Below are 288,358 nucleotides of genomic sequence, written 5' to 3'. Positions count from 1 at the left end.
TCTCATATACACAACTGAAACGGGAATTCACTTTCAATAGTGTATATGAGAATGTTTCAGTATAGTGCACAAATCTGTTTCAGTGGTGTTCATGAAAGCATTTCAGTAGTGTTTATGAGAGCATTTCAGTATTGCGTGTGAGAGAATTTCAGTTGAACAGGAAGGCATTTCAGTTGAACAGGAAGGCAATTTGGTGTAACAGTAAGGTGGCTGGGAAAATTGCCTTCCTGTTCAACTGAAATTGTTAGGCCTGCTGCTGTTGTGGCTGCTGCTGCTAGATAGCTCTCTGTCTCTGCTCTCCCCCTCCCCTCTGTCTGTCCTTAATTGCAGGAGTGAAGCCTGGTGTGCGGGAATCAGGGTTCCAGCTGCAGCTCATTCACCACAATCACCTCAGCTTTAAATACCCCAGTCAACTTTCCACTCATTGTCAGATCATAGTCAAGATGACCACGTTAGTCTAGCTGCTGACTTCACCAGTTTGTATTAAGCTCTTGTGTTTTTTGCTCGCTCTGATTTGCTCTGTTTTTGCCACAGCTCTTGGAACCTGATTCCTGCTGCCACTTCACTCCTGCCATCCACCATTCCTGCCTTCCCCATTCCTGCTCTCCACATTGGATCTCAGGACCACTCAGAGGTACCACTCCCGCTCTGTACCCTGGATCTGAAATCCATTGGATTTGGACTTTGCTTTTCCGGTTGCTTTTTGATCTTGGACATTTGCAATAACTTAATAACCTGTTAAACTTCCATTTGGCTCTGCGTTGTTGTCTGCACTATGGTTCAACTTCAGTTTCACTCATAACAGAAATCCACTCACACGCAATACTGAAATGCTCTCATAAACACTACTGAAACAGATTTGTGCACTATACTGAAACATTGTCATATACACTATTGTAAGTGAATTCCCGTTTCAGTTGTGTATATGAGTGATTCAGTATTGCGTGTGAGAGCGTTTCAGTATTGCGCGTGAGAGCGTTTCAGTAGTGTTTATGGGAGCGTTTCAGTAGCATTTATGAGAGCATTTCAGTAGCGTTTATGAGAGCGTTTCAGTAGCGTTTATGAGAGCGTTTCAGTAGCATTTATGAGAGCGTTTCAGTAGCATTTATGAGAGCGTTTCAGTAGCATTTATGAGAGCGTTTCAGTAGCGTTTATGAGAGCGTTTCAGTATTGCACGTGAGAGGGTTTCAGTAGCGTTTATGAGAGCGTTTCAGTAGTGTTTATGAGAGCGTTTCAGTAGCGTTTATGAGAGCGTTTCAGTAGTGTTTATGGGAGCGTTTCAGTAGTGTTTGTCAGGGTTTTGGTATTTTGTTCTGTTTTATTGTGTAGTCTTGTTTCTCTGTTTTGCTTGGTTTCCTGTTTTATTTTGTAGTCTGTCTTGTCTCCCTTGTCTTGTCTAGCTTTCTTCCTGTTTTTGTTTGTTTCCCGCCTTTTTTGATTTGTTCCACCTGTTGTGTCACCTGCCTCTCGTTCCCTCATTACCTTGTGTATTTAGCCTCTCTGTTTTCCCTTGTCTCTTGTCGGATCGTCTCGTCTTCTTTGCTGTGCATTCTGTTTTGTTTCTGCATTCCCTGTCGTGGATTTCCCTGATGTATTGGATTATTGCGCCAGTAAGTTTTTGCTTATCTTTAAATATAACTCTTTAAACTGCATTTGGGTCCTACCTTGCCTGCCTTCGCACCAGCCGTGACAGTGTTTATGAGAGTGTTTCAGTTGTATGTATGAAAGCTTTTCAGTAGTGTTTATGAGTGTTTCAGTAGTGTTTATGAGAGCGTTTCAGTAGCGTTTATGAGAGCATTTCAGTAGCGTTTATGAGAGCGTTTCAGTAGTGTTTATGAGAGCGTTTCAGTATTGCACGTGAGGGTTTTAGTAGAGTTTATGAGAGCGTTTCAGTAGTGTTTATGAGAGAGTTTCAGTATTGCACGTAAGAGGGTTTCAGTAGCGTTTATGAGAGCGTTTCAGTAGTGTTTATGAGAGCGTTTCAGTAGTGTTTATGAGAGCGTTTCAGTAGTGTTTATGAGAGCGTTTCAGTATTGTTTATGAGAGCGTTTCAGTATTGCACGTGAGAGGGTTTCAGTAGTGTTTATGAGAGCGTTTCACTTGTATGTGTGAGAGCATTTCACTTGTATGTGTGAGAGCTTTTCAGTAGTGTGTGCGAGTGAATAATCTTCCAGTTGTTTATGTGAGAGTGTTTCAGTAGTGTATGTAAGAGCATTTCACATATGTTTGTGAGAGGTAATTCTGAATAATGTCCCTGACGGCCCCTCATACAAATGTATGCAATAGCACGCAGTTTCTCACACACACACACACACACACACACACACAATCTCCCTTGAATTCTGGGGCTGGGACAGTAATTGTCCACCAGATCAAATTAATGTGGACAATCACCACAGAAGCTCATCAAGAGAAGCTCTAGTCTTCAACGGTGGAGTACAAGGAGCCAGGCTGTTGTACCCTGAATGACACAGTAATGAGTGAGTGATCTAAAGAGGCTTGTTTTTGATTGTAAGCTGCATAATATGACTGAGTGGAACATCTGCATTTTGGAGTATTTAGCAGGGTAATAAATTGAATCATAAAATCCTGAATCAGTATTTACTAACAACAACATTCAAAACTTTCTAAATTAGGTTTTAGATAGATAAGCTTATCTGATAAAGACAAATGAAACTGAGGACAAACAGTGTGTGACCCTTTTACATACATGTATGCGTCCCTTGCGTACTTATAAGGACCAGGTAAGGATCAAAAGAAGGTTAAGACTCACCAAGCTTTGATCATACTGTAGGTGAGGGCCAGGTCAGACCATGATCAGATGAAACCTGGAGCCTCACAGTGGGGGGTTCTGAGCTGGGCTGCATGGCAAATGTGTTTTCCTTTTGAACAAGACCATCAGTTATTGGGTTAGAGTTTGGGATTGCTAGCTGATGACTTTAAAGGGATACTTCACCGATTTAGCATTAAGCTTTGTATCAGTAGAAACACGGTAGTATTTTCCAATGACCGTGCTTCCCTCCCTCATGTCCCCCTAAGACGAGAGATCTCTGTATTGTGGGTCTGGAAAAAAGATTTTTTGCCCAGAGGTAATGGACTACAGCCAGCAGTAGGAGCTACTTCCGTATGTTTTCAACCCGCCCATAGGGGGTTGGCCTGTCGTCTTTACCCGAAGGTTGCCGAAGCAAAACGAGTGTCAGCCATCTTGAAGCTTCGCTAACAGGCTCCGTCTTTTCAACAGAAAACTTTTACAACAATTATGTGATACATTGGTACAGATTGGAGAATATGCAGGACACTTTATTACAGACGGAATACCCGACACATTACGCGAGCTTCGCCTGCTACGGAGACAGCACCTCAGCCTGCGGTGTCGCCCGATGCCGCTAGCCGGGGAAAGGGACCTCGACAGCGGTGTGCAGGAGTGGAAAGCAGCTAGGTGGAAAGCCGACGCTAGCCGGCCACCTGTTCCATCAATCCTGCTTGCAAGTGTCCGCTCATTAGACAAAAAACTGGACTACATCCAACTTCAACGAAACTCCCAATGCAAGTTCAGAGACTGCTGTGTTTTTGTTGTTGTGGAAACATGGCTGAACAACAGTGTACCGGACTATCCAGCTGCCAGGCGTGCTAGCCTTCCGAGCAGATAGAGATGCTGCTCTGTCGCCGGGTAAGACTAGTTGAGGTGGGCTGTGTTAACACGGACAGGTGCAGAAACGGGGGTGCTTGTATCCAACTAACTGCTAACTGCTGGTGGAGTTTGTGACTGTTAAATGCCGACCATTCTACATTCCACAATTCTACAATTTACGGCTGTGTTTATACTCTGTGTTTACAGCCCACCAAGCGCTAATGTTAGTATGCGTTAGCTGAACTTTACGGAGCCTATAATGTGTGTGCACTAAATGTAGCCTGTTTCGTATGTCATTTTTTATATAATGTCGTTTTTATATATTTTAAATGTGTAACACCAGTTGAGCCACGGTGAAACATTTCGTGTATATGGTTGAAATGACAAAACACATTAAAGTTGAGTTGACTGTCTCACTGTCTGTAAACGGTAGGCGTGGCATGGGAGTGGACTCTAAAGCAGCGAAGCAAGTGGGATTTGGTGTCTTTCATCCACATGAGCCAAAACACATTTTCTGTCTTTTCTCAGCCTAGAAGCCACACATTTCTACTACATAAGTGACCCAATTTAAAGATATATTCATCTTTCCAACAGTGAAATATCCCTTTAAGGAATGACACTGTAAAAATTCTTTGATATTGTGGCAATCCTTTTGGACTGTAAGATCAAAGATCCGTGTACAGACACAGTATTGTAATTACTGCCACACACTTAAATTAAACCAGCGAGTTTGTCGACATTGAAGTACAATGTCGACAAAATTAGACCGGCATGCAACATTGATGTGATAGTGTAAGGATACTTGTTAAGAAATTCAGTTTCCATAGTGTAGAAGTTATTACTGCTGGATTGTGCAACTAAAGCTGCATTATTTAATTTTGACCATGAGAAGGAGACAGACTCCTTAACAAAATCAAAGAATTAAGTCATAACAAATATATCAGCTAATCAAGGTTTTAAACAAATGCCCACTTACACATCCAGAAAACACAGAGTATCATGAGCATCCCATACCAACTAAAAATGAACCCACTTGTTAAATCATCGCTCCATAGCACTACTATTAGTCAAAAACGCCACACGTTACCTTTAAATTATCAGTGTTGTCATGCTGGGCAGGTAGGGTATTGTGGACTTGTGAAATTGAACTCAAACAACAATTGGTTTGCCTTGCGTTAACTACAAACAATCATCTGAATGCTGCATCAAGCGTGTTGATTCTCAGTGGGATCTGCATCACTATATTCTCAAGCACGATATCACCAAACAGGCCAGGATCAATAACAAAGTTTTTTGCCCTGGATTAACATTTCAACCAACCAATCAGTGCCATGTTTTGATTGTGATGTCATTAATAGTGCGACATGAAGGTAAATAAAAAATAATTTAAAAAAAAATGTCCGCCAACCCATCGCAGACAAGTGGATGCTTCACTATCAGGTAAGATTTAGCCTACTTCCAAGAGTTTTAAATACTAATGCCTCTTGAACATCTTCAAAAACATTATAGAGTTAACGTGTAGGCTAAACAAGCTAATAACGATAACTAGCATGACCAGCTAGTGTGCTAGCATTTACTAAATTAAATTGGAAAGGGTTGAGCTACCAAGTGTGATATTGATAAGAAATAAAATATCAGTGTCCAGTTATATCTCTTAACAAGATGGAATGGCTGTCATTAGGCTAACCACTTTAATCCTATGGAAAACAGGCTACCTAGTATGACCAGCTAGTGCGCTAGCAGACTTGTTGTGGTATGAACTAGCCTAAAGTTAGCTTACTACTAAAATGTTCAAGCTAAGCCTGTGTGAGTCTGTAGAATTTTTTTGCATAACTAACATTACAGACAAAACACAGCAATGTGTGTTTTAATCAAAGTTGATAGCATTAGCAACTTATATATGCGATGCTACAATTAGCTGTAAGTCATTAAGTGTTGATCCAGGACCACCACAGTTTTGTATTGTGAGTAAAGTCTGTGGAGGTAAAACCAGGTGCTCTTTTCTTTCAGAAATGGAGGATATTATTTAAAAAAGCTGTCATCATTGGAAAAAAAAGAAAATGTGGATCCAAGAAAGCCAAACTTGATGTTTTTGTGATGCCACGTCATCCCCCTCCCACACACCTCATTATCATTACTTATAATTCCTTTTGAGTACATGACAATAAACTACTTGAACTTGAAAAGCAAGGAAATGTCGAGATATCTGCCAGTGCAGTCATTCAGTCCGCCAATTCAGTCATTCAGTGTCAGACAGTCAGCAAGCTACTCTGACAGAGAGAATTTTGGTTGAGACCACAGCTATTCAGATTAGACGGACTACATCCAAACAGAAAAGGGTCTAGACAGTTAATTTCTAATTTCACTAAATGTATTGCTGTCAATCTCCCACCTAGACTAGATTGACTAGCAGCCTGTCAAAGTAAAGGTCCATTAACCAGCCTGAAATCCCCCCCCCCCCCTCAATCCCAACCCTTGACATTTTGCTCCCCATTGACTTCTTCTGTTCCTGTCAAAATCATAACCAGGAGGAAGCGCCCGATCAGAATAAGTCGACCAGTATTTCTTTGCTTACCAGAGCGGCTCCCTTGTCTGGCGCTGCCACTATCCGGTGGGGGAGCTATGCCCTCACACTCTACGTCTGCCCCTTCTGCTATAAGGTCCCCAGATCCCTTAAAGTTTGTACAACTGAACATAAGATCACTGACTAGTAAAACTGTGTACATTAATGACCTTGTTACTGAGCATAATTTGGATTTTTTTTATCCTTACTGAATGCTGGCCATCCTCCACTGCCACAACAGTACTCATTGAATACAATTTCTTGTTTTCGGCAAGGCAAGGGAAAAAAGGGGGTGGAATCACCGCTATCTTCTCTGATGCCAGTGACAGTATAGAACGTAAATTTGGCAATTTCCCACTTTTGAATACCTAGCTTTTGGTATTAGAGCCCCTAAAAGTATCCTTGTTCTGTCAATATATAGGCCCCCAAAACACAACTCGGATTTCCTCTTGGAATTCTCAGATTTGCTATCCATAGTGCTGGTTAAACATGACACTGTGCTGTTAATGGGTGATTTTAACCTCCATATTAATGACAGATCTGATCTCAGAGCTAGGGAATTCATGGACCTAGTTGCTAGCCTTGATTTTGTACAACATGTGAATGGCGCAACTCATAACTGTGGGAACTCATTAGATTTAGCTTTTACACGCAGAGTAAATGCTGATATCTCCTCTATCGAGCAGACCCCCGTCTCAGATCACTTTTGTATTTTTTTTAATGTTTATTTTAATATCCTAATGTGTCCTGACCCTGGAAACTACACATATCGTCGAATCGACAGTACTGCCAAATCTATGATGGCCCAGACTCTACCAGACATTCTAAGCTCCTGTTGTGCTGCCGCCTCCATAGATGACTTATCTGACAGCGTTAACAGCGCCTTAACCACGGTGCTGGATTCTGTCGCTCCCTTTAAAACACGGAGACGAAGACGGTCTAAACTAGCCCCATGGTAGTGACAATATTGTACACTAGAAAAGAACTGCAGAAAATTGGAGCGAAAATGGAGGGCAACTAAACTAGAGGACCATCTTCTTGTATGGATGGACAGTTTTAAGATCTATAAGCAAGCAATGTCGAGCGCCAGGACAGCTTACTACTCGGAGTTAATTAACTCCAATAGTAATAACCCAATGTTTCTTTTTTAAAACAGTCGCCAGTCTCACACAAAATAGCACTGTATCAAAGTGAACTTTTACTGCTGAAAACTTTTTAGATTTTTTCATGACCAAAATTTATCTAATTAGAAATACGATAACAGATATGATTGATGCCTCAATCAGTGAAGCTGACGATGACTCAATAACTCAACCCTCTGGCATTCTCTCCCAATTTACCATTATCTCCCCAGAATCATTCATGAGCATAGTTACCGCTTCTAAATCCACCACATGTTCACTAGACCCAATTCCAACCAGTTTATTTAAGGAATTACTACCTGTTTTCTCAGTTCCTGTCTTCTCACTGTAAATAGGTCATTATCAGAGGGTTTAGTTCCATCTGCCTTTAAAAACGCAATTATTAAACCACTACTAAAAAAGCCAAAAATGGATTCACAAATCTTGCAGAACTACAGACCAATATCAAATCTACCACTCATGTCAAAAATATTAGAAAGAGCTGTCACTGACCAACTCACAGTCCATCTATCCCAGAATAGTCTATTTGAAAAATTTCAATCCGGTTTCCGTTCCTGTCATTCCACTGAAACAGCTCTGACCAGAGTGACAAATGACCTACTGTTAACAGTAGACTCTGGGCAAATTTCTCTGTTACTGCTCCTTGATCTAAGCGCCGCATTTGACACAATAGATCACACAATACTGCTGACTCGCTTAGAGAGGCACATCGGGATACAGGGGTCAACTTTATCATGGTTTTTTTCCTACCTGTCAAATAGATCCCAATGTGTGGATTACATCAATAATACCTCTAAGCCTGCCAATGTAAGTTTTGGTATGCCACAGGGGTCAGTACTTGGCCCTATCTTATTTTGTATATATCTACTTCCCCTTGGCAATATTATGAATGTGTTCAACATAAAGTTTCACTGCTATGCAGACAATACTCAACTCTATGTTCCTATTCATGCAAATGACCCCACCCAATTGAACCAACTGAACAAACTAGAGGACTGCCTATCCAAAATTAAGAGATGGATGTGCAGAAACTTTTTACTGTTGAATGCTGATAAAACAGAGCTCCTGGTAGTAAGGCCTTCCAAGTGCAAGAACTCACAAGAACTTGTAGTGCGCATAGATTGTTGCGACATCACTGAGAGCAAAACTGTTAAAAACCTTGGTTTTATTTTCGACTCTCAGCTAAACTTCTGAGATCACATTAAGTATGTTACAAAAACTGCTTTCTACCATCTGAGCAATATTGCAAAGATTAGATCGATTTTAACAAAGCATGATGCAGAAACTGATTCATGCCTTTGTGTCTTCTAGGAATACTACTGCAATGCCCTGTTTTCCGGCCTCCCTGCATGTTCACTTAGAAGCCTGCAGCTCGTCCAAAATGCAGCAGCCAGGGTATTGACAAGGACCAGGAGATATGACCACATAACTCCTGTCTTAACTTCACTCCACTGGCTACCTATACAGGCAAGAGCAGATTTTAAAGTCCTTCTTTTAACCTACAAATCGCTGAATGGCCGTGCACCCTTTTACCTAGCCGAACTGATTAAACCCTATACCCCCGCACGACCACTCCGCTCCCTGGGTACCAATCTTTTAGAAATTCCTAGGGTCAAAAAGATATCCGTAGGCCACCGTGCCTTTTCTTATCGAGCACCATACCTCTGGAATAACCTTCCATTATATGTCAGAGAAGCCAGCTCTATCACCACTTTTAAATCAAAACTCAAAACATTTCTTTTTTCAAAATATTATGGACCATTATTATGACCTTCTCTATCTTCTGTTTCTACCCGTACCACTGTTTATTTCACTTTTATGTATGTATGTATATATATGTGCGTGTATATATACAATATTTTACTGAATTTCCTTTTGTACAGTGTTTTGAGACCATGTCTTATGGTGATATTGCACTTGAAATAAACTTGAATTTAATTTAATTGATTAGACAGGCTTCTTGTGTGTGTTCATGAAAATGTATGACATGATTAAAAAAAACTCTGTTTAATAAATGATTTTTATATAGAAATTAAAATTGTAATTGGTCCAATTTCCCAATTAGGTGGGAAAGAACATGCCCCACTGCAAGTGGTCCAAATGAATGGGTTTCCAAACTAAAAGCGGAGTCCGCATCATAAACTTTGTTGTTCTCCAACATCTTCAACAGAGTTTGTCCGTGGAAAAAACACAGCAAACCAAGACATCAATCACAGCAAAACAACAAATTATTATAAGACCTATGTTATGGTGTGTATATATATATATATGTCAATCGATTAAAAAATTAATCTAAATTAATCACATGCATCCATTTTTGTTATGAACATATTTTTAAAACAATTTTGGCAGATGAGTGAATCAATAAAGAGCCAAATCAACATTATAGACTTTAAAGTTCAACATCTCTCTCTTTTATTATAACGCATCAGCGTAGTGCCTAGTGTCAGATTGGCTCGATGGTGTTTTTTGCCTCCAACGGCTGCCTTCCAGGCAGCTAACCCTAACCTTAACCCTAAACATAACAATTTCCGCGCTGCCTGAGAGGAGGCGTTGGGGGCAAAAAACACCAAAGACCGTCAGATTGTGTGGTAGTCCTGGATCAACACTTAATGACAGCACAGAATAACTGTGGCTGTGATTGTCCTGGACTAACAATAAACAACAGTCCAGGATGAATGTGATGCTGTGGTGGTCCTGGATCAACACTTAATGACTTGCAGCTAATTGTAGCATCGCATATATAAGTTGCTAATGCTATCAACTTTGATTAAAACACACATTGCGGTGTTTTGTCTGTAATGTTAGTTATGCAAAAAAATTCTACAGACTCACACAGGCTTAGCTTGAACATTTTAGTAGTAAGCTACCTTTAGGTTGTTCATACCACAACAAGTCTGCTAGCAGGCACATCTGATTATTAATCTGATGGTGACCGCCATGTCCCATTATTGGCTGTGAAAGCACCACTGATCACGGTGCATTTGTTGATATGAATGTGTTGAATATTGTAGCTTGTATGAAACGGTAAATGCATTGCTGCTCTATCGACGGATTACGGATCTCTGTTCAGCGAGATAATAAGCTCTGTTGGTCCGTCAGGCTACAGCCTGTGTAGACTGACGGAGCTGTGTTTATCTCTGCGAAGAATCAGCTGTTTAGCTCACCAGAGTTTGTATAATAAACATCCCCTCGTTCAGATAAAATTCTCAGAGCCTGCCCTAACTTCACGTTAGTCCAGACCTGAGTGAACGAGAGGATTGGTCATTATTGATAATCAAGATCCAAAGTGTCTTTTCTTTCTCTAAAACGTGCTTTCCTTTCCTCTTTTACACTACTTTTACATACGCACACATTTACACACGCGCTGTAGCAGCCCCTTGGATTTATTGATCAAAACGCAGAGAGTTTCAAACGGGTGTCGGTTTATTTCTTCCTCTCAACGAGCACCATGCACCATAAGCACCATGAACACCGTGAAAACTACAGAATAAAACAGAAGAAATACAAAATGCTTCTATGTAGTTTCACAAATAATTTGCACATAAATCATGTTCACATATTAATCATGTTTACACCCAATACAAATCATTTTAACATTTTAACTAATAACAATATGAAATATGAAATGAAATGTTTTTAAGCCATTATGACAAATAAAATATCACATGCTTCTTTTAATTGAAATACAATATATTATAATTGTTCACATAAAGAATATATTGCTTTTATCTTGATGACATGTGCAATTAACCCATAAACAAATTAAGTAATGACATTCTCTTTTCCTTAAACAAAATCCCTTCTGATAATAATTCACACTCCACACATTTTTCCTTCATACCTCATTCCGCTCTCCAAGGGCGCTAATCAAAGAGTTTCCTCCATCAGCTAGCATGCTCTCTAGCTTGACACACCCTCACAGTTCGGAGCTCTTAGAAATAACAGGTACAAACAATACAAAAGTAAATAAACAAAACAAAAAGTAAATCACAATGTAAACTCTTTCTTTACAGGATTCAAATGGACGAACATGATAAATAACTAATGTGTTTACAAGTTTTTACCGTTCCTCCGACGATGCGTGAGCACCACACTGTGAAGAAAAAGCAGAACAGACCACAAGGTGGCACTGTAGAACTACAAGGTCTTGTTAACACATAAATATAATACTGTGTAGGAGAATATTAATGCAATTTATCAGACATTTACACATGCGCCATTTTAAACAGCTGGTTAAAAATGGCACTAGTTACAACAGCTAGTTACGTAAGAGCATACACAGCTTCACAACTGCGCTCCGAGGGTTAAGCGTTTGTGTAGCTCACGCAAGCAGCCATATTTGATGTTCTGTACCGGACTACAAAGTGTCCCACATCTGGCGGTGCTTCACTCGCCCTCTTGATCACGTGGTTTAGCTACCCCCGCGGTCTCGTCACCTCCCCCCTCCTCCTCACACACTCACACACTCAAACACCCACACACACACACACAGAGGCATGTCTGCTACATCTCTGTTTGCTTTGCTTTTGTAGTTTGAAAAGGGTATATAGGTTTATTGATTGAAGAACTATTTATTGTCAATTGATAATTTGGAAGTAAATACATTCTATTATACTTTAAATAGCAGTTGTTTGTGATTATTTGTGTATTTATTGTAATAAGGAACTGTTCGTTTTTTTATTTAAGGGGCTACCGGAGGAGTTTTGGGATCTTTAGTCAAAATAGACTTGACCCTCCCTTCGCCAGCAATACATTTTTCTATGACCCTCCAAAATGATTGGGAAAAGAGGCATGACCCTCCCCAACAATTGATTGATGCCTTCTGTACAGGTTACCGCTTGGCAAAGATGTACAGATAGCCACTGTTTTTTTTACAATCATGACATACATGACTTAACCTCTGCTTTCTCATCTTACACGTCACACTCCACCAAGATGGTGGCCATTTCAGTAGATTTACTCTATACTATAAGTCAAAAATTAACTGCAGTTTCTTTTGACAGTCAGTGTGTTCAATGAGTTTACAACACCTTAGCGGTTCTTCAGAGCTCATTAAAAACTGTAAAAACTGATAACGGAAAATGGTTCTTGAGTGACAGATGTGTGCCTGTGTTTGAAAATTAAATCTGGTCATGATACACATGTACTAATTCTCTTGTGTTTTAAAGTGTGGATATTTTCGGCCTATAAAATCCTTATTTTATCATACTGCTGTAATCTGGTAGTCGTGGCATCACGATACCGGCGCAGATCCTGCCAAGGCAGCTGCCTTTAGGTGCTCTGGGTAAGTCTGTGTTAGTTGTGTGAAACCGGTGCATGCAAACGCGGGGTGCTGTCCACCAAATGCAGATAATGCGTAGGCCTACATAGGGGCAGGATACATGCTGGAAATTGAAGCGAGACCTGGATGCGGGAGATTTAGGACACCCGCTTTGTGGATTATTCCTTGAAGTTATGAGGCCCGTGGAGACGGGTTGTCCGCGTGGTAGCAGGATAACGGGCTGCCTGCTGGGCTGTCGCTAAACAGACCAGGGGAGAGGCCGAGATTGAGCGCTACATGGAAAAATATGCACAAAACAAGCCACTTTGAAATTTTGTTGTTTCATGAATACAAAAGTTGGGTGACCCTCCCCCTAGACTAAAAAACGTTGAGTGACCCTCCCCTCAACAAAGAATAAAAAGACATGACCCTCCCCTATTTTCCTCCGGTGGTCCATTCCATGAATACCGAACGGTCTCTAACTGCTGGTTAAACAGGTCTGTGCTCGAATTCACCCTTCCTTTTGTTCCTTTAAAATATACCAGATAAATTAATCAAATTAATTAAGATCTGTATTTTAAAGGGAACACCACCTATGAGACTGTTTCACAGCTCAGTTATTGGTCCCTGATTCCAGGGTGGTGCCCCATCTTGATTGTTTGTCAGTTTGGTAAAGTTATTAATACACATATTCATAATTTTATTAATTGATTTGATAAAACATCTTTGATAATTTGCCAATAATTGAATCTGTACCCCTACCAATTCCCAACAGAAGCATCCACTTGTCTGCGATGGGTTGGCGGCCATTTTTTATTTTATTTTTAATTTACCTTCACGTCGCACTATTAATGACATCACAATCAAAATCTGCCACTGATTGGTTGGTTGTAATGTTAATCCAAGGCAAACAACTTCGTCATTGATCCTGGCCTGTTAATTACTTGGTGATATCAGATCGTGCATAGTCTCACATTGCCATACCTTCCTCCACAGCACTGCGGTGGAGGGTCTGGCTAGTCCACACAGCATTCCTGGATGGAAGACAACAACAACCTGCTCTGGTTTATTGGCATTTCTTTAAACCAATCACAATCGTCTTGGGTGGTGCTAAGCGCCGTATGGAGCCACAGTGCCTCTGCAAAATAGCCTCGGGAGGGAACTTGTTTTGGTGGAACATGTGTACGTTAAAAGGTTGTTTAGTCGTGCAACAGAAAACTCAGATTGGCCAGATAGTCTAGCTAGCTGTCTGGATTTACCCTGCAGAGATCTGAGGAGCAATTAACTATAGTCCTCATAAATTGACCGGAGATTAAAATTACCACACAAAGAAAGCGGAAGGTAACGGACATCCGGCGGAAAAGAGTGAAATCCGGAACGGAGCAACAGAGCAATCCCGGAAGTGGAACATGGTGGATATAGGCAAGCATCACTATAACAACCCTTTAACATTAAGTCATTGGATTTACTGTAGCCACGTTCCGACCTGGTTTTAACATCTGGCCTGAGTGATCCGATCACAATTAGACAGGTACGTGTGTTTTCTGTAGAATGTGTCTCCCCAAATGCTTCCTGAGTGACCACTTGTGATCGGATTTCACTTTCGCACTCTATATGCAAATAAACACGTACATCATTTCCGTTTGCATATATTGCTGGTTGTGTGTGAAAAATGAAAAAAGCGCTGTCTGTGTGCCGACCATAGACAGTATATAAAAGGGAGCTGACATAAGGATGTCTACTGAAGGGCGACGGGACCTGTGCAGGAGAAAAAATATATTTTTAAAAGTCTCTGTGTTCAGCTCTCTGTACGTTTGTAGGCTAGATGCTAACTGAATCTCTGTGGTTTGACATGAGAAATACTTTGAATAAATAGTTCCGCTCACAGCTAAGACTTTAATGTGGATATAGAACACATTCCCGTTCTCACTGCTATTAGAATGTGGACACATGCGGCCTAAACCACCTCCAAATGTTGTTTTTGAGATCCGATCTCAATGCCTCCTCAATGTGTCCTGAGAGCGTTTTCACCTGTACCTAGAGCTGTCCACTTGTGATCGGATCACTCAGGATGGATGTTAAAACCAGGTCGGAACAGGGTGAATGTTATTGTCAAAAGAATAGTTCAATAGAACATTTAAAGTCATAATATGTAGGAGCTATTGATTAAGCGGGATTTATGCTTCTGCGGGGGCTCTACGTAGAGCTTACGCCGTAGCCCACGTAAGTGGCCTGAGGTTTTTACTTAAAAAAAACACTCCTCTGCAGTAAGGTGCCCCATACTGAGATGATGGTGCTGTGTGTAAATCACAACCTTATTATTGCTAAGTCATTGTTACTGAAATATTCATGGATGTTGAATTGTTGCACTGAACTGCACTCTTGTTCAACTACTGTAATGTATGATAAATGACTTGTTCGTACATTTGCTAAACATCTGTTAAGCAGTTGTATGGGCCTTTGCAGCTTTTACAATATTGAAACTCTTCCATATGAAACTTGCACATTTTAGCTTTTGTAAGGTTGATCTTTTTAAAACCATTTTACCTTCATGGATGAAGTCCTAATGTAATTCTTTTTGTAATTATTATTAAACCATTTTGCAGCTCATTACCCTTAGTCGTTGAAGCTTCACTTCTATACTATTTACCGATAGTTTGTCAAAGTTTTACCTTGACTTTGACATGCCTGCTGCATGCAAGAAATGATTGCGTCATTAGGATGTCAGTGGCTGTAGTTCATTAATTTATCAAGTCAAACATATTGCATGGCATTACATATTTGCCTCCTTTAGTCCTGGATGTGACCTCAATGGTCCACAGAAGGCTGAGCCTGCCTTTGTGCCTTGGTTTGAACCAATTATCCTTTCACTCTGGCAGGTTTAGAGTATCAGATGCTGCTATCTAATAGACCTTAAGCCCTGCCAGGAAACATCCCCAAATAAAATGTCCCATTTGATTTATTTATTTACTCATAGTAACCATGCTGGCAGTATTTTGACACTGACTGGATGAGTATTTTTAAGGGAGTTCTATGGGATGTTGTGTCAGCACACTGAGAAAGTGAATAACTGCAGGAACAGGAGCGGTCTGGGAAGAGGAGAGGAGTGGACAAGGGATGACAGAGCAGTCTAAGAATAGAAGACGACAGGACAAGGTGATAAAGGACAGGACAGTGGAAGGAGAGACAGGAGAGGAGGGGAGGAGAGGGCATGAGAACAGAGGACTGAGACAGGATTGGACAGTACGAGGTGGTAGAGAACAGGACTGAGTCATCATTATGGTAATGGAGAGTGTTAGTGAGCGCAGAGCAGTCGAACAGCGCTGACTCACTCAAATGCATTAAAACATAAAATGTCATAGCGCACCCCAGGGAGGGGATTATCAGTCCAAGGTTAGAAAATACACACAGCACTTCATTTGTCTAGAGGTCGTCCCCCTTGTTAGAGTTCAGAAAGACTAAAAACATTTATGACCATTTTTGAAAATGTATTTCTAGTAACATTACATAAAATCTGCTATAATAGCGTAGTTATTGTTAGATGAAAAAAACTGTAATCGGAGTTCTGAGGTTTCTGAGTGCAATACAATAGTCTTACTTTTAGCAAATGATTAAAAAAATAGATTTTAGACCCTTAATTTCAATGCATCATCTGTGTGCAGTAGTTAGGATAGGATATTTTTTATATCCAATATTGCTGCAAGCTCAGTTGAACCAACACCACTCTCCTAATGAGCTGGTAATGAGTGTGAAACAGAGTGTGGAGTGCCAGATGCTTTGCCTCTTTAACCTAATAACTCATAATTGTGGTTTATACTGTAAATTACTGCATCACATGAACTGATAAGTATCAATACGATGCCTTAAGGACTTTTATACCCCACTTTGTCAATTAGCATACCTGATTTCGCAACTGGATTCTCTTTGAAGCAATCAGTTTGATATCAGTATGCTGTTGTGTAGAAAATTTAAATTGAAGATTCCAGAGAGAACCTTTATAACATGTAGCAGACTGAATGGAAATCCAGTGTCCACACGCCATTAAATAAGACCACTCAAAACTAATTTGATATTTTGATATATGACCTATTCAAATCCTAATTTCTGTTAATCACATTAATAATTTATTAGGCTGCGTTCAGACTGGCAGTAACTGCCTCACGAAATACAAGGGGCTGTGCTGGTGTGGATGCATTGCTATAGACACCAACACTGAATTAATTACTAATTAGAAAATGTTAGCATGCAAAAGAAAACGGCACATTAAATATCAAATGAAGTTAACTGTTCACACAATATAGCAACGTGAGCTATTTAAGTTAACTGGATACATGGTTAAACGTAATTTGTGTATTGCTGTGTGTATTGTAGCCCACTTCGTCCATATTGGTCCCGAATCGGTCCCAAAACATCCCAATTACATAGTAAATGCCTTTGTAAATCTTACAAAGTAAATCTAAAAGAAAACAGGCCTGCCTTATTGCAAGATTAAAATTTTCGTCAAAACTTGCCACTTCCAGCGTGTAACATTAGCTTGTTAGCTCAGAGGTTATTCCTGCTGTGAAGGGCCAAATCTGGTGAAGCGCAGGATGTCCGGCATTTCACGCTTATCCTGGCAATGCAATTCCAGACTACTCTTTAGCTGACCATATATGTGGATTATTCCTAATGTTTGAATACCACCCATTTGATCCATCCAGTAGTACAGCTGGATAAAACTTAAGGGATTATTTGCAGGTCCAATAATGTGACCAAGGACGTGTTGATAGTCATTACAGCTGTAGGGTCTGGTGGCTGTCGACCTTCTGTGTAAATCATTTCAGGACATTTAGAGAGATTTAACTCTGCTGGTGCTGACATTTGCAAACTGAGCCCTCTTCGGCGAGAATGTTAAGCTGTTGCGAGGGGAGCATCTGCATGAGCACAGGCGAGTGGGAACGGGGGCTGCTTACACGTATGTGTTGCAATAGAATTTAATAGGGGTCATGTCCTCACCTTATTGTTTCTGACCTAGGGGCTTATCTAGAATCTGTGGTGATGCAGGATCACCATGGGGATGTCATCTTGATGCTAACACCAGTGGGAAATCTGCCTCTTTAGGTTTCATTCAGCTGGGTTTCTCTTTACTGCAGTAAAGAGCACATTTGTCTTTAGACTTGCCTCCCATTATCCTGGTAGAAAGGCGGGTGCTCAGTAAGCCATTTAAGTAGATGCTGTTAATGCCACAAAAACATTCATCTCTTTGTGAGCGGCTCTGGCAAAGCCACTGCAAACCTCTGATAAACCTTTAATGGCCTTTGCTTTGGTGTGTCTGCAATCGTTGGGGAGCACCTACACATGCATCCGCATTAAGGAGCATTTTATGTGCTTACTTTGGTTGGTAACCCTCATGCTGTCTGGATAGTCGATGCCTTTCAAACAAAAACCTCTCATCCTGCTTTTATCACCCACTGTCATGCTGCCATTCCTTGCTCATTTCCCCTCTGATTACGATAAACACAACATGATTAATGACACAACATAATAACCGGGGGAGGAGACTGAGATTAAAGGTCAGCAGACAAATAAGGATGCAAACAAGGACAACGGGCAGGCAGAAGAGAATTACCATGCCTGAGCTCTTTTTAGAGAAAGACACCATCATCAGTTTGGTAATACACGATATAAATTATGCTACAGTATATTAAAATTAAAAGAATAGATGTTATTGACAATATATAGTGTACAATACACTCTATGTGTATGCAACTTTATAAAAGTCATACCAGTGCTTACCTGTCATTGTTATCTTGTTCTGAATTTGTCTGACAGATGGTGATACTGGCGTTGACATGAGCAGCATTTCCTCCACATCTCAGCCTGACACATTTTAATTTCTCACTGTGTTACAGCTGCACAGCCAGTGAAAACCCCAACTGAAGCATTTGCAATATCAGCTGTAACAGGACACGTCTCTCTCCCCCCCCCCCCCAAGTTTGATGTTGGCATGTTTTCTAATCTGGCGAGATTGCTTGTGTTGTCGAGTTTTCTCCTGTGGACACAATTTACGCTTCGTTGTATGTTATCTTTAGATAATAAGAGCTTGTCCCCTTATTATGGCACTTAGCCAAATATGCCAATAGTTTTTATGCTCTTCCCTCCTGAATTAATGTGTGTTCTTTTAGTGGGAGGTTATATGAGACAAGACAAATATATTTCTTTGAAAGAATGGGAAGGAAGTACAATCATTACTCCAATGAGTTTTCCCATTCTTTTTATGTCTGCCTGTGAGCCAGCACCTCACTAGAATATGTGTGATTTTTCCTCCAGTTCTTCAAAATACAATTTCTTCACAGAAATGACACAGATTGTAATCCCATGGGTTATTGCATAATTCTGTTGAAATTTGTTTAACACTGCATTTAGCAAGCGTGTAAATGTTGTTTCATGGATTACAACTCCACAGTTTTCTATCATACATCACTTGATGGTGGTGCATACCAATCAACTGCACAATCAATACATTGGCATGCACTCAAGTAAGTGGGTTAAGGTTAGCTTTCTAAGTAAGCCGCTTCCTTAAATGTAATCGGGGTAAGAGATTAGAGAAACCTGATTTCCCGGCAAGGCATCTCTTCAGGAGAAAGCCATTATAATTGGCCATGTATCAGTATAATCAGATTTCTAATTGTCTAAGTACATGTGAGCATGTGTTTGTAAAATACTTCAGATAGGGAAATAAAAGGGGTAAAAGGAGAGATGATAACACATTGATATATCCTTGTATTTAAAAATTCCACCCTGACAAAAACTGAAACTCACAAAAGTAAAAAAAAAAAAAAAAAATTAAGTATCCTCTAGAAGTCTAAATAAGTCAGTTTTAACTGATGAATATTTGATTATTTATAAAATGGATCTGTCTGCTTTAACCAGACACACACACACACACACACACACAAAGTTTCCATTGCTGAAGCTGCGGCGAGGAGCTGTGGTCTTAGGGTCTTAGGTGCCTCAAGGGGCGGTAACCCACGAACACCGTGGTGGACACCGGTGGTCAGGGAAGCCGTCCGACTGAAGAAGGAGTCTTTCCGGGATATGTTATCCCAGAGGACTCCGGAGGCAGTGGCAAGGTACCGAAGGGCTGCAGCCTCTGCCGTGAAAGAGGCAAAGCAGCGGGTGTGGGAGTAGTTCGGAGAAGACATGGAGAAGGACTTTCGGTCGGCACCAAGGTGCTTCTGGAAAACCGTTCGCCACCTCAGGAGGGGGAAGCGGGGAACCATCCAAGCTGTGTACAGTAAGGATGGGACGCTGTTGACCTCAACTGAGGAGGTAATAGGGCGGTGGAAGGAGCACTTTGAGGAACTCCTAAATCCGACTAATACGCCCTCTATGGTAGAGGCAGAGCTGGAGGATGATGGGGGATTGTCGTCAATTTCCCGGGTGGAAGTTGCTGAGGTAGTTAAACAACTCCACAGTGGCAAAGCCCCAGGGATTGATGAGATCCGTCCAGAAATGCTTAAAGCTCTGGGTGTGGAGGGGTTGTCTTGGTTGACACGCCTCTTCAACATTGCGTGGAAGTCTGGGACGGTGCCTAAGGAGTGGCAGACCGGGGTGGTGGTTCCCCTTTTCAAAAAGGGGGACCAGAGGGTGTGTGCCAATTATAGGGGTATCACACTTCTCAGCCTCCCTGGTAAAGTCTTCTCCAAGGTGCTGGAAAGGAGGGTTCGGTCGATAGTCGAACCTCAGGTTGAAGAGGAACAATGCGGATTCCGTCCTGGTCGTGGAACAACGGACCAGATCTTTACTCTCGCAAGGATCCTGGAGGGAGCCTGGGAGTATGCCCAACCAGTCTACATGTGCTTTGTGGATCTGGAGAAGGCCTATGACCGGGTCCCCCGGGAGATACTGTGGGAGGTGCTGCGGGAGTATGGGGTGAGGGGGTCCCTTCTCAGGGCCATCCAATCTCTGTACAACCAAAGCGAGAGCTGTGTCCGGGTTCTCGGCAGTAAGTCGGACTCGTTTCAGGTGAGAGTTGGCCTCCGCCAGGGCTGCGCTTTGTCACCAATCCTGTTTGTAGTATTTATGGACAGGATATCAAGGCGTAGTCGGGGTGGAGAGGGGTTGCAGTTCGGTGGGCTGGGGATCTCATCGCTGCTCTTTGCAGATGATGTGGTCCTGATGGCATCATCGGTCTGTGACCTTCAGCACTCACTGGATCGGTTCGCAGCCGAGTGTGAAGCGGCTGGGATGAGGATCAGCACCTCTAAATCGGAGGCCATGGTTCTCAGCAGGAAACCAATGGAGTGCCTTCTCCAGGTAGGGAATGAGTCCTTACCCCAAGTGAAGGAGTTCAAGTACCTTGGAGTCTTGTTCGCGAGTGAGGGAACAATGGAGCGGGAGATTGGTCGGAGAATCGGCGCAGCGGGTGCGGTATTACATTCAATTTATCGCACCGTTGTGACGAAAAGAGAGCTGAGCCAGAAGGCAAAGCTCTCGATCTACCGGTCAGTTTTCGTTCCTACCCTCACCTATGGTCATGAAGGTTGGGTCATGACCGAAAGAACGAAATCCAGGGTACAAGCGGCTGAAATGGGTTTCCTCAGGAGGGTGGCTGGTGTCTCCCTTAGAGATAGGGTGAGAAGCTCAGTCATCCGTGAGGAGCTCGGAGTAGAGCCGCTGCTCTTTTGCGTCGAAAGGAGCCAGTTGAGGTGGTTCGGGCATCTGGTAAGGATGCCCCCTGGGCGCCTCCCTAGGGAGGTGTTCCAGGCACGTCCAGCTGGGAGGAGGCCTCGGGGAAGACCCAGGACTAGGTGGAGGGATTATATCTCCAACCTGGCCTGGGAACGCCTCGGGATCCCCCAGTCGGAGCTGGTTAATGTGGCTCGGGAAAGGGAAGTTTGGGGTCCCCTGCTGGAGCTGCTACCCCCGCGACCCGAGACCGGATAAGCGGACGAAGATGGATGGATGGATGGACGGACACACACACACACACACACACACACACACACACACACACACACACACACACACACACACACACACACACACAAAGAACAAGACCGGAATCAGCATCTTGTATAGTCTGGATCAACTGAAGTACATTATCAGGATAATTGCCTGATGTGCCAGATGTCCCTCACCTTCCACTCTCTGTGTGTTGCCGTTCTTAAACTCCATTTGCTTCAGGAATCAACAACAAACTTTCTTCCTGAGATCATTTTGGAGCTTAACGCCTCCCAAGACAATTGTGATTAAAGAAATGCAAACAACCCAGAGCACATTTTTTTACCCTATCACAGAATGTATGGTGGTCTGGCAATGCGAGACTCCATCTTGTATTTCTAATACGGTTATGCTTTCAGAATATGATTGGGGTTATGGGAAAAAATCTGATTAGTGACCTGATCCATGTATTCATTGATTTACGGTAACCAGGTTACAGTGCATGCAAACACACTCTACGATTACCTGCCTAACCTGATTTCTCAGACTAACCTGGATTCTTGAGTGCACGTGAATGAGCTGTTTAATAGATTTATAATTAATATAATTATTTTTACTAAACCTTATGTGTGGTTCAGTAACATGTATTGGATCATGATAAGAATTGCAAGATCAAACTCTGTAATTGGTTACCTTAAGAAACCCCCTCCAAAGATTGTGTTCTCAAAGAGCTCTTAAAAAGCCATTAAGCATGAAAGAAAAGAGAAAGTGCCCATCACCTTCAAGAAAAGGCAGATGTGACAAGAGGTGATCAATACAAGACAAACGGCGTTGGGGCAGGGCCCCATGCTCTTTTTGACAAATGAGCCCAGCTTTGTGAAGCAGGCAGTGAAAACAAATACTCTACCCTCTGCCTCAGGCACTGCAATTTTAAAGGTAAGTGGCATTCCTCAGAATGAGCGGAGACAAAACAAAAGAACGAAAGATAAATGTGTTATTGCATGGAAGAGAGAGCATGGCATGCTCACAGCTAAATGTAGCTCCAGACAGGAGGTGATAATGTAGAAGAGAAGTGTTTTTTTTAGATGCAAGATCTACAGTACACAAGTCTGCACAGGGCAGAAAAAAACAATCCTCTCCTAGGTCATCTGTGTTTGTTTTCGGGTATGACTATTTTTTACCACTGAGCATTGGTGAAGATCATTTGAATATCATTCAGACAAAGTAAAGTGTAACGTCCCTCTCAATTTCTGCTGCAGCCCAGCCAGTCCTCACCCGGAAAATGACCATGTGGGTCGTGTGCAAGCAGCTTATAGCGACCCACAATTACGTTTTTTTTATAGGCAGCGACCTCTTGTGGCTGTAGTAAATATCGCTAGAGCAAACAAGGAAATGAGGTGACAAAGTGTAACTCCGATTCTCCACTGGGCACGTCTGTGCTGCGTTCTGGCATTGTTCCGGTTTTGTAGCGGAGCGTCTTGCAGATTTAATTGTCAGAACTCTACAGAACAATCGTGTATTTATGAAGTTAGTATCTACCTTCCACTCTAAGTACTCCTGCAATTAAACTCCATGCCTTCTCTTTTCTGGTTTCTTAAAAAAAGAGATCTGTGATGTCGTATTATGTTTTTCAACTTCCAAGATGAATCTCTCGTTGTCCATGGTGTTGTAAAGGAGACATAAACGATATTGGGGGGTGTCTTTTGGTGAATTGACTGGATACGTTCGCTGTTTCACTTCCTGCCCGGCTGTTCGAACAGCCCGTGGCTCGCGTGAAAATAGACCTGCCGCGTATCGTAAGTGGAGAGCAGCTTCATGCACACTTCTGGGAAGCGGTTGGTGGAGTATCAAGCATTGACTTGAATGGCAGCGATTGCTTGCGGGGGTCACGGCGCCTCCGGAACGCAGCGCAGACGCTGTTAAATTCAAAGGAGGCAGGTTCGATTGGTAAACCGGTCAATCAAACACAGGACTTTCATTCAGGAGACCTTAGTCCGTGACGCAATGCCGTTCCTGACGTTCCTGACGTCATGTTACATCCTCATTTAATTATTTGTATGTGACTCATGTTAAGCCAACCTGATGTTCTACTAAGTATTTTTTTTGCCTAAACCTTACTAGTTCCATTTTATGTTTACTACTGCACATGTTTAAAACTGCGTCCGTTACGTTAAATAGAACGGTCACATGATTAAACCACCACTGTGCGGCAGTAAATAGAATGGTCTTATGTATTGTTTTGAGAGTCTTTGGAAATCAACCTATAATGTTGGCTCGGTATGAGAATGTTTTTCCTTGAGGCATCTATGAAGGTAAATATGGTGCAAAACGGGAGAGCTTGCAGAATACGATGTGAGAACTTGCAGAACAAAAACTCTGAACTTGTATGTTAAAATTTGCACTTGTAAAAATTTAATTTGCACTTGTAAAAATAAAATTTGCACTTGTAAAAAATATTCACACACGTGATCTGAATTTGAAGTCATACAAAGAAAAAAAACATGAGAGCTTGTAAAAAAAATCTGAACTTGTAAGTTGAAATTTGCACTTGTAGAAAATGTTCACACACCTGTATTCTGAATGTGAAGTTACAGAAAAAATATTCACAAATGTGTAGATTGATATTTACATGAACACAATGACAGCTGCAAACTTATAATGCAACATTTACTCGTATACTTTTTTTTTTACTCTGGTTCATTTTCCATCACAACCATAACTCAGTGATTACAACCTCTCGAATCTGTCACTGCAACTTCACATATGTGCTCTCTCGCATCACAAAGTGGCGAATCTGCGCACCTCGACTTTCACAACACTCTTGACGATACATTTGGTGCAAAACTAATTTGTACCTGTGGACTTAGGCTGTGGAGCTCTGAGCTAACAGAACGGGAAAAGCAGGGTTTCTATCGCCAGATGAGGGACAACTCTGTCCCGCTTATTTATGTAGCATGGAAACTTGGTGGACTAGCATGCTAGCGTTAGCTCGCTAACTAGCAGCCTCCCGCTTCTAAATAAATACCTTTTAATTGTCTAAACACTTTTTAACAGTCAAACTAAAACACTGGCGGTGAGCTCCAGGGCCTACAGCCGCAGACGGACTGTCATCAGTGGGTAACAGGTGCCAAGTTTTGCATCCCTGCCGAGAATTGCATCCACTAGGGAAAATAATGATTTTATAAGGCAAAGTACTGTTTAAAAACTAGGCAATAGTAAATCTCTTTGTCATGTTCATCAATAATGATTAGAATTGTAGAAGGTTTAGAGACATCAATGTTTTATCAGACTCTGTAGTAGCATTTCCTTGCTACCTAGATGCAATTTTCGGCAGCAATGAATTCTGCAGAAATGATTGTTTCTGCCCAAGCGGGTGCAATTCTTAGCAGGGATGCACAACATCAGCAAAGCAAGCTCTGGTCATGGCCTGGGAATGGGCCGCTGCTACCGGATGTGGGGCTCTCCGTGTCCCGCTGGAGCTCCGACTGCAGGTCGAGGTCGGCAGCGAAGCTTTCTGGCAAAAGCAATGTTGCTACGCTGGTCGATCCCCACTGATGACGGTCCGTCTGCGGCTGCAGGCCAAGCTAACGCTAGCATGCTAGTCCACCAAGTTTCCATGCTACATAAATAAGCGGGACAGAGTTGTCCCTCATCTGGCGATAGAAACCCTGCTTTTCCCGTTCTGTTAGCTCAGAGCTCCACAGCCTAAGTCCACAGGTACAAATTAGTTTTGCACCAAATGTATCGTCAAGAGTGTTGTGAAAGTCGAGGTGCGCAGATTCGCCACTTTGTGATGCGAGAGAGCACATATGTGAAGTTGCAGTGACAGATTCGAGAGGAGTTGTGGTTGTGATGGAAAATGAACCAGAGTAAAAAAAAAAGTATACGAGTAAATGTTGCATTATAAGTTTGCAGCTGTCACTGTGTTCATGTAAATATCAATCTACACATTTGTGAATATTTTTTCTGTAACTTCACATTCAGAATACAGGTGTGTGAACATTTTCTACAAGTGCAAATTTCAACTTACAAGTTCAGATTTTTTTACAAGCTCTCATGTTTTTTTTTCTTTGTATGACTTCAAATTCAGATCACATGTGTGTGAATATTTTTTACAAGTGCAAATTTTATTTTTACAAGTGCAAATTCAATTTTTACAAGTGCAAATTTTAACATACAAGTTCAGATTTTTTGTTCTGCAAGTTCTCACATCGTATTCTACAAGCTCTCCCGTTTTGCACCATATTTACCTTCATAGCATCCTGCAGCATGTTAAGCACTGTCGTGGCTGCCTCCTTCTCCAAAAGCCAAATTAAAAATAAACCAAAACAGCCTATCAGTGGTTTAATACTACGATAAATCACCTAATTTCTTTCCTCCAATCCAATCCTTTGGGGTATTTTGTGGCAATTGTTCAGCAAACCTTCCCACGGAGGACCATTATAATCTGTTCTGTCAGTCAGGCGGTGTGACACTCAAGGGAGCGCCACAGTCAGGTGATTGACTCAGAACAAACTGCATTACTTGGGAACTAAATGGTGGGTTGACAAACAGCGCATGCTTTCAGGTGGCGGAGACACAGACATAAACCTAATCTCATCATCAACCAATCCCTTGGTATGTCATGATAAAATTAGTACAGGGACATTGAATGTAATGTGTTGATAGGCTTATTTGTCACTATAATGAGGTTGGACGCAGGAAAATTGTGAACAGCTTCTGTTGCCCGCAAGCTTTCTTGTTGACACTTGTGTCCTTTTTCTTTCTCTCTTGTGTCTCTTGGCAGTTTTCAATGATGTTGATGACAGGTGCTGTTCTTTAAATCTATATCTATTTAAAATAAATATTAAGGTCAGGGATTTAGTCAAGCTTCCGGTCAGCATATCATCTTCATCCTGAGACAACTAAGCAAGAGACAGATTGGCCATTTTAAGCAATACATTAATAAATCACTTACTAATTTGATTCATATCGGATAAAAGCTATTTAACATGTTAAAGTCCTCTAATTGTCTGCCTCTTAAGCATCTGTGACTGATACCCAGAGGGCCAGCAAACACCTCCTATCTTTCAACATCATCATCTCATAATGGACTTTTAATGGTAGTATAATAGGTTTTATGGAGTAATGAATTTACTGTAATTGTTGCCTTGGGTGGCAAGAAAACAGCAGCACAGTACAGGAAACCATTTCATATTCTGACTTTTGCAAAATACATAGTAGCAGTTAATACAGAAAACATTTTGTCTTGATACTGAGTATTGACACACGAAATGTATGTAAGCAGTAAGTAATATGTATACTAAAGTATACAGGTTATCTTTTTCAACTATCATCCATGATCAATATTAAACAATACATCATGGTGATATTCTGCGCTGTGGGTAAAATTGGAAGAGAAACCTGAAAATAAAATTAAGTTAATTTTAATCCATTTTAATGGCACAGTAATGGCCCCACTGAGTTACATTAGCTGCAACTGATGTGTTGATCTTTTTAATTTTCTGTAAATTATAAAATACTTTATCATTTTTTGCTCATCATTTCATAGGCACACTCAAGATGCTCTTATGAAACTATTTTATACACACACACACACACACACACACACACACACACACACACACAGATATATACTTGCAAAGCCATACACAGCAGATCAAGCTGTGGAACTGTAATAATTTTTCAAATTGTGTTTTGAATCCAAGAGCTATAACTATTCACAATTCATGTTGTTAATCAAACTAATCGTAGCTTGTCAGCCTTAGTTAGTTCTCATATATACATGTAATATAACTTATGTTACCATATTATCAGCTACATTGGATAATTTGCCTCAAGCTTAAAATATCAGCCTCTGCAGTATTTGCAGAGGACCATGGTGCCACTTATATAGTCCTACCAGGTTGGCTGGTCCTGAGTAGAGTGCTGCTGGTTTCCACACTGACTCTGTTAATCCATGTGAGACAGATGCTGTGAGAGCTGATTATGTCTCCCCAGTGGCAACATAATACAGTCAGTTGAGCCTAAATGGGTTGAAGTGGTCACCTGCTTTGGTTTCAGTAGCAGGATTTGGCCACAGATAATTTCAGCAGAGATTAAACCCGTTTTTGGATTAGCCCTCTATAATGTACAAATTGATATTTTCATCAACTGCATATGTTTTAGTTGGTGAATTGCATCCCTTGGGATGAGAAAGCTTGAAAGAAGTTGGTTAAGTTACATTTTTTAAGGATTTGTGCAAATAAACCATAAATCAAGGAAAACAAAAATGCAACTAAATGTAAAATTATATTTTACTGTAGCCTTCATATATGGGACCACTCATGTCTTACAGTTTAGGGTATAAAGTTATCATAAAGCTTTCTAATGCAATCCTGTGTAATTGTTTCCTCCAATGAGAACATATTGCGGTGACAGGGACAGGCGTGTACAGGGAACAAGAGAACTCTGCTGGGAAAATTAAAATTATAAGTTTACTGTGTGACAAGGCTGTGCTGCTGTTTTATAAATAATAATAATAATAATAATATATATATATATATATATATATATATATATATATATATATATATATATATATATATATATATATATATATTAGGGCTGTCAATCGATTAAAAAAATTAATCTAATGAATTACATACTCTGTAATTAATTAATCGAAATTAATCGCATACATAATTAATGGTGCCTGAACCGATACTTTTTAAGAAAGTAAAAAAAGAAAAGAAAAAAAGGGTACTAAACAACAGTTGGTGACATTAAAGAACGGCTTGTTTATTGATAAAGCCATATGGTCAAAATTAAATGATTTAATAATAATGTATAACAATAACTTATTTCACTAGTAAATTGCTGTTGAACGACAAAAACAACCACCAGGTGGGAAAAGGACATTTACAATAACTTCAAATGCACCACGAGGCTGTAGTTTACCAGTTTCACTGAATGCACCAAAACACAGTCAAACTTTACACCGTTTAGCGTTATCTGTCAGCATTTTAACCGTTTTTAATCCAACTACTAGCTAGCGGTAGGCTAACGTTAGCTGCTGTCGAGTATAGTGTTAACTAGCTAGTGGTAGGCTAACGTTAGCTGCTGTCGAGTACAGTGTTAACTAGCTAGCGGTAGGCTAACATTAGCTGCTGTTGAGTATAGTGTTAACTAGCGTCACGTGCAGCAGTGTTTGTTTTACCTGTATCGTCTGTTTCAGAGCATCAGAGAGAAGTGCAGGCATATCAGTGGCACCAGATTTCGGTAGCCAGGGTTGGCAGGAAGAAGATTTACAAGTAAATGTTCCAATTAATGATCCAGGCAGCACATTCTCGTCTCCCTCCTTCATTTTACAGTCCAATGTTGGCTAGAACGGCTGGAATGGATTAATCTGCGTTATTTTTTTTAACGTGTTATTTTTTTTAACGTGTTATTTTTTTCTCAGATTAATTAATTGAAATTAACGAGTTATTTTGACAGCCCTAATATATATATATATATATATATATATATATATATATATATATATATATATATATATATATATATATATATATATATCCAGTGTAGGTATGGAGACTGGAGTGGGTGTGCTTTGAAACACAATTGAAAATTTAGGGTTTAATTCAGAGCTTCAACGACCGGCTGTGCACCCATCTGGTTAATAGGGAAAAGGGGTTTATTTTCTAGCTGGCTGCTTCGTTTTTACAAAACACATAAATGGAAGCAGAAAGCCTTATCGGGGTGAAGTATTCGGTTGCCGGGAGGATACGCCACTCTGATCCATACTGCATGTATATATACATACATAAAGGGGATACAATGCAGTATATTAGGGTTAGCAGCCACACAGGCTGTAACTGGCCTTTTGGGTATCCACCAGATAGTGATATGCATATTTATACATGTTTATCAATTTAATAAAAATGAATGTTACACAGTCTAGTAGTATCCTTTAAATTGATTAGATTCTAATATGATATTATCATGGGAAATTCCCAGGAATACCAGTATTCTCATATTATGTGTAAATGTAAGAAAATTGCTCTGAAACAATTGTGCAAAGCAAGAAATAATGACATACAGTATCACCTGTAGCCCATGGCAGGTGAAATATCTGCCATAATACTATTTTACCTGATCAGCATACTGTATTCATGAACCACCGACAGCAGGGATTAAATATCATGAGTTGGGTGAACAAGGGCTGAGTTTTGCAATAGTGAATGATCGTAAGAACTCATCATTGAACTGAAATAATAATAAATCAAGAAGTCGTTGACACATTTATAAATAGATAATAATTAGGGAAACAGGGGCCGCGGGAACCAAGGAGGAGACACTGAAGTCCAGGGAACAGGCAGAGTCCAAGAGGGGAAGGCTGGAAGCGGGGATAGGAGGCAGGATGAAGGAAGCTCGGGGAGCGCAGGGAAACAGGGGCCGCGGGAACCGAGAAGGAGACACTGAAGTCCAGGGAACAGGCAGAGTCCAAGGGGGAAAGGCTGGAAGCGAGGATAGGAGGCAGGATGAAGCGGAGAGCCGTGAGGAGGGGACCGAGTGGTGAAGCCAGTTGACTGGGGATCAGAGCGAGGTATGGAGACGATGGCTGCAGGGGAGAGACACGAGAGGTAAGAACAGGCACAGGATAACGACAGGTAAGTCTACAACTGTTCAAAGAGAGCGCTTGTGTCGAGTGCCATCACCAGTGTAGCGGAGGCAACAATCCCCCCAAGGGACGGCTCCCAGACGTCCCAAAACCAAAACAAAGTAAAAGAACAAAAATCAACCCAGGCCGGGCGAGTAGGTCCGGAGGAAGAATGACCCAATACGGTCAAAAAACAAAAACGCCCACAAAAAGCAAAACGGCCCAAGCAGGGCGGAGAGGGTCCTGGGGAGGCAAAGAGTCAATGGGGCTGGAAAACTTGAGGACCATGGAACTCGGGGAACAGTGGGTACTCAGGAACTGGGAACAGTGGGCACTCGGGAACTGGGGCTAATGGGCACTCTGGAACTGGGGATATGGGCATTAGGGAACAGGGAACCATGGCCACTTGGGAACTGGGGACTGAACTGCTTAGGCCAGCAGGGCTGCTGGCAGCAGCGAAGGGGGAACCCCTCCGGCGGCCAAACAGGCCGTCGAGGACTCCTAGGCAGCCGGCGTCGAAGGTAAGATCCTTCTGGTAGCCGAGCTGGACAGCGAGGGCACACACCATCTGGAGGCCAAGCAGGACGGCGAAGGTAGAGCCCCTCAGGCGGCCAGGCAGGGCGTCGAGGACTCTTAGGCGGCCGTCGGCGAAAATAAAACCCTTCTGGCAGCCGAACAGGATGTCGAGGGCAGAGCTCATCTGGAGGCCGAGCAGGTCGGCCAAGGTGGAGCATCTCTGGAGGCCGAGCAGGTCGGCGAAGGTGGAGCACCTCTGGTGGCCGAGCAGGTCGGCGAAGCCCCTCTGGAGGCCGAGCAGGTTTGCCAAGGCGGAGCATCTCTGGAGGCCGAGTAGGTCGGCGAAGGTCACAGGGGCAGCCTCAGGGGCAGCCTCAGGGGCAGTCTCAAGGGCGCCGGGGACCAGCAAAGTCACTGGGAGGCTGGATGTCAGCGGGGGTTCAGGAAGGCTGGACGTCAGCCGGGGGTCAGGGAAGCTGGACGTCAGCTGGGGTTCAGGGCGGCTGGACGGCAGCCGGGGCATGGGGGGAGCGGCCATAGCCGATTCAGGGTGGCTGAACGCCAGCTAGGGTTCAGGGCAGCTGGACGCCAGCCGGGGTTCGAAGAGGCTGCTAGCCAGCCGGGGTTCGGAGGGGCTGCTAGCCAGCCGGGGTTCGGAAAGGCTGCTAGCCAGCTGGGGTTTGGAGAGGCTACTAGCCAGCCAGGGTTAAGGGAGGCTGCTAGCCAGCCGGGGATCAGGGAGGCTGCTAGCCAGCCGGGGTTCAGGGAGGCTGCTAGCCAGCCAGGGTTCAGGAAGGCTGCTAGCCAGCCGGGGTTCAGGAAGGCTGCTAGCCAGCCAGGACTCTGGGGAGCTGATAGTCAGCCGGGACTCTGTGTCGAGTGTCACCAGTGTAGCGGAGGCAACGATCCAGCGAAGATAGTGAGTGGAGCCGGGGTCGAAATACTGAGCTTGATTGTAGATGGCAGGCAGGTGTGCGTGGCGGGAGATTGGTAATATTCGAATGATGAACAGGTGTGCGTAGTCAGCTGGCAGCAGTAGGCAGGAGGGGAAGGGGAAAACACCAGAGACACAGAAAAAGGCAGGGCCAACGTGGAAAACACACAAAAAGGAACTAGAAAACTGGAAACAAAAACCCCAACCACGACACTCTGGGAAGTCCACACAAGACAGCTATAATTTTACAGACCCTTGACGTAAGGCCAAATCACTTGTATTTGTAAGATCTTTTTAATTTTAAAACAATATGTCACAATATTTGTACAGAACTTTTCCTGAAAGGCCCAGCACCCCCCAACTTACAGTAAGATATGGGCTGCCTTTTGTGCTGCCCCCAATGACTCCAGTTACAGCATCTCATACTAATGCACCTTTCACTAAGTAATTATGAAACGAAGACAGGATGAAAATGTGATTATACATGCTCCACTTTGCAGGCTTCTGATGTCAGGACAACAAACTTTTAATGATATGCTGTGTGTACTTTAGCACATGCATGCTTTGGTGTGACACCTTCTAAATGTGAACTCTCAGGAAAAACATTACAAAGAAATTATATTTCTTTAAAGCTATAGTGTGTAGTTTCTGCCACCCCTATGAGGAATTCTAAGTAACAACAATAAAACTGTTGGCGCGTCCACATGATACAAGCCTTTCGTGACCGCCACTGCCCCCCTCCCTCTCCTCCACACAGTTGCTAGTAGCCAAGGAGGACACAGAGGATTAAAAAAACATGATGGACTCTTCAGAAGAGGTAATTATCTTCACTAGAGTTTCTGTGCGGGAAGGTCACCGGACGACACAATCTTGTGAAAATAGCCATACTGAGAAATACAGAGAGAGATAGTTTTGTGGAGCTGAAAGTCTTAATTAGCTTTGTAGCAACTTATCTGGCAATGGCTTGAATGTAACGAACGTTCATTAATATAAAAAAGTTATGCACTAAAGCTTTAATATTAAATTAGGGCTGTCAGCATTAACGCGTTAATCGCGATGTGATTAAGGGCCAAGCATAACGTGTAAATGTTTTTTAATCGCATTAATCGCATGCCACCATTTATTAATTTATTTTACACTTCACTCGGCTTCGCATCGTGCCTAACAACGCCCCTTAGCTGTTCTAAAATCACTAGAATCTACGGCCTCTTGGGGCTAGGCTGGATTGGTACAGAGCAGAACCCACCATTTCTATGGAGGACTGTCCACTGAAGTGGTGGTCTACACATGCAGGGGCCTACCCAAACTTGGCACTTCCTGCACAGAAATACTTGGCTACACCAGCAACTACTGTACCATGTGAAAGACTGTTCTCCCTCTCCGGTTACATTGTACAAAAGAAGAGAGCCTCACTGTCCTCTGAAAATGTCACCAGACTGGTCTGTCTTAGTGATTGACTTAAATACACAGAAGGTTGTGTCTTGAGTTTTTCCACTTTGCAGTCCAAATTACAAGTTACAAATGTCCTGTGGCATACGGTTTTTGGACTGTTTTGTTTGTATCGTTTTTTGACTGTTTTTGTCATTTGGGACATTGCCCATCCCCCTTTTCTGTCCAGGAGAATTGTTACATTCCTTATTAGAAAAATGTAAAGGTTACAAATGTCCTGCTGTGGCATCTGGTTTTTGGACCATTTTGTTTGTATAAGCAAAGTGTTAGTGTACATCTCAGTTAATTACTGTGGTGTAAGGATAGGGATTTTTTGTTTTTTAGTTAGGTACTTGGAGGAATTGTGCAATAATGACAGATTCACACATTTTTCTTTTGTTTACAGTAAATAAATAAATAAATAATAAACAAATACAAATCTTAAAGTCTAGTTCATAAAGTAACTTTCTTTGCATTCATTTGATTCCCAATCAAGATACACAAGAATTCAAGAATTGCTTTCCATTGTTAATATGTACTTAAAAACAAAATAATAGAATTTTAGTCATGTGATAAAAAATGCGATTAATCGTGATTAACTATAGAAATTCAGTGATTAATCACGATTAAGAAAAAAATAATCGTTTGACAGCCCTATATTAAATGTTAACTGTTTCAAATGTAGGCTATGTTAATATACATGAAAATATACTACTATACTATACAGTACATACAGTACACATCTGTGCGTAAGTCCATGTGCAAATGTACGTGTACAGAACATAGGCAGTGGGTGGAAGTGGGTGGAACATCTGCCTTTTATCACACAGCACTGTACCCTATAGTATTACAACACTCCATAAGGTTTAACACTCTCACATATACTATCTTAATTTCTCTAAATGTTGATCCACATCATCATCTGGTTTTAAATTATACAAAAAAACAACAACTGAGGATTAGGTGTTCATTAGAAATGTCTATTAAGTCATAAACATGTTGTATCACAGATGTGTTAATTACTGTATGTCTAATATGCTGTTAATATGCTGAGTCAGTTAATTATCCTAACAGTAGTAGTCGAGTAGGAGGTTTACTTGGAGAAGCAGGACTTTATTGTTTGTATTTTCAAACAGTATGTTTCACTTTTCACGTTACAGTAGAAGACTTTATGATGAAGACTGTGTTTGACGTAGCCAACGCTATCTTGGATAATGAATATATGACACCACATGTGAAGTTATCAGTCTTACTACAGCTCCTTGCATGGCACTTCTGCATGTGCAGATATCCAAAGCTTGAAAGACCTGATGTGCTTAGTTACAGTTGCTATCTTATGATTGGACAATGGCTGTTTAGGGAAGGGGTTTAATTCTTTATTCTGAATATGAAATGCTAGCTTAAAAGTTGCCATTAATCAAATCATAAATAATAGGAAATCACAGTTTGCCACTTAGAACCACAGTAGAGGCCATAAATGTTTGCTGTATCCGAGATGCAGTGAGATTATTTGTAGTGCTGATGCTGTTTCTTCATAAAAACAATTAAATAAACTAGACACTTATCTAGCTGCACTTGAATTAGCAGCACTTTACTAACAATGGCATACACAATTACTTAAATTAAAGTTCATATGTAATCATTTAATTAGAGGCACTGTTTTCTATCGAGCCAATTCTAATCCAGCAAAATCCAGTTCTCTCTCTCTTCACCTTCATATAAGCAGAATAGCCATACAACAAAGTCAGCAACTGTCTCTAATTTAAAACTAATTTCACTGACTTCACTGAAGTGTTGCTGTGTCTGTCAACAAAAGGTGAGCAGTGCATATTTTTAGTACTGGAGTTGAATTTTTCGTGTATTCCTCCGCTAATAAAAGTTGGCACCAACAGCCCGCAGCTTTTTAAGAAATTTCTGCTTTGTAGTGGAGTGTGTTGATATTGATTAGATTGGATATTGCCTGGCTCACCAATTTCCTGTGGTGCTTCATATTAAAAAAAACTTGATTACTACACAAGCAATCATCATCTGGTCTGATTGGATCGGCTCCTTCCCCCCACCCAGTCTCTCTCTCTATCAGGCCAATTGATTTCTTTGTCTCCGCATTCTCAGGACTGGACCCCTGCGTGTGCCTCGGACAAGAGAGCAATGTATTAAGTGCTTGTTTCGATCAATCTTATTTGCAGTGATAGCACATTTTCAGACTGCTGACTGGCCAGCAAAACTCATTAATTTACCATACACCGTTTTCCAAAGCTTCATTATGTACATGTAACATCCACAAACTGGACATCTGCAAAGCCTACAGATGCAGTTTCAGTGCTAGGGGAAAATACTAAGAATAGGGTAATTAAGTGATTAGAATAGAATTTCAGTACAATAAAACAATACAGCGTGCACACTTACAAGGGCGCTGCTTGTGTAACTTTCCGAAAGAGATAATCCAACAATTTGAATCAGCGGTGTGAAAGGCAGGGCTTGAACTTCTTTCTCCAGCTGTCTTTTATCATTCTCCACACAACTCACATGCAAAAGACATAATTCTTGGGGAGAGATCGAGACAGATGTGAGATGCAGCCAGGAGGAAGCTTTCGAGTGTGGCCATTCAGAACGGGTGTGACAACACTTTTTGGATTTAGACGTGTTTCGACAGCATTGTTCCTCTGACACCAGTCCTGTGTGTTTTCATTTGTTTTTTTAAGATGAAATTGGTGGAGCGATACTGGCTGGGCAGAGAGTCGATATCTATCCATCAAACATGGTAACCCACTGATCAGGTTGTGTTAAAACGTTGGGGAGTGATGCACGTCATTGCTCTGTTGAATTGGGAATTACAACGATTGGTATTGCAGCTGTAAGTAGTCCAAAAAAGTGCTGCCACGAGGGACTAAACACTGAGAGATTAATAACACACTGTGACGCGGTGAAGATCGAGTTTCAATGATTTATTCCTCCACACGTAAAATACAACTAGTACTGCAGTTAACAAATGTAAAGTTACTTTGTGAGTCGAAATAAGTGCGTTAGTGCGTGAGTGCGGTCAACAGAAAGTGTTCACTCCCAGGCTCACCCCCTTTCTGTCAAAGCCCAAAACCCAGGTGAACAGGTGAAGCAAACACATATAATGTTATCACTTCCGCCCAAACCCTGGTGAACACGCCCACTACCTACAATATCAGTGCAACATATAATAATCAATGAATAATATAAATAAGACCATTAACAACATACAGGAGAAAGATGTGGCTCCTACAATTGGATTAAAAGGGCCACTAGAAAATTGGTTTAATTTGCTGTACAGACGATATCCCAGACTCTACTGATTCACTATTCTCAAAACCTTAATGGATTGATGCATCACTACCTCCACAGGGATGACATGTTTATTACTGATCGGTTTTGTTAATGAATTGAAGGATTGAATGGTCTGTAAAAATGAAGCTCAATGACCACCTTTAAATGCTGTATTTCCGTAAAAAGATGTAAGCATAAATGAAAAACTTGGTAGGCTATTCCTTCTTCAGTCCCTTAACATATTCAGTTTCAAGGTTTCTTTTTTGTCTAAAAACACAAACATTTGCCATATAATGCGTAAAGTGACCACACAACAGACAACAGTTATGTTGCAGATGACTTTAGGGCAGCTACAACATAAGTTATTTCAGTTTGTGCTTCTGAGTTTCTGCCAGCTGTGCAAGCAACAATTCAACATAATAAATAGAAATATCATGGGTGTTGTGGGGAAAACTTTGTATATCCAAATTCTAAATACTTTGATCTCTTAACCTGAACTGAGTCATACATGATTCTCTGAAGGCTACGAAGCTTTTTTTTTAACTTGTTAACTATGAAGCATATCCAAAATAATGCAATTTGTAAAAGCTGAAACTATCAAATAGATTCCACAGTTCTAAAAAATGTTTTAAATAGTGCCTGCAGAACCTCTTGAACAGAAGGAATTGTATAGGGTTATAATAGTTTTGAAAACCAATTAAGAGTGTAAATTCTGTGGCAGCAGTGACAGCAGTGACGTCTGTGCTCTTCTATATATAAACAAGCTAGCAGACGGTGCCCCCTTTGAGGCTATGCTTGTGTTTAAAAGGTTTTCTGTGACCCGGTATTGCTTAAGCTCAATTAAATACTTTGGTCAGACAATGGAAATTATTCATTTTCTTTACCGTGGTAACCAAAGCAGCACACACAGTATTACCCAAGAGAACATCACCATACATATACACAATTATTAAATTATTATATTTCCTGTGTATTATCTCTCCTGAATCAATGACGCTCTTTCTCATGTTGACTTCACAATAAAAAGACGTTGAAAGGCTTGTTGAAAACTTTGTAATTGAAATCTTGCTCCTGTCTCCCAAATGGCACATGCACAGTTTACAATGATAATGGGGCCAGATTTACCATTTCAATTTCTAGTAATTTCTGAAACAATGGGTCAGAAATAGACAAAAGCAGGATTCTCATTTCTAGTCTGCAAATCAAATAAAAAATAAATCACTATTTATTAGCTGTAGCTAGCTAGCTTGACATGATACTGTGCTAAAGGACTGAGGCCAAAGCTGATATCCAAAGCAAAAAAGTTAATTGGATTTGTTGTTTTAGTGTTGAAGATGTTTCTCCATTAGTCAAAGAGGCTGTGTGCGTGTGTGTGTGTGTGTGTGTGTGTGTGTGTGTGTGTGTGTGTGTGTGTGTGTGTGTGTGTGTGTGTGCATGTTCGCTTTCAGCTGTAGCCTATAGGAGTCGTGTTAAGTAACTGCTGATGAAAACCCAACATTTCCTGATTTTGCTGTTTCATAATAAAAGCTTTTAAATAACAAAAAAACTGGGAACTTTTATTGTGAAGAATCTATGAGAAAACAAATGTGTTTACACCCCCTGTGGATACTGTACAGACACACATTTCCTAACCTTTCTATATCTTTTTGAAGTCCTAAAAATTGATGCAGTGACCCCTTGTGTTGTTATCCAGCCCTAAACCCTTTCCTCGGCTACTGGGATGCCTACTGGGACAGCACAAACAGCTTTTATGTCCTTGAGGCAGTTTTAATGTTGGCCATCAGTGATGATTGCATGAAAGGCAAATGCAGATGACATGTCTAGACAGAAAGCAAAAGCAGAATATCTATCTATAAATTGCAGGAACGTCTGTCTGTTAGTGTGTGTGTGTGTGTGTGTGTGTGTGTGTGTGTGTGTGTGTGTGTGTGTGTGTGTGTGTGTGTGTGTGTGTGTGTTGTGCACATATCTCTCGAACCGTTAGTCCGATGGATGTCAAACTTGACAGGTATCTTGCTACGGGCACAAGTAAGTGCGGTGCCAAGTTTGAAGAAATGCAAAATATATTGTTAAATATATATCGGTAAAAGAAGCACACATTGGCTTTTGCCGCTCTAGCCGCTGGCCACTCCCCCTCTCACACTGCATGCACACTGACTGAGCAATAAACCTGTTTGAGTCGTGACTCACTCAGATCTTTCACCTTTAAATTAACTCATGAGTCGCTCATACTACACGAGACAACACCATGTCTCTCTCTCTCTCTCTCTCTCTCTCTCTCGCTCTCTCTTTGCGCACACACACACACACACACACACACACACACACACAAGCGGTCCGGTTCTGGTGGTTGATGAACGCTGATATGTGCTGATTCACTCTCATAACGGGCCGGGTGGGTTGCGCACTGCCATGAGACCATGACGCTAATGTCTGATTACTCCACATTTTCATTGTGATATTTTGTGATTACATTCTGAATCTGCAACGTTCTCTGTCAGGTAAATCAGTAAGTTAGTAGTAGGGTATACAGGGGAGTTGCATTTGAAGTGGTTTGGGGTCCTTCTGTAAGTAAATTTGGGGTAGGCAACAATTTGGTTTTGATGACTTCTACAAGCAGCAATACCACAGGCCAAGCAATCGGCCGTTCCAAACAGGCACATTTTCAATGGGCACTGTACTAGTTGTATAAAAATGTCCTTAAATAGATGCAACTAATGTGGAGAGGGTCAAAAGGTAATTATAAATCATTTATATGGCTTATTTAAGCCTTTTGTAGTCGGTTGGCAACTTCTGTTCAGTCTAACCCTATACAATACAGCCTCTGTAAAGTTTCTAGTGTTCAGTTGATTTTGTTGTTGTAATATCAGGCATTGGTTGCATTGTTGTTGTGTTGGATGCCATTAGGTGGTCATACAGTGACTATTTGAAGTGTCAAGATGTGTTCCAACTTACTCATCAGATGCCCAAGATGGCACCACACATTAGGGGTTGGGGAAAAAAAAAATCTAAACTTTTATTATATATATGTATGCCATTTTGCAGCAATACAATTGAAGTGAGATGAACAAATTATAAAAATATATCTTTTTAGATAAAACAGATGTTGACAAAGTGTTGTGGTTTTGTATATTTCTGTTGTGGTTGTTCATATTTCTGTTTCCTGTCTGTTTTTTTCCCTTGACTAGTTTTGCTTTCTGTCTTGTTTTCCCGCTTGTCTGATTGTGCTGCCCCGCCCTGATGTGTTTCACCTGTTGTGTCACCTGTCCCTTGTATGCTCGTTACCTCTTGTATTTAGCCTCTGTGTTCCCTTTGTCTTGTGTCAGATCGTTGTACTGTTTCTTCCTGTCAGTTCCCAGTTATGTTCTGTGCTGTCTTCTTGTCCTTGGAGTTTTTTGTGTCTGTAGTTCCTGTTTCTGGGTTACTTTCGTTTTTTTGTTATCCTGTTCTTTTGTTTGTTATTCGTTCTGGACTCAGTGTTTGCCTGCTGCTCTTAGGACTCCTTTTGTTTGATGAGTATTTTGTTCTTTTTCGTCAAAATAAATCGTCAAGATCTAACGTTCCCTCGTCTGCTCTCTGCGTTTGGGTCCTCTAATTCCCTGGATTGTGACACAAAGTTTTCTTTTAGGGACATAGTTTGAAATTGCGAAAATTTGAAGTTGGAAAAAAGGTAATAAATTGCAATATATCGCAGAATATTGCAGGATGTTTAAAATCGCAATAAAATCGTATCGTGACATAAGTATCGTGATTATATTGTATCGTGATGCCTCTGGTGACTCCCAACCCTACCGCACATGTGGGATATTTTGCAAAATGCAATTTCCAAACTATGGATTTTGGCAGCTATAAAAGCAGAAATTGACTGAGGAGGTATAATGTGTCACATCATCTTGTGCAGAGAGACTCATACTCATCAATATAACAGCACATATAATTTCTAGCCAGTCACATCTTGTCCAAACATGAAATGACTTTCAGAGGTCACTGAAGTGATCCGGCTAATCATTTTCATGCTGATACAGACTGACCATCACTCCCTGATGAGGGAAAAATAGTCTGCAGCCTCTACCTTTTCCGACCGGTGCCAATCAAAGGAAATTACAGGCGAGATAAGCCTGCAAGAGTGGAAATTGAATAGAAGTGTGTTTTGATTGAATATGCCTATCCCAATTACATTGTACCTCTCAGGCATCCGACTTCTCATTATTTCACCTTCCCATCAGAGTATGTTTCTTCATCAAGGGAAGCAAGTCGAGTACTGCACTGAACCCTTGAATTTCATTTAGGGGCTTATTTTTTTGCTCATCCAATTTTCAAGCCTGTTGTGTAGTTTCCAAAATGGAAATGTATTAGTCAGGTAGAGGGAGGTTTAGGTTGCCAGGCTCATTGATCCTTTTTGTTCCCAGCTGTGAATGCAGTCACGCAAAAAAATCGGCTTGTTGCCAGTGTTCCTACATAACGTGAGAGGAAAATGAACGGGGAATTCTAAGTCAGTCAAATCTTTATAATCCATGTGCTGCATCTGAAGTCCTATTGTCTTTGAAGATGTATTAATGAACACACATCATTTTTAAAGTGTTAATGTGTCTCAATTAGGGTTGCAAAATTCCGGGAATTTTCAAAGTTGGAAACTTTCCATGGGAATTAATGGGAATTAATGGGAATTAATGGGAATAAACGGAAATTAACGGGAATAAACAGGAATTAATGGGAATATTTTTAATATTGCTTGTTATAATACTGTTAGTCTATAACAGGGAACTTAAATGTATTTGAAAAAAACCCATCTTGCAGCATAATCTTGGTTAAAACAACCTGATTTAATGCAACTTCAGTTGAATGTCCTCACTATATTTGCCACGCAGTAATCAGCATAGGCTAGTACATACTTGCCAACATTTAGTTTTTAAAATACGGGAGTTTATTTTATTTTTTATTTTTTTTAATGGGGGGGGTAATACATAACCCATTGCTATTAACCTATGTGTGTTAATTGTATAGCCCACTTGTTCTTGATAAACTGGAAACAATAGACAGCGCTGATGGTTACCTTAGCATGCATATAACCATAACCATAACCATAGTAAATCAAAGGCAGCATGCTAGCTACCTTCATATGTTAAGCTAAAGGTCAATGGTTTGGGCTACTACTTAGCCTACTGCAGGGCTATTGAGGCTACACCCACTGCACAGATCATTTCTAGAATCCAACATTCTACAGCAGATTGAAGCTGATTGAAGACAGATTGTCAGACAGAATGTTTCTAGAAATTTACTAGAAAATTTCCGCCCCTTTGCAGTCTCAATTATGTCTGTCAAAATGAACGCGATAATAACGAGTTAACGCAAATTCCTTTTAACGCCATCATTTTTTTGACGCAGGATTAACGCATGCACGTTCTGTGATTTGGGCCATATTTTGCTATCAGCATAGTTTTTGAGCATACAGTACCTTTGAGGTTATTCTGGAGAATACTCTGCTCCCATGTTGAAAAATATCCATTTTAAAGTACATTTAGAACAGATAAAAAATGTGCGATTAATTTGTGATTAATCGCAAGTTAAAGGAGAATTCCGGTCAATGGTCCGAGCAATGGTTTCTTTTGCCTGGCTGTCAAAATCCTAAAACCTTAACAATCTATGCTATCTGTTCTGTATTTTAGCATTGATTGACTTTGGTTTTATCCATTCTCAGGGTGCATTTGTGGCCCAAACTCTTTATACCTGCCTGTGTGCACCACGACCTAGAAGCAATGTCGTTGTGTCTGTCTAACTGTGGGATTCTGTGCATACAGTATGTATATATGAAGATGTATGTCAATGCAATGAAAATAAACCTGAACTTTTAAAATAGATTTTTTATAATTTAGTGTCAAACTAAGCTAATCAAAGTTCAATTTTCATCTGTAAATTCCATTACAAAAAAGTCCACTGCATTGCTGATGCATTTGTGGTTCAACTTTTGTTTGCAGTGGTAACTTACCGGAATGATGATTAAAACTATGAAAATATTAACCTGAAAACAAAACCTTTTAATTATTATTTTAAATGATTAAAACTAAATTACTAAACAAATATACAAATTCAAACGCTGTTGTGTTGCAACCCAGTCTCACGGCAGTTCGTGAAATGGTCATGTTATTTAATCTATTGATTCGTGTTCACAGGGATGTTTTTCTCGGGTTTTTTTGTGGTGGCCAGCACGAAAATGTAAAGTAATGTATTTCACTGGGAAGCATATTTCATGATCACAGCACGACTACGGTAGGGAGTAGTATGAAAAAACGAAAATCCGTGTAGGGAGGTTGGATGGATCAGACAATAAAGGACTTTCACCCGGGAGACTGGGGATTGCATCCCACGTGTGGCGTTTAGTTTCCCCGTTGTTTTCCTAATCACAACCATCCCGTTATTGTCGCGCGTCCCCTGCGGCTATCTAAACCCAACCTCCACCGTCCCGTTGTTGTCGCATGTCCCCCAGAGACCGCGGATCGTGTCCCAGGGGTGTGACGTTTGCTTTCCCCGTTAATCTTTTCGTGCTGGCCACCACGAAAAAAACAAGATAAACGTGTCAATTACACGAACTGCCGTGAGACCGTGTTGCATGTTTTGCCCTACTGTTGCTAATTGAAAAGACCACTGAAGAGCCAGCTGTCGAGTACACTGGCTTCACATGCAAAGCTGATGCCAATGATTCTCTAATTGTATTTCACATTACAAGTACACAAATGCATGAAATGACAACAACAGTGATTCAATTATACATAGTAGGTTGATGCAGGAAAAGGTTTTCCAGTAATGGGTGATAGAACTAATGGAATGGAACCAGCAAATGGACTACAGCTTCATATGGCCAGATTGGTCCGGTAGAGTTTCACATTTGTACATGTTGTGCGACTAGAGCTTACATGCTACGTGGGGAGGGTATAAATAAAACGCATGTACAATGTTCAGTGTGTAGGGCATGTGCACAAGTAACAGACAGTCAGGGGAAACAAGCTGGTTTGTACTTTCTTGTACTTGTACTTGTTAAATCTGGGTGGAAATGATCACATCTCATCCATTCTTCCTGTTACTGAAAATTGTCCAATGAAACTAAAAGACAAGAAATCCAAAAAATAATACACAAACTCCATTTAGGGACCGTTCGGTATTTATGGAATAGACCACCAGAGGAAAATAGGGGAGGGTCTTTTTATTCTTTGTTGAGGGGAGGGTCACCAAACACTTTTTAGTCAAGGGGGGGGGGGGTCACACAACTTTTGTATTCATGAAACAGCAAAATTTCAAAGTGGCTTGTTTGGTGCATATTTTACCATGTAGCTCTCAGACTCGGCCCCCGCTACCAGATGAGTCTGACCCATGAGTTTGCTGGGGGGCAGAGGGAGCACTGCTCCCCTGTTGGCTGAAACGGGTAATTGCATTGTTTAAAAAATTAGTGGAATAATTATGTTTGGCATGACCAGACAGAAAAGAGAGTTGAGCCAGAAGGCAAAGCTCTCGATCTACCGGTCAGTTTTCGTTCCTACCCTCACCTATGGTCATGAAGGCTGGGTCATGACCGAAAGAACAAGATCCAGGGTACAAGCGGCCGAAATAGGTTTCCTCAGGAGGGTGGCTGGCGTCTCCCTTAGCGATAGGGTGAGAAGCTCAGTCATCCGTGAGGAGCTTGGAGTAGAGCCGCTGCTCCTTCGTGTCGAAAGGAGCCAGTTGAGGTGGTTCGGGCATCTGGTAAGGATGCCCCCTGGGCGCCTCCCTAAGGAGGTGTTCCAGGCACGTCCAGCTGGGAGGAGGCCTCGGGGAAGACCCAGGACTAGGTGGAGGGATTATATCTCCAACCTGGCCTGGGAACGCCTCGGGATCCCCCAGTCGGAGCTGGTTAATGTGGCTCGGGAAAGGGAAGTTTGGGGTCCCCTGCTGGAGCTGCTCCCCCTGCGACCCGACACCGGATAAGCGGACGAAGATGGATGACCAGACATTTTATAAATATTTTAAATAACACAAAACAACTAAATGGTGTTTAATACATCTGATTTCATATACTGCTTTAGTAAAAAAAATATTACCTGGCTGACGATAGGAGCAGCAGGACGCAAAAAACGAAAATTACTGTTGCACTAGTCTGGACATCTTGCCGTGCCAACGTTGCAATAAAGGTTTCCTAAATGCCATGTATATACATTTGATGTCAGCTTACTAATTGATGCAGGTTTTGTGTAGATTTGGACTTTTATAAGTTTATTCCACTTTGTTTAAACGGCGAAGTTCACCTCGTTCACCTGTTTGCAGCTGGCTGGTGAATGTGATGCGCATATCATTTACCTTTTTGTGGATCTACTGATCGCTGTAGATTACTTTTTTTCCGTGTCATTGGATTATGGCAAAATACGGATTTTTTTTCTTAACGTGTCTTAACGTTTTATGGTGTGACTGCACTTCGTTTCTGCGTTTGGAGAGGGATCTCAACAGACTGTAGGTCCAACACCGATTGTTCACTGTTACATTTTAGTTGAATTTAAGTGTCGGGGCACCGTCTGTCTATTGCGTTCCAAGACAGCCGTGCCGCGATTGGATTTCATAAGGGCGAATTGTAATTTAAAATCTGCTTTAAAAATAAACATATATGTTTTGGATAATGTTCAGCTTCGGTAGCTTTACCTATATAGCTAAAATATACAATGACTGAGGAAGCCTAGTGACGAGTCCATAGCAACCAGTTTGTGTGTTGAAGTAATTACCCAGTGTGCTTTGCTGAATGGTCTCAATGTTTTATTGTTTTATTTCAGGTGAATACTAGTTAATTAGAGGAGTAACTTAGTATTTGAAGTAATGCAGGAAGTGTGCATTTAGTTTCCATGCTTATTGTGTTTCCACAACAATGTTAGTGAGTAAATCTACTGAAATGGCCACCACACCATAACAGAGGAGTGTGATGTATAAGATGAGAAGGCAGAGGTTAAATCATGTAAGTTATGGCTGTAAAAAATACAGGGCATGTGCACATCTTTGTCAAGTGTTAACCAGTACAGAAGGTATCCACAAATTGATGGGGAGGGTCATGCCTTTTCACAATCATTTTGGAGGGTCATAGAACATTTTTTATCGGCAAAGGGAGGGACAAGTCTAATTTTACTAAAGATCCCAAAACTTCTCTGGTTGCACTTTAAATAAATAATGAACAGTCCCTTAGCACACTGAAGTACATATATTTAAAACAAAACATATGTTTACATTCAAGTGACAAAGCCCATCATCGGGAGCAAAGGAATGAGTCAGGTGATGTTTATAGAGCGACAATCGCGCTTAGGAAAGGAGGTCAGAGTGGATGTTCTGGTCAACAAAACATCTTGGAGAACACTGATTGTTTCCTGTTGCAGAAAGCACTTCTGTCTTTGTTCTAGAGCAGGGGTCGGCAACCTAACGCACGCGTGCCACCATGGGCATGCGGTACCTTAACCAATGGCACGCTGGCAATATGTGTGCAAGAGAGTTATTGATGTGTTGAAATCATGGTTGAAATGCTGAAGCACTCTCTCATCCGCATGCCAAATTACAACCTTCACAGTTGCGCAACCTGTTATTTGCGGTAGTTTGATTGATTGATTGTGTAGGGTGACCAGATGTCCCGGTTTGACCGGGACAGTCCCGATTTGACCGGGACAGTCCAGATTTTGAGATGCGTGTCCCGAGTCCCGACAAAAGCCTGTCGGGACGCTAAAATGTCCCGGTTTACACCAACCACTATGAAATTGTCCCCGTTGTCAGCAATTACATAGCCAACGTGGTCTAATTATAGCCCGATCATTAACTAAACCCATGTAGAAAGACTAATAACACGTCCACCGTATGATTTTAACAATGTGTGTGTGTCAGTGAATCGTAGCGGTCTGCGTCTGCATAATCTGTGCAGCCAGCGTTACAATGTGTATTTGTAAACATTGTTGCAATGCCTCTTCTTATCTATCTCGTTTTAACCATAGGCAGTGAAAGAAATGGACACAGCGGAAAAAAATTTACAAAAATGTAGGTCTCCTTTGTCAGTTCGCCATGTGTCTACCAGGCACAAATTCTCCCGTTGAGCGGATCTTTTCACTCATTAACATCACATGGACTGACGAGAGGAACCGCATGACCACATGGGCCAATTTTGCTGTCACCTGTGCGCAATTTCACAGTAAGCTTTCAGCCAACAAATTGATCCTTGAGCAAATTCACTCCAAATTCATGAATATTAACTGAGATACCCTATTATGTTGTGAGCAGTTGGCCTACGTGTGCTGTTGGCAAAATTGTGTCTAATCTGTCTGTGTCTATGTCTGACCTGGGCTGGCACATGTTCACATTAAAAAGCATGTGCGTGCACGAGCACTACGGTCACGCGCAAAGTGTCCCGGTTTTAGTTCCAGGAAATCTAGATTTCACCCTAGATTTGTGTTTCAGAAGGACCATGCTGTGTGCACTTTATGTCTTGAAAATGTTGTTTGCTGAACATCGAGTGTTAAACGCCATTTTGAGACCAAACATGAAAAAACTTTCAAGGATGCGGCAGACAAGGCATGTCCAGGTATGGGAAGCAAGCTAACACCCTCAAAGTCTTCGCCACAGCCAGAAATCATGCTACCAAAGCAAGCTATCATATTGCTTAAACCCGATAGCTTTGATGGACATGAACTGGATTTATCTCTGATTGACTGGCTGGATATACATGACGCGGAAATGCAGCTGATTGAGCTGAAGAGTTCAACACTGTGGGTGAAAAAGTTTGCAGAGCTATGGAAACAGCTGGAAACCGCCGCAAGGCATGATCACGGAACTTGCATCTTCACCTGCTGGATATCTGTACCAGAGAAGTTTTGCTGTCTCAGGAACATTGCATTGGCTTTGCTGTCTTCGGATCAACATATCTCTGACTGGGAACGATACAAAGAGGATTACCAATGGCCACTGGGGCAGATGAACTAACACTAGTCTCATTACTGTAAGTAGGCTACGATAAAACCTTCATGAGTAAAAACCCAATACGTATCAATGCACTCACCTGTATAGACCAAGGTTATTATAGTTTTACATTTTTCATTAGTTTTTATTTTTATTTCGTTTTAACTTTTGTTTTCAAATTCAGTTTAGTTTTAATTAGTTTTTAAAGCGGGTTTGCTAGTTTAGTTTTTATTTTTTGAAAATGCTTAGTTTTAGTTTAGTTTTTATTAGTTTTAGTATTAGTTTTAGTCTTTTTTTGTAAAATGGGTTATTTACCGGGGGATTCAAAAAGGTCAGAAAAAGTATTGTGTAATAATAACTTAACAAAAACATCATACAATTTAGAAATATGTATTCACAATGTATTCAACAATAACACCAGTACAAACAATGTACATATGATGATGAGCACAGATATGTAAACAGTCTACACAAGACACAGCAGTAAGTGCAAAATGTGTAAGTGACGTGTTCCAGGAAAAAAACCTAAATAGCCAACAGACTAACCGTGGATTTCCACAGGATGCAGAACGTCTGTGGACCGGCTCCGCTGCGGAACAGCTGCGTGCTCCGCCGTCCGTCAATACCCACCAGGTCCGGATTTGTTGCGTAACGGCTGCGGCCAGCCGATCGCGAGATCTCGCGAATTCACGTATGTTCGCGCGATATAACAGGATGTAGTTTCTATAAACAGAACCACAAAACCGACAACAGTTTGTTTCCATCCAGAGGAGTAGAGGGGAAACAACTCTGTGCTGTGTTTTCAAGGTGTAGTGCAGAAAATATGACCTGCCGTGAGCATGGTGTATTTTATTTTGAAAAGTAACCGGATGTTTTATTTTGTTTCTGTGCTCGACTTCCTGTCCCGCACAATCTGAATTGTGCTGAATTGCTGCGGAGCTCTCCGTCGTCCATCAAAAATAGAAGCTCTGCTGTTACAAGTAGGACAGAACGGACCCAAACGCAGAGCTCAGCAAAAGTTATTTTATTTAGGGAAAAAGGGGAAGCGAATGGGGAAGTGGGAAGGAGGATGCCAGGGACAGAAGCACGGGCGCGAGGACCGGAACAGGGAGCTCCGAGAGCACGGGGAGACCAGGGCTGGGAGAGCCGCAGGGGAGGCACTGAAGCGCGGAGTGATGAGAGCTGAGGCAGGCTGGAGCAGGGAACCGTGAGGGAGGGACTGGATGGAGGAGCCAGCTGACTGGAGGCAGAGTGACAGTGAAGGTGGTAACTGAAACGAGAAAACAGAAGACGGATTACAAAAAGTACAGGCAGGAAAACACACAGGATAATCTTCAGAAGCTTGAGTCATGTATCACCAAGGAGACAGGAGCAACGATCAAGCGGAGATGGTGAGTCAATCCGGGGTTTAAATACTGAGCTTGATTGTAGTTGATGACCGGCAGGTGTGTACGGCGGGAGGAGTGGTAGTGAGGAGGTGAGCAGGTGTGCGCAATCAGCTGGCTGTCACAGGCAGGAGGGGAGGGGGGAACACAGAGAGTGACAGAGAGGCAGAGCCAACAAACTGACAGCAAAACATGAGAGGGAAAAAAAGGAAAAACAAAAACTCACAGCCAGCCGGACTCCAACCATCACAGTACCCCCTCCTCAACAGACGCCTCCGGGCGGACCGTCAGGCTTGTCTGGGTGGGCCCTGTAGAAGTCATCCAGCAGGGTTTTGTCAAGAATCTGGCTGGCGGGAATCCATGATCGTTCCTCCGGACCATACCCGGCCCAGTCCACAAGGTACCGATAACCCCGACCTCTACGTCGTGCATCTAGGAGGCGGCGCACCGTACAGGCCGGGTGGCCGTCGATGATGCACGGAGGGGGAGGGGCTGCCACTGAGACGGAGAGAGGACTGGAGGAAACCGGTTTGACTTGGGAGACATGGAAAACCAGGTGAATTCTCATGTGTGATGGGAGCGTAAGCCTGACGGTGGTGGGGTTCAGAACGGATTCTATGGGATAGGGACCCACAAACCGGGGGGCGAGTTTCTTGGAGGTAGACTGAATGGGAAGATCCCGGGAGGAGAGCCACACCCTCTGGCCCGGCCGGTAGGAGAGAGCGGGGATGCGATGGCGGTCCGCCAGGCGTTTGTTCCGAGCGGCTGTGCGTTGGAGAGCAGCCCTAGCCTCCCTCCACACTCGACGACACCGTCGGAGATGGGTCTGGACCGACGGAACCGCCACCTCCTCCTCCAGGGACGGGAACAGCGGAGGCTGGAACCCCATGGCGCACATAAACGGAGACATCCCAGTGGCAGCACTGATGAGGGAGTTGTGGACGTACTCGACCCAGGGGAGGTAGGAACTCCACGAAGTGGGATTGCGGTGCGCCACACACCGGAGGGCCGCCCCCAGGTCCTGGTTCGCCCGCTCGGTCTGCCCGTTGGTTTGTGGGTGATAGCCGGATGACAAGCTGGCGGTGGCACCGAGTGCTTGGCAGAAGGATTTCCATACTTGTGAAGAAAACTGGGGCCCCCGGTCGGAGACAATGTCCAAAGGAATGCCATGGAGCCGGAAGATGGACCAGGAGACGAACTGTTTCCAAGGAAGTAGGTAACTTGGACAGGGGGATCAAGTGGACGGACTTGGAGAATCGATCCACAATGGTGAGAATGACCGTGTTGCCGTTGGAGTTGGGCAGTCCGGTGACGAAGTCCAGGGCGATGTGGGACCAGGGCCGACCGGGGACCGGGAGGGGGCTGATGGGATGCCTTGGCGCAGGCGCACACCTCGCAGGCTGCAACAAAGTCCCGGCAGTCTTTTTCCATGGAGGACCACCAAAACCTCTATCGGAGCAGGAACAAGGTCCGGGCCATTCCTGGGTGGCAACTGAACTTGGAGGCGTGTGCCCACTGGAGGACCTGGGAGCGGACACTGGGGGGGACGTAGAGGCGATTGGGGGGACCGGTACCAGGATCAGGGTCCGAGGACTGGGCCCGGCGGACAGCGGACTCCACTTCCCAAACCAGGGACGCGACCAGGCAGGAACGGGGCAAGATGGTATCAGGCTGGTTAACCGGGTCGTCAGTGGAATGAAGGCGGGACAAGGCATCTGGCTTGGTGTTGCGGGATCCAGGGCGGTATGACAGGGTGAAGTTGAACCGGGTCCCAACAGGGCCCACCTAGCCTGGCGGGAATTGAGTCTTTGGGCGTTCTGGATGTACGACAGGTTTTTGTGATCCGTCCAAACCAGGAAGGGGTGTTCAGAGTCCTCTAGCCAATGCCTCCATTCTTCCAGGGCTAGCTTCACCGCTAGTAGTTCCCGGTCTCCCACACTGTAGTTACACTCTGTAGGGGTCAGGCAGCGGGAGAAGAAAGCGCAGGGGTGGAGCTTGTTGTCAGCGGTAGAGCACTGGGACAGGGTGGCGCCGACACCCACTTCCGAGGCATCCACCTCCACCACGAACTGAAGAGAGGGGTCAGGATTGGTGAGGATGGGGGCGGAGGTGAACATGGTTTTCAGGAGGGAGAAGGCTGCAGCGGCCTCTGGAGACCAGACAAAGGGGACTGAGGTTGAGGTGAGACGAGTGAGAGGGGCAACCAGAGTGCTGTAGTTACGGATAAAGCGCCGATAGAAATTGGCAAAGCCCAAAAAGCGCTGTAGCTGTTTGACAGAAGTGGGAGCGGGCCAATCTACGACCGCCTGGATTTTGGCGGGGTCAGCACGGAACTGGCCGCTCTCAATGATAAAGCCGAGAAACTGCACAAATGGAACGTGGAATTCGCATTTCTCGGCTTTCACAAAAAGGCGGTTCTCCAGAAGCCACTGCACAACTAGGCTGACGTGCTCTGTGTGTTGGACTGGGTCAGGGGAGAAAATCAGGATGTCATCTAAATAGACAAAAACGAACCGGTGCAAAAAGTCACAGAGGACATCATTATTGAGGGCTTGGAAAACAGCAGGGGCGTTGGTGAGGCCGAATGGCATTACCAAATACTCGTAGTGCCCTAGCGGAGTATTAAATGCCGTTTTCCATTCGTCCCCCTCCCGAATCCGCACAAGATGGTAAGCATTGCGAAGATCTAACTTCGTGAAAATGGCGGACCGGGAGAGGGACTCAAAAACTGAGTCCATGAGGGGAAGCGGGTATTTGTTCTTAACTGTGATGGAGTTGAGCCCCCGGTAGTCAATACAAGGATGGAGGGATTTGTCTTTCTTGGAGACAAAGAAAAAAACGGCACCTAGTGGGGACGAGGAGGGGCGAATGATGCCAGCAGCCAGGGAATCTTTAATATACTGCTCCATAGCCTCCCTCTCCGGACGAGACAGATTAAACAGACGACTAGACGGGAGGGGAGCGTCCGGGAGGTGGGAAATGGAGCAGTCATAAGGGCGGTGTGGGGGTAAGGACAGGGCCTGCTCTTTACTGAATACGGCGGCAAGGTCATGGTATTCGGAGGGAATAAGGGTTAAGTCAGGAAGAACAGGAGGGGTGAGGATTTGAGTGGGCTTACTGGGGGCTCGAGCGGATAGTAGACACGGTGCATGGCAGTGAGGACTCCAATTTCTGACCTTCCCCCGTGCCCAGTCCACGTTGGGGTTGTGCAGAATGAGCCAGGGGAGACCTAGAACGATAGGGTTGACAGGGGAGGTGACGAGGTGAAACGAGATTGACTCATGATGATTACCCGAGGTGAGGAGACGGAGCTGGGGAGTGCAGTGAGTAACTGTAGTGAGAGGCTGACCACCAAGGCCGGTGGCATGAGTGTCAAGGGGAATTTGGGGAATTTGGGGAATGTCGAGCTGCCGAGCGATCTCAACATCCAAAAGGTTTTCGTTGGCGCCAGTATCAACTAATGCCCCCAGGGGAAGCATCGGAAAATGTCGGCTCGCCAGAGCTCCCAACGCTACTGGCGAGCCGACTCTTTTGGACGAAGTGGACAGGTAGATAAATAATGACCTGGCTTACCGCAATAGATGCACACTCCGGCGAGGCGGCAGTGTTCCCGTTCCTCCGGGGAAAGGTGGGTGCGACCCAATTGCATCGGTTCGGGTGGAGGAAGAGGGGAGGGTGCCGGAGGTGTCTCCGAGCGTGACTGGGTCTCTCTCTCTCTCCCGAAGGCGATTGTCCAAATCAATGGCTGTCTCGATGAGCCCATCGAGACTCCCCGGCTCGTCCCTGGCGGCCAAATGGTCTTTAATGTGTTCATTCAGCCCTGCCAGGAACGCGCTACGGAGAGCCGGACTGTTCCAGCCCAATCTGGCAGCCAAGATGCAGAAATCAACCGAGTACTCCGCGACACTTCGATCCTCCTACTAGAGCGACATGAGCCGGGAAGCCTTCCCCTCTCCTCGCACAGGGCGATCAAACACCCTCCTCAATTCCTCCACAAAGGAGGGGTACGAGGAGAGGAGGTGAGGCTGCCCCTCACCCACAGCGGTATACCAATCGAGGGCGCGGTCGCGGAGCAACCCGGCGATGAAACACACCTTGGCCTCATCAGAGCTGTAAGTTAATGGCTGCCTCCTGAATACCAGGGCACACTGCACGAGAAACCCCTCGCAGGTTCCCAGTACGCCGGAGAATTTCTCAGGGGATGAGACTGGGGACTCGAGGGGTGGAGAAACGACAAGGAGCGAGACGGAATTGTGTGCCAGGGCGCAAGGCGAGGAGGCGGCGCGAGAGGGATTACCGGAGGAATCAGACGTGTCAGTGTGGCGAAGCTGGGTGGCTAGATGCCGGACCTCCTCGGTCAGGGAGCGAATGGTCTTGGCCATGGCTTGAAGAGCCGTAGAATGTTGGCCAAGCAACGCTCCCTGGGAGGTCACGGCAAAAAGCAGATCATGGGGGGGTTGGAAGGATCGGAGTGGGGACGTGAGGCCGCTGGGTCCATACTGGCTTGATCGTTCTGTTACAAGTAGGACAGAACAGACCCAAACGCAGAGCTCAGCAAAAGTTATTTTATTTAGGGAAAAAGGGGAAGCGAATGGGGAAGTGGGAAGGAGGATGCCAGGGACAGAAGCACGAGCGCGAGGAACAGGGAGCTCCGAGAGCACGGGGAGACCAGGGCTGGGAGAGCCGCAGGGGAGGCACTGAAGCGCGGAGTGATGAGAGCTGAGGCAGGCTGGAGCAGGGAACCGTGAGGGAGGGACTGGATGGAGGAGCCAGCTGACTGGAGGCAGAGTGACAGTGAAGGTGGTAACTGAAACGAGAAAACAGAAGACGGATTACAAAAAGTACAGGCAGGAAAACACACAGGATAAACTTCAGAAGCTTGAGTCATGTGTCACCGAGGAGACAGGAGCAACGATCAAGCGGAGATGGTGAGTCAATCCGGGATTTAAATACTGAGCTTGATTGTAGTTGATGACCGGCAGGTGTGTACGGCGGGAGGAGTGGTAGTGAGGAGGTGAGCAGGTGTGCGCAATCAGCTGGCTGTCACAGGCAGGAGGGGAGGGGGGAACACAGAGAGTGACAGAGAGGCAGAGCCAACACAAACTGACAGCAAAAAAAAGGAAAAACAAAAACTCACAGCCAGCTGGACTCCAACCATCACATCTGCGTATCTGCTCCGGAGGGCTGCGAACTGACGGAACTGGGATGGAGTAGGGACGTTCTGCAGTCAGTGGAAATACACACATTGACTTCTAATCTAATGACTCCGTCGACGTTCCGGAGACGTTCCGCATCCAGTGGAAATTGCCGGTAGAGCTTAGATCGGCCCAAAAAATCAAGCCTGAACCTACCCGAGCCCGAGCACGTTGCGTCCGAGCCCGGCCCGGCCCGACATATTAACTGTAATTATGAGCCCGAGCCCGATTTAAACCCACGTTCTCAACTACAATTCAGAGTTGTATGAACTGCAGAAATCTGTTTAGAATAATACAACAAGGACGAAGCCTGTAAACTGCGCTGTTTGTTTAGAATGGAACGGAACGCAAATGGATCTGAATGAAGAAACGTAAAAAAAATAGAAACAATGATGAACAACATATTGTTGTCACTGCCCACTACTTGTTTAAACTGCTTCCATACCTCCGACTTTCCTCCACACTTGCTCAAAGTTAATTCTCCTGTTTTCTTTTTTTCTTTACATCTTCAAGCTCCCGGTGTGATGCGTGCGAGAGGAGGAGACTCCGCACATGAAGTGCTGCATTTTGTAACTGCAGCCTAACTTTTGTACACATTTGTTACTTTTATATAGCCTATATATATATATTTATAATATTTCTGATTATGGCATAGCTTTCTCCCCACCCAAATAGGATAATAAGGTAATGGATAAAAAAAAAAAAAAAATTGTTTGATCAAGGACCCTTGATCAAGCAATTTTGGATGTGGCATGAAAATGTGGCAGAAAATAACGGCCCAAGCCCAACCCAAGGTCCGGTCTGGCTCGGGTCGGGCTCGGGCTCGGGCCGAGAATCTAAACTCTAATTGCCGGTAAAGAAAACATACATGAACAGGTGTTTTGAACTTTGGTTCGAGTAAAGCGGCAAACTTTTTGAAGTCATTCGACTCACACAGTTGTGTAGACATCCCAGTATTAATCCACATATTAACCCACGCTTCCCCCCGCTTTTGGTGTTCCTGCGTATTTACTAACTAGCAGCTATCAGGTCGCCGGTGAAAGCATGCCTGTAGTGTTCTCTGTCCTGCGGTTGTCGCCGTCATGCTGCCTGGCCCTGTATCCATACATCCATGGGTTAGCTTCTGTTTCGGGGAAAGGGGGCTTTGTGTTCTCCTTTACCTTGTTAAGGTAAGCTCGGTTAGCCTCCTTGTGCACGCTTCTCAAATGTAGGCTACTTTCATATTCGTGGGATTTTTCCCTGTAATAAATTGTCCACATATTTTACCACCTTCCACTGCAAGGCACTTGCTTTTATCTGACACAGTCATAATCAAATAGGACTCTGCCGCTTTCTTCAGACTTTCCGCCATGATGCAAGCAAGGCGAGGGGCACGGACATGTTGTGTTCAATTTGACATGGAATGTCGGAATTTCTGGGTTCCCAGTCGGAAACTATACATGTCTAAGGGAAATGTCATGGTCGGAAAGATATAATGTTATTTGCTCTATGAAAGACATTGACAAAGACGATAACTAAGGACATTTACTCGATAATTAGGGCCCGAGCGCCGACAGCGGTGAAGGCCCTATTGGAACTGAAGGAATTATTTTCTGCAAATGAATTGGCTTTTTGAGGGGCTTAACATACTCAAAAACTCACCAAAATTGGTGGTCGCATCAAGTCTGGTAAACATTTACGTATTTTAAGGGTATCGGGAATAGGCGCACAAAAATGGCTCACTAGCGCCCCCTACAAAGTTAAAAAAATGTAGCCCCTGCAGTGCGTTTAACGTCGATTCACGAAAGTTGGTAAACATATGTAACATGTCAAGGTGTACAAACCCAACAGGAAGTCCGCCATTTTGAAACTTTTCAGGATTCATAAGAGTCCAACCCTGAGGACAAATAAAGGCCAATATTTACTTAAAGTCATAGCGCCCCTTAGTGGCAACAGGAAGTAGGCCTAAAAGTTGCTATACTTTAACAAACTCCTCCTAGAGATTTCATCCAGCGGACTTCAAATTTGGTCTGTACCATCTCAACACCTTAAAGATGAAAAGTTATTAAAAGAAAAACTTTTCGTCAAACGGTGTGGGCGTGGCGTGGCGGCCATTTTGAGTGTTTAGCGATGAACAAAGAAATTGTTGTAACTTGAGTGTACGTTGTCGTATCTGCCCGAAATTTCTCACGATTGACAAGGGTCCAGGTCTGAGGACATCTACAGGCCAATATTTACTTTTGGTCATAGCGCCCCCCGCTGGCAACAGGAAATGCGCCTTATATGACAAACATCATCCGATTTACATGAAACTTATGTGTGGTCTACATGTGATACTGAGCTGCCCCCTATATTTTAACCATGCCCTCTTTCTTAGACCCCCTTTCATAACATTTGAACCGTTTAAGGTAGAGTCTTGTGTGAGGTGTCATTGAACTCAGCAGAGACTTCCTTCTTCATTGGTGATGGTTTGCCCCGCCCCCTATGTTTAAGCCACGCCCCCTTTCATAAATGCTGACCCATCTAACGTAGAGTCTTGTGTGAGGTACTTCAATTGAACGATAAAGTGGATGTAACTACAGTGTACATTGTCATATCTGCTTGAAATTTCCCACGATCAACAAGAGTCCAGGCCTGAGGACATATACAGGCTAATATTGAGTTTTGGTCATAGCGCCCCCCGCTTGCAACAGGAAATAAGCCTTATATGGCAAACATCATCCGATTTACATGAAACTTATAATGTGTGGTCTACATGTGATACTGAGCCAAATAGTCATTGAACGCAGCAGAGAGTTCCTTCTTCATTGGTGATGGTTTGGCCCGCCCCCCTGTGCCTAAGCCACGCCCCCTTTCATAACTGGTGACCCGTTTAAGGTAGAGTCTTGTGTGAGGTATCACTGAACTCAGCAGAGAGTTCCTTCTTTATTGGTGATGATTTGCAGTGTCTGAGTGACGCGCAAATGCACAGTCGCAAGGAGCGGCGACCGCCGGTAAGCCCGACGCGCGCAGAGGAGCGAGGGCCGGTCCATCGCTGCTTGCAGCTTTAATTTTATTTTATTTTAGTTAGTTTTGCAAACAGACATTACAGTTTTAGTTTAGTTATCGTTTTTTTGTAATGCCTCGTTTTTATTTTTATTTCAGTTAACGACAATGTTTTTACCCACCTAGTTTTCGTTATTTCGTTCATTTTCGTTAACGATTATAACCTTGGTATAGACAGGCATAAACATGTAGAAAGCGATATTTCAATCTGCTCTGTCTGCTCAGTCCACTCTTGTCCACCGCGCTGTTTTACGCAAACACAGCTCTACTCTGCAAATAGCAAATTTTTATAAACAAGCTAAAACAAAAGATTTCGGGTTGTAGTCTTACTGTTTATCTTAGTTTGCCGGGAATCTTGAAATTTGGACACATTTTTATAAACTTAACTGCTGGCCAAACAAACCATTCTCTCCGCTGGAGCGGTAACTCTACCAAAACAGGTGCACGTGGCTACTTAATATGCACGTTAATGACGCGATCGTTATGTTCGCGTTCTTAATTCTTGATGATGATGCTGGTTGTATTATTTTGCAACAGCATCTTTTTATTGCAAATGAGGCATACAGGACCTGCTTATCAGTCCATTCATCATTAAAGCTGGGCTTTTTCAAGTCAACCTTTCGCTTCAGCCTCTTTGACAGTGACATTTTTACCTGACAACAGCCATTTCTTTCTGCAAGCATTTTCCACCAATCAGGACTCTGCATACTACAACCATGTTTCCGTAATCAGAATAATAATATACAATAATAATAATTACAATGTCCTGATTATGGATGTAAATGTTATCAAATGTTGCTATGGAATAAAATTACAGATTCCCTAGATATTAAATTTTGATGTGATGTCATAATTCATGGAACACTAATAAACAAGACATTTTGAAAAGGGCATATCAAAAAGGTTTCCGACCCCTGGTCTAGAGGGAATGGAAAAACAATTCATTTTGTTGTGACTACTTCTTTGAGGAGGACCTGGGCTCCATATATCTAGATGGAAATAACCAGAAGCACACCTAATAAAAGGTACCTTTCAGCCCAATATCTCAAGGAATTATGTCCATATTGGACAAGTCTGCACATCCCAATTCATGTCCAATACCAATATTGAGTGCCAACGCAGAAAATAGTGGCAATGTTGTTGTTTTTTGTCAATGATAGTAATAAAGGGTTTTGAAGAATCATCCTATATCAATGTCTGCCATCAATTGTCTGCCATCGTTTAGTCATTTACAGTGACTGAGTTTGGGTGTGGTTCAGTATTTGCTCAAAATACTGTTCATCTGAACTTAAACTGCCTGCTAAAGAAGACAACATGCTGTAGTGCTCGGATATAAGCAGCTGCTTCTTGTGTGCTTCTTTGCTTATTGACGATGAACAGCAAATATCCATCCATTTTGTAAAAGTAATGCAAGCAAATTTAATTACCATACCATGGATGACCCTGATCACAAGGGTGAGAACTATTAAAGTGCCCATATTATGCTCATTTTCAGGTTCATAATTGTATTTTGAGGTTGTACCAGAATAGGTTTACATGGTTTAATTTTCAAAAAACACCATATTTTTTGTTGTACTGCACATTGCTGCAGCTCCTCTTTTCACCCTGTGTTCAGGTCTCTGTTTTAGCTACAGAGTGAGACCTTTCACTGCTGTAACAGCTTTGTTGGCAGTCACACATGTGCAGTAGCTAGGTAAGATCACATCATCTAGCTGGCTGTTTGTTTCTACAACTTCAGTAGTACAAGGCAGGATTAGCCGGGAGACTTCTTCTAAACGAGGGCACACTTCCAACTTTGCGTGGAATACCTGCAGAATAGGGACATGTAAGTAGTTATTTTGTAGATTATGGTGAACTAGTGTGTGTTGTAGCAGTGTTTTGCCATTCAGAACGAGCTAGCATGCTACGGTTAGCCACCTCGTTTCGGCTAGTGACGTAAAAAGCCCTGCCGATTTTGAACAGCTCACCCGGAGACTGAAGGCAGGACACTTTCAAAAACCCGTATCTCACTCAAAACAGCATGGATGGATGTTTTTTTTTCCCCAAGTTTGTATGCGTGTGGAAGCACCAGAGACACAAAATAACACCCCAAATCCCAGAAAAGGTGATTTTTTTCATAATATGGGCACTTTAATGCCTCACAGAAAGACAAATAGTAAACACCACCACGTGTTTGCTCTTAAAGCTTTATTTCACTTTTGTCATGCTTGTTCCCAGCTGGTGATATGTTCTGCCATTTTTATTTTGTTTTTTTATTGATTAGTTTTTGTTTAGCCCCACACTAATGTAGTCATAGTTATAAATGAATTTCCACATAATAATGCTCTTCTTATAATAGCTATAGAAATATAAAATAAATCAAAGTTACATTAATTTTCTTTTCTTCACAAACGAATACATGCTTGTGTGAAATGTACAGGTATATTTCAGGCTGTACGTTCATGACAAAATGTCATAGTAAAATAAGCTAAAGAATAAAATGGCGTGTCAATTTAAGTGAGCCATTGCTTTATTATTATTATTACTTATTGTAAGGCATGTTAAATAAGACTTTTTAGGTTTGGATTTATACCCTGCTCCATAGAAAATAATATAGTGGTAAAAGGAGTTGCTGCCTTCACTCTTTTGTCAGTGTGGGAATTTGAATTCCTTCAATTTACATCGAGAAATGGTTAAAAAACAAAGCCTGTAGTGCTGCCAAATAGCTTTTTTGAAACATTTTATTCATGACAAACTGCAACACAAGTGAGCTGACATTGCCTTTCAATCTGTCTACATCATATTTTACCCAGTGTGGACAACAATGAAGCCTAATCTCAAATTGCTTATAACTCATGTACCATGAATTTTAAACATGATACAGTTCATGCCACTGTGTTGGCTTACTGTGGTTGGGAGGGGGTGAGGCTTATTGATTTGCATTGGTCACGTCCCCAAGGAACACCTTCAGCACACCGCTAGTCTCATCATAGATCAGACCAGAGATGCGCTTCACTTACTATTTTCATTTATATTTCATATACTGAGGGCCTTTTGTTAATGTGTACCAGATGTCAATCCATACTCTGTTTATGTTATTGTGAATTGCAGTAGGAGCACAATGTTCCACTGAATATTGGACCACCAGATTCCATATGTTGTTTTTTTTTAATTTTGAGAAAGCAATACAAGTTAGTTCACTACATCAAGATTAACTTAGGATACAAATAAAAGGAAATGTGATAACTTTGGAGATTGATAGGTTTAGTCAATGTAAAGGCTATTACTAAAATAACTGATGCCAACTGGCCTGGGGTGTATACACACTTTTAGAGATATAATTGTGTGACACACTGCCAGACTCCTGCAGCTATGATGAACAGAAAGCCAAACCCTCTGTGTTCTCCACCGCAAGCAGCTGGTGGAGTTTTGGGAGCATGTGGTCTGACAGCTAATATTTCATATAGTAGTCTTTAATGAGGAAAATGCTTTATCCTCCAGGAGTTGTCATCACCTTTTTATTTTCCATTCTAAACAATGTTAAAATAGAGTTTGAATGAACAATGCTGTAAAGTTGAAGAACCTTTCAATACATTGATTACCACAGACTATGAGAGTATCAGGGGCACATTTCTGTCAAAAACTTTTTTTTGTTTCTTTGATGTCCTGCTGACTCAGCTAGATCCAAGTCAGGAGTGTAACTTTTGCTCCTGTGTCTGTGACCCTGTTTCTCACTGAGAACTGTTAAATACCACAAATATTGTAAAAATAAGTTTTAAAAAGGGCACTTCCATTTTTATTTTATTTTATTTTACCTTTATTTTACCAGGAATATTCCCATTGAGATTCAAAATCTCTTTTAGAAGGGATTCCTGGCCAAGACAGCAGCATATAAAGGTTCACAAATAACAAAAACAGCAAATCACATTAAACAATGAATTAGTGTTTAGTAATAGGACATGTACATTCAGTGGTCAGATAACCTTTAATCCTGTTTTTGTAATCTTCCATGCTAATAAAATAATATAGTTTAAGGTGACTTTGTAGCTCACACCAAGATGAGGGTGCAAAAACCTTTAAATCACTTTCACCAAAAATGTATGTATGTATGGTTTTGAGGAATGACGTACATAATTCGTCTGTGTGACCAAAGGTTGCAGCTACTGATAGTTTTAGGAGTCAGTAGAGAACATAAATAAGGAGGCAGTTTGTGTAAAATGGCCTTATAAAGAAAAATATACCAGTTTTCCGTTCCACGGTTGTATAAGGAAGACAAACCAACTTTCTCATTAAACTGTAATGATGTGTGCGGAAACCCGAATCAGAGAAAAATCGTAACGCAGCATGGTACACTGAATCTAACATTTTCAAAGAAGATTAATTTGCATGCATCCATAGAAATAGGCCTACCAAGGGGTTCTGGAGAAAAACCTTTAGAAATCGACTCTTACAAACTAATTTATTTAGTGAAGTGCAGCCTTTCCACTGAGAAAATTCAGTATTGCATACAGTAATACGCTGTATAATAAGAACAAACTCATTTATTTTTGTTTTAATTTTGTTTATGCTTCCACATCGGTTAAAAAAACACTCAAAATATATTCAGTTCAGTAACTAAACCCACATGGATGCACTGGCCCACAGTAAGGTGAAACACAGCATACTGGATAGCGAGGCAAAGTCCCTCCTCCTCCGGTGGACCCCATGGGACCTTATTTTGGAAAACAATATGTATGGTAGTGAACGGGGAGAGAAAAATTATTTTTTGATCCCATTTTGAATTGAGCCATGAATTACACATGATGTTTGTCAATTTAAAAGATAATTTTGCAAATCAAGAAAGTCAGTTTGTTGTAGGTTTGTCGTAGTACCATTTAGTTTTGTGTGAAACCGCTCAGTGAACTACACATCTCGTCTCCCACAATTTACACCACCTTGTTGATGCTAGGCTTTCTCGCTAGCTAGCAAGCTTAGCTATGTTTCACAACACACGCACGTTATCTTACCTGATGTGTTTTAGCGTCTTTTTATAAGGCGAGAAGTGAAAGAATGAGCATGATCCGTTGCTCATGTGAGTAACTTTACATCCCGGTACGAAACACACAGACACCGTCATCCATGCGACTTGAAGTGAGCAGTCTTTCTAATTACGTATTTTTACAGTTTTATACTTAAACAGTTTTACGACAAACTAAGACTTTCTTGACTTGGAAATACATATATATATATATATATATATATATATATATATATATATATATATATATATATATATATATATCCCATGGTGGTCCACCAGAAGGGGAGGGACTTTGCTTTTCTATGGGGTGAAAATCTGACCTCTAACTAAAGCTTTTTACATTGTTTCAGTGCTTCTTTGCTCACAGTGGCCATTGAAAGAGGGCCACCTTTGCTCCATATTTTGACAATTTTTATCTGCTAAAAAATACATAATACATAAAAAAGAAAACATACTCGAATAATTAAAAAAATAATTTACTTTTACACAGAGAGTTTTACAGTTGCAAAGACCCTTTAGTTTCTGTGCTTCAGTCAGGCAGGTGGGACAAAAATGCAAATGCAATTATAAACATATTCTTTATAATCTATGTGATTCTGATTTAAATTATATCATAGGTTCTGGAGCTGTGTTAAAATCTACATAAACATGTTTTGTTTGTACACTGAACAGGATATCATTTTAGTAACAACACAAATGTGACTTTCCAACTTGGGAATCTTGTAACACAACAATAGGTACACAACAGCCATTATCTACGCAGCTAAAAGCAGCTTTCACAGTGCAGGGTTATAGGGAAGCTAAAAGAAACACACCTTGTTTCTCAAGTTTATTCTCTAATTCATGTTCTTATCATTTCACATCGCCCTTTCAGTCACAGCCACTCAATCACAGCCACAAGGCTTGACTGAGCGGCTGAGGTCCTTGGGAAGGGCCACATATTTGTAACTTTTAAATTGACTGCTACAGGCCAGGAATTGATTAGAAGAACTGTCTGTCTGTCTGTCTGTCTGTCTGTCTGTCTGTCTGTCTGTATATACAAGCTCTTCAGTTTGTATATCTGTATCTGCTTTCATTATACGACCTTCTAAGAATATGATCTTGTGTACTAAACCACTGTGGCTCCCATTGCAGTGTGGGACACTGTAACATGCAGTCTTACTGTAAATGCATCAAATAACTCAGCTAATAAATAAGGATATTATCAGCAGTGTGCCTGCATTCATGACAAGATAATCAAAAACATATTGAGTGACTTATATTGCTGCATTTTCTGACATTAAATATTGGGGGATGCATTGAAGCCTTAAGCAATATGTTATTTTAGTGCTTATATTCATTATTTGCACTCTGCTTGACAACGTAACAAAGATGCTTCTCACAGATGTGATTCTGGAAACATGGATGAAATCAAGCACATGATCCTCTTGTACCCCGGGTGCCCCTTCAAACAACAGCAAATTGATTCTTTTATTATTAGGATGAAAAGCAGTGAAGTGTATATTGATGGTCTGCCAACGTCATCGCTACACGACAAGATGCTCAATCAGAAACCCATCTAACCAGTGAAGTGTGAGTATTCTTGCTTGTTTTCATTGAATGTAAGGGACTTCAAAAATGAACATAAGAATATTGAATGAATTGAAAGACAGAGAGTGAACTGCAGCACACCCCTGCTTTTCTCTCCCGATCCAAATGAACTGAAAACTTTCCTTTTAGCAATGTTCATCGGTGCGTAATGAAAACCATCTTCACCAAACGGAAAACAAGAAGTTCAGTGGACTGAATATATAGTTTGTAATGCCAGCGCACAAGTGCAGCATATGAAATATGAATCAAGAAAGGACACATCTACATGTGTTTTGTCTTTAAAAAAATACCCTGTCTACTTTGATAGATTTGAGTCCTCATAAATACCTAGGGAGCTTGTACAGGATTTTTCTCTGCCTCGCTCATTCTTGTGTCTTAATAAATGAAAGTAATATTGTTGAAGCAGAAGAAAGCTTTAGACATTCCAGCACAGCACTGAATATTTCATTAAGGTTTCCAGTGTTAGCGTGCATCAGCTAATGATGAACCAAGCCACATACAAGCCTCTTCCATCCCCAAAATATACTTCCACTTCAGTTTCTCTGGGTGTCCAGGGATAATAAGAGAGCATCATTACGGCCCAATAAGCTACAGCACCACCATCCTTTGCTTTTTGCTTGTCAATGCAATACATGTGATTAACAACATGTTTGGATGATAAAAACCATCACTGACTTGCAGCCATAAAAAAGCCAGACAGTTGGACAGTTGGACAGATGGTTAGATATCTAGAGAAATATACTGTAGAGATAATGACAGGTATCTAAATGTTGCTTCTCTGTAAATGTCAGCTTGAAAATACCCTAAAATTTGGATTTATACAAGAATATCAGGCATAAAATCCATTCATTTTGAGCAAGTTAAAGCTTTTAGTTTTATCTATGACATGTTTTTGTAGGGTTGAATACATAGAGAAAAGACATAAAGGGGAACAATCTACAGATAACAGCCAGCATCTGTCAGCCTTGGGCCTTTTTCCTACAAGAAGTGATGGGACCATAGTTTGTCCTCAGACACTTGGGTCTTGTATTGTATGACTGTGTTGTCCCGTGGCTCTTGAGCATTCACATCCTCTTGGTTGTGAGTTTATATATTCTCAATTGTCCTTCTATTCTTTTTCTCTTTGCAACCCTCAGGACTGTAATAATATTCAGGGCCTTGTGTTCCTTGTCGGAAACAATCTTTTTTCAAACTCTGCAGTCCTGCCGCAGAGTTCCATACACTCTCTCCAACAGTCACATGATAAGGGGCCTGGTGCCACACTGACAGGTCTTGACCCCTCGCCTACATGCTGTGGCTGGGATCTGAGCAGTGCAGGCAGTTCAGGGCCACGCACGCCACATTTCCATTTTGTGTCAGAAAGATTACGATCATTGAGGATGATGTTGGCGCAAACCCTTTTTGTGGCAGACTTAGCATATAAATGGGAAAATGATTTAATCGCCAACAACTAAAGAGTTCATTGTATAACTGCCTGATAGGCTATGCTAAACAGCATGCACAAGAGGGAAATGGCTTTTGTTAGTACAACTGAAGATATTTCGCTGACAATTAAAACAGAATCATTTTTAAGTCTGTCGATGCTGAAACAGACATCCAAGAGACTGTTGCTGGTATTCCCTCCGTCGACCTTTCAATTTGTTGCAAGTTTCCATGCATTCTTTAAAAGCAAAGTACTCTAGAAATCAAAGTGTCTTATAGTCATGTGTGCAGCACTCTGAGAGCACATACCTCCAACAAGGCTGCACAATCTTCTGAATAATAAAAAAATATATAAAAGTTGTAAATGCATCTGCATCTGAATGACATTAAAGCTTTCATGAACACTGAGTTATGGCTCGGTCAAATGTATGAGATCATTGTTTGGAGGATCACTCAGAGAAAACATCTGCACCTGTCATTTGAATGTAGTTGCAATTACACGCATTTTTTAACTATGCCAATTTATGACAGATAAGGTGCACCAAGAGGAAATGGAAAGTAAACAAATATAATAATACTTTTTTACTAAATTCAGGGAAATTGGATGACATTGAAAAATTCAAAATGGAAGACAATCCATTTTTGTGAAATGGGCGGGCCAATAGCAAAAAGATTCAGCTTGAACCAAAAAATCTGGAGCCACATGGTTTAGATTTAGAGCTATTCAATATAAACTTATATCAGGCAACATCACAAACGTTTAAATGCCAAACGAGTCATCTCAGGAAGCTGCCACCTTTGGATGGCATATGATGGCACTTTTCAGGAATGTCATTCTAATCATTCAATATGTGTTGCTGTGCCACAAAATGGCAAAACTGCAGACCTCAGATGTTTTCACCTTTAGATGTTTTGAGAAGGCATTTTAAGTCGGTCCCTTTTCCCCCACCTGTAGACAGAGATCAGTGGGCAATTTATTGGTGCTTTAAAACAGCAGTAGGCAGGTCAGCGTGGCTCTCTTTGATGTGCAGATATTTCACCTGCTCATGCTCATGCTCTAGCTCTTTCTGTGTGTGTGTGTGTGTGTGTGTGTGTGTGTGTGTGTGTGTGTGTGTGTGTGTGTGTGTGTGTGTGTGTGTGTGTGTGCGCGCGTGCAGGGACTGGCTAGAGGCTGTCACTAGAGGCTGTGCCTGAGACACCATTGCCATGGTAACACATTTTCCAGTTTAATGACAGGCATGAAAGGCATGTTAAGAGATTGAATGTTTCTCTAAGGGCAGACACACATATGTAACTTTAACCCCAGAGAGAGTGAGCAAGAGAGATTTGTGTGTGTGTGTGTGTGTGTGTGTGTGTGTGTGTGTGTGTGTGTGTGTGTGTGTATTTCCAAATGCAGTGTATGATAGCCTTTTATTATTTATTTTTTACTTCATATCTGTAAGGTTAGCAGCTTGGCTATCTAAGGATGTTAATTTAAAGCCCCTTTGAGATTTTAAGTTAAATGATGCTCACCAGTAAGCTGTATTATAATATGATATACATATAATACACCATAATTTAACAGTGTGCAATGTATGTGTAATGAGTCTTTGTAATAAATAAACAATATGTCCAACGTGCATCTCTTCTAAGCCAAATAACTTTGGGCACATCCAAGCTGAAATCAGATCAATGAATCTTGACAGGCCGTGGATAATTATTCACTTTGATTAAAGCTGAGTCGTGAAGCATTTGCGCTTCAGAGTGCCTTTGTGTGGCTCACTATATTGAACAGATTACATTTTCATAACAATGAAAGGATAACAACTGAAAATAGAAAAAAGATAATATGATGTCTTGCAAATGATTCAAACATTTGCAGCTCGTTTTTACTTCTCTGTCTTACCAACGTTGTTGTACATCCGTTTTCTTGCTGTCTAAATAAAGACTCTTGTCTACTTTTAAGATCATCACTTATTTCTAACATAATAATTTAAAAACATTTAAAAAATCTGACACCCTGATATGAAAAATCCCTCTTCTTTTCCTGGGAAGTGTAAGAAGAAGGCTTAAGCCCCTCAGTGCACATCCTAATTCACACTTTAGGAGGTGGAAGAGTTGTTTTGAAAAAAGCAATAACATATAAAAAGTTAGCACCTACAGGATAGAATATGAAATTGTTAATAGCCTGAAAAGAAGAAGACAGGAAGCTGGAGCTTATTGTCATCTCAGGTGAGCTGCATAGAATGCCATGGGAATTTAAATTGCTCCGGATATGAACATGAATATATGCAAGCAGATATGTAAATTTGGGATGCTAATTTAAGATCTATGAAGCTGCAGTCTGTACTTTGGAGAAAGCAATGCTTCAACTTGGTTTTAAAACCTCAGCTTAGGCCACGGCCTGTTTATTTCTCAATTATTCATGTCATGAAGCTGCATCGCACGTCACTGCATTTCACAAGGAGCAACTAAATCACAGGCCATGACAATCACTGTGATCACTCCGACACACACATACAGTGCGTATACATAGAGCTGAGCTCGTGAATTCACATTCAGACTAGAGCGCTGCTGAAGCTAAGACAGCGCTGAGAGTCTGAGACAGCCTGTTTTGCGCATTAGGGTTAATTCAAGACATTTTAAGTGCAGTGTGCAATGAAGTTTTACGCAAATTAAACCCAGTGTGTTGAAATGAGTGTTCTCTTAGAAGCACACAGCAATGCCCTGTGTCAAACTTAACTAAAAGGAGGTTGTCCTCAAGCCATGATTACTCCACTCTGCACATAGCCTCTGCATAATGAACATGGAACAGCGAGGACCTTCAGTCCTTGGATTTATTAAAAGGTACATTTTTATGAAATTGTTTCCCTGAAAGTAATTATCTTGTATTTCATCCATTATTTGGAATTGTGCAAGACCGCTCAATGACATTAACGTCTATATAATGTGTATAACAGGACAAATACCATGGTGTAGAATATTATGGAGTACATTTAAGGATAACACAGTAAGGAGGAAATTCAATAAATGGGTTTATGTTAGCTGACAACAGTGGGAGCTGAAGACTTATGGGAGGGAAAACAAACTTGTTGGATTTGGATTTTTCAAGGGCATTAATGGAGATAGAGATAATGATCACTGCACATCCTTAAAGGAATGTACTTATAGTCAGGTTTGAGTTAAGCTTCTTTATTGATCTGTTATATGCCTCAGTAGTAGAAAACTGTGTTTGTACCCGACAGCTCTGCAAATATGTCACATATAAATACGAATGCCTGGAGACTGTAAGACTGTACAACAAGGTGAGTGAGTACAACTGTCAATAAAGGTTTGGTAAACGGGGAAATACCAGAGAGCGACATAAATAATTAAGCAACTTATAAGTGGACAGTTTTGATAATTGATTAATGCCACTCACTGGCCAACATTCACTGGTTCCAGATTTTAAAATGTGACAATTTGCTGCTTTTCTCTGATTTATTTATTGTAAATTCAATATCTTTGGGTTTCGGACCAAGCTACTTGAAGATGAACAGTTTTCACTGTTTTTATAATGTTTACGAAATAACCAATCAATTAATGGCAAAGTTAAATGAAATAAACTGATAATGAAAATAAAGCCCTGGAAAATACCTCCTCCCAACTTTTGTTGAGTATGTGTATGTATTACAACTCCAGAATTCATTCATGGACAGGGTTTTGTTGACCAGACAGTATCACTCAAAACCTATACTGCTTATCACTATAATCACAATACTGCACTATGTGTGGGTCTCTATTTATACTTCTCTGGGAAGATCTGACATTAATCATGTTCTCAGGGGGCATCACTGCAGTGCAAATGACTGTTACGGTATCTTATAGTAATACATTAACATTACCAAACAGTAGTATTACCCAGTGAACATGTACGATACCTTTATACATCATGCCAAAGTGGGATGTGAAACGGATCAGGGATGGATGACACATTAAGAGCTCCATCTATCACACATAAGCACATGAGAAGCAGTTGTCCTCTTGGGCTTCATTCCCCATAGGATGCCAAGGACGGCATGTTTGCTGTGTATGTAGGTATACTACACCATTGGATCCCCTTATAGAGCTTCTCCATGATCTAGTATTAGGGGCACAGATAGGAGAAAAAAAATTGAAGATTTTGAGAATAAAGTTGAATATTTATGAGAAAAATGTCATAGTATTTTGATTAAAATGTTGTAGGCACAGGCAACACTGACCGGAGCTGTATACCTCCTCATCAGAAAGTGACAGTGCAGTCTAAACACAAGTCTCCTAAAAATTACATTATATTGCAACTTTTTTTTATCAAAACAGTACAGTACAAACTTAATTCACAACAACAATATTCTGACTTAATTTCCATAATCTATTATTGTTTTTGTCCTAAAGATGACAGTAATACTACTTAGTACAATATAAACCATGAAACAATAAAGTCTTAAGTGTCTATTTGTATGCTTAGTATTTGGTTTATGGTAAAAAGTTTTAGCTCTAGAGAATTATGTATTATCAGCAGATATAATTTTGGCAGTAAAATAAAAAATGTATACTGGCACTATTCACACATTTATTGTAAGAACAAGTTAAGATTTCAACTGAATTAGGCTACATTTGCAGTGCAACTGTAGCCCAACTGTGTTTTGGTAGAAAATACTGAAAAAACTATCCCAAATATTGTTTCTGGACACTATTTCTGGAAACATTTTTGCTAAAAAGCATTGAGTTAAATTGTAAATGTTTAAGACCGACAAATTTCCATTTATCCCATTATCACATATCCATTGACAGTGTAGTGAGAGCAGAAGTCTCAGCAAAGCAAACCATTCTATCTCTATTCTACATGGCTATATCTTACTAAGTGAAGTAGTCAGTTTAGTTTGGGTGAAATTACCCTTCAATCTTGGCTGCTGTAGTGCAGTATTATTTTACATGCTACAATGGTTCGTGTACTAATATACTGACCTAAAGCTGTAGGTTTTGAAACAGAGAATCATCCATCAGTGTCTGACCTCAGTGAGTCTGGACACAGTCAGACACAGTGATGTATGGAGCCTATCTAATGTTCCTCCCCTTTTAGATTTAAAAGTTAATAACATTTAGCTGTGTTGTATCTCCCTTTCTACGTTTATATGTGTCTGTTTTGTTGCCGTCATAGGTCGTGATTGCTGGCTTTTTCTAAAGGTTTTTTTGTGTGTTTAATGCCTAATATAGTTCTAGCAAATGTGGCATCTAATTAACTGTCAGGACTTTGCCAGAGAGAAATGATGGATAATGTGGAAGGGTTGCATTAATAAAACCCAGCCAAGCAGAGTAAAGTGTAGACTTGGGAATCGGGATGCCTGGGCTCTGGGGTACTATTGCTTGCAGTGGAGCTTTGCAGATGGAGGCGTGTGTTTCAAGTTTAAATCGAGTCGGCTGTTGTGTGAAAGGATACTTGCTTACTCCTAGGTTGCAGTGATTGGGGAAGAGTTTAACAGCGGTGTGCAGTCACTGGCATGCTGCAGAGTCATCTGTGATTTACAGTGTAATTGGTGCATCATTTGCCAGCTGATACGTGTTTAATTTGATGAATTGTGTTTCTAACACGAGAAATGAGAGCTGAATAAAATTTTCTTTAGTCATCAATATATTTGCATTGCTCTGTCGCCATGTATTTTTGATGAAATAAAAGGTCTAAATTAGACATTAAAAGATCAAATCTATACTCTGATAACAATATGTATATTTGTCACACACCTTTGAATTTACAGTAATATTCCCCCCTTTCAAGAAGATTGCACCTCTTGTTTGAACGGGAACTTTGTGCTTGTAAGAAATCCACACGGGCCACTGATAACAGCTAAGTAATAAATCAGTTTTAAACATGCTGATTCATTTGTATCTGGCACTAAATCATGCTAAAACAACAGTACAAGAGTGCTATGCCACTGCAAGGTTACTTGTGGAGCTGTTTGCGACACCAAGCTCACCAAGCTCAATTGTAACAGCCTCAGCTGGAGACAAGGTTTACAGCCACAAAAACTCTTTGTCAACAAGCTATACACTTCTGAAAGGAGCAAAGAGGGGATACTGCTGGCTCAGACATGGATGTGTGTGTGTGTGTGTGTGTGTGTGTGTGTGTGTGTGTGTGTGTGTGTGTGTGCGTGCGTGCGCGTGCGCGTGCGCGTGCGTGTGCGTGTGCGTGTGTGTGTGTGTGTGCGTGTGCGTGTGTGTGTGTGTGTGTGTATGTTGCCTTTGAGAAAAGGTACAGCTGGGTTTGATAAGATTGCAATCCATGCCCCCTGAGCTGTCACAGACCAGGCTTTTATTTAACATGCCCTTTCCCGTGTGAATCAGTCTGTCTAAGTCACCACACTTGACGCCCACATATCTTCTTGTCACCCTTTTCCGTTTCTGATGTCTCCCTGTTTTTGTCCTCTGCGTCTTCTGTGTCCCTCTGTGTGATGTTGCGCCTACCCTCCTCCTCTCCACCGACACCGTCAGTACTGCCACCAGGTCTTATTCACTGTCAGATCCATCTGTCGCTTCCACACCAACCTTTCTGGGTAGTTCAGCTCACAGCATCCTTTCACTTACCAACACATGTAGGGTCTAAGTTGCTGTGGAGGCTAAAGAGAGGGAGGGTTGACTACTGGAATGAATTGCATGAAAGATCCACAACTGACAAATGCAACAGTGGCTTATGAAGTTGGAGATCATGAAGTGATTTGCTGATCTTTTTTTACAGCTGATTTTTGTGGCAAGTCAATGTTGCTGTCTGAAAGTTAAGCTGTCAAATAACAGCAAACGCTAATAAGTTATCTTACTGTTAATGTGAACACTAAGTATGACAAAGATGCTGTAATGCAAGACATCTCATTGCCATTCAGTATTGAGAGGCAAGATGGATAGGATAAGTCATGGTACAATGATTCAGCATTAAAAGTCATGTCATCAGTCCTCGGGGTAATGGAAAGTGAAATCCATTTCCATGATGGAGCTATAAATGTCTTCTCCTTTCCAGCTCTGGAGCCTCCTTCTCATAATTCATCTCTCATCTTGGGATATTTGCTGGTGAGTTACATGCTTCTATATGATCGTCACCTCTGACATGTACATGCATGCACTACATCAGGGTCAGTTTGAATGAATGTCATGCATCTCACTATCTGTTGTGACTCTGGATGGTGCTCAGTGACTTTGTTCCTCCTACACTTTATGCTATCTTCACAGGAACATGGGCCAAAAACACGAGTGTATACATACACACAGAGAAGCTGAACTAGTTAAAACAATGTAAATTCTACAGTCCTATACAAGCAAACAAAAATATTGATTTATGATTTTGTTGGCAAAATCATTCCACACAAGGACATAATATGCATCGTCAATTACCTCATACATTCTCTTCAAACACAAAACTAAATTAAATAAAAGAGTGGTCACAAGAATACAATACAAAACAATAATGGCATAAACACATTAGAGCAGGTTGTCAATAAAGGCTGGTTAAAAACATTGAGGTGGGTGGTATTACCTGTACTATGACAGTGTTCAGCATAATGCACTTTTCCACAGCACAATTTTCTTCAGTACACCAATAGTCATGTCATGCTTATTAGTCTTACTGCTTATGAGTTTTTCTTTTTGGCAGAACACTGTTTTTATTCATTTTTTTTTTTATATTGGCTTCTCCTTTCTGTTTTTCTGTTTCACTGACAATTGTTAATCGTCAGTGAAACTAAAAAACTACCTTTTTCAAATTAAAAGCCTACCAGGAAGAGAGGTACAATACCCTTTCATTATGAAGTATCTTGCAGGAAGTGTAAAGTTTCATTTGACAGTAGCTTGACCGCAATCAAAAAATCCAAAAGTAGATGAGATTGAGACAAGACTCTGATGTTGTACTAATGGATTTAGTGCAATGGAAATGTACAGTGTCCTGAATTTGTCAATTCCACAGGTAAACATGGAGGAGGTTTTGAGTTTGCATTAACAGCAGCAACAGCAACAACAGTAAATCAGGAAACAGGGAGGCTATTAAAAATATGAGTTAATGTACTTGTAAAAGAAAATACATTAGAAATAAAGGCTTGTCTCTAGTATAAGCCTGTTCCACAATATTCATCTACTTTATTTACTGTATGGGAGTTGTAGGCCCCATGCACAGTATAAATCCATATGCTCAGCACGCACACTCAATACCCAAAAGGTTTTTAAGCAACCCTGACCTTATGTTTGTAATAGAATGCAGAAATAATAAATAAATCTATAAGGCTCTGGAAACTTTGGATGAGATTGAAGGTGGACAAACACGCAGCAGCAGCAGCAGCAGCAGCAACAACAACCAAACTGAGAACATCTCAACAGAGAGAAACGTTGTTTTTTTTTCTCCAGTATTTTCACTAAATGCACATCATACCCTAATATTCAAGGTACAGGTTGCTCTACTAGGTGCTCTTCTGTAAACAACACACAAACATTGTCTTCTAGAATAGTCGCCTATTCAGTGATGAAACAGGGTGGATCTTCCTACCTTGTACACAATATAAACACAGTTACTGTGGGGAATATAAATAAAGCATGATACAACCTGGCCATGTTGAATACAGGCATGTAGTGCTGCAGTGATGCTATCATTGGACCCAACAGTATTTACATCGGGACTCCCTTTAACCCCTTGCATCAAGTATAAACCCATCACAATATGATAAGTTTCCCAGTAGTTTTTCAATTGCAGCAGAAGTCATCTAGTACAGTAAAACATCTGTAGTTTTGCCTCTTAGCACCCCATGTGAAAGATCAAATAAAAGCTGAATCAAATACATTGATCTATTTTAGGGAGAAGTAAGTGAGTTACCAGAGAAAATGTTTTACACTGAGTATGTGCAGTCACAGACCAGTTGTGACCCTTAGATCTCCAACGAGTTTATGTTTATCTATCATTGTTCGAATGTTATTCGTCAATGCATCCCTTACAGAGAATAATTGCTATATGACTCCTCCACCTTCAGTATGGTACATTAACCGGTTGCATAGAAGTTACCTAAATTGTCACATCTGGCTGGCCACTGTCCACACCCTCCCCCCAGATGTTGAGCCATATGTGTGTTATCACCAGAACAGGGATAAAACCTCGGGATTTTACAGTATTAAACTTGTTTTATCTCAGCTTTCTGGGAGATTATGCTTCCCAGAAGAAACCCACCATCTGTCTGCTGTTGCCAGAAAATAGAGGACATTTCCCTACCTCTTTATGGATGAAGGGATATGTGTTGCACAACAACTGCAGAGCTAACACTAGCTACGCTTCACGGGTCAGAAGGTGCAGACATAGCTTATCTAGACCTTTATGTGCAAGAGGCAATTTATAAAATATTGAAGCTATGTAATGCACAATCTGCTTTACATAACTGGTTTGATGACAGAGGTTAGTCTTGTGGTTTTGTGAGCAGATTCTCATCAGTGTTTTTAGATCCACTGATATTGAAGCAGCGTATTTTGAACTTAAGTGATCAAAGAGCCAAATAATCACACATAGATATGCAGCCATACTGCATTTCTGTAGTTATGTAGTCCGAAGGTTTTCTCTGCATTTCTTTGATTTTTATTTCCTTTGTTGCTTCCTTCAGAGATGACTGAGTCCTGACACAGACAAGTGTATAAAACAATGTTATTTTAACCTTTACAGTTCTGACTCTTGTTTTGAGGACAGTGATATGTTGAGATGTGTTCTGCACAACACCCCAAAATGACAAGCAATATTCAAAAACATCCACACAAACGGCTCAACTTTCATTCTGCTATGCTAGTAAAAAATAAAATCCTAACTTGCAACTTTGGAAAAAGATGGAATCGGGGATGCCAACGAGGTAACACTGTTTAAATATTCATCTGGTTCCCTCATATCCCCTGTCTGGTACTATTCCAACAGAAACAATGCTTGTGAGCCCGAAATAGAAAGGTCCTTAATACGTCCTTCACAGCACTAAACACTGGGCTGTGACATTTTTATTTCCCCACTTATTTTCAGATGTGTGAAAATCAACAGAATCCAACTTTTTGTTTTTACATGTATTGCTTAGATCTGAATCATAGGTTTGTAAGTGTGGAACATGTGTCATGGTCCTGGATCCCATGTAATTGTTCAAAAAATACAATGTCAATAGAGCATGGCTCTCACAGCCTCACAGAAGGTTCATTCATTGAAGGTTTTTCCATTCATCACACAACAGTGATGCGAATGTAAACAGCAGCCACGTTTGCGAAGCCTATTCCATCATTTGATTCACTGAATGATAAGTCCGCTTATCACTTTTCTATCTGGTGAACTTTGATGGAAGAGTGCAGCTCCTCTAGCATTCAGTCCTTCCAGAGTGTAGTAGCTTGAAAACATTAATTCTCCATGGATGCAAGGGCGAAGAGTTGCGCAAGCAGCAAATGAGTTGGGTTTTTTTCTTTTTTTATCCCTTCATTAGCCTACTGTATGAACCTGATGAGAGCAAGGAGATCTAGAAAGTCATGGACAGGGCTGAGTGAAGGACCAGATATATTTAGGTCATCCATCTTTGTTGGTGGATTCACACACAGTTGACCAGTCAGTAACAACTGTATACAGTGTTGTGGAGCAAAATGTTCAATTCTTGAATATTAAAGCTTTAGTTTGTAACTTTTTTGTATTAATGAACGTCTGTTACATTCAAGCCATCGCCAAATGAGTTGCTACAAAGCTAATTAAGACTATCAGCTTCACAAAACTCTGTATTTCTCAGCATGGCTGTGTTTAGAAATTGTTGTCATCCGGCGACTTTCACGCGCAGAAACTCGGGTGAACATACCTCTTCTGAAGAGTCCATCATGTGTTTTTTAATCCTCTGTATCCTCATTGGCTGCTAGCAACTGTGTGGAGGGGGGGTGGGGGTGCGTGTGTGATTACGTAAGGCTTGTGTCATGTGCATGCAACAACAGTGATGTTGCCATTACTTAGAATTCCTCATGGGGGTGACAGAAACTATGCACTAGAGCTTTAAGATTAAGATTAAGTGATACGTTATTGATCCCGCAAGAGGAAAAATTAAATTTCTTGAATAAAATTTCCCAGGACCTAAACATGCACAAATGGAGAGATGTCAGAGTGAGGAGGCTGCCCATTAAAGGTGCAGTTGGGGGGTCGGTGGTTTGCTCAAGGGCACCTTGGCAGTGGCTAGGAGGTGAACTGGCACCTCAGCTACTAGTCCACACTTCAGTTATTTGGTCCGTACGGCCCTCCAGTTCCCAAGCCAAGTCCCTATGGACTGAGCTACTACCACCCCCAGAGCTAATTGGAAATGTAAGCATGCTAACATGCTAAACTAAGATGGTGAACATTACACCTGCTAAACATCAGCATGTGATCAGTGTGATCATGTTAGCATGCTGATGTTACCATTTAGCTCAAAGCACCTACGTACAGCCTCACAGAGCTGCTGGCATGCCTGATTTGTACGGTGTGTTCGTACAGAGAGTAAAGCAAGTTTTTGCATTCTGTCTAAGCGCACTTTATTTTTCCAACTATCTTATGTTACAATGTGTGTCTTTCTTATTTTAATCAGCCTCCCACAGCTGTGTTGTAACTGAAGGTGTCCAGTATGTAACAGCAGCCATATGGGATCCTCCGGGTGCTCGTAGAGAAGTGATTCACTCCATATTAAAGAGCAGACGGCAACGCTTATAGCAAAGCTCCCCCAACATAACATTTACATTACATCAAACTTTATCAAATGACATGATTATGGTGTACCTGAAGGTAAAAAGGAAAACAAAAAAACAATAAAAAAGGAGAATAAACATGACACTAAGGCACAAAAGGGTATGCAACACTTTGCTTTCTATCGATTACATCTCTGTCAGCCGAGTGCTGAGGTGTGGTTCTGGCACATGACCTCTGCTGCAATTAAGAAAAAGACACACTCACCTTGGTTCATAGGCATAATAACAACTTCACAACAGGACCTTTCAGTTCCTGCATAATAATGTCCTGTTTTTATGGACATCATAGTATGGCCATGTGCTATATTGAGCAATTGTGTAAGTTTTTTTTTTTTTTTTTTTACAATGGTATCTGTTTTATTAGTATAGAATACTTTTATTATATAACAACCTGCTCTGCTAAAGTAGACAAAAATCCCTCAAGCTTGTTTCTACTGTTTTCTTTCACAGAATACAGATGAGCTGTTGGGGAAGAGGAGGGAGCAGCGCTGTGCTCTATCAGTGCTATCTCAGTGTCTTTTTGTGGCATCTCATTTGCACTGGGGGCATATCTGATGGGGTGTAGAAATGAAAGATCTTGAACTCAGGCTCTTTTGAATATAATGCTCTGAGAACTCAAAGACAAAATCTAAATTTTGCCTGCTCTTTTCTGCTCTCAAATGCCGGCACTGAAGTCATGATGCTAGCCCCTCAGAAACATGCAAATTAGACTACACAGGCTCATATTATCTGATAAACATCCTCTATTGAATACCAAGTGCCTAAATGCAATTTCTGCAGGAAATTACAGTGCTGATGAGCAGGAGATACGTTGTTATAAATGGAGGTATAAAAGCCTATCAGGGATCTGCAGTCACAATGTTATTGTCTTTGAAAAATATGCTCAGTGTGGCACATCCCCTTGTTGAGGAATTATGAAAAACTGTTTTACCCTCTAATTAGCCAAATATTCTGACCCAGATATGATCGACTGGATTTGGAAATAGAAGACAATACGCCTGCAGGCAGCATGTCTCCGAGGGCTATCTTATCTGTGAAAGCAGAATCTCAATAGAGGCGACCCACAATCAGTTCTCTTTCCTCCCCAGACGGATCATACCCAAACTGTAATGTCTGCTGAAATCCAACCACCAAAGTCCTTGAAAACACAGCCAGAACCAGGAACAGGAATTAAAGCCTAAAATTAGCTTTAGTTACTTGCGTCACTTGATTTAGTGCTAAATTAAAGATGGAGAAAGTTATATTTTATAATACTGCATGTGAGTTTGTTTTCATATAAATGACAATAATCTCATGCTTTTAACTTAATTTAGATTTTAAGTTATAGCAAGCATCAGAATTTGCATCTGGAGTAACAAACTCCACTTTTTATTTCTGTTTTATACCTTGAAAGTGATGACGAGTATTAGTTTTTGCCGTATCGATCTGGTCAGAGATACAGATCACATTTTGAAGGAGTGGCTCTTTGGATAAGGGCTGCGGGGGCTGATAAGTGTGACTGTCGGCTGACATTGGCTGCTTGGACGGTAGCTGAACTCATTAGACTAATGAATGTTGGGGGGTGAGCGATGCTTTGGGAGAAGAGGAGAGGGCAGGACAGACTGACCTCTTTGAAGATTGAGGAAAAGTGAGATATAGGAGACCCAGGTTAGCTGTGTCAGCGCTTCTGCAGCACTTTCTAGAAAGCTGGACTGGAGAGCTTGGCCTAAAGGCAGATGTGTGGGAAATTATCAACCTGTAAGAACACTCTAAAATGCTTTTTAGGATGGAGTTACGAAACAAGATATGCATTAATAATGGGCAGCTGTGTGCAGACAGTATATACTTTTTTAAAAGACTCCACATTTACTGAAAGCCGCAGCATGTTACTTTTGTATTTGAAATTGTCTTTTCAGTAGCATTTGTGATATTTCACGACATTCTTATTCTTTCTGCTTTGGATGAGGGCAGGACTTTGTTTTTAGTTGTGAAACTGAAGTCCCAGTAACAGAAGTTATGCAGAAATGAAAGAAAAGATTGTGTCTGCATGTTTACTGCAGCAGATAAAACCCATTAAAAATCACAGATGAACATCTGCACTTCTCTTTGCAATGAACAATTATGTTATTCAGTCTGCTCCTTATGTTCCTCGAGAGGACTTTATAGATTTGAGGTTCAGACTGAAGCTGTTTACAGCTAATCAAGATGAGTAGCAAGTAATGTGATGAGAGCTTGACCAACTGAGGTGCAAGAGGGTGACACCAATAGTTTCCCCAAAAGTTCTAGATGACAACATTGACCACTCTGTCTGTGAAAAAAAACAGCCAACAGTCGATCGAGCACAAACACCTGAAACAGTGGAAAACAGCTAGACTGGCTCTCTTTAGAGATTACAAAAATCGTGTTTTGTCATCACCAACTAGTGGAGACTGCAGGAAGTTACTGCCAAGAAATAGCATGGCACATTAACCCCCCTAAAACCACAAATAGTCTTTTTACAGTTCCATTTTCATACTAATTAAACAAGATGTAATGTGTTAATTAGTGAGCTGTAGGGGTGCTGCTGATAGGTGGATTTTATTGCATTTAGACAGATCTTGATAGCTGTTTCCCCTGTTTCTAGTCACTATGCTAAGCTAAGCTGACCACTATACTGTACTTTACTGACATGCGAGTAATATTAATCCAACTCTTGGCAAAGTGAATACTATTGTGTGAGTATTGTATTGTTTACTCACACACTGTACAAAGGCACTTTGAGGCTTTGAATAAAGGTGAGGTAAAGGGATCCTCAGAGGTTTAGCTGGCTGTCCTTCCAAAGGCCTGCATGGGAAATAGCTTCCACGAGGTGAAATGACAGTAAAAAGCCATACACTGCTGGGAAGGAACGCAGCAGAGACCAAAGGAGAAATGAAAGTCAACAAAAGCATCCCATATTTTCTGGTTCAGCAGCAAAACTACACTTTACCAGTAATTTCACCAAACGAGCTAATATAAGTGTGGTCTTCTTTGTTATAGGTTCTGTTCAGTCACTTTTCGACGACATCATTTTTCACTTTTTTGGCAACACTTGGATTGAAAGACAGACTAGAAGAAGAACTAGGTGTGGACTGCAAAGAGCACACCAGCAATTACTTGCACTTTTCCCATACATATGTTTGTTTTTCTCTTTGCATGCTAACCAGCACATTCTCCTGTGTACAAAAGACAATCATTGGTAATAGCTGCAGGGAACAAATGTCCATATAAAAGTCATAAAGTGAATGGGGCTTAAAGTTAAAGGGTAAAGTAAAGAAGAATGAAGTGCATAAACAACAGTAGTATTCATTTTAAAAATACATATGGGACCTGGTGACCTCTCCACAGATAGACAACACATGTGACTGCATGCTAAAATCACTTGACTAAAATATCTTGCACTCCCTTTGTCTACTCTGCCAATCCAACGATGCCCCTCAAGCCCTGCAAAGATAAATAGTAGTAATTGCATTTCCTACACAGTATGTATTTATGCAGTAAAGACCTTCACCCAGCAGCTTCTCCGGATTGCAGTGGGCCCGTACAATGTGATCTTTATTACACAACATGTATGGTACATTTGACTTTATTGCACTTTTTCCCTGAATACGGTGGACTGTTTTACTTAGTAGCTTAGTACAATATACAGTGTATATGGTGGTAAAAATAAATCACCAACCATAAAAATCAGGGCACAGCAATACCAAGGAAGCAAGTCCAGTTTAGAACATGGTATTTTAATCAGAAAAGATTAACTGAAAGAAATGCTTAAATAGTTATTACTGTAAATGAATTAATTTGGTGCACAAAATGAAAAGTTGAAAAGATACAGCATGTGTGGAGTCTTATCGCCACATCATCATTTTACAGGTGGTGGGAGTCTAGACAATAGCTGAAGAGCTGAACATAACAGAACATAAAGGATATGTACAGTACACTGGACTTGGTACCGTCCATGCATGTTTGATAAATTGTTACCCAGTGCTACAGCTATGATGAAAATATGTGAAAAACATTGCATTCCCTTGCTTATCTTTTAAAAGTAAGTGCTGTAGTACAACTACCAGGAGACAATTTATAATTGAGGTAAGTTTGGAGACACTACCTTATTGAATCATTAAATTAATAAATATTTTGGAGAACCCTAGGGTGAAATTACTCCGAACCATCCCTTTAACTTGTTATCAAATGTGTAAGTAAATGAGTCCCTGTCCTAGCCTGACAAGCCAGACCCTCATCAAGATGTTGGGTCTGGGAACTCACCATTGACAGGGCTCAATCCGAGGGGTGGGATAAACGGTTGTCTTTCAAATTCCCTCTGCACGCAATAGGATATCGCTACAACCAGGCAGAGCAACGAAGAAGGTAGCGAAGCTAGTTGATTAAACTTTTGCCGTATCCAGTCGGCAAAACTCTGAACACATCTTCCTTTTTTAAGAATGATTTCTGTGCCATTCTTTGTTCTTTTCTCAAAGAAAAGCTTAACTCCAAGTCTTCCAGAAGACCGCTGTTCCCAGCAGCAGCAGCCATAAGCCCGCCTACCGACTCTATAAACGATGTGATTGGCCTGACCAGAGTTTGGTTTTTCTAGCTCACAAGCCAAACGAGAGTGCCTAGACCCCCCTGGCTGCAAATTAAATTTGCTGCCGCTAGGATGCGTCTAGATTTCTAGGCTATCCCTGTCCTGCTATCCTGACAGAAATTGAACTATTGCCATCCTATATTACAACTTCCAACATGGGGGAGACTCTGTGGCAGACCAAGAACACGCTAGATATATATGGAAATATATCCCATCTGGCCCTGTAGTGCCTCCACGAGGAGCTGGAGGAAGTGGCTGAGAAGAAAGATGTCGGGTCCACTTATTTATCCTGCTACCACAATGACTTGAACCCAGATAAGCGGTGAAAGATGGATAGATGAGTTATTAAGTGTTGTGGCTGTGTACTTCCTTGTACCTAATAACGGGTACTTCAGGTGACTGTGAAAGCTTTGACACTTTCCGCCTTCGAGGCAAGGCCCGTGCTTAGGATTTGATCAGTGGCAAAGAGAAATCAATGCAACAACACATGCTTCACTCCTTGACCAAATCAATGTTAGTCTGAGATGGTTTTGCTTTCCATGATTTATTTAAGGAATTCACCCCCACGCCAGTGGTTTGTCCTTAAGCTGCGTGCTGTGCCCTTGCAGGCACTATAACTTTTTTTTTTAGCCTTTATATATCAAGAATATGATGAGCTCGCCCCAGTCGTACAACTGTAGTTTTATTACCCTAACAGTATTCTTGAGGCATAGGAGAGCAATGCTCATTCATTTTCAGACTTTCTACCTGGTTTGACAATTTGAAATGGTGATCACTTCATCAAAAGTCAGTTTGTCTAATCTGTAGACCAAAGCATGTGCTGTACCACATATTGGGAGCATTATTGTGTTTGTTGCATACTGTTTGCTGTTTTCTTCTCATTTATCATGCGTCTGTCACTGAACTCTTGTGTATTTTATTGTAGACACAAAAATGCTGCAAACATCTGTGTAGTATGAATAAATAAAAAGTTGGGCACAGCTGCATGTTGATTTGTTTTCCTGGACAGCAGAGCAGTTCAATGCTGACTTGGCACCACTGAGGTTTTGAATATATACAGTATGCTCTCAAACACACACACACACACACACACACAGACACACACACACATAAGCATTTTGCTTCATTGACATAATCACATTAGTCATAATAAAAATAATTTTCAGGGCACATTCATACAGTAAATACATGTGTACAAGTGTATGCCAACACATTTACTTGTGATGTGATTGTGATGTAAAACAGCTGAACCTGTCTTGTTTCTGCAAAGAATAACGTGTTGCAGACCCTACGCTGTTCCCTACGCTGTTCTCAGCTTATTTCTAAATTTAATAAAATATTTAACATTAAGGGGTGGAAGAAGTACTCAGGTGTTTTACTTCATACTTACTTATGTATCAATTAAAAAAATCATTAAAAATCCTACTTAGGTAAACGCACAGGAGTATTATCAGCAAAACAAAGAAATGTTGAGAAATGTCCCCCTGGGTGTGATATGTTGTTGATTTTTTACAGATTCATCAATGTGTAATGGTTGAGGTAGAGCTAGATTTTTCTACTTTATATAGTCAAGTGGTTCTCAACCTAGTGGCCAGGTCCCCTCCTAAGGGTCACAAGATACATCTGAGGGGCCGTGAGATGATTCATGCTGGCAGGAAGGAAAGAAAAAATTATGATGCACAAATGTGTATACATTTTTAAGAGCTTCTCAGATCTTTGCTTTTTAGTGAAATATTAGATAATGTTATCTCTTTTGGCCTTGAACACTTATTTAATTCAAACCATGTGAGAAGTTTAGAGGGAAATGTGTCTTTGGTGAAACTGCTAACATCTTATAGACACCTGAAACACGACAAGAGGTCCCAACTGCTTTTTTTGAGAGGTCACAGGTCACAAGCCCAGAAATGCTCAAGGTTCCATTAACCACTACCAGCACAACACAGCCGAATTTCAGGCTGAATTGCCGCCGCTTGAGTTGCATTGTTGCTCACTTAGGTGCCATGTTTTGCCAAGGAAGAAGAATGCATAGAATAAAAAAGATGATATCTCTGGTTCTTCTGCATCAATTTTTTTTCTTTTTTTTTTAAACTTTCCAATACACCTAATTGACCAGTAAGCAGCTTGTTGTTCAACACTGTATTATTACAGGGTACCCCCAGGCTTCTCCAAGTTAAATGTAAGACTTTCTAAGACCTTTTTAGGATGAAATTAAATGCCAACTTCATGGCCATATAATGGAAAATCAGTGTGGATTTAAAGCCTGAGAAAATAATTTTTTACCAAGTGCCGTTACCTGAATTTATTGAAACATTTTATTATAATACTCTTATTCATATTTAAAACTCAACAGGTTTGTGAGTGTACTCTAATAACATCAAATATTCTTCACATAAAGAACTCTTATGCTATGAAACTTAAAATACAAAATAAAAAGAATAATATAAAATTGAACTAGTGAAGTAGGAGTTGTTACATTTAGTTCCACCTTGGCAAGATAAGATATGTAATGTAATATAATGCAATATAATATGCCAATGTAAATGCCAATTGCTTAAGTGAGTGTTTTTATCCCATAAAATATTTATTTATGACGTTACGGTATTTATTTAATCCTAACAAAGGACAAGAACAAATTTAAGACCTTTGTAAACAAAATGTATGCTTATTTTTGGAATGTTAAATTTAAGACTTTTTCAATACTTTTCAAGACCCCGCGGAAACCCTCTATTAAAAGAAAATATAAGAAGTTTTGTATACATTTTGGACTCTTGGATTATGCTGCATCTTAAATGTTTAGCTAAAGCGCCATTGACATCAAACTGAGTAAATGTACAATTGATTGGTGCCCTAAAACCTTAAATAACAAGTAAGTCATCTAAAAGCAGGGAGAATCGGGCATTATAGTTAGAGGTCATAATGTAAAACCGGGTTTGTTATCAGAGGGTAACAGATTTAAATTCATGGAACACCTGAGAAAACAGGAGTTTAAAAAAAAGAGAAGAATACAGTCTCCCTCATGTACTGCCTAGGTGCCCTTGATCAAGACAGGAAACAGCCCTTCGCTCCAGTGAAGCAGCTGAATGGCCGACTGTGGTGGCGCTGGGCAACCCCAAAACATGTTGCTGCCTTGAATACGTGTAACGCTGAGAATATAAAGCAGGGAATTGCAGGAAAAAGCAAGTACCATCACATGACATGTACAGTATAAAGGTCAAAAAGGAGGTGACCAAATAATTAATTTATTCATGACTATGTCATGCGTGTGTTATGAAATCCTTGATCCTTGATAGACAAGTGAGTAATTAGCTTCGCTGTTTTGCTGTTACACTGTTTGTTGTTTTTAGTAGGTGATTTACTGATTTTAACCAAGGGGGTAAGCGAGCCTCCACAAAGCGTACCTCCTATGGCGCCATTTTGATGCTAACAAGCCATCACCTGCCATTAGCATTCCATTGACTGCCATTCATTTTGGCGTCACTTTGACAGCAAATAACTTTACATCTGAAGCGTTTAAAGACTCTATTTGTCCATTGTTTATTTCTAAAGAAACACGACAATGTATAAAAGCCTCCATTACCTTGTATCCTACGTTATGGCTCCGTAGCAGACGTTTTTGTAAAAATAGGCTAACGATTGCGTCATAACCACGCGACTTTCTGTCGCATAGTAGACAAATTACCTTATAGTCAGGAGAAGCTTGCAGGCAGTTTCGACTTACATTAGCTGTTTAAGTGTAATTACTAATGTTAACTAGCATTTTATTTAGCAATAATTTGCCTGTGCCTATGTTATCTCCTTACATATACCTACGCTCTCCGTCTCTGCAAGATTCGGAATGATTGAGATTTCTCTTGGCACAGCTACCAGAAGACTTACAACTTTCAGACACGTTGCTCACAGGTTGCTCACGTCACACTGCGCAGTAACGCTCAGCCTTCACCGGAAAAGTGCTTCTTATAGACTTTACTGCTCTCTGTGGAAATCTACGGCGTCGCTTTATCCATTAATTTTACTGTCTATGATTTTAACCTTGTCGGTTTTGTGATGGCTGCTCCCAACTGGTTGGCTTTACAGCAGTAGCGACAGTTTGCTAATCCATAAGCTAGTTAACATCAATTCTGCCATATTTCGTTAAGTCAGCAGAGATAGTAGCAGAAGTGTCACTGGTCGCCATGGCAATGCGCTTCACATGCGCGTCCATGAATCTGGGGGATGGAGATTCTGAAGGGGGGGGGTTGTATTTGTTTTGCAGTTGAGTTCAAATATCAACAATCTTTGCACAGCATCGCTTACTGCACCTTTAATTTGAAACTTGGCTTGATGTCAACGTATCATATTTAATGTATAGTCAGACGCATCATTTATATAAGTGCTGAAACATGAATATCTCCCGCTGAACAATATTGATCTTCACATCAATAAAGTGGATTACATTACCTTGTTAACCTTGCCATCTGTAAACCTACAGAAAAAAGAAGCTCAGCAACACACTGAAACGCATTGGCAGTTAACACACATTTACATCTTGATGTCTGGGAGCTGCATTCATTCGACCACAATCTTACAGTGCTGTTACTCAGTAGACGGTGGGGGTTAAATGCTTCTGTGTTTGACAGTGTATGCAGAGGAAGTGTTCCTCACAATAATATACCCAGTTAGTCCAGGCATGCAACCCAGAAACCTAATAAGTACAGTAGATTATCTATTTGTTTGTGGCCACTGCCTGCTTCTGTTTATATTGAAAACCCTAACAAGCTATTTTGAAAATAGATCTTTCTTCCGATGTCATTATGGAACATTACTGTACTATTCAACCAAACTATTCAGGCACAATGGGGGATTAGTAGAATAGAATAGAGTCCTTTTATCAGACACTGGCGACGCACATAATTCACTCACTGGTCCAGAGTGCATTTCAGTCCACTGCATTTATTAAAGATCTAAAGTGAGTTGAGCTTTGTTCTCTTGATGAAACAAAAAAAAGCTGGCCGAATTCAATATTTCAATTTTTGTTTGTGCATGTATTTGTGTGTGTATATGAAAGGCTGGTGGAAAGAGAGATGGCTAAAAAGAATGCCTTTGTTTTTTGTAGCCAGTGCTTCATTGATTACCTCACCAGTTTCAAGGTAGCTGAGGATTTTCCTTTTGCTGCATTTTCCCACAGTGATTTGTTTTTCAAGTCTCTGAGTGCACTTCAGTAACCTCATCCATACATTTGAAAAAATCCTGCATTGCAAGCAAATTGTAAGCTTGAGAGGCAAAACTGCTAACTCCATTCAAATGCAGACTGAATGTTGTTTTTATGCTGCTGTTGCTCTTAGCAGTAATGAATATGATAAAGAGGCATATATATAAATAAAATAAAGAAGCTCAGTTATGTTACTAAACTGAAATGTCTAAAATTGAAGATTATACTTAGTTGTTTCTGAAGCATATGCTAAAAACATAAATGTTCACATCATCAAACACTTAACCGTCTTAAATTATATACCTTAAATTATATACTGCTCTGTATAAATGTATAATGGCACAAAAAGAAAACATTGACACTCTTTAAATTAATTATTAAAAATGATTAAAATTACCCTCAAATTATTTTTTATATGATCCAAGTAATAGCATAAGGACACAACTGTTCACATGCTGTAACTTTCATCATTTGTTTAATTCTGTTTTCTCAACACCTACAAAACCCGAAAGGAGATGGTCATATCACACTTATGTATAAAAAAAAAAAATCAAAGGATGGCTTTGCTGACAAACTCAGATGAAAAGTGATGAAAAGTGCTGCCTTTGGATTTAATCTATTAGGGAGGGAGGTTGTTATGCCAGATTGAGATATTGCTTTCTCAAAACAGAGTGATGTGTGCTGGAATTTCCAGATATGGAAAGCAGAGCTGGGGTCACTGAATAGATCATGTAATGTATGCAGCTGTTGTTGAGTTCAGTTTTGAGTCATTTTGCCTGCCACTTCCAAACTGCCAGCTATAGATAATTATATTTTTCTTGAAATCTAACCATCTGCCAATGCATACTGATGAGACAGCATCTACGTACTATTCAGTGGAAAGAAACAATGTGATGGTGTCCTATACATATCGGTGTCACAACTTCTTAGCTCTCACACATAAAGCAGTATTTTCTTAGAAAAATGGACTGGACTGGACTGCAGCATTAAAACACAGCACTTGAGCACAGTTGCAAGTAAACACCTATTTGTGTAGTGATGCATAATTCCAGGAAGTGCAGTGTTTGAATCTCATACACCTGTTTCAGTCAATGTGTTGAAAAAATAGACTGTGCACGCAGTTATATCAGAGTCATGGTAAAATTAAAATAGAAGATTAGGGTAAGGAAGGAAGCATTTTTGTCTAATCTAATCACATCCATATACAGACATGCATATAGATGTTTCAATTTAATGGTACATTGCAGTTATAATAAACAGCAAATTTGGCTTTTTATTGATTTGATTTATTTTCATGTCATGCGCACAAAACAAACTTCCACAGAAAATACTGTTTCATACATTAGATGAGCTATCTCAGATCTTTAAATGTTTAAAACAATTAATAGCCCACAACTAGCTCCCTTTAACAGGGCGAAACACCATGGTACACAACAATTTGTGACACTAATAAGTGTACATTTACAAAATGCCGACAAGTTTTTTATTGTATGTACTCTGACAGTACATTAAGCCACTATAAACCTATGATAAGGCCTAGTCATGCAAAAAACAAAAATACTGTGATACAAATTACTCATCATACTGCCCAGCACTAGTTTAACCTCTGTGACTAAAGTCTACAGTTATCTGCTAATGGATTAAATACAATGAATTGAAAACCTTGCATTTACCAGCTATTCCTAGCAATATCTATTCAATTTTGTTGGGTCATATACCTGCAGCAACCCAGAGTTATTAGTTATTGTATGTGCTTGTGTGTTCGTGACCGTCTGTATGTTATCGTACTGGATGCTATGTGTATTTAAACAAATATGCCGTCTTAAAACCTGTTAAGCAGCTTTTATAGCTAAATAGTAAATGCTAACATTGAGATGCAATTACTACAGTAAAGATTAAACTTATGTTAAAAAACATTTTATGTTAAAAAGCTTTCATCCCCAAATCGGAGTACAGAGCACCCTTTAACATCAAGTGCAGGAGATAGCCCTAATGTTGCAACAAAGCACCCACAAAGAGGTGGCTTTGAATTATTCAAAGGCGTGAACTTTGACAAAAAGAAAATCTGAAATGTAAGTCATAAGGATACTTTTTCCCCCTGATATGCTTGATTATAATTTACAAAGACACAACTGATCATATGCTAAAACCTTCATTTGTTTGCATGGATATTAATAGTAATCAAATGCACTGTATGAACTTTTACTGCCAATTTTTACTGATGCTGCTGCTCTTGTCCTGTCTTTTATCATCACATTTTTTTTATGTTTAGATATGTATGTATTTTGTATTTGTTTTTGTTTTTTGTTAGTTCCCCTCCGGGAAGAAAGCCAGACAAAGTTTCATTATGCATATTATACTTATTATACTTGTAAAATGACAATAAAGGTTCTATCTATCTACCTAGTTTTGCATTTAGAATAAAAGGAACGTCCTCATTACTGAGTTAAAGTTAGCTGAAATACATTAGTTCACTTTCTTCAAGAAGAGCATCACCCACTCTAAATGATTCATCAGGTTTGATTTCTCAAAGTTAATATCAAACCAATCACAGCACCTGCTTGGAAACATGTAAGATAAATAAAGTTAAAAGATTGTGTTACAAAATCTGCTGTAAATTCTGTATTCCATATTTTCTATTATTTAGTACTACTGCCCTAGAGACTCTTGGCCACAGTTTATTAGTCATAAGCCATCAAGAGCTAATATTGTCCAGCTTCCTTGACTACTGATGTCATTTTGTCCAATTAGCTATAAACATCTAAAACAATGTATTTTGAAGACTTACCTCCATCGCTGGTCTTGATGATGGCTTGAAATAGCCTTCTGGCAGGTGAGTAAGGGCATATCTGGTCTACTGTAAGAGTAAGAATAGAAGACACACAGCATTCTTATCTGTGTGTCAGGAGCTCAGCCCTCTTACAGATGCAGGATTGTCACTCTGTGATTTGTAGGTGTCTAAGGATTTGCCCTTGAATCACAGGCGTCAGCCAGCTGTTTGTTGATCTGTCTGAGCCGCTAGCATGCTGAGGACCCTGTCCAACTGACAGCCTAATTCAATGTAAATACAGTCCCTCCTCAGCCTCTCTGCTGTTGCCAAAGACAGCTGTTCATCGGGCAGACTTGACCTCCCGCCACTCTCCTCTGAGCTTTTGAAAACCCTGTAAACTACATTTCATCCATGAATGAAACCATTAAAGGATGATTCAGGTTATTTTTAGTCCTATTTGCAAATTTTCACTATTCAGTTGATTGTGGTCAAAAGGTTAGGGCTTGTTTTCGAGCTTCATAAACCTCCAGTTTAGCACATCCAACTTCCATTGCATAACTGATCAAAAAAATAGACTGCTAATAAATCTGCTCATGTCATATTATATGAAGTGCAATATGAACTGCTAGGTGTCGAAAGAAAGCTCATAAATATTTGTGCTGGAGGATGTGTTTAGTTTCTTTTGGGGTTCAGTTGTTCTTGCGTTTCTACATCGAATTTGACACAGTTACTGTTATAATGATGGCCAAAAAATAATATTTTTTTAATACATGTTTTAGCTGGGGGCCATACATTTGTTGGCTGCAATGACAACTGTCACTAGCAGGTTGTAAGCCCACAACAATAGCGTAGTATGAAAGGCTCCTGGCCTCCATGTTCCTGGCTTTGCTGGGTTGGGCAGTAAGATAGTTAGTCAGACAGGGTAACGTTTGCAGCTTACATTGGACCAGACAAAGACCGTCATTCATTACACTTTTGCTTGAAAACACAGCATTCAAAGAGATATTCAACACTGAATAGATATACCATGTGGGATGTATAATTAATTTCTGTCTTAATGGATAACATAATCAATATGAATATCAAAACTATGTCTCACTTTTATTTGTCTTATTTCCTTGCCCTGTAGTCTGATTATTCAACTGTTACTACAGCTGATGCTGTATTTGTTGCTTTTTAGCAATGCAGGTAATTATTATCTTGTCTTGTCTTGTAAGTCATTCATCTGGACTGGAGCATGTGACAAGCCTGACATAAATGTTTACCGGTGAAGTGCAAAATGTATTTATTTTAAAACAAATAAAATTGTAACACTGGTTACATTGATTTCAAACTGAATTTAAATGTCGACAAAGCATGATAGAATTGCTATAATCTTATATAATCTACCCTAAAAACCTGTCGTTCTGATGTTTTAATGACATACTATGTTTGGGGAATTTGTGACAACACACAAAGTATCATGTGTGCACCCAAAGCTAATGCTGCCAAGGGAGAGTCTCATAACCACACACCCATTTGACATAATTTCCTACATAACGGTGAAGTAAAAATTATGACAACCATCCAGCTGTCCACAGATGCATTACACCCGTCTGGACACTGTGAGGAAGACTCAACGATTCCCCACCCAGGGCAGAAGTAGAACACTACAAATGCAACTTTTAACAATCTACTTTCATTCTCTGTGACTAATTAACCTTTTTCACAATATAGAGGTCAGACCAGCTGTTTCTTTTAATATTTTAGTTAAATGATACGGTTTACTCTTCTTTCCACAGCTGCTCTCTAATTCTGGCTCCAAGAAGGCCACATGTTTGTTATCAGGAAACACGGCCAGTGCACTTTACTATCTATCTGTCTTTGGGACTGTCTGAGGGGGGGTCACCTGGCAACACACTCACCTCCAAGTAATGATACAGCCCAAGGCCAAAGATGTAGGAAAGCTATAACACAGGCTGTTATTGGGCAGGCCACCTGCCCATGTATCAGTTTAATGTTCTTTATAACCATCACATTCAAGCTAGTGTCATTCATCCACACCAGGGAGAGTTTATAGTAGAGATGTCTGATTCAGAGACACATATGAGTCAGACATTTTGAAAACAGTGACAAAAAAAACTTTAATAGGAGATTGGTTGGTAAAGACAAAAATAAATTGACTAAAGGAAGACTGTGTGAAGAGATAATTGTGCAGTAGCAGACGTTACGTCTGACTTTAAATAAATCATTCAGAGGACATTCTTTAAATTAATTGTTGTAGCTAAAATGGTAGGTAACATCAGCCTGTTTCTAGCACACTCATAACCTTTTTTGAATGAAGCATATTCTATTTCAGTGGTACTGACTGAGGAATACTTTTTTTTTCAAAATTGATTTTTAGTGGTTTGGAATAGATGATAACTCAACTTATCATCTACCAAAGAAATGCATTTGTGTAACAATTCCCAAAGTGAGTTTAGTTTGCCAGGCAAAGAAAAATTACATTCTCTGGAGTGCGTGATGGCCCATCTTTATCATCAGCTAAACTCCATTGCCTCTCTTTTTCTCTCTTATTAGGCCTGAAAAGACCAGATGGCTTGTGGGAGAAAAAATCATTCTCCTCCAAAAGGGAAAGAGGCACCACCCACAGCCATGGTGAAGCTCTGAAACATTTAAGACATGCATGGCATACTTTAAACACACACACACACACACACACACACACACACACACACACACACACACACATAGCTCATTGGTTCATGCTTGAGTTGTCCGTACAAACAGCATTATGTCGCAGAAAAGGATTGACGGCAGCAGATAAATCAGACGATCAAGATGGATTCTTGATATATTGACCCAACACATATGGCCTTGACTCTGTGGCAGCATGGTATGTCAGAACAGGCACTGTGTGTGTAATCGTGTTCTGTTCGCAAACTGAATAGTCAAGTCAAGTTTATTTATAGTCCTTTTCACAAGCATGTTTCAAATGATTCATATATCAAACACACTCACGCTCACATTCAAACTGATGGCTCATTGGAATCTCCACCTGACCTGCTTTTCAGAGCATGAGAACTGAGTGAGGCTGACATTAAATTCACACATCTTTTTTTGTTAGGTGGCAAACGTCTTGAAAGAATAGTTTGACATTTTTGGGAACGCTCTTCCATTTTTTACTGATTTCAAAGCACACAAGCAACTGACAAAAACACACAATTGTCTACTTTTAATACAACACTCTGATCAGATGTGATTCTATATGCTCCCTGGACCCTCAAACAAGCCCCTTATTTTCTATTTCTATCCACATAATGAAGCCACCCCGGAACACTCATCCTTTCCAGTAAATTGTTCTGTTGAAACGCCCTTATCACACTCTCATGATTTTTGATTCAGCAACTCAAGTCATGAGAGTCCGAGCCGACTGCTGTACTGAAGCTCAAAATACCGTATAACACTTTGCAGAGAAATGTAGCATGCAGTCGCAAGATCATCTGACGGCTTTTCTTCAGGTTATCCAGGCTTACAGACAAGCTCACACCATCCCATTAGTGGCTGCACTCTTAACAGCAATTTAGTGACTTCAATTCCATCTTGGCTGTTGTCTATTTTTTTTCGTTCTACTAAAAGGGCGAAATAAAAAATTGCCTGTGAGGTTTCATATATCACACGTAATTAACAACACAAATGTGTAGAGATGTCTGTGTAGAGGAGTTTGTCATTTCCATGCATAAGATGCACAGGGAAATTATGCATTTCTTTCTCTGTCTGTCCTTCTCCCTGAGGTCCTTATGTTTTGTCACTGTGTAATGTCCACCGCAGGGCCACCTCGGTGTTCCGGCCCTCCTCTCGTCTCTCCGACCTGGCCAAGCTCCTCTGAGAGCCAGGTCTGGTCTTTTGGTTCAGAGGAGGTGAGCTGGCCGAAGTGATGGTTTTTGATCCCCACACCAGACGCTGTCTCACCTCCACAGCAGACGTTATTCAGTGACGCCTAAAATTAGATGGTAGGCCTACACTCTGGGGGGGATGGAAATGTTGTGGTGGAATTTGCATTAGCCCCTGCCAATCCCTGAAACTAGCATCTGAAGATATATATACGCTGAGAACTTTCTTTCATCCAGAACAAAATTACTTTTGTATGTGCATGCAGAATTTGGTATATTCCACCCAATTTGCCCAATATGTTTCTGCATGTGTGCTATTGTGCAGCCAGTCATGCATGAGGGAATGCTTTATCTGTGAAACAATTGCAGCTCTTCCAGAATGAATTTACCGCTGCCAAAACCAACATATGCTCTTGTCTTATACAGTGCATATTTCCAAGCTGTTGTCTTTAAACATCTTTAACAGAGATTCATAATTTGTACAGTGAGGTCATGTGTACATCTGCAAACTACAAAGCAAATTGAACCAGTTCAATGTCATTCAGTCATTTTCTTATGCATAGTTAGTTATTATTACACAATAAACAAGACTAGGCCAAAACCTAGTATAAAGCTGGACCATGTAGGTCAATATGCTTAATTGTGGCCAAATTGTACATGGATAGTCAGTGGTGATGTCTATAATGTGAATGAATGTGAATTTAGATAGTAGTAGTATTGACCGACAGTATTAACATTGTAAATGCGATGTTAACACGTTAATGCGCAATGAACACATTGTAAATGTCTGCCTAAAACGTGATGAATAAGAAAAATCATTTAATTTAGGGATGGGAGCCGTAACACGGTATTAAACAGGCCCCGGGTCTAAAGCTGTAGCATTTATCATTATGCTGCAACCTCTCCCCTGGTCTGTGTCAGGGCTAAGCTCCTCCACATACACACAAACATGCACACACGGAGCAAAGTCAGTGAACAGCAGATCAGCGAGGCCGCGGTGGAGACAACTTACTACTGTAGCCTACATAAGTGCATTAAAACCTAAACCTTAAAAAGCCAATATTTTATCAATACCCCTGTTCAACAAGTATAAACATGCAGACATGTATAGCAATATTGTAATCTGCTCTGCTGCAGTCTCTCATCCACTGCCGTTATGTTTCACACGAGCACGGTGTGCTAACTCAGCTAATAGCGAATTGTGACAAGCTATAACAAAAGCTGTCTGTATGACGTCTAACTGTTTATCTGAGTTTGCCACGTATCCTAAAATGTGGAAATCCTTGTAAACTTAGCTGCTGGCTGAGACTATGGCGATAAAATCATATGGCAAATTAATATGCATGTCAATGGCATCATCAGGAGGAGGACAGGATGAATGACTGATACTGAATGATATCTGTGACAAATAAATCTCTTGAATCTTCATTCTTTCTAAACTTCACTCAGTTTTGAGTTTATATAGTGACTTTGCAGTTTTAAACATTACTGTTGCGGCACTACAAACAATATTTAATTTCCACCAGAAACTGAAATTGAAACTTAAGTCCCACTGGCATTGTTTCCTTGCACTGCTTTCAGATGGTTCTATTTTAAAAGATGATTTATCCTTTCTTCATAATGTTAAGGCCTACTCCTTTTTGTTGTTTGATTATTTTATCTTTCACCAGGCCATTGAAGCGATGCCCACTTCCTTTAGGTGTTCATGTTAAGCAATTGTGCTGTTGCAGTGATCCGACCGTCTATTTTTCTGCGTGCAAATCTTGCAAGAAAAAAACATTGATCATCTATTATAAACGATATAGAAGACATTATGTATGATATACATTATCTGATTCTGATAAATGATCAAATATGCTTCCCTTGCTAAACCTTTTGATTTCCTTTCCCCTTTCCTTGCTGTTCTCCTGGAGTTTCATTTCCACCGATTTTCTGTCACTGCTGTTTGTGATTTTTTTCCCCCTAAATAACATAGGCATACTTGTTCCACATTCTCACATTTCATTTGTGAGAGCGACAAGAGGAGCAGCCAGGCAGACACACAACAACAACATCCACCCAGTAGCCTAATGACAAAGTTAATCAGCTGATTGATGGGCGATAGCGGAGGTAAAAGCGCCACTACAATTTGAAAGGGCACGGTCCAACCGGACCACGGTCCAACCAAAAACAGGAATACCAGGACCACATCTTCTTCTTCACTTCTTCTCAATCTCCCTCCTCTCTCCCTATCTGCTTCTCTCTCTCAGAGCAACTCCCCCTCCCCTTTTCTATCTCTCCCCTTTCTCCTTTCTGTGCTGCAGCCCACCCTGCTCCGAGCATTAATGGTACATGCCATTGGAAAGCCTATCTCTGGAAGGGAGGAGGGGAGGGTGGTCTCAATCTCTGCTAAGACGCTACTTTAGTCCCCCAACATAAGCACATTCACAGATGTCTCTGCACGTGTAGAGCCGTGTCACCCGTTACGACAGAGCAGCCCGCTTCTGTGTGAACCAACGAGCCGCGGACAGACAGAAACAGTGAGGTGCAGAGAGATACAAAGAGAGGTAGAGTGGCTAAGTGAGGGAGGCAGAGCAAGAGAAAGAAGAGGCGAAGAGCCACGGAGCAAAAACAAATACATCGCTGCCACTCTGACGTCTCCCCCTCATGCGCCTATTTCGGCTTGTGTGAGCGCAAGAAGAAGAGAGAGAGGGGAAGGGAGGAAAATAAATCCTGGGAGCTTGTGTCATCTCTTTGCTTTATATTCCCTCCTTTTTTTCATCTCCATCTTTCAAGGCATGAAGGCGGGTGTCAGCTGGCACGGCAGAATAAAAGAAAGGGATGCTTTGACTGCTGCCTCTCTTTCGACAAGGGACAAGGAGGAGGAAGGGGGGGACAGCTCACAGCAGGGACAAAAACAGGATTTCTAGAATGAATGGGAGTCCTTCTGCCGCATGCGCTGGGAATAGCAGTCTCACACTGAAGTCTCTGAATGAGGTAAAAATAATGATACCACTTTATCTTCCTTTTTTTTTTTCTTCTGTGCCTGATTGGTCGGCAGGGTCAGATATACATCTGAGAGGTACTTGAAAGCATGCTTGATAGAGATGAACCAATTGCCATGCTGATCAGGTTTGTAACAGCAGTGGGGAGATTGCCATCTTTGTCCCTGGGTCGCTGTATGCAGCAGCACGGTGGAAGTGAAGTGAGAGGGAAAATCTATGCATGTTGCATGCTGCAGAGAGGCAGTGAGAACAGTCACTGTTGGCCTGATGAAAAGAATTGCTGATAATCCTCATGTTGAGCATTTGGGTGCTGAGATAGCAGAGGAGGATTGAGAGATTTTCTTTTAACTGAGCTGAGCTGCCACGCAAGGTCCAATTAAAGTTTAGATTCAGTCAGTTCCGCTGATAAATGCAAATTAATAAAATGTGAATGTCATCCCCTATGGTACACATTAAAACTCATGTGAAATAAATAAAACATATGAAGACTAAAAAAAAAAGGGGTGTGGGGGGGGGATCATCTAAAGCAAAGTCTGACAGAGCACTTTTACTGGTGACCCTGGGGAGCCATACACTATCTTCCAGACAGAAAATAACAACTTGTCCACAGAAGCGTACAAAACAGGGGCATTGGCTTGAGAAAAGGAAAGCTTGAGTTGGAGTTAAGTGGGCTGTACGTTCTCATTTCTGACACCTTCCTAGGAAACCCTGGCTGTTTGTGAAAAGATGCAGTGTAGTGGATGTTCTCTTGACCAGCACAGGTGCATAAGCAACTCCCTGATCCTGGAGAGAAGAAACAATTATGCAACGTTTCAACCTGTGTTCCACTTCTGTCCGCTAATGACACAATGATGACACATTTTGGCATGATCATGAACTAGAAAATGTACGTTGGCAACATCAATAATGGAGGGTTCAGTGCTTAATACTATGCATGTTTGTAGTTAACAGGGACTCTCAGTAGTCTCAGTGGAAAATCTTGCACAGTGTGGTTACAGCGCCAAAGGTCTGGGCTCCTGTCCTAAGTCCTTACTCATGTGTCAGGAAACATCAACCTGACTCTCCCTGGAAGTTCTGACTGGTCCAGTCACAGCACGCTTACACCCATCATGACATCAGGCATATTGGACAAAATATGCTGTCTCTTAAGTTTTTTTTTTTTTTTTTTTTTACAATCAAGCCAGTCTCTGAGGAAAGTGTAATTCAAAAAGACAGAAGAACAGAGGCAATATTGTTGCAATCGCTCTTTGTGAAATTGTTAATATTAGAATACCATTTAATAGCTATTTGATAGATGCTTGTATCCAATGAGCCTTATAGTGCTGTGAGTATGTGTGTTTTTGATATTATATGGGGAAATGAACCCAAACCTCTGGTTACTGCAGGGCTGCTGTGTATCTATTCATCCACAAATACAATAAAACACACAATGGCATAGATTCCGCCATAGACTGAATTAACTATTTGTGCTCCTACATTTCTTAACTGATTCCACAGACTACATACTGTTTCTCAGCCTGTACAGTACGTTCACATGCAACAAAGCTGTGCGTGTTCCCAGCTGCCCCTTACACCGGTGTTAGCATGCTTCTATTGCGCTGCACTCTCTGACCGTGTATATATTTAGTTTCTGCTCAGTCTGGCAATGTCAGCAAATGGCATCCAGATCTCATTTATGGAAAGGGACAGCTTGTCATTTCATTCTGTGTTCATGTTTGCCCCCTTCGCCTTAGCCATACAATACACAAAGTGCCAGAATTACACACACACAATGTGGCTGCAGTTCTGCCCCCGTAACTCATGATTTGCAGTATGAAATATAATAGAATAGAATAAAATAGGCATACTAAAAGGATATCATATTTATATATTGTAATTTATTTCCATTTTTATGGTAACAAATCTCTTATTAATGCTTTATCTACGAGTCATAACCATTATAATTCATAAATGGAAATAACTTGTCCACGATTGTGGTTAGTTTATATGCTATACTTGCATCAATAGAGCTTTTAGAGCATTTTATCTCTTTAGGAAAAGCCCTATCCAGAGGGTCAAAATATAAACTAGAGAGCTGAATGCTTATTGCACAGTGAAGAACCTACAACTCTTTATTATTAAATCTTGTCAGTCTATAATAAGCATTGAAATGTAAAGTAAACAATGTTAGGCATTTAGAAGAACAAAGACAAAGCAAGCTACATGGCCACACATTGCCATTTCCACACTGAAATGCATTATAACAGTATATTATGAAAGTGCTCATATTATGCTTTTTGGCTTTTTCCCTTTCCTTTATTGTGTTATATATTTTTTTGTGCATTTTATACGTTTACAAAGTGAAAAAGCCCAAAGTCCACCCCAAAGGGACTTACCATCTCCAACAGAAAACACTGTTTACAAACTGCTCCAAACAGCTCTATTGTAGTCCAGCCTTTACTTCCGTGACGAACGTGCGTCACTTTGTAACACACGTTATAATGCTCGCCTAGCTGCTAGTGTGGCACGCCCTCATACTCTGCTTCTGACTCGGTAGTAGTCCTTACCTAGCTACTGCGCATGTGCGACTCCCAACAAAGATGGAACAGAAGTGAGATGTCTCACTCTGTAGCTAAAACAGAGAGCTCAACACACAGGGTGAAAAGAGGAGCTGCAGCAATGTGCAGTACAACCAAAATATTATGTTTTTTGAAAATTAAACCATGTAAACCTATTTTTTTCTTCATCTAGAATTAAAAAAATAGGGAACACTGTACAACAAATGTCATCAATATTATATTATACAATATGATACATCATCTTGTAGAAATGCAGGTGTTGCATGTCCATATGTGGAGGACATGTGTTCATCACTGATAGCTCAGCAGCATTTCACACATCATTGCACAGTGTAATAATATGCCTGAAGCCCGATAAGACGAAGGGGTTAGACTTTGCACAAATGTTTTGAACAAGGCTGTGGAGGTTTAGAAACAGAGGGCAGCGTGTGCGTGCATGCAAAGCACGTCTACCTACACTGGTAAGCCCACAGATATAGGTTTTTGAACCCCACTCCACTGGGCAAAATTCATGACTGATTCTTCTCTGCAGATTCAGTCATGCAGCTGTCCAGCCTTAGGCTACAGAGGGGCGAAGCGGCCGTCATGAGAATAAAACATTGCCTTCATCACATAAAACAAATACTTTATATAGCTGAACAACCCACAGTACTGTATGTGGTTAGGTACATATGGGTACATAGAACTTGAGTAATTCATACACAATCACACAGACAGCTAAGCTAGATGGTCTCTCACATCTTGCTTTTGTAAAGATAGGCATCAGAAAAGCACGCTCAAACAAGTGCAGTGATTACTGGGGGGAATCTAAATCTTTATGATCATGAATTTTAACCACTGACTGTTTACCAGAGTGACACCACAGTAGCCTGATCTTGAGGCTACATCAATAATTCTGAATCTAAGGGTTGCAAATTGACAGCACAGAGTACTCAAGATCGGTCTTGGTCTCAAGATCTCGGAATCAATCGCATTTTTACCCGTCTTGTCTCAGTCTCGGATAAAGAGGACTCTGGATTTTATATCAAGACCGGTCAAGACCACAACTGCAGGGACTTTGCTAAATTGCCTGTGCATTGTCTGATTTATGCCAATGTGTTAAAACTTGCAAATGCAACCAATAACTTGACTTATATCCAATTTGAAATTTGGTACCGTAAACCCCCTCTCACTACCTCCTTTACACGCACGCAATACACTCTGCTCTTGGTGATGACGTGGTCTTGGTTTAGGTGGTCTCGACTACAACACTGCTTCCTACTGCAAACAAACACAAAATACCTGTTTTTTGCATGTGTGAACTGTGAAAAATACCAGCATTTTAAAGTAATATTCATCAGCAAGCAAGGATTATTTATGCATGGTCACGGGCAGATTTGTGCTTAATCCAAGTTAATAATAAAAATAAAGCATCAGTTTTATTTTTATCGAAAAATAGCACAATCTTCGTGAAAAGGGCTAGATTAGATCAAATGATTTCCACCCAGATTTTATGCCCACCTGCATGGAAAAGTTGTTTCAATTTCAACAGCATCAATGTGCAATTCATAGTAAAAGGTCCTCTTGTAACAAAAAATGTTTTGAGTGATAGAAAGTTTAGATAAGCTTTGTTTTGTTTTTTAAATAAAAGCAAAAATAATTAGTCCTTGTGAAGTTAATAGTTATCCTCCACCACTGCCTGCACATTTCTTTGCTAGTTGTTCGTGATAAAATATGATCCTTTTTACTGGTTTCATTTTGTTCCGATGGTAAGAATCCAAATTAGAGGGAAGCAAGATCTTCATTAATAAGTAAAGGTTGCTTGTAACAATGGTGTTCGCTTGACAACATAAGTCAGCCTGGTTCACACAGTGTCAACCACTGAAGTCTGAATTGTATGAAAATATGGGATGGCATTGCTTCACTTTGGCCCATGGTGGTCCCAAAGGCAGGGGGCTTACAATACATGCCCTTTTTAATGAACAGCTTAGAAGCAAAGTTGTACCAAAATGAAACTAAAATCAATCTGTTGGGCCTTGCAGCAGTGCTGTCGTACCTCTGTGGATTACACTCCATGGGGCACTTAAAATCTGTCTGGCTGCCCATTAAGACAGCCACTATCCTGGCTCATTAATGTCCTGCAGAGGAATTAGTATAAACTGTGCTCCACAGACTTGTGATGGCAGAGGCACTCTTCTTTTTCTCCAGCAGCTTTCCTCCTTCCAGGGACAGCAGTTGTTTGCTTGTGGTACATCAGAGCAGCTTGGAGTGACCAGCAGCACAGAATAATTAGATGTTCAATTCCTCCAAACTGCTGTAACTGTTGAATTTATCCTGACTTGTTTTAGCAATTTCAACAAAGGTTGCCAAAGATAATCACTATGTAGGACATCACCACACACTTAAATGGGAAATTGGGTTTGAAAACCGAGGATTATAAGAGGATGGGACACGATTCTGGAAGTAATGAAGCAATATGAGTCGCAAACATGTCCATTAAAATCAAAGGAATGGAGTGCTTTAAGTGTAATAAAAAGCTGGTTGTTAATACCTTTTTTGTTTGCCAGTGTTTCCTACATTGTGCTGTTTCAGAAATTACTGAATGTTTTGCTGTTTCGGTTATTTCTCTTTTTTGCTGCGAGATATGTTTGAATTTGATCAGAGGCTGTTTGTTGAAGTGTTTGTCGCTGTTTCCCAGAGGTAGCTACTTTGATTGCTTGCATTGTGACATTGACCAGTAGACCTTTTGTATTCCCAGTCAAACTGTAGGAGGTATACTCCTTAAAACATATACATTGGAGATCAACCTTCATTCCATGAAAAAAACAGTGTCTTCTAAAATAGTTCATTATTGCTCATGCCAATTAGTGGAGACCCTTGGGTTTGTTTGTTCTTTTGTTGACGCTGTTTCAGTTCAACTCAGTCAGCAGACCACTGTTACACTTATCATTTCAAACAAAAGCTCAAATACTTTTTCAAAGCAACACATTGACCACTGTGCTGGTTAGAACAGCTACAATAAGAACATGTTTTAGTCTTTCTTATTTCAGATCTTGGGGAGGTATTTTATTGCAAACAAAAACCTATAACATCTGCTGAAGTTTTATTTAGTGTCAATCAAATGAACAGCATGGTTTCTCTTTCACAGGGATTTGCTGCTAAAGCTAATGCTGTTTACTGGTTCAATCAGTAATGCTGCACGATTCAAATAAGTTTCCCCCTTCTCTTAATTAATTTTTTGGGGGTATAATCTCATTATGTGTCTTTGTGGTTACCCGTGGTCCCTGGGGGTGTAAGAAAAAAGAAGGTATTAGGGACAGCTGGCAGTGTGGTATCAGTTGTGTTCACAATCATCAGGCCTGCTGGAGATTAGAAGACGAAGCAGAGATGCTACTGGGGGCGTATAGTATGTGCAGTCACAAAGTGTACTGTACACACACACACACACACACACACACACACAAAGACACAAATAGTCTACACTAATACGCACAAACACTAAGCAAAGCCCCTGACCCAGCCCTCAAGCTCTACCTCCCCCACTGTCACCATATTCTGCCACACACAGTGACCAAGAATAGAGAGGAAAACTCTTCTTTTCTTTTCTCCTATCTTAAGATATTTACTTTGAGTGTTGCAATTACATAACATAAGAGAGCGAACAGGAAGAGTCCCACTCTATCCTTCATGGAAAAAATTAACTTAACCTATAATCAGCGTGGTGAAGATGGCAGAGCTTGTGTCTACAGCTGAGTGCTCAGCTCAGGGGGAGGAGGAGTTATAGTAAATGTTGTGGCTAACAGGAGGTGTCTCAGGTCAGGGGGCTGAGATGATCATTTCACATAATGACAGAGGTTTCCCTTCTCGTCACCCATGCAATGATGATGTGACCTGACAGTGGCGGTGAACACTGTGGGGGTGCTCTGGTAGTCTATACTAAATACATACTGTACATGATGTGATTAATCTATGCTGACCTCAAAAATCAAGCAATATCACAAAATAACTCCTAATATTAAATGTAGTCATTTGTTCATGCTGGAATCAGATGTGAGAAAAATGTGTACAAAAGTTACCAGAATTCCAACCTGAAGTCCATTATTAATGTATTATATTTAACCAAAGTAGAGTCTATTCACAGCTAATGCAATCAAATATGAATGATTTTGACAGAGTGACTCCATTTTATGTTATTTTTTTGTTTGTTTGATAAACATCCAGTTCTTTCCAGGGATAGCTGCTGTAATTACTCACAGATTAGGCAACGGCAATGGAAAATACACAGCACAACAAAAAGTCCTGGTTTTAAGGCACAAACAAGCTCTCACAATTACCCTCTTGAGAAAATCCTCGAGGCTTTGTTGTAAATCCCTCAGCTTTAACAAGAACTAAGTGTCCCTCCGTGCTCACCTTATGAACACGCTTATTTCAGTAACCTCTCAAAGACAACACTGGTCAGGTGCCTGGTTAGCTCACCTGGTAAGGCAGTCGCCCATATATAGAGGTTTACTCCTCGACGCAGCGGATGCGGGTTCGACTCTGAACTGTGGCCCTTTGCTGCATGTCGTTCCCCCTCTCTCTCCCCTTTCATGTCTTCAGCTGTCCAATACAAATAAAGGCCTAAAATGCCCAAAAAATAATCTTAAAAAAAAAAAAGACAACACTGGTCAGTGATCACCATTACCCTGGTGCTGTTCAATTTCCAGGTCTATAAGCATCACCTAGTTGCAACAGCATGTTATAGTCAGTGTATTTAATGTGAAATCTGATAAATGAATTAATGACTGAACAAAACCCTGCATGAAATGGCAAGAACATCACTAAATTACAGCAGAAACCCTACCTCTGAATAAAAAAATCACATCCTAACGAGGTTGTCCTGTTACAGAAGGTAATACACACAAACAATAAACACAAAGTGAGTGGCATTTATAGATTTAAATCTGTCTAGCACCTTATAAACCACATACTGATTGACAAAATGGATTAGTAAAAGAAGTAATAGGAGTAAAGTGGACAGCAGAGGGATAAGGGGACAAGAATGATTAGCCTGTAGTCAAACTGTGGTTAGACTGTAAACATAGTTTTTTGAACCCTTTGAAATAAAGAAAAGAAACCGATCACCTTACATGCGATTGATTACACCCTATATAGCATCAGGGTGACAATTGCTGTACTTTTCTCTCTCTGCTACAGTGTGTTCAGAAAAAAAAGAAAACATGTCAGCCAACCAGCCAATCTTTCCCCAGATCATCTTTGGTCTTTTGTCCTCATCTACTGTAGGAGGACTACATACTGTGTTCAAGCTGTGTTGGCTTGCGTTGGTAGATACTCATGGCAGAGATCCTATATGGCTGAGTTCAGGGAGATTTTGAAATGGGGTCCACAATATTTTTTTTTTTACGATTCCAGTAAATTGTAGGACGAACAAGTGAGGTAATAGAGCACATCCTTGACGTACACCCCATTTCCGAGTGGGAGGAAGTTGTGGAGAGGGTTTTTGTCATTGCATTACATGAAGGCCTCTAATTTCATCAAAGTGGGTGTTAGCACAATCTCGTTGCAACTTGAGGAACAAGCATACATGGGTGTGACTGAAATGATCTTTTCCGTTTTCTGTCATGATTTTTAAGATCAAATGAATTGATTGAGTGCCTGGCTGAGGGTGTTCTTGAGATTTAAAGTAGTTTACAGTAGCGTGACAGATCCAAATACAACTGCACACCACCCGCCCCTGCAGCTCAGTCCAGCAGTGTTGTGTAAGCTGCTGCTCTGGACCTCTGCAAACAGCTGTTGAGTGCAAAATAAGAAGAAAACCAGGGTGACTGCATTATGGCTTCCATTTTCTAAATTATTTTCTAGATCTGAGACCAATCTGATTTACTAATCTACCCCATGAAAACACTATTAAAACCATGACAGTTTTTTTTCGTCCATCAATGCTGAATGTGCTGAACTCATTTTCTGCCATGGTGCAATCATCCTTGTTACACAGTATGAAATAGGATTGGCATAGAGAGGGCTGTCTGGTTTTGCCATTCTGAGTTACTAGAGGTAATGTAGGCAGCAGTTGTGACTGTTTTGACTGAGTGAGATGGATAAACACTCATTTGCAGCAGGGAATTACTCTAGATTAAATATTGATGATTGTTTTTCCTTGTGGTATATTTACATTTCCAGACCAACAATACCAACGTAGCAGAAAAGCTGGAGTAAAAGTAAATACAGACGGAATCGTGTCGGTGCAGGGAGAGGAACTTTTATTTTTATTCCACTTCACTGTTATGTTAGGTTTAGGATTTCCAAACATCCAACTTCTGTCAAGTCCCGAAATTAGTGAAATTATCTGTGTGGAAGTTTAAACACTTTCAAGGTGTGTGAGAGGTAGAAGAAGTCAGCCTTTCTGTAGCTCACTGCTGCCAAACAGTGTAATGCGTCACGCTGAGGAGCAAGAGATGACAGGTCTTAGCTAGCATGTTCTTGTTGTTGCTCACATGGCATTTCATGTGCAGTAGGCGCCAATTACTTCTCGCTCACAGTGTTGCATCTCAGAATCATGCTGGCACACGGGTAATGAAGGCAAAGTGTGCCAGTGTCCCCCATGAATGCTAAGAAGTTGTCGTATACCATTAAAATGTAAATTTAAACCAGTCCAGTGTATTCTGATTTTCCTGGACTTCTATTACTCAAAATATTTCCTCTTGATCCCTTTAGCACCTGAGGGGGGAATCCTCTTTGATGTGGCCTGTTGTGTGTGGCTGTCAGAAATCCAACTAATTTCAAAAAATGTATTTGATTTTAAAGGTTTTTAAAGAACTAGGTGACCTGTCGGAGCATCTACCGTGCCCATGTATTGCCCTTCTGCTTTGGACTTAAAGAGCAATGAGCAGTAAGTCTGACCTGCCTTGCACCAGTATTAATTTGTGGAACTTATTGGCTATTTCAATCAGGAGAGACTTCGTTGCAGATATGCAAAGATTTATTGTACATAAGCATAATATGAAATGTACAGAGTCTTTGGGGATTAGACTCCATCGTTACAAATATTTTAAAGGGGTAGAGAAGCCAGACATATTCCCCCCGATGGAGCCTAGACACTGGAGCTGTCTGCCGGAAAGGGACTCAGGTTGCCGTGGTTGACGATGACCAGAGGTGGAAGGGGAGGAGGAGGGTTGCACGTTTGCCTGAAAAGACAGTTGATAGCAAGGAGAGAATACATTTAAAGCAGGATGTCATGCTGTGATTGGATCATGAATTTCGTGGCCAATTTTGGTTGGTTTTCTGAAAAGTGAACGCCTCTTAACAGCTGAATAGTTGTAGGAAGAGATAGTGGTGATTGAAGTTATTTAGAAGTCTTCCTGAAAGAATTTCCATAAGAATGAATTACCATGAACAAGCTGTAAAATACAGATACAAAATAAAGAGCTTAAACTGTTCATGCTCATAATCACTTTCATAATCATTTCATAAGTGATGTCTGTGTACCAAAGAAGATTGGCAAGTTATGAATAAGGTGGACTTTTAACGATAGTGATTTTAAGTTTATTGATATATACATTTTTATTTCAAACACTGACAGATGCCCATCCTCAGTCCTCTATGTGTCATGCTAACCAGCAGGTTTGATAAGCGGTTTACATATTCAGTCCTGAGGGCTGAGCATGATGTCCCTCAGGCAACATCTACTGAGCCGTCCGTACCATCTGACTAAAGATATGATGGCTCTGAATGTTATCATTTGGAGAATATGTGGGAATTATTAGAGCAGAAGTTGAGCAATGATTTGTGCAGTCGTAGTATGTAAGCTGTAGATTGTATGTATGTAGATTGTATGCTGTATCAAATGGGATTAGTGCCTCCTCACAATATCTCCTTTTAATATTGAGGTCCTCCTCCATTCAAAAATGTGTTTTTCGGACTGTCACCACAGAACGAAAACACACTGTCATTGTAGCCGTAGCCACTGCCAGTTACAAGCTAACAAGCAACATAAACCAAAAAAAGCGGGTGACTTCATTTACCATTCTGATACATCCGCTAGTCGCCTATTTTAGTGCAAAACAGACGCCACATCTGAGTCTGGGTATGATTGACGCCGGGTTCAGGAAGGCAAAACTATAGTTGCAGATTGCGAGCCTGTGGAGGCTGTGGTGCTTTTGAGCACGGAGGGCGGAGCAAGGCCAAATCCAGAATTTCTCAAACCATAACAGTATTTTTTTATTTTTACATTAAATGTTCAAACGTGTCTGAAGTGGGACGGAAATCATTTAAATGTACAATAAGAAGTTGGAGTATCGGATTCCTTGTTGAAGCATTGTCATACTGCTTCTGGATGACCATTAAATTACATTCTAAACACAATCACTTGTCACTGAGCTGAGATGTGATTTCAGTGAACAGATCAACAGAACTTTGCACAGAGGGACCAGTTATTTTGTCTCCTCTCAAAACCCTAGTACAATTTAAGGAGGATTTCAATGAAAATGAATTATTGCAGGATAGGGTGACCAGATTTCCTGGAACTAAAACCGGGACACTTTGCGCGTGACCGTAGTGCTTGTTAAAAAGCACACGCTTTTTAACGTGCCAGCCCAGGTCAGACATAGACACAGACAGATTAGACACAATTTTGCCAACAGCACACGTAGGCCAACTGCTCACAACATAATGGGGTATCTCAGTTAATATTCATGAATTTTCTTGGTATGTAGCCTACATATCTAAGAAATAATATTAAAAGACATTGAGTGAGTTTCGTGTGGGACCAACATTATTTTTCCAAAGTAAAGCATTCTTTTGGGAAATGCACCCACTGAACTTGTGAAAAACTTTGTGAAAATGTATTTTTCATTGCATGGCACTAAACAAATTATTTGGAACTGCTGCCACAGGCTTGATTTAAAGTTATGGTAACACTTTACGGTAAGGGTACATGAATAATGAATTCATGCATGAATTAATTAATGATTTGTGCATTACTTCATTCCTTTATATCTTATGAATCATCAGGAATTGACACGAGTTCATAGCGTCTCATTCATGACCTCGTGCATGAACAACGCATCAACTAAAGCATTAGGTAAGGTGGATACATCATTATGCACAAGTTGTGTTCAAATCAGAATTTGCGCAGTGATGACCACATTTTTTTGCAGAAAAATAAATAATCATGATCATGCTTAATAAATCATAATTCATAATGATGTGCTCACGTACCTAATGCTTTAGTTGTGTTGTTCATGTATGAGGTCATGTCAATTCCTGATGATTCATGTGATATTAAGGAATGCAGTAACACATAAATCATTAATTACATAATGCATAATAATACATAGGCCTATATCAATTAATTCATGCATGAATTCATGATAATTCATGTACCCTTACCGTAAAGTGTTACCGATGTTATTCTAACCAACAACACACACACACAAAATGTAATCTCATTTGATAGAACAGATAGCTTCCCTATTGGAAAAATTCATTCCGTATACAGTATTTGTTAGAGGAGTGAATTTGCTCAAGAATCAATTGAAAGCCTACTGTGAAATTGCACACGTCAGCAAAATTGGCCCACGTGACAAGTAGCGTCTTTAAGGTGGGAATGGTCATACGGTACCTCACGTCAGTCCATGTGTTGTTCATGAGCGAAAAGATCAGCTCAACAGGAGCATTTGTGCCCGGTAGACACATGGCGAACTGACAAAGGAGACCTACATTTTTGAACGGAATCTCCCTGCTTTTGAAATGCGCAAACATTTCCACCCAGCACTCGTCCGCTGACTTTCCAGCGGACCTGGAGTGACTGGTTAAAACGAGACAGATAAGAAGAGGCATTGCGACAATGTTTACAAATATACATTGTAATGCTGGCTGCACAGATTATGCAGACGCAGACTGCTACAATTGACTGACACACACACACACACACACACACACATTGTTAAAATCATATGCTGGACGCTGTATTAATCTTTCTACATGGGTTTAGTTAATGAGTGGGCTATGATAAGACCACGTCGGCTATGTAATCGCTGACAACTGGGACAATTTCATAGTGGTTGGTGTAAACCAGGACATTTTAGCGTCCCGACAGGCTTTTGTTAGGACTCGGGACACGCAACTCAGAATCAGGACTGTCCCGGTCAAACTGGGACGTCTGGTCACCCTATTGTAGGAATTTTGCTCCCATGAGAGTGAATGTTTTGTTGTGAATGTTATGTCAGCCTCGTCTTTATTAAGTACAGAGGGAACAGAGCAAAAGTATGTTGCCGGAGAGATTTGTCGCAAATTACTACTGCAAACTGCTGCTAAGTAGATAAAGTGGTAGTTCCAAAAAATGGCAGCATAATAATTGTTTGTGCTGCCTGGTGACGCATGTATGTAATGAGATGGTATGTCGAAGGAACTGTACTGTGATCAACGTGGCTCGGTGAAATAGGCAAAGGCAGCATTTGCTGACCTGAGGTGGTCCTGCTGTAGCCCGCCACAGTTAAATGTTGTCCAGTGCTGTGTCGTCCTGATATGACTGATATGTACAGAACAACTTCAGTCAAGTCTGGAACAAGTACATTCAACTTTAGCCTAAACTGCAGTGATTAAGTTAACTGTTTTTACCTCATTATATCGTACCTCCTATTGCTTTCAGTTTAAATTTTGTGTTAAAATGTTATGATATTGCCTCATAAAATGTGGGAAAATGGATGTGAACTCTTGCAATATAATGAAAAGAATAAACAAAGACATAGAAGCACATCATTGTAGTCGTGCAACCACAGACACAATGAGCACCTTGTTACCTTACAGTAATTACTATTCTAAGAGTCGTGAGCAGATTTTAAAATACTTTGTGATTATGAGTGCAGGTATGTATGCGTGCATTTGTTTCATGCATATGTGTCTTTTGTCCGTTGCCTTCGTGGACACCACATCACTTAGCATTATTGAAACAGGATAATTTGAATGAATGCCAAGAAGCTATGCTCAGTTACATGCAGCTCAGTGTAGCATCATCACTAAAGATAACTGAAGACAGAACAATGTTCACACTGAGGATAGGAGTTGAGTTATATAATAATACACGGTGGGTTGGAGGCCTGAAACAAATGCCCTTGTGTGATTGATTACACGCTACAAGCTAATGAGATAAACAGAGCTTGAATCGATTCAGTCTGGGAGGAATCATGCCAGAGGGGCATATGCAGCCTTGTGCAATGGCTGTATTGACACGCTCATATTCAAAGAGCCAGTGAAAGAGACCAAACCTCTGCGCTTTTGGCTGAGAACAGAGCTGTGTCCTCTTCCGCTGCATGGAGCTGCTTCGCCCACCACTGCAATCAGGTTCAATGTTCAAATCAAATCAAATGCTAGCAATGGGATCTAACAAGTTGGGTACAGTACTTACCGCTTAACAATCACTGCTAAGAAAAACCTTTTTCTGGTCAAAGACAAACAAGACATGGGCTGTGTAGCAGGCATTCTTACATTAATTGATGAGCATAGGAAAGCACCTTTAGCTGTAGTTAGTGACAAAGCAAATTACAGTATGAGCATGGATGACCATCAGCCCAATTTAGGGACTAACTGGTAAAGCTGCTGCAGTCTTTCGCTCATTGGCTAATGACAGACCCACTGATATTCTAAGTGCTGTAGTTAACCAAATAAAACCTTCATGCTTCACCAAGAAGGGCTGGACACCATGCGTGATGTTGAGCATGTCTGAGTTGCACACGATGACTCAAAATAAATGGAGGGAAGAGAAAGCACAGGGCTCTAGATAAGTGAATACCTGGTCTTCTTCCCATCACCTAACTGTTAAGATTACTGTTTTACTACTGTATTGCAATATAACATACAATTGTGTTCATTACACAATAATTTTGTGTTGAGGTTCTTCATAATATGTGTGTTTGTATTTTGTATGTGCTTCATCTTGCTGTAAAGTCTGTAACCACTTACACTTTCAAAAGCAACTAAAATTCTTGTTTCGGGATTTGTGTTAGACTTACACTTCAACAAAATCCAAAACACAACAAAGTATAAACAAGTTGGATTATATGTTTTTTTTAGATCATGTTGTGGCTTAATTTTAAGTACAGACATTTTTCAAACCAGGACTTACCGCAGTGAATGTTAAGCCTTTTGATGCTCTCTGATAAGCATAACAGCAAGGGAATATGACCAGGCTCCTGGAAGGACACTCAGAGGAGGTTTTTATTAATTAATAGTTTTATGATTGTGTCACTCAAATCTTGTTTGCACACCAAAAGACACAAGGGGGCATGTCATCAGTCATGGGAGGGGGAGGAAGGGGAAAGGAGACTGTTTGTACACAGAGGACAAAGGGACGAGAGTCTGTGTTCTGTATGTGCTACTAAAGAATTAGAGGGAAACAAAACAAGTGTCCAATTGCATAAAAATGTATTTTCTGTGTGGATCATAAGCCTTTGAGCAGGATAGCAACAAGGGACCGGTGGGGTCGTCGTAGTTCCTCCACAGACGAGCATTACAAAGAAAGAAGCTGGCCTCTTTTTTACGTGATTCCATATTTGCCCCATGAGGGTGACATTTTCTTTTGCTGCAAAGGATTTAGTATGTGTGTGTGTGTGTGTGTGTGTGTGTGTGTGTGTGTGTGCATAACTGCATGTGCCATATGTGCCCATTTGTCTTAATATTTGTATACAGTGTTTGCATTTTACACCATTTGTAAAATTAACTTAAAACATATGCACACATGAAGTCAGGTTGAGTAGAGTACAATCAGTTCCACAGCACTTCTCAAGTTTATTCATTTACTAATGAAAAAAACCTAAATAGTAAGTTCTTAATTTAGTGATAGTGATAGTTAATAACATAATCCTTTGCTCTCATTATTCAAATTTGAAAGAGGGATTTTATAAGGAAGTAAGGAACGTTTTTAATCTACAGTATAAATAAGAAGCCCATTGTTTTCAATAATAATAATGAGGGACTGTTGGTTATTTATTTCAGGGGCCATCAGAGGAGTTTTGGGACCTTTAGTTAAAATAGACCTGACCCTTCCTACACCAGTAATACATTTTGGATGACCCTCCAAAATGACATGGAAAAAAGGGATGACCCTCCCCAGCAATTTATTGATGCCTTCTGTACTGGTTTGCACTAGGCAAAGAAATACAGAAGCCATTATTTTTTTCTTTACAGCCATGACTTACATGACTAAACCTGTGCATTCTCATCTTACGCATCACACTCCTCTGTTATGGTGTGGTGGCCATTTCAGTAGATTTACTCACTAACGTTGCTGTGGAAACACAATAAGCATGGAAACTAAATGCACACTTCCTGCATTACTGCATTACTTCAAATACTAAGTTACTCATCTAGTAAACTAGTATTCACATGAAATAAAACAATAAAACATTGAGACCATTCAGCAAAGCACACTGGGTAATTCAACACTGGTTGCTATGGACTCATCACTAGGCTTCCTCAGTCATTGTATATTTTAGCTATATATTATTATAGGTAAAGCTGCCAAAGCTTAACATTATCCAAAACTCCATTTCTCAGATGAGCGTCAATTTGGGAGCTTGCATGCTACCACTCCTTCCTTCTCAAATGATTTATATATATATATATATATATATATATATATATATATATATATATATATATATATATATATAATATCACCAGGAAAGGCTATTTGAGTCGGGTATGGCTGCAGCCTGGAGACCTCCCGTCTCATGCCCTCCTGGCTTGGTGCAGTCCGCAAGCTTTGACTTTTCAAAATAAAAGCTTGCGTCTGATCCGTTATGTTTTTGTACAGTGTTTTGGATGTTTTTGAACTAAACAGTACGGCAGTCATGTTAATGAATACAATTATTTTTTCATCAGATGTCTTAGTTACAACACGATGGAGCTAGCAAAGCAGTTTTGTGTTTATATGTGCGAGCGGGATTTATTCAGTTTGGGAAATCCCACTGTCTCTAAAGCTACAGTTCAAACTGTCTGGCTGACTAAACAGGGAGGGACCCATCTGCTAGCGATAGGGGCCAAGACTGAGAGAGCTACATGGAGCTACATGGATAAATATGCACCAAACAAGCCACTTTGAAATGTTGCTGTTCTCACGAATACAAAAGTTCGGTGACCCTCCCCCCTAGACTAAAAAAAATTGGATGAACCTCCCCTCAACAAAGAATAAAAAGACATGACCCTCCCCTATTTTCCTCCGGTGGTCCATTCCATAAATACCGAACGGTCCCTAATAATAATGATAATAACATTGCAATAATACTCTCTTTGCTCATTTTTCAGCCAAAACAAACTAGTATGTTTTTAGTTGTGAGTTACTGTAAAAACAAAAATCCTAACAAGACGATGATCATACAGCCTTGGCTGTCAAATCACAGATACAGATCTGTGATCATACAGATCATCGGCTGTACACCGAGTTAACTGCACCGACAACATCTGTGATAATCACCTATGATTGATAGGTTCTGTTCAAGTGTGGTTCTAACTTGCTGAATTCAAATACAGAGGGGGAGAACATGCTGTTACAACACGTATAGAGAGGGGAAAAGAGATGAAAATCAATATGGCTCCAGCCACGCCATACTACAAATGAAAAGCATGCATGTCACGATAATGGATATGGATTTCTGGGTGTGTGGCTCATGTTTTATTCCCATGCAGTGCAGAAATCTTTATATATAGTGCTGCAAACATTGATTGATGAGTACATGGGACAGGGAGTCTATTTCTACATATTGTGACTTGTATAACAGGGTCTTCAATCACTGTGTAAAAATAGCCACTTTGTATGGTTTAGATAATTATACTTTTGTAAATGAAATGTTCTACATATACAATACTGTAAATGTGGTTACCTCAAGTTTACAGTATACGACCACTGCCAGAGCTGCCTAGTGCTACTTGTATAATTTGTAGCTGTCAGAGGCTCAGGTAAAGACAGGGTGGGTGAGAGACTTAGTGTGAAAGCCAAACACTGTGAGGAGAAATGCATCGAGAAATAAGGAGAAAATGAGCAAAATTACAATATTCACCATGCTGCGAGAAGCGGGATAGCAGCCTTGAGATGTCTCACATTGTTTGTAAACAGACACACCGCTCTGTATCAAGCTTCCTGGTGTGCCTTTGTGTGGCTAAGCCTTTCACATCAATGTGTTTGTGTGTGTGTGTGTGTGTGTGTGTGTGTGTGTGTGTGTGTGTGTGTGTGTGTGTGTGTGTGTGTGTGTGCATTGTATATTTTGTGTGGTATTTCTGGCTGTCCAGTATGCCGTTACTAAGGTAATAGCCTGTGGTTGTCATCCCACCTATCGTACAATGACGGTGAATCTGGTCAGATAGTAGTACAAAGAGCGCAGGTAGTATGACAATTTTTCATTTTCATTTTATTATAAAGTAGATCTTTGTATAATCTCAATACATGTTGTTATTGGTTGAATGCTAATGGTATTAATTAATTTAATGTTTGTAATAATGTTTCTATATTTGTAAGTCAGCCTCACATAGTTACGGTGCATCATCTTTATTACCTCATAGTGAGACTGACACATATTAGACAGATATTAGACAGCCACAATACATACTTATATACATACTGTAATACATACTTGACGAGTTATTCATGGGACCTGGCTGCCTATAATTATAGGCCACACCTGCTCTTATTTATGTAGCTGAAACATGGATGTTGCCGTTGCTGCTGTGAGTGCACACTTTTTTCTATTGCATTCTGTCATGATGAGTTGACACATACTGTACGGTAATGAAGTTTGAAGGGGCAACGTTGATATCAAAAAGTGACATCTAGTTTAGAAATCAGGGCAAACATTAGCAAGCTATAGTTTCTACAATTCCGAGTGGAATACAAACATAACAGGAGGATGTGTCTTCCTAAATGTTGAATGTTGTAAAGGTACATACAGACAGTCAAAACTGAACTTGTTGTGAAATGGGAAATAATGTCTTGTTTCAACATCTGTAGGCTATACAGGGCTGCGACAGGCTCCTGTCAGTAGCACACCACGGAAGTTGACAACGCGTCTCCTAGCAACACTAAAATCAGATCAGCGACTGCCATGGGAAATGCTCACCCAGAGGCCTGAAGTTTAGACACTTTCCACAAATATATTAAGATATTCTGTAATACTTATAATTTAAGTAATTTCAAAATATATACAATAATTGCAATGTTATTATAGTTTACATTTCCTCACACAGAAAGTAAGTTAAACAGTGATTTATAACCTGTTCCCTTCCTTTTCAACTTTATTCAGGACATTATATTACACAGTGCGACCACTGCACCTGGTTGAATATGGCCTGTTGTTCCATCACTTGCGCTCTAAATTCTCACCTCAGTGGCAAGAGATAAAAATGTGGCATCAGTTTTGTTGCACCAAACCATATATGTTGAAACACTGTCCGACAGCTGATTCAAAAGTCAAATTCCCCTTTATTGTTCTTTTCAGAGAGCAATTCTAAACCTTGATGTTAAGGAGAAGTGTAAAGTACTTTTTTCACACCACGTCTCCCTTAGTTCTTCTGAAATGTAAGCCTTAGCTGTGAAAGTTCCACTTTCAAAATCTCATCAACTTTCACTTCAGTACCAGTACATTTATCTTCCCTTTGTAAGGCTTTCTAGAAATGTGAACTTCATGGAAGGATTTGCTACTGGACTTTGTCTCCACTTTGGTTACAGTTAATAGACTCAGGATGGCGTGCATGTTGAAAATGCACGCCATCACTTTCTGGAAGGTACACTTTCACAATCCATCACTTCATCCATTTTTGTTTTGACTTAGTTCAAACTAGTATGCACTTTGTGTCTTGTATGTTAAAGTAAGTAAAAATAGGCTACTTGCAGATTCACTAGTTTCAATTTTCTGTGCATTATTTTAATGTTTTAGTTATTCGGCAGACAATCCTATCAGAACAGCTGGTCAATGAAACATAAAAAAAGCAATAGAAGAGCAGTGTAATAACTACAAGCATTACATTAAAAACAAACATCCAAACAGCTGAAGTAAGCATATAATTACTTTATGATACATAAAGTAATCAGAGTAATTATTTAATAAAATTCTACACATGCTGAGGTACGAATATAGAAAAATAAAAGGGAACTGAGGAAACATTTTCAAACTTTTTGCCTCACCTTGCACATAGCTAATGATTTCACTGTCAGTCTCTTCTGTCATATCCCTCAATAGGAACGATGCTTCCTCCAGTCCAAACAATGTACCAACCAGTGCTGAAACAAGCGAAGGGAAGACATTATTCACATGAGACACTGTATGGCCAGGTTTAAGGTACAGTGCATGAGGATGCAGCTGCTTAAATCAATCAAGCCATGTAAACATTTTGGTTAATTCTTGTGCTTTGGTTGGTCCTGAATGCTGTGTAATGAGAGGTTAGTGAGGCTGCACCCAGCGATAGTGGTGCATTACGTCAGAAAAAAGGGCTAAATCTAAGAAGGCTTAAGCCATTTAAATAAAGAGGAAAGGCTATCCTTTAAAGTGTGGCTGGTGTTAAGCTTCACACCAATCTGATAAGTGCACTGTGCCCAAAGTAGCTTCGCATAAACTGATCTCAAGCAGCAGGCAGGCATGATGTAAAATGCTCCTATGATTTTCTCAAGCTAGAACCTATTTAAATTCAAATAGGCTACAGTATTGAATTCAAGTCAGTACAATATTATAGAACCCATTTTAAAGACAACTTGTCATCACTGGATACATGCAACAGCAGCCTTGCTAAAAACCCAATCAATAAAATCTCATTCACACTGTTCCTTATTGGCAACAGTTTAGTATTGTTGAGATCTCACTGGGACCCACCCAACAACAACATTTTTTCCACAAAATTGTAGCTGAGGTCACAAAGAAAAGGTTAAGAGTGTCTCCAAAATGTCATATCTAATTTCATAAAATATGATGTAAACACTTTGTTGTACGTCCACGACAAACAGGGATTTATTTTCTTGTGTAGAGTTATGTTTGAGGCCTTTGTGTCACTAAAATCCTAAAAATTTGAAATTCAAATCACTGACTAGTAGTTTGAATGTGTCCCATCCTGATCCTACAGTTGTTTCTATTTGATCAAGTTTGTGTACACTTTATTTCATAATTGCGCAATCATGAGTTACTAACACTTACATAAAAGTGATCAAAAATTAACTAATAATAAAATTAAACTAGGCTGTGAAATGTGTGCTTAAATCCTAATCACGACAATAAAAAACTAATATACCCTGAAAAGTGGTATTTATTCTGCCAGCAGTGACTGAATCCACACATATTGTGCGAGCATGGCAGGAGAAGATATCCCTTTATATAAAAAAAAATCCCTGATGGTGCGAAGGAAGAAGAAAAGACTGAAACTTTTCCTCAGGCTCAGATTAGCACACACGGCACGTAGCCTGTGGAGATATGAACACTGAGATTTTTTTATTTTTTTTTACAGCCGACTTATGACAGGAAATGTTAACTCAAATCTATTTGCCCAAGGTAATATCTCAAGGTTAAGAGAAGCCAAGCCTGATGTCTTCATTCTGTGAAAGGAGACCTGCTCCTTAAGGGCACCAACCTACATCTCCATCCAGCCTTCCAATGAAAGCAGCAGCCTGAACCCGTCAGCATTGGCCTCAGTTCTGCATGAAGGCACTGAGGTGGATTCAGTGTCAGCTGTAGAGCCCTGCTCGTACCTCTACCGGTTGAAGGTCATTGTGAACACGCAGGTGTTCTTTCACATGGTATCACCTTGACACAGGCACCCCTGATACCACTGGACCGTAATGTAATTGCGACATAGCCTGGTGTTTGGGAGACAGAGCTGAAGCAGGGGATGGTCTGTCAGGATGAACGGACAAGAGGCTGCACACCCAGACTCTATTACTGCTTATTCAAGTGGAGAAAGAAAAAAGGATGGGGACTACAGAGAGGGAAGAGGGGGAGATAGATGACGATAGGGGCAGAGGGAGCGATGTAGAGAACCTGCCTTAATAGTAACCTTATCTCAAGATGAACCTTTGCAAGTATGTAAGAGGTTAATTCAATGTCATGCCAGGGTGATGTACAGGGTCCATTCTACTGTCTCATTTGGGAGATAGAGCCAAGATGGTATCTCTCCCCACCTGGGATGATTTATAGCTAATTGCAGATGCATGAAAAAGAAAGCTTATGCATTTCAACTTGAAAATGAAGTGCCATCCATGGTAATCCTCTGTTTCAAAAGTTTCAGAATAACAAGTTTACGAAAATTAATATATTTTTTTCCACAGCTTTTTCTAAGATGTCTATAGATTAGGATGCATTAATCCAAATTACATTTACAGTACGGGCATTGATTTCCCAAAGGTGTGAGACACAAGCAAGAAAGAGTGAGAGGAGATGAGAGCCTCATATGTGCTCCTTTTCTTCCTGAGAGAATAGACTTTTGATGTGTTAGGATTTCTGCAACTGCTGCAGCCTCAAACACACATCTGGGCTTTATGTTTTATTGAAAGTGCTCGGTCAAATTAGTTTACCTACATAATGCAGGGTTGACTTCTCCTTGCCACTTGAAGAGAGATTGAATGAGCAGGACCAGTGTGTCCAAAGACCAAGAAACTAGAAGTTTGCACAGACTTGAAATACCCAAGCCTGAGCTGTCACAAAGTTTCCATCCAAGGACACAAGTCTTGACAGATTCGGTAAATGTTTTAAGAGAAACAAGCTTGTGTTGCCTTCGTAGTTATTTTGAGCGACATTTCCCCGAGAAAATCAATTCCGCTCAACACCGAACATACTTTTAGAGCTGCTACAGTTGAAGCAAAGACAAACAATACTTCCACAGAATGTATACAAGTGACATGCTCTCAAAACCTGCTATACTGTCTGTGAAAAATGCTATGCCTTCCTGCAAAAACGAAGTATCTGAAATAATTTAAATACTGACCAACATGATTGTTCCTATTCTGCAGCTTTTCTAACAAGTACCTGTCCCATACACATCACCAGAGGATGAGTCATCAGTGAAATAGGGAAGCACAACCTGTATTTGTACAGTTTGCTGTTGTAACACATGGAAATTGAAACAGGTGAGCACTGATAAATGCATCACTTGGGGGCTAGATGTGGTCTTTGTGGAAGTACATAAGAGGAAGCAATGGAAAAGCAGCTTGTGAAAACACTATGCAATGTATGTAGATGCGGTCAACAATACAATACATAGCCGGAAGATTAATCAACCAAAAATTCAAGCCCTACTCTAGCCAGATTCCAACCTGAATCTCTCAAAAATTGTGTCTCACCAATCTCGGACTACATGCCCAGCAAGAGATGTTTGTCTTTAATGCTATACATCCACAGAAGTTGATGGATGGCAGAGTAAGGACAGAAGCCCATGCTCCATTCATCAAAACCTGACAGCCCTCTTCGGGCCTGGTGGCACAGGTGACAAATGAGGACCAAAGACCCTGCTGGGGGATGAAAAGAGTAGGAGCTGTGGAGGAAGTCCCAGCTTGGCCAAAAAGGACAGAGACCACTTATAATTGATCCATATGTGCTCCCCTGGCCGTTTATGCCCAGATTTCAGAAAATGCCTCTGAACTTTTTTGTCTCGAGCAATGAATTGCACGACGAATCGCTCTTTGCACTTTAAGCTGGGTTCAATAAGGCCCCAAATTGCTACTTAAAATTGTGCAGTGAGAATGAGACAGATGTGGCTGAAGGAGTCTGTGGAGATGTAAATCACATTTTGCATTTGGAACTGCGAGGAGGCAGGCAGTGGAGAGAAGTGATTCTATTTGAAGCCCCAAATCAACTGGAGGCTTCAATGCATATTGTTAGAAGTCTGTTGAAATGGGAGGAGAGTTCGCTCGTCGGAGGGGGAGAAAAGACGCATTAACTTGAATGTCTCCACCAAGAAGCAAGGATAATGCACATTGCTTTTAAGTCCTCTAAAAAATGACTGCTTTTCTAAACATCCTAATTCACCCATTATATGTGCAAATACTGAGCACCAGATTTGAACTGTAGTAGAAGCCACTTTAAAACTTTCAGCTTACTTTGTTGAATCAGCTGTTAAGCTTAGTAAAAAAAAGTCTAATCTTAACATTTACCAGCATTACAAAGCCCATAAATGCATTTTGGTAAAAAGGTGATCATTCGAGGGACTTTATGGCTTTCTTTACTGCCAGTGTATATTGTGAAACAGTAGCAGAGCAGTCATGGTGTTATGCTCTGCGTAACCACGACACTGCCTTAGTGCTTTAATCTGCAGAGTTCTTTCTGGCACATTACAGGTCTACACAGGGAGAATGAGACCATGAAGACTTGATTGTATGATGTTCCATTCAGTTGTCCTTTATGTGGGGACAAGCTTAGAGAGAGAGAGACAGGCTCCTTGTTGCTGTCAGAGAGAGTATCTCATTTTCACCGAAAGCTACATAGTTTAAATCATGTGGGATCGTCAGTATTTGGCTTATACTGGAAGAACAGAACAGAGCCGCAATAGGGTTACACAATTCATTATCACATTGGGTTACATATCTTATTCAAGGGCACCTTTGCTGTGATTGATGAGGGAGCAGAGTCCGTTTATTTGTCTTCCTTACCATTATCATTACAGCTACTGTAAGGATTCTTCTCATCAGTCATGTTTCAGTCACATTTTGTATATTCATCCTTGTACATTAAAACATTTAAACTGAAGGTTTATGGTTTATACAATACTTAATGTGCTGTCTTGTTGCTTGGCAGGCTTCCCCAGAGCAGTATCTTGTAATAGCATCTCCATGATGCTTCTTGACAGTTAATTGCTTATCTGTTCATATATTTAGTGGCTTTCATATCGGTAGTTATCTTAAAGCTGCATTAATCAATGTGTGGCATCATTTGGCTACTAGCGGGTAGGAAAACATCAAAACAAGCTAACAGGTACACAACCACCACATATTGTTAGCTTAGAATTTGTTGAGAAAACCTTCTTTCGTATTCAGTAGACACATCATTTGTTTTGTTTCCCCCCCTGATTATCTGAGAAATGTAAGTCCATTATTCACTTTATTTTTAGCCATCTCAGTATTTAGCTTGTTAGATACTCAACTATGATCACTAGCTAACGCTAGTTGCTAACCTTGTCTGTCTGACGTAGATAGTCAAAGAAACATTGTTAGCAACTTGTCATATTGTCACTGGGCAGGCAATTACTGTACAGTAGGTTTATCTGAAATATTTTTCTGGAATTATTTTCTGGTGTTATGAGAACTGAGCCACACAAACAGGTAAAACCTAAATAATGTGATAAAAGAGGCTAATAATCTCCAAGGAGCTGCTGGCTTATAATTAGGGTGACCAGACGTCCCCGGTTTCTGGGGACAGTCCCCGGTTTCGGTGACCTGTCCCCGGCTGGAGCTGTCCCCGGAAATGTTCCCAGTTTTCACTGTGACTGACAGACCCAAAATTGGAATGAAAGAAAGAAAACATTGACCAAAAGTATAGTCGCGCACCCTACACACACAGGCTCAAGACAGCCAGAGCAAGCAGTGCTCGGAGCTCAACTTCGGTAAAGTTAGAAAGATATTCACAGATTCGAACTTCCGGGGTCAATTACTCTACAGTGAAATGTTATTAAATCACAAACGACGCATCTTTCCTACCGCGGTAAGCTAAACAACGAGCTACAAACTAATATTCATCAAAACGAGCCGTCCTCCAACCTGGAGAAATAACATTGGTCTCTACGAGCAGCCGGCGGTGAGATGGCAGTAAGACGAGTGCTTAGGGACCGTCTAACACCGAAAAGAGATAGGCCTACAACAAAAATATTTATTAATTTAATGATTAAATATGGTAGTGTCTCCAAACTTACCTCAATTATAACTTGTCTCCTGCTAGTTGTACTACAGCACTTACTTTAAAAAAATAAGCATATATTTATATATAGCATATACTTTGGAGAATATCTTTTGCCAAAAACATTTCATATTTTAATAATTAAATAGAGTTGTGTCTCTAAACTTACCTCACATATAATTAGTGTTCTGCTGGTTGTACTACATCACTTACTTTTCAAAAATAGGCATATGCAAATTTGGGGGAATACTTTTTGCCATATTCTTTTTTTTTTAATATATGTCATAATTACAAAGAGGCATGTCTCCAAAACTACTCCACACATAGAACCCCCCCTGCTGGTTGTCTGAATTTCTTTTCAAAGTGCACCAGATTGATGCATTTAAATGTTAAAATAGACAACATTTTCTTACAGGGGAGCATGCCCATGGCTTGTGCCCCAGTGCAGCTCTAGGTCTAGTGACGCCCCTTAAGTTTACAAAGATAAAAACATTACCTGTTTTGGAGGTATTTACGCTTCTGAGCTGAAAATGTCCCCGGATTTTGTCTCAGAAATCTGGTCACCTTAATTATAATTCTCAGTTATTTTGGCACAATGAGCGACCCTTTCACATTACACATGATTGGTACAGAGCCCGTTGAAAATGTGCCTGTTTGGAACGGGCGATTGCTTGGCCTGTGGTATTTCGCTTGTAGATTTCATCAAAACCAAATTGTACCCCAAAATTACTTACAGAAGGACCCCAAACCACTTACTCCACTGTAGCCTATAGCCTACTACTGACTTACAGTGTAGGCTACGTCTACATCAGAGGAAGACATTGTAGACCTACCTACTACTGTATTTACCTGACAGAGAATGGGGCAGATTCAGAATGTAATCACAAAATATCACAATGAAAATGTGGAGTAATCAGACATTAGCATCATGGACTCATGGCAGTGCGCTACCCAACTGGCCTGTTATCAGAGCTAATCAGCACATATCTGCGTTCATCAACCACCAGAACCGGGCCGTTTGTGTGTGTGTGTGTGTGTGTGTGTGTGTGTGTGTGCGTGTGTGCGCGCGCGCGCGCGAGAGAGAGAGAGAGAGAGAGAGAGAGAGAGAGAGAGAGAGACGGTGTTGTCTCGCGTCGTATGATCGTTAACGAATTTAATGCTTCAGCAGAGGTGCTCATTTCCATACAGGTTTAGTGGCTTGACGGTTAACGGTGAAGTAGGGGATTTGATTCGCTAGGGTATTTTGGCGACGGTAATGTTATTAGTGTTGTAAATTAGCAGTAGACTTAATTAACCCAACCCAGGGTGAGTCTGATGAAAACTGCTGTGTCTGCCCGGTTCTCTCTGAGATGTTCTCGCATTGCACAGCGCTGTGAAAGAATAATCTCCGAGATTACATTATGTTCTGCTAGCTCACAGCAATTTAATAGATATAAATGCATAATAAATGCAGGAAAAGAGTCAAAGGCTGTAACACTCCCCACCCCCCGCTGTTGTAAAGCGTTCTGCATGTGGCGTCTGCGTGTGATGTGCAGGTTACCTTCCCCCCAAACACGGACACACATACATACAGATACGTCTCGCTTTATTAGATAGATAGCCTGCCTATAAGTGGCATCACGCTCTGTCTGCCACTTGTCTGTGATTGTGCTTTGCATGTTTGGGATTCTGAAACGTTTTTAAATTCGGGAATTGTCGTTTGTTTATTCAAAGTCAAAGACAGTCCAAAGTAGTGCTACTTTGCACATTTTTGTGGGTCTGAGGTGTATTTCACATTTTAGCTGCCAAAGCTCCGCTGCTTTCTTCGACCCTCTCTGTGTCTGGTCCTGCGCTGAGCTCAGTCAGCGTGCAATGTGAGAGGGGGAGTAGCCAGCGGCAAGAGCGGCAAGAGCGGCAAAAGCCAATGTGTGCTTCTTTTACCGACGATATCTTTAGCATTTCTAATCCAAACAACGTCAATCTTGGCACTGCACTTACGCGTGCCTGTAGCAAGACACCTGTCAAGTTTGAAATCCATCGGGCTAACGGTTCGAGAGATATGCGCATAACACACAGACAGACATTCCTGCAATTTATAGATAGATTGTATTCATTAATGCAGGTTTAAATTTAAATGTGAGGGGTAAAACTTGACAGTTTCTCCATTTACGCGTCAAGAGAGAGGAACACAGACTCTCTATGTCTCACACACGTACAAGGATGTACGGTGGCATACACACTTTGTGTTGGCTTAATTATGAACTGACTTTGACTTTCACTTTGGAGCTTAAACCATCCATGACCCAAATGCAAAGGAATCCATAAATGTCTTAAACTTCCCAGGATAATTATTATCATCAGTGGCTCTGTGTAGTTTAGAGGATTGTTTTTTTTTTACCCTCTGCATTTGTTTTATGAATACTGATTTGGTTTGATGTTTGTACATGTTATTGATTTTTGCTGAGTGCTCAGGGTGGTAAATAATCACAGTGGATATATTGCCTTCGATGCAAGTTTAGCTTTGTTTACCAAGGAGGGGCTGTTTAATTGCACTTTGCGCTTAGTGCTCAAAGCAGCGCAGCTTCATATTGAGATTTGAGAAATATGTTCAGTTTAATTTGCATTATTTGAAAAAGATTTTTTAAGAAACTGCAATATCATTAACAATGCATTGCACGTCATTTACATTATACAACCTCTCTGACCACAATGGTGCATTTTAGATTCTCAGTAAACTGCAGCCTAAGCCCCTGTAGTCTACATACTTAATATTTTAAAGACTCTGTTTTGGAAACATTGCAGTTTTGTTATTAGTGACTGTACACATTTTCAAGTTGCAAAAATACACTGTCTGTGTAACTTCATTGTAACCATGTTTTGATAAAAGCCACAAACAGCCAATGGATGAGACTGTAAATTAGCTATAGACAATTTGGATTGTGGAGCGTGCCTGTGTACGTGTGTGCTACAGTTCAGTTACAGAGGGATTTTAAACTTGCCTAAAACTCTAGTAGTTTTGCTTATTTACTTGCAGACCCTCTCATTTTTACTCTTGTTGTCTCGCGTCCTTACAAACACTTTGTGTGCTTTCTTGTTGCCTCTAATATGTACTTCCATTCAGTCTGATCACACTTTGCAGAGACAGTTTTGAAATCAACTCCTGTGGTGGAAATTCTAAGAATTCAGCACATCATGACATTTGGAACCTTTGTACTAAAGGTAGAAACTGTGAAAGATTCAAGCAGCCAAAAACTTAAAAACAAGTTAGTAGTTAGATATGCAATTTTCTATCACACTCCACTCTCCTGCATCTGCAGCCTATCAGTCAGCAAAGTATTCAAAGTAAAAAAAAATCTTGACCCTTGAAGCATGAATTCGATAGAAGAGTACTTTTGTTGCAAGACATTTAAAGTACATGTGCTTCCCTAGCTTAAGTGTATGTGTAATAAGAGAGGCAGTACTCTACACTGTGTGCTGCAGGAACAAAAATGTTGGAAATGCAGGCCATACACCACAGTTGCCCCTTTGAGATCAGATAAAAGAGTAAGCTTCAGACCTTCATGCCCTCCAATTTAATGTCACTCACACTGAGGCCAGTTTTTCTGTGGTACCACTGTGGAGAATTCTAGGTCTCCTACCCGTTGCTGCAGTACATCCTATCAGTCACTTCATAAAGCCACTTTTTTTTGTTTTTCTGCCTTGAGCGAGTGTTACGCATGGTTGAGTGTCCACAGGGAGCCTCAGTGAATATTCAGTCTTTGTGTGACAGGTCAGTTCCCATATAGAGGTGACTCCTACAACACTTAACCACTAAAGACATATCTGTATTTACCTATGTTAACACAGCAGACTTAAGAATATATACTGCGTGTACATGTACTGTATGCACACATTCTGTATGCCAAGTGCCAGAAAAAGCCACTCAGATGAAGGTAAATGTTTGAAAACGTGTGAATTGCACAGTGGATAGGTAATTGAAGTCAGCAAGATCATCAAAATTAGAATCTCACCTGCCATTACAGTAATCTATTCATTGAAATATGCAGATCAGAGAATTTATCTTATCTTACATCGACAGTTTGCAAATAGATTTTATACGTCTGAAATGCATCCAACAAGCTCCATTTCTTTTATTTTTTTGACCCAGTCAGCAATTGGACCACACTTCTACCTCCTATGTTTGTAATGTGATCTGCTATGTCGGCATATCCCTACCTTCATTAGAGCGGCTGTCTCACAAAATACTTGCAATTAGAATGAGGTTCTTCTTAATGACAGGAAAACCTATCCTGCAAGTGAGACAGAGGCTGTTTCTTCCCGTGGACCGAGATGACATATTGCAGGTCTGCAGCAATTAAGTGGAAGGAAAAAAGAAACCAATACATTTTCCCATGCAGGCTCCTCAGGAAACTGGCAAAGTAAAGGCATCTTTAGGCCCAAATGCTGGTGTGTCGCCTGGGTTTCATCGCTCTGTCTGGCTGTAATGGCTCCAGAGATCTCCCATCTGACAAAATCCTTTATGTTTTAGCCAAGAGCAGAGGTCTGGACTGGCAGCCACCAAAGTGTATCAAATCAGTTAAGAGATCTTTCAACAGTCATCACAAAGGATTTTTTTTATGATTTGTTTCAAGATTATTTTGAGTAGAAGCCTCATTATAAAATGATAAAATGTATTTGAGAGGTTTGCAGAAGACATATAATATAAGACTTTCAGCAATTGGAGCCTGAGAGGAGCATAAAATGTGCTGGACTCCACATTTCTAAAGGTTTTGGGGCGAAATAGGCACTGTAGCCTCTCCCAGACCTGTCGAATCAGATATCAGAAAAATTATCTCGTACTGTGCCTTCAAAATCTATCAGTATGGATTCAACCACATCCTTTCTGCACAGTATGTTTTTCCTGCTACTCAGTCAAGGGATAGCAAATGTGTGCTTTGCCAAGTGACCACACTACTGTATCAAATCAAGATGAAATGCCTCTGCAACGTTTACACCAGTCACCAGCAATGGCACTGTGATGTTGTGACTATGGAGGAAGCATCATGTAATAGAAAATGCAGAGGTCAAAATCCCCTGATCAAATGTGAAGTAGTGCCTGACAAAGCCCTGAGTGAACAAGACAGTGCTCTTCAGGCCTGCTGACGGCAGATCGGGGCAGATGCCTCGTCATTTGTCTCTCTTCTGATCGGAGCTGTCAGTAGAGATTCATCTCATGAGCAATATGTTTGTCCGCTCATGCAGTTTCTGTCACAAGTACTCCTTCTGTCTCAAAACTTTGACTTAATAATGATAGATAGATAGATAGATAGATAGATAGATAGATAGATAGATAGATAGATAGATATACCTGAGGAAGGAGTCAGCATGCTGTTCACACCACTGCTTGTCAGAAGATGCCGTGAGGGAACTATTAACCACGTCTTTATCCAAATGAGGCAGGTTGTCCAAGCTATGCAGTAGCAGTGATCCAACAAGGACATCCATGTTTTTCTTAATGCCTCCCCTCTAACTAAGATTACTTAAGCCCCCTGTTTTATGGGTAGCAGAGCCCTTCAATTTCCCCAAGCCCCTGTTATTATGCAGACTAGGAGTATGAACCATATGATTGTGTTCTACGGCAGAAGGTATATTACCTTTTTAAGGTGTCAAGGAGAGTACCTCGGGGAGCAACTTATAATTGCAGCTGGCACAGGATTCAATTGTTAAAGCATGTTAGAGGGATTTCTTATTGTTTGCTTGAGTGCACTGTTCAGACTGCCAGCGTACAGCTGTGGAGTCAAACATGTAGGTAATATGATATATGATTAGAGGTCAGCTCTAATGCAGAGGCAATCATTGCAGTGCAGTAAAACACTATTACAGTAACTGCCCCAACAGTAGCCAATATATTTAGGCAGAATTTAAGCTGCACTTTACAGAAATCTATGGTAAAGATTGCAAGTGAAAGGTTATTAGTCTTACAGTCATTACATCGAAATGCCTTACTAGTGGCATGGCTGTATGGTTGGCAATGTCGGTCTATTGGGTCAACCATTGTGTGGTCATGCAATTTTGTTCAGACATTTATGGTCACCAGAGGATGAATCTACTGTAGTACTAGTAGTTCTGCTAGTGCTACCATGAGGTTAATATGTGTGGTTCAGAGTGAAATGTCTTGACAGCTATTGGATTGCCAATAAATTCTCTACAGATATTCAAGAGGATACATTGTAATGACTATCTTAATCTCCTGACTTTTCATCATTCTAAATTTCAAATTGCCTAGTTCTTAGGTTTATGATCAGATACCTGCAAAACTAATGAAATCCAATTAACCACAGCTGTCATTTTTGTTTAGTGCCAATAAGTAAATGTTTGCATGCTAATAGGGGTGAACCTGTGAAACATTATACCTGCTAAACATTAGTATGTTAGCATTGTCACTAGCGATCCTTTCTATACTGTACTGTGCTTTGTCTAACTCAGCCTTCTAGTAAATTGCAAAGCTCTCTTTTACGGCAGCCAGGCACTACAGTGCATTTCACTACAAATGCAAGTACAAATTTGAGTGTTAAGTGACTCTGAGTTCTGAACTACAGGCTGGCAAGATACACAGATTATCTAAGCCTTATTGGTTTTACTAATTAGCAATGAGCAGTGTGCAAAACATTCAGGTAGCAGCTTCTCATTTTTAGCCGGCACTGACCAATTTTTTTATTTTAAGCAAGTTTTTATGTATACTGAGCGTCTTCAGCAAATGAAAACAAAATATTTTGGGAGAAATTCTCTCTCGTCTCATTTTCAGGTTGTAGCTTGAGTGTGCACTTGGCAGCTGTATCATTTAGATAGATATTATTATCAAATCGGACTCTGTATTAACAGAAACCCGTTATTAAAGGACTTTGACCGGGCCAGAGACACTTCACGCGAGACATCCCTAATTGTCACTGTGAGCATGTTAGCATGCTGATGTAAGCATAAAGCTCAAAGCACCACTGTGCCTACAGTAAGTACAGTCTCACAGAGCTGCTACCATGGCTGTAGACTCTTCTTGTTTCAGCAAATAGGGCAACTTATTTGAAAATGAAATTTGACATATCCACAGTGGTGGGCTGTCAGGGCCATCAGGGCCTTCTCTGCTGGCCCTGTCAAAATCAAAAATATATTTTTTCATAATTAAATGAATGTGTGTCTAAAAATCAATTACGTTTTCAGTACGTTACGATTATATTTCCAGAAAGAATATGGTTATTTTTTCTGAGTAGCTGGATTTTCCATATCATCTAAACGCATCACAGCTCCGTGGACCCTTCTTATATACAGTCTATGCGTGGACCAGCTGGACCAGCACTAGTAGCATTGCTAGCCTTTCGATGAAGCTGCCATTTCCCATTTGATTTTAACTTTGACTGACGTGTGTCATCAGCCAATCAAATGTTGATGCGTAGTGACAGAACGCCCTAGGGGCCCAGCGTTGTGTCGACTCTAGCCCCCGCTGATGTCATCAACGAAGTTTGAACTTTTTAGCGGGTTGTGAGTGAACCAGGAGTGAACTATGGCCGCTGCCTTCACACCTCCTAACGATGCTGTTTCCGATCTCCTTCATGTGCCTTTTTCAAGGCGATCGTTTGGAGAGAAGAAAGAAATCATTTTAAGAGGAAGACCTACACCTAAGCTGGATGGGCTGACCAAGGCTGGCAAAGGTTTTGTGCGGCACTTCACTGAGGGTAACTACGACCGCTATGACTGGCTAACAGCTAGCACCGAGCGGAACAAGCTATTTTGCTGGCCGTGTTTGCTTTTTAATACCAGTGAGGGAACATGGAACACCACAGGTTTTAACATCCTTAATAGCTTCACCAAGGCAGCTGTCAAACATCAGGCATCCGAGCGACACCTCACAACGGTGGTACATTTGAAGACCTTTGGTGAGTCCAGGGTGGATTTGCAACTGGATGAGCAGCGGAGACGAGAGACAAGCCTGCACAATGAGAGAGTGAGAAAAAACCGGGACATACTGAAGCGCCTCGTTGATTGTGTCATCTTTTTGGGACAGCAAGAATTGTCTTTCAGGGGACATGACGAGGGGAAAGGGTCCCTGAATCGAGGTAATTATTTGGAGCTATTATCTCTGCTATCAGAATATGATGCTGACTTGCGACACCACCTTGCCACGGCCACCGTTTTTACGGGAACATCTGGGAAAATTCAAAATGATCTCATAAATGCTGTTGCTGAGGTGCTAAATGATGCCATCAAAAAAGAGATCAACAACACCAAGTTTGTCGCAGTTATGGTGGATGAGACCACAGATTTCAGCAACACTGCACAGCTGTCATTTGTACGTCGGTACGTTACTGACACCGGAGTAAAAGAGAGATTTTTAAAGTTTGAGGATGTCACAGAAAGAAAACGAGCTCATGATCTAGCAGCTTCAGTACTTGAAGTGTTGGGCAGCTACGATTGCAAAACAAAGTTAGTGGCACAGTGTTATGACGGAGCCGCTGTAATGGCATCGGGACTTAATGGCGTACAGGCGCGCGTAAAAGAAGAAATCCCTCAGGCTCTGTTTGTGCACTGTTATGCACACACATTAAATCTTGTGATGTCTCAGGGAGCATCAAAAATAAAGGACTGCAAGATTTTTTTTGCGAATCTGGGAGGATTGTCTGCATTTTTCACACGTTCTCCCAAGCGAACAAAACTGCTGGATGAGTTTTGCGAGAGGCGGCTGCCGCGGGTCTCTCAGGTGAGATGGAACTTCAACTCCAGGTTGGTGGGCACGGTCCACGACAAAAGAGCTGAGCTGGTCGAGCTTTTCCAGCACATCCTCGATCACGCGGAGGATTTTGACCGTGAAACGGTACATTGTGCATCAGGACACTTGTCACAGTTGAAAAGCTTTGAGTTCTGTTTTTTTCTCTTTGCTTTCATCGGCATTTTTGACTTTGCTGATGTGCTCTTCGGAATCCTGCAAAATAAGAGCTTAGACGTGCAGTTCAGTCTGGCCAGAATTGGGGATTTTTGCCAGAGTCTTGAAGGTGAGCGTGGAAAATTTGATGCCATCTATGAGAGGACCGGGGAGGCCGCGGGACAGCCGAGCGCAGCTAGAGGCCGAACAGACCCGCACGCGCACTACAGACAGCTACACACAGCGCTAATCGACAGCATCATCACGCAAATCAGGAATCGATTTGAGGATCACAAGCGACTACTGTTTGTTGCATTGCTGGACGCACAGCTGTTTACCAAGTTCAAGCAGACATTTCCCGAAACTGAGCTGAGGAGCCTGGATGAGAGCTACGGCGCACACTTTGACCTGGGCAGACTCAGAGCAGAGCTCAAAGTGATGTACAGCATGACAAACTTTCAGGGAAAGAGTCCAAGTGACCTACTGACATTTCTGATGAGCACGGGGCTTGCAGTCAGCATGTCACAGCTTTATGCCCTCACATGCTTGATCGTGACAATACCAGTGTCCACCGCATCAGTTGAGCGATCTTTCTCCGCTCTCAAGCGCATCAAAACGTATTCACGGAATGCAACCGGACAAACACGACTCTCTGCACTGGCATCTATTGCCATAGAGAAGGAGCTGCTCATTCATCTTAAGCAGGATGCGCGACTGCATGAGGAGGTCATTGAACGTTTCATCAGAAAGGATGGATTTCATTTACAAGTAATGGGTGAGTGTTACTTCTTACTGTTTAGGAGAGATAAAGTTATTGCGGGATTTTATTTATATACATTTGTATTGCTGTTGTTTGGGTGTAGATGGTGATGCTGTGTTGATGTGCCTAAAGCTGTTTAATGCACAGTGGTGTGCGTGTGTGGTGTGGTTGTTCGGTTTTTTTTTGCGGGGGGGGGGGGGGGGTGGGGGGCGTTACGGAAGGCCCTGACTGAAAGCCCACGGTACGCTACTGCATATCCACAATATCCTACTCAAGTGTAAACTCAAGTGTTATAGTCAAGAGTATGAATAAGGAGTGATTAATTCATAATGGCTGCCTTCTTTTTATATGCATCATTAACAACATAGATCTTTAAGTGACCCACAGTCATACAGTTACAATTCTTATGATGCTCACTAAAGCGCTGAGGTCAGCAGAGTTGTTGTGAACAATAATCACATAAATAGATTATGATGTTTTGAAAAGCAGGTGAGATAAAGTGATACATATTTCAAGCAGCACAGGCTTGTTGTCTTTCTACAGCAACCACCACAGTTGTGATAATAGCAGCTCATAAACATTCATCACAGGAATGGCGACTAAACTTCAAGCCTGGAGCATGTCATCGCCTCCAAAGTTTCCCATAGTGTCTGGTGGCTGCTCCTACCACTCTGCAGGTGTAATGCCTCGAACCAAACATGAGAGGTAAAGCAGCCAAGTGGAAGCAACAGCAGTTACCTACTCTCTCAGCCCCTCGACTATCTTCCTGGGGTCAATTGAAATTCTGCAGAAGTTGAAAATGACCCTGGCTGGTTGATCGACAGCTGTGAAGATGAAAGGCATCTACTGAAAGGCTGCGGTTGCTTCTTCACTTAAGGAAGTGAGTGCGTTCTTTGTGTAATGGTCCTCGAAACATCAACACCAGCCTGTCAAATCGGCCACTCCAAGGGTAAAGGTACTATAGGGATGCAGTGAAGTACCCAGCAGCCATGAGCCAACAGTATTGATTCACAAACATTCAGGGAGGTGGTCTAAATGTTTTCTTGTGATTAAAAGTAATAAATATTTCTTCTTCTTTTTTTTAAGTAAATATATATATATATATATATATAAAAAAACAGTTCTGAAATGCAAAATAATACAATTTCATTCATGTGATAAAACATGCGATTAATCGTGAATAACTATAGAAATTTAGCGATTAATCGCGATTAAAAATAGATCTAGATCTATTTTTAATCGCGATTAATTACAAAGGATATAATCTCAGTAAGTACATAATAACAATGGAAAGCAATTCTTACCAGTGTATCGTAATTGGGAATCAAATTAATGCAAAGAAAGTTACTTTTTGAACTTGACTTTAAGATTTGTATTTGTTTATTTTTTATTTACTGTAAACAAAAGAAACGTGTGAATCTGTCATTATTGCACAATTCCTCCAAGTACCTAACCTAACTGAGATGTAACACTAACACTTTGCTTATACAGTACTAACAAAATGGTCCAAAAACCAGATGCCACAGCAGGACATTTGTAACCTTTACATTTTTCTAATAAGGAATGTAACAATTCTCCTGGACAGAAAAGGGGGTGGACAATGTCCCAAATGACAAAAACAGTCAAAAAAACGATACAAACAACACATTCCTAAAACCGTATGCTGATATACACAGTCAATATAGTGTGCAGTAACTCCTAAATAATTTTGATTACTCACTGACGTCCAGTGATCACTTGCAGTTTGCTTTCTCCGTGGAGTACAGGCTGTGTATGCGTGAAACTACTGTCCCCCTCGACAACTTTTTAAAAGTAAACTTTCCATTCAGAATCTAATTGGCATCCATTTCTGCGTCTCACGCTCACCATCCACTCAAAATGTAACGTTAGCCTACTACTCTTTGGCCGGCTCACAAGCCCAAACAAGTGCAGGCGTGCCTGTTGTTTTGTTTCCGGTCTAGCTAGATCTGGTGTGGTGTTGTAGTTTTTCTAACGTTACTAGTTGTTGCAACAGCATGTGAAAAAAACTACAAAGTTTGCTTGGCCAAAAAGAACGTTAATCTCGCGATAAAAACATTGACGCCGTTAAAATGGGTTTGCGTTAACGCCGTTAATAACGCGTTTAACTGACCCCACTAATATTATATATATATATATATATATATATATAAAGTTTTGTTAGTCCTGGAAACAATATTTCAGAGTAGTGTTCCATTCCAACAGGACACAACATTGAGCAATTATCTAGGTATACCCCAGAGACCAACTGAGATTCTGGCTGTTTCACCCAGCAGCACCTTCAGGCTGCTGATGTTATTCCTGTATAGCTCTGCAGCTCTGGCTGAGGCTGGGAATTCTTCATAGTGATCAGTATACTCCAGAAATGGTGGGAGCAGTTGTGTATGTGTGTATGGTCCCAACAAAGATAGGGCCACAAACCTGTGTGTGTGTGTGTGTGTGTGTGTGTGTGTGTGTGTGTGTGTGTGTGTATGTGTATGTGTGTGTGTGTGTGTGTATGAGTGTGTGTGTGTGGCAGAGGGAAGAGAGGTAATATTATAGGGGGGTTGCCTGTAAAGCCACAACCTTCTCCTGTCCTCCGTCTCTGTCAAAAGTTCTTCCTGAGGGGGATCAGCAGGTAGCATTAAGGGGAGGCTGTTTAACAGTATTTGCCAAACTCCTAGAGAATAAGGATGCTGCAATGCAAAAAAGGAAATTTGAACAAGTAATTTAATTCTTAAATAGTATGAAAATGAAATTGTCAGTGGGGTTAAAAAAAATGCTGGTTCATTTTAGCTGTCATTTGTTGGCATGGCCAAATTTCAGGGTTGTAGCTATTAGTGAGGACACTGAGATTATATCCTTTGTATTCTTTGTATACACTTGGTGGTTGTAATCAATGGGTATTACATCCTTAAATTTTAAATGAACATATGATGGGTTTATTATAGGCTGATTTCTCAATATTTAGTATATAAATAATTACCTACAATGCCATTTGAAGTTCAATCAAAAATATCAGTATTTGTGCACCACAATCTTATTCCTGTTGTAGAAAAGGCTATAAAACCGCATTTAGACCATTATAGAACTAAATAAAAATAATAATCAAACCATTAAACTAAGTATATAGAATATGACAAATCTTACTAACAAAAACATTTTGAAGACTATATTATTACATTAACACATACACATTCTGTGTGGTTCTAATGTAGCAGTCGGCACGTGGCCATAGCTGGGAAGGTTTAATAACTCTGGCTCTAAGCCAGGACATGGAGGTTTTTTGGCGTGGTCAGAGCCACATGAATCATTGCCGCTATAATATTACTGGTCACAGGGTTGAAACCCTGCAACAAGGCCTAATATTGTCAAAGATATGGCAGCTACTGAAGCAATTCATTGACATATTTTGTGTTATCAGTGGAACAACCTCTGCGTGGTGTATGTGGAGTGTGTTGGAATTCACACTGGACTTTGTTGAGAGTAGGATTTGAGGCCTTACCACAAGAAATATGTAGGTCACAGTATATTGGCCAATTTTCTGTAGGGCATTTCCTCATTTATTCAACAGAATCAGTAAAATGATCTTTGAAAGCCACAGGCTTTTCATATTTTCGTACAATGTTGTAGTTGCCGGCAGGTTCAAAGCAGAGTCACCAGGTTTCTCTTGACACAAAAGGTAACATGACGTCTAACAGTGGTAAGGATAAGGTAAATAAATAGTTCTTTTGAGGTAACCTGTGATACGCTTTTGTACTACGCCATCAGTCCCAGCTACCATGTGTCGCCATGGTAACCAATGATCAGGCTGAGCTCAGCACAGCACAGTTTTGGTCTTGAGCAAAACCATAAACAGGAGGACAAACAAAGACTGCTCTCCAAAGCTGTGATTAGAAAACGCAGCGCTGTATTGACAATTTTTTAATGCAAATTAGCTTGCCTGTGTGAAGTCTCTGTCACATCCATCATCCACATCTTGTGCTATTTCATTGTGTCATCGCACACACTCTGCAATTAAATTTGTATACCTCAGAGAATGTATGAAGGCGTCGAGAGATTATCGCTGTAAAATCTTTCAAATAAATCACCTTGGAGATAATTACATCACATCATCGCTATTAGGACTCTGACATTTCCTTTATTCTTTAATGTGAGTGTAATGACAGGTGCAACGTGCTTTTATCCAGCTGATAATTGACTAAATGGATAATTATGATTTAACTGGATGGCTGTGAGTTCTGGGGGCTCGAAGATGACCTGCACGCTTGATGATTGTTCTTGTATAAGGACATCCTGTGCTCTGCGGCTTGGCCTTCATTGAGCTGTCAGGAGCTGTGGGGGATGCAGTGCTGTCAGCCAGCCTGCCCACCTCCACGATCCATGGAATCGATCACTCTGCCGCCTCCTAGAGAAACCCAACCACCACAGCTCCTCCAATTACTGCTGATGGGCCACATCTTTCTATCAGAATAGGCGTCAGAGGTATACGGCGCCTTTCATGGCCAGGGACAGAAAGAGAGAGAAAGGATGGAGTGGTGCGCTTGCATTGGAAAAGAGAGAGAAAGAAAGAGTAAGAATGTGGTGACAAGCGTGTGCGGCTGGTGAAACCTCCCATATTGAACTTTGCCAAGACGGATGCTGAACTTAGACCCGCATGTGCATTATTAATATTGACCACTTACACGAGAATAAAGAAGCATTTACTCACCAACTGACATGCCTGAATTAATCATAGAGCCATACTCAAAGGCATTATGAATTCTCTTTCATGACAAACCTGGCAATTTTCACTTAAATGACAGATGTGTTCAGAATGAAAAAGGCCACAAGGTCTGTCATTATCTCTGGCGTTATCTGACGCACCATCAAAGATTCAGCAGAGGACAGGCTTTGTTTTTTTTTCACAGTGGGGTATTTTCCACTCGACAGTAATATTATTCAATGGCGATCACACATACCTTGGTGGTATTATTGTATGTCAGGGGAATTTCTGCAGTGGAAGGCAGCAAAGTTCTGACTCTTCAAGGATGCAAAGATACACATAAAAGTATAGTGAATTCTGCCGAAGTAAGCATGTGCTTCTCCCTTGCCATAGTGCAGTGGTTGCTTTTCTTGCTATGGGCAGGTGTGTGTGTGTGTGTGTGTGTGTGTGTGTGTGTGTGTGTGTGTGTGTGTGTGTGTGTGTGTGTGTGTGTGTGTGTGTGTGTGTATGTAGGCTTGTTTATCTATATTCGTGGGGTCCAAAAACCGGGAGTCCAGTATATTTGTGGGGTACCGACGGCCTTGTGGGGCCAAAATGCTGGACCCCCCCAAGTTTAAAGGGCTGTTTGAGGGTTAAGACTTGGTTTTAGGATTAGGGATAGAATTAGGTTATGGTTAGGGTTAAGGTAAGTTAAGGTTAGGCATTTAGTTGTGATGGTTAAGGTTAGGGTAAGGGTCCCCACAAAGATAGGGCCACAAACCTGTGTGTGTGTGTGTGTGTGTGTGTGTGTGTGTGTGTGTGTGTGTGTGTGTGTGTGTGTGTGTTTTATTCTGATGTCCTGCACATGGCTCCCGGTGAGTGGTGGAAGCAGAATTAGAAAGGATTGTCCCTGCAGGGCTCTCACAGCTGCTCCTGCAGACTCTGTGTTAGATTAGAAAATATCTTAAAAGTCATGCCGCAGTCAGTACATATAGAACGGGAAATCACAATCGAAACTGCATAAAGGAAGAGAAGTGTCATATTAATACACTTTTTTTTTTTTTGTGAGTTGGATTTCTTCCTGCAAGACAACCTTTGCAAGAGGAAGCATTGATTCATGATACATTTGTGTGTATACACAGTACACCAGGCCATCTCTATTCTGATGGGTTACATTAATCCAATCCAATCCTCCGTCTTAATGTTTTGTCCTCCATCCGTCACTGTCAGATGCACAGACTGACCGTGGTCGTATTGGTCAGCCCACGTTAGAGCCACAGCTTTCCGCACAGTATGAGCTTGTCTGAAAGAGTGTGAATGTCTGCGGGCTCCCACGCACATACACTGTGTGTGTGTGTGTGTGTGTGTGTGTGTGTGTGTGTGTGTGTGTGTGTGTGTGTGTGTGTGTGTGTGTTTGTGTTTGGTATCTGGTCATAGAGCAGAACATGAGCCGCCTGCTGCAGTCCACACACTCTTAAGTCCGTGGTTTGTGCTGTGAGTCCATCAAGTCCTGAAGGAGTTTCTGAGTGCATTGCAGATGTTAATGAAATGCAGAACCCTTCTGCTGGGTAAAAATCTCTAACATACCCCAATAACCTGGAGAGAACTGAAACACACGGACTACCTATATTTATAATACTGTATCGGAACATGAAAAAAAAATGTGTTGCAAATATCTTAAGTCACATATGTTTTTTTGTGTTTATATAAGCAAGACAATTCTTTCCTTTTAGGGTCTGAATTTGGTTCGTCGATAGAGATTTCTGTTTTAAGCAGCCATTGTCTTTGTAAACAGAGGGGGTCAACCCCAGTTGTAGCTCATGAATAATGATGTTATTATATAAATAAGCCCCAAACAGCCCCAGGCAGATAGGCAGGTGTGGAGGTTTTGGAGTAACATTTAAATGACTGAATCCTCATTTTAAAATGACATCAGCTTATCTTGAAACTATCACTATCTTTTGCTTTCACTATATTACACCTCCTATCAGACAGCAGCCAATTTATATTCAGTGTTGTAACCATAGCTACACATGGCACAAAACCCTCAACTTCAGATCCTTGGCCCCCTTTGGCCACTCCACAGGCTAAGATGACAATTATTGCTGTTTGAGCTTTTTCTATCAGAGTCTCTTGGTGCTGAAATGACCTGCTGAGCAACTGCTGAGAGTTTCTTTGACTTATAATCTGGTCTGTTTAAATTATAGTCTGTGTTGTTGTGTGTTGTTTGAATAATGTCATGCTCACTTTTGTTTCTGATTTATTTTACATTGATTTTCATTCACATTGTTATTGATATTACACATGATATGATGATTTTCTTTTCATTAAACCTGACATTGCTACAGTTATGGGCTTTGAGCCTCTAGGGGTGGTGGAGTGATGTATTGTTCCCTGCCATGCAGGAGGTGTATATTTGAACAGTTCTTTCAATCTCCATCATGTCAAAACAGAATATATGGTGTTTTGGAGGCAGAGTGTATGTCTCTGCATGTGATGGTGTAGGAGCCGGAAAAACAATGTGGACTTGACACCAGGCCCTGGGTCAAAAGAGGGCCCAAAAGGGTGAGCTGTTGACCATTTTTTGCACTGATGGGACAAAGAACAAATTACTTGTTTCTGAAGAAAAAAAAGATCTTCGCTCAGCAAAATATCAGCATGCCGATGCAGCTACGAGGTTTGTTACAAAACATCAGTTTGAGTCTCGGAAACGTAGCGTTCAACTGCTATTAACATTATCATTGTAGCTAAGGTGGTGCCATTTGGTACAGCATCCCCGGAAGTAATGGTGGTCAATATCATGCCGACCAATGCAGATCATTTTGCGCACAACCCTTGTTTTTCCACTTTAATGTGGACACGCCTTTACATTGTTCCAAAATAATATATTATATATATATATGTATATATATATATATATATATATATAAATGTAGTGTATGTTGTAAGAGTTTTCTTTTTCTTTAAGTACATTTAATACATTTTACATGTAGAGGACTTCACATGCCAGTGATGCTTTCGTTTTCATACTCCCTCTTATTATGAACATATGTTTTCTTTACAGAGAATTCTGACAGTAGGTTTTTAGTCTTTCAGCAGCAGTTGCAGTGAAATGCATGATCACAAATCACAATGTCATACTAGCCTGAAGATGTTGTTTGTATGGGAAGCTATAACCCTGGTAGCCGACTGTAGCTTGTTTTTTGTCACTTAGCTCTGCATCCATGTTTCTACCTTGGTGCTTTTGTTGTTGTACTTTGTAGTTATACTCAACACAGTATCGAGCTTTGATAGATGTTTTAATGCCTCGCTTCACCACACCAGAACTCACGAAACACCCCAAACGATGCCTCGTTATGTTGTGAATACAGGATGTAAGGTGATCTGCCTCAGTATTTGAACACAGAGCAGTAGACTCTGTCACTAGTATTCTGACCAACTGTTTCATTATGGTCTCAGATTTCATCCATCCCCACCAATGCAATACCAAGGGTTTGGCCAGCAGATGTTGCCATTTTTGACTGTATCAAATGCTTCGAAACAGTGAACCATCTTCAACACAATTGCTTCATAGTGATTTGGTGCTTCAGAAAGCTTCATTCCTCCATCCCCAGTAATGTGGCTCCACAGAGTATGTTTTAAATCCTGTGGCTCAGGTTGAGAATCCTCGAGTCAGCTGGATCTACAGAAGGGGTATTCCCCATGGTTTTGAGATAATTACTTTCTTCCCTTATGACAACCCTATTGAATGTAGATTAGGCCGATAACAAACCTGCGACACTGCTTGCCCTCTGCATCACATCTTGTCAATAGGCGAGTAATGTGTCTCATTTCTCCTTGCGTGGCATCAGCTGGTCCCCCTCTGTAACCACAGCGGCTGCCCACAGGCGAGGACAACCAACACGGTTGCAGATGAGGCCGACAGAGGAAGTCTCATCAATAATGGAGAGCGGTAGCTGGGGGAGAGGAATTGCGGTGGAGTGAGTGAGAAGTGCAGCTGGTGTGTTGTTTTATTTCTTCCAAATGGACATTTTGAAATGATGCTCTCCAGAGGCCATGCCTTAGAGGAGGTAGGCTATTAATAGCTGATGGGCTAAATAAATTGTGAAATTTGTGTTTTGATATGCATCTGGCCATATTTCAGCAATTTATTTCTTTGCTGTTCTGTTATCATTTCCCGAGGGCGTAGGACAAAGAAACTCATTTATGGGAAAAAATAGAAATATAAGTCCATGCAACTGGTTTTAATATTGTATGATAAAAATGTGAAATACCCATATGCAGAAATGAAGTCAGCTACATGGGTGTAGTCCTAAAAAGCACACCCCATGAAGGCAAAAAGAAAAAACTCATCAATTTCCTGTATGTCAAGCAGCTTGTAACTGTACCTCATCAGAGTCCTCAGAGGAATACACACACATAAAGATTAATTCTCCTGACAGCTGTCCAGATGCAAACAGAAATCCTGGCCACTGAGGCACTGAGAATGATCCAGTGGCTGTTATGGTATGGCAGCGTCTCCTGCCAGCTGCCATCCTGCTCATTCCCTTTCTTCAATGCCCATCATTGTATTGGAAAGAGGGGGCCCATTCTTACTCACATCTCTCTCGTGCTCTTGTTTTTCCAGAGGCCAGCCCTGAGGACGTGAAACTGTTGAGAGAGTTTGGATAGCACCGGTGACACAGCTTTCCACTGCGTTTCACCACCTGCAACTGCAGACATCTCTGCTCTCCAGACAGCACCAAAGGCAGGCTTGAGACAAAGAGTTGTGGCAGTATCCTACGACACAAGGAGGAGAGGAATACACTGGAGGAGGGGCCTGTGCTTGCTGCAGACGGGCAGAGGACTGCTTGTGAGTATCCTATTGTTCTCATTGTTATGGGGGAACAAATGTCCATACAACTGACCAGGACTGTGCTACACATTCCCATACATTTGATGTTTTTGTTCCAGTACAGTATATACAAGTTCATAACCAGTATTCCATCTAAGAATCATTGCAAGAGATTGATCCCTTTGTTAGGTGCAGTGCATTTCTAACCAGATATGTTTTTCAAATACAGTTTTTTTCACTGTCACTTCCTTACTTATTTATTTTATTCTACAAGGCAGCTAAAATAAAATCTCTCTGAGCATCAGAGGACGTGGTTAAAGGTATAGAGGGATGCAGGTGATAGTAGCCTACCACCATCCACTATCTCTCTCACTCTCTGTCTCACTTTATCATGGCTGTCTTCATACTTTCTGTCTCGCTTCCTGTCCAATTCATGTTCAATTTTCACTAGGAAATCCAGTAGGGGAATTAGGTGGAGGACAGGGGCAAAATAATCATACAATCCTCCTGGCCTCAAATATTATTAGAGATTGATATATATGTGAGCATAGTGCATGGGAGCATGGGGGAGAAGGTTGGGAGGTGAGGAAGACAGGAAGGGGGGAGGTGTAAAAGAGCTCAAGAGCTGATGCTGCTGATGACAAATCCGAGGAAATAATCTTAAGGTGGCAAAAGGCAGCAAATGATGAGATAGTGAGGTGAGGGAGAGAGAAGGAGTGAGAGAGGCTTGGCTGTTACATCGCTTGTAGGCTCTGTTGTCTTCTCACCACCAGAGAAAATTTCATGATTCCTTATTGGCAAGCCTAAGGTAAGATGAATTGAAACCTCATACTCTCATATTGCCTTTTGCCCAGTGCAAACAAACTCGGCTAAAATAGGACAGGTTAGCACACAGATCTATATGACTTACATAAACCACAAACGCCCTGGGATCACACCATTGGTCGATACCAATGTTTCACACTGCACCAAATATTAAACTTTTGTAGGCTATGTTACACCAACTGCTCTCAGACAATGATAAAAAAAATCATAACAGCACAATTTAAATGATACTTTTGTTATAATAAATTACTTTGAATTGCCTTGTTGCTGAAATGTGCTATATATAAAGCTGCCTTGCCTTGCGTAAAAGGCAGAGCATATACAGTATATAGTTCTTGGATATGCTTTGACAAACCATAATCATGCAGCACTTTGTACAGACATTCATGGATCACGAGAAGATGAATCCTCCTCACTTTTCCTCTAACGTCACCATGAGGTTGACATTTTTGGCTTCTAGTGGAATGTCTTGACAACAAGAGAATAAATTGCCATTGATTTTAGTACAGATATTTATGATCCACAGAGGATGAATCCTAATGACTTTTCCTCTGGTGCCAGCAGTAGTTCAACATCACTTAACCCGTGAAATATCTCAACATCTACGTGATGGATCGGCACAAAAGTTTGTACAGACATTGATGGTTCAAAGCAGATGTATCCTGATGACTTTTCATCTAGTGCCATCATCAGGTCAATTTTTATTTGTCTTTGAGTTATGACTGAATATTTGGAAAACTAACTAACGTAAAACTAACTAAAAATGTTAACATGAACATCAGAATTTTTGCTTTGTCATTGTGAGTATACAGTATTGACAAAATACAAGCAATACCTCGCAGGTTAATGCAATCCAATAGAACAGCCCTGTAATAAATCCTACATTTGTGTTTGTTTTTGTTGAGACTGGCAGATAGGTATTGATGCAAATACGTGGTCATATTTGAGGATATAGTTTGTGTTGTTTTATTGGGCTTTATTACAGTATGTATTGGATGGCAATAAAATGTTCTTGTATGCAATATTCCTGCTGGCAGCCACACGATATGCGGCTGCTAGGCAAACTGTTTGCCCACATGTGAAAAAAGGCACAATACCATAACAGTTTTATGATCATAGTTTTTATTTACAGTCTCTCCAACAGGCTTAGAGCACATATCATATGTTATGTAATAATTTAGATAGCACATCCAACCCTCTTAATTGGTGTGAGCTGAATTAGCACTGACTAATCAACATAGCAGCCTCTCATCATAGATTTATAGATGGCTCTGATTGCTGCCAGGGTGAAAGTAACGGTTTCAGTCTGCAGGGAAATGTTGAAAGATGCCTGGCTGAAACACACTGTCCCTCTCACATACAAACACACACACACACACACTAACACTCACACGTATATGCAGATGAGCCTTGTCTGTTCCTTCTGGCTGTCTCTGTAGAGCTGTCACACATGCTGCGCCTTGGAGCACCAGGAGACCGGGGTTGACTTGAATTAAACTGAGAGGATGTCCTTTCCAGATCTGCAGAGGGCCACAGAGACACATCCGCCTCCAGAGAGAGCCAGTCAAAACGACAGAGGGAGAGAGAGAGAGAGAGAGAGAGAGAGAGAGAGAGAGAGAGATGAATGGAGGAAGAGGGAGAAAAGAAGGGAGGTTGGAGATGGGGTCAAGAAGAGGAGGAAGTTAATAAAAAAAAGAGGCAGGGAGAAATTGTCCTTGAGAGAGAGGGACGGAAGATGAGGTGGCTAAAGAGGAGGACACTAAAATATAAAGGAGGGATGGAAGATAAACTTGTGTGTGTGGGTATGACAGAGTTTGACAGAGAGAGGATGAGAGAAAGCTCAGAGAAGCTATAAGGCCACCAGACACATTTACAATATAAATCCTCTGTTCTCTCTGTTCTGGCCAACTCTGGCTAAAGATTACACAGATAAGTAAACATGTATTCAAAATGATTACTGCATGTTAAATGTGCAAGTTTTCCACTTCATGTTGTAAGATGAGTAAGGTGTTCAGATTCTGTAATCTAAAATCTACAAAGCGTTGTATATGGAGACCCAAAATGTTCAAATGTAATTCAATAAATGAGACATTGTGAAATAAATAATCATACGAATGAATACAGGCCTAAATATAATGTGTGATCATGAAATTGTAAAACAATCCAATACATGTATTTTAATAAAATCTAAGTTACTGGAATTTAAAGCTGTAATGAATAGGTGATTAATTGATCAGTTGATCAACAGAAAATTAACGGGAAACTACTTTGATACTTTTCACTGTTTTACCTTGTCATAACATTATACTGTAAATGGAATATATTTAGATTTTCAACTGTTGGTCACACAAAAAAAAATCACCTCAGGCTATGAAATTGTGATGGCCTTTTACACTATTTTTTGTATGTATTATTGACCAAACAATGAATTAGATAAAATATGGCATTGTTTAATTATAGGGTATAGGTTGTCTCCTGACAATGTTTAAGATCATAATCCATGTGATTTAAGACTTTCTATACAATTGTAAGCACACGGCTCATATGGTTATGGGAAAATTTCAGCGGTAAAGGTAATACAGCACTATTTACATATTGTTGGAAAAAGTCAGATGTTATAGAATACACTTTATTGTCCCAGAGGGGAAATTTGTCTTGGACATAGTGCTACAACCTGTTGTTTCACAACATAAACATGTAACAGAAAAAAACATTCTAAAATCAACATAAAATAAAATCAACATAAACGTAAGATCAACAAAGCGTCCTAGGACACAAAAGGAGGACACACATGACAGCACAGACAACACAACATCCTAAGAATTAACTGTAATAATTAAAGTGTGAAGTACAAAAAGTGCTGGTGTATTTATTGCACACCAGCTCTGCTGTGCTAAGATTTACTATTGGAGTTCAGCAGCTTGATGGACGTTGGGATAAACGATAACTTTAGTCTGTTTGTTTTACTTCTCGGCACACGGAATCTTCTTCCTGATGGCAGAAGTTCATGTTCAGAAAAGAGAGGGTATAGAGAGTCTGCAGTGATTCTTTCGGCTTGTTTTCTAACAGCTTGCTCATACAGACTCTGTATGGACTTGTACTCTTTCCTCCCTATTATCCTCATGGCTGTCTTGTGTGTGCTGACCAGCCTGCATTTTAGCTGCACTGTTAAGTTGCCAAACCATGCTGTGATTCCATATCTAATATTAGATTACAGCTCAGCTTTCAATACAATCATTCCGGACATTCTCATCACCAAACTGGTCACTCTCGGCCTCCCCCCTCTTGCATGTGCCTGGATAAAGGACTTTCTCACCAACCGGCCCCAGTCGGTGAGACTCGGCCCCCACCTCTCCTCCACTCGCACGCTGAGCACCGGCTCCCCACAGGGCTGTGTGCTGAGCCCCCTCCTGTACTGTCTCTACACCCACGACTGCAGTCCGGCCACAACAACAACCTTGTCGTCAAGTTTGCTGACGACACCACAGTGGTCGGACTCATCTCAAAGGGAGACGAGGCAGCCTACAGAGAGGAGGTCCTGAATTTGGCAGCCTGGTGTTCAAAGAACAACCTGGCTCTGAACACCAAGAAAACTATGGAGATCATTGTCGACTTCAGGAACAACAGCATCAACCTAGCCCCCCTGTTCATCAACGGCGAGTGTGTGGAGAGGGTCCACACCTTCCGATTTCTCGCCGTCCTTATCTCCACTGACATCTCCTGGACAGACAACATCACAGCGGTCATCAAGAAGGCTCAACAGCAGCTACACTTCCTGAGGGTCCTCAGGAAGCACAACCTGGACTCCAACCTGCTGCTGACCTTCTACTGCTCATCCATCAAGAGCCTGCTGACGTACCGTATCACAGTATGGTATGGTGGCTGCACCGTGGCAGACAAGGAGAGGCTTCAGAGAGTAGTAAAAGCAGCACAGAAGATCATTGGCTGCCCTCTCCCCTCCCTGATGGACTTTTACACCTCCCGCTGCCTCAGCAGAGCAGAAAACATCACCAAGGACAGCCCACCCTGGCTTTGATCTGTTTAACCTGTTGCCCTCAGGGAGGCGCTACAGGTGCATCAGAACAAGGATTAACATACTCAAGAACAGTTTCTTTCCGAAAGCCATAACCACTTTGAACTCACACATGCACTGACTTCACAGTCTAACCCCCCAACCCCCGGACTTTCTTCTATCCACCTACTGTGCAATATTTAATATTTAATACTTTCGATAATATTGATAATACTGTGCAATTTCATTAATGTGCAATATCTGTATACCGTGCAATATCATTACTCCAAACTGCATATTACACTGTATATAAAACCATAGTATACAGCGTCTTTGAACTGTGCACCCCGGTTACATACATGTTGGCACAGGAAAAAGGAGTTGCTTTTAATCTTGTTGTACATGTGTATAGTGACAATAAAAGGCGTTCTATTCTATTCTAGTAATACTCTCCAGAATCGCCTGGTAGAACACAAGCTTGATCTGGCTCCATACAGTCTCAGTTGCCTTAGAAAGTATAATCTCTGCTGCAGTCTATTGCGCAGGTGGTCAATGTGTGTTTTCCAGCAGAGAAGATTGTCCATATGGACACCTACGTTTTTGTAAGACAATACCTGGGTGATTTCCTGATTTTTGATGACGTCTGGCTAATGGTCAATCACTTGCCTTGGGTCAAGGACCATCTCCTGTGTTTTTGTGACATTTAAGATAAGACGGTTGATGTCACACCACTTGATAAAGGTATCGATCTCATCGTGGTACACAGAAGGGTTTATGTACTTCTGGAGAAGGCTCAGAATTGCTGTATCGTCTGCAAATTTTACGAAATAATGATTTGGGTGTACTTTCCTGCAGTCACTGGTGTACAATGTGAAAAGTATGTTGTAGGCCTACTCTATGTTAGATGCAGAAAACAACATTGGGTGTTCTTTATGTGTTTATCTGCCTCATTCTTTATCACAGCTGGAGCATTCAGACTAATCTCCCAAACAGAGGTACAGTGTACCATTGTCTAAAGAGCTCAGCATATACAAAAAAGGCCCGTGTATGTTAAGAATGCATCACAGTTATGCTTGTCCTGGCCTGAGGCAGCAGAACCTCCAGGCATTGTTATTAACAGTAAGTGCATTTTCCATTCGGTTCTAGGGTCCTGTGTCTCTCACTTGCTCTGGATGATAAACACGCTAGAGACCAAGGTTTTTGTAGAACAAAAAATTGGAACATAAATTATTAAGTGAGAATGCGCCTTTCTCAAAAAGCACCCATTGCATTTTCTCCTTATGCCTGCAAACAGTATGCAATCCTTGAACTTCCGAGATGAACTGCCTAGATTTCAGCTCGGTGATAGGGTGAGCTTGTTATACAGGGAAGACACTGCTCATCATTGTCACTCCACCAAATCTACTGTGAGCTTTTTGCGGCATTTCTTCTGCCCTTTGTTGCACAAGCTCTTTGTTCTGTAATACCTGCTAAGCAGAAGTCCTACAGGGGACGTTTTCTCATTTCAATTTCATTTTCATTAGCTGCTGAATTTTTCTAAGATTAATGATGAAATTCCAAGCATGACGTGCAATCATTGTATGTCATTACTTACACAAAATAGGCAGTTCAACGATAATAACACATACATTTGGTGGCTTTAGAAAGTGCTTAAATGCATCTATGTTTACTTGCTTTTTTCACCTACACCACAATTACATTTGTCCCCTTGGCAGTTTGCTCAAGCATTAATTCTCACAAGCCAAGCAAGCATACACATGGCTGACCTAAAAACTTCTGGTGAAAAAGCGGCTCCCACAAAAGCTTTGTGACTGAGTTTTTGTGCTTTTTAGTTTATCCTGTATTCCACCAGTCCTCACTAAATGTTTTTAACCACCTTTTAACTAATTAAACCACCCACTAATTGTTTATTTTTATATATTTATAAATCCATGACTCCTTCTAAGACATTGTTGAAATGAGTTATCTTCTGTAAGAACTGCTGAAAGGACAGTTGCAAGGACATACATTTCTCAGACATAGATCATGTTGTATTGTAAGGATAGAAGGAGTAAAGAAAAGTGTTGTGGCATGATGCAACTGTTTGCAATTTCATATTATCATGAAAAATGTTTCTTAACATTTCCCTCTTGAACATTGAATTATTCAGTGCACAGCAACCTGGTTTTGGGAGAATAAACCATTCGCAGAGGAGTTGTGTGGCACAGTTACTGTAACAAACACTCCACATGCAGAAGGCATGCAAACCGAATGCCAAATTGTGGAGAAAAACAAAAGGATAAAATGAGCACAGTAGCTCATTGGAAGTTCAGCATTTGAACAGCTCCATTCTACCCAAACCAACATGACCCAAATAAGTGGTTCAGTCTCTCAGACAATTTGGGATTTATCCACAAGCCAGCTGGCTGCAGCGCTGTACAGTATGGTACCTGCACACAGTTAGCTCCTGCAAGATTAGATAACTAGGACTGCTCTAAGACTCAGCAAGGTCCTGGGGAATTGTGAAAGTTGGCGTTAAGTTGTCTGATGAAACCCACACACATACAGACAACATGCAGCCATGTGTCCACACACAAAAGCACAAGCACAGATATAAACGCATTCACTTGCACCGACACACAAACCAGGAGATCATAAAGGCTTTTAAAGAAGTTAAATCACCCTAAAGCCCATCAGACCACATCAGTGTGTGTGTGTGTGTGTGTGTGTGTGTGTGTGTGTGTGTGTGTGTGTGTGTGTGTGTGTGTGTGTGTGTGTGTGTGTGTGTGTCATTAGACAGCCCTTGGCCAGTCTAAACTAGCAGCACTTTACAGTCTTTACTAAAGCACAACCCCCCAGAGTTGCACCATCTCCATTGGGAAACAAACAGGGATACACTAACATTGTCTCGCCCTGCAGCTATTCAGCACCAACAAACTCCTTTCGAGGCAATGTTATTGCTCTATTTTCTAGCCGAGCATATGGCCGCTGTGTACAATATTTAGTGTTTTTGTTTAAAAAACAAGGCATTTTTTATTCCATGTTATCAGAGCTTTTTACACTGAGTTAGTCTCACACAGCCTGTTTAAATCTCAACAGGTTAGATTTAAGTCTGAAAAACACTGAACCGGTAGGTGGAAGTTTGACCAATCAGTTAATGGGTGGAGCAGGGGTCATTGTGACTAAAAGCACCATATCTAAGTAAATGAGGCAAAGGCGGCCCTACCTCCCAGCCTAACTCAGAACTAAGACCCATGTTTCCATGGTAACAATCAGGGACACCTGCTGATCAGTGGAACCAAATGACAAAAGAGCAAAACATGGCTCATAATTTGTGTTTGCTGACATGTTGTGGAGCAAGCAATGAGAGAGGAAAGAGTTTACAGAGAGCACAGTAAACTGTTGGAAATATACGGCAGTGAGGACATGGTTTTCGTTCGCCCAAAGAAACCATCCTGATCCTGACTGATGGGTTAGCATAAGTATTGAGCCCTGCCACATTAAGAAGCCACAGCATCTCAGCTCTGCGACAGGCCTGCTCTGCACTGAGATGATGTGGTGCTGGAGGTTTTTTGTATTGTTACACTCACCAATGAATTTTCACAGTCCTTGTAACTGTTAAATCCTTCCAGAAATCATTGAAACAAGTAGATATGCACACCAAGGAGCTCCCATTAGAAGGATTTTAATGCTGTATAATGTTTCGAGCACCAGGTTCTTCCTTAGATTTGGTGTGTGGATTTCTTTTTTAATGATATTTCTTTGATCCAGCACCCATCCTAATGTGCGTGTCTTTTTTTTGAATGTACCAAGAACTCATGGCAAATTAGTCCTACTACTAGGGGATGCATTTACACGTTTATATTTTGACTATTAGTTAGATCTAAGCCATAGCCACAGTCAAAGTCTATCTTTGGGAAACCAGACCCTATTCTCCAAGGAAATTGTCTGCCTCACCAGACAACAAGTAAAACAACAATTGTGGGGAAGGTTTATGATGCTAAATCATAGCAACATAGTTGCTTGATTTTCAGGCGACAGTGAAAAATGTCATCCAGCAGATGTAGTGCCAATCAGTAACAACTTGTTTTGGTCTGCAGTGGTCGTATCCCTCCTGCTGGGACAAATCACTATCATTTTGAATGTTTTGCTGAAATCCTGAAATACTGAGATGCATCATTGTTATCAAGTTTTGTCAAATTCACACGTCAGTGTGTGCAGCTTGTGTGCGGATGCACAAGCAAAGAAACAATTGAATAGATGAAGATTAAAAGTTGTTCTCTGATTTTATCATAGAACATAATCAAAGCAGAAAGGGTGATAATGAACAGCGACATTTGAATGTTCTGAGCTCGCCAACCGTGACCTAACAAACTGACATACACACACACACACAAACACACACACATCAGGTTTGTATAGTGGTTAAGATATAGACATGGACAAACACACACACACACACACATACTGTGGAACTGAAGCAATATGCAGGGTGAAGCTGTACGAAGCTGCTTCCTCATGTAGGGTTACCATCTGAAAGAAGGGACGTGCTGTATGTTTGAGAGTTGAGTTCTCAGTTTTGACTTGACTCAGAGCTGCATGAAAACCAATGTGTCAATCTGAATTGGACAAAGAGGCTAATCAATAATAAGCCAGTGAAAATCTTCTATGATGCTCAACTAGAAGTTATTCCATAATGCAACAGCATTAGAGAAAGAAAGGGTCATTTCTCTGCCCACTGGCATCTCTAAATGCTCAAGACAAATTGAGCATGAGCTAGGCAAGTAAAGCTCATCCTACTCAAAAGTCATATTTAAGATCTGCTCAGCACATCTCTAAATGAGGACACAATGCTTTTTGTTAAAAAAGCTGTCGCCACAATTTTGAATGATTCATCACATTTAAGATTTTTTTTCATCTCTGCAAAAACATTGATTCTAAGACATTTTGTTATAAAAAACAGCGCCTGAAAAGTAAACATGATAGGTTTATATGCATTTACAACATGAGTAAACAAAAACAGTTTTCTATATTTTGTGTGATAATAATAATAATAATAACAATATTAATAATAATAATAATAATAAAGCAATAGACAGAATTATCACTAATTACAACTAAACAAACTATTCAGAAACATATTGAAAATATAACCAAACATTGTCAAATACTGTCAGGCCTATGATGAGCCACATAATTCAAGTACACATGTGACATTATTACATGATTGTAGCTAGATGAATGGTTGTATTAAGCCTATGACCTTTCCTCTTGCCTAATGTCTATACAGTACTCCATCCATCCAACTAGAAATCCTTGAGCGCCATTAAAGGTCAAAGGCCCAGAGGGGTCAGTCAAACTTCAGGGATACATTCATCAAACTCATGATGACGTCTCACCTCCAAGGTGTCATAAAAACGTGTCATGTTTCTTTACTGTAGTTACCAACCAAGAAATCTACTTAATATCTGCATTTCAGTACAGTGGAAGTGATAAATGTTTTGTGAAAGAACAAGGCTTTACTTAAGGCTGAAAATATGATAAATAGGATCATCTGCAGTCAGATTGAGATGTTATGCAAATGTAAAATCATGCATCGGCCTCAAGTAATCTAAGCCGGTGACCGTAAAAACAGAATTTGTATCAATGTGCTTTAACATGAGAAGCTGCTGTTTAGAGGATTCACTGTGCAATGATATGAGTCGTTTAGCTGGAGGAAAAAAATAGCCTTTGATTTGTGCAATCAGCAGACTTTAAGCAGCATAAGAATACACATGCTAAGAACAGAGTTATTGAATGCAGCTCTGCTAACACCTGATTGTAGCTCAGTCCCATCCACAACCCCCCCTCTAATTTTGCTATTGCCCAACACTCCCTGGACTTTACAGCTAGATGGCCTAATTGGAGACATTTCCACATATAATGCCTCAGCCCCGAAGGGGGTTCATTATAGATACTGGGTCATACGGTTCAGTATAGTGGCGAATGGATTAGGGTTTCCCCCTCAGCCTATAGGCTATTGATCACCATTAGGCAGGAGGAAAGTCATGCTGGCTTTGGTGTGTGACTGTGTTAGTGGTTTGTGTGTGTGTGTGTGTGTGTGTGTGTGTGTGTGTGTGTGTGTGTGTGTGTGTGTATGTGTGTGTGTGTGTGTGTGTGTGTGTGTGTGTGTGTGTGTGTGTGTGTGTGTGTGTGTGTGTGTGCGTGTGTGCGTGTGTGGCTGTTGTAGTTGTTGATGGAAAATAACAATATAGAACATATGGTTGAGATACATGGTACATCGCTGGTTCAAATACTGTTGACATTGAAAAATGCTGAATCCCGCTTAATAAAAGTTGCGAATTTAAACAATTTTGAAGGAATGGTTTAACATTTTGGTAAACACTATACTATACTATTTGCTTTCTTGCCAAGAGTGTGATAAAATATTGATACCACCTTTATGTCTGTCTGGTAAATATTAGGCTACAGCCAGCCAATCAGCTTACGAATTCAAGAAACAGGGGGAAATAGCTAGCCAGCTAGCTCTATCTGAAGGAAAGAAAAATCTGCCTACCAGCACCTCCGAAGCTCAGTAATTGATACAAAAACTATTTAAAGTATAAAAATTGTTTGTGTAAAAGTTGCGGTTTTACAGGGGTTATGTGCAGTACTATTTCTTGGTCCAGCACAATGACTCTCTGGAGTCTCTGCTGGCTGTAACCTCCCCTAAAACCAAAGCTTGTCCTTTCTACACTTCAGTTCTTGTACAGATAAACAAACAAGATATAAGATGTTAATTAGTGAGATTGCTGTTAGGCCAATATTGTTACCTTTGGCAGAAACAGGCTAGCTGTTACTCCTGCAATCTTTGTGCTAAACTAAGCTCCAGCTCCGGACAGAGGCTTCATATTGTACAGACATAAGGGCGGTTTCAACCTTCACATATAAATCTGGAAAGCAAATAAGCATATTTCCCAACATGTCAAACTTATTCCTTTAACATCAGCAATCTAAGCATGTTAACATGGTAATTGTTAGCTCAAGTACAGCCTCACTGTACTCTTGTTAGATAAGAACATGGTTTGGTCTGGCAATGAATTAAGGTTACATTTGAGATTTGGTTTTGGTGTATTAAGTCGTGCCCTTTATTATTATTATTATCACTATGACACAGTACTGTTGTTTTCACTGATGCTTGCACAGCATCCATAAAGCTGAAAACTGCCAATGGATTTGGTGACAGTGTTGCCGTCAGTCACCACCGTGCTCTTTATCTCAGCAAAGTCATTGTTCCGTTGAGTCAGTGACACCTCTGTAATGTAGCATCAGCAGACACACAGTCGCTGTGTCAACACTGTTCTGTCGGTGTCATCTTTCTGTGCCCTCGGGTGCTCTTTGAATGCGACCGTGCATAGCCGCATACAAGCAAAGGACAAATAATAATAGTAAGTGATAAGCAACAATTTGAGAGCCCAGCAAAGAGAGGATTATCAAGGCTCAGGTTGAAATGTCAAAGGTGCCTTGTTTTTACATTGAGCTGGAAGCTATGCTAACTTGCTACTTCATTAGGCCTGCATTCGGCATCATCACTTATTTGACATTTTACCGAGATCTTTAAATGTCAGTGCTTTTATGGTGGTATTCAAGAAATACCATTTGTGTAAAAGTCGTGCATAAGTGCTAAACTGTTTTTAATATAGAATTTGAATAATAATGTGGAAAGACTAGCTTGTTAAGACTGCTGCAAAGAATGATTTTAATATACAGTACAATGAGATACATGTGCATTAGTAAGATCAGTTTTTATTTTTATTTTGGTAATAAAGTAAAATAGTATGACACACTGACACATGATTTTCAGGTTTTTTTGCATGTCTATTTTTTTCAGTGTTTGGACTCCAGCCCTTGTATGTCAACACATGAGTGCAAATACATCATCTGTGACACATCTTCTAGTATATCATTGTGTTCATAAAATAAATAAAATACACTGCGTAAGGCATTAACAAATGGAATGACTCACACATGCAGTGCATGGAATATAATAATAATAATGTTGCATCCACTAATTACCAAAGCTATTAAAATCAGTCTCCTCCACAAATTAGCTTTCTCCTGGGGGGGCTGTGTTTTACTGGCAGGTTCAAAGTTAATGACAGCATGTTATAGAGGTAAATCACATATACCAACACCCTGACTAATTATATAATTAAGAAAACACCAGAGATGGATATGAGCAAACTGGCAGCTGTGTCACATTGTTATGTGCCAAGTTCATCTGCCTCTGCGTCAGACATATATCCTCAAAAACTCTTATCCTAGGGAAGGTTTTGCTGAGTATGCATGTGGTCCTCAAGCACTTCAATGATTTAAATTCACAAATGCAGCTACGCTACACTGCTACACACTTATGACACGGTAGGGCTACCCAGTTTTCTCATGTTGGTCACGGAGCTCCACTCCATTTTCCTCACTGGTTTCTGGGTTCTTCACCTGAGGCTGCTGTTGTTCCCATGTCATTTTTCCAAGTATTGAACATTTCTTATTAATAAAATTCAGTTCGATTTTGAAAAAGATTCATTCAGATGCCCGACGATTCTGATCTATTGTCAAACAAGCAGTGAGTTTTCATAACAAAAACTCTTAACACAACTCTTGGCTATACTGTCATTGCATTGGATCAAATCCCTTAGGATTAATTAGCGATTATCAGATTCATAATTATATTATTTTCCCCCCACAAGGGCATTTAATTGTGGGACTTTGACGCTGGGGAATCTTTTATCGGAGAAATCCATGGTCTAACCCTCATTAAGGAACTCAGAGCTCAACAGAGACAGCATGTTGAAGTCGAGAGTGCAGTAGAGAGTCGAACACCTAAACTCCCACACATGATGCAGCCTTTAATTAGCTAATGAATCTGGGAGCTCCCTCTGTCAACCTTTGACCTTATGCTGCTGAGGCATAATAAGCCTGTACATTCACATGTGGTTTAAGTCAATGCCCTGTACACAGAAACCAATTCTAACGAGATAAACGCTATGCTTTTCCTTTTATTGTTGGGAACTGTTGAAGTCCACATAAGAGGTTGTAAAGTGTTGATTTTGTGTCATTTGCCTATACTTTATGATTGATATTGTTTGTCCTGTTGATGGCGCACATAGGATCCAATGACATTTTCTAATTCACAGTACTGTACAACCCAACCTCTAACGGCTGTAGTGAGAACATCTAAACCATGATTATGTTATTAATTCCCTTTTTGCTGTAAGGCAAATTATTCATATAAAGTTTTGGTCAGTGTTGTTTATGAGCAGCATTTATTCTCATTTATTAATTATAAGTGCAGCAAGGAAATACATTTGACATTTTGGCAAATATGCATATTTGCTTTATGGTGGAGAGCTACTAGAAAAATTTATCTCCTATCTTTGCAGTAAATAAACAAGTAATGTCCGTGGCCGGTTAGCTTAGCTTAAAGACAGCTAGCTAGCAAAACCTTGATAACATCTAAACCTAATTAACACATTACATACAATTTGTTTAATCATACAAAAACGAAAGTGTAGAAATGACTAACAGTCATAATGAGGAGAAACGAGACAGTGCTGTTAATCCATCTGTCCCTATATTCTCCCAAAAGGACATCTCCCACAACTCCATTGTGATCAGAGCTGAACTGCGCTGACCCGACATGGCAGGTTCACGTCGCAGTGGCAGCCTCTGCAATCCTGGCGGAGCTCCTTCAGTCTGCTCAGCCAGCTGTAAGAGGCTGTGTTGTGCTCCCAGGTCCAGCATTGGAAATGTGCCCTGGGTGAGCCGGACTATAAATTAGTCAGGATAAGTTAAGGGCAGACTGTGCTAGGCTATCCCCCATGGTTATCAGCAGAAAAGAACCTGCCTGAAGGTTGGTGCTCTTAAATCTTTCATCATTGCTGAGGCAGCCTGATCCAGGCATGGACTGGAGCCATCAATCAGGACCAATGCTCACAGCTAATGGGTTATTCAAGTTTTGCTGAAATGAAATAGCCATCCTCATCATCTAAATCAAGCATGCATAACAGCACTTTCTGCCACACTCTGGCTATTTTTTTTGTTTTTCAAACATTGTTTACAGTGATTAGAATAACTGGTTTTGTGCTCTTAATAGTGGAAATCTGGCAGATTAAGGTTGATATGTTCTGTAATGGTTTACATCTGTTAATCACACTTCAGACACTCTTTCATTACTAATTACTTCATAAATTATTACCAATGTCAATTTAACTAGCATTTTATAAATCCAGTTAACATGATATAAGGTATACCTAAGAATATGACATGATTGTAAACAACATAACTGTCTTTCCTCTCACAGCCCACCAAAGTATACAGTAGCTGCCTTCCATGCATTGCTATTATTAGCTTGACTCAAAGCAAGCAGTTGTTTCATGAGGTGATCATCAAATTTTGAAGAAACGCGCTCCATGGCAGGTGTGAATTGGATTGATGGGACAAGTTACACAAAACCAGTGTGAAGGCGACCTTTAGTTGAACCCAAACATAGAATATTAATAGTAGCATAGCAACAAACATGGCAGACATAAAAGATCTAATTTAATAGGAAATGCTTTCTCCAACACAAGTTGATTGGGTTTTTTTGCCACATAAATACCTGTGGTAGTTGTATGCCTGTTTTAATTTCAAGAACTTTAAACTTGTTTGTACACATTTTGAAAAGCAAGATAATTGCCAACTCTGCTCAAGATTTTCAGATTAACATTGTACAGTATGTCATCAGTTCCCCCTCTGCCCACTAATTAGTTGAATTAGTTTGTGAGAAAAAGACTCAAAGAGATTCAAATTGCTTCAGTGCAACACATGGTTCTCGACTACAACAAGGCAGCCTCTAATTGTTTTTTCATCCATTAAATTTACATTTATTTTAATAACCACATGCCACAGCTCCTATAAGTACCACTCTGCGTCTGTGCTCTCCTCAAAGCCACCAGACTCTATTTTCATTTACCTATAACATGGGAGTTGCTGTTCTACCACTGCCTCAATCAATTAGTTGCTGGTCTACTGCTGTCTGGATCAGTTAGTTTGTTTGTGGTATTGTTTGACTTTGGTGAATCTGAACTAACTCTTTAGCATTAAACAAAATAAATAGCCTATGCTAGCTGCTAGTGTAGGCTAACGTTACCTCTGTTCCATAGCAATCGCCTCGGTATGTGCAGACGGCCAGCCCAGGAGGGCCTGTTTTATTGTAAACATTATTATGTATTAATAAAAATCTTTTTAAATTTGTATATATATAACATACATGTAGATATGTGATATATATATATATATATATATATATATATATATATATATATATATATATATATATATATCAAATGACTGAGTACCAGAGTAACCAAGCCAAATGCCTGCATGTTTATTAAACGTTGCAATGCTGTTATGATGATTCTGGGCCTTGAATTCAGCTCCTTGATTATATTTTAAAAGCAATTAAGCATGTTTGAATCAATGCCCACAGATTCAAAATTCACTTTTAACAACAGCTTTTTGGGGGGCTGTGTGACAGTAACATCAATAATGATCTATTGCAGCAACTTGTCTTCCAAGGTTCCCTAGATATCCCTGAAAACTGTTCTGTGCTTTACTTTACCAAGCTAGTCCGAGACCAATGAATTCATAAACTAAAGCGAACGATTGGACATACCAAGACACACTATCTCCAGAGAGCCTGTTTTCTCTGCCGACTGGAGAGTACATCAAAATGATGCCAGAAAGCAAGCAAGGGAAATATGATGTTATTATTGGGTCCTCTGGAAATAGGAGATGATCAGGGCCAAGTGAGCACAGAAGTCAGAGGCAGACTCGATAACAACTTGGAAACATGCCCCTGCTTCGTCTTTGAAGACTCAACTTTACAAATCTGAAGGACAGAGGGAAGAGGGAGAAGAAAAAGAGAGAATGTGTGAGCCTGCCACTGCTGACCTGATGGTTCTGATATATACTTGACAATGTGACTGTCCAGTGCCTATTAAAATATTTTTAAAGCCTAAACAACAGTAATACATTTTAACATATGTTGACCTTGTATGCTAAAATGTAATACAAATATATGTTTTCATAAAGATAACATGTTATTTTATTAAATATTCATTTAATTTCACATAATACTTGTTTCTCTGGAGACTGATATTTAACTAAATACTGCCTAGAACTAAACTTGGAGAGGCAGTAATCTAAAAATAGAAAAATGTACTTAGTATTTGGGAACATTTTGACAAAGTTAAGCATGAAAGTGCTTTCTTTACCTTGGAAATCTTAACTCCAATGTCCACTTACTAGCTAATTTGTCAGCATTTTTCATGCTTTCAATTGCATTGTGTGGTCTTCGTAGGCAGATTGAATTTGCTCAGTTGTCATTGCATGGCCTTGGTAACTTTGGTCAAAACAGGTGATCAGTAGTTATAGAAGTTCAGTATCACGTGAAGTTCCATACTTAACATCTACTTGAGCTATGTATTTCCATGACAATAGAGAAAATTCCATCCGCCTAGGAAGACCATGAGATATGGTTGAAAGCCTTGGAAAAAGGCTAGTAAGTGGATCTTGAGTTAAGATTTTTTTTGTCAAAAATCCTTCATATTACAAATTAAGGTATTTTGGCTACGATATCATTTGGTAAGCATGGTAAAGAGAGAAAATACATTTCAGGTAAACAAATCCTTTCATAATTAGTATTACCAACATAGTACTTTAATAGGTTATTACCAACAAAAAATACATGACAAGTGCTACAAGAATCCATCTTTACATTACATGAAATGGAATACATTTTTATCTTACTGCCCCACAACAAATCATTTGGAGCCTTTTTTGTTCCAATTGCTGCTTGCTGAATCCTCAGAAGATCTATTGTTAAAGAATAAAAGATACTTTCCAAAACAAATAAAGCTAGATTCAAAGGAATGTTTAATGAGGCACTTGTGTAATAGCTTGGAGGTGCTACATATATACAGTACAATGTGTTTTTATTATTTTAAAGCTGATGCTACGTGGGTCTAAAAAAGTAGCCTACCTAATTAATAAATAAAGTACTGACAACGTATTGTTTCACCCCTCCCGCCTCACCTTTTGGGTGTAATGGTGTTAGTTCAACAATCAGTACAACAATTTTCACACGTGGCATTGTTGCTGTGATTCTTTATTAATCAGCGGCAGGTGTTCCCTTCACAGCTGGTTAACTCGTGCTGATGTGAAAGGCTGTCAAGCTTCATTACCTGCCATTGGCTGCTGCAGTCTGGTGTGGGATTTACTTTCTGTATTCTTGCCCCATCACACAGTGCAGGTGCCACAGACACAAACATAGTTTACGGTCCATGTACTTGGTGGCCAACGGATTTTCGTTTTGAAAGGAAAAAAACAAAAACGAAAAACGGCCAGTTTCCCAATTAACATTAGTAAATAGGAAAACAAAAAACGGAAAACAACCCATTATTCGTTTTTTGTTTTGATATTAAAAAACGGAAAACGAAAAACAATCTCGTTATCCGATTGTCTTTGATGTATTTGTAGATGGAACTCGGAAATTAAAATACGTGTGTATAAGTCGTATTCCTTAATTTTGCATTGGTATTTTTTCGTGACCCGGAAGTTACTCCCGCCACGCCAAGACCCGCCCTTCAATAGCATTTATTGGCCAGTACCGCCTGTAAGATCCGTTCTGTGCATGCGCATAATTACGTAGTAGAAAACTAACAATGTCCATGTGCGATTTACAATCTATGTTTGTACCATGTGTCAACACTTTACGACCAAACATTACAACTTTTTTATTAAATATTTTTTTATTAAATCTTTATTATACAATAGTCATAGTTACAAACATTCGAAACTTGTCACTGATCCGAAACCGTGTAGCGACATCGTTGTTGTGTTGTTTACGTTAATGTTTTTACCTTTAATACTTCGTCATGACTAATAACCATAGACTGTCTATTATTAATGCGATGAAGTGTAAACGTACATAAGTGTCCTTTTGAAGATGGGATGACAGCTCTCCCAGCCACCACTGCTGTATACCACTATAGTAGCTACATGCCAACGGCAGTAAACACTATAATAGCTACATGCTAACGGTCATCTTAGCTGGCAATGTTGTTAAATTCTCCCCAATTCCGGGTCACATTCCTGCTGAAACATGTCCGATTGTGTAGTGTTTGGTTCAGAAGCCTTTATCTGTGATTTTTGACGTTAGAAAGTGCTGCTTCGTTCCACTACAATCTAACATTAGCATACTCATAGCTAACTATTGTAGCTGCATGCTAACGCGACATAGCGGAGCATATAGCCAGCTATGTAAGTATGTAGCAGGACTTTGTACCGTAAAAATCACCAATAAAGGCTTCTAAACCAAATACTAAACAAATACAAATACAGTAAAGTGACCGGAATTAGGGGTGAAATGTCCAGCATTGAGCTACATAATAGTTTGCTAGGAGTTAGCTGGTCTCTCACAGAGATCTCATTTGTAGCCCTGTTTTACCCGATACTTTCATAAAAGTACAAACACATGAAGTGAGAGGTATACACATGCTTAAACTTTATTTAAAACATGGTTAACCTGAAGCAGGACGGAGTCATGACTTAAAACACCAAAGCAAGGCTTCTAGCTCAGGCTAGCTAGCGTTAGCAAATTACCTTCAAACGAAACGTAAAATTTGAAGCCTTTATTTAATTTGTTACATGGTGTTGTACTGGATGGCCAGACGACGCTCCTTATATCATTAACAGATACTTTAGGCAACTCCAGCAAACACCTTGTAAACTTCATCTCTGCCATCATAACGGTCTACTGTCACTGTCTAATGTTTTCTTCCGGTAACCGGGAATGTCCAAACATCCTTACGCCAATGCGTGCATAGAGCTGTGAAGTTTGCCGGTGTTCGCGCAAGCGTAGAACTGATCAGGCAGTGCACAGAACGGATTTTACAGGCGGTTCGGATCGGGTACTGACAAAGGAATAAGATTTATACACACATTTTAATTTCCGAGTTCCATCTACAAATACATCAAAGACAATCGGATAACGAGATTGTTTTTCTTTTTCCGTTTTTTAATATCAAAACAAAAAACGAATAATGGGTTGTTTTCTGTTTTTTGTTTTCCTATTTACTAATGTTAATTGGGAAACTGGCCGTTTTTCGTTTTTGTTTTTTTCCTTTCAAAACGAAAATCCGTTGGCCACCAAGTACACGGACCGTTTACCTAGTTATCTGTTGGTGTTGCCTATTTCTGTTTTACCACTAGTTGGGCAGATAGAGGAAAGTGCTACATTACTGTAGTATAACAAAACAGATTAGATTGAAATTGATCAGAAGAGTCTGAGAAATATAATTTCAGCATTATTGTTTTATGTGTATTTGTGTACATCTACCATCCACTTTAACTGGCAACATTGTGCCCTACAGTCAGTTCTGACTGTGTCATCCTAGCAAATCTGAGACTGTAGCCTACTCAGTCACAGTGCTTGAGCTAAATAACATTAGCATGCTAACATGCTTGTTGCTATGTTAAGCAAGTATAGTGTAGACCACTTCACCATCTTACTTCAACGTATTAACATGCTAGCATTTGCTAATTAGCACTAAACACAAAGAACAGCTGAGGCTGATGTGAATGCCATCGATTTGGCAGGTGTTTGGTTATAAACCAAAGTACTGGACCAATTACATTGTTTTATTAATTTCAAGTTAAATCTAACTTTAAAAATGGCCCAATCCTATTTAAACGTATAAATAACTCTGTGCCAAAGGAGAAATCAAGACTTTAAATGAATGCATTCATCATATCTCAAAACAAGCATTTATAGCACTGTATCTTGTGTACATACCAATATGAGTTCCAGCTCCCTTCAGATGGCAGCTGGTTTCTTTTTCTTTTTCTTTCAAAAATGTTTAGCACTGAGATGCTGCAGTGGCCTGTTGGAGAGTCTGATTTTGGCAGGTTGTAGTTCTAACTATACTGTGGTTCCTTCACAATGCGCAAAAGAGAGGAGTGTTGTACAGAAATCAGAGCGACAACACTGTCATCGCGACTTTGCATGCATGACAGTACCTGGCATCGACTGTAAAGCCTTTCTATCGCTACTGTTTAGTTATTTGTTTTTGTCACTACAGTACTTGCTTGTTGCTGCCACAAAAAACACATAGCCTGCTGCAGAAGCTGCACTAACCCATGAAGACCGTTTCTCATATTCATCTTTTATTTATTTTTCCACACGACTGCAACCCTCAGAAGCATGCCCATTCAGTTTGAGGAATTGGACAATGAGACAGGGCAATCTGAAAATAGATTGTGCTGAAATGTTGTACACCCCCTACTGCAATACTGGTTCACAGGCAATTTGCCTTTTTTTTTTATAAAACAGTGTGCCTCGGTAAAATGATTCTGGGACTCCTGCTGTTCATTCCCCAAAACCTACATATTTGCAGTTTATATGCTTCTCTATTACAAAGCCCCTAACAAATACAGTCTACAGTGTGCAGACATCACTGACTGAGTAGTCTCGCATTGCCAGACCTATCGGCTGAGTGAAGCATAAGCCTTCATAGAAGCAGCGTTCCCTCTGATGTGTTTGAATAAGACATGATGCCAGTTTATTTTTGTGACATCCCCCACCCCAGACTGTTGGCAAGCAAATGATTTGTGACTAACCCTCTTCCACTTTCCACATTCGGTGAATGAAAAAAAGAAAAATGTCTTTGTCTGTTCAGTTTAGATTGGATTCAATGAGGTAAAATGATCTATTATTAGAGTTCATTACTTGAGACTGACACACTTTTCCTCAGCTGCATTTTCAGCCCAAGCTCTTTGATGTTAAATAATGAATAGACGTCACAAAGCCACACCGCTCACAAAGGTGTCTATAGCCAAGAATCTCTGTAAGGTATTTGACTCTTAGAGCTTGTCCAAACTGCTTGTTTAAACCTGGCTGACTGTCTTTGGATGTCTCATGCTGGTGTGAGTGAGAGAAGCAGGGGGCACATGGAGGTACACACTGTTAAAAACACATAGAACCACTCGCAATCTGTCATCACAGAGTCATGTTCACTGAAACATTCTTCTTTTACAGGTCTGGTCTCAGTGTTGCCTGTCTGCGTGACACGGCAGAGGAAGAGGAAATGGTTGGCTGAAGTGTCATGGAGAACGTCACCACTACGTAGCTCGTCCAGTATGCAGTGTGGCCCTCCCAGCTGCGCACCACTGGTGGTGCCATGATCCAGTTATAACTGTGGGTGAGCATCCAGCGCCTTTTATTTATTTATTTATATAGATGTATTAATTGTATGCAAGCAATGTTATTGAATGGGGATTCCACTGATTTTGAAGGTCACAGGGACTGCTACTCAACCTGCAATATTATAACACTTCATTATAACTGTTTTATAATAGTTTACTGCAGTTTGGGAGGAGCCTTGTCAAGTCTGAGGGTCTCAGGGCATTTATCAGGCAGGGATGGTCTAACAAAAGATGCTCATGGAAAGATCATGGGAAATGTAAGGCACTAAAGGCAGTTTCTATGTTGAAACTGGCTTTTGGATTTGAAAGAATGGCTTGGATAATGGGCTAATTCAAGGTTTTCTCCAATAATGTTTCAGCCACCATTATAATAGCTAACCGAGACAGATACTTCCCTATAACAAGGGCATATTCACAAGGTCAAGGAATCCATTTCACAGAAAATGTAAGCAATAACAATGATGTGTGATGGGTAGACGTTCAGCATTAGTGGGGGTTTGTGCTCCCCGAGTGCCATCCATTGCTTTGTGAATTACTGAAAAGAAGTGTTGGAATTGAATGCATACACTTCTGATACATATTTGTAGGCTGTAAACAGATTGTTTGCATTAGGTTATAATGAAAAGGTCTAAAAGGCTTATTTTTCCCCATCAGTAGCTTTGGTTACATCTTTTTCTTCAAAAACATGGCTCAATGCATTTACTGTTTTTATCATATCATCCATTCAAGGACTTGAAATGTGGGTAATGTCATTTTCTACTCTAACTACTTGTATACAACTATGCACGCACAATAATAATAACAAAGGACTTCAGTGTAAATCACCTCTCCACTGAAATAGAAAAAATACAGCTCTACAACTCACACAGAACACACTTAGATAGTATATGGTGTGTCGGAACTATTCATACTTACACTCTTCTCACCTGATGGCTCGTGTATTAATGGTGTATTTGTTTACAGAGCTCCATATACATAATTGGCATGTACAATTATGTTAAGCCTCAATATACTGCCACCTTCCCCAGCAGTGGGAACAGGATCACTGTGGGAAATGTGATGACTTGCTTCCTCATGTGTAAAGCTGTAATGAATATGCCAAACACCTGGGCTCACATTATGTCTGTTTTTCTCCTTTGTTTAATTGAGCACATCAGTTAATAACTGCATTTTTCCAGTTAGGGCTCGGCGTAATGCCAGAAGCCTATTAAGGAGGAGGAGGAGGACAGTCCCTGGGAGAGACGGGGAGGTCTGTCGTCCTTAAATTCAATGTAAATGAGCTACTTGGCACTGAAGTTGGCTACAGCACAGGAAGTGGACACAATAATAAGAAAGTATGAAATATAATAATGTAATCTAAAACAAACCATGTATTAACTTCTACATTTGTGAAACGCAATGTAAAAATTTTCATTGAGACTGTTTGTGAGGTATGCCTATTGATTTTCATTTTCAAAGTTTGGGTGAAATTACTCATTGTGTCCTTAAAAAAAATGTATATCTCAATATCATACAATGTAGAATCAATGTCTATATGCTGAATAATGTTCATTTGTCGTTTTCGAGTTTTGGCAGATCATTGCATAAAAATACAGCTGGAGGAAAAATAAAAAGGGTCTCATTCATGAAATATGCCATTTGTGCATAACAATTAACAGAGTAAGAAGTGTGTTTAAATGCTAGTCCTTTTTCGCTCCAGGTTTTTTATTTTTTATTCCACCATAGATTTGAGAAAAATTGATTTTTGGCAAAGCCCCTTGTCTGAACAGTGATTGTCCAATCATAGCCTAGCAACAGTAACTAGGCATGGCAGGTCTGTTAGTTGTGTTTGTCAGCTCTAACAACTTAACCCAGTGTTACTTACAAGGTCAAGTAACACGTCTTTAACTAACTACATAACACGCTAGTTTGTAAGGTTACAGGTTAAATAAAAAAAGAAAGAGATTGTCTACCATTTTTTTAATCAAATTGTGACAAATCCTAAATAAAAGATTTCAGTGTTTTCTGTAAGGTACCTCTACTTATTCAATGTTTAGACAACGTTGTTTATAATGTTTATCTATGTCAATGTCAATGTCATTTTTATTTGGATAGCACCTTACCAGTACAGGTAAACCCAAAGTCCTTTACATTAAAAACAGCATACACATTAAAATAAAGCATGAATAGAAAAGAACACAATGAACAAAAACAAACAAGTGTGACCATACAAATTCACACACACACACACACACACACACACACACACACACACACACACACACACACACACACAGCTCTTGGTCTGGGTCTCATAGGCCTCTCTCTGGGCAAAGAGGAGTCAGCCAGAAGGCTTTAGCTATGGCGATCCACACTACAATCACCCTTACACACACACACACACACACACACACACACATATAGAGAGAGAGGGGAAAGGAAGGGAGAGAGAGACCCTTTCAGCCAGCTTTTTCTCCTGCTCTCTCCCAGCCATTCAGAGGGGTAAATGAAAAGAAGGGATTCAGGGAACGGCCGAGAGAGCGGAATTGAAGATGATCATCAGGCAGCTTGTTCCAGAGAGTATACTGCAGCAACTGAAGGCCCCCTCACCTGACTTGGAGCTAATCCTGGAAGGCCTTTGCCTGATGACCTGGGAGGCCTGATGGGGTTGTGATCAGTTAGCAAGTCAGCTATGTACTGAGGAGCTAAACCATGAAGTGCTTTATAGACTATTAGCAGGATTTTTAAAGTGATTCAGTATTGTAATGGGAACCAATAAAGTGATTTGAGTACCGGAGTAATGTGTTCAAATGTACGTGTTTGTGTAAGAACTCTGGCTGCTGCAATTCTTTTTGCTGTGCGCACCACATTGACTGCTGCTGTATAAGAACGCAGCTGGCCGCATAGGGAGGTGGTCGGGGTTATAGGTGGGCGTTAACACACAGGACTTTCAAGCCAGGGAGCGGAGTTTGCTTCCCGGGAAAAACTAAAGACTTTCGCCCAGGAAATGCGTGTTCCTTGGGAGTGTTTTAATACAAACCACAATCTTTTTCCTAAACTTAACTAGTTGTTTCGGTGCCGCTTAACGCTCACTTTTTCTTGACTAAACTTAACCATAATCTCCACCGAAATAACCGACAGTCACCTATTTTCGGGTAACTCAACCACCAACTACCGCTGACCTGACGGAGTACTATGCGGAGCACCATAGCCGATGTCGCAGAGCTCTGTAGCGACTAAACACATCTACTAACGAGAATCTCAGTCTTCACTGTAGAAAGTGTTTGGACATCCAGCAATTAATATCGCTGATACAAATACTAGTTTGTCAACAGAGCTGAGATCATCGGAAGAAAGTGAAATGTACAACTGTGTGTCATCTAGAGCTGATGTTTCACTTTAGCTACATATCTATGAGATTTTTTTCAATATCTATGTAATTATGTAACATTTAAACATTGTATAATTGAAATCTCTATATATGGTGTGAAATATAGTGTCTCTTGTCATTTTGTTTAAAGTATGACTGCAACTACAGAAACATAATCGAAATTAAATAGAGAAATGCATATGGAGCCAGAGTGTGCAACACTTTTTTCTCAACTCCAAGTCTCCTTCCACCATCAGCACCTCACTATAACCCTTGGCGTGTGATACTTTAAATTGATTTTAAAGATCAATTTGTAGATGATATTTCTATTCATTTACAGTGAATGTCTTCCATGCTGTAATTAAACTTTTCAAAGGGATACAACGTTGAACCAAATGATCTGGACTCAGAGAGAATGGCGCATTTCCCAAACAGTCAACCAGCATTCTGGGTACATTGTTTCCTGCCATTTGGCCGGTGAATAGTTTCAGCACTGGGCATGTAGTCACTGCCCGGTCCTCAGTAATGGCACCGATGAGCTCATAGGGTTGGCAGAAAGCACAAGCTCCTGCTCCATGGCTTATTCAGTGGCTTTGACCTTCCTTTTGTTGGCTGGGACACACTTATAGTTACGGTTTTATTTTACAACCTTTATTCTTTCAACATCTTACAATGTTCTGCATAGGTTAAACAGCACCTGTTCTATCATCTCACTGTTAAAGTCTTTTGGTGAGACTGTAATGGCGCTGTGTCTGGTGTAGAATATAATTTTATTTTGTTTTAACAGCTTTGAGTACACTTTTACACTTTTTCTGTCAATTACACTTTTGGTCCACATGAATATGGGTGTCCTCTAGTGCCTCCTCATTCCAAAGTTATTGAGATTCAGCAACTTGTGTGTTTGTTTGAATCTTGAATTTGGTGTTGGTTATTTCTCTAAATGTTTGTCATGTGGTATGAACGCAACCACAGACATTTCATGGATTATTTTCAAGGTTCTCAAAAGGGACTTGACCTGAAATCCCATTTGACATGAAATGCAGAATGGTAATACCTCCATCTTTTCTTTCCAGGTAATGCCGAGCCAAATAACCAATCCTGGAGATGCCGAAGAGAAGAGATATTCTTGCCATCGTGTTGATCGTGTTACCCTGGACTCTGCTCATCACTGTTTGGCACCAAAGTGCTATAGCTCCACTCCTCGCCATCCGCAAGGGTACGCAGTACACCGCACTCCACTGACAATATCAAACCTGAAGTGGATCCTCGAACCTAACACTGCACTTCAGGTTTATACAACAGGCTGTTCATTTTGAGGCACTCACTAACCATGACCATCCGCTTCATCAGAGCTCAATTACACTTCAGTCATTGTAAACCTCATCAGTGTGGATTGTTTAGTGCATGATGAAAACTGAGAATTTACCATAACATATACTCTCTCATACATCTAGGAGTTATTTTTTATATCATATATTTAGTCTGTCAGTTGAAAATAATTATTTTTTTAGCTGTGTCTAATCAGCATTCAGTGGAAATGAATTTCAGTTTGTTTAATCAGCAGTTTGAAATAATAAATGTCTGCTCAATTAGCTTCATGGGATATCTTGCATCCACGTGTAATATCACGTTTGCACACCAGTTTGAGTCATTAAAACACACACTAATGAGCCTCCCAATGATCCCCCAGAGACCACAAACCAACAGTGTAAAATGTCAAGTATGCTGCAGAGTAAACAAACCTAAATTAGAGCCATAGCAAATCAAAAGAGCTATGTCATGAATGCACAAACAGGGGTTACCAAACAAAACAAGTTTACAAAAATGACCCAAGTCAGTCTGGAGTCAACAGAAGCTACAAATTATAATAAATAAATAGTTTCTGCAGTTTATACACGCAGCTAAAAAGTGTATGATTAGTTGACAATCATAGAAAATAAATGCCAGAAAAGTTGACGAATACATTTTTTTTTTTCTCACCACATTCCTACATTTTATGACAAATGTGTTGACAATTAAATACGGTGAAGACACAAAGGAGTATAAAATGTGACCCAGCTCTGCCCACAGGCTTTTTTTGTGCTCTCTTAAAAGAGATGCTAGAGCCTTTTTGGCAGCACACTCACTGGCAGCCTTTGTTGAACATCTGGCCATCGGCAAATTGTGTTAATCTATGTGCTGCAGAAAAATCCTCCGTATGTTGGAGGTGTGACTGGAGCGCGGGCAGAACAGTGACAAAGATTGTCATTAGCTGTGGCACAATGAAAAGAACAACCAACTTAATGATTCTATAATCATATTCTATCCATCATGGCCAAACTATTAGGGACAAAATATCACAGCCTTTACCTCTGGAGTCTCAGCGGACTGTTTCAACACAGTTTAAATGCAAGTCTTGAGTAAGTGGTCACATTTTTCTCACTTATACATTCAAAATAGATTGACGTTATTTAAGAAGAAAGAAAAAAGAAAGCAGTGTGTTAGTAGCACAACATTCACTACTGTAGCACTGTAGCTGTTGGGAGCTTGGATTATTAATTCTGTATAGTAACTGTCAAATGTCCAAAAAAGGTAATTCACTAATCCAAGCTGTAATACTGAAAAATATGATTTTTTTTCTACTTTTTAATTTCTGTTTGGTGCTAACTGTATTCATAATTCAGATAACCAAAAAAGTGTGCTTAAAAGTGTAATAGCTACCAATGTAAACATGCACATTTGAGTAAATAACCAAATAATCACATTCAATCAACCCTGCTATGGAGTCATTTATGAGCCAAAATATCTTGGCAGTTGAGTCTTTACCTGTTTTTGATTGTGTTCAGTCCATGCTAACAACCAAGTAATTACACCACAGTTAATCACAGCAATTGTAGTCATGTTTAGGGAACTCTGGGGCAAAATTGATTTATAATAACATTAAATGTGAACACTAGGACTGATTTCAGCTAAATAACTCCATGTTTATTGCAGGAAAGTAACATAGCAGTAGTAAGTTAAGGACATGGAGGGGCAGGCAGAGGCTGATGGAGCCCGTGGTGGACTCTGAATATAAAAAGAGGACATATCTAGTGGAACCACATACCCACTTATTTCTTCTTTCGAAAGAAAAGCCCAAAGGCAACGCCAGGGGAATAACAAGGCTCATCTCTCGCCTCCCTTTCCTTGCCCTGTCTCTCTGTCCATCAGCTGTGTTATCCTCTCACGGTGCCTGCTTTCACTTTTTGCAGCCTGTCACCACCTAGTAAAAGAGATCTTTATCATTCCAGAGAGGCTTGCAGTTCGCCACCACCGGCTCTCAGGTACACTTTACCCCCATTGGGTTGTAGTCACCTGAGGCAAATATACAAAGGGCAGCCCAAGGTTGTGCTAATGCCTTACATGTGTTCTTATCCCCAAATCTGCAGATGATGGTGTCGAGGGCAAGAGGGAGGCTGGTGGCCAGGCGCAAGACTCCAAGGAATACTGTGCCTCAGATAAGGACATTGTGGAGGTGGTGAGGACAGAGTATGTGTATACGCGGCCTCCACCCTGGTCCGATGTGCTGCCTACCATCCACATCATCACCCCCACATACAGTCGACCGGTGCAGAAGGCGGAGCTCACACGGCTGGCAAACACCTTTCTCCATGTTCCCAACCTGCACTGGATCCTGGTGGAGGACTCCCAAAGGAGAACGCCTCTTGTTACGCGGCTCCTCCGAGAAACAGGGCTTAACTTCACCCATCTCAATGTTGAGACGCCCAGGAACTATAAACTGCGGGGTGAGGCTCGGGACCCCAGAATCCCCAGGGGTACCATGCAGAGGAATCTAGCCCTGCGGTGGCTGAGGGAGACCTTCAATGCCAACAGCAGCCAAGCTGGAATTGTCTACTTTGCAGACGACGACAACACATACAGCCTGGAGCTGTTTGAGGAGGTCAGAGCTAGGATACACTCATGTTCATTTCATGCATTTTTTTTAACAATAAATTGGCTAGAAAAAGACCAGCAAGACACAATGAGATATAATAATAATACCGTTTGGATCTTTACAAAATGTTTCTAAATGCAGTGCTATGATGAGAGGATGTCAACAGCAAGTTATGGCTCCCATGTACACGTAGCTGAATTAGCTTTACCATAGTTGTGTTCTTATAGATCCCAGTGTAACTGCAATTACAAATGGAAGTGCTTATCATAACCCAGTCACCTCTAACCTTAACCCAATTTCTAAAGTATTTCCAACTTTAAGCGTAAACTAAAACCTATTATCTGAACTTTAGATTCTAAAGCCTATACCTAAGCATAACCATTTCCTGTTCGGTACTTCTTTTTATTCTCAAGTTCCATCCGCCTTTCAAACGTTGCACCGCCGATGTCCACTTGAGTTTCAGAAACCAAACCATACCCAGCAAAAACACAAATGTAAATCTTTACTTTTGAAATTCCATTTTTTTTGTAGATCTATTCCTATTATTTTAATTCAATATAAAATAAATACACATACAATATATGATATGGCACTTCCCAGCCATATACTGTAGGCATCTGTGACATGTTATGTAAAGGGGGGTGAACCATAAATTCTCAGTAACTTGAATCTTTTTTTTTTTATCTTAACAAGCACAGTCAGGGATCTGGAGCTGGTGGAGAGAAGTTTGGGCATGTAATCAGTACATCTCAGGCCATCCATCACGACATCAGTTGAATTACCTGAGCGGACACGGTCTAGGTCCTATGAGTATTAGCCTCAAGTCTTGTTAGCAGTGCAGACGGGGTCCGTAGTAAATGGAGTGCCGGGTATTGACGGGGCCTGTCATTACCTTTCTCTGGGAATCAGCAGAAGTGCTCTGTCTCCCTCTGAGGCCCTCCATCAACTCCAACGGGCCTATTTATGGGCCAAAGTAACGGCCCTGAGGGGGAAAGAAAGAGAGGAGTGGAGAGGGAGAAAAAGAAAACGAAAAAGAGACGTGACAGCCAGATAGACAGAAGGCAGAGAATTGACTGCAACTACAGAATAGTTTTCTGACACGACTGTATAGTCAAAATTTCGGTTAAAAAGATTGATGCGCACTGCACTCCATGTGTAAGAAATAGAGTCATCATTTTCCCCAGGTTAATCAAAAGTGGACTAATGCTTTGATTTTGAGCAATTAGAGTACATTTTCTGCTCCACTTTTAAGAAAAACGAAGATGAAAAGAAGTTAAAAGTAATTACAAACCTAAATGAAAATATCAAAAAATGAAAATCAGTAAAACAGATGATACTGAGGTTGACAGTAATGAAGAGAGGTAGGGTACAAAAGCGGTTTTCTGAGAGAATGCATTACTTTCATCTAAGGTACATTAACTTTCAGTAACAACAAACTCATGTTTGATGTCACCATGTAGTGTAGACTCAGGGGCAGTTCCACAGGAGTTCTCACACAAGTTAGACTGTAATGCCTGTGTGGAGTGTGCGGCATTGGAAATTATATGTTGCAAAATTTTTACCACTTCCTGTGTCCCTAAGTGTCTACAATAAATGGTTTATGGAAGGGGCATATAAGTATTAGCCTCGTGAGATCGTCCTGATCTTGCGAGCTCCAGTTTTCCACTCGCAGATCAGTCTGGCATCTTGAGACTGAGAAAATTTGGAGCCGTTCGCCAAACGACCGACCAATCAGCGTTGGTTTTGAGGCGGGTTTAGGTGTGACGCAACGAGAAGTGACTGTTCAGTTTAAACAACATGGCGGCTTCTACGGATGAGATGAGCGTAGCTATCACGCAAGTTTTATCCGAATTAGAAAGTATTCCTTCATTGAAAGAAGAGCAAAAAACGGCACTGGAGGCTTTTCTCTGAGGAAAAGATGTTTTTGCTCTTCTCCCGACTGGTTTCGGCAAGAGTTTGATATATCGTTGATCTGATTTGTTGATTTGGCCCGTCTATCACCAACATAAGTGGTAAGTCAGAGTCAGGTTATATAAGTATAGGGAAGGGGCAAACTGTCACAAATGAAAAAGCAACTTTCTGCTGAGTGGAGTGATGCCTCACACAAGAGTCTACGTCGAACGGTTCATTAGTTATGAAAGGGGGCAGTTATGAAAGTATAGGGTGCAGCATGATACACATTTTATGTTGCTCAATATCAAGTGTAGCCACCCACAGTGTAAATGTCATGTAAATCGGATGTTTTTCACATAAGGCTGACTTCCTGTTGCCAGTAGGTGGCACTATGACAATAAGTGAATATTGGTATGGAGATGTCACCAGGCCTGGATTCCTCCGGTTCTGATGCGTGTGCAAATGTTCACACCTTTTCACGCACCTTTAGCCCTTAATAAATGCAATAAGTTTGCAGAATAATAATAATTCTATCTCTGGCCCTAATAAATAAATGGAAATTTAATCAGAATCCTTACATTACTATTGACATTTTCTATTGTGTGGACAAAGACTTACAAGGCAGCAATGGATGACAATTCTGTTTTGTTTCTTCCTCACTGCACCCTAAATGACTGAATAATGTACCTGGATGCCTGCCTTCTCTTCTCTGTGAGAATTTGGGATTTCTTTTCTTTGTATTTCTTCTCTGAAACACAGCTACTTTGTCTCTGAAGGCTTCCTTCTAAGTGGAGCAAGAAAAATAGCTTGAATACAGATGCAGGCATTCAATTACAAAAGAAACAATGAACAAAAAACTGTACAAACACATCATGTTCACCAAGAGCAAGAGGAACGTTGCATTTTCACTTGATTGGTTTGCTAGCAGAAGATGGTTTTGCGTTTGTGTGTTTTGCTCTGGTTGATATTCCCACCAGAGGCAGCAGGCAGAATACACTTTTTCACGTTTTCAGCATTGATGGTAAAGTGACGACCCTCCTGACTTTGCCTGCAAAGAGCCTGATTTATGCTTTGTTTTGATATAAGTTGTACCGTTTATCTACGATGGAAGCAGGCAGGTGTATGTTTGGGCAAAATCTGGATGGATTCAGTTGTGGCCTGGCTACAAAGAAACTGGCAGGACAACCTTGAAGACGGTACTTACAGTAGTGGAGCTCCTCAGCAACCAACAAAAACAGCATAAGCATTGCGGAGAAAGCACTTGCATCTCTCTGATCTCTCTTCCACCATTAACACCCAGACTTCATTAAGACCCAACACCCTGCCAAATCTTATCTGGGTGTCTGGTACAGTTTTCCCCCTAAGGCTCAAATCCACAGATTCCCATAAGCCTCCAGCCCACTTCATGCTGTTCACACTGCTCTCTGATCCCCTGAACTGACCACACAGCAGCAGCCCATCGATTGACACAGCAGCTCATATGCTAAATGTTATTTGCTTGTGATTTGCACAAACATATTTTGAATGTACAATGCACACGTTTAACAAATACACATGTGCAAACAAGCTTACATATGAACATTTTCTATAATCATTATCTTATATGTATGCAAGCACTGTAATATATTTTATACAATACACACATACCACAAACAGTATGCACTTGCACCTTTATTTTTAAATGGACCTTCCCCCAGAGAGGCACGAGCATCACTATTTCTGCTGCATTGAGTATGATTAACTCTGCTGTTTCCTCTTCCCTCATTGTAAAAAATACGTTTTATGACTGCAGCAGCTCTTCCCAGAATGGCAAAGACTAACTGAGAGGCAGACAAAGGAAAGGGCGGCAAGATTGTTTGATGCTGGAAGATTAAAGGACAAAAAAAAGAAAGAGGATAGCGGTGCTCTACCTTAAAGAATCTCCTCAGCCAACCAGCAACTAGAGCCACTTGCTCTAATGGCTTGGCTCCTTCAAACCCTCTTGGCACTGCACTCCCTTTAAAGATGGTTGTGTCTAATTATCTCATTGTAGGGCAGCTGCTGAATAATGTGTGTGACCTGCCTTCATCTAGCAGTGTGTCAGCTGCACATGGCACAATGGCTTGGTCAATATTCAATGTCTTTCAGAATGAATAATAGCAGCAGCTCTAAAAACCCTCCGTCCACGCTCTGCTGTTAGCTGGCAGCTAATGCTCAAATACTGTGTCTCATTGTCATGTACGCTTTCTCAGATGACTAATTGGCTCTCTTCTCTTTCTCCATTTCTCTTCTGGACTCTCCACTCGCTAGATGAGATCAACTCGGAAAGTTTCAGTGTGGCCTGTGGCCTTTGTGGGCGGCTTGCGATACGAGTCCCCCAAGGTAAATGCAGCTGGAAAGGTCTATGGCTGGAAGACAGTGTTCGACCCCCATCGTCCCTTTGCCATCGACATGGCTGGCTTTGCCATCAACCTAAGGCTCATTCTCTTCAAGCCGCAAGCATACTTTAAGCTTCGCGGGGTGAAAGGAGGCTACCAGGAGAGTAGTTTGCTCCGGGAACTTGTCACACTCAACGACCTGGAGCCTAAAGCAGCCAATTGCACTAAGGTAATCCCCTTCTTTCAATGTTTGCTGCTTTTAAGCAGCTTGACTTAAGCCGTTAGTAGTTAAGGGATTTGCTAAACTGTTTGTGAAGATGGTGAAAACTGTTTTGAGGGAATCATACCTGCTGTAGACAGCGGTGCAAAACGTATTCAGATCCTCTACCTAAATAAAAGGACCAATTAATCAATGAAAAAGTACTCCATTATTAGTTAATGTCCTGCATTCAAATCCTACTCAAGTCAAACTATCAGCAGAATGTACTATTTTAAGAACCTTATACTCATCCTGCATTATAATAATACTGATCCATCAGTGTGTAATCTGCATTTTGTCAGGTCTTAATCTAGTGGTTCCCAACCTAGGGGTAAGGTCCGTCCGAAAGGTCACAAGATAAGTCTAGTGGGTGGGGTGAGGTTTTATAGACCTCAACAGTCCCACCCACAGCTGACTCCGGAAGTAAAAATCCCATTGATTTTCTCCATAAGGATTTAGAATCTCAGTCATAATGTCTAAACCATCCGAGGTAGACTGACCCCGAGCTAGTAACTAGCTGGTTGTGAAACGAAGGTTTCTGCTCCTGTAGAAGCTAGAAGTCCATATGAAATCAATCTGCGATCAATCCGTTTTATCCGTGATCTTATGGAGAAAAACTACACTACCCACAATCCTAAGCGTAACAGCAACGTCTCTGATTGGTCCAACTCGCTGTTACCATAGAAACGTTTATCTGACCCGCAAAACGGCTAGAGTGAGCTACCATTGAAGTCTATGATAGTTTCTGTACACGGTCTTGTACCTTTGCCTTTTTTGCCGTTTTCAAAATGATTTTTTGCGTCGAATCAAATGTGTTATGCTCACTATTCATCTCGTAGCTGGTTGGCTTGGTTCCAGACTTAAAACTCTATATAAAAGCAATTTTCGAAACATCAATGAAACAATTGAATGGGAAAAACACTTCCGGAGTCAGAGCCGTAAAAAAGTGGGCGGTCACTGTTGAGCTCTATTGGTGTAGGAAAGTAGAAACAAATCTGGATACACAACTTTTGTTTTCGGTTACTGGGCTTTTCTCTAATCTTGACTGTTTTTGTGAAATATTGGAAAATTTGATTTCTTGAGGTTTTGTCTCATGTCATCTGAAACATTACAAGGAGCCCCAATTACACACTGCTTTTCGTAAGAGGTCACAAGCCAAACAAGTTGGGAAGCAAGTTGGTTCAATCGTTAATAGTCCATTGTATTTTGTAAGTTTACCATGTCTAATAAAATAAGTAAAAAGTACAATATTCTATTTTGAAATGAAGTGGAGTAGAGGAGAGGTGAAAAGCAGCATGTTCCACCATTGGCTTTAGCATACTAATGATATAACATTAAAAAGCTAAATCTGTGTGCTGAACCATCTTGGTAATATATCTTTTACCAGATTCAGAGAAAAGAAAGTGGTAAGAAACCACAATATATTTGTTCACAATGTTCACAGGCCCCCCACTGAATGTCACCCTTAGCAACAGAGAGAATTATTAGGTTTTCATGAGCTTTGTAAGAACAAACTTTGTAGCTCTATGCTACTAACACCAACGCAAGCACACTGCCTAGATGATGTAATCAAAAACATGAGGGCGTGTAAAACTATGACTTCCCAGAAACAAATGAAACAAGAAAAAAGAAGAAACTACTTCAAAAATATGTCAAAATATGGCTTCCTTATAGGACATAAGACCATGACTTATTAAAGGAATAGTCACAAAAAGATTAGACATTTTGGGAAATACCCTTATTTGTTTTCTTGCCAAGAGTTATATTAACTTTAGAGGAGCTGGTAGACAGTTTTTGTTTCAGAGCCAGGCTAGCTTTCAGTATTTAAGCTAAGCTAACCGGTTGCAAACTGTATAGCTTTGTATTTAGCACAAAGATATGGAGAATGGTATCGATCTTCTGATCTAACTCTCTGCAGGAAAGCAAATTCTTTACCAAAATCTCAAACTCTTTTTTTAAAAGACAACCAAATGACATTGAACCAAATCACTTTCCTCATGATAAGGATCAACTTATTATTTAAAATGTTCTTGAAACATTGGTGTTTGTTAGGAGAAAATTGGCTTGTTTTCATTGATCACCAGTCAGGAATACAGGGCTGTTGTCCCTCTTCAACATATACAAGGCAAAAAAATCCTTGTATTTCACAACAAAATCCCATGAAAACATGACTTTCTGTAAAGTAAATTAAAGTTGTTGCTGAAAAGTTGGATATCATTGATTATGTTTCTTACACTGCTCACAAGTACTTTTTCACACACACACACACACACACACACACACACACACACACACACACACACACACACACACACACAGCTCTTGGTCTGGGTCTCATAGGCCTCTCTCTGGGCAAAGAGGAGTCAGCCAGAAGGCTTTAGCTATGGCGATCCACACTACAATCACCCTTACACACACACACACACACACACACGCACACACATATAGAGAGAGAGGGGAAAGGAAGGGAGAGAGAGACCCTTTCAGCCAGCTTTTTCTCCTGCTCTCTCCCAGCCATTCAGAGGGGTAAATGAAAAGAAGGGATTCAGGGAACGGCCGAGAGAGCGGAATTGAAGATGGGAGGAACGGGGAGGTAGGGACGTCACACTGATTACAGATGAGCACAGGGATGGACAGAAGGGCAAGAGGGAAAGAGGAAGAAAGAAATGGGAAGCCGTGCATGGGCATCGCTCTTACTTATGATCTACCACTTCAGATGCAAGCGTGACTATTAACCTCCCCCTACACCTGAGCAAAGTGGGAGTGGGCTCCTGGCACATCTCATACACGCCCTATACATAATTCATGGCTGCCGCCACTGTGAGATGAAAGGAAGGAGGGTTCCAACGCAGAGAAGAGCAGGGAAAATGAGCTTGACACTCCCCCCCCCCCTCCCCTGTTCTCCCTGCCATCCTTTCCCTGGATGTTTGTCCAGTCTCTGGTGCCAAATGAACCCAGTCTGAAGGCTTGGTGGCACAATAGTATACCTGTGCAAAGAACTGTAGTGCTACTGCAAAGGCAAAAGCTCATACTGTGATGCAAGGTCTACAGTTGGCTGTCATTTGAAGGTAGCTATTATCCTATGGGCAGGAGAGGACTTACCACAGGCCACGCTGAGAGAGCTATGTTATATTTGGTCCCCTTTTACTCCCTTCTAATGCAGGGTTCACGCTCAAGTAGCTCTTAACACACAGACAGGCCCTGTGGTGGGGTATGTACCGTTGGAGCTTGAACCAGAATTGACTGTTTTGAAGAACATGAGGCAGAGTGGGAGCTGAAAAGGAGAGTAGACTGAATAAGTGCATTAAGGGAACAGCATGTTACTAATGTTTCTGTTTTTATTTTTTCCACCAGATACTCGTTTGGCACACGAGAACGGAGAAACCTGTCCTTGTAAACGAGGGGAAAAAAGGATTCACAGACCCCAATGTGGAGATTTGACCGTGTCCCCTCAGATCACGGTAAATAATAATGTGTTATATATTTTTGAAATAGCTTCTATTACAGAGCTGAACCCTGTTTTATCCATCAACATTACCATCAGAAGGGAAATTGGAAATGGAATGATCATTTTCACCTGGTCTCACTTAGACTGGAAGAAAAATTGTGTTTTTAATATTTCATATTAAATTGTACATTTATTTCTAATGTACTTTCTGTTAGGACACAATTACAGCAGCTGTTGTCCATTAGAAAATGTCACCTATGAAATAAACAGGTTCAATTAACTTAATTAAGGCTTAGCGCTCTTTCTCAGCATATCTTAATCCTTTCTATTGCAGGTGTTTGGCCTTGGACCTGTGGAGGAAGGAAACGGCTGAGTCTCTTGATAAGTGCAACCGGCGCTCATTTCTTAATCATCAGGAAAAAAAGGAAATAGGGGCCTTTTGAAGGGGGATTTAATCCTCTTGACTGAATCTGACATTTTTGAAATATGGACTGAAACAGTACAAATGTACCATATTAAAGCACAGATTAGTAAGAGAGCAGCCGTTATTTGTCATGTTCTACGACTGAAGTGCAGAGGAGCCGAAATAAAGGACGCCTCGCAGGGTCGGCGTGGATAGACGTGATCTGCACCTTCACGGTACAACGGCCCGCTGAGGACAACTTAACAAAAGAGACAGCACAATTATGACAAGCATACAGGCAGCAGAGTCAACTAAACAAGCAGGTTAAAGGATATCCTTCACCTCGAAAAAATTGAGGAAATATAACACACATTGTCTGGATCTGCACATGGTTCGAAAGAGAAATTCCTCTTGGATTTAAGGACACGGACTACATCATCAGCCTGGATAAAAACACAACTCCAAGGACAAATATGTCTGTGTGGACTTTCCTTTAGAGCAAATGTACTGTAGAAAGGGAAGGAATGCTCTTTTGATAACGATAGGTTTGTTTTAATTTAATTTAATCGGTTTTCTCACGAGCACGTGACTTGCTAGTTCAATACTACTGACTCTTACCTACATTTACTCTTGGGTTGTCATTGTTCGTTTTATGGTGTCATTATAACTCATACATTTTAGCCACCCTTGTACACTGCTGGTTGAAATGTACCCCTTGTTGTGCTTGGGAGCTGAAAGGTACACGTAAACATGAAAAACACTTTTTAGCACTTAAGAAACACACAAATGATAATACACAAATGATGTTCCTTTGTGGCAAGATGTGTAAATAGTAATTCAACATGAGAACAATCAGAGGATTGTTGACAAATTTGGACAAAAGCATTGTAATTACTGTATTTATATGTAAAAAAAAAAAAAAAACCCAACAACAACAAAGTCTCTTCTCTTTTCCCCCTGGTGAATTCCTCATGACACACAACAAGGCACAGGTTCACTCTAGGTTCAACACATGGAAAGAGTAATAGCACATCATCAATTTCATTTGATAATAGAAACACCGGTTTGTGACACATTCATAATGCATAGCCAATAAATTCAAATCAGCTATACGGTAGACTCATGAATGCTGACCTAACTGACATTGTGGGGGGAAAAGTGTGTCACTTTAGAGAGCAAATATTTCCCCATTGTCTATGCACGATGTGTCCACGAGCCACTGGTTAACAAGGGTCTGCTGTGTGCAAGTACAAAAAAGAGCAGGATAAAACACCATCAAAGCCTGAGAATTTGTTTTTACTGGGCTTGTCAGTCCCTCTCCAAAAAACTCTTTACTGTGACTTGAAGAGACAGAATTCCCCAAAATAAAAGTTTAGATGCTCAGGCTACATCTGCTGACTTTTACTGCAGCTCACCTTCGAATAGCTGGTGTAAGTTATGAAGGGTAGATTCAGATAAATTATGCATGGCCCCAAAATATTTTTGTTTTTTATACGTATGAAATGAGAGAATACACGCTACTCTCAATTGACAGCAGGCTAAAGAAAAGCACAACAAAAAAGAAATCTTATTTTTGCTAATGATTTGGTAGCAACGTTGGCGCGCCATCATCAGTATTGTGAATTGCTGTATCATGGTTTATTTTAGTATCAGTATCCATCTGTTGTATATTAACTAGATCACAGAAGGGAGTCATCACACCTCCAACGATAGACATCAGCAACTATGACGCTGTACGGCTGAACACTGTAACAAAGTTATTCTACACCTCGCATAATAGAATCTTTCCTCAACTTGATAAATCATCCGTCTAGTGCAATACACAGCAGTGATTCTTATCTAACATTGCCCGGCAGAAGTAGCTGGAGACAATTCAAACACTGAGCCTCTCTGTACTGAAGCCAGATTATCTCTGTGCAAACCCTCCCTTTCAACACACACAACCCAAAATGCACTACTGTAGTATGAAAACTTACAAAGATGTTCCAGCCTCTCGGGCTCATCAGCCGGGGAAAACATCTTATTACATATTTCTTGGAATATGATAAGATACACTTTCAGAAAATGGCTGTATTGTATCTCTCATCACACTGGCTGTTTTAATTGACTGCATGATATTACACTGCACAGGGGTCTTCCATGGAGATCACAGACTATCTTGGGATTTGCTCTATTCTTCCACTTGCCTCCCATTATTTATTAAAAATCAATTTTTATATATTTATTTATGTATTTATTTCAAGTGTAAATGTGCAATTGAATCATATAGCAGTGTTTGCCCTTAAATCTGCATTTTCCAACTGCTGTCTAAAAAAGCATGCGCACAGTGTAGTGTATACACATGGATTATCATACAGATCAATAATAGGTTAGTGTTACCAACAGGTGCGCGCACGCACACACACACACACACACACACACACACACACACACACGCGCGTGCACACACACACACACACACACACACACACACACACACACACACACTATTTTCTTTATAGCATTTGAGTGGTCATTATCGGCTTTTAATCTAAATTAATGAATCCACCTGAAATGTTTTTAGCGTTGAAACAAATTAAGAATCCAAAATGGAAAAAAACACTAGTGTGTGAAAGACTTAATTTGAACACTACAGGGTTTCTGGAAATTGAGTATGTTGTATATAATTTAACTGAACTGAAACTAAATTCCCGCTCTCATCTTCTGAACGTCGCTCTTGTAAAGATGCAGGCAAACAAACGTGATGTGGCGTACAGGTCAGCATATCATGTGATTGGATTGGTTGAATAAGATTATGTGATGTTACTCTCTGTTGTGTGTCCTAAAGCAGCAGAACAACTCAAAAGGGCTTCACCCTTAAAGACAGATGACGTATCAAGCAATATCTAATACTAACAAAGAATTAGTCTACTAGAAACAACTTTAGCAGTGCAGTTTATTCCGTATTTAATGTCAGTTAATGAGCATTACCCTCTGATGGGCTTCTCTAAGGCACAATACACTTTACATAAGTCCTCTCTTTTCCTCATCTCCACTGTCATCCCCCAGCCTCATGTGATTCACATTTTATGCATGTGACTCTTAGGTTGTTTATTTGCCACAGCAATTCTGTCTCAGAGAAAGATGTTAGTCGAATCAAGAAATAAATAACTGAGAAGAACCTCACCTGTGCTGGAGTATTGTGTCTGTACACTGGACGTCTTTACACTGTGTGCTGTAGGACTATGTATGTTTAGAACATCTGACACTGGATATTTTCCTGAATTCACCAGTGGTTTTATAAAGCTGGTGTCCAGTCCTCCATAAGTTATTAGTAACAACTAGCTGGTTTCAAGCTATAGTGATTTACTAGCTAGCTACATCTGGTTGCACTATTAACACAGAAGGATCATCTTAGCTAGTAAAGACTTTAGTAGGCCAATATAGGCTTTAGTAGGCTGTCGAAAGCTAGCTAGCTAGTAAGATAGCTGAGCCAAAAGCATGTGCTAATCCTTTGTATGTATGACTTTGTTTTATTTATATATACATTACATACATGGAGAAATATGGGTTTCAGTGTTAATAGCATTCATGCATTTACAATAAGTAGGAAACATCCAATAATGCTAAGCTAACCAACGCAAATAGTCTAACATTACTGGTGTAAAGTTTTGCATGTAAAATAGTGTGTGAAATGTTATTTTAAATCTTCCCAGTTTACATAATAATTAAACAGCATTTAAAAAGTGTCAAGTCAGACATGTCGACCACATACCATTTTAGGCTTTAAACAGGTCATACATTGAGCTAACTTTACTTTTTAATGTTAAAAAATGTGTGTTATGTTTGGTTGTTCAGTTAGCTACAATGCAACATTATTAACAGCTCATTTCTATATAAGAACTACTGTATGTGGTGACAAATGTTTTGAGTAATACCTAAATCTCCACTTAAATATTTCACTTCCGTAGATCATTAGGCTAACTTTGATCTCATCTGGACAGCTAGTGCAAATGGATCCAGGATTTCAGCACCACAGGAAACCTGACACCACATTTAGATTACCTATCAATACCGTACAATGCTACAGTCTATGTTACAATGCAATTTGGTTAATACACACTGCTTAGTCTTCAAATGTGACAGCACAGCTACTGTTACTGTGGCATCAATCTTTAAAGAAAATAATTAGCACTACACACCACAGATGAGTTTTCAAAAAATGCTATTCAAACACAGTTCTTGACTTACATTCAGGAGCTCACAGCATATCATGAGAAAGTAAATTTGAAAAGCAGCCAGTGTTATATCAAACAGGCCCTTGGTGTGCAGGATAAATAAAGCTTTGTTGGCCTCACTGACAGAGGTCGAACCCACCTTTATTCACAGTTCTTCTAACACAGCCTGCAATTTATAAATTAAGACTGTGGGAGGAAGATATTTTACAACACTTTATTATAATCAAACACAGTCCAATGGTCCAAAACTGGTCTGGAACACTGCCCTTGTTGGTGTCTTCTGATAGGACACAAAATAACATGTTCACTGGCTGATGTGTGCCACTTTTGGGGGCGTCAGTGCCTGAGTATACGAAGAAGCTTAGTGCGATCGCCTCAATTGCGTTCTCTCCAGCTACTCTCCCATCATCCTCCTCTCTTCATCCACGCTCCCCTTTCGCCTCGTGTCCTCACTGGACATCAACAGTCATGCCATAGTCCGGACTGCTGGCAAACTGAATCTTCCCATCTGTTTCCTGCTCTTCAAACACTATGACCTGTAATAAATAAATAAAAATACCAGCTTAGCCGAGGTCACGAAAGGACAGTAAGTGGGTGGTTGCGCACCAATGTCAATGTATGCACAGAAAAGAAAAGTTGGGAAAGGCAAGAAGGACAAACAGTGTAGATATGCTACAGTAGATGTACAGTATAAGGCCTTTTCCAGAAAGTAGTCCAGACCAACAATATCAAAGATACAGGGTGATGAATATCAGTAGCTGTGTACTCTAATAGGTTGACCTGGGAATGTGCTTTAAGTTTGGCGTATTAGTGGAGGTGAGTGAAGGAAATAGATAGGATTCAGAAAACATGTACATCTGCGACGTGCGTGCACATAGTGGATACCTAAAACCTTTTCTTCAAAATGTATTTCAAGGACATCTGGAGGAATTTGGCAACTGTTTTTCATGGGGATATAAACCTGTTATGTACCAACTTTAGCCAAGATTGGATGACATCGCCTAACTGTCCACTATAATGGGTTTAGTAGTTTTTAAAATATCCTGTTACATAACAAACATATGGGACTAAAGACACCCTTGGTAAAAGGTTAGCAGTGGAAGACAAGTGTTCCTGTGCAGCGCTGTACATTACTAACAATTTTGAGATCAGGTTATTAATGCTAAAATGTGCTAAAGTTATTTAAAAGTCTCCCGAATAATTGAATGATAAGCACATATAAATAAGACAGAAGTACAGTACTGTACCTCGTTGTCCCCCTTGTGAAGCCAGGGACCTGGGACGTAGAGGGTTTGCTGAGGACCAATGGACCAGTAGCGACCCAGATTCTTGCCGTTGATAAACACTACACCTTTACTCCAGCCCTGTGAACACAACCAGTGACTGTTCACCATGACAACAGGCAGGTTCAGCCAATTGAATGCTGAATGCTGAATAAAGAAAAGAAACATGTTGAGGACTACCAACAACACATGGCAACCCTTTGTTTCTAATACAATTAGCATCTTTTGCTTAATAGATCTTGAGCTGTTTTTAATTGCAGCTGTTTTTAATTGCAGCTCTTTGCTTCGCTTCTCAACATCCAGTGACTTCACATTGAGCTTCAGCAATGGAAAAGTTACAAGCTTAAACCCCCCCCGAGTGATGTACAATATAAGAGAAGGGTAAAAAGACCCTTGTTCAATCAATAACTGCATCATGTAGAATTGCCAAAAAAAATTTTTTCTGTAAAGACCCTTATAAGATGTTCTCTGTTCTCACTAACGAAATAAAATTGGGTAAATACATCCAGACAATTATAGGTGAGCTAGCACGTGATAAAGCTTCTGAAAGAGACTAATTTAGAGAAAATAATGACCAAGCCAAAGTATACTGTAATATTTTAGTCTTTCTAAATGAGGTATAATAACTAATAATATTGTAGGCTAACATACAGTGGTGCTCATAAGTTTATGAACCCATGCTAAAGTTGACTAAAAAGAGGAATAAAAATATCATCTTTTGGAAATTGATCTTAATGCCTTAATTAAAAAAAATTAGGAAAAATCCAACCTTTAAAGACACCAGTTTTCTTTGTGAATGAATAACGTATCATAAATAAATAAATGTTCTTCCTTAAAATACAGGGGGCATAAGTATACACACCCCATAGAGGCAGGCAGATTTGTATTTTTAAAGGCCAGTTATTTCATGGATCCAGGATACTATGCATCCTGATAAAGTTCCCTTGGCCTTTGGAATTAAAATAGCCCCACATCATCACATACCCTTCACCATACCTAGAGATTGGCATGGGGTACTTTGCATAAAATCATCTCTCAATGCAAATCAAACCAGCTATTAGACTAACTGAAATAAAACCATGCCAATCTCTAGGTATGGTGAAGGGTATGTGATGATGTGGGGCTATTTTAATTCCAAAGGCCAAGGGGACTTTATCAGGATGCATAGTATCCTGGATCCATGAAATAACTGGCCTTTAAAAATAAAAATCTGCCTACCTCTATGGGGTGTGTATACTTATGCCCCCTGTATTTTATGGAAGAACATTTATTTATTTATGATACGTTATTCATTCACAAAGAAAATTGGTGTCCTTAAAGGTTGGATTATTCCAATTTTTTTTAATTAAGGCATTAAGATCAATTTCCAAAAGATGATTTTTTTATTCCTCTTTTTAGTCAACTTTAGCATGGGTTCATAAACTTATGAGCAGCACTGTATAATAAAGATCAAATAAAAAATATGAAGAAATTCACACTGAATCTTAATTTCTGGTGTCAAAAGTCCTATCAGATCTACAAAAGAGAGATTCCTATATGTATTGTCTATGTGGTGAAGACAGCTTACAGGACCAGAATGTATGAATAAATATCAGTCCTGTGCTGCCAAAATTGTCTGGCCAAAGCTCAGGTATCCATCCATCCATCTTCATCCGCTTATTCGGGGTCAGGTAACATATACTTAATACTATAAGGCACTTATATATGTGAATTATCTATGAAAGTATGGCTTGATTTCTGATCAATCTAGAGGAAGTCAAATATCAGATTTAATAAATGTCCTAACTTGATTTTCAATGTGAATCTATGAGAGGTTGTCGAAAACCCAAACACCAGTCAATATACAGTAATCCTATCCAAAAATAAAGCCCGGGAAACAAATACGGCACTATCCTTTTTTCCAATGTTCCGTTTTTGGTTCAGATTTTGTATTGAGGTATTGATCAACTTAATGTCAGTCTGTAGTTTGTAGTGCTGCTGTACTGGATTGCAAGCCCACTGACTGTCCTACTCACAGGGAGCTTGATGAAAGTGTCTTTAGGAAAACTGTTCACATAGAGTCTGGCCTGGAAAAACCCTGGGAAGGAGGGCCGCTGACGCATAGACATCCAGTGGCCTGAACTCTCAAGTCTGTAAAAGGAGAATACATTGCATACTTTTCATTTTGCTCAGATTACAGATTACACTCTTCTTCTCTAATGTATTGCTTGGATGCAGTCTTATGCAGTTTTTCCTCAAAAACTCTGTCTTGACTTTTAAGATGCAATAGCATTTGGCATGTACAAATAGTAGATTTGGATATTCCACTTTGTTATTACTTACTTACTTTCTTCTTTTATTATTATTATTATTTATCTGTATGGCAGGTGTGCGCTAGCCTCGTGAGATCGTCCTGATCTCGCAAGCTCCAGTTTTCCACTCGCAGATCAGTCTGGCATCTTGAGATAGAGAAAATTTGGAGCCGTTCGCCAAACAACCGACCAATCAGTGTTGGTTTTGAGGCGGGTTTAGGTGTGACGCAACGAGAAGCGACTGTTCAGTCTAAACAACGTGGGGGCTTCCATGGATGAGATGAGCGTAGCTATCGCGCAAGTTTTATCCAAATTAGAAAGTATTCCTTCATTGAAAGAAGAGCAAAAAACGGCACTGGAGGCTTTTCTCTGAGGAAAAGATGTTTTTGCTCTTCTCCCGACTGGTTTCGGCAAGAGTTTGATATATCGTTGATCTGATTGGTTGATTTGGCCCGTCTATCACCAACATAGGTGGTGATAGACAGATGGTTTTTCAAATCAGCTAACCAGTATTTTCGCCCTTTCCCAAAAGTTCTCCAACAGAAAGTTCCCAGATGGATATGCCGAGCAAATGCGAAGCAATCCATCTGGCGGAGTCAGGTTAGGTGTGCGCATGTGTGTGTGTGTGTGGTGTGTGAGCCTGCGTGCATGTGTGGAATGTTAATGAACCATTTCAGGAGCTGCACAGCAAACTTTGTTGTACAATGTGCAATGACAATAAAGGCATTCTATTTCATTCTAGGTGTTCAGCCAGCAGTACACAGTATATCATGTCATTCGTATTAATATGTCTACAGTAAATGTCAAGTGAAACTTCGGACATGGATTGCAGGGGAAGTATTTAGAATCATTATCTTTGTGTTGGCTATAGGTTATATTTTGCCTCCAAGTACATTCAAAAGGTTGCCATGATGGAAGAAAAAATACTTCCTCAGTTATGCTTTTTTTAGTGTTCACTTAGACAGAGCTTCAGGCCTTGACATTTCCAAGATGGTGCTGATGTTAAAAGATTGCAATTTTTCAATACATGAAGAGAGACCCAAAAAATGTCTTGAAAATATATGTAGATAGTTCTCTAAGTACAAATACAAACCTCTGAAGAAACTAGGTCAGCTAATCCTAGTGACCTTGATGTTTATGTGTGCAACAAATATGAGTTGCATACCGAATGTAATCAATATAAGAAATTCAAAATATCAACACATAATAAGGAAGGGTTGTGGAAGATGTTTGACTTAAATCCTGTGTCAATGGCACTAAGGCTGCATGGGATTAGCAATGTAGAAAAGCATTTTAATATTGTAATAAGGAAACAGCATGAGGGAAATGCATTTGCACCTTAGGGTGCACTGGGTCGTGCCAAAATGACCTTATAATACTTGGCTGTTGTGGAGAAATTACCAGACCTAATGACTATTATGGGATGGGTCCCACATTAAAGGTCTCCTACCATGTTTGGAAATTTGCAAAAGACATTGTGCATCTAAGACAGCCTTTGGCGTCTAACAAATATTAACATGTCCGAAAGTAAATCACTTGCACCATTTCACATTATTCCATTGTATAGCAGTCAATGCATGCGTGTACTGGCACTGTGCAAGGTTTGAATGAACAGTTGTATTAAGCTGCTGTCTGTGTTGATTCAATGATCTTGTCAGATCTTTGGTAAATATATTGTAGCATTTAACAAAACATCCTGTTTAACATTTAATTACTGTTCTTATTTGTTGATGCAGCAAGTTTGGCATGTTGCTGTAATGACATTCATGACTGGCTCAGTGAATACTTTTTTATCTTTTGTGACCAACAAATGAACTGATTTTAATGTAGTGTTTTCATTATTTTATCCAGCTGGAACTTAACATTAGTTTACTACTGTGTATTATGAACACCTTGTGCTGTCACTGTGAAAAAGTAAACAACTACCTTAATTTTAGCGACAAAAAGGTAGAATGTTCCTTATGTTGAGCCTCTAGAATATTGACAACAGCAAAGATATTCACTGACTCCCGCCATGTGGTCTACCTACTGTACTGCTCATAATTTAAGATGTTTCACATAAGACACTGAAATAGCTGTGGGTTGGACTGTGTTTTGAGTTCTGCATTTTGTCATCATGTTCCGACTGTAAATTTGTTAAGCAGGAAGATAATTGGCTAGATTGAATCAGGACCAGGCGGACTTGCTGACAGAGAAACACAAACATAGGAAAACTGGGTAATAATTGAAAGACACAAACCTGTTTACAAAGCCTGGCTTCATATCCAGACTGCAAATAATGAAGTCACGGAGGGGGCGCTTGTTTAACTCGATATCTCCCACAAGACCTGGAAGGTGAGTCAAAGCTGCTTTAAGTTTTTTTTTTTATGGATCTTAAGACACTGTTAATTAGTTTCCTTCAAGGTATCTAATTAAAAAGATAATTCAGCAAGACTTCTGCTGACTGGAACTTCTACAAAATCAGTTTACAGAACAACTCGTACCTTTGCGCTGGTCATCCAGGGTTTTCCCATAATTCACTCTTCCACAGTTCTCAACCAGTAAACTTAGAGTTCTTTTTCCCTTTGGTGGAAAAATACATAAAACATGAGAGGCATTACTGAAATACAGCAGTATTCCTTAATGGAAAGAATTAACAAAAAAAAAAAAAAGCCCTTTCACCTTGTCTAGCTTTAGTAATTGATCAAGGCCGATCTGAGTCTGCACTTTTCTGTAAGGTTGAAGTTTACTATTTAAAGATTTGTTGAAATAAACGGTCATTAGGTTTGCTGATGGCTTAATACTGGGACCTTGCTGCCAAAAACATCTATTGGCATCCCCTGCAGCTTTTACATGCTGTTAAATATTTACAACTTTATGCTTTTGAAAGTAACTAACAGCAGACTAGGTCTTAACTACATACAGAAGACACACACACACACACTCACACTCACACACACACTCACACATACTCACACACACACACACACATACACACACACACACACACACACATGTTTGTTTCACTATCTTTGTGGGGACCCATCATTGACAATGCATTCCCTAGCCCCTTACCCTAACCTTAACTATCACAACTAAATGCCTAACCTTAACTTACCCTAACCCTAACCATAACCTAATTCTAACCCTAATCCTAAAACCAAGTCTTAACCCTCAAACAGCCCTTTAACCTTGTGGGGTCCAGCATTTTGGGCCCCACAAGGCTGTGTAGACCCCACAAGTATACTGTATTCCCCGGTTTTTGGACCCCACGAATATAGTAAAACAAGCGCGCGCGCGCACACACACACACACACACACACACACACACACACACACACACACACACACACACACACACACGGTACCTTTCCATCAGGGAGTGCAAGTTCTTGCGTCTTATAATCCAGAACACCAACAAAATGTTTGTCCACAAAAACCTCGGAAGAAAAAGATTGTAACAAATATTTTAAAAAATGCCACATCAGAAACTACTCTTGCTATTTCTATAATTATTATTATTTGTATTACTACAATCAGTAATTCACTGAATTATAAATAAAAACTTTTGAAAACTCCAGGCTCCCACGTTTGATATTAACACCAGAGCAACTGGTAGCAGCCTGAGCTTGTTAATACTACTCCACACGTACAGTACACTGATCAGGGGTGTGATTTCTAACAGATTACAGCTTTAAATGTTCTCACAAACAAAAGTGTAAATGTGTGATTGTGGATGCATTATGTCGGCGTCTGTCCTCCTGTCCTGTCTTTACCAGTGCTCTGTCTCTGATGTTGTTCTTTGAGTTGAGGGTTCCTTCGCTGGTGATGGTGGTCTCATACAGCGTGTAGCCGTAAGACTGACCATTGTTATTGTTGACAGGGAGATTCTCCATGTTCACCGGCCTCTCTGACTTCAAAGGCTAAAAAAGTAATATGCATATAAAGAGCTTAAGACAGACACAAGGTTTGTTGTTGATACAATGTACCTTAAAGGTGCTCTAAGCGATGTTGGGTGACGTTACTTCTTGTTGACGTTCGAAGTATTTTCAAACAAAACAAGGCTAACTCGCCCCTCCCTCCTCCTCATCCCGTCCCCTCTCCCTCCCTTCCGTGCTTCCGTGCACTAACCCCCCCAACCCCCAACCCCCACCCCCAAATCCTTCTTGTCGGTTATTGACTGGAATGCTGGAACACTGTTTGTTATGCTTTGTGGTGGCAGGATTGTTTTTGTTGCCGTTTGTGGAGCCTGGGCTGTCTACAGAGACCACGTTTTTTTACAGTGTGTTGAGGGGACAGGCAGCTTGCGGATAGTGAGGAGATGTTTGCTGTATGTGACAAAAAATGTTGTAGCCTAAAAAACACGTGACATCGCTTAGAGCACCTTTAAAAATCAGAAAATCATGTTTTTAAAGATGTTTTCTTTTTTTACATGAAGTTTGGTGTATTTAAACGTACAATATGTAATTTTCTGCTGTAAGGGGTCTCTCAATCAAAACAATGGATGTAAACACGGACTTTTGACGACGTCGTAAAGTGGCATTATGGGAGTTGTAGTTTACATTGTTTAACACAATTGCCGATTAAAATATATCTGTTTACAGATGGGTTTATCCATTATAGTTTTATCCACGTTACATTTAGTAACGTTTATTCATGTCATTCTGATAAAATAGCTGCAGTTTCCCCCACATAATTACGTTTTCTTGATTCGATTTGTATTGGTAGCTAGCTAGTTGACCAGTTAGCGAGAAAGCAAGCTAACATTACCACAAAAACCACAAAATCCCAATATATTTCACGTCAGTGTCACTTTTTGGATGTTTTCAGCATCAGGGGGGGAACGTTACTCAACACCGCTGAGAGACTTACTTCGCGGCTGGGGCTGGCTGCTGTGGGTGTGTCGTGTCCCTGGGCTGTTGTCCACTCTCATCCCAACTGAAGTCCCTTAGCGGCGGAGAGTGAGGCAGAATAACCAGGGTGGAATAGCTGGCTAAATTAGCATTTGATTTGTCTTCTATCTATAGCTACAGCTAACGTTAATTATAGCTGGCAAACGTAATCGTGGGTTAGCCCAGTGCTGTTTAACGTTAACTTTACCTTGATTAAAACAATTATACTTAAAATAAGTTAATGAGTGTGTTGAACGATGTTGTAACCTTATAACGTTCCTCACCAAGCATTAGCATGTCAACGTAGCACATAACGTTAAGCTGGATCGATCAATGTTGAAATGTATCAATAAATAAGATCTTAATCAATGACAAAAATGATGCTGTTTGGCAGAAAGCAAGCTGTATTACGGTTACTGAGTATTGTTCTTTCTGTGGCATTGTTTGATTTACAATTACTCTTGAACATATCAACTGGGTTCCCGTGTTTTAGGAAGTTAAGAGTAATTAGAGGGATCAAAGGTTTTACGACGCCACTGACAGGCAACTAAATGAAACGTCCCGTGTCATTAAAATAAAATAACTAGAGCTGTCAGCATTAACACGTTAATCGCGATGCGATTAAGGGCCGATCATAACGCGTTAATTTTTTTTTAATCGCATGCCGGCATTTATTAATTTATTTTACACTTCACTGGGCTTGGCGTGGTGCCTAACGGGCTACTATTTTGACCCTTTGCAGCACCTTTACTTATCATCAAGCTGCCATACTTCCTCCTGCTGCAGGCTGCAGGCATGATGGAGAAAGACAGCAGCAACACAACTCTGAATGGAGCTTTTTATTTTCCAAAACTCCCGGACGGCTTGTAGACAAGTTGAAAGCCATATGCACATTGTGTAAAGCCGAATTAAAATATCACCGAACCACGTCAAACTTGAGCTACCACCTACGAGCTAATTAACATCAGCATCGTAGAGGACTCGGGTCTTAAAGACGTACGTGGTTGGCATGTTCTGACCTGTCTCATTGCCGTCGAGGTGGACAGTAGTTTCACCATACACAGCCTGTACGACACGGAGAAAGCAGCCACACTGGAACTGCTGCAAGGTGCTGCAAACGCTGTCTCATTAACCGGTGATCACTGGACGTCAGTGAGTAATCAACATTATTTAGGAGTTACTAAACACTATATTGACTCTGGTAAGGATAGGGATTTTTAGTTTTTTAGTTAGGTACTTGGAGGAATTGTGCAATAATGACAGATTCACACATTTTTCTTTTGTTTACAGTAAATAAATAATAACAAATACAAATCTTAAAGTAAAGTTCATAAAGTAACTTTCTTTGCATTCATTTGATTCCCAATCAAGATCCACTGGTAAGAATGGCTTTCCATTGTTATTAATATGTACTTAAAAACAGTTCTGAAATGCAAAATAATACAATTTTAATCATGTGATAAAATATGTGATTAATCGCGATTAACTATAGAAATTCAGCGATTAATCGCGATTTAAAAAATGTATCGTTTGACAGCCCTAAAAATAACTTTCTCTGGGTTTGAACATCGTTGGAAACATTTGGGATAGTCTACACAACTTGACAAAATATATAACATAGGTATAGTCGTTTTTAGACATTTTAATGCAGAAATGTTACATATTGTACCTTTAAAGGGAACACGCAATCTCAAAACCACTCTCAATGCAGATTGGATCGTATGATTCCCACCACACAATCTCCCACTTGCAAGATGGCTTCACCCAAAGTGACAATTTATCAAACCTAATGAAGCTTTCCTGTCTGGCGTTCAGAGCAATTCTTGTATTCAGCAGCATTCTTTTGCATACCCTTGGGAGGTGCATTATGCACTCTTCACAAGACAATAAACACTCCCTGCTATGACACAATTAACCACGTACTTCCAAACACACAGATACAATATCAAACTCAGACATCCCACTCAGTCTTTCTGAAGCCTCTGAAGAGAAAACGCTCTTTTTAAACAAGTGTGTGTGGCTGGTCAGGGGCGAAGTAATTGTCGTCTCAGAGGGAAGCAAATTATTGCGACGGGGAGTGAATAATTAATGTTGTAAGCGACTGCCAGACGTGCTACATCTGGTTTGAATATAAATGCCCCTGAAGAGCATGATGTAAATGGCTGAACTATACTGGTAGACATGAAACTGAATAGACTCAATAACACCTTCCAAACAGGTTTTTAACCAATCACTTGGCGAGGGAAATTTTCTGTTGCATTTTATTTCTACAACAACCTGCTTTAAGTCATTAAGCTGCATCATTTGGTTGCTGCTTGTCGCTGAGCAGGCCACTAGTGCAGTCAGGAGAGAATGTCTTGCTCAGGGGCACCTCATCAGCAGTTGTTCATTAATGGAGGAGTGTTACTCATTTACTTCCCTTCTCAGACTTCCTCAATAGATCCAGGAGATCAAGCCGGTGGTGGACAATGGCTGCAAGCTCACTTCCCTCACTTTCAGATTACCACAGTCACGTCTGTACTTTACCTGGACTTCAGAGCTTCAAAGTACTGGTTGTATTTTTTTTAAATCAAGAAATGGAATGATTTTGTACAGGGGTTTGGTTTATGTATTACAGGAGCACATGCTACTGTGTATCTAATTATATGATATTAGGGGTATTACAATTCATTAGGGGTTAGGGGTATTTTTTTGCAATGCCACAACAAGAGCCACTAGATAACAGAAGGGTACTTTGCAACAACAGTTTGAGTTTCTCCAGGGGTTTTTAGTGACGCAATTTAATGCACCATTAATTTAAAGACGTGTACCTGAAGGCACCATGGAGTCCCTTTGGAGCGGACATGCTTTACCTTTGTTGTTTGTTTACTTAACTCTCTCACAGGAAGGCAAAATGTTGCCACACCGGTGACTTCAGGGAAGCAGGTGTCTGAAAAAGTCAAGCTGCAGGCTAAAGATAAATTAACATTTACCTGTGTCTTTAGCTGCATGCTACCAGCTGGTTAGCTACGCTGTGTCTATTGTTGTCTTTTTTCTTCGGACGTGTACAAGTAAGCGGGTGTGGAGAGAGAAAAAAATACTGGGGGGGTCGCCGATCCTGCTTCTGATTTTGATCAAATTTTCGTTATTGTGGCACCCCTATTGGTTATCATGTGGATAGACCAAATGCCATCCTGGAAGATGTGCAGAAGATATTGACGGTTACTTCATATATGATGTCAATAGAGATACGGTAGTGATTTGCTTGAGGTAATTACATGGACAGAATCAAAAGAAAAAACAATGCCAATAGGTACAAGAGCACAGGTGACTACTGTGATTATTTGTGTTATTGTGACCGAATAGTGGGGTTGTTTCTATCACTGCTAATGTTGATTGACTGTAAAATATGGCTAGCAAAGCTGGTAACCGATTATAATAACTACTGGCAACGGGTAGTTAACAGATGTAATATGTCATATCAATAGGGATAGGAAGCTTGTGCTACTATAACTGGTTCTGTAAATACACCTGTCCTCGGGCTGGGATAGTCTTAGGGAATCAGACCACAACGGACTGTGCACATCCACATAATTAACATCAAATGCTCTTCGCTTTATTTGATTGGTTTGTGTGTACTGCTTATGGAGTAAATACACAATTCATGTATTATTGTTGTCTGTCAACAACCTTCTGACTCTGTTTTGAGCATTACTACACAGGTGATGTTTATTATTTATGTGCCTTCAATTTTGGCACTCTGTGCATCTGTGGCTTACCTTGTCAGTGAAATGCAGACTGTCCCACAGAGACAGGTGCTGGTGGATGACAACAGGCTGGTACGCTCTCCTTTCCTGATGAGAGGGCAGTTCAGGTAGAGGCTGGGCTGGAAAACAAGGAGGCAGTTATTCTGTCTGTATATGAATTCATTTTCATTTTTATTCTTTATTTGCCCAGGGGAGGCAAAGAAGTTAGTACAGAAGAAGTACATTGCCCACATGTACATACATTTGTTCTTAGGCAGAAATCTCTTAAAACTTGCCAATGTAAGAACTGTTGCACCTACATACAGTATTACACCTGAGAGAGAGAAAGAAAGAGGGAGCCAGAAGATGGCTGTTTTGCAAATTTAAATAATTGTAAACCATTTAAAGCTTAAAAGCAAACCATAGCAATGTCTTTTGTGTAGATCTGGTACTAAGAAAAAGTGGTGATGTGTTAACTTTTTGGCCTGCTTTAGCTTAACCAGCAAAACATGAGTAGGAGTCTTCCTCCTTTAAAGCCTTTGAATCACTCGATACCAATCATAAAAGTGACCTGTCCCTAGGAAACTGCTTTTAAGGGCGTTTTCACACATACCTCATTTGGTCCGGACTTTCGGACTTTTCAGTTTGATCCAAACCAAAATTACAGGTGTGAAACCTCCCCCGGACCACGGTCCGGATCAAAAGACCAAATTTTGGTCCGACCAAAAGAGGTGGTCTCGGTCCGGACCAAACTGAACCATGGTCCGGTTCGTTTACAGTGTGAAAGCATTTTTTGGATGGTTCGGACTTTCGGACCAAATAGAAGAAGCTCTGGCAGGCTCTCCTTGTGTTACAAGACTGGGGAATAGCTCGGTGCTTAGCCTGTACATGAGAGAGTGATGGTGAATGCGCTCAGAGCAGACAGCTGTCGGCTATCAGAGCAGAGAATACATCAGCAGTTTATTTGTTAAGTGGTAGTAAATGTACAGTGTAGGTTTCTGTTTGTCTCTGAATAAATTCTCCAGAAAGTTCCAGTGTCTTGCTTCTCAACATCACAACAAAACGAAAAGAGCCGCGGCAGTAGGGGAGAGCAGCAGTCAGTAGGGGAGAGCAGCAGTCAACTGAAAAAACTCTGACACAGAGAGAGGGTACGAGAGGACGGGGAAGCCTGTCTACAAACCAATCAATTATAAGTATCTGGAGACGCAGCTCACGTATGTGATGACGGCAGGACGTAGTTTTGTCACGTATAGATCTTTAGTGCGCTTGCATAACTGCAGTGTGAAACCAAAACTTACCGGATCAAATGTATACAATGTAACAAAAACATGAACCTTGGTCCGGACCTTGGTTCGGACTTTCATGTGTGAAAACGCCCTAAGGCTCCTTGGGTGAGCCCTTTGCCCTCCACAGCAGCATCCAGTGTAGTCCATGTTGCAAAACAGTCTCTTTACAACAATTAACAGTGGTTATCCTACCCCTCACTGTTTTTAAAGGTGTTAAAGCATGCAGAGACACCAGCGGTCCCTCTGAAAAAGGCTTGACAGCATTTCCTATCACCAAGTGGTAACATCTGGATCACTTAAGGAAAGCTTTCGAGGATAATGGCCAACATCTTTCTCCTAAATAGCTCGCTTGCAAACCAGTGCCATTGTAAGTATATATAATGTGGCAAAGCTAAGAGGGGAAGAGTATCTGTTGAAAATACATTTCTATAAAACTATGTCACAGATTTGGAACAAAGCCCATATTATCCCAAAATGTCCCATATAATCCTGTATGGAAGAGATTGTGTTATTTATTTGTCATTTGACTTTCTTCGCAGAAGATCGTCAACTGATGATTACAAAAATAAATACGTCAAATCATAAACTGCTTTAAGATAAATGGGTACCATCAATAGTGAGCTGGCATACTGCAAGTACACAGACATACTGTGTAGTGCAGATGTATGTGTAGCTTGTTTAGGTTATATACTGTATCTGTAGTTTTTGACAGCTTTGTAATAATAAGACAAACCCCAAAGCGTAAATGTCACAGGCCTACTTTAGAGCCATGTTGTTGTCAAAGATTTTTGACAGATCATGCTGAATCCATGCCAGGTTATGCAAAAACAAAACCACAGGGAAAAGAGTAACTGACACACTGTACATGATTTGACAACCAAACAACAATAAAATGATCTAATTATAGAATTGTGTCATGTGTTTATAGTTGCTGAGCAGAACAAAAAGCCTTCTCAGACTCTCATATCCAGGCCACTGCTCATTGTTCAGCAGACTACAAAACATAAGGAGTATTCACGCACATGCAGCTTGTCAAACTATCTTCAATCACGATAACTCCAGGCAAATGATTACTTTGTTTTGTTGGATTCAATCCCAGATTGCCAAAAGCTACATTTTCATTTGTGGCCACAAAACACCTGAGACTTCTGCCCCCAACCAAAAACCCTTGTTTTACAAATAGAGAAAACTGCAAAAGACATAAACATGATAAAAGGCCTAGTATGTAATTTTCACAATGGGTGGTAATTGAGGGTCTTTGACTTGGGCAGACATCTCACACACATGCACAAACAAACACAAACCCATATCTAACCCGTGCTTGTAATCATATGCTAAGTTATCCTACTTTAGCCAACAGAGAGCAGGTTCTACAAGGAGAATTAACTTACGTAAGTGGGGATCTGAAAGGAAAGGGAGAGAAAGAGAGACAGAAGATGTGGGGCCTGACTCAGCAACAACACACGACACTCACCGTGGTAGTGGCTGAATAAATTCCTCAGAAGATGGTACTTGGTGGTGTAATCCCCAGCCTCGGATAATGGAGCATCGTAATCTAAAAGATAATGCGCTATCAGAACAGCAGGCTCGGGAGCCGGAGAGAGGCAGGGATGCCTGTTACGGTGGCAGATGCTTTCACTGTGCTCCCCTATCAAACATCTTGGAACAGCAGTGGGCCGAGACACATTTTAGGGTTATCTTGACAAAAAAATTGAGCCTTTTTGAGGCAAAAAGGTAAAAGGCATTCACAGGAGTAAACACAGGTATGATGACTGCTGAAGGTCAGAGGTGGTCTTCCCTACTGGGGAACAGGTTTAAGAATTCTCCTCTTTTCTCAAGAACGAGGTCATTACAATGTTAAGTACCCTAGAGAAGGATATAAAACCAATTGTACCATCTTTAATTTACATTTTCCCGTGCATTTTATTAGGTAATGAATTCATTAATGCACACTGCATATTCAAATTTCAAAGCAGCCGAAGGTCAGAGGCTCAGGAGTAGGGATAGCGCCATCTACAGACATTTTAAATATCCTTATTATGTTTTAACCTAAATCCAAAATCAGGATACAAACTGCAGAAGTGTTAAGTATCTCTGGCTATTAAAATGCAGTTTTGTGTTGAATGCTTGTGGCATGAACTTAGTTCAAACCTGATCAATCAACCCTGTATGTGATGGGGTTCTCCTAACTCACAAGGAATTTTGTTCATTCAAATGATACAAAATGCTGGTCACAAACAGATTCATGACACATACCGTAGCTTGTGACCATAGGTTTAGGTGCTGGTATTCCAACAGCAAACGCTCCACTCATGAAGCCAAAATTTGTCCCTCCGTGGAACATGTAGAGGTTGATAGACATGTCCAGTTTAAGGATCTCTGTGACCACAGGTATCATGTCTGTCAAAAAATAAAAAGACAAATATAACTGAATACTTAAAAAGTCTATAATTTATCTTAATTATTCTGATATAGTGAGCAAATCAGAGAATAACAAATACAATGCTAAACATTAAAACCCACAAGTGACAAAAAGAAAAACATATCCACTTAACTTTTCAATATTCCTATTGCCCTCAATTCCAAATCAATTGAAACATGTGACAGACCTCAGCCCCACATACAATTACAGGTTACTATAATTTATTACGGGGCAAAGCTCACACCCATAAAGAATTGCCTACCTCCTTGCACAAATTGGCTTCCTAGATTTTGCAGTGAACACAGCAGAGCAAGTAATTAGGTATTTAAATTGGACTTTAGCAGTCAAATTGGACTGACTTTAATGGTTTGAATCAAGGACATGAGCCCTAATGAATAACAATTGAGCAGGGTGAGTGACAGAGCCAGACTCGGTTGGTTTCATGGTGGTGGTACTAGCTGTGACCAACTGCTGGGTGTGTTGCAGTCTACAGAGCACTGAACTGTCAAGGACATGAATCCCCTCTGAATATTCCAGCGTTCATTTCATAGCTGTGACACTTTCTGCATGGCTAGGGTCTTTTTTTCCCCCTTTCCATTTCTCACTGAGGAAAAAATACATGATAAAGCCTTTCATTTTCAGAACATTTTTAAGTTGTGGATGGCTGCTGGGAATGACAGAGAGTAAAAAGGAAGCTTGAGGTAGCACTGTGTTTGAAATGGGATGTTTCTGAGAGCACTCAAGATGGTGATAGCAGGGTGTGTGTGACTTCCATTAATCTTTACAATTGTCAAACAGGTGTTTTTATGAATGCACTTGATGCATGCATATTATGTATTATGCATGTGGAAAGTCACAAAGTACATTTACTGTTAATATTTATTTAACAGCTGTAATACTTTACTAATTAAGATGTTTTATACAAAATGATAAATCAAATCAGGTCCTTTCAGTCGATGATTTAGTCCATAATTGAGTCCTAGCTCATAATTTTCTGAAAAGATTTGATATGAATATTCCAGCCGTTTTTCAAAGCAGATCAATTTGTTTAAAGTATATTCTGAAATCAAGTTATTTTTTTGTTTCTAAGTAAGATTTCTACATTGTTGTTTTATTCCTTAAGGATCTGAATCTTTCCACCACTGTAAGTGGGTGACGTGATACACAGTCCTGCCAATGGTTTCACACTATTCAACTTGGTGCAGTAAGGAGCCAAGAAATATAGCAATGTACCAAGAAGAAGAAGAAGCCTAATAGCAAGTAATCATAAACAGTGTCAATTTGATTTCAAATTCTTCCAAAAATATGCTCCGCCAATGTTTTATGTGTTTAACACCTTTGTTAGTCCACAAGGATACACACGTGGATGTAAACCTAACTTTGTCCTCAATCTCACATATTTTTCAATGCCTTATGTTTAGATGCAGGCAGTTAAATATTGCAGCACATACAGCCTGATACATATAAGACATAGCTGCAAATAATTAAAGTACACAATGTTATGTTCCCATCAACTGAAACCTCATTTAATGCAGCTAAGGGCAAGTCAGTCCTAGTGTGTATCCGTGTGTGTGTACGTGTAGCTACAGCATATGTGGATACAGTGGAAGTGCGAGGGCGTGAGATGAATGTGACTCCTGCAAAGCGTAACACCTTCACCTGGGTTCAGTACAGTCAGTGAGAATCAGAGCAGCACATTTTGGAACAATCCTGTACAAAGACATGTTTGAAAAATCTGGCCTCTGAACATGAAGTATGTGGCTCAGAGACAAAGTCGAGAGGATGGGACACAGACTTTGGTTTGTGATACTTGGATCACAATCCACCATGCATGAAAAGTATAAATCTCTGACAAAGCCACAAAACAAGGAAGAAATGACCATATGCTAAGCTGTACATCCCAGCTGCACTGAGTGGGCTCTGTGCCTTTTTGTAAAGGAACAACAGCGTTAGAGAGACTACCTTGCACTCAGTCTGGATAATTTATCTTACACAAACTCCAAAGCAGTGAGCTTGTCCATACCCTGGCTTTCCCCTGGCACAAAGACTGTTTTATTCTCAGCAGAAAAAGGTTTGTCTTAAGCCTTTCTTACCCTAAGACACTGAGACTCTATGTTACCCTCAAGACAGTCTGTTTTACCTTCACAGGGTCTGTATTGGCTCGCAACACAAAACCTGTCTTACCCCTGTCTCAAATTAGCCAGTATTATCGACCCTCTGTACAGAAAGAAATCGTTTCACCCTCAACAAAGAATCCACCAGCAAAAGTCCTGTCTTACTCTCGCAGGAACACCTGAGTCTTGTCAGGAATTCTATAGCTCTCTCTAAAGAAAACCTGTATACCCAATTCTAAGTTAGTCTTACCCTCAGCTGTGTACACATGATGAAGGTCCCCCCAAAGATCGAACCAGCCAGACCAGTACTCCATCACCAGCTTAGGCTTGTTAGGCTAGTGGGAGAAAAAAAAAAAAGGTTAAACAAAAGATACGTCTGGATGTTCTTTCAGTAACTACTTTATTGCGCGTGCACAAACCTTGGATAAATTGTCTAAAAGATTAAAGATATTCTTTCATATTATATATAAATATATATTCTTTTGCTTTTAAGGTAGGTAAGTAACCCCAAAGTTTCACTTGGATTTAACTGGGCCATCTATTTACTGGAAAGAGCAAAGAACTGCTAATGATGCGTCTGCTTGATGATAAGTTTGATCTTTGATTAGATCAGAAAACACACAAATAAGACTCACTTGTATTCCATCGAGATACTTGATGTCATTCGGGTTGAGTTTCTGGAAATTGATGGTTTCTAGTGCTTTAGACACAAAAAGGTAGAACAATAGTGTTATTACATATACATGTACAAACTAACAAAGATGTAGAGCATCAGTTCAAACTAATACCAAACAGAGCTTTATGAGTTGTTATTGTTTAGAGTTGTGCTTAAACCCCAAGCTTCTTTTCTTGTCTTCAAAGAAGTATTAGCAGGTTAACATAGCACCTTAGACTTTCGTAAATGTATGTAAAGCAAACTTCTCTTCAAATCACAAAGTTATCAGGCATTAAAGCTGTCTAACGTACGCTTCTGCATTAGGAATCAGCCAATGAGGCATTACACTTTAACTGTTGTTGCACCTAACATGCAAATCAGGATTAAGAAATCTGCATTTATAAAAAAAAAAAATACCCAGAGGAGGGTTTATAACAACACTCTGGAGGATCCTGGCCTGCAATTATGATGATGACAATGCATGGTTTGCAATGATAATAAAAACAGAAATACCCTTCATCTCAGTGAAGAACAACCTTATTGTTGCATTAAGACAATGTTTGCTAATGCATGTGCATTAAAATAACATATGTGTCAAAGAAAATATTTTCATATTGCGGCATCACATGTTTATGCCATTGTACTTGCAAAAGGAAGAACTTTCTGGTACAACACAGAATCCTTTGTGTGTATTTGTGAACAACAGCTGCCTGACACCAGGGGCCACCCTTTGGTTCAGACCTCTTGTCGTTGTGTGAAAATACACCAGCCAACATACTGTATGTGTTATTTTGTTTGGGTGTTTGCATGCACAGTCTTGTTTGTCTGTCAGCCCATCTGACAATACCTCCTTTCACTCCGCCACGCTTTAGTCCTTCCCTGTTGTCTGAGGTCAGCAGCAGCTCTGTGATGCCCCTTGACAATAATGCCTGGAAAGAATGAGGATTATGGAGGCAACTAGACAAAACAGTGGAAGTACTTTCTGAAATATAATTGACACTTATTTTCAAATTGAGTGAACGGGAGAGTGAGTAAAGGACAGCAGGGAGGACAAAGTAAATAAGTGCACTCTCATCTAGGAGCTGACAAGCATTGTCCAAATAATATACTGTACAATTGTGTTTCTTACCTCCTTCATGAAAGGCATGTAATCTTCATCTTTAGCAAAGGAGCCATATTCATTCTCCACTTGAACTGCTATAATTGGGCCACCCTTGGAGTACTGCACATTAATTATGTGAATAGAAGACATATATTAGGGCCTGGCAGCAGTTCTTGACCATTCCCCAATACAGCTGAATTTTAAAAAGACTGTGAAATGGAAATCAGAGCTTGTTCAATGATGCATGGCGCTGATAAAAAAAGAAAATATGGCTGGGAGGACACAAGTTGAACTATTTAAGTGTTTATGATGCATTGTATTGTTAACAATGGTTAACATAATGATCAACAGCTGCTAGTTATGGCAGTTTAGGAGGTGGTAACAGAAATATTGCATACAGAGATGAAATATGATTGTGAATACAAGGATTCTATCTAAAAATAATAGAAAATATTTTTGGGCTTGGATACTTTTTTAATTAACTGGCAGAAGCATGCATGCATGTAACCATGAAAACTCTAATTTAAAAATTCTATTTTGAGCATATAAGTTTTAGTGATAATTTAATTAAATATTTGGTCTCGTATACTTTTTCTAGAAAGTACCTGATGTGGAACAACTTTCTTCATGAGTTGATTAAAGAAGGAGTTGACTGCAGCAGTGAATCCTGGGTAGGTTGTTCTTAGTTTCATGTTTTGATCCCGTAGCAGCCAACTGAAAATAAATCACAACAAAACCTTTAAAATGTCCAAAAAGCAAAATATCACACAAATTCCTCAAAGTGCTGTGCTGGGAACTCTCTTTAGGTTTTTTTTAGAACATAATCGTACCAACCTAAGCATGACTATCATAAAGTGCAGTGCAGAGGAAGTCATGCTTCACTGCGTGCCCCTAGAAACACTCTGTTTTGATGATTATCAAATAAATATTACCTCAACCCTACATTCCCTGAAGGCAAAACTACTCCAAAAATACCTACTTCCAGTCTTTTTCCCTCCAACATTCACCCCATTATCTGTTCAAATCTATTTTGATTACAGAACTAAATGAATTCATCCTTTCAGGGAGATATGCCTGTCAGATTTAATTATCGTTCTCTCTCACACCTCACTAAAAGTCTGGTAAATCATCAGTGACTTTCATCTGAGTAACATTAGAGGTTACTTACATGATGCAAAATGTCCTGTCTTACACTGTATGTAAAGGTCTGTTGTCTTTGTATCATATAGGTACAACACTGTAAGGTGGGCAAATCTCATCAAGACAAATTCTTTGTTGTATAGTATGTAGCAAGACGTCTGGTTAAACTGGCCAAACAGATGACAGAGACAGCACACTTGAAATAATTCACATAACTAAATTATTTTCACAAGTTTAATGGATTTAGCCTGCAGCAAAGATACCACTAACAAACTGATTATCTGACTGAACAATTAATTTCCAAGCCAGTGTAAGGGGTTACTTTGGCACCCCATTGGCTATTCTAAAATAATGCTTTACAATGTATGGCTGTAAGGCATATACAAAAGATAACACTTAATTGCAATTGTTACCTGGGTAGTCCCCCTAAATCCCACTCAGCACAGATGTACGGCCCTGGACGTAGAATCACCCAGAGGCCCAAGCTGGCTGCAAGGCGGAGGTAGGCTCTAAGAGAAGGATATAAAATGTGCAAAAAGGGGTTGTCAATGAGGTTGATTTATACAATACATGACATCACTACAACTTAAAATGTTTACTACAGCAGATATAAAGTGTGGACAGATAGTTATAATCAAAGCAGATGTTTAATTGTTAATTATATGTCATTCATTCTCAAATATATAATATAATTTTTTCTCATATTCAAATCATATTTTTTTGTTTTGAGGTAGCATGTGCTTCCAGCACTAGACTTGACGGCAAGCAGCACATTTGGTGGAACGCCAACTTATCAATGAATCAAGAAGCACTGATACTGATTGAGTGCACAGCTAATTAATCAAAAAAACATTTCTTAAGGGTAAACCTAAACCATTCGCTGCAGTATCAAATTATCAAAGCCTGTGGAAAGCTGAGCCCTTCTGCAATGCAACAGTGCCATCTGCAGGAGTCTCAGGAGCATTCCCTTCATTGTTCCTTACTCTAAATCCAACTGATCCTCAAAGTTGAACACCCCTCGCTCAGGCTCATGCAGGTTCCACGGCACATACCTGAAAACAGAAATAAAAGTGATGTTTTTTTATGTGCTTTTAGTATTTTAATGGTAATGGATTTTAGTGGTTTATAAAAGTATAAGACTGCATTTGATTCTTGAAAAAAAAATCAACTGCTATGTCCCTTTTTCTTATTACTCGTGAATTCTGCTCTACTTTACTCAGATTTTATTTGATCTGTGTATTATCTTCTCCAGTGAAACAACAATGTGACATGGTTTATTCTGGTGCTTTAAGGTACAGTGTCTTCAACCAGCAATGAGTTGCAGTAGGAGCCTACGTTGTGAGAGTATTGAGGCCACAGGCCTTCATCTTTAGCAGCCGGTCCTCCCAGTAGCCTCTGGGGACACGGAAGTAATGGATGGACCCCCCCAGGATGTGGAAGGGTTTTCTCTCCAGAGTGAACTGAGACGAGTTGGCCCTCAGACCCTCCACACGGCTCATTCTTTCTACTTCAAGGCGATTCCTAGGGGGCAAAATACAGTTTACAACTGAAAAAGAACTAGTGCAACTGGATCAAACCATGAAGACATTTGAGACATATATCTACAGTATGAAGCGAGCTTGTGAACGAATATGCCCATGAGCAAAATATTCAAACCCGGTTGCACCTGTTCAGAACTCTGTTATCTCTGCATTTGAATGTAATCATACCAAGAGAGACACAAACTGGGGCTTGTTGAAACAAAATATAGGTCCGTGGTTCAAGGCCAGATTTATAGGCTCGGACCTTATCGCCAGCTGCACTTTGTCAACTTCTCTTCAAGTTCTCTTCAAAGTATGAAAAAGTCGCAGAACGAGGTCTCGGAAAATTCACGCAGAGTCAGAATCAGATGTGAAAAAGAAGTTTTAATGTGCACGAAAGATAACACAGAAAAACCCCGAGCAAGTACCGGTAAGCTTGCTAAAGGGTCCTTTGTCTAACATCGCCTTATATCGTTTTAGAAGGAAGATCCTCATGTGGGACGCTCCAATTATCACCCTCAGAACATGCGTGTAAATCTTCAATTGGCTATTTTCGAAGCTAAGACCACCTCTTTTAGGATTTTTCCACTAGATGAAGTCATTTAGCTGATCTTGCGTTTCGCGTGCCTACGTTTAACGCGTTTGGGCTTGGTGCCCGCCATAGATTTATTGTGGCTACAGCGGCGGCCATCCTACTGCGGCTGTAACAATGGTAAGCCATCTGTGGCTGTTTGCAGCTGCACAGCGACAACTGAAGGTGATCCAAGGAGGGAGAAGGTCTCTTCCCTATACAAACTAAAATACATATCATCTTTTATCTAGTATCATACTTGCTGTACATTGTATATTTCCCATAACTCAATTAAAACTGATTTTATCACATTTTGCCACAACAGGCTAAGAACGTGTTCTCGGTCATCTTGCAGTAGGCTAATCTAAGGATAATCATTGATGGCTGATTATCCTAAAGCCATTTGATTTTGACAACTAATCAATTTATGATATTACAAAGCTCTCTACTAAGTACCTATTTACATAATTCAGCATAATAATACAACAATAACATGATCTCATTCTGATCAGCAGAAAAGATTTACAGTGAGACTTCCATGGTGATTTGACCTCAAAACAGGATAAAGTGAAGTGTAACAAAGTGACAGGTAACTTGTTATGTGTAACGTTAGTCACGTTCAGTGTCCACTGTCCAGCAGGTGAGAGTTCACAGGTAACTTGCTTGGTTTCTTAAGAATAGAGCTGGGTAGGAATGTATGAATATAGGCAGTAAAATACTAAGCACACACAGTCAAGCTTATATTATAGGACACCATGGGGAAGCTCGAACATAACATTCGAAGTTTCAGTGGGCGCGGTTTCATCCAGAAACATATCTTCATGCATGACACTTGTTAGTGTAATGTTTAGATACTTTCTTCAGGCTCATATTAACTGTTGAAATGTCTGGCTTACCTTGTAAACTGATAGGCAATTATCGCTCCAACAGCAAAACACAGCAGGAGAAAATATCTTTGCTTTAGGGTCAGACGAAGCCCAACCCTCGATACGCTTTCCATTGGCAATAACACCATTTAAGTAACACTTGCACGTTGAACGTCTCTTGTGTAAATGCGACTTAACGTGCATAACGTTATCTTTTGTGGACTAGAATCCCGTTATCTTAATGTATACGATTATGTCACATCTAACGTTATAGGCTAACGTTATTCCAGTTTCGCAAAAACGATATGATAACGCCAGTGAAGTTGAGCTACCCCACATTCACACAAACTTCCGGGATTACTAATTCAAAAAAACTAAACATGTCTGTGGAAAAATGAATGTAAAACTAGCTAGTGTGACCAGTATCTGATGTCAGGGGAAGCTAGCGTTAGTATAGCCTAACGTTAGTTGTCCAAAAGTAAACACAAACACCCGAATGTAGGCTGTACTCCTGTAGGGACCGTCCCAAAATTACGCTGCTGAAGAAACGCAGAACATTAAGACCAAGGGTCTAATCAGCATCAGGCCTGTACTTTATTTGCAAATAGCATTTGGTGTATGCAGTGACATTATTGAATATTTCTCTCTAGTATTTTTTTATAAACATGTAGCTACAATTTGCAAAAATACAATGTAGCCTATTATGTGAAGCATCGGTGGAGCGGGGTGGCTAATTGGGCTTAAAGCAGCCATATTATGCTCATTTTCAGGTTCATAATTGTATTTTAAGGTTGTACCAGAATAGGTTTACATGGTTTAATTTTCAAAAAACACCATATTTTTGTTGTACTGCAGTGCTCTCTCTCACTGCTGCAGCTCCTCTTTTCAGCTGGTCTCTGTTTTAGCTACAGAGTGAGACCTCTTTTCTTCTTCTTCTTCTGTACTATCTTTGATTTCACTTGCACATGCCCAGTAGCTCAGATGTAGATCATGTCAGCTAGCTAGCTCCATAGACAGTAAAAGAAAGGCTGTTTCTACAACTTCGGTCAGTTACAAGGCAGGATTAGCTGGGAGACTTCTAAATGAGGGCGCACATGTAAGTAGTTCTTTTGGAGATTATGGTGAACTTGTGTGTGTTGTAGCAGTGCTTTGCTATTGAAAACGAAGTAGCATGCTAGCGTTAGCATGCTAGCGTTAGCATTAGCGTTAGCATGCTAACGCTACGAGCTAATGGTTGCGGTTAGGCTGCTCATTTCGGCTTGTGACGTCACAAGCCGTGCCGATTTTGAACAGCTCACCCAGAGACTGAAGGCAGGACACATTCAGAAACCGTATCTCACTCTAAACAGCATGGATGGATTTTTTTCAAAGTTTGTATGTGTGTGGAAGCACCAGAGACACAACATAACACCCCAAATCCCAGAAAAAGTGATTTTTTCATAATATGGGCACTTTAAGCCCCGAATGTTTTGTCAAAAGCCCCGAATCTTTTAGGTTTTTTAAAATAACTTCAACTTTGTTTCATTTCCTCTCTCAGTCTTTCTGACTGGAGCAGCAAAAAATGAAACAAAAGCTCTATTACCGTGCGTGGTGGCGGACGGTGACGCATCGCGCATCACTTGTTTGCCAACTGCCAATAAAAACTAACGAAGAAGAATATAAATCTTCTTCTTCGTCGTTAACGTCATCAGGGGCTGGCGGGCTGTTGTCATGTTGTATGTTTCATCGGTGTCGCGAGCTTACTGGCTAACCGGCTGAAGTTATGGATATAACAACGTTTTTTATACAGAACAGGAACACTAGTAACCATAATAACAGACCTCACCGGCCGGAGAGATTCAGGAGCAGCGTCAGACGAACCGCGGCCAAGCGCTGCAGGTTTGTGAATCCGCTGTTGTAACTCTTGAGTTAAGTGACTGTATTGCTGGCTAGCTAGTGAGTTAACATTATTAGTTGTTATTAAGAGAAATGTGGGGTGGGGGGGGGGCAGCTTGTATCAAATGCTAAGTTATCTCAGGGCATGTTTTACAGCTAATCTCGGCACATTAGTGGGATAAGAAGGGAGACTAATTGAGAAATATAGTGATAAAGAAGATCAGAAAGACATAAGAAAGTTTATTTCCTCCTCCTGATGACAACAATTCCAAGTACAGATGCATCAATATCACTGGAAAAGTGATTTTTTTTTTCCCCCCATACTTTAATTTAAATAGTAAATATTTAATACTACATTCATTACATAAAAACCTTTTTTACCTATTGCACTCCACTGTATACTGCCCACCTGTGGTGTAATTTTAGTGAGTCGAAAATTAAAAAACTTCAAGTGGCTTATAATGATGCAGTGAGAATTGTGCTTAAAATCCCTAGGTGGAGTAGTGCCAGTGAAATGTTTGTGTCTAACAATGTGCCCACTTTTAACGCTGTTTTAAGAAATGTTATGTATAGATTCATGTGCAGACTGACAGGGTCTAAGAATATGATCATTGTGTCCATAGTTGATGTTTCTAAGAGTGACACAAGGTACACATCTTGCTTTTGGAAACATTGGACTCGAAGCCTGTATATGTTCTTATAAATGATGCCTCACCGTCACCATTCTTAAATGTTTTGTATTGTTTTATATTTATATATATATATCTATATTGTGTTGTTTCTATGGACCTTTGTGTCTTGAGTAAAGTTGATTGATTGATTGATTGATTGATTGATTGATTGATAAAAAGTAAAATATTTTTAAAGCCTTTTATTGTTTTAATCTTGATGATAAGGGCTTTGTATATCCACCTTATTTTTCAACTTTGAAGCTAAGTAAGCTATTTTCTGTGAATGTGAGAGACTTCCGGTTCATAGGGAAATAACGAGATGAATAACAAGTGCTATTAATGATAAAAATATTTGTGCTACAAACTAGTGTTTACAATTATGACAAATTCAATACATCAAAATAATAGGGTAGGGTAGAAAAATACCAGTTTCCAATATCAAGAAGCATAACAAGCTTTTTTGTACAGCTAGAAATAACTGTAAGCGGATGACATCGGATGCCAGACACATTCCATTTACAAATGTCCGTGCCACTCTTCGGTGAATAATAAGGTGGATACCATAGGCCAAAAAATGTCCCCTAAAAAGGTGTTAGGTTAGGTTTGTTTGATTGTTAGTTGTATGTTTGCCTCTAATTGATTTGTGCTTATCATTTCTTGCAGGATTATCAGAAGTGCTGCCGCTCTTTTTCCTCTCGATACCATCACTACCCTCCTCACCTGGCCTTCATCCTCACCTGGCCTTCATCCTCACCTGGCCTCCATCCTCACCTGGCCTTCATCCTCACCTGTACTACTTTCTTTCTAAATTTCTATTTTACCTGTTAAGGATAATTTTTGTATAAATTGAAATGCATGAATTAATAAATTGTTCTTGTTTTAAAACAGATTTTTATTGTTTTATTATATTACATTATTAATACTTGTGTATTGTTTAAAAATACACGATAAACCTTGTTGTGCAGTTAAAGCTTCAATTGTTCTTTTTTCCATTTCATGGATTCTGATGGAGCAAATTTATCAGCTAAGCACAAACTAAACAGAACTGAACTCTTAAGATTAGTAATGATGTTTACACCAAATTCCAATTTTACCTATGTAGGCTAACTTAAAAACAGTCAGATAATGCTTGCCTCTTTTTAGTTGCCAGGGGTGAAAATGAGTCATCCTTAACATTGTTGGTGTTTTGGATTCACTACAGCTGGAGAACAATTAAATACAAAATAGGTTGTAGGCTCTACTGGGTGATTTTTTATTTTTTACTGAGTAACTATCATCATTTTCCCAGATAGTGTATAGAATTTTAGGCATTCTATTATCTCAAACAGCCTGAAAAATAGTGCATTTAGCTGACGTAATTGGGAAAAAAATCTCCACCGGGGGAGCATGCCCCAGGACCCCCCTAGGTTTGGGCTAAGCCCCGAATGTTTATATTGTCTGGCTCTGCCCCTGATGTGAAGTTGTTTGACAGCTCTCAGTTGACAACATTGTATGCAATATTTTGTCTATTTTGTTAAATAGATAGCCTATGTCAGACAATGTAGACTGTGAAACCAATCATCTGCAATTTGCTCTTTTTCATCTGTAATTTGTTGTAGTGCTCCTTGTTCTATGGTTTTGAATTTCCATCTTATTAATAGATCATAAAATGTTGATGTGCTCTAGAAGCAAAAGGAAATAAACACCCCAACTATATCCTAAGTGGGGCAGACAAGACGAAACATGACACAAACACAAACACTCACACACACACACACACACACACACACACACACACACACACACACACACACACACACACACACACACACACACACACACACACACACACACACATTCATGCTATTACACACTAACTTCTGACCACGGTAGCACTGCATTACCTTATTTTTAGGCTTTAATTAATTTAGAACCACTATAGGGCATTAGACTATATCATGAGGCCAATATTACCGTGTACAATGTAATGCCTCCCTTATCTGACTGAGAGAGAGAGAGAGAGAGAGAGAGACAGAGAGAGAGAGAGAGAGAGAGAGAGAGAGAGAGAGAGAGAGAGACACAGAGCACTATTATATTATTTGTTCTGAAACAACAATAGTTTCCCTTATTCACAGTGTTTGAGGCCTCCCAGCACCATCATCCCTTTACATCCTCCCTGGCAAGCTCAGCTGTAAGGTACAGCAATGTTTTGATGTCATTGGGAATTTCTGTTCTATTCTGCATTTGAGACTTTGGGACTTTCATATTCGGTCTTGGTAAGTTTTTATTTTTATAGTGATTTTTTATTTTATTTTTTATTTTGTGCCATTCATGTTCTTACTATGTACAATATATTACTCAGATGCTTCATTTGAAGTAGCCGACTGTTTATAAGGTTTTATGACAGTAACACATGTACACCTTTGAATTGTATTATCCAACATGTATGACATGCTTCAGAAGTTTTGTCCCCACCAGACATTACCCTAAGGTGAGAAGAATGAGCCGTGTGGAGGGTCTGAGGGCCAACTCGTGTCAGTTCACTCTGGAGGGAGAACCCTTCCGCATCCTGGGGGGCTCCATTCATTACTTCCGTGTCCCCAGAGCCTACTGGGAGGACCGGCTGCTAAAGATGAAGGCCTGTGGCCTCAATACTCTCACAACGTAGGCTCCCACTGCAACTCACGCCTCATATCACAGGAGTGTCACTATTATGTTACTGGAGAAGTTCAAACTAAAAAAATAAAATCAAATGTTTGTATGGAATGGCTAACTAAACTGTTCACCTTAAAATGAAATAGAAACAAAGCAAATATCAGGATTTTTACAAGCCACTGGACCAATGGATTATTGCTTATAAGCTTCTTACTTGCTTTTTTAGATACGTGCCATGGAATCTGCATGAGCCTGAGAGAGGAACATTCAACTTCCAGGATCAGTTGGACCTCATGTAAGGTTTTGATGTTCTGTTTCTTTCTCTTTGTAGATGTTAATATTACTAAACTTCATGAAGACTTCATGAAAAACTTTATTTTTGAAAATAAATTAGAAGGTGTATCTGTCTTTCTCAGGGCCTATGTCAGTTTAGCCGCAGAGATGGGTCTGTGGGTGATCCTACGTCCTGGACCTTACATCTGCGCTGAATGGGACTTGGGCGGGTTGCCTAGGTAACATCATCTGCTCATTGCTTTAAAACATTGCCATGTATTAGCAGTATACAAATAAGTTGTTCTCGTGTTTCTTTCAGCTGGTTGTTACAAGATAAAGGCATGCAGTTGAGGACAACTTATCCTGGATTTGTAAATGCTGTCAACAACTACTTTGACAAGCTTGTCTCTGTTGTCAAACCTTTGATGGTAAGTCAAACTCAAAGTCTTGTAATAGTATTTCCTGAAAGAATAATTGGAGAATTCAGCTTATGTTTCCTCGTTTGTTTGCTCAGTTTGAAGAGGGAGGCCCAATCATCGCAGTTCAAGTTGAGAATGAGTATGGATCATATGCCAAAGATGAGAAATACATGCCATTTATACAGAACGTGAGTTAATTGATGTATTGCAATGCTCCTTTTTTACTGACATTTTTACAATACATTATAATGTAATGAATTCAGCATATTTTCCTGCAGTGTCTCCAGTCCAGAGGGATCAAGGAGCTCCTGCTGACTTCAGACAACTGGGAGGGCCTGAGATATGGAGGCATGGAGGGAGGTAATGAAGATAACCAAGATAGCTAACCTTTCAGTCAAAAGGGGGGGAAAAAAACAAAAACATAATTTTTGGTGTTTTTAATTGATTCCTTAAAGTGTATTATTTTAAAGATATTTAATTGTATTATGATTAAATTATTTTTCTTGAACCTGAAACATGTTTATGAATATTACTATTCCTAATGTACTTTGTCATTGTTTGACTTTGTCCTTCATTTGATCTAAATCTTGCTCATTTCAGTACTAAAAACAATAAACCTTCAGAGACTGTCGTTTGGAGCTATCCAGCACTTAGCTGACATGCAGGTAGGATTGTAGTGGGTGGTTTAGGCACTCACTACTGATTACTTGTAACAGTGAAAATCTAAGACTTTGTTATTACTTTTGCATACCGTAGTATTGTGTAAGAGCATTGGCTAAAATCGCAAAAGGAAAATGTCAGATTTTGTTTCTCATTAAAGCCATGCTGTGGCTCTATAGTTACAGTAGACAGATGTGTATTTAATACAGGCATTCTGTTTTGCGTAGCCCCAGAAACCTCTTATGGTGATGGAGTATTGGTCTGGCTGGTTTGATGTCTGGGGAGAACATCACCATGTGTTCCATCATGAGGGTATGGAAACACTTTTAAACCATCATTTTTCCAGTGAACAATTGTGCTGAGCACATGCTCATTTTCAGCATAACTCTACATTCCATTCTATACACTTACAAGCTTCACAATGGACAATGTCTGTTTTCAGACATTCAGAATGTGACTGATTGGGTTCAGGAATTGTTCAAGGACCCTTAACTGACGGAGAAGTGCATTGCAGCCTTAACACGTCAATCATTGCTACATATAGCTTTTTGGCTCACTTTATGAATTATGTCATCATTAACTCTTATATGGTTTACAGATATGCTAGCTGTTGTGTCAGAGATCCTGGAGAGAGGTGTCTCCATTAATCTGTACATGTTCCATGGGGGAACCAGCTTTGGCTTCATGAATGGAGCGATGGACTTTGGCACCTACAAACCTCAGGTCACCAGTTATGGTTGGTAGGAATGACCACAGAACAAAGGATGTGTCTTTTATGAATATGATTACCCTTAACAGATGCATTGCTTCTTACTGTTTTTGCAGATTACGACGCTCCGCTATCTGAGGCTGGAGATTACACCCCAAAATATCAACTCTTGAGGAATTTATTCAGCCAGTACTACTGTAACGTCTTCCACATCCACATGCATTACACATTTTATAAGAAACGATGTACACTTAGAAAGTAATTTGATGACTTTTATACCTAATGTAATTGAGTCTGCCATAATTAGCATTGTTGAAATGTTTTTGCCAACTCATGTTTCAGCTGGGCCTCTTCCTGAAGTGCCCTCTCCTCAGGAGAGGAGAGCATACGGCCCTGTTGCCATCCAGCAGCACCTGTCACTGTGGGACAGCCTGCACTTCACTGACAAGGTTAGCAGGTGGCAAACACCTGTCTGGTGTGACAGTTGATAAATATATAATGGAAAATGTTTTATCCAAACTGTTGGCTATATAACGATGTGGTGAGCTTCAGACAGACAGGACGTCTCTGTTATAAGCCTGTGTGTCTGCTTTGCTATCTCCACTTGGGTAGTGGTGTAGCAATATGTTACTCGTGCTCAATGTCATGTCTCACACCTGGCAGCTCGGGTTTGGTCATGCATCAATGTGTCAATGTGTCATGTTTTTTTTAGAAGTATCTGTCTTATGCTGTTTGGTGGACTGTTTTATTTCAAGTGTGTTGCAGTGTCATGCATGCATACATATCTTGTATGATTTCAGTGAGAATGGAACTTCCTATCCCCAGCAGTGATGATGGTGTCTTGCCCTGCCTGTAAAACTACGCATATAGAGATTTCGTTCCATTGGCTTCACAGATCTGATTTATGATGTTCTGCCATATTGTTGTATCTAACACATTCTGTTTGACTATTCATCCAGCCATACAGGTCAGAGAGGCCGGTGAACATGGAGAATCTCCCTGTCAACAATAAAGATGGTCAGTCATATGGTTACACACTGTATGAAACCACCATCACCAATGGAGGAACCCTCACCTCCAGAAACAACATCAGAGATAGAGCACTGGTGAGAATCTACAGACTGATCCACAGACAGACACACATTACATACAATACATGCATAATCAAGTTTCCGAATCTTTTTTTCTGAGGTTATACAACATGACTTTTTATTTTCTTTAGGTGTTTGTGGACAGACAATGTGTTGGTAGTTTGGACTACAAGACTCATGAACTGGCACTCCCTAATGTACAGGTACTGACTGTTGTGACTGTGTCTGTCCTCCCAATATCCCTTGTCCTTAGCTACTGAAAAACCTACATTTTTAAATTATACTTTAGATTTAGGGTGAGGGCTAATCACCTATGTACACATGCCCATATGTCTAAAGCATCCCAGAAATATTTTTCTGACACGCCTTAATGTTGTCTTTGAAGAGAAGGAATATAGAACACAATATATTGGAGGTGGTCACTGTTTATACCTGAGATACTTGAGATGGTGTCAAAGTACAAGTGATTTAGCCACTGGCAAAGCAAAAAAACTAAAATTCTAATAAAAAGATTGTGTATGTTTCCTTCCGTTAAAGATAGCAGAATAGTACAATACTAATTTCATTAAAGGTGCAGTAGGTAAGATTTATAAAACTAACTTTCTGTCATATTTGCTGAAACTGACCCTATGTTCCAGTAGAACTACATGAAGCAGGCAATTTAAAAAAAAAAAAAAAATCCGGCTCCTCTAGCACCACCTACAGCCTGTAGTGTGATTTGCAAAAATCCACAGCGCACTGTTCAGATGCACCAATCAGGGCCAGGGGGGGTGTCAAACTGCGTGTCAATCACTGCTCATGCACACTCATTGATTCTCCCTTGTGGGGGGAGGGGCTTAGGAGACCGTTTTGGACTTTATCTGAAAGGGGGGAGGGACTGAGAAGTTGTTGATATTCAAATTTTTTGGCTAAGTCCTGGATCTTCACAATCCTACCTACAGCACCTTTAAAACATTGTTGCCACATATCTTATTCATAATTGAAAAACGATTTCCTTAATTGTTTTTCATTAAAATGTTATCGGCAGGATTGTGATAATTCAGCAAAACATGCAGCAACGTTGGCAGGACATTATTGTGAGGTATTGCCCAAATGTTGTAAGCGATGGCTAAATATATAGCCAGATAGATTTAAGGTTTTTCAGAGGGCTTCTGAGTGCAGCAGATTCCAATTTTGGAGCATCTAATTGTGCTCAAACAAAATTAAATGGAACTTAAATGTGATTCTGAGATGCTGTATACATTACATGTGGACCCTATAAGTGTATTCTCTGTTATTTACTATTTTCATTTGGCAAATTCACATAAGCAGAGACATATTGGATTGTCTCATTGTGATCACTTTTCTTTACTGAATAACTTTCCAAATGACATTGGTAATTTGTGCATCGAAGGGAGAGAAGACCTTGAGCTTGCTTGTGGAGAACTGTGGAAGAGTGAATTATGGTAAAGCTCTGGACGATCAGCGCAAAGGTATTCTGCCTTCAAACATGTCTTGTGCTGTGCCATATATTGGTTTATTGCGTACACCAGTTTTTGCGTACACCAGAATTTATGACTAGCCATTGTGCATTGCTAATTATATTATTATTATTATATGGTATAATATTTCAGACCTGAACTTAAGAACAGTTTTCCAGACTCAAATCAAACCATTCTTAACATAGATTTCAACATTGTTTAAAGCTATAGTGCGTAGTTTCTGTCTCCCCCATGAGGAATTCTATGTAATGACAACAAAACTATCGGCGTATCCACATGATACGATACAAGCCTTCCGTGATCGCGCACCACCCCCAACCCTCCTCCATGCAGTTGCTAGTAGCCAAGGAGGACACGGAGGAATAAAAAAATATGATGGAGGTAATTATCTTCACTCGATTTTCGGTGCACGAAAGTCGCCGGATGACACCAGTTTCTGAACATAGCCATACTGAGAAATACGGAGGGAGTTTTGTGGAGCTGACTCCATTTGGCAATGGCTTGAATGTAACGGACGTCCATTAATATAAAACAGTTACGCACTAAAGCTTTAAGCCAATTAAAACAGTTTAAAAAATGTTGCTTGGACACTGAAAATCAATTCAGTTTACTTAAACAAGTCAAATCACTGCCACTGTGTACAATGACTGACTTGGTCTATGTTTTGTGGCCCACAACAAAACCTCATATTGTATTACAGGCATCGTGGGTGACATTTTGTTGAATCACGCCCCTCTTAGAGGATTTACCATCTTCTGTTTAGACATGAAGCCAGGCTTTATGAAAAGGTTGGTTAACTAAATTACATTTTTTTCATTCTGTGAAAATGACTACTAGACCTCTTCATTGACACTAATATACATTTGCTGGTTGTAAATTAAAGGGCAGATCAGCCCTTAAATATTCAATAATCGGTTTGTAAATCACAGAACTCAGTTATCATGTTTTGCCAAATCCTTCTCAGCTCATAATGTAATGTTGAATTCAGTTTCGCATTTTTACAGTTTCATATGAACGTTTGATCTTGTTTCAGATTAATGAGTTCAGGTCAATGGAAGTCTGACTTCAAGTCGCCCTCCATTCCAGGATTTTTCCAGGCCAGACTGCATGTGGATGGTCCTCCCAGAGACACCTTCATCAGACTGCCTGTGAGTAATCCTTTATGTGAAACTGCATCTATTATGGCTATGCAATTTCTTGTACTGATCTACTATTTATTATATTTGAAAATGATCTATAATTTATAATACAATACTTTGCATGCATGTTTAATAAAAGCGGATTACACACAATCTCTAAATGAGACAAGTTGAAGTATTTTGAATATGTTTGACACATTGCCTTAAGTTTTACTTAATTGGTATTTTAATTACAGTTGAAAACAAACAGTCCACATCAAATTGTTGATCAAACCAGTGCATCCATCCACAGGGTTGGGGTAAAGGAGCCGTGTTTGTCAATGGGCAGAACCTTGGACGTCACTGGTTCATTGGTCCCCAGCATTTCCTTTATCTCCCAGGACCTTGGCTCAGAAGTGGAGAAAATCAGGTATACTGATGAATGATAGATATAAATAAAGTTCACCTCTTCTTTCTATTTTTTTTTAGATGATTTGTGGCAAATTATGTATGTAAAATATGTTATATATTTTTCATGTTCTCTTTCAGATAGTTGTTTTCGAGGAACAAAAAGCAGATGACAAAATACTGTTTGCTGAAAATCCTGATCATGGGAAGACGATTGATGTTTACAAACTCCCCTTTTGCACACTGCTGTAAAAATAATGTACAGCAACAACACACTTTTATGCACACTATAAGGAGACAGTTTATTGATATAGTTATTCATATGATTTAAAGGTATTAATTAATTAATTTATTTTACTATTTATTTAAATTTATTTAAATTTATTTTATCGTTATTAATACATACTGTGTGTATATGTTTATACTTATATTGTTTATATTCTTTTTATCCTTCTTATATTTGAATGTGTGACATGCTCCAACAACACCATGACAAATTCCTCATATGTGCAACGTACTTGGCAATAAAGCCCTTTCTGATTTCTGATTTCTGATTACTAACCATATGTTTAATTACATTTTTTTTTATTTTCAATTGATATTGTACACTTTAGTTTTTTTTTTTTCTTCAAATGTTTTTTGAAATGTTACATCTTAACATTGAATCTGTTGCCTTAAATGCAACTATGCAACATTGTCTGATATGTCTTGTTTGCTCATTTCAGTATGACCTTTGCTCTGGTTAGAAATAACGATGTTTGACCCTTTGACAGCGTGACACGCCCTCACAAGCTTCTCATTGGACCAGAGACTTGTACTTCTAACATACACTGTTAGAGCGACGCTCTCTTATTCACAAAAAACACAGATCCACACACAGCCAATCAATTTCACCAGAAACAAAGCCCAGTAACCGGAAAAGATGTCCTCCTTTACTTCACAATAAAGGGTAACATTTTTATACTGCCCAACACGGACAAATATAGACTCCATTTCTGGCAAATAATATTGACGTAATAGTCATATTTCTTTGGGTATATGAATATGGATATGCATATGGTTGTAATTATAGAATATATAAACCACAATTATAACCTATAATATGGCCACTTTGTGCCTGTGGGTTTATTTTGGGAATAATAGCCGGAAGTTCCACATGCAGTTCTAACTAGCTTGACTTGTAAATATATCCGCTGGTGTTCCTGTGTCGGCACAGCAATTACAGGAAGAGCACTCGGTCATTTCAACTAGTGTCGACTACATGCTCTTAACAGCCTTTTGTCAGTAACTTAATGTTAGCTAATTTCACAGTGAACGTAAAGGTGAAATTAAGACTTTCGAAATGGTATAATAATAGTATAGTGGTTGTAAGAGCAGCTCCAGAGTACCTTAGCCTAGCCGAGCTGAGCTGCTGAACTGCAACAGTTAAGAGTAGGTTTGGATGTTAAGTTTAGCTAAGTTGAATTTTTTATAAATAAAGGTTTGCTTCCACATCCTGACATGGAGTCATTTGGAGCCATTGGCACAGTTCTTGGATGCTCTGCGGGCATTGCGGTGGGTGGGCTTGTGTTTGCAGCCTGCAAACTTGGCTTACTCTACCAGTTGTTTCACAAGGTAGGTTGTCACAATTCAACATTGCAGTTATAAACTATGCTTTTCTATTCCTTTCTCCACATGCATTTTTATCTTAAAGCATCGTTGCACAAATCAAACGTTGCAAATACAGCTGCATTATCTGGCTTTAGAAAATCACCTGTACTATGTAGATTGTCTACAGGTGAAAGGTAAGATGTCCTCTATTCACGTAAACTTTGACCAACCTTGTGGTTTTCTAGCACAAAGGCTATCACAACACACAGGTTGTTAGTGTGATTGCACAAAACCCAGAGCTACAAAACCTCTGCAAGCCAGAACAATATGTGGTTGTTGTGAAATATGAAAGACCAGTGGAGTGAATAGATAGTGTGACTTTTTAGAGATGTTATCAACTCACACTGACAGCTGATTATATATGACAGTGAGTTTTTTTGTATCCTCTGTTAAATCAGTGAGCTATCAGGCATTGTCTCAATATTCACTGACTTGTCCTTTATTCTGTCCTCTGACTCACTTTAGACTGAGACGAAGAGCCCACGACATGGTGGCGAGAGCGTGGCAGAGGTGCTCCGTGCCCACGGGGTCAAGTACGTTTTCACCCTTGTCGGTGGACACATCTCGCCTATCCTGGTGGCTTGCGAGAAGTTGGGCATCCGCATTGTGGACACCAGACATGAGGCCACTGCTGTCTTCGCTGCTGATGCTGTGGCGAGACTCTCAGGTGCAGATTTATGAACAAGAATGACCCTCAGTCTAGGGGTGCAAGATATATCGACTCAATATCGTTATCGCAATATTATATCAAGGGGTGCAAGATATATCGACTCAATATCGTTATCTCAATATATCGAAAGTGTTGCAATAAGTATGCACTATTTTGTTGAGCGCTGCGTCCCGTCCGTTGGCCGTGTGGCTTAGTTGTGTCTGATTTAGAGCCCGCTTGAAATGCTATAATGATCATGTTTAATTGGCCAGTTACCGTGCCACTTGCATATGTTAGTGTACGTCCAGCACACGGGACCACTACGTGACAAACCCTATGTAGCGTACTATGAATTTCGAAAGAGTTACAGTGTAAGTGAAGAAATAGATAGACAACAAAACGGAACGAATCAGAGAAGCGAAAGAAAAGTTGTGTCCTGTTCTCTTTATTTATTTTATACTGTACAACCAGTAAAACCTGTCCTGTTCTGTAGACATGGTCATTATTTATTTATTCATGTTGTACCAGTCCAATACGACCGTCAGTTGAAATAAACCTTGTGTTTGTTATGAATCTATTTTGATGCGTTTTCCCGTAACTTTTGTAATTTTACATATGTTTAAAAATATTGAAATTAATATCGATATCGCAATATTCATAATCAATATCGCAATATCACATTTAGTCAATATCGTGCAACCCTACCTCATATTTGAAGTTATGCAGAATAAAGGAATTGGGTGTGCTGTTGGTAAAGGGCTGTCCCGCTGCAGTAGTTGTTGTTCAGGTCAAACACAGTTGTGTAACTAACAGCGTTAATAGTGGCTGGATAACATTTCGGTGTGCAAGTATTTTGGCTTCGGTATCTTGTAGTCTTATATAGTAATACGTTTAGATAGAACTGTCTCAGTGTTTAGTTAGTTCCTTGAGTCAGTCGTGAGTGTGTGTTTTTTGGGACTTGTTGATAGCAATCTTGATTGTCTCTCCACCAGGCACTGTTGGCATAGCAGCAGTGACTGCTGGGCCAGGCCTCACTAACACAGTGACAGCAGTGAAGAATGCTCAGATGGCTGAATCTCCATTGCTGCTGATGGGAGGAGCTGCTGGTACACTACTTCAGGTATAGTGTGTGTAAATGTGTTATACTTCATTATAACTTCTCTGTCTAACCTCTCCATCAACTGTGTTTGTGGGACAGGGCAGAGGAGCGCTGCAAGATATCGACCAGATGTCTCTCTTCAAGCCGCTGTGTAAGTTCTGTGCCTCCATCAGGACTATCAGAGAGATTGTGCCTACTGTCAGGAAAGCCCTAGCCATCGCACAGTCGGGAACTCCTGGACCTGTTTTCATAGAGTTCCCCATCGACACGCTCTATCCCTACCATCTTGTGTCCAAAGAGTTTGGAGTTAAGAACCCTCCCAAAGGCCTGATGGGCAAAATTGTCTCATGGTATGTTATCAGCATGTCTTGTATACTATGCACGTTACTATTTAGTGTTGTGAAAAAGCACAAAAAAGTATGGAGAAAAGAAGACCAGTTGACTCCAGATAATTATAAAATTACAGTTGCATGAAAATAGAGTGTAAAGAGTGTTGTACATGACTAAAATCAGCAACTTTTTAAGTGAATTGAAATGAGAATTGTTACATTGTTAGACATCACTTAATAGCCTGCAGGGTGTCCTGGGAGCCCCCAAGTCTGGAACACATACCTTGTAAACTCACCATTTTTGGTTCTGGTCTGACCTGGATCTTTCATACAACCTAGAACTTTTGCTCTTTTTTCTCTCTCCACGATTCATGTCATTCCCAACTGTGAAATAAAGGCAAAAATGCAATAATGCATACATGATTATTTCACATGATGGTCTGATTTCTTGTAAGGTACCTCAATAACCACCTCATGAACCTCTTTGCTGGAGCCTGGGAGACCAGAGATATGTCTCCGCTTCCTGTTGACATCCCACAGGCCACAGACGATCAGGTAAGACTGCTCTCAGTATTAAAGGTTTGATTTTACTTACACGTTCTTGCTGATGTTGTAACATGTTTTAGTGAAATACATTCCAGTCAGTCCCTTTCACTGTGTACAGTATTAAGATGACTAAACCAGAGTTTTAATTTTTAATGCAGTTTTTTTTTCAATACAAATCAGGTACAAAAGTGCATAGAGCTGGTGAGTCGAGCCAAGAAACCTGTTATTCTGCTAGGTAGCCAAGCAACACTACCCCCGACGCCAGCCGATGACATCAGGTAAAGGACACTGTTTTTGGTTGCTCACTGTTGATACTAGAACATACTCAAATTCTGGGGCTTACATTAGTTTTTCCATTTGAATTCGAAAAGCATTGAAGTTTTCTTTGGTAATGTTACTTAGCAATGCTCATATGGGCATTTTTCCCCCCTGCTTCATAGGAATGCATTGGAGGACCTGGGCATCCCATGCTTCCTTGGGGGCATGTCCCGTGGCATGCTGGGTAAAGACAGCCCCATCCACATCAGACAGAACAGGCGAGATGCTCTGAAGGAGGCTGACGTGGTGCTATTAGCAGGTCAGGTACACAGTCTTACAGTTTAAATCATATATATTAACATATCAATAACAGCTTTTAATTTATTTAACAATTCAGAAATTATTTTAATTCTTTATTTAAGGTTTCATAGAATGACAGGTGTTCCTTGCAAAAATAAACTGAAACCCACTCTGGACGTTGCTTTTATGTTTGTTGAAATGCTGTTGGAGGTTGAACTGTATTAGTAGCCAGTATAGACACAGGCTGTCCAGAATTCCTAGAGAAATGTTCATATTGCGTGTTGCGTTTGCAGGCACTGTGTGTGACTTCCGGCTGAGTTACGGCAGAGTTCTCAACAGACGCAGTAAGATCATCGCTGTCAACAGAGATAAGTCGCAGCTGATGAAAAACTCAGATATGTTCTGGAAACCAACTATAGCAATTCAGGGTATGTTCACAATCTGCCATCATGATGCATGATCCTAATTATAGTAACAATGTGTCATTTTAGACCTCTAGTGATTAGTGTAGAATGTGCCAGTTTTAGAAAACCTTTCCTTCTACACTGAACACCAAGAGTCTAAAATATTGCTCTATTTTAGGTGATGCTGGTTCATTTTTAGTTCGGCTTTCCAATGGCCTGAAGGGTCATCGCTGTCCAGAGGAATGGCCTCAGAGCCTCAAAGCAGGAGATATGACCAAAGAAAATGCAAACAGGTGAGCACAGGGGACGATCCCTGGTCCCTAATCTGTGAGTGTGTCAGCATTTATTGTAAAACCATCTGTTAAACCTTTGTTCTCTAAAATAAAAAAAGGTTCTGGATGGATGTTAAATAATGACAAAGCAAACACAATTTCATCAACATTGTAACTACAAAACCATGTCTCATTTCAGGGCTAAAGCTGATGAGAAGACCGAACGGCACTTAAATCCCTTGAAAGTCCTCCACTGTGTGGATGAGCTGATGGCGGAGGACAGCATCATTGTTGCCGATGGGGGTGATTTTGTTGGAAGTGCTGCTTACATAATGAGACCAAGAGGACCTATGCGATGGCTAGATCCAGGTTAGATCACATAAACCGAGCAACAATTTGTTTATGAAGAACTTTTGTGATTAAACCAATAGATGTTTAGTTATTTTAATGTGTGTGGGAGAGAGAGGGCATTTAATTTCAGCAAGATGGAAATAAAAAAAACAAAACATTTCAAGTTAATTGATTTGTTGACTTCAGTTGTTTGTTGATATGTCACTTTTTTCACACCACATGAAGAGGTTGTGCACAGAACAAAAAGGCTGTTGTAGTCAAGTTAATATATGAAGGCCAAAATCACGAGAGTGAGCTAATAATCACAAGTTGTGTTTTGTTTGTATTACAGCAATACAGTATATTCTGAGGTTAATCATGCTTTTTTTGCTGTCAGAGTGACATAACTTTACTGTTCCTTGTCCCTACAGGAGCCTTTGGGACCCTGGGAGTTGGAGGAGGATTTGCCCTGGGGGCAAAACTGTGCCGGCCTGAATCTGAGGTGTTGTATTGATTCAGGCATTTATAAAAGTGCTTTGTCTGATCATGTATTGATCAAGGTTCACCCTGTATGAATTTAATGCTACATTTTGGTGCCTTTCAGGTGTGGATAGTGTATGGTGATGGCTCCTTAGGATACAGTGTTGCAGAGTTTGACACATTCACTAGACACAAGGTAAAATCACTAATCCCAATATTTACATTGTACATATGTAAGCAACTCTGTGATCCATAATACATGTGCAATACTGGAATAAATATTGCAAATATAAAGGATGTGCTAGTATCAGTATCAACACACTAATAATAATTTGGTGTAAGTTGTACCACCTCAGCTGGTGAAATAGGAGAGCGAGGTATTTGTCATTCAAGTGCAGTCGGCAGTTACAGTTTTGGGCCTCCGTGCTGGAGATAGCAGTGGCCAGAGGCATTATGTTATCGGGTTGTCTGCGTCCATATGTTTGTTTGTCCACCCCTTTTTTGTGAACACAATATCTCAGGACCCCCTGGAGGGAATTCCTTCAATTTTGAAACTTGAACTCAAGGTTGAACTGATTAGATATTAGGGGTCAAAGTGCAAGGTAACTGTGACCTTACATTCGTGCCATTCTCATGAACGTGATATCTCAGGAATGCCTGGAGTGAATCTCTTTAATTTTGGCGCAAACATTCACTTGGACTCAAGGATAAACTGATTAGATGTTGGAGGTCAAGGTGACTGTGACCTCACATGGCGCTTTTTTGGCCATAACTCAAGAATTCTTATGCTAATTATGAGAACAGCTCACACAAATGTCTAATAGGATAAAATGATGAAGTGATGACATGTTATATCCAGAAGGTAAAAGCTCAACTTCACCGTGACATCATAAAACACTTTTCTGACCATTATTCAACGCCATAACTCAGAAGGGGAGACTGTGACCATATTTCCCATTTGATCAGATTCTGAATTGGTGACACTAATCTAGGGTGTCCACCTTGAAACTGTGGTGACTGTATAGATCTTCTGTGCTGCTGGGTTGAAGATGTCTGTGAAGCATCCATGTTTGCCAAAAAAAAAAAAAAATTCACTAAATACCGTTTTAATAAATTGTTTGAAAGTATTCAATACATATTGTATGAGTCTGAACAGACGTGGATGTAAACTGCAACTTGACTGGTTGGCGGACGCATACGACCGCAATGCGGTAATTCTAGTTCTCTTTGCTTTCTTGTGCTAATCCAAATGTTTGCTCTTTTTTTCCCCAGACACCAGTTATAGCTGTGGTGGGAAATGACGCATGTTGGAGTCAGATATCCAGAGAGCAGGTTCCCATACTCGGCAGCAACGTGGCGTGTGGCCTTGCGTTTACAGGTACATTTTCTGCATCAGATTTTGTGTGACTTGTAGAAATATGTACAGGCTATATTCCACACTGTGAACAAAATTCATTTATATTTATGTGAATATACTGTATGTTATATATACTGTATATGATGACTGGGCAGCTACTAACTGACAAATTATATTTTCTTTTCCCTTTTTTTGCAGATTATCATATAGTGACAGATGGTTACGGTGGTAAGGGCTACCTTGTAGGGCGTGAGGATGAGGACAGGCTAAGCGACATCATCAGCCAGGCTCAGAGGGAGACCCAGGAGGGCAAGGCAACACTTCTCAATGTTCTGATAGGGAAGACCAACTTTAGAGAGGGCTCTATCTCTGTATAGAGCAGCTGTGATTTCTTAGAACTCCTTCCTTTACCCTTGGCTCTTCATAGACTTTACTATCAGGCTCTATGAGGGGTTTTAGAGAGAAGAAGGATACTGCTGGATACCGTGGAGAGCCCTGGCCAGACCTATGCTAATCCTTTGTGCCCTTAAAGCCATATTTCACTTTGGTAATAGAAAATTACTTTACAGTATGCTGATCTCCTATAAGACTTTATGAACCATCACTTACATCCCTCCTCAGACTAGTCAGAAATCATACTAGTAAGACATCTGCAAACACCAGAATAAGGACTCTGATATTTCAATATCAAAGGGTAATTGTTTATAAATCTGCAGTCTCTGTTATTTACTACTGTATTACATTCTACTTGAGTGAAGTACTACAGCTCCAGATCTGCCAGCCTAGAAACTAAATCTTTTGTTGTGCCTCGTGCAACTTTCACGTCCATGTTGTGGATAATTGCTGCATTTTAAAAAGGGAAGGAGTGAAAAGTCTGAAAATCTTGCTTTGTTAATGGATTTTACCTCTTCAGGAGCTCGTGGTTAGACTTTTGACCTTTAACTTTCTTGCAAATAAACCAGTAACTGAAAATCATATGTAAGAGAGAGCATTGCTAAAAGTTATCCAGTGTGACCAGTATGCCTTTTCTCCTGTTAGTGAATGAACACATTAAACTTTACAGCTGTAATGTTCTTTATTGTTTGATGATTTGGGATAAAAATGTGTTAAATTAAAAATATTTTTTGAATGTTGAAGATTGACAAATTGTATGCCTTTTAATGTTTGCGTCTTCGAATACATTGACGTGTAGATTGAATATGTGTCCGCTGATTCAGTTCTGTATTTCATTATTTAATACTCACTTGTATGCATTGATGTGGGCATATAAATATGCCTCTACCCAATATGTATTGCACTATAATTATAAATGATTTACTCTCCAGGTAAAGACGTGTGGATCATCTCACTCCAATATATATATTGCTGTTTCATTTGGTACTTTGAGGAAAGTATGTCAAACGTTTGATCATACAATGTTAATTTGGGTTCATTCTCAAATAAATTGAAAAAATAAAGTGAGTATTGAGTGGTCTTTTGAAATACTTTTGTCACATAACTGAGTCTGCATCTGTGTAGAGATTTGAGAAAAGCAGACCTTCACACCACTCAGATTCATTGCAAAGAAAGCATTACAGCTCTATTTAATATTGACACTTGTTGCAGCTTGAACTGTAAATCTGTCAAGAGCTACATAGCAACATAGAAGTACTGTGTATATTTTATAAAGCTTGGACCCTATTAACGTCAATAGGTCTGCTTGTGCAGTTATGGGGTCGGACGTCTGCTTTATGGCCCCTCTAATAAGGCATGTCTTCTGTATTTTTGGAAACACTAAAAAGCATAAAGAGTGTACTCAGGCCACCTGTACCCGTACCCATGGTGCAAGGGGGCCCACATTCTCAGGGTAAATATTTGATGTACTAATAAGTATTAGTACTCAATTACGGCAATATCTTTTGTGGGGTCCATAAAAATGTCTTTACCTGGATTTGTTATGGTCTAACTTTGCTAGGTGTACAGGGAGACACTACCACTAGCAGAGTGGTTCAAAACTTCTGTACCATTTCCACATCAGTTATCAACTTAGACACAAGAGCATTAGCATATTTGTAAGTAACTTTTTTTTTGCAACATTTGATAGAACATACAACCTGGTTTACATCGGACAAAAATCCTGAAGGATTTTAATAGCAAAAATGTTGTTTTTGTTGAGAAGCTGTGACTTTTGCCTTACTTACAAAAATGCAGTTTTTATTTTAAACAGAAGATGGCAGGCTAGAAGCGGTTTTCCTGTAGTAGTCTATACTGACGTGTTACTATTATGGGACAGGGAGAAAAGCATATGTATTAGAGGGGGAAAAGGCAGTCTGGAGGAAAAAAAAGTCTGTTGCTGGGTTTATCGATAACAACTTAACTACAGAAGTGTTTTAGTGATAAAAAAAAAGAAGAGTTCTATTTATTTTTTTAATTGTCTAATGTGAGGCTAAGCTTGGACACAAAGAATGATTGGTTGATTTCTGCATACATTTGATTCCACAGATTTCTGAATGATGCTACTATATATTAGAAAGTGAAAAGAGACGTGCCACTGTCTCCAAAAGGCTGCGATCTGCACAAGTATTTATTAGAGTAAGCAACAGTTTGTGGTGTAAACAACAGTTCACATTGGGCTAACGTTACAGTCGGTTATTGCCAGCTGATAGCCTCTTCCCCTTATTCGATGTCACATAGTCACTTCCATTCCTTTAAAATGGTGCTTTGTTGTTGTGTAGTAAAAAACAAAAGTTGTATTAATATATATGTTGATGCAGTGGAGGACTAAATACTATAATATATACATGAATACGTGGATATAAATATTACAGAATAATGCATTATTAATAAATGACTTCGGAATAGTACAAGTTTAATCCTGATATCTCTCTTGCATGAAAATACCGACTTATTTGCCATAAGCGTGCGCTGTTCCTGTTAATAACTGATATCTATTGTATTCAGTTTAACTGAAGGACGAGTCTGCTTTGATGTGTCTGCCATGCACCAAGATCTCCCATGCGGGTCAATATACCTAAATTCAGTTATTCGTACAGCACTTGAAGGCATCATAAGACCGGGTGCACATCACCACAGGCGGTGACTTCAACAGCTCCGCTAAACTTAAACATAGACGGTTATTGGAGCAGCCGGGGAAGTAGGGAAAATTGAGAGCATATTGGTTTATAACGGGGGAGATTACCTGATATCATTTTAGTTAAAGAGATTGTTTGATCACGGATATATGCTGCTTGGATTACTCTATCATCAGAATGACAAGTAAACAGACACAGTTTCGGGCTCTTGACAAACCTCGGAGATAGCTAACTTAGCTTAAAGCCAAAAAACAAACTAGCGTTAAGCTAACGTTAGTTGAGTTTTCTTTGTTCGTTATTTTTTGGTGGTTTACGGTCCCGTTGACGTTAAATTATCATCAGGTTTCATTAACACCATCAAAAGCTAAAAAGTCTGAACTCAAGTCGATGTCCATATATGCTATTTAACGTCATGATTCAACGTGGCTCAAGTTAATATAGAATTGGCTTTCACTACTTCGAATCAAAAGGATTTCTACTTGAACGAAAATAAACACTGGACATAAACTTAACGTTACCTATATCAAGGTAAGTAATGGCAACCTTTGTTAACGTTACCTTGTCCTTTTTCGTGATCGTTAGCTTCTAACGTACAGTAATCTATTGTCTCTTTAGAAATAAATGTTAGTAAAACATGGACTGTGTTAACGTTAGCCAACTCCCCGCACATGCGTGCTGTAGGACCAGTGGGGCATTGACTTAATGTTAAAGTTAAGAATAAAATATTAGGGAATCATCAGCTATTGTCTGTCACAGTTTCCAGGAACAATAACATCACTGCAAGTTGTATTTTTACAATGGCAAACAGCATGTGTCATCAGGAAAGGTGTGTTGCCAGGAGGAAATTTATACATTTCCTGTTAAATGATGACGGTGTTAAAGGTGCCATATTATACTCATTTTCAGGTCCGTACTTGCATTTTGAGTCTCCACTAGAACATGTTTACATGTTTTATTGTTAAAAAACACATTATTGCCCAATACTGTCTATCTGAATATACATGTCTGAAAGGCTTCGTTTTAGAACCTGTCTCTTTATGCCACCTCCAGAAAAAGACTAGTCTGCTCTGATTGGTCAGCATTTCCAGGTCTTTCGCATCAGCACTCTGCACCGTCATTGCAGCCGGGGAATGATTAAAACGGCACTGTAGTAGAGGATGGATAGAGGATGGTTCGGACAGATATTTAGAAATGATGTTCAGGTTCGGTGTGCGCGATAAGGCATTGCACATTTTAAATTTAAAACAGCTTATTATGTAGGTAGCAAATGGGCTTGTTTCACTTGATGCAAAGGTTTGTTTTTGTAATTAAAATACATTTAAAATATTACCCTAACATCCGTCTTCCTGTGTGCGAAAATTTGTTTATGTAGGCCTAGCTGTGACGTGCGCTTGTTTCCCCGTGTGCGCTGATGTGCTCATCTGTTGACATTTCTGAATGCCTTCCTACAGTTTCTCACTAAAAGCGGGCTTTCCACAAAAACAAACGTATATGGGTCATTAGTATGAGGAAATAAAATGAGATTTTAACTGTGTCGGGCTTAGGGCTAATTGCGATTTTTTTCCCAAATATTGCGATTGCGATTCGATTATTTTTTTAAGCTCTTTGTCTTCTGTATTATTCAAGAAAGACAAACAATAAATCATTTTATAGTATGAACAACACACAATTACACACTAGACAGTTAAATAAGTAAAAATATAGTGTATATATATATATACACACACACACACACACACACACACACACACACACAAGTGTATTTTTTTTACAGTGCACAGAGAGGAGCTGCCTCCAGCCCCTCCCCCTCGTGAAGTTGCGTGCTGCCGTGTGCACTTGTTCAGAGAGGCTATTGTTACGTTAGCTAGTTGCTGGTGTTCTTGCCGTGGGATTAACTGTACTAATAAAACCGTTGAAACCCCGCGAACGTCATTTACCCCCCGAACGTCATTTATCAGAGTCTGCTTGTTACCCCTCTCAGTGGCAGCTCCTCCACTCATATCTTTATAACGGAGCTAGCTAACTGCTAACCAGAGCTAACCGCTAATCAGAGCTAATCGTTGCTAACCGAGCCTTGAGTTCTGTGTGCCTGTATTCATTAACTGCATGTATAGACTCAAGCCCGAATAAAACCCTTCATTTTATTAAAATGGCTGTAAAAGTTTTAAACTACAACTCAGAGTTGTTTGAATGACAGAAATCTGCTCAAGGTACGACGTAGCGTTAGCGTGCTAAGTTGATGCTTTCTCTGTGGAGTGCAGACTGATTTGCTCTCGCGAGTCATGTGACCAAATCGCAGCCTTTGCGATTAGGAAATCGCATTTTAACATATCGCGATATTATCGCAAATGCAATTAATCGTTCAGCCCTAGTCGGGCTCAGGTCGGGCTCGGGCATAAATATCTTAATGTCTGTCGGGCTCGGGTCGGGTTCGGTTACTGCTCTGTCGGACGCAGGCCGGGCTCGGACAGAAAAATGTGGCCCGATCCGTACTCTACACTGTAGAGGCACTTTCTACCAATATATAATATAGTTGTGACATCACAATCGTACAGAAGTCTGAGGGACCATTTAAAGGCACCGTTTTTGGATACTGGCTGCCTGCTCTTCTCTGTGGATTAAGCGTTTTGATACTTTCACAGTATTTATATAGCACTTAGACCAGCTTTATAATAAAAAAAGAGACAGACAAATCTCACGTTTTACAATATGGGAGTAGGACAGGTGGAAGCACGGTTTCCATTTGCCATGATGCTTTGACCTGGCAGGGGTATTTCAGATATGATTTCCTATATGACATGATTCCAATTAGGGCTGTCAATTAAATGAAATGTTTAATTGCTAATAATCGCATGATTGTCCATATTTAACTTGCGGTTAATCACAATTTTTTTTTATCTGTTCTAAATGTTTTAAAGGGACATTTTTAAATTGGGAGTGGAGAAATAAGCTTGCTTTATGCAAATGTTTAATATTATTGCAACAATCGAAAACAATGACAAATACTTACTAGAATATTTTCCAAAGTAACCTCAAAGGTACTGTATGCTCAAAAAATATGCTAAAACCATAATATGGCAAACTTAAGCCCATCAAGCAACAACAAATGTGCATATTGGTCTGCCTTTGGCAAGGGAGGGAAGGTTCTCAGCATTAGCCGCATGCTATGTCAAAAAAAATTGTGCTGTTAAAAGGAATTTGCGCTAACTCGTTATTATGGTGTTCATTTTAACAGCCCCAATTCCAATATGATAAGGTTGTTAAAAGGGAAGCTTCATCTCAGTCAAGCAACATATGCATGTGGCACTTCGTTTGCAGAATTGCTGTGTGTAGTCATCAGACTTAGCATGTGGCTGATCTTGTTCCTGTTACAGGACCTGAATGGCCTCCGTTGTTGCAGTGAAAACTGAGAAGCGACCTGCAGCTGATTCTCAGGATGCAGACTCAAATGCAAAAAAGCCCAGGTAAGCTAAGCTCAGGCGCTGCTTTGGAGCCAGCGGCACAGTCTGCCCATGACTCATGCATCAGTTTTGTCTACAGGGCTGATTCAAATCTTGTTTCCTTGAGTTCCTCTTTTTTCCAGTCCTAACTAAAGCTAGGTTTTAGTTTCACACTGCATGTTAATCTGCTTGAAAATGGTTTGTTTAATGCTGTGTGGAAGGATTTGGGAAGCACCATCTTTTGAACCATCTTCACTCAATCTCTGCCTGCCCCATAGGAAACTTCTGCCCAGCCTGAAGACCAAGCAAGCCCCCGAGCTAGTCTTGGTGATTGGCACGGGGGTAAGCTCTGCAGTGGCCCCTCAAGTCCCTGCACTCCGCTCCTGGAAAGGCCTCATCCAGGCCTTGCTTGATGCAGCCAATGACTTTGACCTACTAGAGGAAGAGGAGAGTCGGCGTTTCCAGAAGCACATGCAGGAAGATAAGAATTTGGTTCATGTGGCCCATGACCTCATTCAGAAACTTTCCCCGGTAAGACTGCCTGAGCCTTTTCCTTGCCTTTCTCCTATACACCACCCTGTCAAGCATACAAACACATTGCAGACAGACTGTCAGCACACTGTCCTTTTTCTCAGCCAGGGACATTTTGTTCAACTTCCATCAAATTGAGATAAGACATCTTAGTCGTATCTCATTAAAAGACCTATATGTAGCTAATGACACAAGGCTCGTTTGTGACTTTTTCTTACAAATGAATTTTGGTCAATGCAAACTCTTTTTTTTTTAATCAGTTAACCGTTTTTAATCAGTTCGTGTAGAATCAATCACACATGCAAGGATCATTGATGTTGGAAAAAAAACACCCGGATGAAGACACATGAGCTGAACCACATTAGTGTTTTAATCAAGGTTTACAGCAGATATACAGATATATTAGTAATAATTTATTCATCCAAATTCAGATGATATTTTTTCCAAAGAGAAATGAAAATACAACAAGCTGGACATCATATATGAGACTTTTGGTTCATTACAAAAAACTGAACCACTCGCCTTTTAAGTGTGGACAAGTTCCCGATTCGATTTGTATTGCCATTTTCATTTATTGTGATTCTAGAAGTATTGCGATTCGATAGTACCAAGTATTGCAATTTTCTTTTCCTTCTTTAACAAAAACAAAAGTTGAATAATACACTTCTAGAGACAATATATCATGAGCCATTTCTAAAAAAACAAATTGTTTTCTAAGAAGAATGTACATCACAAGTCAGTCAGTCTGACATTTATTTAAATTGTAAAGAAGTACATAACATGGATTTTCTGCATTTTCTGCTTTCGCTCTGTTTTGCTGGAAATGGATATGATGTAGTCGCCGTCAGCGGTACTGTATAAACAGGTAAAAAAATAAAAATAAACCAAACATCACATGAAATTGCTATTGCGAATAAGGCTGCATAATTGATATTAGATAGCAATTTCAATTCATACCGCTGCGCAATCTCATTTTCATATCTTACTCCAAAGTTGCATCAACGACAGCAAAAAGACCAATGTTTTGTCATAGTAACATCACATCTTATTATCGCCTAAAATTAATGAACCAATCAAGCCCACCAAAACAAACCAACCATACAAACACAACAAGAGCCTTACACGGGGCATCACCATCCCTGACAGAGGCAACCAATTTATTTTTTATTGTTCCCTAATAAGTCAGAGAAAGTCATACATTTAAAAACAGGGTTTCTGCAGGTTTCACCAAGTCAAACTTAAGACTTTTCAAGTCCTTTTTTTAAGACCATTATGAATGAAATTTAAGACCTATATCGTGACTTAAAAAAAATGTCAGTGTGTGGAAACAATGTCTGAAAAAATTCCCCGATTTCCTCATTGGCATTATAGGACTGGTGTCTAGATTGGCTGCAATATAAGTTGCATATTGGTCTAATTTGTAGTCATAATACAGCAAATTATAATTGGACTAGCGACAGAAAGAACTACAACACCACAGAATTAAAGAAGAACATTGTAAAGTGCTGCAGGAACATTTCAATGAGCATAAGAGGTAGGGGTGTGCAAAAAAATCGATTCACATTCGAATCGCGATTCAAGCTCGTCGAAAATCGATTCATAGAATTCAAAAAAATCGATTTCATATTTTTTATTAAATCTATTTCATATTTTTTATTAAAAAAAAATTATTTCTTTTTTAAATTGTATGTCTACTGCAATCACATGGGAAAAGTAACTACATTTACATACTGTGAATAGTTTTTTTTAATCGAGAATCGACATTTTCTGAATCGTGCACCCCTAATAAGAGGTAGGGAAATTAAGACCTGTTAAAAATGATTGAAGACCTAGAACACAATGCTATAGCAAATTTAAGACTTTTTAAGTCCTAACATTTTGATTTTGAAATTTTAGACTTTAAGACCTCGCGGAAACCCTGAAAAAAAGGATTCTCCTTTTTTACAGAACCTTGCAGCTCTAAACGAATTGGATTATTACAAATAATTTTCAAAAGAAAATGGAAAAAAACTACTTGGGATTTCCATATTACTCAGCTCTCTTCCTATATTGGACTGGTCTAGTCTGGTGCAGGGCTGGCAGATGGGAGCCTTAATACAGTTTGCCTCCTGTGTTAGTCATGTCTCATCGCACCTTTGACATTGATAAAGCGCTTTGTTTCTGCCCTCAGCCGGCCTGTTGTCACAAAGCGAACAAGCAACGCTTTTATGGCTCTATCCAGCGTGTTTATTTCAATCCACAGTCGTGCAGACACCAGCCCACTGCTGTTGGCTATAGACACAGCAGGCTCTAGCATGCTGAGAGAAAAAAAACAAGCATAGAATAATGTGAACCAGCTGCCCCCCCTCCTAGCCCAGATTTTCCATTCAGACAGAGTTAAAGCACTACCCAAACAGCAAGCATACTGTAAATGACAGGAGAGGACATGAGTTTGTAGTGATTCCATTCACAAAACCCTTCTGCAATTTTTCCCCCCCTTTGATGCAGTTAAGAACACATGTTCACACTAGACATTAATTGATGTCCTCTGACCCAAGAAAATTAATTTCTTTAAGTATGTGAGTTATAGCGTTTCCCCAAGGCATATGGAATTGGACAATATGTCCTAATATCAAAATACCCTAAGAAAACTGAAGCATACGAGGGTGTGAGAGACTTGCCTCCAGTCTAGTTAACAGCTGTGAGAGTTTAACCCACTTTTCGTGGAATTGTGTTTGAAATGGATTATTGTGGTTTGCAGGCACACAGTGCCAGGTAATGAGGGTAATCTGAAGTAAAAACTGAATGAGAACTTTTTTTTTTTGTAAATCCTCTCACACATTTGACCTTGGCAAATAACAACTTTGCCGACTTGTTTATTTGCACAATTCAGGCAAGAAATATTAACAATGTTTTGGGTGAATGGAGGAAACATTTGATCATGTGTTGGTACTGGCTTTGATAATAATCTGAGATTTGTAAATGATAAAGCTCTCTACGTCCCTAGCTGCTAAAGGAAATGGTCGTGGTTTATTTTACCCAAGTCAACTGTCATTGTGAAATTAACCATAACTGTCAAGATCAAGCTACAGTATGTGGTCTTTAAGTCACTGTGTTATAGGAATTTTGTTGTAGCAACATCACTGTTTTGTGCTAACGGTATGCATGTCCACAGTAGGGCAGTCCAGAGCTAGCATAAAACTAATAAAATATATATTAAGAGAATATTTAGAAACCAGAGTTGTTTACTTGCACTTCATTTGGTCATTACATAAGTCATGAGACAGTCCAAGGACACCCAGTGATCAGGATGGGTGCTGTAGACACTAGATGTGGATAATGAGCTTCTTCCTGTGGAAAGGACTCCTGCTGTTTAGCCCATTAGAGCTGTAATCTCTGGAAGCCAGCGGAGCATTTCCCTGTGCTAGGATCACCTTGGTCACCGCATCTCTGCACTACGCTTTGCTATTCTTAGTTGCCAGACTTTCTTTTTACAACAGGCTTGGCCAGGTAAGGGTGAGATTCCGACTGTGTAGTCACAACCCATAATCTCTTAGCAGACTACGGTGGTATGCGAGTTGCTACTTGACGAGCTGTGGTCAGTATCAGAGAGGGGGATGGAGTGTTTGATACAGAACAAAGTTGCCCATGAGTAGATACTTTTAAAAAAACTGGCACACACTTGACACACCCCTGAAGTCTCTACTTGAGAGTAAATTGGGGCAGTTAGGGTGCCAGTTGGAATTCCTGTGGAGGGTGATGCCAAGGAGAAGTCTTGGTGAAAGCATGTTAAAACAAAAATAAATAGGGCCTGGAGTACATGACTATATGAGTCACTTCCTACTCAAGTTTGGGCTTAAACTCCTGATTAGGATAGTAACTAGGCTGACATCTTTACACCTAATGTGTCTACAAATAGGAGTGCTGATTGGGCTGTATAACTATACATACTCTACTATATTAACAACATCAAAAACAAAACAAAATTGACCTACTTTTCAATTTGTTTTTTTATGGGGAAGTTACACTACACTCATTTTCTCCAGTGTTTGTGGTAGCAATTATTCTGCAGTTGCGCCCCACATCTAAAGCATATCATGTAGTTGTTGCTCAACCTGGGCTCAAACACACATTTATTTAAAGACACACATGGTCAGGTCACATGGCATGATAAGTGAAACGGTGTACTCAAGAGTTCAATCCCATTAAAAGGCTGCTTGTTGTGGGTATGTGAAAGTGTACTTGATATCACAGTTGTGGTAAATTTGACAATATCCTATTGGTATTTAAATATTTTAACAGGTCATACTTACCCTTACAGTAATTAACTAATAAACTAATGCAGTAATTCTGCTCATGTTCAAACAAGTTAAACATGACATTTCCAGTGAATATGGTAATGTGTGGTAACTGACAGAGTCTGGGTTTAAATTCCCAGGGGGGCCACACACACTAAAAATATACTCCCGAGTACAGTAAATATTTGATAAAATAAGGAACAAACGTACCTCACAATGACACTGTATGGTTATCTCTTAATTGTTTCTGCCAGAGGTTATTTTATGAATCAGTTTTCAGTCAGTACACACAGCATTCTAGGGTGGAAAATCTTATCCACTTTTAAAACTTGGGAAAGTGCAGATTATTTACTACAATTTGGCCATTCTTGTGTTAAGACTTAACAAATCAATGCATATTTTGAGGTACAGTTTTCTTCTATTGTGAGAAGGCAGTAGTACAGCTGTCTTACGTTGCAGCAACAGTGAAATACTTCACAACCATGTGTACTTCAGAACCTAGATATGATAGCCTCAGGATCTGTGCTCCAATGATCTTTATTTATTTTATTTTCATAGCAATTTTTACTTCCTCCTGGCGCACTAGATCACAGTGTTGCTTATTGTTTGCTGCATTTTTTTTGCTGTTATCATACTGCATTCAGTGCTGTTTAAAGGTGCTTAGCTGGCGATTGATCTAGTATAAGTAGGATTGTGCGTTGCGCTTTGCCACTTTTTGCAGTAACATCACCAAACAACCTGCAAAAACAGTTGTGTGAAAAGCATGCCAATTGAACAATTTGTCACATCTACTCATATAGTAAGTAATGTGTTCTTTATTATTCCTACCATTTTCTCTCTTTTATTTTACAGAGAACAGGCAATGTGCGATCAACATTCTTCAAGGACTGTCTATACGAGGTGTTTGACAATTTGGAGTGTAAGATGGAGCATGCAGGGAAACATCTTCTGCGCTCAGTGCTGCAGTTAATGGAGAGTGGTGCGCTGGTCCTCACTACTAACTTTGACAACCTGTTGGAGATCTATGCAGCTCACCAGGGCACCAAGCTGGAGTCTTTGGACCTGACCGATGAGAAGAAGGTAAACAGGGCTTGGATTCTGTTATGGCATTGATTGGTCTTTTCTGCCACAATACACTCAGCTTTTTTTCAGATGAGTGCAAAGGTCACTTAAGCAAATACTTTGTTAGTTCAGACCTGGATTGTATTGTTTTAATAGTCTGACACATTTCAAAGTTCAAGTTATATTTCACAGATGATTTTAATCTCAAATCACAAACGCACTAGTCTGGAGGGGGCCTGAAGAGTATGTTGTCCTCTGATCACATGGGTGAACTCACTGCACAGTCAGTTACATTTATGACATAACCTTGCAGTGAAGTTCCTCGTTGGCCGAGACAAACCGATAATGCTTTGTCCTGAAAGAGACTTTTGTCTCTGACAGGTGGAGGTTAAAGTTCTAACCAGCTGTTGTCAAATTGTATAGATTAAACAATATTTGCTTTGGGTTTAAGAATGGGATGAAGGAGAAGCCAGTGTTAGCCTAGGAAACGGGTTGTTTTCGCTTCCGACCGGTTTCTCCGCAAAATGAAAAATGTCATGTCACATGTTACATGTCATGTAATTTATGTCCCAGTGCATTTCAAGTTGGGTTGATTATTTGTTAAACAGAACACACATTTGCAAAAACTGGTCAGAGTTTTCTGAGAGACCTGTTGCCTCTCAGTCCTGGTATTTATGCCTTGTCTCCATCAGGGCTAATATCCTCTAACTGCTGTTCAGTGATTTTACTCCCAGCCCAGCCAGAACAGGATTGAGTGCAGTGGACTGTTAAGTAAGTCGGTGTTCGTGTCTGCGTGTGTGCGTGTGTGTCTAGGTGTTGGAGTGGGCTCAGGAGAAACGGATGTTAAGTGTTCTGCATATCCATGGTGTTTACACCAACCCCAGTGGTATTGTACTGCACCCTGCAGGCTACCAGAATGTACTGAGGAACACTGAAGTTATGGTGAGCCCTGAAATTGTTCACTATTGGTTATGTTTCTGATAAAAGGACTTTATTCTGCAAGATTTTGTACTAAACGCTGTGTCAATGACCAAATTGCCGTCTCCGCACTTTGATGTATTTGAAATGGTAGCTTTTGTATAAGTGTATTAGTAATGTGTGTGTGTGTGTGTGTGTATATATATATATATATATACACATACATATATATATATATACATACATATATATATATATATATATATATATATATACACACATACATATACATATACACATACATATATATACACATATATATATATACACATATATATGTGTATATATACACACACATACATATATATATATATATATATATATATATATATATATATATATGTATGTGTGTGTATATATACACATATATATGTGTATATATATATATATGTGTATATATATACACATATATATATATATATATATATATATATATATATATATATGTATATATATGTATATGTGTATATATATATATATATATATGTATATGTGTATATATATATATATATATATATATATATATGTATATGTGTATATATATATATATATATATATATATATATGTATATATATATGTGTGTATATATATATATGTGTATATATATACACATATATATATGTGTATATATGTGTGTGTATATGTATATATATATATATATATATATAATGTGTGTGTATATATATATGTGTGTGTGTGTGTGTGTGTGTGTGTGTGTGTATATGTATATATATATATATATATATATATATATATATATACACACACACATACAATTACCTCTGGTTTCAACAGCGGGAGATCCAGAAGCTGTACGAGACCAAATCTTTTGTGTTTCTCGGCTGCGGGCGCACAGTAGACGACACAACTTTCCAGGCTCTGTTCTTGGAGGCAGTCAAACACAAGTCGGACCTTGAACACTTCATGCTGGTACGGCGAGAGGACGTGGGTGAGTTCAAGAAGCTGCGTGACAACATGCTGGACAAGGGCATCAAGGTCATCTCCTATGGAGACGAGTATGCCGACCTACCCGAGTACTTTGAGAGGCTGGCCAATGAGATCTGCAACCGTGATGTGTCAACCAACGGCTGGGGTAAGGAGGATTAAAGTAGATCACAGTTCATTTGTGTGCCTGTTTGTACTGTAGGAGAGGGTTTGTTCTGCAGGGTTGTCTCAGTTTGGGCCTGGGAGTCAAACTAGAGGTGTGGGGTTTCAAAGAAGTGGGCATTTAGGAGGCAGGCAGGGGCTAATGAAAGACGGTGGCCCAGTCCCAAAGTCCGGACTTTGGTGCGTGTCCTTGTGAAATTCGTAAGGGCTTAGGGTTGTCCAAATGTCGAATTTCAAAGGGCGTGAGGGTTTGAGTACACACTTTCCGTGAGTCTGCATCGATGCAGACTTCACCAAAGGGAATTACCCACAGTTCAAAGCGTTGTGACGTTTACCGCGGAGACCATAGTGAAATCCGGAAATTACAAAGGTAAACAACAGCACGACACACGACCACGGAACACAGACAAACCTGTTGTCCAGCTTGTAAAACAAGAGTTTGAAAAAATTTTGAATCAGGCAGCCGTCAGTGTGGAAAGCAACAAACAAGTGTCAGCGACATCTTTGTTATTAAATGTCATCAAGGTAACGTGTTCTCGTGAAGTGCTGTCCCAATCCCATTTATACCTATCTGAGCTCATGTGGCCTCACACACTCACTCACTTAGCACCTGAGATCAATTAAATCTGTGAGTCTTTAGTCCTTAGTCCTCAGGGCTCACTTTGGGATTGGACTGATGTTGAGTTGCATTATGGATAATGTAGGATTCACTGTTGTTGGAGCTTGACCTATACTACTTTTAGAACTAAAATTCAAAATATGGGGGCCTCTGCTGCTTCGATTTTGACCACCTCCTGCGAGTCCCCCAATTTAATGGGAGTGCAATACTAAATCGCTGGAGTACCCTCTTACATAACAGAGCATTGCACAGTCAGGCCCTGCATATGTGGCAGAGACTCGGTGGTGGGTAACGTTACAGTGCCAGTTTAACAGCCCCAAAATGTATCTATGACCTTTTTACCTATCTATTTCAACCATACTTTTAGATCACTATTTCAAACATTTATTCATTACAGTACGTTTAGCTAATAATTTAAACTGTTTATTCCTCAGAGAGAGGTTCATCTCAAATATAACGCTGTACTCAGAATTGGCTATAGTCACTGACTGTGGGAAATGGTAGCTCTGTGAGTAACGATGATTAGGCTAACATTACAATATGAGCTATTTGGTCCCTGCTGATTAAAAAGGATGATATGATGTGCTGTCCTGTGTGATTAAAGAAAACCTATCTACAGGTGTTGATATTGTCCTTCAGGTTATTATAGTGATGAAAAGCAGGTGCATATCTGTCTATGGCGTGAAGTTATGGAACACATTACCAGAGGAATTAAAACATATTAGGAATGTCTTCAAATGTAAAAAAGGGTTCAAAGACATGACACTAGATAAGTATAGACATTGAGTAGTATTATTCTGTGAGACTGTTGATAATGGTGATGATGAACATCATTATTATCATTATGGTTATCATCATTATTTAGGATATTATTCACCTTATGGTAGCAATGTACTGTATGTACTGACCCATATGGGTATATGTAAGCGTGTATGTATGTATGTGTGTGTGTATGTATGTATGTATGTATGTATGTATGTATGTATGTATATATGTAGGTAAGTGTATGCATGCATATGCAAACACACTGTATGTATGCATGTATGTAGAAAGTTATCTGGGTAAGTGTATATGTTCTTTAGTTTTTTTTGTATAATTTATTTTATCTTTCTTGTCTTATCAATTTTTTCTTGACAATTTGTTTGTTACTCTTAAAAATGTGAGAAGGGGGGGCCTGATATAAGCTGAAGCTTCTGACCTTACCCTTTTGTTACGACCAATACATTAATTCATTTATTCATTCATTCATTCGTTCATTCATAAGCTGTAGTCTGTCTTTGTAAATCATGTATGATGGAAGCTATCTACTAGGGATGAACGATTTGGAAAAATATCTAATTGTGATTATTTTGACTGATATTGCAGTTGGGATATGTTTCACGATATTGGAGAGAATAATAATTCTTGCATCATTGTCATTTTCATTGAAAAATATGTTAAAATGATCGTGGTGTGATTTTTCGCGAGGATCTGTACCAAACAGATTTTTCCTTGAGTCTGTAGACTAAGACTTGTAGGCCGGGACATCTGTGCAGCACCACAATACTTAATTCAGAATGGTGCTTTAACACATAATAGTCCTCCTGCGATTTGGATTCCAAACAATTGTTCAACCCTAATATCTACAGGTGTTGCTATTGTCCTCCAGGTTGTGATCATAGGCTATAGCATGTCAGTGTAAATCCTGTACAAAGTATAGGTGTTAAGGCAAATTTATGCTCCTGTGTTAAATCGACGCTGTTAAACCAACATATAAAAAGTGTAAACCTCAGGCCACTTACATAGGCTACGGAGAAAGCTCTGCGTGTAGCCCCCGCAGAAGTATAAATCCGCCTTTACATAGTATGCTAAACACTAACAACGTTAGAGTCAACTACTGGATTGTGCGTGTTTGAAACATTTTTAATCCGTGCCTGCTCTTAGGCCCGACGTGTTAAATGTTCCATGCACCCGAATTAAGACCTGGGGTGATCGAGCTTTTGAGTCCGTAGCAGCACCTGAACTTTGGAATGCTCTGCCTCCATACGGTCTGAAGTTTCTGTGGATTATTAAAAAAAACAAAAAAAAAAAAACATATAAAGTAGTGCTGTCAGTTAAACGCGTTATTAACAGCGTTAATGCAAACCCATTTTAACGGCGTCAATTTTTTTATCGCGAGATTAACGTTCTTTTTGGCCTAGCAAACTTTGTAGTTTCTTTCACATGCTGTTGCAACAACTAGTAACGTTAGAAAAACACCACACCGGATCTAGCTAGACCAGAAACATAACAACAGGCACGCCGCACACACTTGTTTGGGCTTGTGAGCCGGCCAAAGAGTAGTAGGCTAACGTTACGTTTTGAGTGGATGGCGAGCGCGAGACGCCGAAATGGATGGCAATAAGATTCTGAATGGAAAGTTGCCAAATGGTTCCATTGACAAGACCAAAGTGATCTGTGTGTTTTTGTTGTTGTGAACTGAGCTATCATCGCAGCACGTCCAGTCTGAAAAACCACTTGATGGCCAAGCACACAGCTGATGCCAATTCTCCGCCCCCTCGTCAAAGCCAGGCGACAAAAGCACAAAGCAAGCCGATCCACTTTTCTATGTTGATAAGAGCATTAAAATGAGAAAAAATAATTGGACAAAAAGAAATCTAGGGACATTTAGAATAGATAAAAATGTGCGATTAATTGCGAGTTAACTATGAAATTAATCGCGATTGAATATTTTAATCGTTTGACAGCACTAATATAAAGACATACCTTTTCAGAGGCATTTGGTTAACCTGTCTGCACCTGGTCTGCTCTTTATGTATTATTGTGTAATATTAATTGTGTATCGCATTCTTATTATGTATTGTGGTCTTAGTTTTGTACTTTTTAAACATGTGCTCACATGGTCATTTTATCTTTTTTTAAATGATTTTTTGTCTTGTATTTTGTGTTATGCCCTGTGAAGCACTTTGTGGCTTATTCCTGTAAAGAGCACTTTAGAAATAAATGTTACTGACCTACTCAATGCTTGGTTGCTTTTGCTGTCAAAATGGGTTCTGCATTTTCCAGTCAAGAGATATCCATCCATCCATCTTCGTCCGCTTATCCGGGGTCGGGTCGCGGGGGCAGCAGCTCCAGCAGGGGACCCCAAACGTCCCTTTCCCGAGCAGTCAAGAGATAGTTTGGTCTTATTTAACAATACTACTACTACTGGTTCTATGGTACCAGGTTAATTAGTGCACAGTAAATGCATTTGTTTGTTTGACAACTTAAACTAAATAATCTAAATTTTTCATGTGGAATTTACTGTGTTCATCGGGTACTCTAGTTAAATAGAACATTACTCGTAAATAGTATCTGACTGTTTAATGTATTCCAGAAAGGGAACAAAAAAGCAGGACATTATTTCAGTCTGGTGGATATGTTATAACATGGGTTGAACCATAGTTGAAGCATTAAAACTAGACTGGAAGCAGATTTTATTTATGGCATAAATTGTAGTCGGTAGTCCCTGTTTCATAACATACGTTTTCTGTCAGCCTCTCTCTTGGAAAATAAATTGTGGCATTCATTATATTTCAGTTTAGTAGATCGGCTTAACTTGCTAGCTCTTCTCTCTGAAAGGATTTCAGAATGAGAGTTGCCTGCATTTTATAATTGTCTTTCTTTATCTTTATCTGCAGGGTCTCCTTCACGAAATGGGGAAGAACAGCAGAACGGCTTTAACACACAGAAAAGCCTCCTTCAAGGTTAGGACTGAATGCTTCTCTTTGACTTGAGGCAGTGGCCACTTGCAAGAGACATTTCCAGAATAATACAGTAAAGTACTGTCCAAGGCTCTTGTTGTCTTACTGCATGCTGGTAGATAGAAAAGTCAGGTCTGTTCTTGATTTTTAGTATCAAAAGAACTGCTGGCATTCCTTTACACAAAGATACAACTGACTTGGCAGTATTGCATGCATGGCAGTCAGTGGCAACATTTCAGTTGATGCTCTTTGTTTTTCAACTGCTCACTTAAGTCCCTTCCTTCTCTTTTTGCCCCAGCCCATCATTCTTGACAGGCACAGTCGGGATCATTATCAGTCCTTTTCCTCCACAGCTCCGCCGTGAGATCAGTGTACTTTGAGTAGTACTAGAGTCTGATTTCAATCAAGGGATTTAAGAATGCGGGTAAACTATGGGCCATGGCAGACCTAAAAGCTGTTGACAGGGTTTCACAGGTGTCTGTGATTTTCCTTTATTAGTTCTGCTTTAAAAGGGAAAGGAGAAGCAAGTAATAGCCAATAGCCAAACTCACAGTCCCACTGCACTGTATTTAAATGTTGCTCAATGTTTGCGAATCTACAGTAAATGAAAGTTTTAAATATGCAGATGATGGAATGGTATGTTCTCACTTCAATTTGACAAGTTATAGATCTGAGTCCACTGACAGTTGACTTGGATTACAATGATGAAATCAAACTGCATCACCTTGACCTACCTGCCCGGGAAGAGAAGTTGTAGGTGATTTTAACTGAAAGCAATCTCAAACTGATCTCATGAAGTGGCGTATGTATGACACGCCAATTTGTATGAAATTATTGGCGTGTTATCAAGATGCATACTCGCTTTTTATTGTGTTTATCAATGCCGTTTGGCCTCCGTTGACTTACATTACCTTGCGATTGCGTGTGAATTGACGCCATAGCGAGTATGAAAGGGAGGTTGGCAAACACAGGACTTTCACCCAGGAGACCGGGGATCGTGTCCCCCGTGTCACGTTTCCTAAAGTCAACCATCGCTTTCTTTTACTAAACCCAACCCCGTTCTTCTTTTCCTAAACCCATCCGGTTGTTCTCTTTCTAAAGAAAGTGGGCGTGTATGTTTACGCGAAGTCATGATATCATGTTGGGCAATCTTGTGTTGATATGCAAGGATTATCTGTCATGCTCTACCCTAAAACCAGTCATACTTGCACACTACTGGATGGTGAATTGGGATGGGCACACTTATCTTAGTGATGGATGGTTACTTGGTTTGCAAATACATTGTTATGATTCTGTCCTTCAGAAGACAGCAGAGAGGTTCCCAGCCAGTAGCAATCACTTTGCCACTCCTGTGCTAAAAATGTTCTTTGTAAGCCTTTTTTGTATTTTTAATACTTGCATGTGTTTTCTGACATAGTATTTATAAGTACTATTTTCAAAATAAAGGGTTTGGTATCTCATTTGTCCTGTCTTGTTTGCATGTCTTATATCTGTTGATGATCATACTGTAATGGAGCTACAGACCATGTGTCCCTGCAACATATGACAGAAAAGGTTCCACTTTACAGGCTGTCATAGCATAGCAGCTTTATTTAGAAATTTTTACATTCTCATAAATTAGCTCAAATTGTTTAACTCTTGATTCGCGTATATTGCACTACCACAAATTAAAGGGGGCTAGAGATATTTTAAGACTTATATTTCCTCTTACAAATGAAGAGTAAATCTGAGGAGAAAACAAATAAAAAAGGCGCGTAGAACTTCCACAGACCACACAGGAGGTGTAGTCTGAAAAGCTACGGACAACCTGCAAGAACTAAAAAATTAATTTACAAAATATCTTTCCACTTTTTATGAACTATAAACTCAGGAATCAAAGTGTCCATTTTGTATTGAAAATATGTTAACTGTGTTAGGTAGGCAAGAAGCTCTGGGAGATAACTTTCATAGAACAATCAATCCAGAACGTGTGTACTAGTTTGTCATTATTCCATTTTTGGATTAGAGAGATAGGAGAGTACAACATCTGCTAACATCATAAGTGTTGATATGCATGCCTACTTTATGATTCTATGTTGTAAACAGGTTTCTGACCTGACCTGCCATGGTACTCTTGATGGATAACTACCCATGTAGTGAAAGTGTTAACTAAGAAGACAGGAAATGGATTATTAGGCACAATGGTCACTAAGCTTTCCTCAGGCAAAAGGCAGCCGCTGAAATGTCACATCCAGCAAGCCTTCACGACCTGACCTCATTTACATGAAGAGGGGAAAACTGACTGACAAAATGCCAGGTAGGGTTGTTTTTTTTAAGTCTACTGTGTTAACCATTAAACTGGTGACATTTAAAGCCTAGGTCCATTTAGTCAGCTAAAATGTCATTTGGATGTGACCACTGTTTAAAAATGGCTGGTCTGAGGTACTTTTTCAGTGTAGGCCCAGAAGTTTAGAAATTATTCAAAGGGATGCCCCTCTGGCTTTGTTGCAAAATGTTGTGTCTTTCAAAGTGCACACTTGTCCTTTACTGGCGGAATACAGTCCTGTGCATGACATGAGTTCTTCATTTGATGCAAAGTAGAGCGGGCAGGAGGATGAGAAACAGGTTAGCAGGGCTGGAAACATCTCACAGCAGCGTGGCAAAAAGGTATTGTTGGCTTCTTTGCGACGATGAATAAACAGCAGGACATGCAGCCACTTAAGCCTTCATCAGGGCACTGACCACAGCGCGGGCGTTGAGGCTGCGCAGGTCGTTGTAGGTCTGCCCTGTGCCCACAAACACAATGGGCTGGCCTGTGATGTAAGTCATGGAGATGGCAGCACCAACCTGTGAAGGAGCAAGGAAGAACACGTGAGAGCTACAGACTTTCCATCTGCAAATTATAAGTCATAAAAACAGCCACAGACAAATCCATAACCCTTGTGTTGTCTTCACCGTTGTCCATGAACTTGTCATTCCAGGTCAAAATTGAAAAATGCGTTTAAAAAAAAAAAAAAGAAATCTGCTTTTTTAAACTTTTTTGTCCCTCTTCTCAATGCTCTTTTTTTTTTTTTTTTTTAATTCATGGTCAAACCTAATAAAATGACGTACCTAATTTTGAGTTTGAAAAAAAGCTGATATGAATTATTTTGACTAATCAGAGGATGTTGAGTGAATCACAGACTGGTTTATGTCAAAGTTTGGTCAGGATGCTGTTTTGAAACCATTTAAAAAAAAATTTTTTTTTCAAATGCCATGAAATGAAATAAAACAACCAAAATTCAATGGAAGTAATCATTAACCTTACCTGCGAAGAACGTGGATGCATGGATGTATATGTTGTATGGGTTCCATACAACATACATGCACGCATCCAAGTTATTTTGGGGCAATTTGGTTGTTAAGAAACCCATATTTCTGATATAAAAAAAACATTGAAAACAGGTCAAATTTGACCCGAGGACAACACAATGGTTAACTGCATCTAAAGATCATTTAGAGGCCACTTAGTTAAAGCCGGATAGGAATATACATAAGATACCTTGTCGTCGATGGTGTCAAACTTAGTGAGAACAATTCCATCAATGAGGCGAGGCTTGTCAGACATGGAGTGGTCTGCCAGAGCCTGATTGAACTTTACCTGAGGACACGAGAAAAAAGAAAGTTGAGTTATTCATGGGAAAACTGATGACTCCGAAGTTAATATGTATTGCGCCCTCTTACCATCTCACTAAGTATAGAGGTAAGGAAAACACACATCTGTCCGCTATAATGACAACAGATCACTGACCTCTGCTGGAGAGTTTAAGAATAACAGAAATCTATTGCATCCTACAGCATTTCGTTATTTAGTCAGTACAAAGTTCTAGTAAGTGACCACATACTAACTTACTAATGTAAGTGACCACATACTAATGTAATGTAATGTTACTGTGAAGTAAAGGATTTGAAGCGTTCCTGGAAAACCTCAATTCCCATTAAAGTTACACTGCCTTTCTCCTCAGTGTCAGTCGTCAATTACATTTCTTCTCAACATGTCTGAAAATAAATAAATAAAGTGTAAATTTGTGAGTGGTCTTACCAGCTGGTCAACTGCCTCATTGCCCACCAGAGCCTCTCCAACAAACAGTACTAGGTCAGGCATGTTGACCGCGATAAGTTTGGCCAGGGCCGTCATTAGGGGGGCGTTGTCCTGCATACGCCCAGCAGTGTCCACCAGCACCACGTCAAAGGCCTGGTTGCGCGCTAGAGGGATGAAACACAGAAGGTGTACATGTGATTTTACCATATGCGTGATATGAATCACGTAACTCGCAGAAATGCAACCTAGGGTGTTTTTGTCAATGTACCCGTGTCAAACTTTCGTTTAGAAGCATAATTAGGATGTAAGTGCCACTTTTAAGATTGCCCGTATTTTCGTTTTTGGTCAAATGGCCTTTTCAATGGGAGTGCTAGAGGCTACTATGATAGTATCAAAATCACTATTTTTAAAACACTAAGAAGGCTCGACACAATATGAAACTTTGCTTGAAGTATCACCTACACATGAACTCAGCATTGAGAACATTGTTTGTGTACACAAAGTTAACTAAAAAGAAAGGTTTTGAACAACTCACTTTGGCAGTTTGTTTTTCTGCTCACCACCATCTTGTCAGTCAAAAAGTGTCGATCTGCGAATGCGAATGAACGGATTCCATAGGAGGAAATGTCATTCTTATATGAGGCTCCTTTTTCAACTACCAGGTCAATATTGTGTTTCACTAACGACAAAACAACGAATTACCCGTGCATTTATATGGAACTAATCTTTAGGAGCTTTCCATCTTTACTCTCCTCCCTGTTACGTTGCATTCGGAGATTGACATTTTTTGACTGGCAAGATGGTGGCGAGCAGAAAAACAAACTGCTAAAGTGAGTTGTTGAAAACCTTTTTTAGTAAACTCTGTGTACACAAACAATGTTCTCAATGATTTCGTTCATGTGTAGAGCCCCTGGTGATACTTCGAGCAAACTTTCATGTTGTGTCGAGCCTTCTTAGTGTTTTAAAAATAGTGATTTTGATACTATCATAGTAGTGCCTCTAGCACTCCCATTCAAAAGGCCATTTGACCGAAAAACGAGAATACGGTCAATCTTAAAAGTGCCGCTTACATCCTAATTATGCTTTTAAACATAAGTTTGACTCGGGTACATTCACAAGAAGACCCTAGGTTACATTTTGGCGAGAGTTACGCTTTAATGGAAATGGCAAGTGGAATCGACAAGAAACCACCGCTTTACAGTTAATAATTACTCAACAGTAAAGAAAATATTTTACCATAGGCAATGGCCTCCATGGCAATTCCAGCAGCATCCTTCCCGTAGCCCTTCTCGTAGAGCTGGACTACTGGGCGTCCTCCGTGCTGCTGGGGAGGATGAAGAGAGTTCAGGCGGCGCTGATGAGTGCGGAGCTGCTCCACGGCTCCGGCACGGAACGTGTCACAGGCTGCGATCAGCACAGTGAAACCATTCTCTATCAGCCAGAAAGAGATCTGAAGCAAGACAGAGACACATTTGGTAGGACACAATGTGGACATGAGAAGAAAAGTGTAAAACATATATACAAATATTTAAAATGTACACTCTGAAGCAAGAGATCCGACATCTAGAGCTGGGCAAATACTTTAAAAAATTCAAGAATAGCCCATTTTTCACAGAAGACATTTTGACATTTTGTCATGCTGTTGTTCATACTTGCTCACTGTTTAGAACACTTGAATAGAACAGGGCATGTTTGTTTTTTAATACTTGAGTATGATAAGTCTGGCTTACATCTAGCGCTTCTCTCACATTATCTGCACTGCCCAAGACAATTGTGATTGCTTTAAAGAAATACAAACAAGCCAGAGCGTTTGTTTCCCCTATCCCAGAATAGATAAGTGGCGTAGCCAGACCATACTCTAGTGCTGACACAGCGCTGTGGAGATAGGTCTGGCAATGCAAGGCTACCCCTGACATAATGTTGAAATAATTGTTTAAAATATTGATTTTGTCTGCGTGGCCCACCCATAACACCAACTCAAATATTTGAAGACCCGCTATTAATCAGAATGTTAATTTGTATGATCCGACCGACCCGATTCGTAACGTTAGATTAACCACGGGTCCGCGGATATAATTCTATTATCGCTCTCTCTCTCCCCCCTTTTCTCTCCCTCTCTCCTCCTCTCGCTCTGTCACGCCTCGTTGTTTACATGCCACGGGTAAAACGACAACAGCTGAGGATACATCGGTGTATCCTCAATTATAACTCCTCCAAGAAGCCTCCTCAATCCTCGATGTGCACTTTATGAATTGGGACATCCTTCAACATGGCGCGCTGAGAAGGATTTCCAGGATCACAAGCCAGAGGATCGAGGATCAAGGAGTCGAGGACGTACACATTTGGGAAATGAGAAAGGGCTCCACACTGGTAAAGATCCCTATTTTCAATTATTGTCTCACCTACCTCACTTCCTGTACCTTTCTTCGTTACGGAGTGGTTTTATGCTTCCACCTGTCACCCCTAATTACCTTATTGAGTTCACGTGGTCCCTCTTTATTTCAGGCTGCACCCTCTCAGTCACTCTATTTCACCTTCACATGGGGCAGCTGGTCAGATTAGTTATATTTAGAGATGGTCCGATACCATTTTTTGCTTCCGGATACCGATTCTGATACCTGAACTTGCGTATCAGCCGATACTGAGTACCGATCCGATACCAGTGTGTCATATATTTCATTATGTTTTAACAACTGTATACTACTATCCCTGTATGGATGTGATATTATTTCTATCTTTGTTGTCGGTCTGGCTCAGGTTAAACTCTTTGTGAAACATGAATGCCACAGAACTTTCTTTTATTATGCAGTTTGAGAGTCAGTTATAACGAAAAAAGAACATAAATAAACTACTTTGACGTAGATTTTCTTTAGGGCTTTATTACGTGGTATCGGATCGGAGCATTAACTCCAGTACTTCCCGATACCGATACCAGCGTTTTAGGCGGTACTGGTATCGGTATCGGAACATCTCTAGTTATATTTTGCATGTTCATTCTTAATAACATGTCCAAGTTAATAAACTGACAGCTTTGTTTATCCTTATTTCTTGACGATGGACTTGTGAGGCTATTGACTTTTGTTAGTTCTAATTTGTGTTGTATTTGTTTTCTTCTAGATTCACCGGCCCATGTGTGTTTTTTTGTTGTCCTTATCATTTGCATCACCCCTTTTTGTGTGGAAATAAACTTTGTTAAGTGGACTGAAGGCTCGTGGCTCATGCATTCTGACCAATGCCCCATGATGATAGCACTCAATCTCAGAAATTGAACCCTCTTCCTTAAAGGCCAAATCTGGCGTAAAATGAACCTAGGGGTGTACGTGTACCGAGTCGACCGCTCTCTGGGATCTGTTTTCATGCTAATCGAATGTGACCAGTTTCATCGCAAACCGCTAATTAGTTTATAACGCTAGTCGTCGGGGCACGAAAGTAAAAAGAAATCGATATTTCTATACCACTAACAAGGCTCAAAATAGCACCACACTTCCACAGCAGCATAATGAGGGCGCCATCTTGGGAAAGCAGTCACGACCAGCCGAACGATGAACGCCGTGCTTGATCTATGTTACTGGTTGCACGGCGTTCGTCCGGTCGTGACTGCTTTCCCAAGATGGCGCCCGCATATATACATGAAAGGTACTGTCTTTCTAAACTATCTTTTTAATAAACTGTTTGTACACTTACAAAGTTCTCAATGCTTCGGTTTACATGTAGGGACCCTCATTATGCTACTGTGGAAGTGTGGTGCTATTTTGAGCCTTGTTAGTGGTATAGAAATAGCGATTTCTTTTTACTTTCCTCGTGCCCCAACGACTAGCGCTGTAAGCTAATTAGCGGTTTGCGATGAAACTGGTCACATTTGATTAGCATGAAAACATATCCCAGAGAACGGTCGACTCGGTACAAATATGTAATTAACCCCTAGGTTCATTTTGCGCCAGATTTGTCCTTTCTCACACACACACACACACACACACACACACACACACACACACACACAGTAAAGCAAAAGCCTCGGACTGATTGCCTGTGTGGGTAAATGGTCAGCAAACCACAGGAACATTGGGGCACTTGGAGGAAAATGGTCTCTTTGGAGTTTGGAGTACATGTCATTACACTTTTAACAATGACAACTCACCTTGGCCAGGTTGGTGGACTTTCCAACCCCATTGACACCACAAAAAGTAATGACAAAAGGCCTTCGCTGGCTCTGCGCCTCCATGACATCTCTCAGAATATCTACCCTTCGCTTGGGCTGCAGGATCTGCACCAGTGAGTCCTGCAGAGCCTGCTTTACCGTTGAGGCCACAGCTACACACACACACACACACACACACACACACACACACACACACAGTTAGGGTCTCCCTACACCATGCATTCATACTGTTATTTACTTACACAAATTATCTAATTTTGTTAGAATGACATGATTACAGTTACTATATTGAGCTTTGGACTAGGGTGAGATCACAGAAATAATACTTCATCGTCATCAATAGGATAATGAAAGTACACTTTCTAAGGTTCTTTTTGATTTGGTTGTGAAAATCATGAGCCAATATTGATAACTGATATAGAGACTAACATGTTGTATAAATGGAAAACTGTACACAGATAGGCTGATGGGCAAGTCGCACTGTTGTGAATCTCAGTATGGATTTACTGCTAAATCTCAAGCAACAAATAAGGGGGCTAATTCAATAAAAACATCTACAATATAAAATATGCAAGTGGTCTTGCAACACTAATCCCATTTACCATATTCTTCACCATATGTGGGATGTTTACAAGTACAACATTTTGGTCAGAGCAACATTTTAAATCACATGCTGTGTAGTTAAACTGAGGGGATGATCCGGTTTTAATCGATTTACTGTGGTTATCATACAATGTTGGGGAAAACGCATTACTGTAATCACATTTCCTAGCATGTAGCATGTAGGCCCGTGCTCTCGGAGAAGGACAAGTGAAGGCAGAGAAGACGCACATTGTGTTGCAAGTAATCCTTGCAACAAATAAATAAAGAATTGAAGAAAGTGGGGGAGGATTGTGGGTATGTGAAAGTGTACTTACTGGTGAATGTGCCCATGACTTTGCCCTCCAGTTTTTTGGCTACAGAGTCACAGAGCTGGGAGGAGATGTCAGCTGCTACATTCTTTGCTTTTGGATCATAAAGGAGAAGAATGAATAGCAGACAATGCACTTTTTAAGTGTTGCAGAAAATCAAGAGGTGAGTGAGAGAGAGCTGTGATATCATACCAATGAGGTGTTCCCTCATCTTCTCAAGTACTGACTCCATGTCCTCCCGGGTCAGGCTCTTGGAGCCCACCAGGCCCTTCAGCATCCCAAACATGCCCCCAAAACCACCAGCCTTTTTGGAGCTGAAATCAACAAACAAAGCTAGGCAATGGTTCATTGTAAAACGTAAAGCAAGACATGCCAGGTTTTTTGTAACAATAGCATACCTATATAGTAATATACCCTTAAAGCTACACTGTGTAAGAATTTCTCCCATCTAGCGGTGAAATTGTACATGACAACCAACTGAATATTACTTTCTAGCCCCTCCCAATCCGATCGCATTTTAACTCCCACGGTGGCCGTATTATTCCAAGAAGTACGACTTTGTCCGTGAGCGTTCCTTCCAGTGTAATAATAGTTTTACGTTTTCGTTATTTTGGTACCATTTCATTGCTAACATCAGCTATCAGGTTCCCAAACGAATGCAAGTATCAGCGTGATCCTCCATCTTCAACAGGCTTTCAAATCTGCCGGCAGTCACGTGTAATCTCCCCCTGGCATTCGTCACAGTGCCACTGAGTTTAAAAGCGCGAAAGGCGGAGGTATGTCCCTCTTTGGCTAACGTATTTTAGGCGCAACATGGCAGAATACATACAAGCGAGATGATTCTGAATGGCAGATTCTACGCTTACGAGAATACTTTGATTAGTTGGTGGAAGTAATTGCATATGAATGAGCACATATTTGTGAAAGAACAAAGGGTTTTTTGCTAAGAATCACCTTAAAACAATACACAATGAAGCTTTAAACAACAATCTAACAGTTAAACACTCTTACCTTGTCTTGCTTGTTTCACTGATAACCACTTTCTCCTCTTCTTCAACCTCCATCTCCTCTTCCTCGCTGGACTCATAGTCCACAGACAGCAGGTCACCCTTCATGGAGCTTAGCTGCATCCCCTGAAACACACCCAGGACATCGAGAACTTTATTTTAGGAATTTATTTTAACATTAGTAATGTGATTAGTGGAGAAGTCTCTTTAACTAGAAATCTCTTAGGGGGGACTGGGGGGGTGGGGTACATACCAGGTCAATGTGTGCTTCCTGGTTCTGATCGCCACCATTTTGGGAACCATCTCCATTCCTTCCACTGTAGTCCAGCTCTTTGGTGCTGCTACCACCCATGTCCCAAACACGCATTTGTTTCTCCTTAGGCTTCTGAGGCTTTGGGGATTTACTGTGACTGGGATGACAGATCATCAGAAGTAAGCAATCAGAAATAAACAATTAGACATGTTTTACACTGTGAGACTGACAAAAACCTTCTAGTTATTGTAAAAAAGAAAGTGTGATCATTTCAATGCATATTAATAGTATTTTTTGAGTGTTGAAAAACACAATCATTTTTCTGACTCTAATAAGGACAAGCAAACCAATAACAATTTATGTAACCTGCATTTATTTTCATCACATCTGAAGATAATGCCTTTCGTGCTCTTTAAAATTGTGGTTTAACTGTAAATGATCCACTTGGTGATCAAAACTTTGCTTATTGTGAAATGAAACATGCACAGACTCGATACAAATCGCTCTGTGCATGCCCATTCTACACTGCTGTTGGGCAGTCAGCTAAGTAAATCAAAATATACCTGTACGAACGGCCTTTATTTAAACTATATCTTGCTTGACATTCATGAATGTATTTACTCTTACATGGGTTTTGCAGTAGGCACCATCGTGCGTTTGAGAATAAATTCCTCTCGTTTCTTCTGAATGATCTCCTCAGGAGTCAAGCCTTGGTTACCATTCTCGACTACCTTCGGCCCAGAGGATGAGGACTTGCCTTGATCCACTTTGACAGGCTCAGCTGCAGGAGCTGGCAACAATTGGAATATCAAATCAAGTCAGGATCAAGATTAAAATGTTGTCACACACACAGACACACACACACACACACAGACAATTTTTAAAAACAACCAGCTCCAACATTACTTACCCTCCTTTTTGGTATTTTTATTCTTCTTTCCACCAGGTTCCTTAACTTTTTCCCCACCCTTGGTCTCAATCATTGACTTCACAGTTTTTTGAGATTTCTCAGACTCCTTAAAGGTCCGCATGGTGGCGTGGCTCCGAGCTTTGCTGCTCTCCTCCGCCTCTCTTGTGGTAAACATTTGATGTGTGTCACAATGGGCAGGACAAGAAAAGATGTTAGTTAATGAAGCATCTTTAAATGTTGTTCTGATTCTCATAGCAAACACATCGGTCTGGTTTTTATTTATTTTTCTAATATGGGGTATACTTTATGACATCACTTGCGTTGAAAATCACCTGTTAACTGTGTAACTGACTTTACCTGAGAAGCATCTTAAAGTCATCATCAAAGTCAAAGTTGTTTTGGATTAGCTTCAAAGCCCCCTTTTGCTCCAGGTCATTCTTATAACGATCCCTAAAATGAAGCTGAATGTCATCTATGAACTTGTCCACATACGTCAGCGTCAGGATCTTTTGAAAACCCACCTGGCCAGAGACAAGGAAAGGAGAAGAGTTATCATCAACATGTAAAACCCAAAACAACATGAATAGCTTATATGTATAATAGTTGCATATTTGCACACCTCAATGGTGTTGAATTAATTTAGTGTGCAGCTGAGAGACTTACCACAAAAATCAACTCAAACTCATTGTCGAGCTTGTATTTCAGACTCAAGGCCTCGTGAGTATATGAATTGTTCCCACTTCGCTCCTGTAACATCACAAACATCATCGGTCGTTGATATATATTCTGTATATATGTTCTTGACTGTAGTGAATATAAGCTGGGAGCCAGGTCCACTCCTCAGGATGTTTTTTGCTACCTTTTTTTCACTATTATTTCCTATTATCTTATACCTTGGGCCATCACAAGTTGATAACGACCACCCTCAACTTGGCCCCGTTTGGTCTCAGAGGCCAAAAAACACCCTTTTTGGGAAAAGCTTTTGGCGGAATGATAATAATTGTGAATATTAAGGTACTGCAGCTACATAAATGGTCATATAACCCTAATATTTTGCATTGTGTATCCTGACACATAGGGGAAACTAGCGGAAATAGATTCTGGGGATTGCTTCCTTTTTGCTGTCAAATATCACCCTCAACATACCCCAAAAGACAAAAAAATGTCTGTCCGCCTGACAAATTGTCATCAAAAGTGATCATTTTCAAGCATTTTATTATAGATATCACTGCCTCAAATGTACATGAAAAACCTCCCAAGTTTATAAGCTTCAATTTAAGTCCAACATGACCTTTCTAGCTAGAGGATTATAGCTGGTATAATAAGTTCTCCACTGTACCTTAAATCAATTACACACATAAACACACTAACCAACCAACACACTAACCCAGTGGTGTAGTCCAATGTATTGTAGTTGGTATACTGTAGCACTTTTTTTTCTGGCTCAGAATGGGCCTTTGGGGTGGTATCAAAGTGTGGGGTCTGGGTGACCTCCCCCAGGGTTATTTTGAGCACCAAAGACTAATATCCTGCATTCTGATACACTTTTATGCACCAATTTATGGTGGGAATACATTTAGTTATCCTATGAGAAGGAAAACACAGATGATATTCAAAGAATATCAAAAATACAATGGAATATAAAGCAGTAAGGGGGCTTTCACATCAGGGACCTGAGCCTGGATCACAAAAGTTGACCCCAAAGCAACGAGGACAAAATAAAATAGGCTACTTATATTTGTCTTAAATGTGGTGAAGGGAGGATACTGGCGTTAGTGTAGGCGAAGCATTGGGGTCCGGTCGCTACACACACACTACGCACTGCGCTCAGCAAGGAGCGGGTCAGTGAAAGATGAGAAAACTTTCTCTGCATGTTCTGCAGTGTTAGCTTTGTTTGCTGTCACATTACTTAACCCTGTATTTGTGAATACAAATATCTGAAGTGAAAGTTCTGTCACAAAAAATATATGTTGTTACATTTTTAAGTGGGTAGACTACATCACTGCACTAACCAACCAACACCCTAACCCTTCATGTCACATCCTGAAGTTATTCAGCAAAGACAATTTGGAGGTAACTTGATCTATTTTTCTGGTTATGGAAAGATACTGATTCTATTGGGAGATTGGTGTCGTGTATTTTTCTACATTTAAGGCACCCACTCTACTTCTAGATTGATTCAAGTCAAACTCAGGGTCTGGGACATATTCTGCTAGGATCTGTGGAATAACCAGTAATTATGAAGCAAGCCAACGTCATAATGCCAGAAGAGGTGCGCTATGATGTGCTGAATGCCCTGAAAAATGGCAAAACTCAAAAAGACAAGTTCATCCGTGATCGACTTCAAACAAAAAAGGTCCTTTTCTTTTAACCCATCAAGAGGAACAGATTCAAGACAATGTCGTGTACCACACCTAAAAGGAAGCTTGTGGCATCAAACCAGAAAGTGATCCAGTACAAGGCCACAAGTGGGTTTATCTTTCAGATCTTCATCAAATCACAAGAACTTAAGTCACAAATTAGCATCTCTGACCTAATGATCTATCCCATGACTCTGACGCCATACAACAATCGATGGCTTTTTCGCAAAAAACAACAAAGCAAAAGGAATTAATCACATGATCAAAAGATGCTGAGAATGCAGAACTTCCTTCTCCAAGCCAATGTGCTCTCATTCAAGATGGAAACTCCTCATTCTACATGCGTGATGTACCACGGACAATGAAGACTATATCAGAGCGCACCTTCAAAAGTCTACCTGCTGCAGCTGAAACAGCATTCAGCACAGACACTTACATTGACCGTCTTTATTCAATGAAATCAGCTTAGAGAGATCGCAGAGGTTGTGGTGAACGTTTTATAGTTAATGGGCTGAATGTTCATTGACCCGCTGATTGGAATGGTTTTCTCACAAATGATGAAAACAAGAAGACATTCATTTACTTCTGGATCACTGGAGCTCTCATGATATGATGGAAGACATCATCCGAAGGCCTGTCATTTTCATAGAAGCTGGTCAAGTTTTCAAGCAGTAACGGACTGGCCATCTGGAATTTGGGTAAATGCCAAAAGGGCCGCACCCCTATGGACCTCTATGGGCCACTACTGATAAAGTTATGTTATGCATGCAGCCGCAAGGTGTGTGGAAAGATTAACTCGAAAGGCAGAGTTACTAATTCACAAGCTAGGTGTAGGGACGGTGTGTTGCCAATGCCAGGGCTGTTTTTTGATCCCAGTCCGTCACTGCTTTCAAGATAGATTGCAATGCTGGAGTTATGTCAAAAGAACTTCTACCAGAGATCTGTTCAAAACATGAAGAAACAGATGTGAGGATGATCATTTACATGCAGTATATCCAAACTAAAATGCCTCATATCAGAACAGTTCGAGTCAGAGCAAAAGACTCTGACATTTTCTTCATCCTCCTGTATTATGCCAAGTCATGAACTGTCAACATCATCTTTGCCATGGGAGATAGACTAATCAACATCAACCAGCTGGCTGAAGATTATTCACAGGAATACATTTCAGCTCTCTTCTGGCCTTGCATGCGTAAGCATTCAAAGACAAAGGGAAGGTCCGTCCGATAAAGATTCTTAATCAGAATTTATTCAGTGAAGATGAGGAAGAGGAGGAAAATGATGATTGAGAGTTTATATTCTACACTAATACAATACGCTAACATGACCAGTCGTCAAAGTACAGCATGGATAAGCAGCAAAAAGATCTAAGAACCAAAGAAATGTTTTCTATTTTATGTTTGAGCTGTATTTTAGTTTCGCCATTTGGCTGTTTACCTGTACAGGTTACTAACGTTTACTCAATTAAAGGTTGGCTTTTTCATAACAGACTGCACACTAGAGTCATCTTTATTCGTTGTGTTGCGAGGACTTTGTGGACTTTAATAAATCTCACATTTGGTTAATTGATTTTGTGTTATTGTACCCTATGTTGCACCCTGACCCCAGTCCACCTAGGGGCATAACGTTACTCACTTTTCATGCAATTCACTTCATATAGTATAGCAGTACATAAGTCTCAACTCTTGTTTAAAGGTCCCATGACATGGTGCTCTTTGGATGCTTTTATATAGACCTTAGTGGTCCCTTAATACTGTATCTGAAGTCTCTTTTATATAGGCCTTAGTGGTCCCCTAATACTGTATCTGAAGTCTCTTTTATATAGACCTTAGTGGTCCCTTAATACTGTATCTGAAGTCTCTTTTATATAGGCCTTAGGTCCCCTAATACTGTATCTGAAGTCTCTTTTATATAGACCTTAGTGGTCCATTAATACTGTATCTGAAGTCTCTTTTATATAGGCCTTAGTGGTCCCTTAATACTGTATCTGAAGTCTTTTTTTATATAGGCCTTAGGTCCCCTAATACTGTATCTGAAGTCTCTTTTATATAGACCTTAGTGGTCCTCTAATACTGTATCTGAAGTCTCTTTTATATAGACCTTAGTGGTCCTCTAATACTGTATCTGAAGTCTCTTTTATATAGACCTTAGTGGTCCCCTAATACTGTATCTGAAGTCTCTTTTATATAGACCTTTGTGGTCCTCTAATACTGTATCTGAAGTCTCTTTTATATAGACCTTTGTGGTCCTCTAATACTGTATCTGAAGTCTCTTTTATATAGGCCTTAGTGGTCTCCTAATACTGTATCTGAAGTCTCTTTTATATAGACCTTAGTGGTCTCCTAATACTGTATCTGAAGTCTCTTTTATATAGGCCTTAGTGGTCTCCTAATACTGTATCTGAAGTCTCTTTTATATAGGCCTTAGTGGTCTCCTAATACTGTATCTGAAGTCTCTTTTATATAGACCTTAGTGGTCCCCTAATACTGTATCTGAAGTCTCTTTTATATAGGCCTTAGTGGTCTCCTAATACTGTATCTGAAGTCTCTTTTATATAGACCTTAGCAGTCTCTTTTTTCTTTCTCTCCCTTTTCTGCCGAGTGGTGCGTGAAGAGCGTGTCCGCGCTATTTTCCGACATGCACTCTAATCACTGCTGATAGACGGCCTTTTGTACAGTCGGGCTGTAAACGGGTTCGGGCTTTTAAAAATCTGTCAATCAAAATGTACTTGTAGGGCTCGGGCCAAATTCTGTCGGACTCGGGCCTTGTCGGGCCGAACTTTTAAGGCCCGATTACAGCTCTAATCTGAAGTCTCTTTATATAGGCCTTAGTGGTCCCCTAATACTGTATCTGAAGTCTCGTTTATATAGGCCTTAGTGGTTTCTGAAGTCTCTTTCCTGAATTTCAGCCTTGGTGCAGAATTACAGCCACTAGAGCCAGTCCCACAATGAGCTTTACTTAGGATGTGCCATTTCTGGGCAAAGCAGAGAAAGGGGAGGTAACCTTCCTCCTTATGACCTCATAAGGAGAAGATTCCAGATGGGTCCATCTGACCTTTCATTTTCTCAAAGGCAGAGCAGGATACCCAGGGCTCGGTTTACACCTATCGCCATTTCTAGCCACTGGGGAACCATAGGCAGGCTGGGGGAATGCATATTAATGTTAAAAAAAAAAAAGATATTGTTCATATGCAAAAATATGCTTAATCCCATAAGGAATGGTAATGCCTGAAAGTTCTGTTTTCTCCGATTTAAGGTACAGTGGAGAACTTTGGTTATACCAGCTATAATCCTCTAGCTAGAAAGGTCATGTTGGACTTAAATTGAAGCTTATAAACTTGGGAAGTTTTTCATGTACATTTGAGGCAGTGGTAGATATAATAAAATGCTTGAAAATGATCACTTTTGATGACAATTTGTCAGGCGGACAGACATTTTTTTGTCTTTTGGGGTATGTTGAGGGTGATATTTGACATCAAAACGGCAGCAATCCCCAGAATGTATTTCTGCTAGTTTCCCCTATGTGTCATGATACGCCATTCAACATTTTAGGGTTATATGACCATTTATGTAGCTGCAGTACCTTAATATTCACAATTACATCATTCCGCCAAAAGCTTTTCCTAAAAAGGGTGTTTTTTGGCCCCTGAGACCAAACGGGGCCAAGTTGGGGGTGGTCGTTATCAACTTGTGATGGCCCAAGGTATAAGATAATAGGAAATAATAGTGAAAAAAAGGTAGCAAAAAACATCCTGAGGAGTGGACCTGGCTCCCGGCCTAATATAAATACTTGACTATGTTCTTTGCCTTTTTAACATATTTATTGTATACACCAAATACACCAAGGCAAATTCCTTGCAAGTGAAAACTTACTTAGTTAAGAACTATGATTCTGATATGTCAACAGGACCTAAACACACACGCCGTTGTTGCTAACGTTACAGCTAATGTAGCTATGTGTCTTCCTAACAATGTGAAATAAGCCATTGCATCACAATCTATATCAACATTTTGCCTACAATTCGTAATATGGGTATTTTTATGCTACTCACACCTCAAACGTCGCTTGTTTATTACACTTACGTTACGCAGTAACCTATGTAAGCTTTGCTACCTATTACTTTAGCGTTAGCATTAACGTTAGCTGTCCAAGCCATACCGATAGTAAGACAACACAGATATCTGTCACAGGATTTTGACCTGTCACTATATCCCACCTGAAGGATTACGGAGCGGATCAAAGCGTTGACAGGCCCGGTGAAGGATTCAGTGACCCCGGCTCCCTGAAAACACCACAGCACTATCCCTCCTTTGCTGAAGATGGTGAAGAAATCTAGCATCTTGCCACCACGTATCTAGAGTAAAGAGACACACACGGGGGAAAAAAAGGTGAAACAGAAGCCCTGCGATGCATGAATGGGTCTGTAAACCTTTAAAGTGCTAGTCCCTGCTCTTCAAACTATTTAATCTTACCAGATATTAGCCCAATAGATAATAAATCCCCAACGAGTAATATCCACCACCAATGCAAAACTGTTTTAGACACGTCAGATGCAGAACAGGGAAGTGACGCGCTCTTCCGGTTATTTATTTTTTTGCTTCCTGAATTTCGCACATGCGCGATTTCAAAGCGAAGCTTTTTTTTAATTTTTTTTTAACATATTCCCCTTTTAATCATAATATTGAATTAGTGTACTGAGTTAATCTTAAAAAAAATACATTGACTCAATTACTATACTTGAAGTACAAATTTGATTACTTTTACATTATGCCAGTATTTCCATTTTCTGCTATTTTCCACTATATTTCTTTTAGCCACTACAACTGAGGCTAGTCGTTACTTTACAAATTCATATTTAACATGAAAAATATGATCAATTTATACAATTTGATACATAGATCACGCAACCGTAGCATATGTAAAGAAGATTAAAATACAATACATAAACAGTACATACTCCACAGTATAACAATCACAGTGGCCATTTTTTTCTGCATTGAGAAGCCTACTTTTACTTTTACTTCACATCATGCATTTTGTGTGTCACTTACACACTTTTTACAATTTTCAACGCAGGACTTATACTTTTAATGAAATATTTTAACAGTGTGAAATAAATTGCCATTTAGTTACCACTCAATCATTTTCTTCTCCTTTCTTTTCTTTGTACATATCTTTACAGACAGGACCATTTTGTTTGTCATTTTTTATATTCCACCTGATCTTGAAAGAAAATTTGAAAATTAAAGCAGGACTCTGTACGCCACAAACTGGTTCAACACAATAAACCTGCACTGACTTTTCATGATGTAAAAATGTCACAGATTCTGATTCAACATTAGTTGGTAACTGAACACTTGGCTCTGCAGGGACCACATGTTCATACAGGACATCACATTTTTAACTCAAAGTGAGAAGTGGCTACACAGTTTGAAGATGTGCCTTCAGGGACAAGCTTTTCTAGATACAGATTTAGATTTTACCAGCTTGCCTTCATACTTTTCCCTTAATTTTGAGATAAATTAAGCTTATCTTATCTTAACTTACATATTATTTATAAAGGCAGGAAACTTTCAGCTGTGCGTATGATGAACGTTTCAAGATTCAAGATATTTATTGTCACACTGTTAGAAGTACAAACATTTAAAAAGCTCATTAAGGCTCCCTTAAAGAAAAACAGTAAGAAGAAAATGTAAGGGACATATTACAATATACTAAAATACGTCAATCACAAATATAAGAGACAATGAAGGAAAAACAGTAAATATAAAAATACATAAAATATAATAAAACAAAATATAACAACAAAATAGTACATTCAAGGCCTATTTACAAAACAGTGACATAGATTGCACATAGAATCAATATTGCACAGGGGGTTGAATTATAGTCAAGACGGTGGGTATTGCAGAGGTTGGATTGCACTTTGTGTGTGTGTATATGTGTCTGTGTGTCTATTTATTAAGCAGTCTTATGACATGAGGAGAAAGCTGTTCCTCAGTCTGCTGGTGCATGTTTTGGGGGTCCTGTACCTCCTGCAGCAGGGAGAACCTTTTTTTAATGACAGTTGTAGTGTAGTTGGCCCATGTCAGGTCCTTGTGGATATTTACCCCCAGGTATTGGAATGTGTCAACTATCTCCACCACTGTGTTGTTGCTGTTGACTGGGGGTCCTTTCCTTGTAGTCTACAATAACCTCCTTGGTCTTGGAGACATTCAGGGAGAGGCCGCCTGTGTGGCCGCCAGGGTTCGATTCCCACCTGCGGCCCTTTGCTGCATGTCAATACTGTCTCTCCCCTTTCATGTCTTCAGCTGTACTGTTAAATAAATGCCTAAGAATGCTTAAAAAAATAATCTTAAAAAAAAGAAATGTCATAGTCATATACAACACACATATACATTGCATGGAATATGTAGCCTACATTGTGTGTAAAACACACAATAAGTTGGGACAGTCTTAATTAATGGGCTTGGTAATTTGACATTAGCATATTAGTGGTTGGTTGGGTTTGTAAGTGTGGAGAACAACGGTTCATGTTGTCCTTCCTCTTATTTCTTCCTAAAAAAAAAACCATTCAGATCAGAAAATAGTCTTATAAAATACCCTGGGGAAGTAGCCTATGAAATGTTTTTATTGTTAAAAATCAGCTTTTTTGTCCATATGCATGGTTCTAACAAAGGGTTAACTATCTGCTCGGTGAAGTATATTTATGACACTTTGCATTTGAAACTTGACTGAACATGTTGAGGTATCTCTTTCAGCAGTTACCAACTTCCGTTTTTTTTTCTGGGGATGTCAGTCACAATCACTCAAGTTTTCACTTTGTCTTTGTTACATTCTCTTGCTGCAGTTATTTGTTCAGCTACCATAGGGAATGTGTGTATGGGGAAGAGAATATCTTTTTTAACAGATAAGATCATTGAACATTTTTTCTGAAAGGATTTTGGCGAGGCGTTGAACAAACGAAACAAAAAATGATGACATGCATGGTGAGTTAAGTCTTTTCATTTCTGATGTAAAATAAGATAAAATACAGCAATGGTGTTCAAACGGATAAAGATCTTTATCCGTTTGAACACCATTGTTGTATGTTATCTGTAACTGTGCTATTAACGTCCATGCGTACATAGCCTTTATGACTTATAAGTGGACTAGGAAGGATTCATCATTATCAACATGTGTAACAGAAGTAGTTTGTCTTTCTCATTTCAGGCTGGATCCAGAAACTCTTGAAATCAAGAGCATCTGTATCAGCGCGATGTGAACAAGAAGCAAAAAAGTCAGTGTCTTCTGTTGGCAGCGTAACAACTTCACCTTCATCTACATCGTCATGCTCTTCGTCATCTTCATCATCACTTGGGACATCCCCTTCAAAACCACAACAGCCACAGTCTGCTCTGATGTCGCTGCTCAGATGGAGCCGAAAGTATGACGTGCTTGTGTGCCACAGCTCCGTGGACAGTGACATTGAAGAGGCTGTACGCCTGGTCTCTTTCCTGGAGGCGTCGCCTTGTAGTCTAAGGTGCTTTCTATGGCAGAGGGACACCTGTCCAGGAGGTGCAATGTCCACAGAGTTATGTCAGGCTGTGCAAAACAGCCACTTAAGGGCTCTCCTTATCACTCCTCACTTCCTGCAGGATGATTGGTGCAAGTATATGATGCACCAGGCTCTGGCAGAGGGACCTATGTCCAATCGTATTATTCCCCTGGTTCAAAACCTGTCCCACTCTCAGTATCCTCAGGAACTGAGGTTCTACTTCTACATTGACCTGAGCAGAAACCCTGACCGAGGTTATGCTCTCGTCAACAAGACTGTTCTCAAGTGTGAGTAATGGAAAAGATTATGTTCTTTGGGCCAGGTTTATAAACATAATTTGAGCCTGCTCTCAGCCCCAAGTCTGTTTTCAGCAAATTGTCTTTTTCTCTCCTAAATATGTCAAGTTATTATTGTGGATCCTGTAAGCTGCAAAAAAGAAGCCCATCTGCAAATTACCTTACAGTTTTTGGAGGGCTAGTTTTTCTTAATATTCTGCTCTTGTTGTCTTCTCCAGACCTGAAAGACCTGGTTAAAAATGAGAAGACATTTGATTGCAGCATGGACACCAATGGACTAGCTGGAGAAGGCAGCCCAAGAAAAGACAAGCTGATGTCAAAGTATTTCCCCGCTGAGACTTCAATACCATTGGAAGAGATAGAGAAGAGAGATGACAGCTTCAGTGTCGTTTCCTGTAATCATCAACAGTGATCAAAGACGGAGATGAAGGGCAAGTGGCTCTGAATTGAAAAGTGCTTCTATTGAACCAACTCTCTCAACTTAAGTGGCCCTTTTATCACATCATGTTGGGATTTAAAGCAAAGTGATGCTAGGGCTTTTCCTCTTTTTATGTGCATAACCCAAACTGGGTCTAAGCATGTGTGATGAACAGGAAACAGTTTATTTCAAGCAGCAGTGTGACATTTCCTGTATAAGATCTAGAGAAGTAGCCTACAGTGTGTTCTGGGCTATGTTAAACAATGAGGACATATCATAAAAATGTGTGGTTATAGTCTGAGCTTGTTACACATTATTCTGTTCAATTGCAGCCCATAGTTAATGTTTACAAGAGAGGGCACTAAAACGCCATAAATGCATGTGATCCTCCTTTGAACAGAGTAAAAACTGAAGGATTACTTTAATGTGGGTGATACTGTGGATGAAATGATGACAATAGTGTGATACATATAGTGTTTACCACTAGGTGATGCATTTTCCTCTTCTATGCAATCAAGAGAGCTTGTGAGGAGATGCCAGTCACAGATGTGTGATCTCTCCATAGTATAACGTTCAAGATTTAACATCGACAACAATGATAACAGTCAGTGTCTTGCACATGTATGTGTGTGAAATAGAGAGCGAGAATAAAAGGGACCCACCCATGACAAACAGTGGCACGACCTTTTCGCTGAACTAGGACTTTAAGTAATAACAGAGGAAGTGTGATTCCTCCACTCAAACAATAACTTTCATTTCTCTGTTAGGTATGATTAGCCCTAAATGCCCATGGCAGCACCTTCCATTGTTATTCAAATATGTGGGCAGCGCTTCATTTCAGATTGTTGGCATTTGAATGTGTATCAGTTATAATGTGGAATGTCAAGTGTTTATTGAGTCAGTTGGAGCATGACATTTGTGATCCTGATCATTTTTTTGATGCAGGCAAGGGCTGGTTTTTTTATTATTATTTTTTTTACATGAGACACCATCTGTCTACATGTTCTCTTTTTCTGCTTTTTATTAATCTGTATCATCCTCCCATTTCCCTATCCCTAAACACCAACAGACATTTAGCGCCACAATAAAAGACCTTTGATAATCGCCTCCTTAAGCCAACATTATAACATATTTAGACTAATCTCTGAAAGACACAGATGTTCTAAGAGGCTTTTTCTGTTGCCATAACAAATCCTCTTCCAGATGACACGACAAAACAGGAAACTAAAATGGAATAAAAAAATCACAATCCAAATCTCCTTTTTGTCACTGGATACTTCCAAATTTCTCTTCATCTTGGCTGGCAACTTTTACACACCATCAATGCACTGTCGGTGTGCTAAAGCCTTGACCTAGCAAGAGTGTGTACTCTACAGCTATATAGTTTGACTTACAAGAGATGGAGACTGAAAATGTACATGATGGCAACAGCACGAATGGGTTGACATTTGGACTCCTTTTAAATACAATGCTATGGAAAGAAAAAGTGTTGGGAGAGAAGCCTCATGGCAAAAAAAAAAAAATAGCTGGGAAGAATACTACAAAAATTAAGAGACACCTCAATGTTTGGCTCATAACGCCCCACAAAATGGTGAATTGTCATTATTTAGACTTTAGTTTTTGTACAGATTAAACAAATGCCATATGACATGTTAACTAGTGAGCTTCAGGGGTGCTGGTACAATAACAAGCTGGCTGGTAGGATGATTTTGTTACCATTGGAAAGAGCCAGCTAGGCTGTTTCCCTCTGTTCCAGTCTGTATGCTAAGCTAAGCTAAGCTACCTGGCTGCTGGCTGTAGCTTCACATTTCTCATATCTACGGAACTCTCGGCAAGAAAACAACTGAGCATTTTTCCCAAAATGTCAAGCTATTCCTTAAGGCATCTCCAAAAAACATTGGTGTAACGTTAACAACGATGTGACATTGCTTGCATATGGAGGTTTAGCCAAACTTAACTTAGCCCCTAACACTCGTAGCGCCCATTACGGACACGGCGTTTTAACCCAAACCTAATCCAAAGTCAGTATTCGAGCAAGCTAAATTTACTAGCCTGTTGTTTAAGATAACTTTGTTTAATTTGGAGTGCTAAACATGCTATCCATGCTAACTAAAGCATAATATAAATACAACACATATTTGATAGATATTCAGGTACTGATGATTTTTAATGGCTCTGGTTTATTTGCAATGTCTGCTTGCTATTAGAATGTACAGCATTATACAGCCTACCACTTTGTCTTCTGGGTAGTAGTCAGCTCTTTTCGCTTGTGTTGCATGCAAAGATGTTGTAAATATTTATTTCCAAATCAATGTTAATGGTAGCCTAAAATCTATTTGGATAAAATTTTACCCACTGTTAAGGGTAGATGTCGATGAGTAGTCGTGAGCAGGTGTAAACACTCAGGATGAGTCGGAGATGAAGTTGACAAGATGGGATTTTTATTGTTTACCCCAATTAAGGCCAATGAGGCATAAACGTGATATAAAAATTAACAAAAATTAAGGAAAGCAGAAAAATATATACTTTCAAGAAAATAAAAGTAATTTGACTTGTGAGTCAACACAATCACATAATATAAACATACAACTGTTTCCTAATTGACCTGAGGGCATCCAACAGACTTACGTCCTCCTCCTTCAGGCTTTCCTCAAGCTCTCTCTGTCACGAGAATCTTCTTCTTCTTCTTTTTTTTGGCAGATTACTACTTTTGTATTATACTGCCACCAACTGTACAGGAGTGTGTAATACCAAGAACGTCATAGAGACTAGGCTTGAGTTAATTCAAAACAAACAAACAAACAAAAAAAAAACTTATATTCTTTTCATTATACCAGTATAATTCAGAAAAATAAATAAAGCTTCAAGTCTCTCCCTTGTCATTCCCTTTTCTTCAAGTATATCATGTATTGAGTTCTCTCCTTCCATTTCCTGCCAGTTTAATATATTATCATTATATTTCTCAAATGCAAAAATTACATGTTCTACATCAGTCATTCCCAAACTGTGGTCCGCGGACCATTATAGTGGTCCGTGAGGGTACTGCAGGTGGTCCGTGGAAAAGCAAAATAAAATATAAAATAATTCCAAAAAAAAAATTCCCATAAACAACTTTTTTATTTTTAACCAGGAGTAGGCCTACTGTGTTTTTATTAAATGTGTATATAAAAACACAGTACAGCAGATTAGTAAAAAAAATCGTTCACTTTGGTATACAAGCATGAAATTTGGCACAGATACTCTCTATGGGCCACTATTTTGGAAAAAGGCGTTGGCCACTCAAAAATTCAATATGGCGGACATTTTTCAAGATGGCTATTCAATGCTTATTATATCAATTATTCAAACAGTGATCCAAGCATACAATTTGATACAATTACTCTCTAAAGGACATGTTAATGGAAAAAGATGCTTGTCCCTCAAAAATTCAAGATGGCCACCATTTTTAAAGATGGCCACCGTTCCTGTCAAATATTAATTATTTCAGTTGTTCAAATGGTGATGCAATCATAAAATTCGGCAGAAATACTCTTCAAGGAACACTCTTTTGGAAAAAGGTATGTGCCACTCAAAAATTCAGGATGGCGACCATTTTCAAGATGGCCACCATTTCTGTCAAATAGTCATAATGTCTGCTTTGTCTACCTCCTCTCCTTTGATCTGTCCGGCTTAGTTAAACTTGCCAGGGATATAAAATCCCTGCCGGCATAGCTCTTAGGTTCATTGGAGTACACAAGCCTCTCCACCACGGCAAGGTGCAGTCCACAGAGAGGAAGGGCCACTGTTAGAAAAATGAAGTGGCCAGTAAAAATTCAGGATGGAAACCATTTTTCAAGATGGCTGCCATTCCTGTCCTATGTTCATTGCCACTGTTTCCAAATAGTGATACAGAAAATATGCCACAAATACTCTGTTAAGGCCACTTTTTGAAAAAAAAAAAAAAAAGATGGAGACCTTTTCCAAGGTGGCCGTCATTTCGGTAGTATGTACACTGATGCACACATGCATGTTAGCAAAAATACTCTAACGGCCACACTTTTAGAAAAAGGCAATCACAAAAATTCAAGATTCATTTTTCAAGGTGGGTGTTGCTTTAATAGTGTACTCTGTTGGGACTGAGTTAAAAGGAAGGATTGAAAAAACAAACAAACATAAGTTCTATTCACATTTTTACCAGCTCAAAGGCCTTGTGGTTAGAGTGTCCAACATGAGATTGAGAGGTTGTGCCCTGCCGAGTCATAATAAAGACTTTTAAAAATGGTAGCCAATGCCTCCCTGCTTGACAGTCAGCAAGTGTTATATTGGGGACAACATATCCAGGAAGGTGTACATATACATCATGGTCCAGAATCAGGAAATCGTCTCTCGGCCCACCGCAAGGCCAAGGGGTTATCCTTTTACCACCTCAATCATAGACATAGTACACATTCAGGTATGGGATACAACTAGATTTGGGTCACCTACACCTAGCCCGATCATTCATCCAGTGCCATTTAAGTCCCGTGTGATCTGTACACCTTCCAGGTAAGCATACATGAACAAGTCATGTATTGCCCCGCTTACCCTTGGCTCGGCTCTCCCGCGCTGGCACAACCTGTCAATACAGGTGCGGCTATCTAACTACATCCAGTGGTGTAGTCCAGGGTATACGCTGGTATACGGCGTATACCTACTTATTTTTCAGTCAGCATTGCGTATACCCACTTCTAAATCCCCCCTGATGCGCACCATTCAGTAATATCTGTGAGCCAGATTGCCCATTTTTTCCTCAAGGATAGTGAAGCCATGACCCACCCTCCTCTGCCTCTAATTGGCTGGTACTCGCTGCTTTCACTGATTAGATTGGTTAACTTTAGGCATGAGGACTGATGAGCCAATCAGAGGCAGAGTAGGGCGGGTCATGCCGAGGAAAATATCGCTAATACCTCAGGAGCCAGTGAAAAAAAACAAAAAAAAACCTCAGGTGCCGGTGCCACTTGACTACGATAACGGCAGCAGACCAAACAACAGATGAAGAAATAACACAAGCGGCGGTGTGCCACCCCAGTTGATGGAAGACATAATTCTGAGGTAAGTTTTAAGGTGGTTTCCAAATGAGTCATTATTTTAAACTACTGGCAAATTGCCAGTGGCAATATGACTGCTCATTTAGAGGAGAAGAGATAACACCATGTTTGCCTCATGATAAATACATTTTACATTCATCCAGGCTGCTTGTGTGACCAGTAGTAACTACAAACTGCTCCTAATCAAGTCATGATCATTTTATAATAGTGAGCAAGTAGAAATGACAGATTTTTGGGTAAACTAAATCATAGTCTTACATGTCACTGTTTCTAAAACAGGGCTTTTTTCTGGACTACTTTATAAAAAAAAAAAAAAAAAAAAAAAAAAAAAGGTGAAAACTGAGAGTATACCCACTTCTCCAGGGACCACTACACCACTGACTACATCTATTACTAGCTAATTGATGAGGGGCTGTTAGACAGCATTTGGGACACTAAACTTAGCTATACTATTACTACTAGTCAAGAACTACAGTGTAAGTAAAACTAGATCAGCTGACACTGAACCCCATGCTGAGTTCCACAGCAGTGTGCCCTGGTTGTGTAATGATGTTCACTCTATTAAACAAAACCTTCCTTAACACATTAAATTGAGCTCTGACAGAAATGGTGGCCATCTTGAAAATGGTCGCCATCTTGAATTTTTGAGTGGCACACACCTTTTTCCATGAAAATGTTCCTTGAAGAATATTTGTACCAAATTTGATGATAGCATCACCATTTGAAAAATGTATGTAAGGATTCAAGAGAAATGGCGGCCATCTTGAATTTTTGAGGGACAAGCACCGTTTTCCAAAAAAACATTCTTAAGAGATTCAGTGATGTAGGCATAACATTTTGTGAAAATACACAAAATGTTATCCCTACATCACTGTTTGAACGATTGACATAATGAGCATTTGACAGAAATAGCCATGTTTTTTTGGGTGGCCAACGCCTTTTTCCCAAAAAGTGACCCTTAGAGAGTGCCAGATCTGTGCCAAATGTCATGCTTGTATACCAATTTGAACGATTCTCTTGAAATATGCCATTAATCTGCTGCACTAAAGAATGCTGTCATGATCACATCACACGCATAGCATACGGCCTACATTAAAATTATGTACACATTCCACTAATTATAATCCAATAATATAAATAGACATTGTTCTAAAATGGGACATTCTGCATATTGAGTACTTTTACTTTTTGTACTTTAAGTATATTGTTGTTATCTTCGGTATTGCTCTATACACTGACAGCCAGCTAAACTCCCTCCTAACATCAAGACTCTGAAGACAGTCGTTCCCACGTCCACAGGTTTAATGACGTTGCAAGGAAATTGTGAAACTGTAACATACAAAGACAGACTAATCAATTCTATGCTAGCTTTTAACATACAATATAGCCTAATGTTCAGAATGTAATTTCATAAATTCAAATATTTCCTTTCTACCGTTACACCATATAATTCATGACTAAAAACTGATAGTGAGTGTGATTATGCCAACGCCAGAGATCACGGACATTTCTAATATAAACTTAACACAAAATAACACTGACATCAAACTAATGATCTATGAACCTATGTAATTATTTAAAAACAGTGAATGAATACATACCAACGATGCTACTCTAGGCATAAATGTAGGCAAACGTAACTGTAGTTGGCTTGCTACACTACAACCATAAATCACTGAACCGTTTGTTTGTAGCGTTCGTTTCCTTCCTAACTACGGCTCACGCGACATAGCGGTTACCAGCTGAGAGTCTTAAAGTGACAGCATCGTAAATAGAGAACTCATTAAGACTAGAGGCAAATTAACTTCTTACTTTTAACAGCTTATTTATAATAAAACAATTGTATTGCTAATACTTTTGTATTTTTTCTTGAGTAATATTTTGAATGCATGACTTGTACTTGTAACAGAGTATTTTTACACTGTGGTACTGCTACTTTTACTTAAATGAAATATCTCAGTACTTCTTCCACCACTGCTTACGTTTATCTTAAGTACACATTTATGTTGTGTATTTAAGCTGTGCCATACACTATGATATACATTATTTATTTTTTGTTTTTCATAAGTAAGTCCACAGTGTAATGTTGGGCTGTTGCTGAGTTATGTTTTATCATTGTTATCACTCATGTAGTTATTACAGCCCCTTGGGCTCCACAGCCAGTGCTCTTTTATGTTCCCTCCCTACCCGGTGGGTTGTTCCATCGCTCGCAGCGCTTCAGCCACAGCCATCTCAATGCTGTCTCTGCTCGTCTTGTGATATTCGCCACGAGCCGTCTCCTGCTGGGACCTCCAAGTCTGGACATGGCACTCCAAAGTGACTGCCCAGGAAATCCTCGGCAGCCTATTTCCACTGGCAAGTTCCATGCCCGCCTTCCCACCTGTTGGCACTGTTGGGTGAGTGGTTGGTACTTCCCAAACTTTCTCTCATGGGCCTCTTCTATCCTCTCCTCCCATGGCACAGTCAGTTCAAGCAGCACCACTTGTTTTGTTGCTCTGGACCACAGAACTATGTCTGGTCTGAGAGTTGAGGTAGTGATCTCCTCTGGAAACTTGAGCTGTCTCCTGAGGTCAACTCTCATGTCCCAGTCAGTAGCAGATGTCAAGATTCCTGTGCTGATGTCCCGCTAGAGCTCTCCCCTGCTCTAACAAGCCTGATCAAAACAGGGTGCTGTTGTCCTTGTGCTGTTGTGGGTCTTCCTTCTCTCTTCCTCCAGGCCTGCAGCCAGCTTGGCAAGTATCTGGTCATGCCTTCATCTGAACTTGCCATGATGACAACACATGTTCAAGGCTTGCCGGTTTCCCACACGTAGGACATATATGTGGAGCACAGGAGGAATTTGATCCTTTTCTCCTCCATGCCCCACATATCCCTCCACCCCAATGGTCTTCCTTGGACACCGCCCCAACATGTCCACCTCCCCTGGTTGTTCATGGCTGCTGCCCTCGCTTGCCTTTCCTCCTCCTCCACCATACGGAGCTCTTGCTGGACTAGGCTGTGGTGACCTTTGGCATTAGCGTCCCTCCACCTATCTGGTTATGACTCCTAGGCCCAGCCTGCCTTGGTTGACCGTCCCCATGATGTCTTTGTGGCGTAACCTTTTTTTTTTTTTACCTTTATTTATCCAGGTCAGTCAATTGAGAACAATTTCTCATTTGCAACGACGACCTGTCACATTCACACAGTCACACATTCATACCTGGAAGCTGCCCAGTACAACCATGGTCTGATCTGCTGGCCACTGAGCAACTGGAGCGGTTGGGGTTAAAGGCCTTGCTCAAGGGCACCTCAGTGGTACTTCAGTGGTGGTAATGAGGAAGGGACAAGCGCTGCTCTTTCACTTTCCCCACCCAGATTTTATCCTGCCGGTCTGGGGATTGATCTAGTGACCTTCCGGTCCCACACTCGCTTCTCTAACCTTTAGGCCACCACTGCCCAACCAGTGCCAACCTTGCCTCTGCGTCTGCCACAGCCCTGCTTGCTGACCATTTCCGTCCTGTGCAGATGGTGATATCTGCTTGGTGGACCAATTCACTACTGTCGCGAAGCATTATTACCTGCCGGGCTTTGGCCACCTTAAACTCTTCAACAACAGATGTTAATGGCAGCTGTAGTTTGCTTTCTGTACAGGCCGATACAGCTCAGGAAAGGTTAAAGGTTTTGAAATTTTGACTATATCCAAGTGTTCTTATTACTGTATAGATTTAATACTTCATTGCTATGGAAATAAGCCTGTTGTTCAAATGAACCTGATTATGCCTGCTCGGGCGTTTGAGTAAATAAATAAATTAAATATGTGGCAGCCGTTGTGTGCAGTGAACTTTCTTTCTTTAAAATTTTCTTTCAACAAGCCTTTACTGATGCGATGACCAGTTATAGTTTTAGTGCTAGTAGATCTATTAAGAGGTGCAGATTAATTCAGGTAGGACTGTGTGTAGACATATTTTATTATGTGTATTTTGAGGTGGTCCGTGAAAATTTTTGATTACAAATAGTGGTCCACACACACAAAAAGTTTGAAAACCCCTGTTCTACATCTTCTTTGTCTTGGCATTCTATGCATAAGCCATCACCATTTCCTACTATTTGTAAGGTAGCGTTCAGTCCTGTGTGACCTAATCTAAGTCTGGTATAGACCACTTCTTCCCTTCGGTTTAAACTCAGCGAAGTAACCCTTTTTCCAGTCACATTCTTCTGTATTTTATGGTAGTGTCTAGCATTAAACTCTGCCTCCCATTCATTTTGCCATTTTTGTATACTTTCAGATTTAATTATGGATTTGGCTTCACCCTTTCCCAGTGGAACATTAATTCCTATGTATTTGTTTTTCAGCATCTTTTTCGAAATTATATCAGCCTCTTTGTTTCCTTTAATGCCTATATGAGCTGGAACCCAACAAAACTGAATAATGATTCCAAGGTTCCTGAGATGTAATAGTAAATATTTTATTTCAATAATCAAATCTTCCCTTGATGAGTGACCTGTATCTAGGCTATGAATAGCTGCCATGGAATCTGTACTGATTACAGCTCTCAATGGTTTAACCTCTTCAATCTACCTAAGAGCTGTTATTATCCCAGTCATCTCAATAGAGTATACAGATCATCATTGTGTTGTCTTCCCTTCAACCTTGAAAAAAACACTTTTTTTTCTGACATTTTTGACGCCTTTTTTTCACAGTTTGTTTTTGCTTTTTCCAACATTTTAAATTTTTCTTTTACACATTTTCAGCGCTTATTTCTACGTCCCATATTTTCTGATATAAAACAAAAATTGAAAACAGGTCAATGTGATCCGAGGTCAACACAAGGGTATCCATCTCTTTTGTTAAGTTCTGGAATATATATCCCAATACCACAATGCCCATTTTGTGGATCTTTTGATCCATCTGTATATATTGTAACATATCCATAGAATGATGTTTTTATATATCCCTGGCAATAGGCTGCAAAACTTTGGTCATTTGGATACTCTCTCTTTCCTTCCAATAGTTCACTATTAACCTCTGGTGATGGGAGAATCCATGGGGTAATAGCACTTAGAACCAGAGAAGGACTAAATTTCAGTTCTCTAATTCCATATTGTCCTGCTATACTGTTGATGTTCCAACCAAACCCTTTTGATTTTGTGTGATATTCCCAGCAATCATTAAGAACTGAAATTGCTGGATTATTAATACTTCCCAACAACCTAACCCAGTATGTTAGAGACAATTTAATATACCTTAGACTGAGTCAAAGCCCGTCTACGGAAAGCCGTTCCACTCCCTATTCAGCCCCATTGTACCTACTTTGGTTGCAGTTCCACCAGAGTTCCACTGGGGGTGATCACGGTCCAGTGCAAAATGAATGGGACTCTATGGAGCTAGACGGCTAAATTAGTCTCTTTCGCCTGATTGTCATTGAGAAATCTCAGATTTGATTGTAGTTTTTGCAAGTTCAACATGGATTATAGGTCAAAAGTTGAATGAACGAGTACTTATGCCCTTTCGATTTGTTACAGGTTGAGTCGTTGTTGCCTATAACACGCTAGCATTCTGCTAATGAATGCTGATTGGTCAGTGAAGGACTGATTACGATCGGAGATCCCGCTTGACGGCATCCGAAGCAGAACCAGAATGCCAGAGTGAATATTTCGGCGTGGTCTTTAAAACATTAGCAAACCTCTTTCTAGCACGTGTATTGACAGGGAGAGTCTAACCTGTCAGCTGTGTTGTCGATGCCTCGAGAGAAAAAAGGAAGCGACTCAAAGCTTGCCGTAAAGCAGAATCTCTGGCCGTATATGTGTATGACGTCATTGACATTTTAAAAGGCTTTTTAGAACAAAAAAGCCACTTTAAAAAAATCTAACACCCAGCAGTATGTATTTTCTTAGCCTCCCCTTTCAAATGCAACATTCAAATTACTAGACAAAAAATTACATCCTGAGAAAAGTGGATTTTGAGGGGTATAGCTCCATAGAGTCCCATTCATTCTGCACTGGCCTGTGAGTGCCCCCTATATGGAACTCTGGTGGAACTGCAACCAGTTCAGAAGCCAGAAGTAACGAGAGAGTGGAACTTCTTCCCATATTATAAATTCTTTGACTGAGTGGAGATTCTTCTGATTCTACTAATAAAGCACACGTAGGACATGTTTTTATAGCTCCTAAAGCAATTCTTATAGCTTTGAATTGAATCCTCTCAAGTTTTCTTAAAGTGCCTATATTATGAAAAAATCACTTTTTCTGGGATTTGGGGTGTTCTTTTGTGTCTCTGGTGCTTCCACACACATACAAACTTTGAAAGAAATCCATCCATGCTGTTTAGAGTGAGATACAGTTTCTGAATGTGTCCTGCCTTCAGTCTCTGGGTGAGCTGTTCAAAATCGGCACGGCTTGTGACGTCACAAGCCGAAACGAGCAGGCTAACCGCAACCATTAGCTCGTAGCGTTAGCATGCTAACGCTAATGCTAACGCTAGCATGCTACCTCGTTCTCAATAGCAAAGCACTGCTACAACACACACAAGTTCACCATAATCTACAAAAGAACTACTTACATGTGCGCCCTCATTTAGAAGTCTCCCAGCTAATCCTGCCTTGTAACTGACCGAAGTTGTAGAAACAGCCTTTCTTTTACTGTCTATGGAGCTAGCTAGCTGACATGATCTACATCTGAGCTACTGCACATGTGCGAGTGCAATCAAAGATAGTACAGAAGAAGAAGAAGAAAAGAGGTCTCACTCTGTAGCTAAAACAGAGACCAGCTGAAAAGAGGATCTGCAGCAGTGAGAGAGAGCACTGCAGTACAACACAAATATGGTGTTTTTTGAAAATTAAACCATGTAAACCTATTCTGGTACAACCTTAAAATACAATATGAACCTGAAAATGAGCATAATATGGGTGCTTTAAAGAAGTATTGCATGCTGAACTATAAACTACACATCCATAGTCTATGGTAGATCTTATTAAAGCTTTATATATGTACATCAAAGACTGCTTATCTGCTCCCCAACACTGTCCAGTGATCATTCTCATTAGATTTAGAACCTTTTTACATTTTGTTTCAATATGCTCTATATGATGTTTCCATGTAAGTCTTTCATCCAACCACATCCCCAAATATTTAAATTTTAAATTTCAATTTCAATTGATTGATTATACAACATAAAGTTATAGCTTTCTGTGATCTTCTTTCTGGTAAAGAACATAACCTTTGTTTTAGGTATGGAAAACTTAAATCCCCAATCTATACCCCATTGTTTTATTACTTGTAAATCTCTTTGAACAGCTGCAATTATGTATGATATGTTGCGTCCCCTTTTTCATATTACAGCATCATCTGCATACAACAACCCTTCATTCCTTTCCCCTAATTTTTCAAATATGTCATTTACCATAATATTGAATAATATGGGACTAATAACACTTCCTTGGGGAATTCCACTTTCAACCACAAACTCTTTACTTATTCCATTACCAACTGTGACCCTAATTGTACATTGCGACAGAAAGTCTAGTATATAATTATACATTCTCCCACTGATTCCCATTTTATCTAACTTAATTAATAGACCCTCTCTCCACATAGTATCATAAGCTTTTTCAATATCTAAAAACACTGCTACCATGACCTCTTTCATAACTAGTGTCTTCTCTATTTTATTGCTGAGCTTTACTAAAGCATCAGTAGTCAATTTACTTTTTCTGAACCCTGTTTGATATTTTCTTAATGGACATTCATATTCAAGAAAGTAATTTAAACGCGCCACTACTATTTTTTCCATTAATTTTCCTAAATGGGATGTCAAAGCAATGGGTCTATAGTTCTCTGGATTGCTAGAATCCTTTCCTGGCTTAGGAAATGGAAGAATGGTTGCATCTTTCCATACTTTTGGTAATTTACCCTCATTCCATATCTTCTTGAATAACACAAGATTTTTTTCTAATAGTTTATCAGGTAGATTTTCTAATCATTACATAACTGCTATCACATCCTGGTGAAGAGTATCCTGTACTACCTAAAGCCATTTTAAGTTCTGATAAATTGAATTCAGTTTCTAATATAGACATATTTCCGTCTCTGGCAATAAGAATGTCTCTGTTAGCACTAAGAATATCTTCCTTTCTTTTCTTAAAGCACTCATCCAAATGGTTACCTTTGTGAATCTCTGCAAATTTGTATCCAATTAAATTGGGTTTTTCCACATCTGATATTGCTTCATTTTGTCCTTCAATTAGGACAGGAATATGTGGGGGCTTATATTTACCTATCATCTTTTTAACCATCATCCACATTTTATTCAGCGTAGTTTCTCTTCCAATTGTTGAACAAAACTGTCTCCAAGATTCCTTTTTTGCTTCTTTGATAACTTTCCTAGGCAAAGCCTTTTTTCTTTGATAGTCCATAAGATTATCCATAGTAAGTGTTTTGTGCAACATTTTAAAATCTCTATTTCTGCCCTTAACAACTTCTGTACATTTTTCATTCCACCATGGGACATTAGTTTTTCCCCTTTGGCTCATATTGTTAGGAATATTCTGGCTTTCAGCTGCAATAATAACCATACTTAAGGGATATTTCACTGTTGGAAAGATGAATATATCTTTAAATTGGGTCACTTATGTAGTAGAAATGTGAAAAAATTTAGAAATTGGTGGCTTCTAGGCCGAGAAAAGCCAGAAAATGCGTTTTTGGCTCATGTGGATGAAAGACCCAGAATGCACTTGCTTCGCTGCTTTAGCGTCTACTCCCAAGCCACGCCTACTGTTTACAGACAGACAGTGAGACAGTCAACTCAACTTTAGTGTGTTTTATTGTCATTTCAACCATATACATGAAACAACGTTTCACCGTGGCTCAATTGGTTACACTATTAAAATATATAAAAACGACACTATATAAAAACGACATATGAAACAGGCTACATTTAGTGCACACACATGATATGCTCCGTAAAGTTCAGCTAACACATAGCTACTAGCATTAGCGCTTGGTGGGCTGTATCACCGAGTATAAAAGTTTGCATGGAACGTAGAATGGTCGGCATTTAACAGTCACAAACTCCACCAGCAGTTAGCAGTTAGTTGGATACAAGCACCTCCATTTCTGCACCAGGCAGTCCGTGTTAACACAGCCCACCTCCACTAGCTAGTCTTACCCAGGCGCAAGAGCAGCCGGCCTGGTAGCTGGATAGTCCGATACAGCAATTGTTTCCACAACAACAAAAACACAGGAGTCTCTGAACTCGCGTTGGGAGTTTCGTTGAAGTTGGATGTAGTCCAGTTTGTTGTCTAATGAGCGGACACTTGCAAGCTGGATTGATGGAACAGGTGGCCGACTAGCGTTAGTTTTCCACCGGCAAACTCGTTCAACGTTCCCCACTGATGATGTCCCTTTACCGGCCAGAGGCATCGAGCAACACCACTGGTCTCCATAGCAGGTGGGCAAAGCTGTGTCGAGTATTCCGTCTGTAATAAAGTGTCCTGCATATTCTCCGATCTGTACCAATGTATCCCGGTGGTACACGTGTGCGGTAATTTGAATGCACATAATTGTTCTAAAATTTCCTTCGGGATGAATAAATCTATCTATCTATCTAAAGTGTTGATGCTGAGAAGCCACTAAGCTACGCGAGGATTCAATATGGCTGACACTCGTTTTGGTTTGTGAAATTTCGGGTAATGCCTACAGTCCAAACCCATATGGGCGGGTTGGAAATATGCGGAAGTAGGGCTGTAGCATAGACTGTATATAAGAATGGACCAACAGATCCCGTTGCTCTGGGCGGAGACCAGTGAAGGCCAATAGAAGCACTTTTCTGGTGATGGCTAGGGTTACTGCGCAGCCTCCAACTGAGAGAGACGACGGCCGTTTCTCAATCTGTGTTCTTTTATTGACTTGTGTTCTTGTGTCCCTGTGAAACGTCATCTCGTGTTGCCCAAGTACTGTCCCAATACACAAGTTCGCATTTCACCAAGAACAGTTAAGATTCCCGGAAATGTTCTTGACACGCCCATTTTACCGAGGATGCATTGGTTGGTAACTTGTATGAACTTCGCTGCAACCGTATCCCAACATTCATTTCGGCATTCAATGATGGTCGGGTTTCCGGTACATAGACAGCCCAAAAACGGGACAATTTTAACAATTTTCGCCATCTTATTCATCACCAAATTAACTTCTGACCACATTTTAGGCGAGAAATGAACGGTTTAGATTTCGAATATAGGCAGTCTTGCGAAAATCTTTGCCGAATTGACAATTTGCTCCAAGGTTTTCGGAGTTTTCGGAGCTCCGTGAAGTGAGGCGGCCGCCAGCTTGCGCCTGCCCCGGCCGCTAGCTCGTCGCTCGGATAGTCACGCTCAGAGACCCCGCTGGAAGCCGGAGGTCTTTTAGACCGGTCCCGTAAATAAGAGGCTTTTATTTCGCCGTTGACGGATCGTTTGTTTAAATATCACAACACATGTCCATCATAAGATTAATGGGAACCTGTGGTTAACTGTCTTTTCAGAGTTAAACTCCACAAGCACACACACACACACACACGCACGCACGCACGCACGCACACACACACACACACACACACACACACACACACACACACACACACAAGGGGGAGAGATATATACACACGTTTCTTTTCGGGAGACTTGTTTAAATTATGCCATAGGCTATACATTTACGTATATATAGATTTAGTTTTTTTTTGGTGTATTTGTTTTCTGATTTATTAGAAGTTGAGTTTCAGTCTGTATGATAAATTAACAGTTGTACATAAAGTGGTAACATGCTGACATGTTATGTAGACTAAAGGGGGGACACCAACCTTTATAATTTGAATTGCTAATTTCCATCTCCCTGGGCATATACAGTGCACTACAATAATATAGAAATGATCACGATCATGAACACATAGGACACACCAGTGCATGCCTACTTATTTTTTAATTTAAACTGACTTAAACTTATACACTAATAATAGTAGGGATCACGTTCCACTCTTTTGAATAAGTAAGGGATGTTTGAGCTAAACCATAAACAATAAAATTAAAGCTCAATAAGATTTATTTTTCAATATTATTGCAATAGTTGTAACATTGTGAGGTTTTCTTGTCCGGAGATTGTTTTAATATAAAGTGGTTATATTGTTGTGGTTTTTATTTCTAGCTGTTATTTTGGAGCCCTGCTGGTAGCCTCTGTGCTGGGGGGGTTGAGCAATAACAGGAAGTACGCATCGTCTCAAACTCTTAACAGTGTTTTCTGTGCTTGTGAACTTGCAAGTTCATTCTTCCAGGTACAACTAGCAAGAACGTTCTCCCCAAGAACACAAGTCTGTTCTTTGCATTCTTGGTATTGGGAAACGGCCGATGTAAATGTGCCGTGAACAACGTGTCTGAAAGTTGTAAGTCTTCTGGTAGCTGTGCCAAGAGAAATCTCAATCATTCCCATTCTTGCAGAGACGGAGAGCGTAGGTATATGTAAGGAGATAACATAGGCACAGGCTAATTATTGCTAAATAAAATGCTAGTTAACATTAGTAATTACACTTAAACAGCTAATGTGAGACGAAACTGCCTGCGCGCTTCTCCTGTACTATACGGTAATTCCTCTACTATGCGACAGTAAGTCGCGTGGTTATGACACAATCGTTAGCCTATTTTTACAAAAACGTCTGCTACGGAGCCATAACGTGAGGTACAAGGTAATGGAGCCTTTTATACATTGTCGTGTTTCTTTAGAAATAAACAATGGACAAATAGAGTCTTTAAACGCTTCAGATGTAAAGTTATTCGCTGTCAAAGTGGCGCCAAAATGAATGGCAGTCAATGGAATGCTAACGGGAGGTGATGGCTTGATAGCATTAAAATGGCGCCATAGGCGGTTCGCGGTCTGAGGAGAGGCTTACCCCCTTGGGCTGTAGTCCATTACCTCTATATAAAAAATCTTCCGATGACGTAAAACAACGATTTTTGCGTCATCGGAAGATTTTTTCCAGACCCACAATACAGAGATCTCTCCTTTCAGGGGGACATGAGGGAGGGAAGCACAGTCATTCAAAAATACTACAGTGTTTCTACTGAGACAAAGCTATGCTAAATCAGTGAAGTATCCCTTTAACTTATGATTCATGTCATCAATACTTTGATCTGTTTCTTCATGCTTTTCATTTAATTCATCTATACACCATTTAGAAAATTTCTTCCAATTTGCCTTCTTAAAACACCATCTATGATGGGTATATATTTCATCAATCTCAAAATTAGTATCTACTCTACATAATATTGGAAAATGATCACTTCCAATACTTGTGCTTTGATCAACTTCCCATTCGCACCTGCTGGCTATTGTTCTATCTTCTATATTTTTCACAGTGTTTTTGATTGCCTCAGCATATGAAACTTTATGCGTTATCTTATATTTCTGAACTTCCTTAGCTTCCTTTTGTTTCACACATCCTCCGTATGCTGCACTGTGTTGACCTCCACAATTGCAGCAATTTTTTTCTGTATTATCCCCACATTGTCCATACTCATGCTCACTTCCACATTTAGCACATCGCAATTTGCCTTGGCATTGAGCAGCTACATGTCCAAATCTCTGACATTTAAAACATCTCATTGGATGTGGAATGTACTCTCTTACTGGATAGCACATGAAGCCCATTTGAACTTTAGAAGGCATGGCATTCTTAAACCACAGTAATATAGACATGCTTTCTATTTTCTCTTTTCCTTTAGTCAATCACTTTGCATCAACAATCTCTCCCCCTTTCAGACTGTCCTTAATTTCTTCGATAGAAACTGAAATTGGATTTTTTTTTTTTTTTAATTTGCAAAACTTTACAAACATGTATAGTGTTTGAACAATTCGGCATCATACACAAAAATAATCATTTCCAACCAGGGAACATTACAACCTTACTTAATAAAGTAAAAAAAAATAATAATAATAATAAAATTTGAAATATATATCATATCATATCATATATAGTGGATTATCATTTAAAAAGGGCATTTAATAAATAATTAGAGAAAAAAAAAAAATATATATATATATATTTTTTATTAATAATTTGGATAGACTCAAAAAAGTTCCGAAATTCAATTCTGAAGAGAGTAAAAGCTGGCAGAGATTTAGAAAATAGAGAACATGATTAGCTAGAAGTCAGAATTTTCGCTGAGCTCCATTTCTTTCATTGAGTTTTCAATTTGTTGTTTATCCTTTAAAAAAAGAATTGTGTCATCTGCTAGTTGAGAAATTTTGATCTCTCTTTCAAAAATCCTTAATCCTTGTAAATCATTACAGTGTGAAATGTGTATTGAGAGCATTTCAACAACAATGAGAAATAAAAATGGAGAACAAGGGCAACCTTGGCGGACTGATCTATAAACTGAGAAGCTTTGGGTGGTATTTGGATATAGCAGGACACAGCTACTGATGTTTTTATAAAGCATTTTTTTTTTTTATACTTTATTTTTCAAGTTTTTGTACAAAGAATGGGAACAAAAACAGAAGAAATGCACACATATGCCTGCACACCTGAACACATACATGAACGTGTTCATTTACTACCATATGTCCAAGAAGTTGAAACATACTCATGTACATAATTGCACACATACGCTTGCATACATTCACAAGAACAAAACATGAGAGAACTGTGGGGATGCGAGTAGGTCGCCATTGGTTACTACGATATGGCCATTGTTCTCCTTAACCAAAATATACAAGGCATTAAGGCAGGTTATCACCCCTTCTTATAATATAGGCGTTCCATTTTTCCCAGAGGGCATCATCTTTGTCCCTTTGTAATCTGAGGCGAAAAGTCAGTAGCTCCATAGTTTGGATATCTTTAATTATGACTCTCCACTGGTCAACCGTGGGAGGTTCCGTGTTGAGCCATCTTCTTGTTATGGCTTTTTTGCTCGCAACCATAAAGATTTTTAGGAGGTATCTGTCTTTCTTTGGTAATTCAGTGTCCATATTACCCAGGTAGAATGATAAACAAGTCAAATTAAAATTATACTGCAAGACTTCTCTAACTATGCTTTCCACTCCTCCCCAGAAGGGTTTAAGAGTGGGGCAGCACCAAAATATGTGTGTATGATCCGCCATACTGTGTCCACATCCTCTCCAACATGTAGGTAGTAGTCCTGCCTGCCTAGACTTTTGCTTTGGTGTTATAAAGAATCTGATACAATTTTTCCAGGAGAAATCTCTCCGCAGTTGTGAGGCCGTAGTGGTCATTTGTGTGTTAATTATATTTTCCCAGTCTTCAGAAGTAATTACTGTTCCCAATTCTTTTTCCCATTTCGCCTTGATATAGTTTGTTGAGTGGCCTCTTAATTCAGCTATCTATCTGTATAGTTCTCCAATTATCTTTCTAGACAGCTTTGTATTATAGGCTTTGATAAACATTTTGGTAATGCCTGATATATTTTCCTGTATAAGTCCTTTAATGTTCTTATCAAAGTAATGCCAGAGTTGGAGGTACCTATAGAAGTCCTGCCGAGCAAGGCCGTATCTGTCTGAGATGGTTTTGAAGTCTATGAAATTCTGGTTTTCAACTAATAGACATAGCGTGGAGAGTCCTTTCCACACCCATTGAGTGAATCCTCCATCACTCATACCTGGTTGGAAATCTAGGTTGTGGGTTGGCCACATTAAAACTCAAATTTCTTTCTGAATGTTAAGTTGTTTCACCAGGCCAAACCAGGTTTCTAAAGAGAATCTAACCCACTGGCTCGGGATATCATACTGTTTAGCCAACATTGGACATCCTAATAAACTCTGTATAGGTCTGTCTGACAGTGATAACTCTACCTCCTTCCATTTTGCAAAGTAGTCTTTATTGCACCAGAGCAACAGTGGTCTTATTTGTGCCGCTAAATAGTAATCTTTGAGTCTTGGTAAGCCCATCCCCCCACTGCACTTTGGCAGTTGTAAAGTCTTAGAGAGAAGACACACCAGCCCGATAATCGGGCGTCGGGCCGTCTGGCGAGGTCCGTGACTCGAGTCTGTTCCGTGTGTCCCATGCCGTCGGCCGTCCGAGGAGCCGTCGGCATTCATTTGGGCCGACCCAACATGTTCAGTCGGGGACAGGGCAGTCGGGACTCACCCGGAAATGGGGAGCGGATGAGCCGCTCAAAATCTGACGAAAATCTTTTAAACTTACCTTTGTCAATCTGAAATGAAGACAGATTCAGAAACTGCATGGCCTATTTCTCGCTTAAAATGTTTTCAGAAACACATTTTGGTGAACTATTTTAGTACAATATGAGATCGTATTCTGAACAAGCCGCCATGACAGTCTGTCTGTGAATTTCCGGAGAAAAAAGAACCACGTGACGCGTTCGTCCAATCAGCTGCCGGTCTTCATTTTCTGGTAAATAATCAGACTGTTAATGGAAACAATACAGAGCAGCGCCGCCTGCTGCTATGGAGAAGTATTACGTTTCGCGCACGCGCAGAGCGTACGCTCAAGTCGGCGTCGCCTCAGTGTGTTCTGAGGCATTTTTTGGACCTCGGGATCCGACTGATCAGTCCGACTGGCTTTTCTGCCGACGGTCGGCCCGTCTGGCTGGTGTGTCAGGGGCTTTATATCTCAGCCTGGGGGCTTTGCCATTCCAAATAAAACAGGATATCATCTTATCCCATTCTCTAAACTGGCTATCAGGGACACAAATGGGCAGGAACTGGAACAGATAAAGTAATGTGGGAAAGATATTTGTCTTTACTGTCAGGATTCTGTTGCCAAGTTCCAGGGGAAGGGAGGCCCATCTGTCTAGGTCTTGCCTTATCCGTGAATTAATACTTACATAAGTTTCCAAGAATAACTGTGGTATGTCCTTTGTTAAGTTAACGCCCAGGTATTTAATAGAAGTAGAGTCCCATCTGAACTTGTACTTATCCTTAAGATTTAATGATGGCACAAAATTGAACGTCAAGGCTTGTGTTTTATCAATATTAAGGTTGTAGCCTGACAGGGTTCCATACAACTGCAGAAAATCCATTAGTCTCGGTATTCCCGACTCTGGATTCTTTAGGCTGACCAAGACGTCGTCCGCATAGAGGCATAGTTTGTATTCTCTATCTTTAATTGTGATGCCCCCCAAGTTGGGATTCTGCCTTATGGCTTGAGCAAGAGGTTCAATAAAAAGATTAAAGAGCGTTGGGCTGGCTGGGCAGCCCTGGCAGCCGCGTTGCAGGTGAATAGTTCCTGACAGGCCTCCATTTACCTTAATTCTGGCTATAGGGGACATGTATAATGTTTCGATGCATTTAATGAATTTATCATGGAAGCCAAATTTTCCCATGACTGTATAAAGAAACCCCCACCCCACCGAGTCAAATGCTTTTTCCGCATCCATACTAAGTAGGATAGCTCCAATTTTCTCCTTTTTTATATATTCAATAGTGTGGAGGGTCCTCCTTATATTGTCCTGCGTCTGTCTACCTTTAATAAACCCGGTTTGGTCTTCATCAATCAAAAAGGGCATCACTTCCTCCATTCTTTTGGTTAAAATAGCTGCATATAATTTGTAATCTTGGTTTAAAACACTGATAGGTCTATATGATCCACATTCCTTCAGGTCCTTGCCATCTTTTGGAATCACTGAGATAGTAGCCTCCCTCCAAGATGGGGGGAGGACCCTCTCCCTCAGGGTATAATTGAAGCTTCTATGTAGCATTGGTATCAACTGCTCCTTCAGCGATTTATACCATTCCCCTGGAAATCCGTCTGTCCCTGGGGACTTAGAGGACTTCAGGGAGGAGATCGCCTTATCAATTTCTTCCGCTGATATTTCTTTTATTAATTTTTCGTTTTGCAATTTCCCCAGGGAGGGCAGGTCCAATTGGCCCAGGAACTCTTCTACTTTAGCAGGGTCAAACGGTGTGGGTTGGGTATAGAGGGTCTGGTAAAATTTCTCAAATGCTTTTTGTATACCCTCTAGTTTATGTGTGACTTTTTTAGTGGTAGGTTCCCTAATCTTATAGACTGTGTTTTCTGATAGCTGTTTTCGCAGCCTCCAGGCTAGCAGCTTAGATGCTTTGCTCATAGTATCTCTGTTTTGTAAACCTGAGGTTTTTCTCTACTTCATCACAGTAAATCTTGTCTATTTCTTGTTTGAGTGGTCTCATCTGTATGAGTAATTGTGGGTCTTTACTCTTACTATGCTGTTGTTCCAATTCTGTTAGCTGTTTCTGTAGGTCTAAGAGTTTCTGAGTTTTCATCTTTTTAATGAA

General features: G+C 40.2%; 7 protein-coding genes across 17 annotated transcripts; 5 read left to right on the top strand and 2 right to left on the bottom strand.

Annotated features, from left to right (window-relative positions):
- The first annotated feature begins 95,393 nt into the window (after positions 1–95,393).
- Positions 95,394–179,312, top strand: b3gat1a (beta-1,3-glucuronyltransferase 1 (glucuronosyltransferase P) a). 5 transcript variants are annotated; one of them, XM_031290817.2, is made up of 9 exons: positions 95,394–96,005; positions 140,338–140,562; positions 162,477–162,635; positions 167,066–167,208; positions 169,223–169,294; positions 169,400–169,911; positions 174,088–174,384; positions 177,769–177,875; positions 178,197–179,312. In XM_031290817.2, exons 4-8 carry the CDS (start codon positions 167,097–167,099, stop codon positions 177,853–177,855), a joined length of 1,080 nt encoding a protein of 359 aa, XP_031146677.1. In that variant the 5' UTR covers positions 95,394–96,005; positions 140,338–140,562; positions 162,477–162,635; positions 167,066–167,096; the 3' UTR covers positions 177,856–177,875; positions 178,197–179,312. The 5 variants fall into 5 exon arrangements, with proteins under 5 accessions (XP_031146677.1, XP_031146678.1, XP_031146675.1 ...); XM_031290818.2 differs by having other exon boundaries at positions 95,395–96,005; positions 162,477–162,639; positions 169,262–169,294; XM_031290815.2 differs by having other exon boundaries at positions 95,396–96,005; positions 162,477–162,639.
- A 1,522-nt stretch (positions 179,313–180,834) lies between these two features.
- On the bottom strand, positions 180,835–206,844 carry LOC116043836 (beta-galactosidase-1-like protein 2). Of its 4 annotated transcripts, none has more exons than XM_036004360.1 (19): positions 206,359–206,843; positions 204,707–204,892; positions 204,355–204,423; positions 203,785–203,880; positions 202,837–202,945; positions 202,259–202,351; positions 201,977–202,058; positions 201,110–201,174; positions 200,725–200,809; positions 198,195–198,338; positions 197,413–197,493; positions 194,686–194,792; positions 189,812–189,958; positions 189,404–189,475; positions 188,540–188,621; positions 188,296–188,383; positions 185,781–185,895; positions 183,730–183,846; positions 180,835–183,018 (listed from the first exon to the last, which is right to left on the bottom strand). In XM_036004360.1, the coding sequence occupies exons 1-19, from the start codon at positions 206,475–206,477 to the stop codon at positions 182,932–182,934; spliced, it is 1,944 nt and encodes a 647-aa protein (XP_035860253.1). In that variant the 5' UTR covers positions 206,478–206,843; the 3' UTR covers positions 180,835–182,931. The 4 variants fall into 4 exon arrangements, with proteins under 4 accessions (XP_035860253.1, XP_031146670.2, XP_035860255.1 ...); XM_031290810.2 differs by having other exon boundaries at positions 188,540–188,618; positions 206,359–206,842; XM_036004362.1 differs by lacking the exon at positions 197,413–197,493 and having other exon boundaries at positions 206,359–206,844.
- A 4,089-nt stretch (positions 206,845–210,933) lies between these two features.
- Positions 210,934–218,009, top strand: glb1l2 (galactosidase beta 1 like 2). 4 transcript variants are annotated; one of them, XM_031290813.2, is made up of 19 exons: positions 210,934–211,049; positions 211,332–211,517; positions 211,735–211,803; positions 211,925–212,020; positions 212,101–212,209; positions 212,296–212,388; positions 212,479–212,560; positions 212,801–212,865; positions 213,088–213,172; positions 213,459–213,596; positions 213,686–213,766; positions 213,912–214,018; positions 214,529–214,675; positions 214,792–214,863; positions 216,054–216,132; positions 216,842–216,929; positions 217,175–217,289; positions 217,573–217,689; positions 217,809–218,009. In XM_031290813.2, exons 2-19 carry the CDS (start codon positions 211,354–211,356, stop codon positions 217,917–217,919), a joined length of 1,818 nt encoding a protein of 605 aa, XP_031146673.1. In that variant the 5' UTR covers positions 210,934–211,049; positions 211,332–211,353; the 3' UTR covers positions 217,920–218,009. The 4 variants fall into 4 exon arrangements, with proteins under 4 accessions (XP_031146673.1, XP_031146672.1, XP_035860256.1 ...); XM_031290812.2 differs by having other exon boundaries at positions 210,934–211,129; XM_036004363.1 differs by having other exon boundaries at positions 210,934–211,129; positions 211,314–211,517.
- Positions 218,010–218,829: 820 nt separating this feature from the next.
- On the top strand, positions 218,830–226,793 carry ilvbl (ilvB (bacterial acetolactate synthase)-like). The gene is made up of 14 exons (XM_031290814.2): positions 218,830–219,281; positions 219,783–219,984; positions 220,959–221,086; positions 221,165–221,415; positions 221,850–221,949; positions 222,121–222,218; positions 222,381–222,517; positions 222,792–222,926; positions 223,081–223,195; positions 223,374–223,543; positions 223,936–224,006; positions 224,109–224,180; positions 225,257–225,362; positions 225,540–226,793. Exons 1-14 carry the CDS (start codon positions 219,168–219,170, stop codon positions 225,716–225,718), a joined length of 1,878 nt encoding a protein of 625 aa, XP_031146674.1. The 5' UTR covers positions 218,830–219,167; the 3' UTR covers positions 225,719–226,793.
- Positions 226,794–228,375: 1,582 nt separating this feature from the next.
- fam118b (family with sequence similarity 118 member B) lies at positions 228,376–244,773 on the top strand. The gene is made up of 8 exons (XM_031290821.2): positions 228,376–228,940; positions 231,787–231,876; positions 232,131–232,383; positions 237,513–237,740; positions 238,536–238,664; positions 239,497–239,794; positions 244,087–244,152; positions 244,448–244,773. The coding sequence occupies exons 2-8, from the start codon at positions 231,794–231,796 to the stop codon at positions 244,459–244,461; spliced, it is 1,071 nt and encodes a 356-aa protein (XP_031146681.1). The 5' UTR covers positions 228,376–228,940; positions 231,787–231,793; the 3' UTR covers positions 244,462–244,773.
- Positions 244,774–245,707: 934 nt separating this feature from the next.
- Positions 245,708–262,406, bottom strand: srpra (SRP receptor subunit alpha). The gene is made up of 15 exons (XM_031290809.2): positions 262,282–262,406; positions 262,026–262,163; positions 256,113–256,196; positions 255,807–255,970; positions 255,450–255,610; positions 255,167–255,329; positions 254,540–254,696; positions 254,291–254,412; positions 253,472–253,593; positions 253,286–253,372; positions 252,348–252,520; positions 249,446–249,659; positions 248,210–248,373; positions 247,670–247,768; positions 245,708–246,975 (listed from the first exon to the last, which is right to left on the bottom strand). The coding sequence occupies exons 2-15, from the start codon at positions 262,146–262,148 to the stop codon at positions 246,847–246,849; spliced, it is 1,962 nt and encodes a 653-aa protein (XP_031146669.1). The 5' UTR covers positions 262,149–262,163; positions 262,282–262,406; the 3' UTR covers positions 245,708–246,846.
- Positions 262,407–264,427: 2,021 nt separating this feature from the next.
- On the top strand, positions 264,428–268,932 carry LOC116043889 (toll-interleukin 1 receptor (TIR) domain containing adaptor protein). Its single transcript, XM_031290897.2, has 4 exons — positions 264,428–264,798; positions 265,022–265,633; positions 265,861–266,022; positions 266,055–268,932. Exons 1-4 carry the CDS (start codon positions 264,792–264,794, stop codon positions 266,090–266,092), a joined length of 819 nt encoding a protein of 272 aa, XP_031146757.1. The 5' UTR covers positions 264,428–264,791; the 3' UTR covers positions 266,093–268,932.
- The last annotated feature ends 19,426 nt before the right edge of the window (positions 268,933–288,358 follow it).

This window comes from Sander lucioperca, chromosome 8 (assembly GCF_008315115.2).
Source record: "Sander lucioperca isolate FBNREF2018 chromosome 8, SLUC_FBN_1.2, whole genome shotgun sequence".
Classification (NCBI taxonomy): domain Eukaryota; kingdom Metazoa; phylum Chordata; class Actinopteri; order Perciformes; family Percidae; genus Sander; species Sander lucioperca.
Note: the sequence above shows the minus strand (reverse complement) of the source record. Positions and strands in the feature narration are given on the sequence as shown.

Bases quoted from the DNA above. Each gene is read 5' to 3' on its own strand.
- b3gat1a (XM_031290817.2), top strand. From the start codon at position 167,097: ATGCCGAAGAGAAGAGATATTCTTGCCATCGTGTTGATCGTGTTACCC. The intron at 167,209-169,222 runs GTACGCAGTACA...CACTTTTTGCAG, and splicing joins ACTCCTCGCCATCCGCAAGG to CCTGTCACCACCTAGTAAAA. The intron at 169,912-174,087 runs GTCAGAGCTAGG...TCCACTCGCTAG, and splicing joins GCCTGGAGCTGTTTGAGGAG to ATGAGATCAACTCGGAAAGT.
- LOC116043836 (XM_036004360.1), bottom strand. From the start codon at position 206,477: ATGGTGTTATTGCCAATGGAAAGCGTATCGAGGGTTGGGCTTCGTCTG. The intron at 202,352-202,836 runs GTACTTTCTAGA...ATTAATGTGCAG, and splicing joins AGAAAGTTGTTCCACATCAG to TACTCCAAGGGTGGCCCAAT. The intron at 200,810-201,109 runs GTGAGTCTTATT...TTCTCCCACTAG, and splicing joins AGTATCTCGATGGAATACAA to CCTAACAAGCCTAAGCTGGT.
- glb1l2 (XM_031290811.2), top strand. From the start codon at position 211,267: ATGTACACCTTTGAATTGTATTATCCAACATGTATGACATGCTTCAGA. The intron at 212,210-212,295 runs GTAAGTCAAACT...TTGTTTGCTCAG, and splicing joins CTGTTGTCAAACCTTTGATG to TTTGAAGAGGGAGGCCCAAT. The intron at 214,019-214,528 runs GTTAGCAGGTGG...CTATTCATCCAG, and splicing joins GCCTGCACTTCACTGACAAG to CCATACAGGTCAGAGAGGCC.
- ilvbl (XM_031290814.2), top strand. From the start codon at position 219,168: ATGGAGTCATTTGGAGCCATTGGCACAGTTCTTGGATGCTCTGCGGGC. The intron at 221,087-221,164 runs GTATAGTGTGTG...TTTGTGGGACAG, and splicing joins CTGCTGGTACACTACTTCAG to GGCAGAGGAGCGCTGCAAGA. The intron at 225,363-225,539 runs GTACATTTTCTG...CTTTTTTTGCAG, and splicing joins GTGTGGCCTTGCGTTTACAG to ATTATCATATAGTGACAGAT.
- fam118b (XM_031290821.2), top strand. From the start codon at position 231,794: ATGGCCTCCGTTGTTGCAGTGAAAACTGAGAAGCGACCTGCAGCTGAT. The intron at 231,877-232,130 runs GTAAGCTAAGCT...CCTGCCCCATAG, and splicing joins TCAAATGCAAAAAAGCCCAG to GAAACTTCTGCCCAGCCTGA. The intron at 239,795-244,086 runs GTAAGGAGGATT...CTTTATCTGCAG, and splicing joins TGTGTCAACCAACGGCTGGG to GGTCTCCTTCACGAAATGGG.
- srpra (XM_031290809.2), bottom strand. From the start codon at position 262,148: ATGCTAGATTTCTTCACCATCTTCAGCAAAGGAGGGATAGTGCTGTGG. The intron at 255,330-255,449 runs GTAAGTAATGTT...AATTGTTGCCAG, and splicing joins TAAAAATACCAAAAAGGAGG to CTCCTGCAGCTGAGCCTGTC. The intron at 252,521-253,285 runs GTAAGTACACTT...GTGTGTGTGTAG, and splicing joins AGTCATGGGCACATTCACCA to CTGTGGCCTCAACGGTAAAG.
- LOC116043889 (XM_031290897.2), top strand. The intron at 265,634-265,860 runs GTGAGTAATGGA...TGTCTTCTCCAG, and splicing joins CAACAAGACTGTTCTCAAGT to ACCTGAAAGACCTGGTTAAA. The intron at 266,023-266,054 runs TCAGTGTCGTTT...CATCAACAGTGA, and splicing joins AGAGAAGAGAGATGACAGCT to TCAAAGACGGAGATGAAGGG.